Source organism: Schistocerca serialis, chromosome 6 (genome assembly GCF_023864345.2).
Source record: "Schistocerca serialis cubense isolate TAMUIC-IGC-003099 chromosome 6, iqSchSeri2.2, whole genome shotgun sequence".
NCBI lineage: Eukaryota > Metazoa > Arthropoda > Insecta > Orthoptera > Acrididae > Schistocerca > Schistocerca serialis.
In genome coordinates, this window is record NC_064643.1 from 86,117,362 (window position 1) to 86,405,719 (window position 288,358).

The 288,358-nt window shown below is 42.8% G+C and overlaps 1 protein-coding gene across 1 annotated transcript; it reads left to right on the forward strand.

The window, feature by feature from the left end:
* The first annotated feature begins 7,258 nt into the window (after positions 1-7,258).
* LOC126484097 (UDP-glucosyltransferase 2-like) lies at positions 7,259-141,279 on the forward strand. The gene is made up of 7 exons (XM_050107473.1): positions 7,259-7,371; positions 70,288-70,552; positions 86,547-86,801; positions 92,262-92,582; positions 119,691-119,913; positions 125,756-125,975; positions 137,197-141,279. The coding sequence occupies exons 2-7, from the start codon at positions 70,301-70,303 to the stop codon at positions 137,483-137,485; spliced, it is 1,560 nt and encodes a 519-aa protein (XP_049963430.1). The 5' UTR covers positions 7,259-7,371; positions 70,288-70,300; the 3' UTR covers positions 137,486-141,279.
* The last annotated feature ends 147,079 nt before the right edge of the window (positions 141,280-288,358 follow it).

Consider the following 288,358-nt stretch of genomic DNA (forward strand, 5'->3'; position numbering starts at 1 on the left):
GCGTGCAGCTTCCGAACGCAGCAGCCACTCGCGGGAAAGTTCCACAATGTAGGCGATCTTTCTCACGATACGCATACCGAACAAACCGTCTCTCTGCTGTGTCGTCCGAACAAGACACAGACGGGGCAAAAGCACCACCAGCGCAAAGATGCGAGCGGTGGCAGTGCCATACGGACTCGCCACTTGCGCGAGTTCCACCAGCGCCACGAGCGGCGCTGGGGATGAAGATATCGACTTCGCCTCATCCAACTGCTGCCCGAGTACAATCCGCCATTGACTGGACGACAACGAACAGAAGCCCACTCGGAAGACAGAAGAGCAGCTCTCGCCCACTTGGTTATAGACCATCGTCCAGTACTGACTTAAAAAGTGGACGTCGTTTAGTGAACTCTTAGAAGTGAACAGACCGTTCTTGTAAACTGCATTTGCTTTGTACCTACGACTATTTGCACTTAACCATTTTTTTGTGTTGTTCAAGAATCATAAAAGAAGGTTGTATACATGGAAGAAGCCTGGAGATACTGACAGGTTTCAGGTAGATCATATAATGGTAAGACAGAGATTCAGGAACCAGGTTTTAAATTGTAAGACATTTCCAGGGGCAGATGTGGACTCTGACCACAATCTATTGGTTATGAACTGTAGATTAAAACTGAAGAATGTGCAAAAAGGTGGGAATTTAAGGAGATGGGACCTGGATAAACTGAAAGAACCAGAGGTTGCACAGAGTTACAGGAAGAGCATAAGGGAACAATTGACAGGAATGGGGGAAAGAAATACAGTAGAAGAAGAATGGGTAGCTTTGAGGGATGAAGTAGTGAAGGCAGCAGGGTATCATGTAGGTAAAAAGACGAGGGCTAGTAGAAATCCTTGGGTAACAAAAGAAATATTGAATTTCATTGATGAAAGGAGAAAATATAAAAATGCAGTAAATGAAGCAGGCAAAAAGGAATACAAACGTCTCAAAAATGAGATCGACAGGAAGTGCAAAATTGCTAAGAAGGGATGGCTAGAGGACAAATGTAAGGATGTAGGATGTAGAGGCTTATCTCACTAGGGGTAAGATAGATACTGCCTACAGGTAAATTAAAGAGACCTTTGGAGAAAAGAGAACCACTTGTATGAATATGAAGAGCTCAGATGGAAACCCAGTTCTAAGCAAAGAAGGGAAAGCAGAAAGGTGGAAGGAGTATATACAGCTTCTATACAAGGGCGATGTACTTGAGGACAATATTATGGAAATGGAACAGGATGTAGATGAAGATGAAGTGGGAGATATGATACTGCGTGAAGAGTTCGACAGAGCACTGAAAGATCTAAGTCGAAACAAGGCCCCAGGGGTAGACAACATTCCATTGGAACTACTGACAGCCTTGGGAGAGCCATTCCCGACGAAACTCTCCCCATTTTGTGAGCAAGATGTATGAGGCAGGCGAAATACTCTCAGACTTCAAGAAGAATATAATAATTCCAATCCTACAAAAAGCAGGTGGTGACAGATGTGAAAATTACCGAACTATCAGTTTAATAAGTCACGGCTGCAAACTACGAGTACTAAAGGGAATTCGTTACAGACGAATGGAAAAACTGGTAGAAGCCGACCTCGGGAAAGATCAGTTTGGATTCCGTAGAAATATTGGAACACGTGAGGTAATGCTCACCCTACTACTTATCTTAGAAACTAGATTAAGGAAAAGCGAACCTACGTTTCTAGCATTTGTAGACTTACAGAAAGCTTTGACAATGTTGACTGGAATACTCTCTTTCAAATTCTGAAGATGGCAGGGGTAAAATACAGGGAACGACAGGGTATTTACAATTTGTACAGAAACCAGATGGCAGTTATAAAAGTTGAGGGGCATGAAAGGGAAGCTGTGGTTGGGAAGGGAGTGAGACAGGGTTGTAGCTTATCCCCGATGTTATTCAATCTGTATATTGAGCAAGCAATAAAAGAAACAAAAGTAAAGTTCGGAGTAGGTATTAAAATCCATGGAGAAGAAATAAAAACTTTGAGGTTCGCCAATGACATTGTAATTCTGTCAGAGACAGCAAAGGACTTGGAAGAGCAGCTGAACGGAATGGATAGTGTCTTGAAAGGAGGGTATAACATGAAGATCAACAAAAGCAAAACGAGGATCATGGAATGTAGTCGAATTAAGTCGGGTGATGCTAAGGGAATTAGATTAGGAAATGAGACACTTAAAGTAGTAAAGGAGCTTTGCTATTTGGGAGAAAAATAACTGATGATGGTCGAAGTAGAGAGGATATAAAATGTAGACTGGCAATGGTAAGGAAAGCGTTTCTGAAGAAGAGAAATTTGTTAACATCGAGTATAGATTTAAGTGTCAGGAAGTCGTTTCTGAAAGTATTTGTATGGAGTGTGGCCATGTATGGAAGTGGAACATGGACGATAAATAGTTTGGACAGGAAGAGAATAGAAGCTTTCGAAATGTGGTACTACAGAAAAATGCTGAAGATTAGATGGGTAGATCACTTAACTAATGAGGAGGTATTGAATAGGATTGGGGAGAAGAGAAGCTTGTGGTACGACTAGAAGAAGGGATCGCTTGGTAAGACATATTCTGAGGCATGAAGGGATCTCCAATTTAGTATTGGAGGGCAGTGTGGAGGGTAAAAATCGTAGAGGGAGACCAAGAGATGAATACACTAAGCAGATTCAGAGAGATATAGGTTGCAGTCGGCACTGTGAGATGAAGAAGCTTGCACAGGGTAGAGTAGCATGGAGAACTGCATCAAACCAGTCTCAGGACTGAAGACAACAACAAACAACATTTGAAGCAGTGTTGCAGACTTCATTATTCAACAAGTCACAAAGAAAAGTGAACCTTTTTACCACAATAGTGTGACTGTGTTACTAACTTGTTGGAGTGCTGTAGAACCTGCGTTCTCCTATCCTTTTACCTAGTCCTGGGCCTTACAGCTGTGTAATAGTGGCAGGGAGAAACTGTCTCAGCGGCGTACGTATCGCAAAGTCACAAAGTCGGCCTATCGTAACTACAGTGGCAACTCGGCCTCCACAGCAGTAGCGACAAGGCCTTTACAAAAGTGGCGATGACGGCTTACAAAGCTGGCGACGAGGATTTACAAAACCGTCATTGGTATTTCAGACCACGTTCGTCATCTTGCGGCTGCTGCCTTCTGAACAGTTCTAAAAAGAGCTTCTTGTACCTGACTTTGATGACCCTAAAGGCAGAAATATTACAAAACGATATCAGCTAACGTCAGTGTAACAGAACTTCAACGCAAATACCCACCGCGGGCAGTTAGAGCTAAGAGGTCCACTTTCACAGAGAAATGGTGTCCCGACTTACCCACTACAAGTGCTATGAATATGTAACCACAGACGTGTAGATGGGAAGACAATTAGATTGACTACCACCTCCACTGAGCAGATTCCGCTGTAACATTGCAACCGATGTTGAGCGGACCAGTATTTGCATACCTCTCGCGTCATCATAACGGAGCAACATTTTCTTATGTGCACTGTCAACTACCAGCTGGAGACTGAACAGTTGGACGTTGATACAAATCCATTTAGCAAGAAGCACCGTAGTTATGGAACCATTTCGATACTTACATGGAAATTGGGAACTATGACGCAAAGCAACCTATCTGCTTGCAGTGGATTCAAAAACTTTACGAAAAAGACTTAGTCATAAGAATCAATATAGGCAGTATGAACCTGATCAGATTTTACATGAATTGTATAAGCGAGCCAATCATGAATATCCAAAGAACCGAGCTGAACGAAACGCATGGATTTATCGAAACTGAAGCTGACTGTATCTTTTCTTCGCACATTATGAGGGGACTACGCCGCTGCTAACGGACACACACAACAAATGACGCTACGAACCAAACAACGATGGACACACACGAAGACACAAACAAAATTGACGAAGAGTTGTCCACGTACGCACGACGGTACATTGAGGCGATAAACTAACAACCCTGCTCGGTGCTCGGGTGTTCGAGGAGTAGGGCCTACTGTGGTGAATGTCTTCAACACGTGGCGAAACGAAGGTGGAACCACGTCCAGACGTCTAGGGGTTGGGCGGCCACACCTCATTACAGATGTCGGACGTCGGAGGCTGGGTAGACTGGTGAAACAGGAGCGGGGGCGAAATGTGGCGATGCTAACATCAGACTTTAATGCTGGGCAGAGTACAAGAGTGTCTGAACACACAGTGCACCGAACAATTCTAGCGATGAGCCTCTGCAGCTGACGAATCATGCGTGTGCCGATGTTAACACCACGATGTTGGCAGCTACGACTGAAATGGGCACGTGACCATCGGCACAGGACGTTGGCGCAGTGGCAGAGTGTTGCATGGCCAGATGAATCGCGATACGTTCTTCATCATGCCGATGGGAGGATGCGAATCCGTCTTTTTGCAGGGAAACTGCTCCTAGACACCTGTACTGTGGGACGGGGACAAGCTGGTGGCGGCTCCGTTATGCTCTGGGGAACATTCACGTGGGCATCCATGGGTCAAATACACGATGACAGCCAGGGAGTATCGTACACTGTTTCCAGCCGACGTACACAACTTCATGACTATCTTGTTTCCCAACGAGAGTGGCATTTTTCAACAAGATAATGAGCCATGTTACAAGGCCAGGAGTGTGATGGAGTGGTTCGAGAGAAACAGCGACTCGCCCCTCAGCTCACCAGATGCGAACCCGATGGAACACGTCTGGGATGTGACTGAATGTGGCGTCAGAACTCATCGCTCCGCTTCCCAGAATTTACGGGTGACTTGTGGGTGCAGGTGTGGTGGCAGCTCCCTCCAGAGACCTACTACGTCCTCATTAGTGCCAAGCCACGTTGTGTCGCCGCTGTTATCCGTGATAAAGGTGGACATACCAGCTATTAGGTAGGTGGTCGTACTGTTCTGGCTGATCAGTGTAAAGGTTTCGATGAGTGAATCTACGGGTATTAAAATATGTGACGTGTGTGGCCGTATCGTTTGATTCCATTGACTTAAAAGCTCAATATTTTTACACCGTGAAGGCGCTGTAGACTCTAGTGTCTGACATACATTTCAACTTGATATGTCAACCGGTTCCTGAGAGAAAAGGAACTTAACAGTAGCATAGAGAGACAGACAGGAAGACAAAGTGATCCTATGAGGGTTCCGTTTTCACCGACTGAGGTGTGGAACGCTGAAACACTGAAGATAAGGCATAAAGTGCTGGACAATATAGGAGGAAAAGGAAATTAAATGAATTCTGCATTGCGTACGATGTATATTTTGTCAATTTATTTATTTGTTTTTGCAAGCATGTGTGATGTCACAAGGCTTAGGCCTGTCCCACCCCTCATTAAATCGACCAAGACTTATACGAATAATTGTAAGAACAATTATTATTATTATGCTCTGTAAGTTTGTTTTTGGGTTTTCAGAAATACTGTGGGAAGAAAGTTGCAGATAACGTGGAAGACGTTGCCCAACGATCACCACGAAAGTTCGATGTAGCAGCAAGTTGGCAAGGAATAAAACGAATGCTGCAAACTACCGCGAGCCATGGGAGAGCCTGGGCTGCGAGGGCGTCGATCTTCCTAGGTCGTTGTTGGACAACGTCAGAGGAAGAGATATTCTGCCTTCTCTTTGTAAACAGATCGATCGAGTCTTGAAAGGTTCATGTAAAACGTATAGTTGGATGACACATTAGGTGGGAACCCATGCCTGTAATACTTCCACAGTTATTAAAAAGTTGTTAAAAGGCAAAACCAATAGTTCATCATTTATATAGATAAAAGTAGTAAAGATATAGGAAAGGAAGAGTTGCGGTGTCAGAACGAAAAGTGATACATCGCTCAGGAACGAAGAAGGATGTAAACAGCGGGCGTTACGTGGTGAAAACAAATCAACTGATAAAATAGTAAGTCTGTAATTAGGCATAAAGCACGTAACACTGCACATGGAAGTTAAGAAGAGATTTAATATTCGAAACTAAATTGTTCAGTCCGAACAAAGCTTATAGCACAACTCACGACCAGTTCACACAGCTTTACATTCGTCAGTACTTCGCTTCCTATCTTCCAAACTTCACACAGGTTCTTCCGCGGAACTTGCAAGAATAGCACTCCTGTAAGAAAGGATATTGGGGAGACATGGCTTAGCCACAGCCAGAGGGTTGTTTCCAGAATGGAATTTTCATTCTGCAGCGGAGTGAGCGCTGGTTAGAAACTTCCTGGCAGATTAAAACTGTCTGCCGGACCGAGACTCTAACACGTACCATCCGCACAGACATGTTATGTCCAAGGGGAGGACTGTGATGCGCATCATTGTTTGACAACAGCTTCCATCTGAGTTCTGCACGGAAGTGCAATCCAAACAAAACATAGAATTTAAGAACCTTCAACATCGCAGCGCGTCAGCAATCGTTGGTTAATATATTAAAAAACTAGAAACCCGCCTCGATTGCGAAAAAAGCGCCTAGTGTTAACCTAGGTTTCGGCGTAGATAACTACACCTCTTTCAGAACAATAAAACCCACAAGTGCCTAAGAAGACCTATACATTTATAAACGAAAAAAAGGAAAACACAAACAGTACATATGTACAAAGTCAAAACCACTACTTAATGGTGTACGCTCCACCTCACACCGGCCTATGTTCGATGATAATCTTCTGTAGCTGCAGTTTATGGCGGGTCATGACCCATCGAACATAGGCCGGTGTGAGGTGGAGCGTACACCATTAAGTTAAGTAGTGGTTTTGACTTTGTACATATGTACTGTTTGTGTTTTCCTTTTTTTCGTTTATAAATGTATAGCTACGGTGCTCTTTTAATCATTGACAAAGGTCTTCTTAGGTACTTGCGGGGTTTATTGTTCTGAAGAAGGTGTAGTTATCTAAGCAGAAACCTAGGTTAACACTAGGTGCTTCTTTCGCAATCGAGGTGGGTTTCTAGTTTTTTAATATAAAACATAGAATCGTGGGAAGGACCGTGCCGGGGCTCGTTCTGTGACAAGAGCTTGCGCCTGCCTGGCAAGTGCTGGCCAGTTCTGCAGTGCTCGGGGCGCCGTCAGCGCGGAAGGCAGACCGCTGAACTTGGACGCCTGTCGCTCGGTCACGAAACAAAAGCGCCGAGTCATGCCGCGTGGCCGTGCGTGCACACACGTGGTCCACATCTGGCGGCGGCGTCACGCCGTGACGTCGCGCCGGACGCGCCTTGGGCCCCGTGGCGACCTTGTGCCGATATTAGAAGCGAGGGTCGCGGCCGGCCACACTCGCCGTAGCTGTCTTGCGCGGTCCGCAGTCGCCGCCGCGGACGGCCGCAGAGCCTGCCTGCCCTGCCTCACCACACGCACCCGCGTGCGTTCCTCACCTGCGGGCCACACGTGAGTCAACCACTCTCCTGCTCTCCTCCTTACTTCGTAGAGCAAACCGTGTAACTTTCTTTTGTCAGCCGCTACTTCTTCCGTTCCTTATCTCGCGTAAATGAAATGTGTTCCCCGTTTCCATTGTGGACAACCACCAGCTGTACAATAGAATTGACAATGAAACTTGTGCCAGACTGGATCACGAAACAGAATTTCCCGCTAATCGCGGGCGGTTGCCTTGCCATTAGGCTTGGCTCATGTCCAGACCCAAACTTCCACGTGTCGTAAACCCTGTGTGTACAACCTGTACTTGTACATCCATTATCAGTTATGTACGTTTCCGTAGACGTATGCTTGACGGCGTATAGAAGAATGGGTCTTGCCATCACTTGTGCACGGATAGCCGAATGGTAAGGTGGCTGCTCGCTATAACTCGCAAATCCGGGTTCGAGTCCTGCTCCGGCGCAAATTGTCATTGTCGTTATTCCAGTATTCAGCTATGGTTGTCTTTATTCGCAACCGCGAATACATTTCATGCATTTCATAAAGGCTGCAATGGTCGCACTGCCTCTTCCTTCGGGCATGCATGCACGATCGTAATTGGGAATAACGCTGTCATTGCAATATCGTACTCATTTCCTACGTCTCTTGGGATTGGCGCTCCTTGTCTGGGCTGCGCCATTTTGAAAAGTATTTCCAACATTTCACGATACAGTCCTATCGTTATCAGATCGTTCTTTACGGTCCTGATCCCTGTATTCGGTGGACGCCCAAGGCCTCTTTTCGGTTCTTTTCAGTCTAGTACTGTTTTTGTCATATAGTTCGGTTCACAGTGCGCGGCATGCCCGCACCGGCGTAGGCGATTCTCTTGTAGCTCTCCCACTGTTTATAGCGGTCGCGCGGTTCCACACTGTAGCGCCCAGAACCGCTCGGCCACTCCGGCCGGCGATTAAAATTCCTTGATAGTTGCCACTTCACGTGGTGGAGGTGTCTTCCTCCACTCAGAGCGTTCAACGTCACTCCCGAACTGTACGACGTTGCCAAAATGCCACAGCAAATGGTCAGTTCACTTCCAGTTCCTCATCTGCCATTTTTTATTGTTGCTTTTGGATCCCGAATCCTGGATCCGGCCCTTTTATTTCGTATTTCATCATCTCGATAAACACACACAAACCATCATACAAGAAACAATGTTAACGTACATTTCGCACACACCGCTAGCCAAAACTACTGGATTCTATCGCAGAAGACGCAGTTCGGCTTCACATATTCAAGTATTAGTATCACAGACATCATATTACAGCAAGTAAACTTTATACGGCGAAACATGAAATCAAACTTTTTGAACGCAGCTAATGATCGTGTTGCTGGTTCGATAAACTAATAGACGTAACGGCCTGTCCTGCAAGTTGTGAATCTCGGAGGCTGATAATATTATTTTTTTAAATCTTTAGTAAAATCACTATTATTATTTTCAGTTAATTGGTTTCAATGTAATTTGTCATCTTTTTCCTTGGTCGCATCATTGTTGCCATCGTATTGACCCTTTCATCTGCTCTTATTTTTCTTCGTATCATTCATTTTTCGTCCGAATCTGCCTCTGTCGCCTGTAACCTGTAAATCAGTTCTAAGCACTACTCCTCACCGGTCGGTATCGTGTCAGCTCGCGTAGCAACAGCGAGATGTTACAGTTCGCTTCGGTGCTTAAACTTAATTTTTTGTCTTGATGTTGCTCGTAAAAATTAGCTTCAATCACCGTGAACAAAACGATTTTAGTTCTGCCGCAGATTGCTGACCGCCGTTTTCTCGGAAACACCGCACATCACGAGGTAGTGGTTAGCTCAGCATTCAGGGCTACAAAACGCGTCGTCTGCCGCATTTCAGTCATTGGTAGCTTATAATCAGTGGTCGAGCGAGCATCTGGCATTTCTGGCGTACCTCGCGGCGGCCACTTAGAACATTGCTCCCCGTTACACCAAGTAATTGTAATCGCACTGCCGGCCGCTGTGGCCGAGCGGTTCTAGGCGCTTCAATCTGGAACCGCGCTGCTGCCACGGTCGCAGGTTCGAATCCTCGGGCATGGATGTTTGTGGTGTCCTTAGGTTAGTTAGGTTTAAGTAGTTCTAAGTCCAGGGGACTGATGACCTCAGATGTCAAGTCCCATAGTGCTCAGAGCCATTTTAATCGCACTATAGCGCCTGAAGCAAGCCTCTGGTGTGCCTCAGTCGTCCAGACCAATCTCTGTAACCTGGAGCTCCCGTTCATCTGACGTCCTCATGACCACCATTCTGAACGGTAGCTTACAGCTAGTCTTCTCACGCGTTCTTCCTTTAACTTTGCTAGTTACTTCAACATTCAGATTGCTCCTGTTAGTCACCCCCAACTTAAAACAATTAATTTTTATAAGATTTTTCAGTGTCCTTATCCTTAGAAGCTGTGGATGTTATCGCCGAGCCGAGGCACTCCGGCAGACCGATTGGTTTTATAAAGGTATTTAGATGTGACTCCGATTTGGAACTGGTGGCAGTTCACACACAGTGGCCCTACTAGTCGTAGAAGTTCTAGCGACGCGCACCAAGCATTAAGGGAAGGGGGGGTGGTGTATCAGAAGTTGAAATACTTCGAAAATAACCTTATTAAATGCTAACTTTTGTAGACAGTGCAACTAAATTTGGCACAATTGTTAAGGAACGTAAGATGGATACACACATACGTTTTAATGCTTATTGAAGTTATACGTTTTCAGTTATAAACAACTGAAATTTTTTCAACAAGGTGAGTACAAATGTACTTTTTTGAAAAATCTCTCGCAACTAAATTAATGTATTTTTGTAAAAAGTTCGATATACCATTATTACGGATATCTATGGAACAGAGTATTGATATCTTCTTTTGCAAGGTTTTTGCAGCTCTCCAAACTTCTGTGTAAAACAATATACCAAATCTTACGAATTTTCCCTTACATAAATGTCTCACTACTGTAGTTAATGAAAACTCTTTCCACAGAATGTTTTACCATAATATTGACTAATTGCATGCCAAATATTTGTACTATAATGTCAGGGGTTTGCGCGGAAAATGTACATAAAGTTGCCAAAATGTAAGTTAAGGTAAACCTGAATCTAAGGTTTGACAGTATTTCACCCTTATCTGGGTGAACCAGTGCAAACCATATGCATTCTCCTCTTCATCTCCAAACAGTCTTTTGTTTGTTTGTCGTCTTACGTTAAACTGATTTTCAAACTCCGTAACAACAATGTCAGCTGCATCAATTCTCCTGTTATTGATTTCCTTCAGTATTGACAGTGTGAAAGCTCCTAGATAAAATCCTAGCCTCTGTAGAGTCCGTAGTCTGCCAAGATTAGCATAGTTAGAAGAGAAGCAAGCATCATACGCTGCAACCTCATCAGCTGATGTGGAAACAAGTGTTGTCTTGGGGCATGGTTTTCCTATCAGAGAGTTGTAACTTCATTAGGATTTTGAGTTCTGCACACACTTTTGTCGAAGCTCTAGCTATGCTGAACACCGAAATATTCCCTACATTGCGACTGCATAAAACTGGAAGAAAACACCGCAGGAATAAATAATACGGGGAAATACAGAACAACAAAGGGGCGTGACGCCGTAGAAGCTTTTGTTAATTATTATTTTTATAACGCTTAGGAGTGGAACTGGAACGTAATATTCAAGAACTTAAATTTCAATATCGTATATTAAATGAAGATCCAATAAAAAAAATTTCACAGTTTTGGTCACTTTCGCGTACGTCCCCCTTTAAGACAGTCTTAAAATTCTGGTACAGATTCTGTTATGAGAACAATGTCCTCGGCATACGAAAATGTTCATGGAGTTGGTTTCTGTAGATGTTCTGTGACATAGTTCATGACTAGACTGAATAGCAGTTGTCTTAAATCAGATCCTTGGTGGACCCGAAATTTTAACTGAACTGACACCTTCAGGGCTGACAACTTTTGTCTTGAAGTGCTCACACATGTGTTTGAGAATGTAGATGTGCCTGTCCTTTAGGATTTTAACTTTATGAATATCGATTATAGTTCCCACCCCGCTGTCAAAATCACATTGGTTGGACGTAGTTTTTGTTATTTTATGCAGTCTGTTTGCCAGCACTCTTTTCAACGCCTTCAGTATTTGTGATGTTACCTTTATTGCACGACATCCCCTTTGTTTTTGTAGAGGGGTTTGGGTCACTTCGTCCAGGCACTATTCCTTTTAATAAGGTAAGATTGTTCAGCGAGCGATAATATTTTAGAGTTTAGAAGTTCAGCCGATGATTTACCAGGCTCCTTTGCTTTGCCGTTGTTCCTAGTTTTAAGTGCAGTATTTACTTCTTCTGATGTTGAAGCTTTTAATGGGTTTTCAGCTGGTGGTAAATCATGTAATGCTTCACGGGGTACTTTTCGTTTAACAATTTCTTTTATAATAGTAATTCCGTTATTCATTAATTTTATTATTGGAAGTCAGTAGTGTTCCAGAACTATTTACAATATACTAAATGAGAAACCCGACGTTGGTCGGGTATTTATTTATTCCATTCTTCTATTAGACCATCTCCTCTTCTCTCCTATCTCTCTGTCCATTTCCCCCACCGTCAGCGCAACTCCGCCCCACTGTCTCCGTCTATCAAAAAATGGTTCAAATGGTTCTGAGCACTATGGGACTCAACTTCTCAGGTCATTAGTCCCTTAGAACTTAGAACTAGTTAAACCTAACTAACCTAAGGACATCACAAACATCCATGCCCGAGGCAGGATTCGAACCTGCGACTGTAGCGGTCTTGCGGTTCCAGACTGCAGCGCCTTTAACCGCACGGCCACTTCGGCCGGCTCTCCGTCTATCTCCTCCTGCCCTCTCTCTCTCTCTCTCTCTCTCTCTCTCTCTGTGTGTATATTTCCTCCTCCCTTCTCCCGGTCCATCACCTCTTCCCCCCCCCTCTCTCTCTCTCTGTCCACCTCATCATCTCCCCTCTTTCTGTCCATCTCCTTCCCGCCCCTCTGTCACCCCTTCCGTCTCTGCCTGCCATTCTCCTCATCCCTCTATCATCTCCTCTTCCCCCTCCCTCTGTCTATCACCCCGTTATTACCTCCCTCCCTCGCACCAGCGCTACTGGGAGGTACGTGGTTTTTAGCCCATAGTATTTGTTTCCAGATAGAAGGTAATGTGTGTACCAAGTTTGACTAAAATCGATCCAGAGGCTTAGGAGGAGACGTTTAACATATGGATGTGAGACATACCAGGTGGTTATAATGAAAGTACAGGTACACACGAAGGTCCAGTATGGGCTGTAATTATGTTATGGCAGCGAAACATGATAGATATGCTAATACATTAACGTGGTACCCATTTACACTGGAAAAAAATTGTTCTAATTTGGGCCACCAGGTACAAATCTGTTTGTATGACGGTATGATATCCACGTTCTCTTTTGACAAACCATAACGTGAGTGAACGGTATGGCTATTGAGAAGAGAGAGACCGTGCGCAGTCAGTGAAACTGTTTTGTGTGAACGGCAGCAATTACAGTCCTGCATTGAGAGAGTATTGACGACTGAAAAGTCTGAGCAGAGGCCCGATGTCTTTAAATCGTTTACACAATACGATAATGAAATTTGAGAACAAGGGTGAGCTTCATGTGGCGCCTGGAAAAGGCAGGCGTCGTTTCCCAGTTGAAGTTATTGACTAGGCTGCTGTTACTGTAAGTGACCACGTGCCCCGGGTAGTGCCGCTCCTCACGCAGTGTCACGAGAATTGTCCATCCCTTGGCCAACAGTACGGAAAGTTCTGCGGTCTATTTTACACTGGAACAAGTACGGGATACAGACGGTGCATGAACTGAAACCTTATGATACCCAGCAACGTTCTGAATTTGCACTTCGGTTTCTGACACGGATCGAAGTTGAAGACCCGGCAATATTCTATGGAGTGACGAGGCACATTTCACACTACAGGATTCAGTTAATACACAGAACTGCCGAATTTGGAGTGCAGTTAATCCGCGTGTTGTGCACAAAGAGTCACTGCACTCCCCGTATGTGGCTGTGTGATGTGGATTCACGAGCACCTTTATCCTCGGTCCGTTCTTCTTAGAAGATGACACACCTACAGGGCTTTCAGATGTACCGTGAAGTTATGCACGTTATTGAGACCTACTTGTACAGCATGTAATTCCTGCTTCGGTAGAGCGCAACTGCGTGAAAACCACTGTTTTCATGCAAGATGTTCAAATGTTCAAATGTGTGTGAAATCGTATGGGCCTTAACTGCTAAGGCCATCAGTCCCTAAGCTTACACACTACTTAACCTAAATTATCCTAAGGACAGACACACACACCCATGCCCGAGGGAGGACTCGAACCTCCGCCGGGACCAGCCGCACAGTCCACGACTGCAGCGTCCAAGACCGCACCGCTAATCCAGCGCGGCTTCATGCAAGATGGGAAACACCTCATGTCCCTCGCCCAGTGAAAGAGTGCTGTCTTCTATGAATGTGTTATCTCCAGAGGTTTTCCAGATGCATGACCTGCAGTATTACCTGGTCTCAATCCATGTGACTTTTGGCTCTAGCCATGTCTAAAAGAACGCGATTACCAGGGACACCTTCGATCTCCACCTGATATGAAGGCCAGTATACAGGAACAGATTCCACAGGAACTGCTGCGAGCAACAGTTGATAACGTCCTTTTACGAATGCAACATCTCGTCGACGTCTCCGGAACTCACGTTGAACAAATTACGTAAGCGCTGCTTGATAATTGAATCAACAATATGCCTCTCTCATTTGTTTGAACTTTTCTAGCCACATCCCATTCGTGATCCATTACACATGGAAACATTTATACACTTGCTGTTTGCATTCACAGCGCCAGATTTGTACCTGGTGGTCAAAATTAGAACTAATCGATAAGTTTCGCAGCCACGCGATAATTACAACCCATACTGGACGTCTGCCAATAGCTGCACTGTAATTATGACAACACATATTGCACACATAAATATTTGATTTTCTCCTGCTTTACACCATAACACACGGCAGGAATTCAACTGTGCATCTCGATCTTAGGTCACATTCGCTCGTTGCAATCCTCATTCCCTCGACCTGGTTACACACTGAACGGCACGAATAAGAGACAAACTGCACTTCATAGTTTTAAATGTATTACAAGCCAACTAAATACAGGAAAGAAATACCAATAAGTCCTTTTCGCTCGTTTTTATTTCACCCCTTCTCATCCATACCCCATCCATAGTGTTAAATAGTTCAAATGGCTCTGAGCACTATGGGACATAACTTCTAAGGTCATCAGTCCCCTATAACTTAGAACTACTTAAACCTAACTAAATTAAGGTCATCACTCACATCCATGCCCGAGGCAGGATTCGAACCTGCAACCGGAGCGGTCGCGCGGTTTCAGACTGTAGCGTCTAGAACCGCTCGGCCACCCTGGCCGGCCCATATTGTTAGAGAGAAATCTTATTCCCACAGTATTCTTATGCAAATAATAAGTCATATATGAAATTTCTCTAGGGGTTCCTGGGTAATGCTTCAATGTTACCCCTTTTCATTTCCAACCCTGCTAACAGTAAATCCCTCTCGTCTCCCAGTCTTTAAAGAATTGAACAACCGTCTATAAAACATCATTACGCTTCTGCTTCCTGTGCAAATACACTCCTGGAAATTGAAATAAGAACACCGTGAATTCATTGTCCCAGGAAGGGGAAACTTTATTGACACTTTCCTGGGGTCAGATACATCACATGATCACACTGACAGAACCACAGGCACATAGACACAGGCAACAGAGCATGCACAATGTCGGCACTAGTACAGTGTATATCCACCTTTCGCAGCAATGCAGGCTGCTATTCTCCCATGGAGACGATCGTAGAGATGCTGGATGTAGTCCTGTGGAACGGCTTGCCATGCCATTTCCACCTGGCGCTTCAGTTGGACCAGCGTTCGTGCTGGACGTGCAGACCGCGTGAGACGACGCTTCATCCAGTCCCAAACATGCTCAATGGGGGACAGATCCGGAGATCTTGCTGGCCAGGGTAGTTGACTTACACCTTCTAGAGCACGTTGGGTGGCACGGGATACATGCGGACGTGCATTGTCCTGTTGGAACAGCAAGTTCCCTTGCCGGTCTAGGAATGGTAGAACGATGGGTTCGATGACGGTTTGGATGTACCGTGCACTATTCAGTGTCCCCTCGACGATCACCAGTGGTGTACGGCCAGTGTAGGAGATCGCTCCCCACACCATGATGCCGGGTGTTGGCCCTGTGTGCCTCGGTCGTATGCAGTCCTCATTGTGGCGCTCACTTGCACGGCGCCAAACACGCATACGACCATCATTGGCACCAAGGCAGAAGCGACTCTCATCGCTGAAGACGACACGTCTCCATTCGTCCCTCCATTCACGCCTGTCGCGACACCACTGGAGGCAGGCTGCACGATGTTGGGGCGTGAGCGGAAGACGGCCTAACGGTGTGCGGGACCGTAGCCCAGCTTCATGGAGACGGTTGCGAATGGTCCTCGCCGATACCCCAGGAGCAACAGTGTCCCTAATTTGCTGGGAAGTGGCGGTGCGGTCCCCTACGGCACTGCGTAGGATCCTACGGTCTTGGTGTGCATCCGTGCGTCGCTGCGGTCCGGTCCCAGGTCGACGGGCAAGTGCACCTTCCGCCGACCACTGGCGACAACATCGATGTACTGTGGAGACCTCACGCCCCACGTGTTGAGCAATTCGGCGGTACGTCCACCCGGCCTCCCGCATGCCCACTATACGCCCTCGCTCAAAGTCCGTCAACTGCACATACGGTTCACGTCCACGCTGTCGCGGCATGCTACCAGTGTTAAAGACTGCGATGGAGCTCCGTATGCCACGTCAAACTGGCTGACACTGACGGCGGCGGTGTACAAATGCTGCGCAGCTAGCGCCATTCGACGGCCAACACCGCGGTTCCTGGTGTGTCCGCTGTGCCGTGCGTGTGATCATTGCTTGTACAGCCCTCTCGCAGTGTCCGGAGCAAGTATGGTGGGTCTGACACACCGGTGTCAATGTGTTCTTTTTTCCATTTCCAGGAGTGTATATTAATGTGTTGAATATTTTACGTTACCGTGTAAGGGGGAAAAAGTTTAGAAAGAGTATGAAATGGTTTAAAGTTTGTTGAGAGCCGATAAACAGTCTCATTATCAAACACCGGATGAGTATTATTCTGTGTAATTCGCTCTCCGTTTTAATACAATCTAGTATTTGAGACTTCTCAGAGTTTGTGATGTCATATCTTCTGAACTACGTGTCTCACAATAATATAATTTTGCAAGTACATGCAATGGAACATGTGAATACCTTCTGCGAAATACGTTGCGAGCAGAGGTAATAGTGAAGAAGTAAAAAAGTTAAAACATCATGCCTGATGCGGCAGCTTTGCTGTATGAACAGCGAATGTAGTAATCGATAAATTCTTTTCTTTTCAACACTTAGTGGGAGGTGTCATCACTTTGTGGTAGGTGTCAGCGAGAAGGTGTTTTGTAAAGATTTGCTGTTACGTGTAAACTTTGCTGTAAGTCGCTACGTGCTCCAATTCACAAATACTGGATGAATATGGACTGGGTATTTGTGCACCGTGCGTTACGCTTTATTTCACCCCCTCCCCCCCCCCCCCCCCCCCCCACACCGCTACCTCTCTGAGAGTTATTACCACTACTGTGCCTCTTTTGACATAGTAAGTGACATTGGTATCAAGTTTGGTTGAAATCGATCCAATAGTTTAGGAGGAGGTACTGAAGCTACGTAGATACATACGTGAATTTTTGTAAGGTACAGAGATTTATTGTGTTTTATTTCTTTTTCTGATTATTTCTAAATTTTGAGACTTTGAAAATTATTAGCTGGCTGTTGATTTCGGAACAGCAACCATACTCTGGGGATCTTTCTGGTTTCTATGTTATCAAGACTTTGTTAATCACGTCTAGTGATTATAAATGAGATATTTGGATGATTGGTGCTGGGCGTGGGTGAGAGTAGTGAGATTCGTGCAGCTTCACTTGTCGTTTGCAGCACGAAATTGTCACGCCACATTAGCCGCTAACAAGTCTTCCGTTTTAGGGAAAGTATCTGCACTGTTTGTCAGGCTAAGTGTGAGTAAATGCTTCCAGTCATATCCAACTTATAATCACTTCTCTGTTCACGATGTAGCGGTACTCAGCTAAGTATATCGTGGCAGTACCACTCCAACATTATTTACGTGCGACACATGTTACTAATGTTTGTAGAGATTTTCAGACCCAGTCATTGGTGAACTAACTCCTAAATATAAATTACTGCTGAAGGTAAACAAAAAACAAACATGAAGCTTTCACAGTAATATCATTACCTGAAAAGACTTTGATCTTATCACGAATAGTTGACAATTGGAATGTTTATATTGAAGTATACGAAAATGTCAGGAAAACAAAATGAATATGCACTTCAATTGCTAACTGCAGAATAATAGCAGATCCACTTTTACAAATTTTACAGGAGAGACAGAAAGGTACTTTATCCAAAAACTCAAAATCAGAATTATTATACACTGTCTAAAAACATGTGGTTGTACAGTACTTTAGATAATGTACTTCATGCCCAACTTTGTGCTAGCAATAGCTTAAATTTTTTTGGACGTGTACCCTATCATCAGCAAACAATACGGAATATAAATTAAAAGCCTCAGGTTTATATCGTCACTAAGGGAAGCTTTTTTGCAGAACTCTGGCCATCAGGTAATGTAATCTGTACAGTATTCTGTTTTCATGAGAACAAAACCAAAACTGTCTTTCCTCTACGAAGAATGAAATTTGAGGTGTATCATCTCACTAACAGTGTCATATAGTTCCTGTTCTGTCAGTTGCCTTCTGATTATGATAAAATCCCCATATCTCTATCACTTTTTGCAGTAACCGGCAAATTATACGTACTGCTAGAACCTATTTATTGACTGTGTGTAAGTTCCGTATATGCAGCAAACGATGCGGCTAACTAATTGGATTTCTTTGATGCACAAAAAAAGAATTTTGAAAATTTTGGATATCTCCTTTCTGCAGTTAGTGATTCAGTTAGTTGCAAAGGTAACTGAATATTATCTATGCAGCAAATGTTTTAATGAAGTAAATGGGAATGGCAAATATTATTCCGTCGAATTAAGTGTCCAGCTACTCCCGAAGCAAGCAAATTATGAAACTAGAAACGCTGTAAGCCTGTATTCTTCCCCCACCCCTCCGCACCCCAGGCACGTCATTCGTGATACTTGGCCACCTCAAGGTATCGCTAACTTCATTTGAGGGTAGGTTAAAACGACGTAGATTCCGGTTTTGTGGGGTTAACCGTGTTAATGTTGTTGTTGTTGTTGTTGTTGTGGTCTTCAGACCAAAGACTGGTTTTTTGCTGTTCTCCGCGCTAGTCTGTGTGGTGCAAGCCTCTTCATCCTGCGCAACTACAGCGGGCTACATGCATTTGAACCTGTCTTGGTCTCCCTCCACAATTTTTACCGCCCATGACTTCTTGAAACCTCAAGATGTTCCCTACCACCCGATCCCTTATTATATTCAAGGTGTACCAAAGACTCTTTTACGAAATAATAGTGCGTGTGGCATGCATGTTCGAAGGAACATTGCATCGCACTTCCTAATAACACAGGCACTGCTATTTCGTATTTATTCGCCAATACCAGGCCCTTGCCTCTCAAGAAACATATCCTTCTTGACCGAGTCTGTCAGGAACCTTAACAGAAGAACTGGCACCAGTTTCTCAAATGACGCCAGTGGCGGTGCAGCACATTTACCACTAGACACTTCGCAATATACGTGCTTTGTCTATCGAATACAGCTACGTTCAGATGTCGGAGCCCAGACAGCCACGACGAGCGACATCTGTCGGGTACCAGCGATCGAAAGACACACCAACCCTAGCGACAGTAGGCATCCATATGTCAATTGACATGTGGTATGGCTGTAGATACATTACATTTTCATAGGGACAGAGACGTGCAACGTGCTACCTAACGGTTAATGGTAAAAATGTGACCCCGTCGTGTCTCTAAGCGATTCAAGTAACGAATTCACCGTTATGCCCTCAGTCCCAAACTCTGAACGACGGTGAGTACCGCCTCACAAGCGGTCCCTCAGCAGACGTTTGGCGCTTGGTGACATAAATGTTCGCTTCCTTCCAGTGAGGCAACACGACAGTGGACAAGCAATTGTATTCTTTCCGGACGGAACGTACTATCTACGTACTACAACGAATGCAGTAACGTGACTTCGAGGCCAGACGTGCTCTTGCGTAGACGTGTCTGCAGACGCCCCCGACGACGGTCGGATATCAACCTGACAGCCAGGTGCAATGGTCTGAGGCGCCATCTCTCTTCGTAGCAGGACTCCTTCTATTTGTCATCGCGGACCCCTTACAGCGCAGCGGTAGTCGACGATTTTATTTTTTGTTGCCCTTCTTGGCAAGCCATCCTGGGTTTCAATTTCAGTGGGATACTGCCCAACCGCACACGGCGAGAATTTCTACTGCTTGTCTTCGTGCTTGCTCTACCTTTGCCAGCAGTGTCGCTGGATCTCTCCCCACTTGAGAGCGTTTGGAGCTTTATGGGCAACGCCCTCCAGCCAGCTCCGGATTGCCGGCCGAAGTGGCCGAGCGGTTCTAGGCTCTACAGTCTGGAACCGCGCGACCGCTCCGGTCACCGGTTCTAATCCTGCCACGGGCATGGATGTGTGTGATGTCCTTAGGTTAGTTAGGTTTAAGTAGTTCTAAGTTCTAGGGGACTTATGACCTCAGCAGTTAAGTCCCATTGTGCTCAGAGCCATTTGAACCAGCTCCGGATTCTGACGACCTAACACACCAATTAGACATCTTTTGGTACGATATCTATCAGGAGAACATCCAACAACTGTACCAATCTATGCAAAGCCGTGTAACTACGTGCATAAGGACCAGAGGTCGACCAATACGTTTTTGACATGCTCAATTTGTAAAGCTCTTGCTCTTGAATCACGCATTCAATTTTGCTGGAATTGTAATAACTCTTTTCTCTGTACATGTACGTTAGTATACCGATTTCCACCACACTCAGATAATTCCTTTGTGGGACGTACATTTTTTTTTCGTCTTTGAGTGTAATAATGATTAAAGTAGTAGCCGTGTCTCGGTAATACTGTTCTTCTGTAACTGTTGACCCGATACCCGATGTTGGGGATGCAGCAGCTTTTTCCATCGTCATTCGGTGAAGGTCATTGGATGAAACATGAAACAACATTTAAATTTCTGAGCCATGTAATGATTCTTCTTCTTCCTCCACGTACAAGTCTGAGAAGCATTATACACCACTGGCCAATAAAATTGCTACACCATGAAGATGACGTACTACAAACGCGAAATTTAACAGACAGATGCAGGAAGAAGATGCTGTGATATGCAAACGATTAGCTTTTCAGAACATTCACACAAGGTTGGTGAAGGTAGCGACACCTACAACGTGCTGACATGAGGAAAGTTTCCAACCGATTTCTCATACACAAACAGCAGTTGACCGGCGTTGCCTGGTGAAACGTTGCTGTGATACCTCGTGTAACGAGCAGAAATGCATACCATCACGTTTCCGACTTTGATAAAGGTCGGATTGTAGCCTATCGCGATTGGGGTTTATCTTATCGCGACATTGCTGCTCGCGTTGGTCGAGATCCAATGACTGTTAGCAGAATATGGAATCGGTGGGATCAAGAGGGTAATACAGAACGCCGTGCTGGATCCCAACGACCTCGTATCACTAGCAGTTGAGATGAAAGGCATTTTATCCGCATGGCTGTAACGGATCGTACAGCCACGTCTCGATCCCTGAGTCAACAGATTGGGACGTTTGCAAGACAACAACCATCTGCACGAAAAGTTCGACGACGTTTGCAGCAGCATGGACTATCAGCTCGGAGACCATGGCTGCGGTTACCCTTGACGCTGCATCACAGACTGGAGCGCCTGCGATGGTGTACTCATGGACGAACCTGGGTGCACGAATGGCAAAACGGCATTTTTTCGGATGGATCGAGGTTCTGTTTACAGCATCATGATGGTCGCATCCGTGTTTGGCGACATGGTGGTGAACGCACATTGGAAGCGTGTAGTCGTCATCGCCATACTGGCGTATCACCCAGCGTGATGGTATGGGATGCCATTGGTTACACGTCTCGGTCACCTCTTGTTCGCATTGACGACACTTTGAACAGTGGACGTTACATTTCAGATGTGTTACGACCCGTGGCTCTACCCTTCATTCGATCCCTGCGAAACCCTACATTTCAGCAGGATAATGCACGACCGCATGTTGCAGGTCCTGTACGGGCCTTTCTGGAAACAGAAAATGTTCGACTGCTGCCATGGCCAGCACATTCTCCAGATCTCTCACCAACTGAAAACGTCTGGTCAATGGTGGCCAAGCAACTGACTCGTTACGATACGCCAGTCACTACTCTTGATGAACTGTGGTATCGTGTTGAAGCTGCATGGGCAGCTATACCTGTACACGCCATCCGAGCTCTGTTTGACTCAATGCCCAGGCGTATAAAGGCTGTTATTACGGCCAGAGTTGGTTGTTCTGGGTACTGATTTCTTAGGATCTATGCACCCAAATTGTGTGAAAATGTAATCACATGTCAGTTCTAGTATAATATATTTGTCCAATGAATACCCGTTTATCATCTGCATTTCTTCTTGGTGTAGCAATTTTAATGGCAAGTTGTGTATATAAATGATCTAGTTGAAAGCGTCGGATGCTCTTTAAGGCTATTTTCAGATGATGCAGTTGTCTATGCCAAAGTAGCAACGCCAGAAGATAGTAAGAATTTGCAGAACGATCTGCAGAGAAGTGATGAATGGTGCAGGCTCTGGCAATTGACCCTCACCGTAAATAAATGTAACATATTGCGCATAAATAGGAAAAGAAATCCACTGCTGGACAGCTACACTATTGATGACAAACAGCTGGAGACAGCGTCTGCAGTAAAATATCTAGTAGTCGTATCTATTCAGAGCGACCTTAAGTGGAATGACCATATAAAACAGATGGTGGGAAAAGCAGATATCAGACACAGATTTATCGGAAGAGTCTTAAGGAAATGCAGGTCATACACATGCTTCCTCAAATACTTTTGTATTTGTACGGTGCGGGTTTTCGTGCAGGGGGTGCACAAAAATATGGAAAGAGCAAGAACACAAGGCAAAATCATGCCCAGTAGGATGTAAGAAACCCACCGGCATTCAAAATTGGTTTCAGACGTCTCGGAATGGGAAAATACAGGTCCTCTGTCGTGTTCAAGGGAATCTTATGCCGTCTTTCCTGGAAAATAGTGGCATGTTCAGGTGACTATGAAGAAAGGTGGATAAGAATCACGAGCCTTCCTCTCCAAAGCAGGCCACACGGCTCAATAATATTGATATCTGGTAATTGTGGAGGCCAATGGAGATGCGAAAATTCATCCAGTCATCGACGATGCGAGCTGTATGAACGGACCCTCTCATCTTGGAACACAGCTAACCACTGGGGAACAAACATTGTACCATTGAATGGACTGGTCAGTCAAAATGGTCACGTAGTTATTGGCCGTAATTCGACCTTGCAGCGTAACCAGGGAGCGCATAGAATAGCACGATGCAGTTGCCCCGTCCATGTTCCCCTCTTGCGACTTAAACTCGGCCAGAAATTGGAAACAGTATGAAACACGACTCTTCCGACCAAAAGATTTTGTTCCACTGCTCAATAGTCCAGGTTTTATGACTTGGGCACCACTTTCCCTGTTACGGCATTCGCACTGGTGAGTGGTTTTGGGATTCCAGCTCGCCCTCCAATTCCCCTTCCTGACCTCCTTTCGTGTAGTTCTGCTGCTTACAGGGTTCGCGAGTGCGACATTCGGTTCTACAGCGACTTTTGCAACTGCCGTCCTCATATTTTTCGTCACAGTGCTCTTCATTGACTTCATTCACTCAACACACATTTTCGTTGTCGTTCTGACTTAGTGGATGATGTTTTTCCGCTTTCCTGTATGCGGTATAAATCTTCGATACGGTGCTTCTCGAAACACCAAACACTTTGGCTAGCTTGGTTACAGAAGGACCCACCTTATGAGGGCCAACAATTTGGACCGTTAGGATTCACTCAGCTCCGATAAAATGCACTCATAACTGCAAAGAACACCATTTTGATCACAGCAGACGCTTGCAAGGTATTGGGGACATTGCGCAGGCTCTGTTCATTGTCAGATACAACAGTGCAAACCGAGCGAGGTGGCGCAGTGGTTAGACACTGGACTTGCATTCGGAAGGACGACGGTTCAATCCCGCGTCCGGCCATCCTGATTGAGGTATTCCGTGATTTCCCTAAATCACTCCAGGCAAATGCCGGGATGGTTCCTCTGAAAGGGCACGGCCGCCTTCCTTCCCCATCCTTCCCTAATCCGATGAGACCGATGACCACGCTGTCTGGTCTCCTTCCCCAAACAAACCAACCAACCAACAACAGTGCAACTTTAAGGCGTGGCTAACATTTGCATTTATGTTCAAGCGTGCAACTCTCGTGGTGTTTCCACGATTGTCCAACACCTGCATATGCTCTGATCGGACAAAGACTAGTCCTGAACACCACTAGTAATGTTTGCAGCCTTTTCAGTCTTCCGGTGAGTTTGTAACCTCCCCCTTACTAATCGGCCTATTCTGCTTGCGATATAAAATATGACCGTGGATCGCGTGTATACCTAATGGAATTTTTCTAATTGGATAAGGATATCTTTCCTGAAGAAGGAATACCGGTAAGTAGGGGGGAAAGTGTACAACGGATCTTTCTGACAGAAAAGTAATTAAAAGTAATTAAACCGAACAGGGCTACAATTTGGAAAAATTAAAGTTATTTTGTGCATACACTCACGAACAAACTGGACAGAAAAGGGGTACTACTGATCATGAATCCAAAAGTTACACAAGGGAGCTTTACAACCAAAATCCTGTACAAGACGATGGGAAAGAAAAACGTTTTTTGACAGTAATTTTAAGTGAGTATGTAATGACAAAGAAAACTGAGAAGTCAGTTTTACTTTAAGTTTGTCATTAAATTTTGAAAAAGGCAATCGAGTAATGATTTGAAAATATCCACTTACACTATATGTTAGTACTGAACTTCGTTACGCGAACAATGACTTTCAGAGACCTCAACATGTCATCAAAGAAATTTACAGGAAGGCAAGCACTTTTTACTTTGCAGTTACTTAATTTTTAAATTGGATTTCATATTATCGTCTGAACAACTGAGCCTTTTTTTTACTGACTTGAACAGAATTAAATACTAGAATACGTACCAAACCAAACAGCCATGAGCTCCAAGCTACATGTAAAATAAATAAAATCTAAGGCGCTGCAGTCATGGACTGTGCGGCTTGTCCCGGCGTAGATTCGAGTCCTCCCTCCGGCATGGGTGTCTGTGTTCGTCCTTAGGATAATTTAGGTTAAGTAGTGTGTAAACTTAGGGACTGATGACCTTAGAAGTTAAGTCCCATAAGATTTCACACACACACACACACACACACACACACAATAAATAAAACTCCCGCACTCTTAATTTGTGCATTTTCTTTAGATTTGGATTTTTTCTAGTGATAGATTCTCAAACTTCGGTTAGCATATAAAAAAAAAAAGGAACAAGGACCCTGCTTGGTAACAATGTCTGGGGACAATGAGCACACAATCGCCCTGAATTTATCTGATTATTATTTAAATAAATTTCATTAACCAAATCACATTCAGTTGTGCTGCTGGGTTGGCCGACGGCGAATCTGTGTTGCTGGAACTGCTGCTGCTGTTGAAGACGGTAGCATCTTGTGGAGCCACAGCTAATTACAGGGACGGGCAATCGTAATTAATACAGCCCTTTCCGCCCGTCCACTGTCCATACTCCTGCTACTAGTCATCTGGCTGGCGCGCGTACATGATGCCGCCGAAATGGTACTCTCTACTGCGAGAGCGTTAACACCACACTTCCGCACACTACAAGCGCTGGAACCCGTCTCTCTCCCTCACTCCGCGCGCTCTGCGCAACAACCCCTTACCCAAAGATTTTACAATGCACAAGCACTGCTATTATCGTTGCTAGTCGATGCAGATAACAATTCCTTTGGCTTTTCCCCAGAGCTTATAAGTTTCACAGTAAAACACAGATAAATACAATAGAACGTCAACAGAATTCTACCTAAATGTACACATACAGTGAAGCAATGTCCTTACTTATTAAAAGAAAGCATTTAAATTACAAATATTTACATAAAATTAAAAAAAAAAATTATATATTGGTAGCAGGTGCCATACATCGTGCATTTTCGGTGTTACAAGTTCCTCCTCAAGTCCTGTGGATCTATAAATATTTTTAATTACGTTCTTCTCCTGCATCGGTAGACAACAGAACAGCTTGAGAGGTGTCATTGCAAGATATACAGTGATACATAAGTCGCAACATTCTGTTTCGCTGGGCCCAGTTTCGTCGTAGAGCACGCAAAGGCGTAGCAGTGAGTAATATCCGAAAGAAAATTTCTGCAAATAGTTTGAATACCGCTGGCAGGATAACGCTGAGTTAACGCTATTGCGGGCGTTTTCTCGGCAAGTTATAAGAAGTAACAAGTCAGTGTGACTGTCGTTAGCTGATTGCCTCACTGAAAAACAGTGGGCTGTAGGAGAACAGCACGCCTGTTTTGACAGTCAATTTTCATGTTTTGCATTAGCACACACAGCTGAGGTGTCAACTCTACAGAGCGGCAAGAAACAATAACCGAAGTTGCGCAGTGCAGTCTATAATTAGTTTTCTTTTTTATTTACTGTTTCCTTTAGCTGTTTAAGAACCTTATCCTCTTAGAATCTCCGTGCGTTAGTTTTCTGATGTTCCATATGGCGCGGAAAAGTTATTTCCGTCCCAGTTCTAAGCAGAAGAAGAGAAAGCAGAAAGGTTGAAGGACTATATAGAGGGTCTGTGCAACGGTGATGTACTTGAGGACAATATTATGGAAATGGAAGAGGATGTAGATGAAGATGAAATGGGAGATATGATACTGCGTGAAGAGTTTGACAGAGCACTGAAAGACCTAAGCCAAACCAAGGCCCTGGGAGTAGACAACATTCCATTAGAACAACTGATAGCCTTGCGAGAGCCACCCCCCACAAAACTCTACCATCTAGTGAGCAAGATGTATGAGACAGGCGAAATACCCTCAGACTTCAAGAAGAATATAATAATTCCAATCCCAAAGAAAGCAGGAGTTGACAGATGTGAAAATTACCGAACTATCAGTTTAATAAGTCACAGCTGCAAAATACTAACTCAAATTCTTTACAGACGAATGGAAAAACTGGTAGAAGCCGACCTCGGGGAAGATCAGTTTGAATTCTGTAGAAATGTTGTGAGGCAATACTGACCCTACGACTTATCTTAGAAGAAAGATTAAGGAAAGGCAAACCTACGTTTCTAGCATTTGTAGACTTAGAGAAAGCTTTTGACAATGTTGACTGAAATACTCTCTTTCAAATTCTGAAGGTGGCAGGGGTAAAATACAGGGAGCGAAAGGATATTTATAATTTGTACAGAAAGCAGATGGCAGTTATAAGAGTCGAGGGACATGAAAGGGAAGCAGTGGTTGGGAAGGGAGTGAGACAGGGTTGTAGCCTCTCCCCGATGTTATTCAATCTGTATATTGAGCAAGCAATAAAAGAAACAAAAGAAAAGTTCGGAGTAGGTATTAAAATCCATGGAGAAGAAATAAAAACTTGGAGGTTCGCTAATGACATTGTAATTCTGTCAGAGACAGTAAGGGACTTGGAAGAGTAGTTGGACGGAATGGACAGTGTCTTGAAAGGAGGGTATAAGATGAACATCAACAAAAGCAAAACGAGGATAATGGAATGCAGTCGAATTAAGTCGGGTGCTGCTGAGAGAATTAGATTAGGAAATGAGACACTTCAAGTAGTAGTAAGGAGTTTTGCTATTTGGGGGGCAAAATAACTGATGATGGTCGAAGCTGAGAGGATATAAAATATAGACTGGCAATAGCTAGGAAACCGTCTCTGAAGAAGATAAATTTGTAAACATCAAGTATAGATTTAAGTGTCAGTAAGTCGTGTCTGAGAGTATTTGTATGGACTGCAGCCATGTATGGAAGTGAAACATGGACGATTAATAGTTTGGACAAGAAGAGAATAGAAGCTTTCGAAATGTGGTGCTATAGAAGAATGCTGAAGATTAGATGGATAGATCACATAACTAATGAGGAGTTACTGAATAGTATTAGGGAGAAGAGAAATTTGTGGCACACCTTGACTAGAAGAAGGGATGGGTTGGTAGGACATATTCTGAGGCATCAAGGGATCACCAATATAATATTGGAGGGCAGCATGGAGAGTAAAAATCGTAGAGGGAGACCGAGAGAATAATACACTAAACAGATTCAGAAGGATGTAGGTTGCAGTAGGTACTGGGAGATGAAGAAGCTTGCAAAGGATAGAGTAGCATGGAGAGTTACATTAAACCAGTCTCAGGAGTGAAGACTACAACAACAAAAACATATTTTGTCTCGAATATTTTGTTTACGTTATTGTCCTAAGTCCCATTTTGTACTATGGTGGCAATCTGAAAACCGGTGATAAGATATAAGAGCAAGGCTCAGTGTGGTTCGTGTATCCGTGTCAGCATCAGGCGGAAAAACGATGCTTGACTTGTAAAGTGTAGCGGCAGTTTCGGCCGCGGGGATGGCCTCCATACGTCCTGACATGCCTTCCGTGAGGCACTGAAAGCGCTCGGGAACGTTTCCGATTCGTGACCGTTCAACAGCCGCCTACAACTTAGGAACCTAGTCGGTGATGCATTACAGGACGCACATTTCTTTCGGTAGTGTCCCAGTCGTTCTCAAATGGTTTGAGAACGACTGATGCAGTGGTTCAGGAACACAGTGGCGCGTTACAAGTGATGTGCTGCCCCCCCCCCCCCCAATTCGCCATATCTGAACGTGATCGAACACATGTTGGATGTGAATGAACGTGGCTTCAGAGTTCGTCGCCACCCTCCCCGGAGTTTACGGGAATTAGATGACTCGTGTGTGCAGATGTGGTACCAACTCCCTCCAGTGACCTACCAAGGCCTCATTGCTTCCATACCACGACGCTTCACCGCTGTTAACTGTGCCAATGTTGGACATACCGGCTATCAGACAGGTGGTCATAATGTTCTGGCTGATCAGGGTAGGCAGCGACGAGTATGCCAGGGGTTAGAGTGGCATTCCTGTGTTTCCGATGTGTCCACGATAAATGCGGGAACGTCAACTACGTTACCACCAAATACGTTTGAACAGGACCAACGTGTTATTCTTTTCTCGGCTTCCGAAGGACAAACAGCGGTAGACATTCATCGGAGAATGAAAAATGTGTATGGGGCAGCATGTCTGTCGAAAACCACACTTGTTCTGCGCTGTTCGGATTCGACACAAGACGCCAGTCTCGTTTCCGGTGCAGGTCCCTCGTGTCCGGAAAAAGCTCAGCCAGACAAAATTATGAGTCACACGAGTGGTGCAGTGTCGTGCAACAAACAGCCGGCCCCTTGTCCTGCAGACCTGCGCTGTCCGAGCTTCTTCAGTGACTGCCTGTCTCGGAAAGCAACCTCAGCGGCATTCGCAGTAAGCGTGCCAAGCCCCTTTCACGCCAAAGATAGTATTCCAGGACATGTGGCACGACCTATCGTTCGCACAACGTTTCAACTTGTAGCGACTTCTACATCTACATCTACATCCATACTCCGCAAGCCACCGGACAGTGTGTGGCGGAGGGTACCTTGAGTACCTCTATCGGTTCTCCCTCCTATTGCAGTCTCGTATTGTTCGTAGAAAGAAAGATTGTCGGTATGCCTCTGTGTGGGCTCTAATCTCTCTGATTTTGTCCTCATGCTCTCTTCGCGAGATATACGTAGGAGGGAGCAATATATTGCTTGACTCCCCGGTGAACCGAGCGGGGTGGCGCAGTGGTTAGACACTGGGAGGACGACGGTTCGATCCCGCGTCCGGCCATCCTGATTTAGGTTTTCCGTGATTTCCCTAAATCACTCCAGGCAAATGCCGGGATGGTTCCTCTCAAAGGGCACGGCCGACTTCCTTCCCTATCCTTCCCTAATCTGATGAGACCGATGACCGCGCTGTCTGGTCTCCTTCCATAAAACCAACCAACTCCCCGGTGAAGGTATGTTCTCGAAACTTCAACAAAAGCCCGTACAGAGCTACTGAGCGTTTCTCTTGCAGAGTCTTCCATTGGAGTTTATCTATCATCTCCGTAACGCTTTCGCGATTACTAAATGATCCTGTAACGAAGCGAGCTGCTCCCCGTTGGATCTTCTCTCTCTCATCTATCAACCCTATCTGGTACGGATCCCATACTGGTGAGCAATATTCAAGAAGTGGGCGAACAAGTGTACTTAAGCTACTTCCTTTGTTTTCGGATTGCATTTGCTTAGGATTCTTCCAATGAATCTCAGTCTGGCATCTGCTTTACCGACGATCAACTTCATATGATCATTCCATTTTAAATCACTCCTAATGCGTACTCCCAGATAATTTATGGAATTAACTGCTTCCAGTTGCTGACCTGCTACATTGTAGCTAAATGAAAAAGGATCTTTCTTTCTATGTATTCGCAGAACATTACACTTGTCTACATTGATCTTCAATTGCCATTCCCTGCACCATGCGTCAATTCGTTGCAGATCCTCCTGCATTTCGGTACAATTTTCCATTGTTTCAACCTCTCGATAAACCACAGCAGCATCCGCAAAAAGCCTCAGTGAACGTCCGATGTTATCCACAAGGTCATTTATGTATATTGTGAATAGCAACGGTCCTACGACACTCCCCTGCGGCGCACCTGAAATCACTCTTGCTTCGGAAGACTTCTCTCCATTGAGAATGACATGCTCCGTTCTGTTACCTAGGAACTGTTCAGTCCAATCACACAATTGGTCTGATAGGCCGTATGCTCTTACTTTGTTCATTAAACGACTGTGGGGAACTGTATCGAACGCCTTGCGGAAGTCAAGAAACACGGCATCTACCTGGGAACCCGTGTCTATGGTCCTCTGAGCCTCGTGGACGAATAGCGCGAGCTGGGTTTCACACGATCGTCTGTTTAGAAACCCATGCTGATTCCTACAGAGTAGATTTCTAGTCTCCAGTAGATTTCTGGTCTCTTCGTTGTTCTTGCCAGAACAACATTTTTTGTATAATAACACCACATTTTTTAATACACTGAAACCGGATACCAATGTAGGAAAGAAGGACAAGTTATTTATTTAATTATTCAGATGTGCACTTCCTTAAAATAGATCCCTATATCCAGTTTGGTAATGTTTGTGAATTGAATGAATGGCTGGTCGTCTTCTGACCACAGATAGTGAAGGTAGATTCTATAATCATCTTTGAGACAGTCCTCTGGTCGCCTTTGGCCGAACCAAAGAGAGGAAGAGAGGAAGTATACTAGAGCACTAGAGGGCCTGGGATGTGGCTGACCAATATGGTAGCAAGGTCCTCCCCCACTTCTGCGGAAGCACGGGATGATGGGATGAACGGCCATGTTTCAGCACTCTGTCGCTGGTTCCTGTGGTGTGAAGACATGTTTTATGTGTGCTTCAGAAAAACAAATTTAAATGAAAATGGTATGCATGTGGAATATTTAAGAGCAAATAAAAATAATAGTTTCTCTTTTCAGAAACTTTTTGTGGGGGTTCATGTGAATTGATCGGAAAAAGATAGGCAGATAAAATTCATGGGGAACATAGGATTCTACTGAAGTGGCCAACGATCAAAATGAAACCATGTGTTGTAATTATAAGATGAAATACTTGCGTTTGGTAATATGAAGATGAAATACTTGCGTGTTTAAATCTAAGTTAAAAATATTTAAGAGCTGCGTGTGCAGTACTTGAATTAGAGACAAATTAGAGACAAGCACTTCCACGTGGTGAGTACAGCGTGAGTCTGAACCTATGACAATAAAAAAATAGAAGTGCTTGTCCAAGCTTTCGGTTGGGGATCCGTGTGTGAGATAATTAAGATACCAAAAATTTCCATGATTTTTTGATTTGTGTGACGCTTGCTTGATATCCTAATTAAGATGAGTCAGCCATCTACCTGGCAACACCATGTGGGTTGCACTGCACAGGGAGATGTGCATAAATCCTCCAGAGTTTGTGGTAGGGAAATTTATTCCGTGGGTCAGTGACGTGTGAATCTGGGATGACTATTGATTTATGTGGGAAAGCAGAACAAGTAGATAATCAAACATTTTGTTTCTGAGATGTGCTTTGTAATGCCAATGTGATTTATTTTGTATATTTAATCTGTGTGATTTGCATGAGACAGTAGCAAATTAGTTTCAAATACGGTGGGTCAAGCATGATTTTCCTTAGTACAGCCTGTCAGTAAATTCGTTATGTTGCTAAAGAAGGAGCTTATGAGAGTATGGAAGAGGATGAAGTAGCGGAAGATTCCTTACCAATCCAGAAAGTGCACAGTAGCAATAAACAGAAACATTACGAGACCATAGAACAGTAAAATGCTTATGTAATGTCATGCCCATTGGGTGGAGAATCCCTTGTTTAACTATTGTGTTTAAGTGTAATGCAATAAATTATGCAACATAGGCGTGAAACAAATTATTATAATAAAAGAGGAGATATATGAAACAAATGGTGGACTTGATTATTGAGTTGTGGGTAGCCATTTTGTTGAGGCATTATACCAAAGCTCCATATTTTGCTATTACGTCCAAGCTTTGATTAAAGTATATGCCACAGGAAGGAAATGTGGTCTTGCCAAGGTGGAGTGAGTCCATCAGAAATGTGCACAAGCTATTACTCAGATGCGTTATCCATTCCGTTGGGTTAAGAAGTAGAAACGAGAATAAATTACAGCTCCACTGATAGGGGGCCCTAATTTCAAGCCTAGTTGCGGTGGGTATGATAATTCATGAAAATATTTCTGATGTACGAATAATAATTGCACTCGCTTGGCAGGCCACTCATCTAGTAGGCCTGACTACTAGATGCCACAGAATGGGGTAGGAACCTCCCACCTGTACTGACAAGAGTTTTTCCTTGGTGGGTGGACTGGAACGACAAGCATCCAGCTTCTTGATCCCAGTTAAGCAGCTATTTGACCAAGCAGCAGCGGCTCCAGGACGCGAAAGCCGGCAGCGGCCGCTAGACCGGTGCTCTGCCCCCCCCCCCTCCCCCGCCCCACTCCCGCCTGTACCACTGCTTAGGATGAGACAGCTTTCGGTCGGTACAGATGGGTTGGCGGGTAGAGTTCACGTACTGGTGGTCACAGTATAGTGCTGCTTCAGGGATGTAACTCTTACAAGCGCTTCTTTGTCGTTTACGTACTGAAATAAGGAAAAATGGGGAAAAATGTCTTCGAATCTTGTCCAAGTTCATTTCATCACTGCTAATCTGAGTTGTGCATCTGTATTCGTAAACAAAAATTTAACGATATTTGCGTATATAAAGTTAGTGCGACATTATAACCACCTAACATTTTCAATGTTGTAATTGGCGATCTTTAAACATAGTGTTGCACTACTCTTTGCTGCATTCTTTAGGAAAACTTTTTACTCGCCGAGATCGCTAGAAAGGAAGCATCGATTACTAGTTTCGACCAGTTAAATGGCAATCTTCAGATCTGAAAGTATACAGTAGGCTATAGCTAATACTCACAACATAAAGAATAGAAAACTATCCAGTTGACACCAATACGTAGCCTGCCAAGTAGCAGTTCAGTAAACATACAATACTTTTACAGAACAACATAAAAAAATGGAGTATTTATAAATATGAAATGAAGTGTAGAGCACAATATTATACAAAATATCGGTCAGTGTGCCTACTTGTGTCTACTGAATAGCTTCATCCGATACTGTCAACCGACAAAATCACTTCTTATGTTGTCTCATTATATCAGCGTGATGTATCTGTTACACTACACAATGAAATGGTGCAGAACGTATCTAATACGTATATATTGTATCCAGATGTTTGAGGTATATCTTATTCAAAAACTCCTTATGTTCAATTTTTTACCGAAGACTGTGGATCATTTCCAAAAATTTTATCCGACTTTATCGTACAGTTTGAAACTGTAAATGTAATTTTGACAAAGCACCTTGTTTCAGTCGATGCAGGCATTGCTTTCTACTACGTTGTATGCACTCTTAGAGCTATTATGATGTCTTTAATATCGTCTATTCTTTGTGTTATAAGAATTGAACTGTAGCCTTCAGTATACTTTCAGATCTGAAGGTGGCCATTTAATTGGTCGAAACTAGTAATCGATGTATCTTTCCTTGCGCTCTTAAGGGATAAAAAGTTTTCCTAAACAAGGCTGCAATACTAGTACGAGATTAGTGACCCGTAGCGTTTAGAAGATGAATCACTAATCGCCAGAGTTAAAACAGTAGAGGACCCAGCGGGTTGCTACAAGAACACAACAACCGTTTACGGCACACAGCTATGGTCTGTTAGCTGCTCAGCCGAACGTGGCACCAGTTAAGTATAGCGATAATTTCGTCACTACACACTTGCGCGTCGCTAATTTGATGACGAGGCATTCAGCGTGTCCGACAAGAGTCGCTAGCGTGGAGATGTCAGCTGTTACGGCACAACAAGATTCAATATGTTTAAACTCTCTGCCTTTCAAACACGTATTTACCCACTAATCTCTTGCCTTGCGGCTGTCAAGGTCTGGTATATTGCACCACATTGCATTTAAACACAACTTTTCTTTTGCTTCTATTACAACTAATATACAGGGTGATTTTTTCCTACGTGTACCAACTCTAGGGATTTCATCGATAAGAGGATACGGAACAAAAAAAGGTATGATGAACTTCTGTCCGGAAATGCATGGTTTCCGTGCTAGATACCTTTAATTCAGTCATATACTGTTACAGAGCCTGCGGTCTAACATGCGCTGTACGTGCATCCACAGTTACAGTATATCTTGAAAATGGTTTCCATGTGCCATGCGTGTACTCGCCGTAGCATGTTCTGCCTCACACATTCACGTCGGCCAGGCTGCATCCGAACAGAGTCAAGGGCAGCATGAAGGCGCTGCTCCAGCGTCTCCACATCTGGTATTGGCTCTGCATACATGATATTTTTGAGATGGTCTCTTAACCAGAAATTGCACGCAGTGAGATCCAGTGAACAATAAGTCCATGCAACTGGACCCCGTCGTCTGATCCGTGGACCATGGAAGACACGACTGAGACGCGTCCGGATGTTAACGGTGTAGTGGGCTGGAGCACCATTATGTAGCAGCCACGTAACCCTTCAAATCATCACTGGCACTTCTTCCAGCAACGGCAGGAAAGTCACCCGCAAGAAACGCAGGTAATTCCGGCCTGTTAGGCGGCGTGGAAGGAAGATTGCATCCAAAATACAATTGTCCCGGCCCGTACATTTCTCTGCACCGTCGCTGATGATTTGCTATCGCCGTACCGTGGGGATTCTGCATACAGTCCCACAGATGACTGTTATTAAAGCTGAAAATACCACTCCACGTAAAGGTGGCTACATTTGTGAATACGATGGATGATAGAAATCCCGGAATTGTGGTAGTCTGGTGAATAAATCAGTGACAAAACTGCTCCCTATGTGGAAAGTGCTGTCCACTCTGTAAGTGATAAGGGTAGTAGCAATTGTGATGGAGAAGGTTCCACAGGGTCCTCCGGCTTACTCTGTAATGGCAGTTAATCACATTTTCCTCCAAGTCCGGTGTCCGAATATTTCGCGGACGTCCTTCATGGTTTTCTGCTTCCTGAAACGACGCTGACCCAGACAAACGGCGAAACCCGGGGATAGGTCTCTTGTTACAACCTTGCACCGCCCGTTGCCATTTGCCTTTCCGTAAGTAAACACCATGTCGGCGAGCTCTCAATTCGAATACGGAGCCATTGCGCACAACACTGTATCACATCCAATACAAGGTGAATCAGCAAGAGAAGTGAACCGGAGGCAACATTAACAAATACCATGGCAGGAGAGGGCGCTGGGGCATGACGTATGAGGAACAGTACCTCCCTCCAGGAGGGAACCAGGCACACTGTAACAGTGGCTGCATGGTACAGTGCGTATTGGATCGCCGTCTGTGTAGCAAAGTGGGATTAAATAAAGGGTCTCTAGCATGGAAACCATGTATTTTCGGACGTAAGTTCATTCGCCTTTTTTTTGTTCCGTACCCCCTCATCGATCAATCCCTGACGTTTGTACACGGTGGAAAAAGTCACCCTGTACTTCTAATCCTTTCGACTGTGTAGAGTTGAAGGCAGCCTGTTGTTGTTGTTGTTCATCTCCCAGTACCTACTGCAGTCTACATCCTTCTGAATCTGCTTAGTGTATTCATCTCTTGGTCTCCCTCTACGATTTTTACCCTCCACGCTGCCCTCCAATACTAAATTGGTGATCCCTCGGTGTCTCAGAACATGTCCTACCAACCGATCCCTTCTTCTAGTCAAGTTGTGCCACAAGCTCCTGTTCTCCCCAATTCTATTCAATACCTCCTCATTAGTTATGTGATCTACCCATCTAATCTTCAGCATTCTTCTGTAGCAAACGACTTCCTGACATTTAAATCTATACTCGATGTTAACAAATTTTTCTTCTTCAGAAACGCTTTCCTTGCCATTGCCAGTCTACATTTTAAATCCTCTCTACTTCGACCATCGTCAGTTATTTTGCTCCCCAAATAGCAAAACTCCTTTACTACTTTAAGTGTCTCATTTCCTAATCTAATTCCCTTAGCATCACCCGACTTAATTCGACTACATTCCATTATCCTCGTTTTGCTTTTGTTGATGTTCATGTTATACCCTCCTTTCAAGACACTATCCATTCCGTTCAGCTGCTCTTCCAAGTCCTTTGCTGTCTCTGACAGAATTACAATGTCATTGGCGAACGTCAAAGTTTTTATTTCTTCTCCATGGATTTTAATACCTACTCCGAACTTTACTTTTGTTTCTTTTATTGCTTGCTCAATATACAGATTGAATAATCGGGGAGAGGCTACAACCCTGTCTCACTCCCTTCCCAACCATTGCTTCCATTTCCTACCCCTCGACTCTTATAACTGCCATCTGCTTTCTGTACAAATTGTAAATAGCCTTTCGCTCCCTGTATTTTACCCCTGACACCTTCAGAATTTGAAAGAGAGTATTCCAATCAACATTGTCAAAAGCTTTCTCTAAGTCTACAAAAGCTAGAAATGTAGGTTTGCCTTTCCTTAATCTTTCTTCTAAGATAAGTCGTAAGGTCAATATTGCCTACGTGTTCCAACATTTCTACGGAATCCAAACTGATCGTCCCCGAGGTCGGCTTGTATCAGTTTTTCCATTAGTCTGTAAAGAATTCGGGTTAGTATTTTGCAGCTGTGACTTATTAAACTGATAGTTCTGTAATTTTCACATCTGTTAACACCTGCTTTCTTTAGGATTGCAATTATTATATTCTTCTTGAAGTCTGAGGGTATTTCGCTTGTCTCATACATCTTGCTCACCAGATGGTAGAGTTTTATCAGGACTGGCTCTCCCAAGGCTCTTCAGTAGTTCTAATGGAATGTTGTCTACTCCGGGGGCTTTGTTTCGACTCAGGTCTTTCAGTGCTCTGTCAAACTCTTTACGCAGTATCATATCTCCCATTTCATCTTCATCTACATCCTCTTCCATTTCCATAATTTTGTCCTCAAGTACGTCGCCCTTGTATAGACCCTCTATATACTCCTTCCACCTTTCTGCTTAGAACTGGGTTTCCATCAAAGCTCTTGATATTCATGCAAGTGGTTCTCCTTTCTCCAAAGGTCTCTTTAATTTTCCTGTAAGCAGTATCTATTTTACACCTAGTGAGATAAGCCTCTACATCCTTACATTTGTCCTCTAGCCATCCCTGCTTAGCCATTTTGCACTTCCTGTCCATATCATTTTTGAGACGTTTGTATTCCTTTTTGCCTGCTTCATGTACTGCATTTTTATATTTTCTCCTTTCATCAATTAAATTCAATATTTCTTCTGTTACCCAAGGGTTTCTACTAGCCCTCGTATTTCTACCTATTTGATCCTCTGCTGCCTTCACTATTTCATCCCTCAAAGCTACCCATTCTTTTTCTACTGTATTTATCCCCCATTCCTGTCAATTGTTCCCTTATGCTCTCCCTGAAACTCTGTACAACTTCTGGTTGTTTCAGTTTATCCAGGTCCCATCTCCTTAAATTCCCACGTTTTTGCAGTTTCTTCAGTTTTAATCTACAGTTCATAACCAATAGATTGTGGTCAGAGTCCACATCTGCCCCTGGAAATGTCTTACAATTTAAAACCTGGTTCCTAAATATCTGTCTTAGCATTATATAATCTATCTGATACCTTTTAGTATCTCCAGGGTTCTTCCATGTATACAACCTTCTTTCATCATTCTTGAACCCAGTGTTAGCTATGATTAAGTTATGCTCTGCGCAAAATTCTACCAGACGGCTTCCTCTTTAATTTTTTAGCCCCAATCCATATTCGCCTGCTATGTTTCCTTCTCTCCCTTTTCCTACTGACGAATTCCAGTCACCCATGACTATTAAATTTTCGTCTCCTTTCACTACCTGAATAATTTCTTTTATCTCATCATACATTTCATCAATTTCTTCATCATCTGCAGAGCTAGTTGGCATATAAACTTGTACTACTGTAGTAGGCGTGGGCTTTGTGTCTATCTTGGCCACAATAATGCGTTCACTGTGGTGTTTGTAGTAGCTTACCCGCACTCCTATTTTTTTATTCATTATTAAACCTACACCTGTATTACCCCTATTTGCTTTTGTATTTATAACCCTGTATTCACCTGACCAAAAGTCTTGTTCCTCCTGCCACCGAACTTCACTAATTCCCACTATATCTAACTTTAACCTATCCATTTCCGTTTTTAAATTTTCTAACCTACCTGCCCGATTAAGGGATCTGACATTCCACGCTCCGATCCGTAGAACGCCAGTTTTCTTTCTCCTGATAACGACGTCCTCTTGAGTAGTCTCCGCCCGGAGATCCGAATGGGGGACTATTTCACCTCCGGAATATTTTACCCAAGAGGACGCCATCATCATTTAATCATACAGTAGAGCTGCATGCCCTCAGGAAAAATTACGGCTGTAGTTTCCCCTTGCTTTCAGCCGTTCGCAGTACCAGAAGAGCAAGGCCATTTTGGTTAGTGTTACAAGGCCAGATCAGTCAATCATCCAGACTGTTGCCCCTGCAACTACTGAAAAGGCTGCTGCCCCTCTTCAGGAACCACACGTTTGTCTGGCCTCTCAACAGATACCTCTCCGTTGTGGTTGCACCTACGGTACGGCTATCTGTATTGTTGAGGCACGCAAGCCTCCCCACCAACGGCAAGGTCCATGGTTCATGGGGAAGGGAAGGCAGCCTATGAACATTTATTTTATAATAGGAGCAGCTGAGGCTCACTCCGTTTTCCATTTACTGTTCATGTTTTAACGAATGTACCCCCAACCCCCATTATACACTGATGTACCGAATACTATGAGCACCTGCTTAGCAATATAGCGGTTCACCTTTGGATAGCAGTACAGCAGCGAATCAGCGTGGCATGGATGCATTAGGTCCTTGCTAGTTTATCAGACGTGTTTAACCGAACTTTTGTCTAATAGTTTTTTTGTGGATGGTATTAGTATTGTAATACCATGGTAAACAATGTTGTTGAATTGTATGACAGTGTGGTATCTGTTCTTTTGGGCATGTCCGACCCCCTGCGAGAATCTGAAAGTAGCGAGCACGGAAGTCATGGACGAGGAATGCAGATATGTGGCGCTAGGAGGGATTGTTAGTCGGCTGGGAGGACTGCCAAGATAGTCCGCGCATTTGCGATAAACGCTGTGTCCAGATGCCACAGTGGTTAACGCAACTGAATAGTAAGCAGGAGATCCTGAGTTAGAACTACGGTTCAGCACACATTTTCACTCGTCGCCACTGATTCCCATAAAATTCCGGTGCAGCTGATATCAGTAGTTCCGTCCCTTCCCTTTCTTTTCTCCTCCATCCCCTCTAATTTACATAATATGTATCGCAGCTGCGGATCTTTCTAATGTGTTCGAAAAACAGACACCTCGCATCCCTACGAGGGTGAGTCAAATGAAAACCTTAAATATTTTTTTAAAATATTATTTATTGTGCAGAAGTGGTACAAAGCTGTATCACTTTTCAGCATAATCTCCTCCACGCTCAATGCAAGTCCTCCAGTCCTTACAAAGTGCATAAATTCCTTTAGAAAAAAATTCTTTTGGTAGTCTGCGCAACCACCCATGCACCGCGTGGCGTACCTCTTCATCATAACGTAACTTCTTTCCTCCCATTGCGTCTTTGAGTGGTCCAGTCATATGGAAATCACTTGGGGCAAGGTCTGGTGAGTATGGTGGAAGCGAAAGACACTCAAAATGCAGGTCTGTGATTGTTGCAACTGTTGTACGGGCAGTGTGGGGCCTTGCATTGTCATGTTGCAAAAGGACACCTACTGACAGCAATCCACGTCGCTTTCATTTGATTGCAGGCCGCAGATGATTTTTTAGGAGATTTTTGTGTCACCCACTGGTGGCAGTGGTCCCTCTAGACATGTAATGCTCCAAAATGTCGCCTTTTTCGTACCAAAAGAGAGTCAGCATAACCTTCCCTGCTGATGGTTCAATTCGGAACATCTTTGGTTTTGGTGATGAGGAATGGCGCCATTCATTGCTCGCTCTCTTCGTTTCCGTTTGGTGCAAGTGAACCCAGGTTTCGTCACCAGTAACGATTCTTGCAAGGAAGCCATCACCTTCTCGTTCAAAGCGCCGAAGAAGTCATTCACAAGCATCAACATGTCGTTCTCTCATTTCAGGAGTCAGCTGTCGTGGCACCCATCTTGCAGACACTTTGTAAAACTGGAGCACATCATGCACTATGTTGTGCCCTGCCCCATGACTAATCTGTAAACATGCTATGCTGCAATGTCATTCAGTGTCACTCGGCGGTTTTCGTTCACTATGGCTTGAACTGCTGCAATGTTCTGTGGAGTCACAACTCGTTGTGCCTGACCTGGACGATGAGCATCTTCCACTGAAGTCACACAATTTGCGAAGTTCCTACTCCATTCGAAGACTTGCTGCTATGACAAACATGCATCACCGTACTGAACTTTCATTCGTCGATGAATTTCAATAGATTTCACACCTTCACTACGCAAAAACAGAATAACAGAACGCTGTTCTTCCCTGGTGCAAGTCGCAAGTGGGGCGGCCATCTGCACTATGCTGCCACCTACAGGCCATTCTGCAAAATGTTTGTACGAGGTGCATTCAAATTCTAAGGCATTCGATTTTTTTCTCCGGACTGGAAAGAGATAGAAGCATGCGCATTGTTTTAAAATGAGGCTTCGTTCATTGTCAATACGTCCCAGAGATGGCAGCACCGTACGGCAGATGGAATTTTACTGCCAGCGGCGAGAATGAGAACTGTTTTAAATACTTAAAATGGCGACGTTTTCCTTACTTGAACAGCGTGCAATCATTCGTTTTCTGAATTTGCGTGGTGTGAAACCAATTGAAATTCATCGACAGTTGAAGGAGACATGTGGTGATGGAGTTAAGGATGTGTCGAAAGTGCGTTCGTGGGTGCGACACTTTAATGAAGGCAGAACATCGTGTGACAACAAACCGAAACAACCTCGGGCTCGCACAAGCCGGTCTGACGACATGATCGAGAAAATGGAGAGAATTGTCCTGGGGTATCGCCGAATGACTGTTGAACAGATCGCCTCCAGAGTTGGCATTTCTGTGGGTTCTGTGCACACAATCCTGCATGACGACCTGAAAATGCGAAAAGTGTCATTCAGGTGGGTGCCACGAATGCTGACGGACGACCACACGGCAGCCTGTGTGGCATGTTGCCAATCAATGTTGACGCGCAACGACAGCATGAATGGGACTTTCTCTTCGTCGGTTGTGACAATGGATGAGACGTGGATGCCATTTTTCAATCCAGAAACAAAGCGCCAGTCAGCTCAATGGAAGCACACAGATTCACCGCCACCAAAAAAATTTCGGGTAACCGCCAGTGCTGAAAAAATGATGGTGTCCATGTTCTGGGACAGCGATGGTGTAATCCTCACCCATTGCGTTCCAAAGGGCACTACGGTAACAGGTGCATCCCACGAAAATGTTTTGAAGAACAAATTCCTTCCTGCACTGCAACAAAAACGTCCAGGAAGGGCTGCGTGTGTGCTGTTTCACAAAGACAACGCACCCGCACATCGAGCTAACGTTACGCAACAGTTTCTTCGTGATAACAACTTTGAAGTGATTCCTCATGCTCCCTACTCACCTGACCTGGCTCCTAGTGACTTTTGGCTTTTTCGAACAATGAAAGACACTCTCCGTGGCCGCACATTCACCAGCCGTGCTGCTATTGCCTCAGCGATTTTCCAGTGGTCAAAACAGACTCCTAAAGAAGCCTTCGCCACTGCCATGGAATCATGGCGTCAGCGTTGTGAAAAATGTGTACGTCTGCAGGGCGATTACGTCGAGAAGTAACGCCAGTTTCATCGATTTCGGGTGAGTAGTTAATTAGAAAAAAAATCGGAGGCCTTAGAACGTGAATGCACCTCGTAGTACTTACCAACTTACAGGATAACGACGCGCAATTTCGATTGGTTATTACAAATTTAAGGTTTTTATTTGACACGCCCTCGTATAATTGATTTACCTCAGTGAACAATGAATATACGACCTTCAGTGCGAAGGCACAGCTACGTTCGATCTCCTGAAGGAACCTCAAAGTAGCAAGCGAGGGGGCATGAACGGGAACTGGGGATAGCTGGCGCTAGGTGGGCGTGTGGGTCAGCTGGGAGGTGTGCAGAAACCGTTTTCACAACTGCAATAAACCCCGTGTCCGGATGGCACAGTTGTTAGCCCAACTGCTCAGTAAGCAGGTGATCTTCGGTTTGAATCACAGCCCGTCACTTATTGTTACTCATCGCCGCCGATTCCGCATAATGTTCCAATGCAGCTGACGTCAATACTGCCTTCCCTTTCCTTTCCTTTATGCCCTCTCCACCGACAATTTACATAAAATATTCTTAAAAATACCATTGACTGGTTTTCTGTGAATGGTCTCACTCTCAGTTTCAGACAGACCCAACATATTACTTCTGAACATCTAAAGGTACTACACGAACGATATGTGTAAGACAGATGGTCAGTAAATACATTTGTAACTTCACAAATAGCTTAGTTAAGCCACATTTGCACTTCAGTTCACTGGACAAATTAACAATTTGACTGTAAGGTGGCAGCATATTCCACCATACATTTAATATTACGTAAATTTTTTTCGATTTTTTTTCAGCATTAGATCACTGTTTACGATGCACAATCAGATTATTAATCCCAAGCTGCGACAATGTCGCGAATAAAACAGTGACCCGTTTATACAATAAGTTTAATTTTAATTTACGTCTATGGTCACAAACCTTTTGTTAACAGATTACCGGTTTCGGCGCCGGCCGTGGTGGTCGAGCGGTTCTAGGCACTACAGTCCGGAACCGCGCGGCTGCTACGGACGCAGGTTCGAAACCTGCCTCGGGCATAGATGTGTTGATGTCCTTAGGTTACTTAGGTTTAAGTAGTTCTAAGTTCTAGGGGACTGATGACCTTAGAAGTTAAGTCCCATAGTGCTCAAAGCCATTTGAACCATATGAACCTGTTTCGGTCTATAATGACTATTATCAGATCTGTTTTATAAAACAATTTCCTAATTACATTAGGACAAAAAGTTTGTGACCCTAGACGTAAATTAAAGGAAACTTATTATATTATAAATCGTTTCATTGGCGGATACTGGGTAGCACCACATACTAACAATTTCTGTAGCACTACACGTCTGGGAATTATTCATAGCTGAGCACTGACTGAAAGGGCAACGTGAGCAACACATTCCTCAGAAACGGCTACGGGTTAAATATGGGCTGGGAGAAGTGTTGCTGTGTTCTGCAGGAGTGGACACTCACTGCCCTGAGAGAGAGCAGGGTTAGGAGGCGGCAGTTTGTAACGCTGGAGGCTACAGATTGGCCTTAGTGTGGACAGTATGGGTAGGAGGTTGCACTCCGGTGGGCCTAAAAATATTTAAAACAGCGTACCTGGTGGAAGACCATCGGCGGCAGAGCAAAGCAAAAACATATCCTTTTTAGTGCAAATGAATGTGTGGGGTCGCAAACGATGGTCATCAGCTTCTCACGGTAAGAGCCGGGGCACGCTTCCCACCGAAAAGCAGAGACGTGCGTCTGATTGGCAGACTGCTAAGCATGTCGGAGGGAAAATGTAAATTGTCACACAGTCTTCCAAAATGAGTATGTGCTTCAGGTGATTGGCTCGCGTATTAATGGCCTATGTAGTGAGAGAATGTTTCTGTATCGTTGTTTCTGTAACGGCCACTGGGATTCGTCACCTGAGCTCAAACATAGACGTGATGTGTCCAGGAGGTAGCAGGTGTATGAAGTGGAGACACTTCCCCGTGGGAACTGATTGAAGGTACTTCCCTCTAGGGATCGGCTTGGAAAGTTCGCTGGCGAGAGCCACAATCGAGAATGACAAGTTTAGATTTTGAGAAGTGTTGACTTCGCCACGAGGTGTGCATGAAGTCATTTCTCTATGAACAGAGTTACTAGTCTGTTTACTTGAGTGGGGCCGGCCGCGGTGGTCTAGCGGTTCTAGGCGCTCAGTCAGGAACCGCGCGACTGCTACGGTCGCAGGTTCGAATCCTGCCTCGGGCATGGATGTGTGTGATGTCCTTAGGTTAGTTAGGTTTAAGTAGTTCTAAGTTCTAAGGGACTTATGACCACAGATGTTGAGTCCCATAGTGCTCAGAGCCATTTGAACCATTTTTTTACTTGAGTGGAGTCTAACAGATTGAACTGATTCTTTACAGAAGAATACTTGAGTCGAATTTCTGTTCCCATCCAGAGAGCAAACAGGAATCTTGACGTGTGTTCTATCTCGTACTGAGGTAAGTTAAGTCATAGTAGTAGTTTTCAGACGGCATACTGCGTCCACTGTGAAGCCAAAGAATTACGGGTACGCCACTTGCGTCATCTACATAGTGGCAAACAACCAAATGAGCAGATCGTTGGTGCAGTATAAGTGCTGCCCGGACTGTGCCGTAGTTGACTTGTGCACTTCAGTTCAACGGTCAGGGAAACACTCACAGTAGGTGAGTTCCATGTGCTTGCCTACTGACGTTCTCCTGAAAGCGACAGTCGGGGTGTGGCTCTTCTGCTTCTCACCACTAATCAGCATCAGTCAACACTGTGTCCGTGTAATAAAATGGGGTGTGGTCTACAGAAAGATGCCAATCTCGAAATTACACTTAGGATAGAATCCGATATTGCGTACTTCACATTTATACACTTTTTGCGCTCTACATGTTTTTCGAGAATAAATCATTTATGATATCCAAGTTACCATTCATTCCAGTAGCACCCCGACAGAAATAATTGGTTTGATTTCCTAAACTGAAGTGACGTAGAACTACTAGATGATTCTTCATTTTATGGAAACCCTTAGGCGTACGTTGTCAACGGCACTGCGTTCTTAATCATTTGAGAATTCCATTGCGGAGACAGCATTGGGCAACCATACGGACACACGCTATGCGTTACGTGACACATTTACGTAGTCTCATTCAAAAATGTCACACGGGAAAATATACTGTGACGACTCATCTTTAAGATAAAAAGCGTTCATTGCTCTAAAACAGACTGTAAGAATAATATTTGGTGCCCACTCACGACCATCTTTGGGCATGTATTTAAGGAATTAGTCATTGGGACTACTGCTTCACATTGTACTCATTCCGTCATAAAGTGTAGAGTAAGTAATCCACTGCTTTTTGAAAGGAACAATGAGATACATAGTCACAGTACCAGTAGAAAAAATGACATTCATTACTCCAAATTAACGTTGTCTTTAACATAAAGAAGTACGCACTGCTACAACCAAAATTTTTGATAACTTACCTAGGGATAGAAAATGTCTGACAGAGAGGGAAGTAAAATTTGGAAACAAAATGAAAAAGTTTCTCCTTGGCGACTCCTCCTACCATGTAGAAGAATTTCTATTATTGTAATTTGTAAAAGGTGGTGGGCAGGAATCGCAAACTCACGTCTGTATATGTATACATACAGGCTGACCGAAAAGTCCGTTAACACTTGTAAATTCAGTACTTCACAGAATAATGTTGGTAGAGAGCTAAAAATTGACACACACGCTTGAAATGACATGTGGTTTTACTGAAGCAAAAAAAAAAAGTGCACAAAATGATCAACAGATGGCGCCTCATATGATACAAAAGCAACAATTCGCATAACAATTTATTTTTTGCAAAGACGACCTTCTTTATGACAAATGTGAATTGGAACATCCAGGCTATATATATATCCCAAAGAGGAATGGAACAAGTCAGGGTTCTTAATTAAGGTCCAATATTAAGAATTAGAAAAGTGGCGTAGACTCTGTGCAATGCTACTCAAATTTTTTTGGCGTAAGATAGCCTCTACAACTGACAAGGAACGGCATAAGGTCATTCAATTATTTAGAGCTGGTAATTCCGCGACCAAAGCAATGTCTAACCGGACCGGTTTAAAACTGAAGTTTCCGATCGCATGGGCCCTTATAAATAAAAATAAAATAAGTTAGAGAAATACAAAATCTCTTAGCAAAGCCAGCTACAGGCTTTAAGTAATAAAACCTGCAGAAGTAGGGCACAATGCCCCAATAAATTGCAGTCAATTGATAGCTTGATATTGAAGCTCGGTGGCCGATTGATTAGAAAAATGCGAAAATCTTTAAAAGCTAACACTATTAAAAAAGATACGGCACCATGGGCCGATAAGCATTAACCCAAGAAGCAGATTTAGACTTAACACTAAACTCGCTCTAATGGCGAATTCAATGTAATTTCAAGGTCATAAATTTTTAGCGAACTGTTTTTTTAAACAAAGGAACAGTTAGAGAAATGCTGAAACTTCTGACCAAATGGTGTCTATAGACTTTAAGTGACAATATTTCGAAGCGTATGCCACAGTGGCCTATTACATTCTAGAAGGGAGGCTAAGTTATATAGTTGTGGTCCCCACAAGAGCCGATCTGTTGAATAGAAAAGTACAGCACGATGAAATTGAAACAAGTAATGCTTTTAGACACTGAGGACATTAGCGCTTTTATATTTTAAACAGACTGGCAGCACAATTTTCAAAGAAAATTCGACCCAGACGCCAACTACGACTAACGGAATCAAACCAGATTAGAAACAAACAAAGCCTCCTAAATGTCCAGGGCATGCCACACTTAAATTACAAATAGAACAACAGCTCTAATTTTCACGTTACACGTTTTAAGCAAGTAATCATTTGAATTTACTCGAGGTAAGTTTGAGTTCTAAAGTTAGTCTGGCTCTCCAGCCCAATAATAACCTACAAGAAATACATAACTTTGAGAGCCTCACGGCAGCTCTCTGAAGGGATCATCGGTGTCCCATTCAAAACGCGTTAGATCGGGTGTTGGTTCCAATAAGACCAAAACAAGCAAATTAACCGCCACAGTCTTGATACTGAAACACACTAAACGTGCGTTTGGGGCTGCTCTTTGCCGGTTCCACACTCACGCACTCAGTGTACCCACAGTAAGACAATCAAGCAGACTAAAACTAAAGGCACAATACGCATTTTAATCAATAACAATAATCGAAGAAAACGGCAGAAAAAACACAGACTCATTAAAATTCCATGAACATTGCAGAACACAGGCAAAAAGGTGGGACACAGTTAACCAACGACTTCATCCGGTATCGTCATAATACGAAGTATGGAGGACAAGGAGGGCGGCAATGCGATGAGGCCACATTCTTACAGACCTAATAAGGCAGTTTCCGCTATTAGGAGAAATCAACTGACACTCCCACGAAACAAATGACTCAGAATGAGCAATCTGAACCCGTCGGTCGCTATTAAGATCTCACGTTGGCAATCTTACATGTTTGTTGCTGAACCAGAAACAGCCGCCAGGGAAAACCCATAACTCAGTGCCAAGAGAAAACTGTAAGCTCAAGCGCACACACATCAACCCGCACGCCCGGTACCGGAAGAAAATTCACTCCACGAAGGGTCGGGATCACCTTTCCACTTCTCGCCTGGACCTAAGACGGCCTCCGTCCAAACGCCGTCGTTCCTATCACTCGCTTCTCGCCTCCGCTCCTTCCTCAGATCGCCACTACAGAGCTTTAACCGGTACGCGGCCACAGCGCCCTCTAGCCCGGCAGCGCCCTCTACGAAACTCAACGTGAAGCCGCAGACTCGGAACTGCGAGACGGACAATTCAAACACGAACGAGTCGGTACTGCTCAAAATGCCTAACATGTCCGCCATCATTCATCAATAATATCTGTAGTCGAGGGACAATGTTGTGAACAGCACCGTACAGAATATCACTTCGTTTCATGAGAAACTGACGTCGGATGTTGTCTCTTAGCATCCGTCATGAGGTCGGACGATCGCGGTAGATATGCGAAGTCAGGTAACCCTACAACCGATAATACGCGGATTAAGATCTGTGGACCTGGGAGGCTAAGTATGATGGAAGTGGCGGCTCATCAAGCAATCCGCTCCCAGCGATGTGCGCAGGAGACCTTAACACGTGCAGCAGTATGGGGTGGAGCGGTACCCCGCATTAGAGCCGTACCTTCCGCCAGGTGTTTACCAGCCAGGATAGGGATACTGCTATTCTGTAACGTATGAGCGTACCTCGCTCTCGTCAGACTGACGGTTTCAAAGCAGCTCCCCACATTTCTTCGAAGAAAACGGTTGCAGTCGTGGTAGAAGTGGTAATTCCACACCATACGTTGACTTTCTCGTCATGCGGAGGGATTTCAACGACAGTTCTCGGATCTTCGGTAGCCCAAATTCTGCAGTCTTGGGTGTTGACAGACACTCGGAGTGTAAAACGGGCTTCGTCGGCCCAGAACCCGTTAGACAACCAGTCATCATCCCCCCCCCCCATTTTTTTTAAACTGCCCACACCACAAATGCTGTTCGTGCCATAAAATCAGAGGCTAATAGTTTATGATGGCACTGGATTTTGTACGGATAGCACTGGAGGCTACGGCTGAGTGTTCTCCGAACATTAGTGCTTGGAATGCTGGTGCGACATGCGGAGATGAACCAGCTAAAGTCTCCATTCGTTCCTGAACTGTACGAACGGCGGTACACTTGTTTCTGGTCGTCCACTACAGGGTTGATCGTCTACACCAGCCGTGGCTTCGAACTTCGTGATAATTTTCTTCACAGCGACACTTGTCACAGCGCCTTCTTACGGTGATATCATCATACAGCTGCAGTAGCAGATTCTCCAGTCAGATAGTAAATCTTCACTAACCGAGCCTTTCCTGGTAAATTCAACATGCCGCGACTGCTGGCGCATCTGTCTCCTTCTCTCACTACAGCTCACTTTATTCATGCAGCCTCACCGACATGGTGCTGTCCGCCGCCATCTGTTGACACGTTTTAGCACTCGTTTAAGGTTCAAATAAAACTCCGTGTCACTTCAGGCATGATTGTCTAGTTATAGCTTTCTACACACATTATTCCGTGAACTGCGCGCTTTCAAATGTTTACAGACTTTTCGGTCACCCTGAATATTCTTGTAAGTGGTGAACATGTAGCAATATTTACAAGTCAAGGTGCGCTGCGTGACGTTATTGTAAAATGACACGATCCACAACATTAAAATGTATCGTTCAAATGATTCACGGAACATGAAACACCAAGCCGATGTGCCAAATCCATCTCGTCCTGTTCTTCTTCTATGCCGATGATACTGCCTTCCTCGCCCCCTGCCCTAGCCTCTAGAAATCCCAGCGGTCCGTCCAGAACTAAATCAGTTCACCTCCTGGTGCAATCAGTGGCCCCTCAGAATCAACCTGTCCAAAATGCAGGCAGTAACTGTAGGCAGAGCCACCCACAGCTTTCGTCCCCACAAACTTTACCTTACCATTTACGGCCGTACGATCAAGCTAACTAGCACAGTAATTACGTCAGACTAATGCTTGATTGCCGACTAACATGGAAGCCCCATCTACCACCGATTCAGCAGAGAGCCCACAATAGACTAAGATTACTTAAACTACGAACTAGCCGAACATGCAGTTGCATCCTTTCACCATCCTCCTATGAATCGCTGTAGATCCTTGAACGCCCTTCACTCCGTCTAACCTTTCGGATTCTTTTACCCTTTTCCCCACCCGAATCCTCCACAAACTTATAAAAATCCCCGCCCTACTCTACCATCTTGAACATCTCCGAGCATGCTACGTTACCTGTAAACTCGACACCACCTACCCGCTAGTTCTGCCCCCCCCCTCCCCTCCCCTCACCCCTTTCTTGTACTCTGCTGCACCTCTCACCACATTCGTCTTACGCTACACCTCCACACTCCCTACGTTCTGTCCCAACAGAAATTTAGTCTCGTTCCCTTACCCGACCATGAAACCCACCCTGATATAAAACCGTTCTACCAGATGTAGGAGAACCGATCCCTTGCTAGGCCACCCTTCCTCTTCACTCCTTTCCAACCACATCCACATGTGAGCAGAGGACCACCTTCGGCGTTTCAGATATGCTCACTCCATAGCGCGAGACCGTAACAATCCGCCCTTTGTGAAACTCCCTTACTGAATTTCCCCATTTGTATCCGTTTGATCGCTAGAACTGTTCCCCGTTCACCTCTGGTCCGCTTATATACTTCCCTTACCGTTAGACGTGTCCACAACACCAGAGGCGGCATTCTGCCTCGGGGTGATCATCATGTTTTGGCTCATAGGTGAATGGTGTAAAAAAATCTAAAGTATTTTGAGGGGATAAAAAGGGACACTATTTCCATGTGAAAGAAATGTCACAGATGCACCGTTTCCGTAGTAGGTGTCCGTGAAGACTTTGACGCTAGTTATGTTCAGGACGCTGATCACACTGTCGTGTGATGATAATCGTTTTAGAAATGATGCTGAAAATCTCGTCTATTTACTGGCATGTGAGTGGTTTCTGCAGCCCAATAGCCATATCTGGAAGTTTAGAAATTCGAAAGCAAATCGTGTGTTCTACTATCAACAGAAATTCACCATAAATGTGTCAGTTGTTCAAGCATCTGACTGGGTCGTATCTTCTGCCTAACTCACTCGGTCGATGAAACTGTCGGATCTTTCTGCTTGAAGACATACCTGAAAACTAATGTAGTTTGCTGGAACAACGAAATAACCTACCGACTGGAAAAAAAGCGCAGGTCATTTCCGTTTTCGAGAAGGTCATCGGACAGATTCATATAATTATAGGCCTATATCGTTAATATCAACCTCTTGTTGAATTATGGAACACGTTTTATGCTAAAAAATTGTGAGGTTCTTGGAGAACGAAAATTTGCTCCATAAAAATCAACATGGATTCCGCAGACAGAGATCCGGCGAAACTCAGCTTGCTGTGTTCCTCCTCGAGCATTTAACGGGCGTTAGTAGGAAAAGCAAAGCATTAATGTCCGGATACAGCATTAATAGTGTCCTGCTTAACACAGTCACGTTGTTTAAATATCAGGGACGGGGGTGGGAAGTCTGTAGTTGGAAAGGCAAATGGTCGACCTCAGTTTGTTCGGAGAATACTAGGAACCTGTGGTTCACCTGTAAAGGAGGCCGCGTGTGGGACGCAAGTGCGATCTGTTCTTGATTACTGCTCGGGCACCTCGTCAGATTAAAGCGTGACACTGAAGCAATTCAGAGGTGGGCTGCTAGATTTGTTACCGATAAGTTGAAACAACTCGAAAGTGTTACGCAGATACTTTTGGGAGCTCAAATGGGAATCCCTGCTGGGAGTGCGACGTTCTTTTCGAAGAACACTATTGAGGAAATTTATAGAACGGGCATTTGAAGCTGACTGCCGCCAACATACAAGCTGTACAACTTCGCTTCCGCCGTTTTTTCCCCAACATTTGAGGCTTTAATGAAACAAATTAGTTAAACATGTATCATTCAAAGTATTTTCCATCGCTGGCCACTAATTTCTCCCATCTTTCGGGCAGTGTACGAATCCCGCGTCGAAAAAATTGTTCATCTTTTGAAGCGATCCACGAATCGATCCAATTTGTGACTTCTTCATGAGATCGGAAGTGTTGGTCAGTCAGGCCTTGCGCCATTGATCTGAACAGGTGATAGTCAGAGGGGTGTATCGAGAATACGGCGGGTGGAGTAAGGCTTCCCATTTTAACGTTTCCAAGTGCGTTTTGACCCGTTTTGCAACGTGGGGTCGAGTGTTGTCGTGCTACAAAATCACTTTATCGTGCATCTCGCTGTATTGCGGTCGTTTGTCTTTTAATGCTCTGCTCAAACGCATTATTTGAGTTCTAAACGAGCATCTGTGATTGTTTCACTTGGTTTTAACACCTCATGGTACACGACGCCGAGCTGGTCCCACCAAATGCAGAGCATGATCTTGGAGCCGTGAATATTCGGTTTGACAGTCGACGTGGAAGCATGGCTGGGATATCCCATGATTTTTTGCGTCTAGGGTTATCGTAATAAACCCATTTTTCGTCCCCGGTCGCACTGCGATGCAGAAATCCCTTCCGTTTTTGTCTCTGTAGCAACTGTTCACAAACACACAAACGCCGTTCAACGACTCTTGATTTCAGCTCACACAGAATCCAAGTTCCTTCTTTCTGATTCATGCCCACAGCCTTGAGACGTTTTAAAATGGCTTGCTGTGTCACTTCCACTAATCGTGCCAATTTTTCTCGAGTTTGACACGAGTCTTCACTCAGCAGAGTCTCCAATTCCGCATCTTCGAAAACATCCCCTCTTCCTCCACTACGCCAGTCTACGACGTTACAATCGCCGTTCTCGAAGCGCTGAAACCACTTACGACATTTTCTTTCACTAATAGCGTCTTTACCATACGTACCTGAGAGCATTCGATGAGACTCGGCCGCTTTTCTTCATATTGAAACAAAACAGTAACATCTCCCGCTAGTGACGAGAATTAGGCTCGTAACCTGACATTTTTATGATGCCTACAGAAATCGAATAATGTTTGAATGAGGTTATGTTGACCGAGGTGCAAGCTAACTGCCTGACGTCTGCGATCTGTTTCTTTCGACCGCTACTTACCGTTGTCGCCACCTATCGGCAAATGGGGAAGCAAAGTTGTACGCCTTATACATTTCGCTTAAGGACCACGAAGATAAGATACGAGAAATTATGGTTTATATGGAAGCATATAGACAGTTGTCTTTCCCTCACTCTACCTGCGAATGGAACAGGAAAGCCGGCCGACGTGGCCGTGCGGTTAAAGGCGCTGCAGTCTGGAACCGCAAGACCGCTACGGTCGCAGGTTCGAATCCTGCCTCGGGCATGGATGTTTGTGATGTCCTTAGGTTAGTTAGGTTTAACTAGTTCTAAGTTCTAGGGGACTAATGACCTCAGCAGTTGAGTCCCATAGTGCTCAGAGCCATTTGAACCATTTTTGGAACAGGAAAGGACACTATTGGTAGTGGTACAGGGTACTTTCCACCACACACCGTACGATGAATTGTGGACTTTCTGGGTAGACGTATATGTTCTCGGGTTCATATTGTGTGCCTTGACTTTAGGAAGGTATTTGACACCGTCAAAAAAATACGAACTTACCTAGTGTCGGACCAGACCGGCGACTGGATTCAACAGTTCCTTGCAGGTAAAACTCAGCACGTAGCTCTTAACGAAACAAAATCGACAGATGTAATGGTCTGAACCGTAGTAAAAATTGCTGTTTTGAAGAGCGCGCCGCAGCACGTAGTGTGAAGCAGTCGCCCTCCGTTTCTGGCGGTGGCGCTGCTGTGGCAATCGCAGCTTTGGTGTCTCCCTCTGGTGGGAAAGGGGAAATGTTGTCTGTTCGCGTGCATTTAAGGGTCGCTATGAGCTCGCCAGTGGGTCAGTCTGGGTCAGTCTCTCGTCCCCAGTTTGCTAGTCTGTCTCTCGTCCGCATTTGTTAGGCAGTTAGTGTCTGGCTGTCGTCCGGAGTGCTAGTATGTCTGTCGTTCTGATCAACATTTAAAGCCGGCAAATTTAGAGTCTTTCCACTCCGCCAGTAAGAGGAGTGGTCGCCCGGTCGGTGCTTAGTTCCTGCATCTGAGTCTGCGCGTTAGGCCGCCAGTCTGCTCCAGTCTGCTCAGTCAATGGTCATTGGCGGTTGGATCGATCGGTTGGTCGGTCGCGCACTGAGACACAATGTGACTTGTCCGTCTTGAGCGTCGGCCCATGTGAGGTCGCCACGTGAGTCCAATCGGTCGCGGCGTATAGCGAGGGGTAGTGAGTTCGCGGTCAACACGAGAGCAACAGGAGTCAACCCACGACATCAGTCTGGCCGGTGCGATCTGCGACGCCGTGAGACGGGAGATCGGCGCGCCTTCCTGCGTCCGTTTGAAGCGGCTGGCACCAGACGGTTCGGGAGAGCGATTTCGGGGTGCTGCGCCAGGTCTTCTCGAGAAATTGCAGTTTATTAGAAGTTAAGTGATTGGTGATATGTTGTTTGATTTGCTCTTGTTAAACTCTACTTGTTCTCTTGGTGAGGTCACCAACCGTTTTGCTTTGGGGTCGTCCCACCATTCTTCTGCGTTTGCCCACCCGCGGGAAGGTGGTTGTTTATAAATTGGGTGGTCCGTTTTTCTCTTGTGGAGTAGGGGCGGGTTAGAGCAACCTGCGGTTCGGGTTGTTCGGTAATCTCCCTATCAATCTACCGTACGTTAGTAGCTGCCTCTGTCATGTTTGTCGGATTTGGTGTGTTAACGAATTTATTGCTTGGAGTGTAACGGCCTAATACCTGAAATATGTTTTGATCTTTGGAAACTTTGGTATTATTGCCTATGATCTTGAGAGCTGGTGTCTGTGTATAGAGCATCTTAACTACTGTTTGGCCATCCTCATAGAATTTTATATAAGATTGCATTTCATGGGATTTTATTTAAATGATCATTTTAGTATATAAAGTTGCCACCCTTTCACCGTAAGACTTTTCTTAGAACTTAAAATCAAGTTGCACTTTCGGTGGCAAGGTTCATATTTTAATTGTTAGTGTTTTGTACCATTTCCATCGCTCATACAGTGGGTGCATAGTTTGTGTGCTTGTGTAAATTGTTAAAACTCTTAGTTTAAAGTTATCTGGTGTGTTGCGGATTTGCACCAGTGTAGTCTTTCAGAGGCTGTTGCGAGCGTCGTAACTACAGCAGTGTCAAAAGGGAACGGCAAGGTTCTCTGCCCGAAAGCTCATACAGTCAAAACTTGTTTCTTTCTGCCTCTGAACAAATTGTAACTTTGATATTTAGAGGGTGTTTACTGATTATAATTTCAAATCTGTTTCTTTTTAAAAAATGCTTTTAGGCACTATTAAAGTGAATAAAATTCCTATTTGTTAAAAGGAATTTGGTTATGATACCATCAGTTACTCCCTGGCAGCTACTTCCACGCTTACTTAGTGTGATTAAATGTGTTAACGTTCTTGATGAATCGCTAGTAAATAACATAAATTCTTAAGAATATTCTTTGAAAATAAATCACGGTTCATGGTCATTGACGGAGTACGCAAAGAAAGTGTAATAGGATCGTTACTGTTTACAGTGTATGTTGGTTGATTTAGGGGAGGACCAAACAGCGAGGTCATCGGTCCCGTCGGATTAGGGATGGATGGTATTATGTCTGCATGCTTATGAAATATGGGGTGTCTAGGAATCCTTCGTACTTGGTTTGCTGGACAATCAAATCAAACAAGTCGTATTAATCGTATTAATGAGTTTTATTACAAAAAGGAAAGAGACAATATTTAAGTTTAGACAATTACACAGGTGTGTCGCAAGCAAACGGCGACATACAAAATACGCAATCTCTCTTCAGTATAATACGATGTGCATTCAAGTTCTAAGGCCTCCGATTTTTTTTTTCACTACTCACCCGAAATCGATGAAACTGGCGTTACTTCTTGACGTAATCGCCCTGCAGACGTACACATATTTCACAACGCTGACGCCATGATTCCATGGCAGCGGCGAAGGCTTCTTTAGGAGTCTGTTTTGACCACTGGAAAATCGCTGAGGCAATAGCAGCACGGCTGGTGAATGTGCGGCCACGGAGAGTGTCTTTCATTGTTCGAAAAAGCCAAAAGTCACTAGGAGCCAGGTCAGGTGAGTAGGGAGCATGAGGAATCACTTAAAAGTTGTTATCACGAAGAAACTGTTGCGTAACGTCAGCTCGATGTGCGGGTGCGTTGTCTTGGTGGAACAGCACACGCGCAGCCCTTCCCGGACGTTTTTGTTGCAGTGCAGGAAGGAATTTGTTCTTCAAAACATTTTCGTAGGATGCACCTGTTACCGTAGTGCCCTTTGGAACGCAATGGGGAAAGATTACGCCCTCGCTGTCTCAGAACATGGACACCATCATTTTTTCAGCACTGGCGGTTACCCGAAATTTTTTTGGTGGCGGTGAATCTGTGTGCTTCCATTGAGCTGACTGGCGCTTTGTTTCTGGATTGAAAATTGGCATCCACGTCTCATCCATTGTCACAACCGACGAAAAGAAAGTCCCATTCATGCTGTTGTTGCGTGTCAATATTGTTCGGCAACATGCCACACGGGCAGCCATGTGGTCGTCCGTCAGCATTCGTGGCACCCACCTGGATGACACTTTTCGCATTTTCAGGTCGTCATGCAGGATTGTGTGCACAGAACCCACATAAATGCCAACTCTGGAGGCGATCTGTTCAACATTCATTCGGCGATCCCCCAAACAATTCTCTCCACTTTCTCGATCATGTCGTCAGACCAACTTGTGCGAGCTCGAGGTTGTTTCGGTTTGTTATCATATGATGTTCTACCTTCATTAAACTGTCGCACCCACGAACGCACTTTCGACACATCCATAACTCCATCACCACATGTCTCCTTCAACTGTCGATGAATTTCAAATGGTTTCACACGACGCAAATTCAGAAAACGAATGACTGCACGCTGTTCAAGTAAGGAAAACGTCGCCATTTTAAGTATTTAAAACAGTTCTCATTCTCGCCGCTGGCGGTAAAATTCCATCTGCCGTACGGTGCTGCCATCTCTGGGACGTATTGACAATGAACGCGGCCTCATTTTAAAACAATGCGCATGTTTCTATCTCTTTCCAGTCCGGAGACAAAAAATCGGATGCCTTAGAACTTGAATGCACCTCGTAGTTCCCATGTCTGCGTTACACAGAGTGTACAAGCGAAGTACCGAGCGTCGACGCTTCTGTCGAAGTCACCAGTCTTGAAGCTGCCATTACACTGGGGCGTCGTCAGTCGGTCGCGGCGCTTACGTCCTCTTCACACAGGGGCCGCAGCTGCCGCGTTGTCGTCCTGGAGAGGGGTCGGTCAGCGTGCGTTTGGCTGACGTCTTCTCACAGCCATCTCTTCTCTATCATCCCCGACTGGCGTGCCGGCGCTTGACTTTACGCCGTAACAGGGGGAAGGAAGTCGTCCGTGTCCTTTCAAAGGAATCATCCTAGCATCTGCCTGGAACGATTTAGGGAAATCACGGAAAACCTATATCATAATGGCCGGAAGGGGGGTTTGAACCGTAGTTCTCCCGAAAGCGAATCGAGACAGTGTCTGTAAATGATCTAGTACAAAGCTTTGGAACCTCTTTATGATGGTTCGCAGATGATGTGGTTTTCTATAAGAAAGTATCAACGCCAGAAGGCAAGATAGATTTGCGAAGGTTTGATGAAACGCCCAGTCTCTGTCACGCGACCCTGAACATAAGAAAAAGGTAACATACTGCGCATGTAAATTGGAATAGAAGTCCACTACTGTACAACTACACTATTGACGACAAAACGCTGGAAATAATATCTACCACAAAATATCTATGAGTAACCATCCATTCCTAGGAAGAACCTATAGGAAATGTAACTCATTCGCGAAGGAAGCGGCTTACAAGGCCCTTGTTCGGCCGATTTGTGTATTCTCCGCATCTTGCTGTGACCCTTTCGAGGTAGGACTGATAGAGAAGGTCCAAAGAAGAGCGGCGGGTTTCGTCACAGAATCGTGTAGTCGGCGCGAAAGCGTTACAGAGGTGCTCAACAAACGCCAGTGGCAAAGGCTACTCGAGATGCGCCGTGCAGCACGGACAGGTTTAGTTTGGAAATTTCGAGATAGCGCTTTCCGAGAAGAGTCGGCCAACACTTTGATTTCTCCGACATGTTTCTCGCATAATAACTTAGGGCCGATACAGACGTTTGTCAACAATCAGTCTTCCCACCCGCCATTCGCGAGTGGAACAGAGTAGAGAGTATAAATTAATGGTAGCAGAAGTAACATCCGCCACACGCCGTTATCTGGCTTGCGAGTATTGATGTAGATGTAGATGTAGAGTGCTGGAGAATGTCCTGCTAGCAGTCAGGTAACTATTATGATTCCAGTATGGCCCTACCGCACTTCGCCGTTGACGACAGAAAACATTTAGACCACGTTTTCCGCCATTGGTGGGTCTGGCCAGTAACGTGGCTCACTTCTACCAGACCTCACTCCAGCTGAGTTCTTGTTGCGCAGGAGATGAAGCGTTTGTTATAGGAGGCACCGATAGACACTCCAGAACAGATGATGACCGGTTTAGTTGGAGCTGCAGCCATTGTTTCTGAAACACGAGGTTGGTCTGAGAGTGTAAAGGAGCATCAGTTCCTTCAAGGACACCTAGCGACGGAAAGGAGAAACCTGTGACATTTGTGTTACTTAACAAAAGTGTTTCTTGCTATCTCCTCTAGTACCTCAGCAAATCTATGTACGTAGTTTTTACACTCTATACGTGAAACTTTATTTACTCAAAGAAACTCGCACTTGTTATGAACACATAGCCACACTAACGCGCACTGCATCAGTCGTAAATTACTCTGCGAGCTCTTTGTACACAAGAACTTAGGCTGGGAAACACACATTACATAAGTTTTACTGTTTGCTTGGCATTCTCATTTTGAATCTCTCCATCCCATCGACTTATTCCGCTTCGCTAGTTTTAACACATAAGCCGCTTTATTCACTCAAGAGTGCTGAGAACTTCGGCCTTGCTCTCTAGTTATCTTCAAGGATTGTTACAGCACACGAGCGAAAAGGACGCTTCAATAACATTTTTCTTGTTTTTATTAAGCTACCACTGTTCAAGGTTTTCCGTTCTGTTTGGTCTTAAACTTTGCACGACAACGTAGTGGGCTCAAGTGTCACACAAATGGTCTCAAATATTAGCTATATTACAGTTAACTTCTTTCGTTTTGATGACGATGTCTTACAGAGAGAAGCTCCGGTCGGTGTGACCGAGCGGTTCTAGGCGCTACGGTCTGGAACCGCGCGACCGCTACGGTCGCAGGTTCGAATCCTGCCTCGGGCATGGATGTGTGTGATGTCCTTAGGTTACTTAGGTTTAAGTAGTTCTAAGTTCTAGGGGACTGATGACCTCAGAAGTTTAGTTCCATAGTGCTCAGAGCCATTTGAACCATTTACAGACAGAACCACTCGCCAGTTACATAAGCGGCAAAAGAAAGATTAATATCCTAGTATAGTGGTGCCACACTAATGACGCTTTGATCTCATAGGCCCCTCACACAATGTATGCTTACGATATGGCACGCGTCCGTAACTGAGAGATGAGCGCGTCTGATTGGCATGCGGAGGACCCGGATTGAATTCTCAGCACTGCTGGGGATCTTTCCTTGTTAGGATGACTGGAACGGGGTGCACACATCGCGGTTCGGTAAAGTGAGGAACTGTTTTAATGAAAAGTGGTGGCTCCAAGGTGTGGAAATCTGACCCCATAACCCTCAATACCCATTCCAAACAATGCCGTGCGCACAGGATGACACGACGTGACGTCAGCGCTGGGGTGGTCAAAAGCGTCAGATCGTGGAACTTTTTAGTTTAATTGTAGATTTTATATAACCATAATCACGCTATAAAACACAGAGTGTTACCGGAACAGTGAAACTACATATAATAAGGTAATTGGTTGTGTAATATAAGTTCGCCGGCCAGTGTGACCGAGCGGTTCTAGGGGCTACAATCTGGAACCGCGCGACCGCTACTGTCGCAGGTTCGAATCCTGCCTCGGACATGGATGTTTGTGATGTCCTTAGGTTAGTTAGGTTTAAGTAGTTGTAAGTTCTAGGGGACTAATGACCTCAGCAGTTAAGTCCCATAGTGCTCAGAGCCATTTGAACCACTTTTTTGTAATGTAAGTTCAAGTGAAATCATTCAGCAAGGGAAAGGTAACTGGATCTTCCGAGATACCAATACTATTCTATACACTTATGTGAAATCACTTGCACCTCTTTTCGTAGATGTTCGTCACAGGTCGGCAGAACAACGAAGCGTTCGAAGAAACCAGTGAGACGCGTTGCCCATTTTATCTTGCAAGAAGTGATATCGGACCAAAGCACGTAATTATATCGACGAAAGCAGTGTGTTGTAGCTTTGTGGAACACGTCCAATGATCGCATATTACAACTGTATTTGATAACGAAAACTACCTCTGTGGGTATCGAAACAGATTCCCATCTCGTGGCTTTCGTACCATGATACGAAAGGGTAGCAGATAACTGCACACATGTTGACGTCGTGCTTCTTGATTTTGAGAAGGCATTCAAAGTAGCTCTTTACCGTCACGTAGTGAGCATAATAAGAAATTACGGCGCATCAGACAAGCTTCCTGACCGCATTAAGAGGAGGTTTACTATCTTTGGCCCGAAGAAGCATGTTCTTTGAGGATTTTTTTCTCGGGATGTGTTATAGATATCAGAGTCAAATTTGGTCAAAATGTTTATTGATATTTCCTCTGCAAACTGGATTTTTTTCGACCGGAAATGTCGAAGAGCAAAGGCGGAAGTGCCGCCGGAACGAAATGAAATTTCGATGTAGACCTCCACGCGCGGTGTGTCACAGGTCAGCCGGCTTGTCTGAAATCAAAATTGAGTTGACGTTAGCGAATTATATACGATTCTTTAGGCGTTGTACCTCGCTTAAGTTATTTGGACCATACGAAACAAAATGGCCCCCATTTGAAAATAATAGGGATTTTTCATAGATTTTTCGACTTTGTCGGCCAAGTAAAAATATTTATAGTTGATGGATCTAAATAAAAGTGGTGCAACTCCTAGACAATTTAGTTAGCTTCGTCAGAAACAAAGAATCATGCCAATCGGTTCAAAAGATTTGAAGTTAGCATACCGCGCGATAAAAAGATAGTCATTTCGAGAAAAACGCGTTTGAAGTTTTGATTACATATAATGCAATATTATGCAACGTTCAATCTGCTATTCTGGGTCCATACACTAGTCGTTCCTCTTTCTCATAGAGGGCGTTCTGCTCGATCTGGGCCATCCTGCGCTGCTGCACAGACGCTCGTACGGCCGGTGACAAGCGGTTTTGGCCCATTGAATCCGGTGGTCGTTCGAATGCTTAGCGAACTGCTTCGAATAGAAGAGTCCCAGGGTGACGTCCATCGTTGCCATGTTCTTCAGAATTGCTGAATACCCTTCGTTGAACCTGCTCACTGCCAGGAAAGTCGCAATCTCCACAGTCTTCGCACCAGAACGCAAATGCTTGGGGGCTAGCTTCCAAACACAAGCGTTCAAACTTTCATTTGTATTTTGTGTGTTTGCTCTCAAGCATCGGTGCAATAAGTCGTCCTTCGAAAGAAAAAATCTGGTGCGTGGAAAAAGCCCATTTCAGGCAGGTGTATTTTTTGGTTCAACCGCGAATAACAAACATTTCCGTTCCGTATTCGGAAAAAACCGTTGCAGGGTTGGATTCTAAACACTTTTATGGATCCAAAAATGCAATTTAAAAAAATAGATTTTTTGAACCAAAGGATAGTGTGGTGTGCGTACTGTAAGACCTTCGGTACACACACCATCAGATTATTTGACTTGTCGCTCTAACGAAGTAGGCGAGTGTCAGCAATATGTCTCGTGGTCTTATCGTGGCGCGTTTATCTTCTGCAGTTAGGTCAGACGATAGAAATGCCACTTGCACGCTTAGAGTAGCAGATTGACGGTGACCAACTTTAAACAGAACTTGATTAATTTTCACACACATTTATTAAAATAATAACAAGCATAAAAATAACTTAACTTGGTTCTGGATGCTGTTTACAATTGACAATCTGAAGATCCTTTGGTCTTGGTACGTTAATCTTATTCTCACATATCTCTGATACTTAACAAAGTGTCTAGTCATTTATCTTCATGGCTATGTACAGGAATATGATACTCTTATTAGGCACAGACTGAAACTTGACTACATACTAATGCAGACTGACTAATCGGAGGTCTGTACACACGTTATAATACCTCGAGCGTTCAGGTATCACTGCGCGAGTGTGATCCGCGAGGAGAAAAGGTTCTACGTTAGGAGCATTACATATTAATACGCGGATCGGCGGAAGCAGAATTTGGTCCATCTTTATGGGAGCGCCATCTCGTAGTGCGGAGACGGACGAGCGCTGCGCCTGCGCTGTTGTGCTTAGCGGGGCGCGCTCTGGTGAGAAACTTGTGTACGCGCTGACTACGCGGAACTATGTACACAACAGATAGTAAACATCCCCTTAGACTTCCAAATAGACGTAACTCAATCTCTCGTTCTCAATGCGGCGCAGTCGTCATATTTAAGAGTAACTTCTGGGACAGACTTATCTGCATGGGTTTTCGTATTCGCACTCCGAGTTTCCTAATTTTTCATTTATTGCTATTTCTGGCAAAAACTGCCCACCACTAGTAACCTCAATTTTTTTTTTTTTTTTGCATTTGTCTTTGCTGAAATGACTTTTATCTCGTCTAGCGCTTCTAAGATTTTGTATCTACGTATACTTCCTAGTTTCCTCTACATTCTTTAAAGGTTTTCAACGTTCTGTAAAATCTTTCTGCCCTGATCACGCCTTTTCAAGGATCTCTTCAAGATCTTTTTGACCTGATTATATCCCATTTCCAACGATTTATGTGAAATAGTTTAACGGCGGTAATATTTTCCCGAGGCTTACTAACAAACTGTTCAATAGAAAGAAATGTTTGACTGACCTATGGGTGCTCTTGAATCTACACATTCTCCAACTGTAGTCTTATATTTCACATTGCCTCCTGTATGATTTCTACGCCTCTTGTACCAATTTCTGAATTCTGTCGCTAAATTCCTCTTTTATTTTTGTTTTGCCTTTTATTTCTGACAATTTCTGCTTGCATTAAAAACAACGAGTTGCAGCATAAATTTTCCGATATTCTGACACATTCCTTACCCTTGAGTTTTTAAATAAAAAAAGAGAGAGAGAGATACTATGCTTTGACCCGTCGATGACTAGGTCATTAGAGCGCAGCACAAGACTGGATTGTGAAAGGGTGTGGAGGACAATCGCCGTACCCTTTCGATGAATGTAGCCCCGCATTAACGTTGACCATTTAAGGAAAGGCATGGAAAACCCGAATCTGTCCGGTAGCAAAGCCCAGTGAATGTTTCGCACCTGAAATTTGTAGGAAACTTCCTTGTGCCTCACAGCATTGTCCACTTAATTATTGCAGACTAAAAAATACAGTTACAAAGTGGTTTTCGTGTATGCGTTTCGGAATAACGTCTATTTTTTCAGGTATATTGCATATAAGGGGCGATCAAAAAAGTCCAGATTCGGTATGGTGATCTGGCAAAATCGCCGTGAGCAGTGACACATCGGACAGAGGCGCCAGATTGAAGGTGCTCGTGTAGTAAGACAGCTCGTCCCGCTGCATGAAGAAGTCAGTAGCTGCCTGCTGCGCATCTTCGTCCGACAGGAATCTCCGACCCTTCAGGGTCTTTTGTAAGGGACCGAAGGCGTGATAATCGCATGGAGATATGTTAGGACGGATAGGCGGCTGCTGGAGTGACTCCCACTTGAGTTGGCGTAATTTCTGCGTTACGACACTCGCGATACGGGGACGTGCGTCACGATGAAGCAACAGAAACCCTTGGCACTCCATTCCGCAACTGTGGTTTTCGACAGAAATGCTGCCTCATACATATTCTTCATTCTCCGATGGATGCATATCGGTGTTTTTCCTTGCCGGCCGAAGTGGCCGTGCGGTTAAAGGCGCTGCAGTCTGGAACCGCAAGACCGCTACGGTCGCAGGTTCGAATCCTGCCTCGGGCATGGATGTTTGTGATGTCCTTAGGATAGTTAGGTTTAACTAGTTCTAAGTTATAGGGGACTAATGACCTCAGCAGTTGAGTCCCATAGTGCTCAGAGCCATTTGAACCATTTTTTGTTTTTCCTTCGGGAGCCAAGAAAATAATACCGTAACAAGACGCTGCTCCCGTTTGGCCGCATTTGATAATAATGTCGCCATAGTTCACATTTATGCATATACAGCGTACACGTCGTAAAGACACGAATGCCACGCTCTTCCCTGCACACATGTCGGTGCTTATATACCCGCTTCAGATTTGCGCTTCTTTGCATATCTACTGCAGTGACGCGGTCTAACGGAAACTTTTTTTAATCGCCCCTTGTATTTAAATAGCTCCATATTCAGACCCCATATTAAATTCGCAGGAGATCTTAATTTTAGATGGTGACAAGAACGCAGTTTTAGCATTTACAAATCACAACAGACGACCAGAGTGTTAAGCTCGTGTGCTCATGATATAACGTCCGACGTCTTGTGACTAAATTTTCTCTATAGGTAAGATTGCTGCATGCAGTAAATCGTGAGCTACTGGCTTGTTTTCGAAAAAAAATTGCCATCTTGAATACTAAGTATATTCTACCAGATCCTCTCATTTACTGTAGGTTATAAGCATCCGTTACCGTAAATTTGTCAGCCGACCGGAGTGGCCGAGCGGTTCTAGGCGCTTCAGTCTGGAACTGCGCGACCGCTACGGTTGCAGGTTCGATCCTGCCTCGGGCATGGATGTGTGTGACGTCCTTAGGTTAGTTAGGTTTAAGTAGTTCTAAGTTCTAGGGGACTGATGACCTCAGTTGTTAGGTCCCATAGTGCTCAGAGCCATTTGAACCAACCGGAAATTAGTCAGCTGCGCGAGTAACCTCGCCAGTAGCATGAGGTAGACTGAGTTCGGCGAGAGAGATTCCACGAGTCTTTCCAGGCACGTCACACGCAAATGCAAGCTAATTAGACGCAATACAGATACTTACTGCAAACAGTCCCAGACATTTTGTATGGGATCAAGATCAGACCAGAGGCAATGTCATAGGGATTCTGGGTGTTAGTAAATAGGAACGTATCCCTGCAGCTCTATAAGCAAGGTTGTTGTAATCTCCGAAAATGGAACTATCCATAGCGTGCCGATCATGAAGTTAAAGAAGAAACAACAACAATGGTCACCAATAGAGTTGAAATAAATGTTCACTGTGAAATGAGTCAATTGGTCCTTTCCCACGAAATTAAGAGTCCGCTGTAAGCAACAACCACCGCACGTGGGTTAAACACTTCAATGGAGTGTCGATGCACTCGACTCTTTGCCTTATTTGTAAAGAGTAAACGATTACCGTCCGTTTCTGATTTGCTCCTCTGCATTTAGTTACGTCCGACTGTACTGTATTCCTTTGCACCGAACACGTAGGGCGATCATTGCCAGACTGTATGCACTTGCTTCCCAATGAGGACATTTGCCTTTGCAACCTGACTTGATTTAATGCTTCGGATTTCATAAAAAGCAGCCGATCCAATATATTTATTTGACTGTTAAGTGAAGTACAAACTGTTAATCTGTGCACAACAGGAAGTGCATGGGAGGGCTCAAACAACAAGGAAATTAGCGGATATTTGCCTTACAGTAAGACACGATATATCTTTCGTTGACTTTACCAAAAGTATTTACTGATTGGTTGTAAGTCATCAGTTGAGCTAATTAATCAGGGTTCCTACCAGGCGTGACTTTGGGGCTGAAATGTATAGACTTAGAAACAAAAGATTCTCAACTGAATGTGCAATATATTGTGGCACGGAAGCCATGACTCATTTAAAAATGGAACATCATTTATTGCCTTTTATCGCGCTTATGGCGCCTACCTCTAACGTAGTGGTCTCGTAATTTAAAATATGCACGGGAACAGAGAAGGAATATTACGTTGTCACTGTTCTTTCTACTGCTCTCACATGCTTATCATGTCCGTTACCCATTCAAAATCTACTGGAAATACTATGAATTAAATAGCAACTGAGCTCAATTAATGGCACTTTTTGATTTCGCAGGGGGACACGCGATGCAATATCATAATGTGGAACATGGGGCTAAGAAGACAAAAATATTCTTAAATGAGGCACATATAAAATTTATTACATTCTACTACATTCTTCACACGCACGCATTTGTCTCGATATGAATTTCAACAAGAACGATCATTTTACAGTGACTATGGAGCCAACACCAAGTTGGAAGTCAAAGCGGTACACTGGAACTCACCTTGTACGATCGTTCTTGGAACATAATCAAAACTTCTCAAGAGACACACGCGAATCCTAGACCGAATTTCCTCAAGAACGTCCTTTGCTCATTGATATGTGCACCCAACTCTATGTGGGTAGTCGGAAGTCAATGAATCTTATGTTTTCTCACCCATGTGGATTGTTCTCGGTTTCATTACAAGATGAACTTCATACGCATTTCCTGTCTGAACCTGATTCAGCATACAGGTGGTGAAGTCTCCTTGCAGAACTGCTCACGTGGCAGTACAGAGAGAATGACCAGCATACCAGAAATAAAGAATTAGCAAGGAATCTCACACGCCAGTTGACTTAAGTATCTCACATAATTCACATGCAAACTCCCTAACCAGAAATCGTACTAAAATCTTTGCTATCTTTTGTTGTACGATGGGGACCACATGGATGTGCCGAACACACTGGGTAAGGCCAATACTACAAGGAAATTTCGTTTAATATTTGGCGGACTTATTTACGTTAATCATTAGAGACAAGATAATTGATGACCAATTCAGATATCGTTAAAGGCAAGATAATTGATGACCAATTCAGACAAGCAGCTGAAAGCACCTCAAGATCGGCTTTGTATTACTGTATTGAATTGTGCCCCATGCTCTCGAGAAAATACCAGACCTCTAACCATTGAATTTGCCTGTAAAATTACTACAAAAAGTGATCGCCACGTAATTTCACTGAAAAAGAACGGGTTAGTAATCTTAACAATAATATATTTATCCTCTTCAACTTTAGCAAACTGCATGACGGAGCCCATCACACCTTCCGTCCACCCACTAGCCACACCATGAGCCGAATCCTGAAAAATAGTAGAGCGCCGCTAACGGTCACTCTGATCTTCCCTGAGGGGGAGCGGGAGGGGGGTCCTACCAATCCTCGAAGGCTACAGGTGCGTCTTCTTCAGCTCCCTACAAGAGTTAGATTGGCATCAAAATCCAAGTACAATCCTACAGTCAAAACAAAGTCATTCTGTAATTTGTTGCAACATAATAAGGACAGGCGAAAGGATGTAGATGATGAACGAAGTAAGTAAATGAACACAGTGACGTTCATCCCTTTTCAAGAGGCTCGCTGTACCATTGTACAATTACAACAGTGACTAATTCGTCATATAAAATCACTACCACGGAGTAAAATGTGGCACAGTAAATCAAGCGGAAGCGCTAGTTCCGTCTCATTATGTGTTATTTATAAAAGCAGCATATAATCATGATCTTTACCTCAGAAGCTGTAATTCACCTTTCTCATTCATAATACTTTCGATGGCTGGAGAGCAGACATTATTAAAGAATTACCAAAAAATACAATAATTTGTAGTCACTGGAGTGACAAAACGAGGCAACTATAATTCCGTTTTTTAATGCGTACTGGAATACACAAAACCAGGAATACTGTGACGTTTGCAAGGAGCGCTTGGACCTGTTCGACGGTCTTTGAAATGGTAAGCTGTGATTTTTGTATAATTCTGGTATAACATCAATGCCCCAGCCATACGGCCAGATGGCCAGCCATTCACGAAAGAAACGCTCCGAAACTTTCAGTCCTACAGTATATAATACCCATGCGTCCGCTCACTGAACCGAATGGCGCGGTGGCCGATGCAATATTGGTAACAATTCGTGCTTCGTATTTTCAAAGTATCTATTTGCTTTTAGTTTTAAAAAAAAATGCAATGACGTCCAAATTGAAAACTTTTGTTTTTTCAACATTTTCAACTTTTCCAACCAAATTATTTCCTTCAAATATGCGTTCGTATTGTATATTGAAAACTGTGTGCATGGGAGAATAATATTCATATTGTGAAGACTATGAATAATGATATGTTTATTCGCTGGATTCCGAAATTAAACAAGAGCCAGAATGATATCTGTCATAAAAACACTCGAAACAAAAGATGTTTGAACAATTTGCGCATCGAATAAATGCAGATTTTTTACACGAACATCGAGTTTTGAGGATATCTGTCGAATAGCAGACCTCGTTAACATTTCTAAAGATGAGTGTTTCTGCGGTTAGTTTCGACGCGAACCATGCGTACTGGATCATATTGTGGAAAAAAGGAGATGATAACTGATGGTGAAAGATCGAGTGAATTTTAATACAATCTTCTCGTGAATTAATCTCTCGTTCCTGTTGAATTAACGTGGCTCGATTTTGCAAGCATTTAATGAAATTTTTCACCTGTCTGTAAAAATAAACATCACAGGGCTGCACTAGTGGTGTGCACTTCGGCGGAATAACTTTGAGGGTACACGTGATACAATGTGCGTCGTCCTGGAAAACCTCGTCGTACAGTTCTGGTTGTGTTTGCCCTACCCAAGAGTCGACGATGAGGAGAAACCTTTTGTTCCCAAGATAGGGCTTCAAAGATGTTTTAAGGAACTCGTACGTATTTGCAGTCAGCTTTCCAGATTTTGATGACGTCATAATGGCGTTCTTGTGTGTTTTGGCGTATTCATCGATCGCCTTCTGGACTCGGGGTCCAAATGCACCTGTTGTCTCCTGCAGGCATACGCAAATACTCGGCAGGACACGTCCGGAAAAAGTAATAGCGTATTGTGCTGTGTATGAATGCTTAACTTTCTTCATGTCCACTCTCTTCACAAGTACGGTCTTGCTTCCTTTGTGAGCCAGTAATCGAAGACACTCTTGACAGCTGCGAATCACTTGCGCCCCTACACGCTTGATGACTTCACAGTATGGTGTCTCGGAGCCAGAAACGTTCTGCAGTAGTTTGAGGAGCATTAGCGTGATCTCATGTTGATGTCTCGGCGACGAAATTCGCCAGATGTAAATCCTATGGGACCGATCTGGATCGTTATCGGGCGCGACCACCGCGTACGCAAATCAGTGGCCCGTTATTTACGCGATTTACATTCCCTGTGGTTGGACACCTAGTGCCAGATGCCTCCACTAACCTACCAACAAAGAGTCGGATCCCTGATATGCTGTATCAGTGATACACTTCGTTCCAACAATCTGTTAAGCAGGTGCTCATAATGTTTTCGCTCATCAGTTTAGATATTCTTATTCATATGTATCGGGTTGTCAAAAAGTCAGTATATATTTGAAAACTGAATAAATCACGGAATAATGTAGATAGAGAGGTACAAATTGACACACATGCTTGGAATGACATGGGGTTTTATCAGAACCAAAAAAATACAAAAGTTCAAAAAATGTCCGACAGATGGCGCTTCATCTGATCAGAATAGCAATAATCAGCATAACAAAGTAAGACGAAGGAAAGACGATGTTCTTTATAGGAAATGCTCAATATGTCCACCATCATTCCTCAACAATAGCTGTAGTCGAGGAATAATGTTGTGAACAGCACTGTAAAGCATGTCCGGAGTTATGGTGAGGCATTGGCGTCGGATGTTGTCTTTCAGCATCCCTAGAGATGTCGGTCGATCACGATACACTTGCGACTTCAATAATCGCACGGACTGAGGTCTGGGGGCCTGGGAGGCCAAGCATGACGAAAGTGGCGGCTGAGCATACGATCATCACCAAACGACGTGCATCTGTCGAATATTTTGTGAACTTTCCTTTTTTTGGTTCTAATAAAACCCCATGTCATTCCAAGCATGCGTGTCAATTTTTACCTCTCTATCTACATTATTCCGTGGTTTATTAAGTTTTCAAATTTATAATGACTTTTTGATCACCCGGTAGATGCCGAAAAGCGTGATTGAAAAGTGGCTCTCCTGATTCCCGATACGAATTACCTTTCAAGTGACTGATACACTGAGTCCTCCGTCATAAGGAATATTTCGAAAAATGCAGTTTCTCCAGGCAAGCTATTTGTGAAAAGAATCGGAAGGGAACTGGTTGTGATCCGGAGGGTGAATATACGAATAACAGAAACTGTATGGCTAACCATTCACTGCCGGACCTTGCCCTCTTCCTGTGTGCATATATCTTGCAGAGGCGCTGAAGACAGTGTCTGCTCGTGTCCTCAGGTGAGCGGCCCCAGTGATCCCTGAAACGGAGTTACCTTTCAAATGTCTGAGACACTGAATCCTCCGTCATAACCAATATTTCGTAAAATTTGTGGAAAAAATCGGAAGGGAATTGGTTGTGATCCGCAGGGTGAATAGACAAATAATAGAAGCTGTATGGCTAACCATTCACTGCCGGACCCTGCCCTCTTCCCGTATGCATATTTCTTGCAGAGGCGCCCAAGACAGCGCCTGCTCGTGTCCTCAGGTGAGCGGCCGCCATGAGGGCGTGGTTCGTGGCCTTCAGCGTGGTGGCGGGCCTGCTGCTGGCAGACGACGGCCAGGCGGCCAACATCCTGGCGCCCATCTGGTTTCCCGGGCTCAGCCACTTCCTCATGTTCCGTCCGCTCTTCGAGGAGCTGGCCGCCAGGGGCCACAACGTCACCGTGCTCGGACACCACCCGCCCAAGACTCCCATCAAGAACTACAACTTCATAAGTCTCCAAGGCAGGTTTCCGCAGCTGCACAACAACGTAAGTGGACTTCTTTCCGATTACGTCCGGCAAAAATATTTGTAATTTGCAGCTTTTAACCTCACCAAATGCGCAGAACATCTACATCGATACTCCGCAATCCACCGTGCGGCGCGAGGTGGAGGGTACCCCGTACCACTAGTAGCCATTTCCTGTTCAACTCGCTAATACACTGAAGAGCCAAAGAAACTGGTAGGCCTATCTAATATCGTGTAGGGTCTCTGTGAGCACGCAGATGTGCCACAATTCCACGTGACATGGACTCGACTAATGTCTGTAGTAGTGCTGGAAGGAACTGACACCATTAATCCTGCAGAGCTTGAAAGGGTACAGTACCGCCCGACATTGAAAATAGGTACAACATTTTTCGTTATTCTTGTCAGAACAACATATTTTTTGTAATAATAACTCAATTTCACTTAATACACCGAAGCCGGATACCAGTGGAGGAAAGAAGGACAATTTATTTATTTAATTGCTCACATGTGCACTCCCACAAAATAAATCCCTACACCCAATTTGGTGAGATCTGTCAAATGAATGAATGTGTGGTCGTCTGCTAACTGCAGATAGTGAATGTGCAATATATGATCATCTTTGAGACGGTCTTTTGGTCACCTTTGGTGGAACCAAAGAGATGAAATTTACCTGAGCTTTGAGCACCTGAAATGTGGCTGACCAATACGGTAGCATGGTCCTCCCCTATCTGAAGAACGTCCATGTTTCAGCACTCTTAGACCCGTCTTAGGTGTGCTCCGTAAAGACAAAAGAGTGGAGAGGATGGTATGCATGTGAAATACTTAAGAGTAGTTTGGAATAATTATTTCTGTATTTCAGGAACTTTTTGGGGAGAATTAAATGACAGGCAGGTAATATTAAGGGGATCGTAGTAATCTTCGGAAGTGACCAACGGTCACAATGAAACCACGTGTAGCAATAACTTGAAATACTTGCGAGTGCTAGTACTAAGTTGAGATACTTCCGAGTGCTAAAGATAAGCTGAATTACTGGCGTGTGTACTATAAGTTGGAAATATTTAAGAGATGGCGTGTGCAGGGCTTGAAATTAGACACTGGCAGTTCCACGTGGTGAGTACTGTGTGAGTCTCAATCTGTGTATGAGACAAAGGATAAAGAGAAGTACTTGTCCAAGGTATCAGTTGAGGACTAGCGCGTGTGACGAATATGATCTCAATATTACTTTGCGTGTTATGTTTCCGTGTGACGCTAGATTCAAACTCAAATACTCTGAGAGACAAGGAAAGGTGAGTCAGCCGTCTATCCGGCAACGCCACTTGGCCTGCATTGCACAGGAAGACGTGCATATATCCTCCAGAGTTCGTAGTAGGAAAGAAAAGTTACGAAGTGGGGCAGTGTCGTGTGAAACTGGGATGAATACTAATTGAAGTGGGGAAGCTGAAAGTGAAGTGATTCTAACGTTGTGACTATTCTTTGTGATTGTATTTATGTTGTCAGTGTTATGTATTTCACGTAATTTAATTATGTGTGGTTTGCATGGGAGAGTAGCAAGATAGGTTCAGAGGCAGTGGGTTATGCATGTTCCTTTTTGTACCGCTCGGTCTGGAGGAAATTTTCGTGATGATGGGTGTGAGAGTGGAAGTGTGAGATATAACAAAAGATCCACCATCCTATCCAGAAAGTGCACTGTAGCGTTATATAATTACGAGACCATAAGATAGAGAATCACCAATGTAAAGCCATGCCCACTGGGCAGAGTTTCTCAAGTGTAATTGTTGTATAAAATGTAATGGTGTGTTTAGGTTATCTTTGAATCATAATAGAATTTATCGGAATAAAAAAGAAAGTGAAAAGAAAAAGATTAGTGGCCTTGTTCTTCGAATAGTGTGTAGTCATGATATCCAGAGTTTATAATGTGTGCGCCAATCATTATCAGTGCGATGGCCACGTGTTGGTCAAAGCCGATGGGTAAGAAAGAAAATGTTGTATTGCCAGAGCATAGTGAACAATCAGAGTTGTGTAAATTCCTAATAGTCGGGATTGCGTTATCCGTTTCCGTTGCGTAATATTCAAACAGGAGAATAATTTGTAGTTTAATTGTGGGTACTAGAGCTCATAATCAGTCATTGGTGTTACTCGAGAAATAAGAATAAATCCACTCGCTTGGCAGGCCTGACTGCTTGATGCCACAGTATGGGCAAGGCATGTGGGCCTCTCAAGCTGTCCGTAAATCCGTCGGAGTACAAAGGAGGGAGATCTCCTCTGAAGAGCACGTTGCAAAGCATCGTAGATATCCTCAATAATATTCATGTCTGGTGGCCACCGTTAGTGTTTAAAGCCAGAAGAATGTTCCTGGAGCAACTCTGCAGCAATTATGGACGTCTGGGGTGTCGCATTGTCCTGCTGGAATTGCCCACGTCCTTCGGAATATACAGTCGGCATGAATGGATGTAGGCGATCAGACAGGATGCTGACGTTCGTGTCACCTGTCACAGTAGTACCTACACGTATGAGGGGTCCCATATCACTCCAACTGCACACGCCCCACACCATTACAGAGCCTTCGCCAGCTTAAACAGTCCTGTGCTGACATGCGGGGTCCTTGGATTCATGTGGTTGTTTCCATACTCGAGCACGTCCATCCGCTCAGTACAATTTGACACGAGACTCGTCCGACCAGGCAACATCCTTCGAGTCATCAATAGTCTACTGCCGATGTTGACGGGCCCAGGTAAGGCGTAAAGCTTTGTGTTGTGCAGTCATCAAGGGTACACGAGTGGGCCATCGGCTCCGTAAGCCCATATCGATGATGTTTCGTTGAGTGGTCCGTATGCAGACACTTGTTGATGGTCCAACTTTGAAATCTGCTGCAGTTTGCGGAAGGGTTCTCTTTAGTCGTCGTTGGTCCCGTTCTTGCAGTATCTTTCTCCGGCCGCAGCGATGTCGGAGATTTGATGTTTTACCGGATTCCTGATATACACGGTACACTCGTGAAATGCTCGTTCGGGAAAATCCCCACTTTATCGCTACCTCGGAGATGCTGTATCCCATCGCTCGTGCGCCGACGATAGCAGCACGTTCAAGTTCACTTAAATCTTGATAACCTGCCACTGTAGCAGCAGTAACCGGTCTAACAACTGCGCCAGACACTTGTTGCCTTACATAGGCGTTGCTGTCCGGAGCGCTGTATTCTGTCTGTTTACATATCTGTGTATTTGAATACTCATGCCTATACCAGTTTCTTTCGTGCTTCAGTGTAGAATGCGGGAAAAATGACTATCTATGTGCCTCCATATGACCCTAATTTCTCTTATCTTATAATCATGCTCCTTACTCGCAATGTATGTTGGAGGCAACAGAATCGTTCTGCAATCACCCTCAAATGACGGTTCTCCAAATTTTCTCAATAGCGATATTCAAGCGAGTTTGAATGTGGTATAATAGTCGGCCCATGAGCGATGGGACACAGCCTCTCAGAGGTAGCAGTGAAGTCGGGATTTTTCCGCACGACAATTCCACGAGTGTAGCGTGAATATCAGGAATCCGCCAAAACATCAAATCTCCGATATCGCTGCGGCCGGAAAAAGATCTTGCAAGAATGAGACCAACGACGACTGAAGAGAATCGTTCAACGTGACAGAAGTGCAACCCTTCCGTAAATTGCAGCATTTTTTAATGCTTGGCCATCAACAAGTGTCAGGGTGCGGACCATTCAACGAAACCTTTCATATGTGCTTGCGGAGCCGAAGGCCCACTCGTGTACCCTTGATGACAGCACCACACAAAGCTTTACATACAGTCTGGGCCTGTGAAAACCGATATTGGGCTGTTGATCATTGGAAACATGTTGCCTGGTCCGTCGAGCCTCGTTTCTAATTGCATCGAGCGCATGGACGTGTATTGGGATGGAGACAATCTCATGAATCCATGGACCCTGCGTGTCAGTACTGGACTGTTGAAGCCGTTGGAGGCTCTGTTATGGTGTGGGGTGTGCGCAGTTGGAGTGATGTGGGACCCCTGATACGCCTAGACACGATTCTGATAGGTGACACGGACCTAAGCATTGTCTCTAATCCCCTGCATCCATTCATGTCCATTGTGCATTCCGACGGACTTTGGCAATCCCAGCTGGACAATGTGACACCCCACACGTCTAGTGACTATAGGAACACTCTTCTGACTTTAAACAGTTCGGATGGCCACCAAACTCCCCAAACATAAACATTACTGAGCATATCTGGGATGGCATTCATTGTGCTGTTCCGAATAGATCTCCACACTCTCGTACTCTTACATAGTTATTGGCAGCCCTGCAGGATTAAAGGTGTCAACTCCCTCCAGCATTCCTGCAGACCTGTCGAGTCCACGCCACGTAGTCTTGCGGCACTTCTGCGTGCTGGGGTCTGCCCTAAACGATATGAGGCAGGTGTAACAGTTTCTTTGGCTCTTCATTGTACGTTCAAGTAATTTAATTCAGTTATAACTGTATGATACAAGAGATATTTAAATGTTGTTTACATAAGAGGACTTAAAAATTTTAATTTTAGATATGTACGGTATGGTTACAGAAAATGAAAAGTAGAGAAAAATATAGTTTACTTTTTGCTGCGGTGAAGCGTCCTTAAATATACTGATGTACAGAAAAAAACAGAACTAGTGATTGGACCGTCATATTCACGGGACGTGTACAATAGTATGTTCTGCAATAATGATAAGTATCTGAACCATGTCGGTCCGCGGATGCAAGGTCAACATCGACATCGCGGCGCAACACCATCTACCGGTAGGATGAGCCTGCGGCTCTCGCTCTCGGTATAAGCCGAAGGTAATGAATCAGTGTGACTTGAGCAAATGTGCAAGACTCCTCGCAGACATATGAGCCAACCGGACCGACAAATCAGTGAGTCTGAAAGAGGGCGTGTTATTGACGTGAGAGAATGTGATTCATTCATCCGGGAAACTGCAGTTCCTGCGGAAGGAAGTGTTTCGGCAGTGCAACGGGTGTGTGCAGAATGGTTCACGGAAGGTCGTAGAACACTACGGGAAGGGTCGGATCGCACCAACCAGACCATCCGATCCCCAGCTCCCCCTTCCTCGCCCCCCCCCCCCCCTCTCCTCGGGAAGGACAGCACCGCATCCGAGTGGTATTGCTGGACAGATCTGCGCCCTCCTTGGCTCTGTGTACACACATCGTACACTATCGGATGTGACAGTCAGTTGCCGTTTTTACGGCATGGGTTACGTGCATGTCGTCCACTTATCTGCCTACCTCTGACAGATTTGCAGAAACATGCTAGACGGCAATGTTGTATGGAACGACATCAGCGGGGACAGAAATGGCCTCAGATAGTGTTTTCGGAGGAATCCAGCTTCTATTTGTTTGAAAATGACGGGCGCATTTTGGTTCGTCACAGATAGGGGGAGCGGCAGCACAGCAACTGCATTCACACAAGATGCGCAGCGCCAACTTAGGACCTTATGGTATAGGGTGGTGCTGGTTATAACCAAAGCACAGCTGGTGCATGTCCAGGCCACTGTGACATCCTGCGACTGGTAGCCACACCCTTTCTGCACAACACCCGAGACGCCATTTTTCAACAAGACAATCCACAACCACATGTTACTGTATGAACACGTGCCATCGTGGTGTCAGTCTTTTGCTCTCGTCCGCCAGATCAGCAGACTTGTCGCCAATTTAAAATGTGTGGGATATGCTGAAACGACGGTTGCACCGCTGTGACCCAGTGCCAACCACCACGGATGAACTTTGGAAGCAGGTGAATGCAGCATGGACGGATATATCACAGGGTGCCATTCGCACCTTGTACGTGTGGATGTCATAACGCATGGAACAAACTATTAGGACGTATGGCGGACCCTGTGCCTACTAGGCAACAGGACACATGCTGAACCGAGGTGACTGAAATGCTAATCATTTCTGCAGAAAATACTAATGTACATGTCCTGTGAATATAAATGTTGTATCTCTAGTCGTTCAAGGTGTTCTGTTCCATATGAACATGAGTGTAGTTACCCGACCGCGGTGGCCGAGCGGTTCTATGCGCTTCAGTCTAGAACCACGCGGCTGCTACGGTCGCAGGTTCGAATCCTGCCTAGGGCATGGATGTGTGTGATGTCCTTAGGTTAGTTAAGTTTAAGTAGTTCAAAGTCTAGGGGACTGATGACCTCAGATGTTAAATCCCATAGTGCGTAGAGCCATTTGAACCATGAGGAAGTCATGGAAGTAAAAGTCTAGAGGCTTTAAAAATGACGCGCCCAATGTCGTAACAAAAATGGTCGTGTCATTTACATAAAAAATAAATAAATTTTGACACATTGAACGTATTGGAATACCTTAGGAATAAAACGGGATATATTTTGACTTGTTCTGGAATGTAAGTTGGACGCTTTAGCAATGCAGAGCTAGAAGTCTTAGCACAGATTTAATAATATTCTGGAGTAGCTACAGTGAAAGATGCGTCCAGGTCAGACAGCAAGCGAGACCTGTGGCGCGAGCGAGCGGAAGTTGGAACACAGGCAGCTGTAGCGAGTGCTGGCGCATCTGCCACAAAACGTGTACTCATCAAAAGATGAGGACCTGTTAACTAACATCTGAATGTTATCACAAAACTGCGGGATGCTGTTAAATGAATGTACGTATCAATAAGGGGCGGCTTATAGCCAGCCAACTGGTTTTCCGTAGTGTGCACTGTTCGTTAAACGTGTTTTATCTTGACTTTTTTAGGGGCACATGAACTTCTGTTTCTTCATATAATCCATAACGTATCCCGTATTTATTGTTTTTGAAGAATTACGAGGCTCTTTTAGATACTGTGCGGCGTTTGACTGTCTTGCACGAGGTGAGCAGCGAATATGGGTTTACTTCCTGTGTTTATCCTTTTTAGTTCAGTGTTTTTCTTCTTTACCTTTTTAAAATTCCTTCCCGTTTATCAGATGTCCCATACATCTAGCATCATTAGCTGCTTCAATTTTTTTACTTCATGGCAAGACATGAGTAATGGTTCAAATGGCTCTGAGCACTACGGGTCTTAACATCTATGGTCATCAGTCCCCTACAACTCAGAACTACTTAAACTTAACTAACCTAAGGACATCACACAACACCAAGTCATCACGAAGACATGAGTACCTGTTGTTGTTGTTGTGGTCTTCAGTCCTGAGACTGGTTTGAAGCAGCTCCCCATGCTACTCTATCCTGTGCAAGCTTCTTCATCTCCCAGTGCCTACTGCAACCTACATCCTTCTGAATCCGCTTAGTGAATTCATCTCTTGGTCTCCCTCTACGATTTTTACCCTCCACGCTGCCCTCCAATACTAAATTGGTGATCCCTCGATGCCTCAGAACATGTCCTACCAACCGATCCCTTCTTCTCGTCAAGTTGTGCCACAAGCTCCTCTTCTCCCCAATTCTATTCAATACCTCCTCATTAGTTATGTGATCTACCCATCTAATCTTAAGCATTCTTCTGTAGCACCACATTTCGAAAGCTTCTATTCTCTTCTTGTCTAAACTATTCATCGTCCACGTTTCACTTGCCTACATGGCTACACTCCATACAAATACTTACAGAAACTACTTCCTGACTCTTAAATCTGTACTCGATGTTAACAAATTTCTCTTCTTCAGAAACGCTTTCCTTGCCATTGACGGTCTACATTTTATATCCTCCCCAAATAGCAAAACTCCTTTACTACTTTAAATGTCTCATTTCCTAATCTAATTCCCTCAGCATCACCCGACTTCATTCGACTACATTCCATTATCCTCGTTTTGCTTTTGTTGATGTTCATCTTATATCCTCCTTTCAAGACACTGTCCATTCCGTTCAACTGCTCTTCCAAGTCCTTTGCTGTCTCTGACAGAATTACAATGTCACCGGCGAACCTCAAAGTTTTTATTTCTTCTCCGTGGATTTTAATACCTACTCCGAAATTTTTTCTCGTGTTTCCTTTACTGCTTGCTCAATATATAGATTGAATAACATCGCGGATAGGCTACAACCCTGTCTCACTCCCTTCCCAACCACTGCTTCCCTTTCATACCCCTCGACTCTTTATAACTGCCATCTGGTTTCTGTACAAACTGTAAATAGCCTTTCGCTCCCTATATTTTACCCCTGCCGCCTTCAGAATTTGAAAGAGAGTATTCCAATCAACATTGTCATAAGCTTTCTCTAGGTCTACAAATGCAAGAAACGTAGGTTTGCCTTTCCTTAATCTTTCTTCTAAGATAAGTCGTAGGCTCAGTTTTGCCTCACGTGTTCCAACATTTTAAAGGAATCCAAACTGATCTTCCCCGAGGTCGGCTTCTGTCAGTTTTTCCATTCACCTGTAAACAATTCGCGTTAGGACTTCGCAGCTGTGACTTATTAAACTGATAGTTTTGGTAATTTTCACATCTGTCAACACCTGCATTCTTTGGGATTGGAATTATTTTATTATACTTGAAGTCTAAGGGTATTTCGCCTGTCTCATACATCTTGCTCACCAGATGGTAGAGTTTTGTCAGGACTGGCTCTCCCAAGGCTGTCAGTAGTTCTAATGGAATGTTGTCTACTCCTGGGGCCTTGTTTCGACTCAGGTCTTTCAGTTCTCTGTCAAACTCTTCACGCAGTATCATATCTCCCATTTCATCTTCATCTACATCCTCTTCCATTTCCATAATATTGTCAGCAAGTACATCGCCCTTGCATAGACCCCCTATATACTCCTTCCATCTTTCTGCTATCCCTTCTTTGCTTAGAACTGGGTTTCCATCAAAGCTCTTGATATTCATGCAAGTGGTTCTCCCTTCTCCAAAGGTCTCTTTAGTTTTCCTGTAGGCAGTATATATCTTACCACTAATGGGATAAGCCTCTACATCCTTACATTTGTCCTCTAGCCATCCCTGCTTAGCCGTTTTGCACTTCCTGTCGATCTCATTTTTGAGACATTTGTATTCCTTTTTGCCTGCTTCATTTACTGTATTTTTATATTTTCTCCTTCCATCAATTAAATTCAATATTTCTTCTGTTACCCAAGGGTTGCTACTAGCCCTCGTCTTTTTACCTACTTGATCCTCTGCTGCCTTCACTATTTCATCCCTCAAAGCTACCCATTCTTCTTCTACTGTATTTCCTTCCCCCATTCCTGTCAATTGTTCCCTTATGCTCTCCCTGATGCTCTCTACAACCTCTGGTTCTTTCAGTTTATCCAGGTCCCATCACCTCAAATTCCGACCTTTTTGCGGTTTCTTCAGTTTTAATCTACAGTTCATAACCAATAGATTGTGGTCAGAGTCCAATTCTGCCCCCGGAAATGTCTTACAATTTAAAACCTGGTTCCTAAATCTCTGTCTTACCATTATATAATGTATCTGATACCTTTTAGTATCTCCAGGATTCTTCCATGTATACAACCTTCTTTCATGATTCTTGAACCAAGTGTTAGCTATGATTAGGTTACGCTCTGCAGAAAATTCTACCAGGCGGCTTCCTCTTTCATTTCTTAGCCCCAATCCATATCCACCTACTATGTTTCCTTCTCTCCGTTTTCCTACTCTGGAATTCCAGTCACCCATGACTATTAAGTTTTCGTCTCCCTTCACTACCTCAATAATTTCTTTTATCTCATCATACATTTCATCAATTTCTTCGTCATCTGTATAGCTAGTTGGCATATAAACTTGTACTACTGTAGAAGGCGTGGGCTTCGTGTCTGCCTTGGCCACAATAATGCGTTCACTATGCTGTTTGTAGTAGCTTACCAGTACTCCTATTTTTTTATTCATTATTAAACCTACTCCTGCATTACCCCTATTTGATTTTGTGTTTATAACCCTGTAGTCACCTGACCGAAAGTCTTGTTCCTCCTGCCACCGAACTTCACTAATTCCCACTATATCTAACTTTAACCTATCCATTTTCCTTTTTATGTTTTCTAACCTACCTGCCCGAGCACTTAGAAACACTTAATTTTTCAGAATTTTGTCGTAGGTGTTTTTGTGCCAAAAAAATTTTTTTCTACTTCGGATCGGTCGCGAAATGGAAACCGTAGTGAAAATCAAAAATGTTTTATTTACAACATTTGGATATACCTTCCACTTACCTCTCTTCGCTGTCGCCACTCCGAGTTAAACATTTGTCGTTGGTAGCAGCTGCTTTCCAAAATCCTCGACGTAGAAGGCAGCCGCCTGTGACTTCCGCCAAATTCCTGCACTGGTCTGCAGATATTTGTCTTTTCCCAAATCTAGTCTCATAGCCAGAGATTCACGTGAGTGAAATGACGAAATCAGAGGGAACCTAGTCTGTGCTGTATTTTGGGTTATCGGACGCTGCATGAGGGTCTTCGTTGTACCTGGAGTGTGCGATTGGGAACTGTCATGAAGAAAGAAACACGTGACAGTTATGTTATGTGGATTCCAGGAAATCAGGCGAAACCCATTAGCAGTACTTCACACTTGGATGGGAGACACTATTGTCTAGACATATTTACTTACTCACTATACGTAATAGCTGAAAAGTGCGACGTGACGTGACAGACGGGCACACTTTCGCGCAAAGCCTGACAGGATTTTCACTGTCGTCTTAATTTAGTGATCGATCACGGGCTGAAAAGTGGGGGCAGTCTGCTTCTATTTCCCTACTGACTGTTTCAGCGTTATTCTTGAGGTTTTGCAAGGATACATTTCTGATAGCGCAAATTGGTTGTTGGTTACTCACATATTGACAGGAATAGTGATGCCTTTCTTCTGTAATGATGTACATGGAGCCTCTATCCACTTTTGTGGACAACGGCCTTGCCGCAGTGGATACACCGGTTCACGTGCGATCATCGAAGTTACGCGCTGTCGGGCGTGGCCGGCACTTGGGTGGGTGACCATCCGGGCCACCATACGCTGCTGCCATTTTTCGGGGTGCACTCAGCCTCGTGATGCCAATTGAGGAGCTACTCGACCGAACAGTAGCGGCTCTGGTCAAAGAAAACCATCGTAACGACCGGGAGAGCGGTGTGCTGACCATACGCCCCTCCTATCCGCATCCTTAGTCAGGATGACACGGCGGTCGAATGGTCCCGACGGGCCACTTGAGCCTGAAGACGGAGTGCTTTTCTACTCACTTTTAAATGATATACAAAAACTCTTTTTTAAGTTTTGTGGAACTTTATTGCGTACTTCGGTAACTCGGTGGTAGAAAAACTAATTGTGTAAGGATTAGTAATTAGCGTATAAATTAAAACTGGACGAGGGAAAGTAGCGGGAAAGGGCTACTGATGCTCAAATGGTTCAAATGGCTCTGAGCACTATGGGACTCAACAACTGAGATCATCAGTCCCATAGAACTACGTAAACCTAACTAACCTAAGGCCATCACGCACACCCATGCCCGAGGCAGGATTCGAACCTGCGACCGTAGCAGCAGCGCGATTCCGGATTGCAGCGCCTAGAACCGCTCGGCCACAACGGCCGGCACTAGTGATGCCTGCTAACAACATGACCCACACCAGGAGTCGAACCCGGAATGTTCTGTTTACTAGGCAGGTGTGTTAACCACTGTGCCACCCGGAAACTAGTTTTTCTCCCCACTGCGCCGAGTATTTCGGCACGCCTCTCGGCCGATCCGCACTCCCACCCAGCGCCTGCTGTCCACAGCCCCGGGGCCCGTCCTCCACGCTCCCGCAGGAGCTCGGACATAATTGTGCATCCTCACTGAAGAACGTGGAATTTTTGCCCATTGAGGCGAAATTATTTGAATGTGCGGTGTCTGTGCAAAAGAACAGACGCCATGCATTCGTGTAAAATACTTTACATGTGTAAGAAATAGTACTTTTATTCAGCAATTCATTTCTGTGCCCCAAATACCCTTCTTTTGTATTTTAACCTTATCACCAAGTCTTGATATGTTCAAAACTCTTGTCCTCGAAGAATCAACGTCGCTTGGAGGTGTTGAAGTAGGGTTTACTTTTACAGGTTATCTTTCTCTTCTGGGCTTCTCTCCTTCTCTTCTTTTCCCCTTCTGTGCTTCTCTTCTTTCCTTTTCATTTCCCTACCCCTTCCTCTTCCCCTATGCAACCCTCTTCTCCTTCTCCTCATGCTCATTCTCTTTCTCGTGCTCCTTCGCTGTCACCTCCTGCTTATTCTTGTTGTTGTTGTTGTTGTTGTTGTGAGCAGTAGTGGTTTTCAAGTTTTCACCTATGACTGCGCTTGTCTCTAACTGACTACGTACCTCGAAATCTAGGAGCTTCAAGTTTTTACATTTCTAAAAGGTTCTAATACAGGGTGTCTGTTAACTTGAGACAACTAAATTTCTCGAAAACGATGTATTGTACGGAAAAAATGTTCTCGGTGAAAAGTTATTAGTAAAGGGGACAACCGGCCGTATCCTAACCTCTCCTCCAGCGTGAGTGGAGCATATCGGAATCCCCCTTTTAAATCACTGTTCTCAATTCGTGGTGTATGGCGCTGTAATCGACGAACATCAAATGTGGCTGTTTTTGCAACTAAGACCCGATGCATTTGATGCTACATGTCACTTATGATGCAAATGTAACGTGTTCTAACGGTTGACATTTATGTTCGAAATTTACATTAGTGTTGCAAATTTGATTGTTCAGTACAATATGGTTAGCAGTTTCAATAGTTGGTTAGAAACTACGTTTAGCGCGATCCAAAACCATGGATGTAATAGTCTCTCTTCCCATATGAATGCTCGATTTCGGTGAGACACCTTGCCTGTCACCATCGGGATGCTTGATTTCGATGAGTCGATTACAGCGCCATCTACCACGATTGGGAAAGAATGGTTTGAGTAAACCGTAATTTTTTTTTGTGTAGTCTGAATATTCAATGAAAATGGGGGTTTCCCATTTGAAAATACAATGTTAACTCCACCCACCCAGCAGAGCTGGTTAGGAGGTGGCCAGTTGTGGCACATGTCCCCTTAACTTTTCACCTGTAACCTTTTTTCGTACGATGCGTCTTTTTCGAGATATTTAGTTGTCCCAAGTTAAGACAAACATCCTCTGTGTACTGGGTGGTTCAAAAAGAAGCAATAGATCTCAGTTGCTTATTGCAGACAAACTATAAAACATAGAACACATTGCTCACGTTCTGGATAGAGCAAGGTTCTAAGTTTCGACGAAGCTGCGCTGATTGTAGCAACATGTCGACTACACCAGAAGAGAAATCATTTTGTGTGTTGGTATTTGTGTGATGTCTATCCATTGTGCATTCCACCGTTGAATCAGCGTTACGCCGCTGCACAAGCAGATTTATTACTGGCATACAAAATTCTTTGAAGTTGGTCGCATATGAAAAGGGGAAAGCGCTGGTCGGCCACGCAGGTCTCATGAAAATGTCGAGCGTTTCCGAGACGCGATCACAAGGAGCCCTCGGAAGTCCACAGGCCAGACGAGTTCTGAAACGACGCTTCCACATGAAGCCAAATTGCACTCACTGCAGCAGGTGCGTGCCGACGTCCATAATGGAAGGTACTCGTTTTGCATTCCAGTTCTCCAGGATATGGCAGAGGACGTTTCTTTCCAAACGTCGCCGCTTTTCTGACGAATCAGTGTTTCATCTGTCGGGTAAACTACACTGCCATAATATAATAATTTGGGGGTCACAAAATCCTGACGTCGTCGTCGATCATGAAAGAGACTCAGCGAAACTGAATGTGTTTTGCCCGCATCTCGTGGTCGTGCGGTAGCGTTCTCGCTTCCCACGCCCGGGTTCCCGGGATGGATTCCCGGCAGGGTCAGGGATTTTCTCTGCCTCGTAATGGCTGGGTGTTGTGTGATGTCCTTAGGTTAGTTAGGTTTAAGTAGTTCTAAGTTCTAGGGGACTGATGACCATAGATGTTAAGTCCCATAGTGCTCAGAGCCATTTTTTGAATGTGTTTTGTGCCGTTTCTGTTCAGAAGAGCTTATGTACTTTTCTTTTTTACGGAGTGACAGGAGTGTCATACCTGAACATGCTAAAAAACTGAGTTTCCTCAATTTCACCAAGATTACAATGATTTCATATTTAAGCATGACGGCACCCCGCCTGACTTTCACCTTGAAGTGCAGCGTTATGTTAAGAACACCATCCCCAAACGTTGAGTTGGAACAGGTGTACAGAGATATATTGTTCATTGCTTTTGGTGTCCCAGATCGCCAAATCTCACACCTAGCGATTTTTGTCCCACCTGTGGCAACTACTCTTCAAGGGCTGAGAAATCGAATTGTCGAGGCTGTCGACCCAATAAACAGGAACATGTTAATTCATGTTGGAATGAAATCGACTAACGTTTCGATAATTCTCGAGCCTTCCACTATCGAGTGACACGCACAGTGTGTTTTTGTCTTTCATAGTTTGTCCGTAATAAGCAACTGAAATCTGTTCTTCTTTTTGAATGACCATGTAGTTTGTAAGCTAAAGTACAGGGTGGGGGTAATAAAAGTGGCCTGGACGTGAATGTAAGCATACAACCATACCGCGTGACTCGCACACCACATGTACGCACGCAACGTGATTCACACCGGTTGCGAGCGTAGTGCGGGCTGTGTCAGTATGAGTGGAGCAGTGCATAAAGTACGATGGTATTCACAGTGGAGCAGTGCGTTTTCGTTGTTAAAAGTTACGTGACAACAAAGACGTGGAAATGGTGAGGTCAGTTGGTTGATGAGGAGTCTCGTGGTTCTAAAGTGCCACCAAAGAGTTCCACGCAACGTCTAGTCCCAAAATGATGTCAGACAGGATCTGTTTTGAACAAGTCTAAAAACATTCCAAAACTTGGCCGCAAACCAGGAAATGTGGGTGCAGCTCACCAGAAAATGCTTTACAGTCCTACGAAATCAACGTCACACCTGTCGCGAGAGACCGTCATATCACGTCGATCATGCGGACGAATACTCCATCTGGACCTGCATATACATCCCTACTGAGTGTGTAGTGTTCATGCAATATAACCGCCAGATGCTCCTCAGCGCCTCCAATTTTGTGATTGGCTGTTGACTGAGGTAACAAGGTTTGGGTTGGTTTGTTTCGGGGAGAAGACCAGACAGCGAGGTCATCAGTCTCATCGGATTAGGGAAGGACGGGGAAGGAAGTTGGCCGTGCCCTTTCAAAGTAACCATCGCAGCATTTGCCTAGAGCGATTTAGGGAAATCACGGAAAACCTAAATCAGGATGGCCGGACGCGGGATTGAACCGTCGTCCTGCCGAATGCGACTCCAGTGTGCTACCCACTGCGCCATCTTGCTCGGTCTGAGGTAACAATCAATGGCTTGGACACGGATATGTTCTTTACGTGTGAAGAAGCCTGGTTTTACCTGAATGGTTGTCAATTCACAGACTTACAGGCAGTGGAGAATCTGTATGACTTCCACCATTCCATCATCAGAAAGTTGGGGTCTGATGTGCAGTATCAGCACGCCTCATTTTTGGTCCCATCTTCTTTCGTCAGACGCTGACCGGTGCGCTACATTGCCGACGTTTGAAACCATTTGTGTCAGCATTAGCGGTGGAGTAAAAGTCCTACAGTTGCTTCCAAAAGGATGGAGTAACCGCCCATACAACTGGCCGAACCTTGGGACACATTTGCCCAGTCTTCGTACCTGACAGAGTTGTTGGTAGATGACAGGCTGATCACGGCCCTACCTGGCCACCCAGGTCACCTGAACGGTCAGTGTGCGATTACTCTGTGTGAGGGGGCCCTCAGCTGTAAGACGTACCGCAACAACCCTCATAGTCTTCAAGAACTGCAGCAGAACATTTCGGATGAGACTGGAGCAATTCCAGCAGCCCAGCTTGGATCCGCCTTCAGCCACTTGCTCACCAGAACCCAAAAGTGCCAATAGATGAATAGTGTTCAACATCTGCTGTAGTAAGGTTAGTACTTTACTCTGCTTTATTTCCTTGTTCCGTGGATATCTGTTCTTTGGGCCACTTTCATTTGCCCCACCCTGTAGGAGTTCTTCACAGGACCTGATAAACAGTAAACTAGGGAGTAAGGTAACATAAAAATGAATTTCAGATGACGATGGACTTCGTGAAGGCGCTGCAGCCCCCCTTGAAGGGCCTGGTGCTACTAAAGTCGTTCACCAAGGGCATGTGTCTGGAGACGCTGGATATGCCCGAAGTGCGGCAGCTGGCCACGTCGGGCGGCCACTACGACGTCGTCATCTCCGAGTTCTTCCACGTCGACTGCCTGGCGGCGTTCGCTCACAAGTTCGGCGCCCCCCTCGTGGGGATCACCTCCAGCAACGCGTTGCCGACCGTCCACGACAGGGTGCGTAGATCTTCCCTTATGCTTCATTGCATTACCTATCTCTCAAAATCTTTTAAACATTTTATCTGTAATTTTGATTTTTTATGAAGAAAGTCGAATTCATGAACAACCGAGAGACGCTGATGAAATAAACTTTCAATCGCTATCACTTTCCGTAGCACCACTCATCCTCAAGCAACCCGTACATCATACGCATAAACACATGACTACACTGGTTAGCCAGAACATTATGACCATCGCCCATCGCGACGTTCCATACCGCCTGGTGGTACGGCGGGCACCAGACGAGGTAGCCAAAGTATTCGAGCGGAGTAGACACGGACGGGGAATCACCCTAGCGAAGATATGGGCTTCAAATGGGGAAATCCATTCAGGTAAGCGACTTTGACAAAGGGCAGATTATTATTACGCACAGCCTGTGAACGAACCTCTCGAAAACGGCGAAACTGGTCGAATGTTCACATGCTACTGTCCTGAGCATCTGGGAAAGAGGTAGAAGGACAGTGAAACAACCACTAGGCGCTAAACGGTTGGACGTCCAGGACTCGTCACAGAACTTGCGGTTCCGAGACTTGTCTGCCCTGTAAAGAAGGATGGATCTCTGCAGAAATAGCACAATTCAGTGCACACACAAGCGTTTCGAAGGGCACCATTCATCGTACACTGTTGAACATGGAGCTCCACAGCACACCGTCAGTTACGACAGCAGCGGGAATGGAACCATCGTGATTCGCCGGCACACCATTGGAAACGTGTCGTTTCTTCGGGTGAATCACATTTTTGCTACAATGGGCACTGGTCCTCTCTACGAACGCCGTCACCGAGGTGAACGGCGGCTGGAAACGTACAGTGTGCCGCGGACGCAGGCTGGTGGGAGCAGCATTATGCTATGGGAGACATTCTCCTGCGCTTGCATGGGGCCTTTGGTAGTAAACCAAAACACGCTGTGAGCTGCGAACCATCTGCATCTCTTCATGCTTGATGTCTTCCCCGACGCTGATGTCATCTTTGAGCAGTATAATTGACCGTCCCCGGAGCCAGAACAGTGATTTGAAGAGCATTATAGTGAACTCACGTTGATGTCTCGGTGATCAAATTCGCCTTATGTAAATTGTAAGGCATCAATCTGCGTCGCTATCGGGCACCATCACCGAGTACGCAAATCAGCAGCCCGTTATTTACGCGAATTACATGACCTGTACATAAACATCTAATCCTACATACCTCCACAAACCTACCAACAAACTGTCGGATCCCTGCAGAATCAGTGACGTATTTCGTTTCAAAGACTGACAAACAAGCTATTAAACAGGTGGCCGTAACGTTTTGCTCATCAGTCTATCCATACAACGATATGTGGAGAACCTTCTCATGGAACTGTCATTACATAATTCAACATAGACAAAATAATAACGCGAGTCTGTACAGTGCAACCTTACCATTATGTCCATAAAAATAAAATAAAAAACATCCTCAGTTGTTTTACTTTCGAGGCCTGTTAAAAGTTTTCGTCAGTGTTTATAGCTTGGCATCAACTTCATAAAGCCAGCAAAGAAAAAGATATATTTCGATATATGTGTGCCAAATGAACAACTAAAATTTATCAGCACGGGGTGTGACATGGTCGCGAATGGAACAATGACCCGAAAATGGAGAATAAATTTCTTTTATTTCACATGTATGGTGACAAACTTGTAGGTCCTCAGACTACCGGTTTCGGTCAGCAATGACCATCTTTAGATCTGCTTTATTAAAACACGTCCTAATATACTGGAGCCATAGTGGCATCGTCAAAATAAGCGTCGTCATAGTCACGCACATGTATACATAGTAGTTTGCACAACAGTCATCTTGTCAGTATGCGGCGGCGCAGTTTCTTTCGTCCTTTACCTGCACCTACCTGTGAACTCGTTACAGCTGATAACCAGTAGGAAAGCCGAGCAGAGATTAACCGTACTACAACTCGCAGCAGGCTCCATACAACGTAGCTGTTCCAAGAATCTGGAAATGGTCTTAAGTTTGAACGAAAGGTGGAAATACTGGCAAAACGTCGATATATCCTGAAACTTGATAATGTACACGTTCGCTACTAAGTCCGTGCTAATCTTAACACAGTCATGCACAAACCCTTTCATTCGACTTGGCAAGTTTATGGTAACTATTTTCCGAAATCTGAACAGCTACTAAGCACGGATTGTTTTTAAATTAAAATGCTCGCCATACTTTTAAGTTTATCGATGTCTAATGCACTCAAGTTTTTAGTCACCGATCTGCTGAATATGTCACGCGGAATCACTGTCTTTTCTTATACACAGAATTAATTAAAAAATCCGTACCTTCTGAAAAACTCACCGGAATAAATATTCCTTCACTTTAAAACACTTTTGAAATATGTAGTACAACGGAAACCGGCAAATTATAACTTCCATCGGAGGTCATACTAAACACGATCGTACCATTGAAAGGCTGGGCCCCGACCCTAGACTACTGTAAGCATGCTATATCTCCAAGAGGAAAGACGCATCAAGAATACTTCATTCTGATTGGTCAGTTTTCTTTGAGGCCAATAGAAAAACATCATTCTCCCGCGTTAGACCGGGATTTTCATGACTTACCAATCAACAAATAACACACTTTCGAATGTACTTTTTCCCGAAATAAATATTTAACATTCTGTTATTTTGTTTATACTTTGCGTTATTAACTATTTTCATTTGCACTCGAATTAGCTTTCCTTTTACCATAAACTTATTTAGCATATTATGATACAAAATTCCCCGTCGTCTGCGTTCACACTAGACCGTACAGCGTTCATCAGGAGAACAATGATCTACATATTTACTTTAGACCACATTCACGCATCATTCACACTACTAAAAGCATATACAAAACTGTACAAAGATAAATAAACAAAAAAGCCTTCAAGAAATAAACAGAACAATTCACAAAAACATTCTCTTGACCTGTTTCTTGAATGTCTCTGTGCACTACTGTCCTCTAACAGATGAAAATTAGAACTACTTACTCGACTGAACCCGCTGCAGACTATCTGTCACTGTGCACGCATGAGTCATTCTCTAGACAGGGGCGATGTAAGGCGCCACGCCTCAAGTAGCATTAACGTTCAAAACAAACTGCCGCATAATGACTGTACGGCAGTTTGTTTCGAACAGTAGTGCTGTTGACAAGAATACTCTTGTGTATACTATTATTTATGTGCAAATGTTCAAATGTGTGTGAAATCTTATGAGACTTAACTGCTAAGGTCATCAGTCCCTAAGCTTACACACTACTTAACCTAAATTATCCTAAGGACAAACACACACACCCATGCCCGAGGGAGGGCTCGAACCTCCACCAGGACCAACCGTACTATTTATATATGTGTGACGATGCCAGTATGGCTCCAGTATATTAGGACATGTTTTTATAAAACAGATCTGAAGATGGTCGTTGCTTACCGAAACCGGTAGTCTGAGGACCTACAAGTTTGTGACCACATACGTGACATGAGAGAAATTTATTCTAAAATTTATCTTTCCATCTTTCAACTACAAAACTGGCATCTTGTAGAGTTAGCCTGATTCGGCTCTAGATACGTTCTGAAGAAAAATATTTAACCTGAAGTTACCGTCATCATTTATAATTCTTCTCCTTAATGCAAGGGGCGTTCAATAAGTAATGCAACACTGTTTTCTGAATGAAGATAGGCTTTATTCAGGATTCCAATACATCATATTATTACCCACTCTTTTAGTTACAAGAGCCTATTTTTCAGTATAATCTCCATTTAATGCGACAGCATTACGCCACCTTACTGTGTGCCTGCATTGTACAACTCTACTGGCCGACGTCATTCATGTAATGCTTCATTGGGTAAACTGATGGAGGTCGAAAGTGCGAGATGCGGGCTTTAAGGTGTGTAAGGGAGAACAGTCTAATGAAGTTCTGTTTACTCCTGGTGGGTGCGCAGACTTGTCTGAGGCCATGTGTTGTCACGGAGAAGGAGAAGTTCGTTCGCAGCTCTGTGGCGACGAAGAGGCTGAAGTAGTTTCTTCAATTTTCCTAGGGTAATACAGTTGACTTCAGAGTTGATAATTGCACCATGAAGGACATCATACACAATAAGCACTTCAAACTTCCAGAAGACTGTCGCCATAACTTCACCGGCTGAGGGTGGTTTTTGAACTTTTCCTTCGGAGGAGCGATGGTGCGGCGCCACTTCACGGATTACCGTTTTCTTCCGGTTCGAAGTGATGAACCAATGTTTCGTCACCTATGACGATACTCGACAGAAAATTGTCACGATCATCCTCGAAACGCGCAAGAAATTCCGCACAGATGATCCCTCGTTGCTCTTTATGGTCTTCTATTAGGCCGCGAGAAACCCAGCGGGCGTTCATTCCAATTGGAAGAAGTTTGTGGCAACACAACCAACAGAGACGCCCATTTGAGCAGCCAATTGTTTGACTGCGTTCCGTCGTCCACCTCGAATGAAGGCGTGCGCATGCTCCAACACTGCGGGAGTCACATCTGCGTGCGGCTGAACGGCACGCAACAGATCGAACAGGTTTGCGTGACCTTGTTGCGTTGATAACAGACGACTCACCGTGCTTTTGTTCACTGAGAGGTGTCCGTAGACATTCTGCAAGCTCATGTGAACATTTGCTACGCTGTGGTTTTCCGCCGAAAGAAACTCAGTTACATATCTCGGCTTGGAATGTACCTCCGTTACAGACGCCATTTTGAAGCCCACGTATATCGTCACCACCCATTGGAACTTCATGAAACTATAGGGTCTGAAGCAGGAATATTCCACGACGTCCCACAACAAATACTGCATTTTTTCAATTGAAACTGGCTGAGAAAAAAAAGTGTTACATTACTTACTGAACACAACGTATAGTTCGACGAATGTGGTTGAAGTTTTAAAGTTCTGTGCCATGTCAAATGTTTTTACAAAGATTTTAGGGAGAGGGTCTTAATTTCCTCACTGTGTGACAAGCTCACCCATATTTTATATAAGTGGCCAGCCAATGACAATTTCCTGTGGCATTCTTGCTGCTACGTTTTCCCTTTCCTTACGTTCTACTTTCTTATGTAGCATTTTCCTCCTTTTCCTGCTTCCTTTGCGTGTGTGCTTCAGTTTTTTTATGTCTGTCCACAATAGTTCCTTTTAATGTGTGTCAGGGCGCTGATGACCTCGACGCTGAGCGACCATGAGCCCCAACACACACACACACACACACACACACACACACACACACACAACGTATAGCGTCGCCACCCATTGGAACTTCGTGAAACTATAGGGTCTGAAGCAGGAATATTCCACGACGTCCCACAAGAAATACTGAATTTTTTTTAACTGAAACTGGCTCAGAAAAAAGTGTTGCATTACTTACTGAACACCACTCGTATATTGTAACCAACCAGTACATTTCCGTTTCTCTCTTGCAGGTTGGTAATCCTGAGCATCCTGCCTACACAGAACAATACGATCTCTCTCTAAAAGCACCGTTCAACTTCTGGGAGAGAGTCTACGGCACAGTAATGCACCAGGCGTTTCGCATCCTGGACTGGTGGGCGACGGACGCACGCGTCGACAGCAAAGTGCGGGAAGTGTTCGGTGAGGACACACCTCCACTAGAACACGTGTTCCGCAACACGAGTCTGGTGCTGGTGAACAGCCACTGGAGCATGGACCAGCCTCTCCCCACAGTGCCCGCCTTCGTCGAGGTGGGCGGACTGCACTTGGAAGAGCCCAACCCATTGCCAGACGTGAGTACACTATTGCCAACTGAAAATGTAACATCAGCAAGGCTAGCAAATAAGGAAATTTTACTTATCGTGCGTGCACAGAATCGTAGGAATAACACACTACTACATTTGTATGTGATTTGCGGGTATTCAATACCAGAGCTGCAGCAACAGGTCTAACGCAGCTGGGAATCTAGTCGTAGTGAACTTGTGTGACAGACACAGATAAATCAGCTCTTGCTATTTCACCTCTACACCAGAATTCTTGAATCGTAGTGCTTGGTGAATGGTTGTGTGCCCTTCTCCCGGTATCCCGAGACCAGATGTTTTCGGTGGTTAAGAGATCCAGAAGGCAACAGTAGGACACCATGTGTATCGAGGCAGGTCAAGACAGCACCGGTAGCATGCGGTGTTGCGTTATCTTGTTGAAATATGATGTCCTGGAGACGTAGAAGGCAGGGCACAGCCACAGACCTTATTGTTGTTGTTGTGGTCTTCAGTCCTGAGACTGGCTTGATGCAGCTCTCTATGCTACCCAATCCTGTGCAAGCTTCTTCATCTCCCAGTACTTACTGCAACCCACATCCTTCTGAATCTGCTTAGTGTATTCTTCTCTTGGTGTCCCTCTACGATTTTTGCCCTCCACGCTGCCCTCCAGTGTTAAATTTGTGATCCCTTGATGCCTCAGAACATGTCCTACTAACCGGTCCCTTCTTTTTGTCAAGTTGTGCCACATACTCCTCTTCTCCCCAATTCTATTCAATACTTCATCATTAGTTATGTGATCTATCCATCTAATCTTCAGCATTCTTCTGTAGCACCACATTTCGAAAGCTTCTATTCTCTTCTTGTCCAAACTATTTATCGTCCATGTTTCACTTCCACTCCATACAAATACTTTCAGAAACGACTTCCCGACAATTAAATCTATACTCCATGTTAACAAATTTCTCTTCAGAAACGCTTTCCTTGCCATTGCCAGTCTAGATTTTATATCTTCTCTACTTCGACCATCATCAGTTATTTTGTTCCCCAAATAGCAAAACTCCTTTACTACTTTAAGTGTCTCATTTCCTAATCTAATTCCCTCAGCATCACCCGACTTAATTCGACTACATTCCATTATCCTCGTTTTGCTTTTGTTGATGTTCATCTTATATCCTCCTTTCAAGACACTGTCCATTCCTTTCAACTGCTCTTCCAAGTCCATTGCTGTCTCTGATAGAATTACAATGTCATCGGCCACAGACCTTGGTACCACTGAATTATAACGGCTGTTGCCTCAACTACCGGCCGTAGGGACCAGAAGACGTCGTGCTACGTATTCAGTGGCACTGCATACCATCGTGCCAGCAGCTGGGCCCATACGACGACGACGATTACAGTGTGGCGGTGGTTGTTCTCCTTGGAGCCGTCATAAACTAATACTGTATGCAGAAGCAAAACAAGCCTCAAAAACTGACGCGGTGCCATTGCTGTACCCAGTCCTGCCGTTGGCGCACCGCTGTCGGTTCGCCTCCCTCTGCTGCCTCGTCAGGGGAAGCTACAGCGCTGTTCACCGGACTGACAGTCAGTGGTGTTCCAGACACCATCGCACTGTCTGTATGTTGTTGCTGCTACTGATGAAAACAAATCCATTTCCGCAGTCAAGGCATGTGACGTGCTTGTGCGATCTTGCATGGCTGAATGAAGAGTATCTGTCCTTTTAAGCGCTAGAGGGCGAGATTCCGAATAACGCGAGCAGCAACATCGAGGAACGTTAAATCATAATGTCGCTGGGCCATGATCCTGCTGCTGTCAAATTCCGGGTTTTGGTATTAGACTTTTCTCCTTCTTATAAGCCGCACCACACAATCTGCTTACAAACAACCAACATCTAAATACGATTTTCGAATGATTGACTTACGCTAGGGAGAGAAAAGTCATGGGATACCGGTAGGTACATATACAGACGAGGGTAGTATCGCCTACACAAGGTATAAAAGAGCAGTGCGTTGGTAGATCTGTCATTTGTACTCAGGTGGTTCATGTGAAATGGCGTCCGACGCAATTACCGCCACAAGACGTAAATGATACTTGGAGATAGACCCATGAGACATACCATTACTACGGTCGCAGGTTCGAATCCTGCCTCGGGCATGGATGTTTGTGATGTCCTTAGGTTAGTTAGGTTTAACTAGTTCTAAGTCCTAGGGGACTAATGACCTCAGAAGTTGAGTCCCATAGTGCTCAGAGCCATTTGAACATACCATTACAGAAATCGTAGGGAATTCAATATTCCGTGATCCACAGCGTCAATAGCGTACCGAGAATAACGTATTTCAGGCATTGCCCCTCACGCACAAAACGGAGTGGCCGAAGAACTTCACTTAACGACCTAGAGCAGTGGCGTTTGACTAGAGTTGTCAGCGCTAACAGACAACCAACACTGCGTGAAACAACCGCAGAAATCTACGTGAAACTTACGACGAACGTGTCCGTTAAGACATTGCGGCGAAATATAGCATTAATGGGCTATGGCAGCAGGATCGACGGAAGTGCCTTTGCTAACACCACGACATCGCCTGTAGGGCCTTTCCTGGGCTCTTGACCATAACGGTTGGGTTCTAGACGCCTGAGAAATAGTGATCTGGTCAGATGAGCCCGATTTCAGTTGGTAAGAGCTGATAGTGGTGTTCGAGTGTAGCGCAGGTCCCTCGAAGCCATGGAGCAAGTTGTCAATAAGGCAATGTGCAAGCTCATGGTGGCTCCAGAATGATGTGAGCTGTGTTTAAATAGTATTGAATGGGTTCTCTGGATGTTCGACTACTTGGAGATCATTTGCAACCATTCATCAAAGTCATATTCCCAAACAACAATGCGAATTTTAAGGATGACAGTACGCCTGCCACAGGCCACAGTTGTTCGCGATTGCTTTGAACATCATTCTGGACAGTTCGAGCGTATGATTTGGCCACTCAGATCGGCTGACATGAAATTCATCGAACTTTTATTGGACATAATCGAGAGTTTGGTACGTCCACAAAATGCTGCACCGGCGGTACTTTCCAATTATGACGTCTATAAAGGCAGCATGGCTGAACATTTCTGCAGGGGACTTCCAAAGAGTTGTTAAGTTCACGTCACGTCGAGTTGCGAAAAAGGAGATCCGTCACATATTAGGAGATATCCCACGACTTTTGTTGCCCCAGTATATTGCATAATCTGTCTTTATGTGTCCAGAATGAGATTTTCGCTCTGCAGAGGAGTGTGTGCTGATATGAAACTTCCTGGCAGATTAAAACTGTGTGCCGGACCGAGACTCGAACTCAGGACCTTTGGGGGCAAGTGCTCTACCAAGCACGACTCACTGGCAGAAGTAAGTGATTACGGGGCGTGAGTCGTGCTTGGTAGTGCGCTTGCCCGCGAAAGGCAAAGGTCCCGAGTTCGAGTCTTGGTCCGGCAAACAGTTTTAATCTGCCAGGAAGTTTCATGCCCTTATGTGCATAACATATATGGCGTTACCTCCTTTGTGCAGTTCGGCTAAAATGCTAGTCATCTGCTTATCCAAGCGTGTTGTACATTACACGCCAATTTGACTTAAGTTACATGCAGCCTTCGCGATGTTGCAGTCTTAGTGGCCACCTTCGAAGATAATATTTGGGGGCCATCTTTTAGATCCGGTGTGACCGTTCTCATAACAATGCATTGCCCTTTGAAGGATTTTTATTAATTTCACTTCAAGTAAATGCCAGGTACGTAGCTTAATCGTAATATAGCACAGGCGAGCATTATTCACTTGAATCAGCCATGTAAGGTGCAACTGGTTGTGTCAACGGTACTGGAACATACGGGTGGCAACTAACGCTGTCTGCTTGCATCGCATCTATTCCAGCTCTATTGTGCGGACTTTCGATGACTTTTATATTGGCCAAGTACGCTCTCAGTTTAATGTTGGAATCACTCCAATTAGCGTCCTCCATGTAAAACTTGATAAGAAACTTACTTTTCTCTGGAACAGTTGTTTCATGGTACATGATATGGAATTGTGTGTCTATAACCTTCCCTTCACACAGTTCCGTAAGCTATCAATAAAAATTACAAGGGCAGATGTATCATAGTCCTACTGTTGCTAATAAACCGATCAGTCCCCAAAATTCAAGTCTTTTATACTAGAAATCATCTTACTGTGTACCCTCCGAAGGGCTTTTGTAAGGGGAGAGATGTGTTACAACTGGATTGCAACACCCATTATAGAGACCTCTTGCAGGGGTACAGAGCTGCAGTTATGGAGCACTGACTGTTCTGGTTATTCCCACAGATAGGTGAGCACAGAGTTGTTCAAGTAGCCGAGAGCAGTGGAATGGGGACCGGACGAGCTCGTGAGAAAATCTGTTGGCATGAGTAGCTGTGCGGCGATGTTTTCTGTTTAGGTCATAATGGAAAGGATTTCATAAATAATAACTACATTACGCAATTTACAATGCGTAAGTACCTCTTTTTCATCTAGGCCAATTAGAGACCACGTCAAGTAACTATGAGTCACCTCTGGAATAATGGTTTGTAACTGGGAAGCGCTGCATCCTCTCTCTAGTCGTCTGACTTCTCTCCCTAGTCCACCGACTGTTCTGTTTTTGCTCATCGCGGAAGCCGATAAAGCTGTTGATCAGTTACCGGCAGTTTGATCGATTGGATACATCTTCCTGATACATTCCGATACTCTTGAGGACCTTCCTTACTTCCTTGAACCATTTATCAGTGACTTTAGGTGTGTTGCTCAGTACGTTAAACAGTCTGTTCGTTAGTCAGGTTAGATCCGTCATGAACAGATGTCCGTAAAACTTTAGCCATTGTCGCGCGGAGTGGCCGCGCAGTTAGAAGCACCATGTCACGGATTGCGCGGCCCCTGTAACCGGAGTTTCGAGTCCTCCCTCGGGCATGGGTGTGTCTTGTTGTTAGCACATCTCTACAAGAGCGTAGCGTTCCAAAGGATTGGAAAAGGGCACAGGTCATCGTCATTTTCAAGAAGGGACGTCGAACAGATGTGCAGAACTATAGACCTGTATCTCTAACGTCAATCAGTTGTGGAATTTTGGAACTCGTATTATGTTCGAGTATAATGACTTTTCTGGAGACTAGAAATCTACTCTAGGAATCAGCATCGGTTTCGAAAAAGACGGTCGTGTGAAACCCAGCTCGCCCGATTCGTTCACGAGACTCAGAGGGCCATAGACACGGGTTCCCAGGTAGATGCCGTGATTCTTGACTTCCGCAAGGCGTTCGATACAGTTTCTCACAGTCGTTTAATGAACAAAGTAAGAGCATATGGACTATCAGACCTATTGTGTGAATGGATTGAAGGGTTCCTAGATAACAGAACGCAGCATGTCATTCTCAATGGAGAGAAGTCTTTCGAAGTAAGGGTGATTTCAGGTGTGCCGCAGGGGAGTGTCGTAGGACCGTTGCTATTCACAATATACATAAATGACCTTGTGGATAACATCGGAAGTTCACTGAGGCTTTTTGCGGATGATGCTGTGGTAGATTGTAACAATGGAAATTGTACTGAAATGCAGGAGGATCTGCAACGAATTGTCGCATGGCGCAGGGAAAGGCAATTCAATCTCAATGTGGACAAGAGTAAAGTGCTACGAATACATAGAAAGAAAGACCCTGTATCATTTAGCTACAATATAGCAGGCCAGCAACTGGAAGCAGTTAATTCCATAAATTATCTGGCAGTAGGCATTAGGAGTGATTTAAAATGGAATGGTCACATAAAGTTGATCATCGGTAAAGCAGATGCCAGACTGAGATTCATTGGAAGAATCCTAAGGAAATGCAATCCGAAAACAAAGGAAGTAGGTTACAGTACACGTGTTCGCCCACTGCTTGAATATTGCTCACCAGTGTGGGATCCGTACCAGATAGGGTTGATAGAAGAGATAGAGAAGATCCAACGGAGAGCAGCGCGCTTCGTTACAGGATCATTTAGTAATCGCGAAAGCGTTACGGAAATGATAGATAAACTCCAGTAGAAGACACTGCAGGAGAGACGCTCAGTAGCTCGGTACGGGCTTTTGTTGAAGTTTCGAGAACATACCTTCACCGAAGAGTCAAGCAGTATATTGCTCCCTCCTACATATATCTCGCGAAGAGACCATGAGGATAAAATCAGAGAGATTAGGGTTCACATAGAGGCATACCGACAATCTTTCTTTCCACGAACAATACGAGACTGGAATAGAAGGGAGAACCGATAGAGGTACTCAAAGTACCCTCCGCCACACACCGTCCGGTGGCTTGTCGGGTATGGATGTAGATGTAGATATATTAGTTTAAGTAATGTGTAACTCTAGGGACCGATGACCTCAGCAGTTTGGTCCCTTAGGAATTCACACACATTTCAACTTAGTCGTTGTTTCCTTTACGATCTCCACCAGCCGTCCATTTCTCCTGTATGACTTCCTCACTGTCTCTACTATCATTCTGTAATCTTAGGACCCATTACTCATCGTAGACTGTTGGCTAAAACTTGATCGGTAGCTGAGTGGAAACCCGGTGTGTTCGACGGGAGAGCTGGGTGCCCTGTGTAATGAAAAGACTGAATGACGTAGTAAATGATGAACTTGATATGATGAATAAGCGATATCCACCCCGACCAAATGACGAGAACAATGGCGAATGAACTGGAAACAAGAGGGGCACAGCTGTCTGCCATGTGGTGGGGCCCAGGTTCTATTCGCGGTCGGGTGGCAGATTTTATTCGCTCTCGGGGGCTGTGTGTTGTGTTGTCCTCATCATCATCATCATCATCATCATCGAGGCGCAAATCGGCGAAGTGGGTACAGTAAAAAAACTTGCACCAGGCAACCGAATACACACAGATGGGGATCTCTCAGGCAGTAATGCCATGCCATCATTTAGCTTTCATCCTCTGCTTCTCTAAGTCGAGACTTTCCTATCGAACGAAGAGTACATACGTTCGGGTTTGATCACCGTGTTATAGTAACCGAGCTTAGCTTTTTCTGAGATGCAGCCTACGGAAAGCAATGGCCATCTTATCTCTTCTGCTGTCCTTGGCTTCTTTTTCAAGAGTTTTTACCCGTAATGTTTCACAAAGGTATCTGAAACTCCACATGTTCTTTTTATTTGTACTCTGACCTTAAGTGGTGAGGCACTGTCTCGACAGCTTCATCTGCTTGTTCCTTGAAGGTATTCATCTGTTTCACAGCTTCTATGTGTTTCTTGATAGGTTCGTAAAGTCATCGGCGAATGCGAGGCAGTCCACTGTAACACCGTTCTTTGAACCTCCAACTTGAACTTCGTTCAGTAATCATTTCCCAGCTAATTCCTTTTCCCGTTTTGGGATGACATTCTCTAACACGAACATAAAGAGAACGAGGGATAGTCCGCACCTTTGAGCACTTCAGTTTTAATTAAAAATACTTTGTGCTGTTCTCCTATGAACCTTACTTTTGAATGTGTCTGTGTTAGGACTTGCCTGGCAATTTGTTCTGTTTTTGGGTCCATTCCAAACTCTATTAAGATGTCAAACCATACTTCTCGGTTTACCGAATCATAAGCTTCCTTCGACTTGACGGAGAAGATCACCCCATCCTTAGAGACGTAATTTTCTAGCACACTTCTCAGACCGCAGACCTTCCCGACGCAGGTCGCCACTTTCCTGAATCCAGCTTGATGTTTGATAATTTGATAACTTACTTTCTCCAGTAATCTAACTTACAATACTCTAGAGACTACCCTGTAAGTCAGAGGTACGATGGAAGTAACGCAGTAATCCTTTACGTCTGTTCTGTCTCTCTTTTTGTATAAAGGGTGAATCAAAATGGCTCTGAGCACTATGCGACTTAACTTCTGAGGTCATCAGTCGCCTAGAACTTAGAACGAATTAAACCTAAATAACCTAAGGACATTACACACACAAACATGCCCGAGGCAGGATTCGAACCTGCGACCGCAGCGTTCACGCGGTTCCAGACTGAAGTGCCTTTAACCGCACGTCCACACCGGCCGGCAAGGGTGAATCACTGTTGTTTTCCAATCACCAATTACTTTTCCACATTCGCAAATATTTTCTGTTTTTCTACTCAGAACACTAATGAGGATTCCTCTTCCATTTTCCAACATTTCTACTATGATCAAGTCTTCCCTGGTGGCTTTGTCCTTCTTCAGTTCCGCGCTTACCCTCTTAAGTCCGTCTGGAGCACAAGGAGCCGAACTGTTTATTTGCTCTGAGACTATTCTCGGCCATATTCCTCTTGGTTATTCGCAATTAATCAGTTCCTCGCAGCACTTGGCTAGCCTCTCATACTTTTGCTTTATTGTTCACTACCAGTTTCCTCCCGTTCCTCTCGAAGGTCAAACTTGCTGATTGATTGCTATATACAGGGTGGTCCATTGATCGTGACCGGGCCAAATATCTCACGAAATAAGCGTCAAACGAAAAAACTACAAAGTACGAAACTTGTCTAGCTTGAAGGTGGAAACCAGATAGCGCTATTATTGATCCGGTAGATGACGTTGCCACAGGTAAAACGGATATCAACTGCGTTTTTTAAAATAGGAACCCCCATTTTTTATTATATATTCGTGTAGCACGTAAAGAAATATGAATGTTTTAGTTGGACCACTTTTTTCGCTTTGTGATAGATGGCGCTATAATAGTCACAAACATAAGGCTCACATTTTTAGACGAACAGTTCAAATGGTTCAAGTGGCTCTGAGCACTATGCGACTTAACTTCTGAGGTTATCAGTCGCCTAGAACTTAGAACTACTTAAACCTAACTAACTTAAGGACGTCACACACATCCATGCCCGAGGCAGGATTCGAACCTGCGACCGTAGCGGTCACGCGGATCCAGACTGAAGCGCCTGTAACCGCACGGCCACACCGGCCGGCGACGAACAGTTGGTAACAGGTAGTTTTTTTTAAATTAAAATACACAACGTAGGTACGTTTGAACGTTTTATTCGGTGACACATGTACCTTTGTGAACTTATCATTTATGAGAACGCATGGTGGTACAGCGTGATTACCTGTAAATACCACATTAATGCAAGAAATACTCAAAATGATGTCCGTCAACCTTAATGCATTTGCCAATACGTGTAACGGCATTCTTCTCAACAGCGAGTAGTTCGCACATGCATTGATAATGCGCTGACGCATGTTGTCAGGCGTTGTAGGTGGATCACGATAGCAAATATCCTTCAACTTTCCCCACAGAAAGAAATCCGGGGACGTCAGATCCTGAGAACGTGCGGGCCATGTCATGAAATATGCTATTCAATGCCGCTTCAACCGCACACGAGCTATGTGCGGGACATCCATCATGTTGGAAGAACATCGCCATCCTGTCGTGCAGTGAAACATCCTGAAGTAACATCGGTAGAACATTACGTAGGAAATCAGCATACATTGCAGTATTTAGATTGCCATCGATAAAATGGGGCCAATTATCCTTTCTCTCATAATGCCGCACCATACATTAACCCGCCAAGGTCGCTGATGTTCCACTTGTCGCTGCCATCGTGGATTTGCCGTTGCCCAATAGTGCATATTATGCCTGTTTACGTTACCGCTGTTGGTGAATGACGCTTCGTCGCTAAATAGAACGCTTGCAAAAAATCTGTCATCGTCCCGTAATTTCTCTTGTGCCCAGTGGCGGAACTGTTCACGACGCACCCGGGTTCCCGGTTTCGATTCCCGGCGGGGTCAGGGATTTTCTCTGCCTCGTGATGACTGGGTGTTGTGTGATGTCCTTAGGTTAGTTACGTTTAAGTAGTTCTAAGTTCTAGGGGACTGATGACCATAGCTGTTTAGTCCCATAGTGCTCAGAGCCATTTGAACCATTTTGTTCACGACGTTAAAAGTCGCCGCCATGCAATTCCTGGTACATAGAAATATGGTACGGGTGCAATCGATGTTGATGTATCATTCTCAACACCGACGTTTTTGAGATGCCTGACTCTCGCGCAATTTGTCTGCTACTGATGTGCGGATTAGCCTCGACACCAGCTACAACATCTACTTGGGCATCATCATTTGTTGTAGGTCGTGGTGGACGTTTCACATGTGGCTGAACACTTCCTGTTTCCTTAAATAACGTAACTATCCGGCGAACGGTCCGGACCCTTGGATGATGTCGCCCAGGACACCGAGCAGCATACATAGCATACGGCCGTTGGGCATTTTGATCACAATAGCCATGCATCAACACGATGTCGATCTTTTCCGCAATTGACAAACGGTCCATTTTAACACGGGTAATGTATCACGAAGCAAATACCGTCCGCACTGGCGGAATGTTACGTGATACCACGTACTTATACGTTTGTGACTATTACAGTGCCATCTATCACAAAGCGAAGAAAGTGGTTCAACTAAAACATTCATATTTCTTTACGTGCTACACGAATATCTAATAAAAAATGGGGGTTCCTACTTTAAAAAAAACGCAGTTGCTATCCGTTTGACCTATGGCAGCGCTATGTAGCGGGCCAACCATAGCGAAATCTGGTTTCTCCCTTCAAACTAGACGAGTTTCGTTCTTTGTAGTTTTTTCGTTTGATGCTTATTTCGTGAGATATTTGGCCCGGTCACTATCAAAGGACTATCCTGTATATGTTGCTCGGAAGATCCATGAAAGTACCTGTTGCTGTTCCCTTTGAATTATGACTCAAAGCTCTCGAATTATTGTGTGATTTCGGTTCTTTTGGCATGTGGAGCGTTTTTACAGTCTATTTCCGTACTTCTTGGTACACTAAGAGCTTACCTATTGCTTTGTCTGAGTACTGTACCTGATAGGCCATTGCTCTTCCGTCAGTTCGTTCGTAAAGACACTATCTCTTTTGCGGCGTGTGCCACATTTTTCCTGATACCCTGCCGGGACTGTTTTTCTGTTTATTGAAACAGATCTTGAAAATTCGCTTTATTTTCCCATAGTTTTTCAGGGTCGATTCTTACAACTTCATTCCGAAATTATATAATGGAAACAATCTAATCTTTACGCTCACAAGCCGTGGGTTACGGGATGGACTACTCTGCCGTCTTCTACCTTCTCTAGAGTTGCAGGATCTCAAGGTCAGGGCTCAGAAAAATTTCTGTTCGAATATTAGAAGATTGTCGAGCGCTGGTGCGTAAAAACATAAATGACATAAAATCAGGAACAGAGAATAGAAGGAGCTGCAAGAATGTTAAACAAAAGATTATGATTGGTAAAAAGTAAATAAGAGCAACTGATAATGATAAACGGCGCACAACAGATGAGGAAGAAATTCTAGAGTATATAATTACATTGCAAACTATATGAGAAAACGGGTTCATCACTAAGAGCACCTTACGCAAATCAAAATGACAAAGTCCCAGAAAACCTCCCAAAAGAAATAAGAAAAGCTATAAATGAAATGCAGAATTGCAAAGTGTCAGTGACGGTCTGACGATTGAAATACTTAAGCTTATTGGTGAAGAAATAGAAAAACACGTGGCTATAATCTTTACTGATTGTATAAAAAAAAGGTAGTGTGCAGTCCTAAAGCATCGATTTCACGTGGACCAGCGCGGCGCCGTGAAACGGCATCAACAAGGCGGTGACCCGCGCGCCGGTGGAAAGAACGAACAGCGCCACACCTCCAGGAAGACAGAGATCAGCTCCCCTGACTTAACCAACCCCTCGTCGCTGGTCGGTACAGTACGGTCGCAGACGTCGAGAGCATCAGTATTAATAGCAAACCGATACTTAGCCTGCGTTCTGCGAGTAGTGATTGTATGTAGGAGGCACAGGAAGCATAAGAATCAAGTTACGTTCCTTCCCTTAATTGAAATAAAGTTTTCTATTAATTATGAAGTGTTTTGTGTATATGATTTTGGATTTCTGCCACCAGCCATTGTTACTTTTCTCCTATTCGTGCTACTGGCTATCGCAACTTCTCTACTTCCTTGTGTGTGTCCGTGCTGACTCCCACAGTGGCCGCCATGACAGATAGCATTCCGGGGAAGTACTGACGATTTGGAGAATTACCGTCCCACCAGTTTACTCCCTCTTATCCACAGATTTTCACCATAGTCTTAAAAAATCGCATCAGCGCTATTGTGGATGAAGCACAACCCCTAGAAGAAGCTTGAGTCCGCACTGGTTATAGCACAGTTGGTCATACACACGCCATGCATGAAGCAAATAGTCCAGCCAATGAATACTAAATGGCGCTATACATAGTTTTGCAGCCTTTTGAAAACGGTTTTGGGTCTTTCAGTCACATTGCTGTTACACAGGACTGACAGAACAAGGTGTGGAAACAAAATACATAAACATATTATGTAATATCTATGATGTCCGCCCGGTTGGCCGAGTGGTCTAAAGCACGGCTTTCCGGGCGGGAAGGAGCGCCTGGTCCCCGGCACGAATCCGCCCGGCGGAGTTGTGTCGAGGTCCGGTGAACCGGCCAGTCTGTGGATGATTTTTAGGCGGTTTTCCATCTGCCTCGGCGAATGCGGGCTGGTTCCCCTTATTCCGCCTCAGTTACGCTATGTCGGCGATTGCTGCGCAAACAAGTTCTCCACGTACGCGTACACCACCATTACTCTACCACGCAAACATAGGGGTTACACTCGTCAGGTGTGAGACGTTCCCTGGGGGGTCCACCGGGGGCAGAACCGCACAATAACCCTGGTTTCGGTGTGGGGCGGCGGAGGGGTGAAGTGGACTGCAGTAGTCGTTGTGGGGTTGTGGACCGCTGCGGCTGCGATGGGGACGGAGCCTCTCCGTCGTTTCTAGGTCCCCGGTTAACATACAATATAATACGACATCTATGATACCTCTACGGGTCCTGTCGGCAGAGGAAAACGCAGAAAGGGGTTTTCCACTGAAAGAGGAGTAAAGCGAGAGAACCCTAAGTCCCGGAAACTATTTATAACAGTTCTTGACAAGGCTATGTGCAAAAATAATTAGAAGGAAAGAGAAATTAGAATGAATGAGAAAAAAAAACTCACTAAGTTGAGATCTGCAGATTACATAGCAGTCATAGCCAACAATATCGCAGAACTGCAATACTCTATAAAGGATTTATCAGACGGCTGCGAGAAAGTGACCTTCATATAAATCTGTCCAAAATAAATGCAATGTACAAGTAGGTTAACTGCAATACAAATAATACTGAACAACAACCGTCTCAAGAAAGTTGACGAATATGTTTATAGTGGGCGGTTAATTAATATCCAAGAAGATTTAAATCTGCAAATTTTCGCGAGACCAACAAGGTTGGAGGGCTTATGGCAGACGCGCAGCGATTTTTAAATCTAATACGCCAATAAACTTTTTAAAAAAGTTTGTTTTCGGTGTGTTTTAGCTGTGCTGTGAAATTGAATTCAAATGAGTTTTTCAAAACGAAGCTACGGGCAGCTCAGAGAGCTATGGAAATTTCACTTTCAGGTCATCATCAGAAAAATCGGAAAATAAGTGAAGAGATAAAAGCAATAACAGGAGTTTACGATGTTGGGGAAACGACAAAAGCTCTAAAATGAATACTAGCAGGACACGTCGCACGAAGAAATGACAGAAGACAGACAAAAGTTGCAGCAAGTTGGAGTCCCAGACCAGGGGGAGACAGGCCTACCGCTGTGATAACGAAATGAAGAGAGTTGCAGGCTTCATCTGGCAGAGAACAGCAGGAGACAGCGTGGAAAATTGTATTTGGTAGCTTAAGGTTAAAGAGGCTACACCTTGTAAAGGCTGAATTAGCTGAACGAAAATAAATAAATAATGACAAAGAATTTGTCGGTAGGTCTGTGAGTCTTGTTAGTCTCTGGAACGAACCTGGATATTGACACATATTTTTATTTCCATAACAGTTAGAAAAGGGAAATGTTAATTAACAAATATCGAATCATAAATTTTAATGAAAATTATATATATTTTTAATGAACGCTAATAGTCGTATGTCAGATATTAAAATCTAATACAGACAAGCGAAACACCTTTTTTGAATGAAAACAAATGTGTGCAATAATCATCTTTAGAAATATAACAGTTTTTGCTTTTCTGTTTGCTGTTTCGCGTTTTTGAATGAAATTTTAATTTGCTGTGAACACTGGAATTTTCATGCAAATATAAACAAATAAGACGTTATTTTGATTAAAAATTAGGATTCCATATCTGTCAATGTGGCATTTGCCTTTGTTAACAAATGTCGAATTAAAAGATGAAAAAAAGCTACCATCCAGATTCGAACCAGTGACTTTATAATTACAAGGCAATTACGTCAGGCGCTAAGCTACCGACGAGTTCATTAATAATTTACAAATGTTTTATGCTCTACAGCGCTCCGAAATTTTCTCATCTTCAAAGGAGACTTTTAACTTTTGCTTAGAATTGTGCCGTGCTGCTGTTGGACATTGATTTCCGGGTAGTGTCATTCAAATCCTGCAAGTATTGGGACGTGGTCAAACTGGAATTCGCCAAAATCTTCTCGTGGAGAGCGCCTAGCTTGCCTTCCCTTGGTATGTCTTTTAAAATAAGTAGACATAAGTTTAGCTTCAAGACCATTACGCCTGCCAACATGTCTTCTGCCATTTTTATTTGTTCTACTGTACGGCGTGTAGATGCCAACGATATTTCGAAACTGTCGTTTCTTCCCAACACGTGCGTTCAAATCACACATTAAAATTTTGACGTTCACAGTCTGGCTTCTTTGTAATTAGCTCCCTAACTGCTCCCAGAATATGACTGCATTTTAAGTGTGTCTTCAGTTATCTTCTTTTATGGATGCGTGGGCACTGAACAACGTGTAGCTTTTGGTTGCACATTTCAATGTGACAGCAGAGAGTCTGTCTGGAGAGGGTTTGGGGTCTGCTACTGGTTTGTGAACATAGAATGCTGTGCCGATCTCCGTAAGGTTCACTCCTGATGCTTCGTCCACGTTTCCCTTTGAAAATTTTGCAACTCTCTGAGTGAAAGATGTTTGAAACTATAAATCGCGTCTCGTGTAACGAAAGAATCTGAATGTTCTGCTTTCTGTGTCACTACAGTTCGTTCTGAAGTAGTGTCCAAGATCTTATACCAAGAAGCAACAAGTGTGCCAAGATATTAACGGTTCTTAACTCATACGTTAGACGTGGTTTTTAGACCAGTGTGTTGCTCACATTTCTATTGCTTGAAGGCCTCCAAATGCCTCCCACTACCCCCTCCTTGCCAGTACAGCCCGCCCTCCCCCCCTCCCCCTCCTCAACCAAGAATCCGAAGACCTGTGTACACAGCCCAGATCGATGCTGTATCCCCGTTACCTGTTACCGCTTAGGGTAGTTCTCTCTGAAAGTGTGTGCATCATGAATACATGCTTTTACTTCATAATATTTTTAAGGGGGGGGGGTAATACACTGATAAGCCAAAACAATATGACCACTGCACACAGCGACGTTGCATGCTGACTGGTGGCATTGTGGGCACTTGATGCGGTAACAAAAGTATGGAAGCAGAGAAGATATAGGCCATAAATGGGTAAGACCATTGAGATAACCGACTTTGACAAAGGGCACATTATTACACTACTGGCCATTAAAATTCCTACACCAAGAATAAATGCAGATGATAAACGGGTATTCATTGGACAAATATATTATACTGGAAATGACATGTGATTACATTTTCACCCAATTTGGGTGCATAGGTCCTAAGAAATCAGTACCCATAACAACCACCTCTGGCCGTAATAACGGCCATGATACGCCTGGGCATTGAGTCAAACAGATCTTGGATGGCGTGTACAGGTACAGCTGCCCATGCAGCTTCAACACGATACCACAGTTCATCAAGAGTAGTGACTGGCGTATTGTGACGAGCCATTTGCTAGGCCACCATTGACCAGACGTTTTCAATTGGTGAGAGATCTGGAGAATGTGCTGGCCAGGGCAGCAGCCGAACATTTTCTGCATCCAGAAAGGCCCGTACAGGACCTGCATTATCCTGCTGAAATGTAGGGTTTCGCATGGATCGAATGAAGGGTAGAGCCACGGGTCGTAACACATCTGAAATGTAACGTTCACTGTTCAAAGTGCCGTCAATGAGAACAAGAGGTGACCGAGACGTATAACCAATTGCACCCCATACCATCACGACTGAGGATACGCCAGTATGGTGATGACGAATACACGCTTCCAATGTGCGTTCACCGCGATGTCGCCAAACACGGATGCGACTATCATGATGCAGTAAACAGAACCTGGATTCATCCCAAAAAATGACGTTTTGCCATTCGTGCACCCAGGTTCGTCGTTGAGTACACCATCGCAGGCGCTCCTGTCTGTGATGCAGCGTCAAGGGTAACCGCAGCCATGGTCTCCGAGCTGACAGTCCATGCTGCTGCAAACGTCGTCGAACAGTTCGTGCAGATGGTTGTTGTCTTGCAAACGTCCCCATCTGTTTACTCAGGGATCGAGACGTGGCTGCACGATCCGTTACAGCCATGCGGATAAGATGCCTGTCATCTCGACTGCTAGTGATACGAGGCCGTTGGGATCCAGCACGGCGTTCCGTCTTACCCTCCTGAACCCACCAATTCCATATTCTGTTAACAGTCATTGGATCTCGACCAACGCGAGCAGCCATGTCGCGATACGATGAACCGCAATCGCGATAAGCTACAATCCGACTTTCATCAAAGTCGGAAACGTGATGGTACGCATTTGTCCTCCTTACACGAGGCATCACAACAACGTTTCACCAGGCAACGCCGGTCAACTACTGTTTGTGTGTGAGAAATCGGTTACCTGTGGTCTCTCTGCCGAAAGAAGTGCTGGTGCACTTACAAGTGTTTCGGAGCACACCGTTCGTCGTACATTGTTGAACATGGAGCTCCGCAGCAGACCATCCCTTCAGATGATAACCCAACGACATTATCAATTACTACTGCAGTGGTCGCGGAATCATAGGAATTTGACGGTTGATCAGTGGAAACGAGTCCGTTGTTTGGGTGAATCACATTTTTGCAACACTAGGCCGATGGTCGTCTCCGCAAACGCCATCATGAAGGTGAATGGCGGCTGAAAACGGGCAGCGCAGCTGGTGGGAGCAGCATTATGCTATGGGAGACGCATGGGACCTCTGGTCGTAATCGAGGATGCGCTGATAGCAGCGAACCACCTGCATCCTTTCACGCAGTATAATTGTCCGTGACTCGGAGCCAGAATCGTGCAAAGTGGTTTGAGGAGCGTTATAGTGAACTGACGTTGATGTCTTGTTGACCAATTTCGCTTGATGTAAATGCTATTGAACCCTCTGGGTTGCTAACGGGAGCCATCACTGCGTATAGAAATCGGCGGCCCGTTGTTTAGGCGAATTATACGACCTGAGCGTAGACGTCTAACGCCACATTCCTCCACAAACCTATCAACAAACTGTCGGATCCCTGATACACAAAGTCAGTATTTCGTTCCAACAAGCTGTTAAACAGGTGGTTAAATGTTTCAGCTCATCAGTGTATGTGTGTGTAAGCCTCAGAGCCAATTCTTCCACCCTTTCTGAGAATATTCTTCTTCCGCCTTCAGTGCAGTTTACCGATGTCCTTTTCGGCTCAGTTGATCCGCGGCTATTTACTTGGCTAAGCTTTATTCGCACCTGTATATCTGGAAGGACTTTCCCTACCCGCCGTTGGACCGCGCGGTGTCGGGTTCAGACGCCCACCATACTGTCTCACTGAGGGTGTGTAAGTACGCTGTTTAGGTTTTTATATTGGTAACGCCACGTAGCGTTCTGTATGAAAATCACTGGCTGTGCTGTGTGCAGTCTGTGGCTGGTTTGCATTGTTGTTTGCTATTGTAGTGTTGGGCAGTTGGCTGTGAACAGCGCGTAGCGTTGCGCAGTTGGAGGTGAGCCGCCAGCAGTGGTGGATGTGGGGAGAGAGATGGCGGAGTTTTGAGAGCGGATGGTCTGGACGTGTGTCCATCAGAGAGAGAGTAAATTTGTAAGACTGGATGTCAGGAACTAATATATATATTATAACTTTTGAACGCAATTGAGGTAAATACATTGTTTGTTCTCCATCAAAATCTTTCATTTGCTAACTATGCCTATCAGTAGTTAGTGCCTTCAGTAGTTACAATTTTTTATTTAGCTGGCAGTATTGGCGCTCGCTGTATTGCAGTAGTTCGAGTAATGAAGATTTTAGTGAGATAAGTGGTTCATGAAAGGTGTAGTTTATTGTTAGTCAGCGCCATTTTTTGTAGAGGTTATTGAAAGTCAGATTGCGTTGCGCTAAAAATATTGTGTGTCAGTTTAGTGTTGATCAGAATAAGTAAAGAGAGTAATGTCTGAGTACGTTCAGTTTTCGTCAGCTGTTTGAAAAGCAAATAATGTAAGAGGTTTATCAGCACTGTCATTCATAAATTTTTCTAAGGGGACGTTTCAGATGAAATTGCAGCTCTTACATTGGGAAGACCTCAGTCTTGGCCAACAGATTCGTCTCATATTTGGCAAATCGATAGTGTAGAATCTAAAACGAAAGGCAATAATGTACTTAATCTCAATAACCAACCGTTTCACGAAGCACAAGCGACCTAGAATTGACTCAATCTACAGATAGCTGAAAACTGTGTGTTTTTCACCATCGTTATAGGGTCGGCAAACGCATGTTGTGCTAGAAATAGAGGGGAAAAAACTTTACAACGGCCACTCATGTGGGCATAACGTGATCACTGTTCAACAGAAAGTCTGTTGGCGTGACGGCTAAGGCATCTAGCTGAGGATCGGAGGACCTGTGTTCGATTCGAAAATGCATTCTGCAGTTTTCTTTTTCATTTGTAGTTTTTACCACTTCGTGCTTGTTAGGAACAGAGGTGTTGAAACGGTATGTAAGGAACAATAATGCAGTAGGCAAATAAATTCTCAAACGACTTACACCAATCATCCAGAAGATTATGCCGACCTACCCGATATGTCCACCTTTGCCACGGGTAACAGCGGCGACGTGTCGTATCATGGAATAAATGAGACGTAGCTGGATGCAGTTGGCACCACACCTGCAGACACAAGTCATGTAATTGCCTGAGCTGTGACGCCACATTCAGTCAGATCCCAGATGTGCTCGACTGGATTCACATCTGGCGAGTTGGCGGATCAGCATACCAATTAGAACTCACCATTCTGTTCCTCGAACTACTCCATTACACTCCTTGCCTCTTGTTGAAAAATGCCACTACTGTCAGGAAACATGATCGTCGTGAAGGAGTGTACTTGGTCTGCAAACAGTGTATTACACTCCTTGGAGGTCATGGTTCGTCGCACGAGCTCCACTGGACCCATGGATTGCCAGGTGAATGTTCCCCAGAGCATAATGTAGCTTCCACCATCTCGTCTCCGTCCCGCAGTACAGGTGCCAAGGAGCTGTTCTCCTGGAAGACAAGGGATTCGTGTCCTGCCATCGGTATGATGAAGAAGGTATCCGGATTCGTCAGACCATGGAACGCTCTGTCACTGCGCCAACGTCCATTGCCGATGGTAGCGTGCCCATTTTAGTCGCAGTTGCCGATGTCGTGGTCTTAACAATGGCTCACGCATGGGTCTTCGGCTGCGGAGGCCCATCGTTAGGAGTATTTGGTGCACTGCATGTTCAGACACACTTATGCACTGCCCAGCATTAAAGTCTGATTTTAGTTCCTCCACAGTTTGCGCCTGTCCTGTTTTAGCAGTCTGCCCAGAGTACGACGTCCGACATCTGTAATGAGGGGCGGTCGCCAAACCCCACGACGTCTGGATGTGGTTTCACCTCGGTTTCGCCATGTGTTGAAGACAGCACTCCTAGACAGCACTCCTAGACAGCACTCCTGGAACACCCGACAAGTCGTGCAGTTCCCAGAGTGCTCGTGCCGAGCCTCCAGGCCATTACAATCTGCCCTCGGTCAAACTCAGATAGATCGTGCGGTTTCCCCATTTTACACACGGACAGCACGTTCACTGATACTACATGTACCGTACGTGTGTCTGACTAGCAGTCATTGCTCGTCAGATGACAGTACAATTGCCCGGAGGAGTTTATATTGATAGTGGGTATGTGGTCATAATGTTGTGTCTGATCAATGTAGAGTAGAACAGATTTAAAATTGTTAAACCTAGTTGTATAAAAATAAGTCTGAAGCTCGTAGTAGTGCAGTAGCGTTCTCGCTTCCCGCGCCCGGGTTCCCGGGATCGATTCCCGGCGGGGTCAGGGTTTTCTCTGCCTCGTGATGACTGGGTGTTGTGTGATGTCCTTAGGTTAGTTAGGTTTAAGTAGTTCTAAGTTCTAGGGGACTTATGACCATAGATGTTAAGTCCCATAGTGCTCAAAGCCATTTGAACTATCTGAATCATATAAAAATAATTCCGAGCAAGACTGCTGCGAATTCGTCACGAGCGATCTCAGAAGCCGACAGCACAACGTTTGTTTACGATTGTCAGCGGCGTGGTACGCATCAATATTAATTCCTGAAAACGAAATATTTTAAAATGTAAATCAGGTTTGTTTTCCATCGAATCCGCGGAAGCAACGATGTTATTTCAGTAAGACTGTATTCATTAGATACTGTTTGTGCCACTACTGCATTTGCTTCAGATGTTTATGTGACAAGTGTCATCGAACTAGTTGTTCGAAGGAAAAAGAGAATATGTAATAGAATGAGTGAAAGAGACATTGAAAGGCAACCAGAACTAAAATATTAATTCTTTACTAATCCACACCCTTCGAGAAATTTGTTTATTCGTTATTGATATACTAGCCTCATTAACCCTCACGTTCCCATCAATTTCAATGCGGAAAGAAATACAAACGAAAAAAGGGGCTGAATACATTTGGGAACCGAACACTGGTGCCCTGTCCCCCCCCCCCCCCCCCCAGCCAGCTTCTTTGGCCACTCCGGCAGCGCTGAATAGCGTGTACCTCGATTTCTAGCAAAAATATGCGTTTGCCGACCCCATGTACGACGACGAAAAATAGTTTTCAACTACCTATCGATCGCGTCAATTTTGATTCGATTGCTCGTCATGAACTGTAGGTGTTGGTTTCTCAGAAACCGGTGGGTATTGAGCCAATATATCTTAGAGTCTTTCATTATACGTTGTACGCATGTGATCTGCCACACAGAAGCCAAATCGGTTGTCCATGCTGACGAGTTCCCCTTGTTAGTTCAGGGCTAAACTCCAAAATAGGCAAACTGGACAGGTGTCTACTGCAGTACAAGTAATTTTAATTATATTGAAACTGATATTTTATGGTCGAAGAGGCAGTATTATTCCAGTCCAAGAAGAAGTTATCACGATGGCTTATGAAAATGGAAAATGTTGTACTGAAATTGAACATGCTGTACTGTTTTGGCACTAAGGTCTGGCAGCGGTAAAGTTGACTGTCACTTGCGGTAATTCTCTTGCGGGAACATGTATCTGAAACTCGGTGAGCGCTTAGTTCTAACTATTGCCACATTACGTGAGATCTGATACATTTGTCAGAGAAGTCAAACAGGTGGAGGAGACATTTGTACACCGTTGAAGTTCACGGGAGCAGTGCAGTGGGCTTTCTACAATAAATAACAACGAAATCTCATCCTTCTATTATTCTAAAACGACTGCACCGGAACCCAAACATCAAGAAATAGCCATCTACATTAAACACAGATTATTCCACTCCATTATGGCCTGATGCAGCAACAGTAGTCCGAAATTTAAAAAATAGAAAACAGTTTTTGTTGCAAGTGTTCACAATGAACACTAGCCCTAAGATATTCAGCGAAGGAAAAATTTATTCTTACTGCGTTACTTTTAGGGCTTTGGGATTAGTGGCCATTGTGAACCGACGTCAGTTTCTCTCCAGATCCTACATGTAATACCTAAAAGGAAAAAATTATTTTCGAAGAGTTATAGATAACTAAATTTCTCAAGCAGTCGGAAAACTTGAGCCTAAATGATCAGGTGGGCACAGAAAGCTAAATTTTCTATCATACCATTACGTTTGCTTTATCAAAACTTAGGTAGATTTCTTTCTTCTTTTTCGTTTCCTGCCTTCATCTCCTGCCATCGTGGCTTCATGTTCGGTTTTCCTATTACCCCAAAATCTTTTAAGCTTTTGTGTGTTCTTTTCCTTTCCTCTTCTCCCTTTACATGTTTAGCGTTCCCTATCCTTGGCCCTATTATCCTCACCCAACCATCACCTCCTCCTTCTCCCTATTCATTCAGACTGACGTTTCGGTTCATCTTAATAGTTGGAAGTTCAGTGAAGGAGTTATTTTCCGTGTTACCACCAGTTTGCTTGCTTTTAAATTTTTAAGAATATTTTATTCATTTCATCATTCTTAATTGGCTCTGTTCAGCATGTCTCTACTATCAGCGCCGACACTGGGCGGTTTCATAAAATTTTGTTCTCACGTCAGTCTATTGCGCGACCCACTCGCTCCAGCATATACGTCGTCTAGTACAGTATTTGTTTACCAGTGTGATTCATTGCCGTAACCACTAACCTGTCTTTGCATCGCGTATTACTATGGTTAAATGTGTTTCTTTTTAGTTTCTAGTCCTGCGCTCATGCAGATTTAATTTCTTATTAATGTTGTAATTTTACGCCTTTGACTTAGAGATTTTCACACGCACAATCCACATTTGGCGATTGTGGTTTTCGCTTTAACGCCAATATAACATCGGCTTTTAAACATTACAAATGCGTTCTCCTCTATTCAAGGCAAATGAATCACTTTACTTCTCTCCTTTAGCTTAGCTATCCTGTTGATAGTTGTTGGCTTAGGATGGGGAGAATAGACCAGGTTCGCCAGATCACTGGTGTACCGACTGAGACAACAGGCCAACTCAGAGCATGGCGAGTGGATACCTGGCAGAGCGAGTGGGCCAACAGCCATAAGGGCCGCCGTGTATACAACTTCTTCCCTGACATCCGGGAAAGGCTAAAACTAAAACATATCGATCCCAGCCGCGGTATGGTACATTTCACCACAGGACATGGCCCTTATCCCTCGCACCTGTACCGCGTGAGTCTGCAGCAGACTAATAGATGCACATGCGGGGAAGAAGGTTTCCCTGAACACACTGTCTTCTTCTGCGGACAACGCACGAACACAAGACACACAGTACACATAAATCGCCTGAACACACAGAACGAACTACATGCCATAATACGTGACCCGGAAAGGTGGACTGAACTCAACAAACTAACTGACGAAATCTCGAAGATCCAACATATAAAATACTTGCGCAACAGACCCTACCGAAGGCAAGGCGGTCCAAACAGACATCATGATGCCCAGGGGGACACAGACATGATTAGCACCACGAGTGATGAAGAAGAAACAGATACAGACCAGGGCACCAACACAGATATTTAAGCGCCCAGCGCTCCATAGTGTCAACCAAGTCCACTTCAAAGAACAGTCTGGAACAACCGACAAGAGGTGCACAAGTCACACACAATCCTAAAAACAGATTGCACCTTATATGTAAATAGTTAACAGTACCTCCATGTCTAATAAGAGCTTAAAGCTAAGTACCTCTTCAAGGGACCTAGGCCTTCGTTTAAGAGGCAGCGCACAGTCTGGATGGAAGGGTCTTAATTGTGGTCCCTCTCTTTTGAGCCGAACCCGACGGATACCTATGGTAGATCGGGGAAAACCACCGTTCAGGTCGTGTTGTCGGCGGGGCCGGGAGGTGCTTGCGCCTGATGTACTCTACCAGGAGCCTTGTAGGCTCAACACAAACCGTTAGCGTCATTACCTTAATTACTTTTACCACAAGTACCCTTTCATCAGCAACTTTGAGCCAAGCACAAAATCAGTTACCTCTCTATTGTAAAAAGTTTAGCAGGCTGGACATGGAGGTCTTAGTCTTAGTTTCTAGCTCTAACGTACCCTAATCTTTTCTAGTTAAGTTAGTTTTTGGGATGGTAGATGTTAAAGGCATGGTGACCGACGGCCAGCGTCTTGAGGGTCATTCCAAGACCCGGGCCGCCGCCCTCAACCAGGTGACGGGCAATATTACATCTATCTCTACTCTATTCAATTAGAGCCCGCCTCCATGTGGCGGGACACGGGCAACGGTGTGAGTGGGGACGGGAGTCGGGGTGGTGTTACTCTCAGTCACACCGGACCCTGGACCCAGTCACAGCGGCTAAGTGGCAACATACGACCTACCATAAGAAATTAGACGGTGGGTCATAAAAAAATAAGCAGCCAGTGAAAAAAAAAAGTTGCTAGGTAGGTTCGCGAATTAACTGTTATGTAACAGGATCGTTGTTATTAATTACGGATAATCTGAAGATGCTTTAACCGCACGAAACGCGTCATTATTAATAAACCATTGACAACGCAGACTGTTTTCTCTTTTTGGCAACTACAGTAAAACTTTTACTGCATCCAAAGAACGATTCTTCTACAAGGCCCACCAAGAAGGTAAAAGAGCGCTACGTATCTTCCACTGACCAGACCGATGCCAGCTGCGAATCCGTTACAAGTAAGTGCATTTTCTACATGGCATCTCCCAGTACGGTATGTCCCTAAATCTAAATCGATGGCGGCTTCAGAGCAGCCTGTGTGTAAATTGGTGGGACAAATCATTGATCCGGCCGGTGCGGCCGAGCTGTTCTAGGCGCTTCAGTCTGGAACCGCGCGACCGCTACGGTCGCAGGTTCGAATCCTGCCTCGGGCATTGATGTGTGTGATGTCCGTAAGTTAGTTAGGTTTAAGTAGTTCTAAGTTCTAGGGGACTGATGACCTCAGATGTTGAGTCCCATAGTGCTCAGAGCCATTTGAACCATTTGAACCAAATCATTGAGGTGCACAGCAAGTGGCCATCAGATATTCTTTGTGCCTATATTTCCAGCAAATGCCCACCTCTGTAGAAAATTCTTTTCTTATAAAATGCATTTAACCATCAGCTGTTTATTCGTCCCGTTACACATCTACCAGTTTCGCTTATTAACCATCATCCAAGATACCCATAAACATCAACATTAAAAAATTATGAAAGTACAGTGCATACAAAAATAGGAGAATATATGGATGCAAAATTCCATTCGTATACTTACAGCGTACAACAGATTATTTAAAAACATCAGATATTACTTTGAAGCTGAAGAATGTCCAAATTATCTAGTGAAACTGTTCAAATACCTTACATATCCAGTGAAACTGTACAAACACCTTACATAAATATGTCAGATGTTTGTACAATTTCACTGGATAATTTCGATATTGTTCAGCTTCAAAGTAATTTGTGATGTTTTTAGCTTATCTGTTGTACCCTGTAAGTATATAAATGGAATTTTGCACCCGTATTTGTTGAGTGTTGCTATTTTTGTATGCATTGTACATTCATAATCTTTTAATGTTGATTTTGATAGACATCCTGGGTGATTGTTAATAACCGAAACCGGTAGATGACTATTGGGACAAACAAATAGCCGATGATTAAAATGCATTTTACAGATACTTTACGACTGTTGGCCCTCACCTTACAAAAACATTATCTGTCGATAATGTTGCTATTTCACGGTAGATTCTGATGTGGCCTAGTGTAATCCTTATTGGAGGAAACACAATTATTCGGAGAGAAAAGGAAGGACAAGAGGTGTTACAGTTTCTGATCCACAGGTCTCGCTTCACTGCTCTCCTCTGTGCCCTAAGTGGTGAGAGCGCGTGGCTCTGCTGACAATGATTCGACCGTCGCTTAGGTCGGCCACTCTGGTGCTATTCGGGAGGAACAGACTATGTGGCGACACCGGGTAACCACGTTTCCATTCTGTTTCGACGGCTATAACAGCACAGTACTTCGGACGTACTCATCATAGCTTCGCTGTAAAGCTGCACTTAAAGACACCATTCACACAAAGGTGCGACTGCTGTCAGAGAAAGGAATCTTTCCCGTCCAGTCTGTTGTCTGTGTCGCTCATCGTCTCGCAGTCAACAATGCCATGTAACTTTACTCTTAATCAGCAGGTAGGAGAAATTGCTCTGCATTTTCGTGTTTCTTTCTATTGATTTTATGCATTGTTTCGGAAGTAAATTCTATCAGTTAAGGTGTTTTATAACGTCCACAGAAGTACTGTGTACTGGGCATCGAAAATTAAACTAGATGATACCGAGAAAAATATGTTGTTATCTGCACATGAAAGAACTAAAAAGGCGAACCAACGGACCACTTTTCAGCTGACGAAAGGAACATTATGAGGAACAAGAAGAAAAGGAAGAATAAGAAGATGATGATGATAATTACTTGTGTCTAAGGCATATGACATCTTGGTCAGTGTAACAGTGTACATGTTTTAATACCAAACAACTATGTGTAAAGTAAGACAAGTAGAAGTCGTTTGCAAAGAGACAGAACACAAAAACTTTATCTCTTCTCTAAACGCCTGCGCAAGTAATATTATTCGTAGTATCTTTGTGATATTCAACTTTCCTGTGTTGTATATTCATTAAACAACACGTAACTCGATATATATATATATATATATATATATATATATATATATATATATATATATATATATATATATGTGTGTGTGTGTGTGTGTGTGTGTGTGTGTGTGTGTGTGTGTGTGTCTCGTTGAATGAGTCTATCCAATCCACCGAGCGAGTTGTCGCAGTGCTGACACACGGCAATAACATTCCGGAGGACGGTGGTTCGTATACCCTTACGACCAACGACACTCGGATTTTGCTAAATTGGTTAATGCAAACGCTGGAATGGTTCATCAGTAAAGCATACTACCTCTTTCCTTCCGAAGTTTGTACTGCGTTTCTAGTGACGCGGGCATCGACGGGACATTCAACACTACGTTCCCTTCCTTTTTTGTATGTTTCTAGACTTATGTAGTTTTATGTTTATAATTAGCATCAGTCTCTTATAGTTTCAGCTTCGTCAGCTGCCTCCGTTAGCTGGTGTATTTGGCCGCTTGGTTTGTGAAAAATCCTGTGTGTTATACGAACTTCTACGATTTAAGCGTTATATTAAACGCATAGTTGTACTAGAATTGAAACACCTGTGATCTACATGTCTGTTCTTTCACTGGACAAAGGAATCTACCTACTTAACATTAAGCTTGTCAAAAGTTAAGGAAAATACGAAAACATCGGAGCATATCGTGTACATTGATTGTTTCTTTTGCGCAGGACATACAGAAGTTCCTGGACGACAGTCCACACGGTGTGATCTACTTCAGCTTGGGATCGATGGTGCGAGTTGAGACCTTCGACCCGGAGAAGTTCAAAGCGATTGTGGACGCCTTCGCGTCCGTACCCCAACGCGTTCTCTGGAAAGCCGACCCGGCCAACCTCCCGGGACTGCCGCCAAACGTCAGAGCTCAGAAGTGGATCCCACAGAACGATGTTCTGAGTAAGGGACATCTCACAGCTAATTTAAGAAGCCTCTGCCTGTAAATGAACTAGCTGCGGTACCCGACTTCGCTCAGGGAGCTGATGCGAGATTGTGTGGTAGTTGCAATAAAAGGATAAACTTTAAATTATAAGAGGTAAAAAAAATATTGAAAAATTGTTCTAACTGTTTACAATACTTGTTCACAAACAACTGTTTTCATTTTGGTATCCGTCATATATATGTACAAATTTTTCGAATTTGCTGTGTATAGTTGAGAGAAGAAGGAGTTTTTGAAGTTGCTGCCGCAATATTTTAAAGTTTGTCCTTGCGCTTTGTTAATTGTAAAATTGTATGCTAATTTGATAGAAAATTGCAGTCTTTTAAATTTGAATGGCAGTCCAGTAGACATCAGTTGTATTCTAGTGATAAGTAGCGTGTGTCCTTTATGCTTTCCAGTCATCATTTCGGCTTCAGTGATGTTATCCGATAGCTGTTCCATTACATAGTTTTGGTGAGTAGATATTTCTGAGTAGTGTGAGAGGAGATGCAATTTTGTGTCGAAGGCAGCGTAATGACAGTCCTGATACTTGCAAAGAGTTTAGATATTATGTACGGAAGGTCACACTTTCTTCAACGTTTATTATCGTCTCGATCGATTTGTACATTCTATCTTCAACGGGAATTTTCTTTTCAATATTTATGTTGACATCGCCCACAATATTATTTTTAGTTACAAAAATTGCCCTTTCAAATAGCCAGTCCGGATAAATTTGGTCGATGAGTTGACCCGACGGCGAGGATAGGCAGAAATACGAAGGCCCTCGTAAACGACTCGAGAATTGATCCTGACACAGCCAAGAGACTAATCACCAAGGTGCCTGTTCCTCTTAGAATCTACGGAGTACCTAATCTCCATAAGGAGGTTTATCCGCTGAGGTCCATAGTGAACGGAATGGATTCACCTACGTATTATGTTGCGAAACATCTGGCACCTAAGTTACGCCGTCTTGTGGGACAAACAGACTCCTACGTGAAAGACTCTTCCCACTTCATACAACTGATTAGGGAACAGCGAATAAAGCCATCAGACATTATGGTCAGTTTTGACATCAAGTCTCTCTTCACTAACGTTCCTATTGGGGAGACTATGCGCATTCTACAGGATCGGATCCCACCAGATATCTGCGATCTGGTGCGCTTATGCCTGTCACCTACGTACTTCACCCCTGGCGGGGAAAATATTACGAACAGTTAGATGGAGTGGCAATGGGTTCCCCGCTCTCCGCTGTAGCTGCGGACATCTTCATGGAAGCCTTTGAGCAAACGGCCCTAGCTTCTGCTCCGTTACGTCCCAGTTGTTGGCTACGATATGTGGACCACACATTCGTTATCTGGGCTCACGGTGAAGCGGAACTGGGAAACTTCCTCCAGCACTTCAATAGCCTGCACAAAAATATGAAGTTCACACATGAGACTGAAAACAATGTTTCCTTGCCATTTCTGGGTGTGGAAGTATACAGAGTTGCCGGAGGTAAACTGGGACACAAAGTGTATCGGAAACCGACGCACACTAATCGGTACCGGCACGCGGAGAGTCACCCCCACCCATCTCAAAAGTATTCTGTCCTGCATACGTTAACTGCCCGAGCCTACCGGATAAGCGATGAAAATAACATCAAACAAGAATTAAAGGAGCTACAACACACGTTTCGTGCCAACGGCTATGATGACAAAATCATAGGCAAGGTAGCTAAAACCAAAGCGAGCTGAACACGAGGAGAAGGCAAAGAAGAGAAGCTTCCACTGGTACACTTACCATATGTAAAATGCGTCAGTGAAGGGCCAGTTAACGTCCTTCGCCGACGAGGTTTCAAACCGATTTTTCGAAGCAATCACAGGATCCACGAAATGATAGGTTCCACCAAGGATGTAGTCAACATTCTTAACACTGGCCCGCCTCTCGTGGTCGTGCGGTAGCGTTCTCGCTTCCCACGCCCGGGTTCCCGGGTTCGATCCCCGGCGGGGTCAGGGATTTTCTCTGCCTCGTGATGGCTGGGTGTTGTGTGCTGTCATTAGGTTACTTAGGTTTAAGTAGTTCTAAGTTCTAGGGGACTGATGACCATAGATGTTAAGTCCCATATTGCTCAGAGCCATTTGAACCATCTTAACACTGCAGGTGTTTACGAACTACGGTGTGAGTACGGAGCTACCTACATAGGAGAAACAGGGAGACCTGTCAGCTTACGAGTAGCAGAACACGAACGCTACGTGCGATTACAACAACATAATAAATCGGCGTTAGCGGAACACCACCTTGACTGTGGACAACCTATCAGGTTCCAGGAGGCCCGAGTACTGACGGAAGAATCGTGGATGCGAGAACGCAAAATACAGGAGGCGATCGAAATTATTAAGCAACCTGACAACATCAACAGAGAAGATGGCTACAAACTCCCGGCGTCCTGGCTGCCGGCCATCCCAGTCCAACGGGCCGCGAGCGGTCGCGGGGCAGAAGCCACACGGGACACGGACGTATCTGCACAAACAGCTGTGGAGCCACTGTCAGTCCACTTCCGCGCACACTAGGAGGAAAACTTGCCGACCAGAAGCCGAACGCTGATTGGCGAACAGCTACCAATCGTTGACGACATGGACATCCACAAATAGCCTCTTTCTTTCCATCTTCCCTTACGTCATGACTAGCCATCCATATTAGAGGGCCAATTAGAAGTTTTACAACAGTGACGTCAGACATCGATAGTCTGTAACAAATAGAAGCACCTATACGATGCAAAACCAGTCGTGCCCTGAGGAAGGCCGTTGCAATTCGGCCGAAACGTCGGTTTTAGTTTATTATTGTTGTTAGTTTTTAGCAATGACGCGGCATAATACCCAGAAGAATTTTTATGACACCTGCCGCGGAAGCCTACGTTCTTATACCAATTCAATTCACTGTTTGGCTTGGAGGAACGTTCTCATGGAGAACTAATCCTTTACTCTCAAAGAATGCGATCAACATTGTCTTTGTTCTCGAAAGTTGTCATTAGACTTCTTTTGAAGCTGGTAATCCAGGACTCCGCCGTTCAGCACTTTCACGCCTCGTGTGAGACTCATACTGCCAGAATCCATTTTCATCCCTCACAATAACCTTTGACACAAATGTAGAATCACAACTTGCTCTATCCAGTAGTTCAGCAGAAATTCTTCGTCTTTCCTCTTTCTGTTCGACAGTTAGTGGGTGAGGGATGACTTTTGCATTAAGTATCTGTTTCGTTAAATTTTCGCATCAAATCTTACGACACACAGCACGATTCACATTCAGTTCTTCTGAAACTGGAAATTTGGAAATCTGTAGTAAGTTCCTATGGGACCAAACTGCTGAGATCATCGGCTTACAGACTATTTAATCTAACTCAAACTAACTTACGCTAAAGACAACACACACACCCATGACCGAGGGAGGACTCCAACTTCCGACGAGGCGAGCCGCGCGAACCGTGGCAAGGAGCCTAGACCGCGCGGCTACCCCACGGCGCAGTTCTCCTGATATCGCAAGCACAGTTACATGGCGGTTTTCTTACAAGGGCTGCCTTAGACGCTTCACATTTGCGCCGGCCGCGATGGCTGAGCGGTTCTAGACGCTTCAGTCCGGAACCGTGCGACTGCTACGGTCGCAGGTTCGAATCCTGCCTCGGGCATGGATGTGTGTGATGTCCTTAGGTTAGTTAGGTTTAAGTAGTTCTAAGTTCTAGGGGACTGATGACCTCCGATCTTAGGTACCATACTGCTCAGAGCCATTTGAACCACATTTGCATCGGTATCTGCTCTCGACGGGCGCCCAGCTCTGAGATCGTCTTGCACTGAATCTCTGCCTCCACGAAACCTTTTGTGACACTGTCAAACACGACGTCTTGAAAGTCCCTCGCCTTCATACGCTTGCTTCACCACTATCCAGGTTTCACTACGGGTTTTCCGAAGCTTGAAACGTCCTCTTAGAAAAATTTATGAGGTACTGTGCTGGTAAACTTCTTACGTAATTTTATTTTCAAACAGCTGAGCAGAACTGAACGTACTCAGACATTTCGCTCTTTACTTATTCTGATCAACACTAAACTCACACAATATTTTTAGCGCAACGCAAACTGACTTTCAATAATGTCTACAAAAGAATGGCCCTGACTAACAATAACCTATACCTTCCATGAATCACTCACAAAAATCTTCGTTACTCGAACTACTGCAATACAGTGAGCGCCAATACTGCCAGCTAAATAAAAGATTCTAACTACTGAAGGCACTAACTACTGATAGGCATACTTAGTAAATGAAAGATTTTGATAGAGAACAAACAAGGTATTTACCTTAATAGTGTTCAAAATTCATTATATATACAGGGTGTTACAAAAAGGTGCGGCCAAACTTTCAGGAAACATTCCTCACACACAAAGAAAGAAAATATGTTATTTGGACATGTGTGCAGAAACGCTTACTTTCCATATTAGAGCTCATTTTATTACTTCTCTTCAAATCACATTAATCATGGAATGGAAACACACAGTAACAGAACGTACCTGCGTGACTTCAAACATTTTGTTACAGGAAATGTTTAAAATGTCCTCCGTTAGCGAGGATACATGCATCCACCCTCCGTCGCATGGAATTCCTGATGCGCTGATGCAGCCCTGGAGAATGCCGTATTGTATCACAGCCGTCCACAATACGAGCACGAAGAGTGTCTACATTTGGTACCGGGGTTGCGTAGACAAGAGCTTTCAAATGCCCCATAAATGAAAGTCAAAAGGGTTGAGATCAGGAGAGCGTGGAGGCCATGGAATTGGTCCGCCTCTACCAATCCATCGGTCATCGAATCTGTTGTTGAGAAGCGTACGAACACTTCGACTGAAATGTGCAGGAGCTCCATCGTGCATGAACCACATGTTGTGTCGTATTTGTACAGGCACATGTTCTAGCAGCACAGGTAGAGTATCCCGTATGAAATCATGATAACGTGCTCCATTGAGCGTAGGTGGAAGAACATGGGGCCCAATCAAGACATCACCAACAATGCCTGCCCAAACGTTCACAGATGTCAACACAAGCACCGAAGTCAACATTACCTCTCTTCAATTGGGCCAACTGACGGTGAATCGAGGAAGTACAGTACATACTGACGAAACTAAAATGAGCTCTAACATGGAAAGTAAGCGTTTCCGGACACATGTTCACATAACGTATTTTCTTTATTTGTGTGTGAGGAATGTTACTTGAAAGTTTGGCCGTATCTTTTTGTAACACCCACAAATTTACTGTCTCTGATGGTCACACGTCCAGATAATCCGCTCTCAAAAAACTCCGCCATCTCTCTCCCCACATCCACCACTGCTGGCGGATCACCTCCAACTGTACAACGCTACACGCTCCCCAACACTACAATAGCGAATATTCCAATAATGCCATCCAGCCACAGACTGCACACAGCACAGCCAGTGATTTTCATACAGAGCGTTACGTGACGTTACCAACATAAAAACCTAAACAGCCTACTTACAAGCTTAACGCAGATGTTCACTCTATGCTCAGATTGAGCATCCACTGTGTCACTGTAAGTAATGCGCCAAGAACCCAAACAGTGTGTTGCTAAGCACAGGCATGCCACCTAGTCAGTTTGTGCGGAAGCATGGCCAAGGTCATTTCAAGGACGCGCACACTCAGGAATAACAAACACATGTCCTGGAACTTTTCTGACAAAGGGAGTATTTAGGGAGCGCTAGTGAGATGGAAGAGACGCTTGCACTACTCGCTTCCGCAGCACTTTGCCTGGTACCTTGCGGACGCCTGAGAAGGCCGCCCTGCCTTGCAGACCACCCCAACGTGCGGCTCTTCATATCGCACGGCGGGCTGCTAGGCGCGCAGGAGGCGGTGGCTGCGGGTGTGCCGACTCTGACGCTGCCGCTGTTCTCGGACCAGTTCGTCAACTCGGCCAGGGCGGTCGCCGCCGGCAGCGGCCTCCAGCTGCTCTACGACGACATCGACGACCGCTCGTTCCGGGAGGCGCTCCAGCGGCTGCTCAACGACTCCAGGTGAGGCCCGCGGGGAGGTGACCCTAGAGTTGTCAACTCAGTATCGTGCTGCAGCCTTAATCTGTTTCCCTTTCCTTCATTTGAGGGTCCCTCCGTCTCCAGTAGAGGAGAGCGTTGAACCTCAAAACACTGTTCAGACTTTCGCGTTAGCCCTGCAGCCGCGTAATAGAATTTTCTACGTCTGTATCTACATCTACTTCAACATGAGTACTCTGCAGGCCACTTTACTGTGTGCGACAGGGGAACTTGGTGTACCACTTCCCTCTTTTCTTGTTCCAAATGTATTCGCAGTTGCGGATATGGACTATCGTCAGATGTGTAATGGAATGGTGCCAGTGATAATTTGTGCCGGACGGGGACACGAACCCGAGATCTCCTGCTTACATGGCAGACTGCAAGTATTTATCTCTGGCACGCCTCCCGCGAAACCCACGTTCTCAACGTATTGTCCCGCACTACATTCGTAGTGCCCCCGCCCATTATACTCATTACTCGCAGCGCGTTGCCGATTCCCGTAAAGAGTTCGGGCACTGTTTGTGCATTCGCACAGAAGAAGGAGATGGTCAAATGGCCGGTATATATATATACATATACATATATATATATATATATATATATATATATATATATATATATATAGATTATATATAGGTTCCCATCCTGATTGAAGCGCCCTGCTTAGCCGGCAGGACAGGACAGACAGAATAAATTGTGGAAAGAGGCCAAAATAAGGGGCTATCAGTTACATTCGAACATACAACTTTATTATTTAATCAAACATTATAGGAAAAAAAATTACAAAAAATTTTTTAAACACACAGCTTTACTCTTTGGGACTTAATTATCGGCTGAAAGACACGTTAATTTAAAAACGGCTGAAGGCCAATAACTTAAAACGCGAGCATAATCAAGAATTTAAAAGGCAAGCATTATCTTAAAACACTGTTTTAGTTAGGCTGAAGTAAACAAGTTAAATTGAAATCGGCTGATGGCCGAAGACTTAAAAATTCAATTGTTTTAAATGCAAAAGGGACTACGTGAAACAGTACTTTAAATTAGGCTGAAGGCCTTAAGAGTAAAACAAATCTAATTTAAAACACAAAACCGGCTAGAAGCCATACAAGTACCAACAACAAGAACAATTTTTTAAAAAAAGTATCACACACAAGAGCGCCCAGATGTTCGAGAGTCGGCCTGTAATTCAAGCGCCGGCCGGGGTGACCGTGCGGTTCTAGGCGCTTCAGTCCGGAACCGCTTGACCGCTACGGTCGCAGATTCGAATCCTGCCTCGGGCATGGATGTGTATGATGTCCTTAGGTTAGTTAAGTTTAAGTAGTTCTAAGTTCTAGGGGACTGATGGGTGTTAAGTCCCATAGTGCTCAGAGCCATTTGAACCATTTTTTTTTTTTTGTAATTCAAGCACCCTCGCTTAAGTGAGTCAGACAGTCGGGCCAACCATTTACGATCCGACAACATTTCAACCGACCGACAGTCAACGGACCCACCGACAAGATAACTTCCACTTCACCCAACCTGGGCACAACAGGGAGTTCAACGCATCAACGTAGAAGATACTGGCGCCCACAATCAATCATAGACGAAGCTGTCAAATTACACTCCGTGCTGGAAAGCAAAAACACGATGAGTAAACTGCCTGAAATTTACGTCAACGCCCAGGGCAGGTAACCGGAACATTATCCGCCACAAGGCGGAAGATTCCGTTGGTTCTCTTCAATTCAAATAAGCAAATACAGTGAAACTCCACCGGAGGGTGGCTACAATTTCCCAACTTGAAAATCACGTTGTTGCTCGCTGGAATATCGCAACAGCCGACAACGAACTCCAAGCGACACAATGTGAGCAGTAGTGACTTGCTGGTGCGTTAAATCAAAACTCAACTTTCGCGTCCAGGGTCGGTGAGCCGCGGATCTCGCAGGCACGCTCTCCGACACCGCGTAGAGACCGCCAGTGGGCCCCGGCCAAACTACGCCCCCCCGCCGAGAATTCCTCACTGCTCCACGCCAACCGACCGTCTCCTCATAGCCAGTACGCCGACAACATTTAAAATAACTTGTCAATCAAAATCACACAAACTGCACAGAGTTCCACGAACGCTTGCACGAAGAACCAGACGATGTTAACGGCAGTGACTGTACGATAACAGGGACGAATCACGAGTGGGCGCACACAGCCAGCCCATCAGCGATAGCCGGCCAAGTTCACGTCGTCCGGCAAGACGACCGGCTGACGACCAACCAGAGTCGTCGCCACTCCAACCACGTGCGTCGGCAACCGTCGGGCGAGTGATGGCGGTCCGGACCTCACTGCTGCCGCGGCCTCACTGAACTTGTGCCGCGTGCCAACTCAAACCGTGCCAGGTCCGAACTAACTCACAACACTCGACGACCGGAAGGTAATAGCAGTCCAGCAAAGATAATACGGCAGGGCCTATATCGATAAGCGCTGCTGGTGCCGCTCTCGGTCAGGCAAGGCAGCAACTCAGTGACCCCAATAATTGAAAATTAACATAACGAGTCGGCAGTACGGTAGAAACAAGATGTAAAATAAGAAATGGCACGAACACGAGCCACGCACGACTAACTCATAATCGGTAAATTAGGTACTGCCGTAGGCACCAGGACCCACTAGGCTGGAGGTTGTGTTTTGCAATTGTGTATTTTTTACGTCATCAGTGCTGTTCATTTCTATTTCTAGTATCGGTAGTGTAGGTTGAGAAGTTCTACCTAATCCCGTACTTTCTTTCGTTCAGATGTCAGGTGCTTCAAATGTTACGATGTTACAGTACCTGTATTATTCAGAATTAAGATGCATGCATGTCCGAAAGAACCGGCACTACGGTGAGCACAGTCGTTATGGTTCAAATGGCTCTGAGCACTACGGGACTTAACTTCTGAGGTCATCAGTCCCCTAGAACTTACTACTTAAACCTAACTAACCTTAGGACATCAAACACAGCCATGCCCGAGGCAGGATTCGAACCTGCGACCGTAGCAGTCGCGCGGTTTCAGAATGTAGCGCCCAGAACCACTCGGCCAACCCGGCCGGCGCACAGCCGTTATGTGTTCAAATGTTCTGCTAATTTTTGTGCAAAGTATTCATATACAATTTTCGTAGGTTTGTAGGTTGTTTCTTCCTGCTTCGAGACACTCTTCGCGCTAACATGATCGAGGACTAATACTTGACGCTCATGGCACCACGCTTCAAATTTTTATTCGCGTAATCCTTAAGCAGCATGCTATATGGCTGTAAGCATCTACAAACTTAAGCGAGCTTTCTTTGGAGTCAACGGACATTATTGCACAGACACTCTTTAAAGCAACACACTACACTGCACCACGAGACACACGTGGGCGCCAGCTCTCTGGCGGCTGGAACACAGCGCAGGAGATTCCCACCGAACCTCCTCGCAAAGCAATGCGCTTTTACGCACGGCCTCCATTTTGAGGAAATGAGGCGTGCACAAATGCGCATGCGTAGTTGCGCTTCCGGAAATGTTGGTGCGCGCCAAGTTGAACAGGAAAAAAAAGACATCGCGTGAACGCTGCTTTACTACATTTTTTTATATTACTCCTAATTTCAATGAAACTGATATTTTCCAAAACAGTTGCTGTTGTTATGAAAATCTGATGATGTCTTGATGGTGCACCTATGTACAGTAACTGGACTCAGTCGGTGCTCGGGTGCGATTCAGGCCATGTCTTAACTTACTAGTGGATTTTTCAGTAGATGAAAGCGTGGTGAGCGCCAATGTATGATTGCACATTACGATTTTCATTGATGATGATGGGAGATCAATAACGTATAGAGTATGATTAGAATATATCCATTGAGCAAGCAAGAAAGGCAACAAAAAAGAAATTTGGGAAGACAATTAAAGTTCAGGGAGAAGATATGCCGGCAAGGGTGGCCGAGCGGTTCTAGGCGCTACAGTCTGGAACCGCGCGACCGCAACGGTCGCAGGTTCGAATCCTGCCTCGGGCATGGATGTGTGTGATGTCCTTAGGGTAGTTAGGTTTAAGTAGTTCTATGTTCTAGGGGACTGATGTCCTTAGAAGTTAAGTCGCATAGTGCTCAGAGCCATTTGAACCATTTTGGAGAAGAAATAAAAACTTCTATGTTTGCCTGTTATATTGCAGTTCTGCCACTGACGGTAAACGACTTTGAAGAGGGATGAAGGGTGTGAACACCGTGTTAGAAACAGGTTATTAGATCAACATCAAGGAAAGGAAATCAAGGTTAGTGGAATAAAATTTGGCGATACTAAGAGAATTAGATTAGCAAACGAGGCAGTTGACTAGTCGATGAGTTTTGCTATTTAGGCATCAAAATAACTGACAATCGCTGAAGTAGACAGGATATAAAATGTGCCCTGGCACCAACATGGAAAGCATTACTGAAAAAGGGAAAATTTTTAGCATCTAAATATAGCCTCCGGGTGTTGGTGGATGTAACTGCAGCGGATTGACGAAGAAGCATCGACTAAACTGGTCGCTAGCAGATCACTGACCTGCGGTTTTTCCGTCCCAGGCGCCGGCCGAAGTGGCCGTGCGGTTAAAGGCGCTGCAGTCTGGAACCGCAAGACCGCTACGGTCGCAGGTTCGAATCCTGCCTCGGGCATGGATGTTTGTGATGTCCTTAGGTTAGTTAGGTTTAACTAGTTCTAAGTTCTAGGGGACTAATGACCTCAGCAGTTGAGTCCCATAGTGCTCAGAGCCATTTGAACCATTTTTGTCCCAGGCATCGGACTTTGTTCCTTACAGCATGTATTTCACCTCCTAATAAGGAACTGATTTACGAAAGGGGCAATAGGGAAGCTACAGAAAATGGAAGTCGGGATAATCTGGACGAACATACATTCGAAAATGAACAAATAAATGAGAGTTAGTGCTGTCACAAGTTTCCATAAATTATCCCTCTCGGAATGTAGCCGCTGGCGAGAAAAAGACTTGCTGTAGAACAAGTTGAAAGCACACAAGTTCACACAATAAAACCGTCTTCAGAAGTAAGCGTTGTAGACACTTGGTTGTTTTCGTATCGAAGTTTCGTTCTTCGCGTGAGCCGTGCTCGGATAGCCTAATGGCAAAGCGACCGCTCTCGATTAGCGGGAAATCCTGCTTCGAGTCTCGGTCCTGCATAAATTTTCATTGGCGTATTTCCATTATACAACTAATGGTTTTCCATATTCGCAGTTGCGAATGGGTTTCATGTACTTCCGATTTGCGGCGCTGCAGAAGAACGTTGAAAATTAGATGGTGACCACCGAATACGAAATGACGTGGTACAGAACAAACGTTTATAGCACATTTTGACAAAAAGAAGGGATAGGCTGTTAGGACAGATTTTCAGGCGTCAAGAAACGGTCAATTTGAAAATGGAAGTAAGTGTATGAGGGTAAGAATTATAGACGGAGTCCCAGCTTGAATGCAGTAAACAGGTTGAAGTAAATGTAGGATGTGCTAGCCATGCACAGATGAAGAGGTTTGCACAGAACAGACTACCATCGAGATCTGCATCAACAGCACAACAGCAACATCAACAACAACATGAAGGGGCACGGGGTGCGCACACTGTGTTCCCGGCCGTTGCGGGTATGTAGGCTTTGAGTAGATCCTCGGTTGCAGCTTCGAGGCTGACTGTAGCCCACCAGAGGACAGCGCTTGGCAGTGCCGGGAACTGAACCCGGGTGCGTCGCATGGCAGTCAGATGCGCCGACCGCCGAGCTACGGCAGACCGGGGTATCTGCCCCGTACGGCACAATTTCATGGGGCGCCAAATTCATATTCTTGAAGAAAAAATTTTGTTTCACAAAGTACCTCGCATCCAGCGCAATTGGTCTATCGATTGTTCATGTGATGTTGAAACGCATCGCTGTTGGTTTTTGAACATTTTTTAATACATTATAAGTTGATTCCAGGACGAATCATTGGTTTATATTGTCACGTAGAAGAAGGTGTAATTAGATGAATGACGAAAACTAACTTCACTTAACGAAGGTTTATTCAGTTACAGAACATTCCAGTACAATGATTCTCAAATGTGTGTATACTTCTAGAATGTCCTCGAACCGAATATAGAAATTAAGATTTTACAGTTCAGGTGAGTTTTGAACTCACGACCCTCCGTGCAACAGTCCAGTATCACATCCACTACACCACAGTGACTGTGCTACTCAGCTTATTCTGCGATATTGCTCCCTTCTTAAGAGAATAGCGTCTCGGTGTTACGTCGTCCTAGTCCGGGAACGAGTCATCGGTCTTGCATACTCCGACTCCTGATGACTGATCTTCTTAGAAATTCCATTGCCGCTACGCTCTTTGTGACCTTACCGCTTGTTGCCTGTCAATGGGAGGACTCTGACGGACTTGACGTCCATTGGATCCCACGGCCGGCCCACAACAGTGGTGCCCATCTACCGCTGCAGTCTCAAGCTGTGTATTTGAAGCCAGTACAGCCTGGAGCTGAGAGCGAAGTGTCACCAACTCTGCTCGCATCCGCACACAACAATCACAGTCCCTATCCGTACTAAAGCACGTGGAAAACTAAACTACCCAGATAATCGGACTATCGGCACTGTGTCTAGTCCATTAGTTTAATACGCAGAGATTCAAAAACCTAACTACTGAAGTACTCAGGCGAAATTATATAATTCTCTCCTGATTAGGAACTTGTAATATGTCAGAAAATCGATTTATTTTCCGACGCAAACGAAAACGCGAGAACTGTGGGTATTAGATATTAAATTAACACGCAGAAACTCAAGAAAGTAAACTACTAAAGCACAGATATGATATTATAAAATTCGATTATGGTTAGGAACTCGTAAAAGTCACAAGAAAGGTTACTTCCCTGTTGCTGCGTGCGTCTCGGCCGGCTGTTGCTGCCTGACTGGCTGACTCAAAGAATCCTACACGAGAACTGACTAAGACAGTCCAAGGATGGGTTTCATTAATCTCCGCAAACCTCAGATGCAAAAACATGGACAGTTACACTGTACGCCTCTTATACCATCCTCTACGGACTCACTGATTAAACTGAAATATTTCAGGAGTCTCAGTAAAAGTGAGGGGTTCTTACAAAAGTTACAAGATAAGGAGAGTATATAAGTGGAGTAGAGGCGAGTGGTGAATCATTCTAGTGACGGTACGGACAGCAAGTGGGCAAACCCAAAGTGACGTAAGGCTGATTGTTGTGGCCCAGCGCCTGGGTACAGGCATGTCGGAGATGGCGAAGCTGGGCTGCTGTTCGTGTACTACTGTCGTGAGGTTCTGTGGAATGTGGCTGTACGTGTATGTGACAAAGTGCTGAATGTCCTCACGTCAGCACCGAACTTGGAGGGCGGGGGCTTGAATTAAAGAATGGTATGATGTGATCTGTGAGAAGTACGGCGACACATTACAATGGTGGTGCAGGCAAATGTGTTTCTCAGAACGCCGTCCAGAGCACATTGTAGGACGTGGGGTTCCACAGCAGGTGAACCTCAAGTATTCCCATGTTGACTAGGTGACATCGGCAATTACCATTTCAGTGGGCACGGAATCATCGACATTGAAATGTGGATCAACGGAAATGTGTCGCCTGATGGAATTAATGGCGGTTTTGTTACACCAGGTTGACATTGGTGTCTGGGTATGTTACGATGCAGGTGAATGACTGCTCGAAACATCCACTACGCCGCGGGCGTTCACCGTACGTGGCAGTATTGTGCTATGTGGGACATTCTCTTGGGCTTCCATGGGGAATGTGGCGCAGATCGAAGGAACGCCGTTTAAATATCTGGCCGTAACATTGCAAAGCGATATGAAATGGCACGGTCATGTGAGGATTGTTGTAGGAGAGGCGAATGGTCGATATAGGTTTATTAGGAGACTTTCAGGGAAGTGTGGTTCGTCTGTAAAGACCATATATAGGACGCAAGTGCGATGTATTGTTGACTACTGATCAAGTGTTTGAAATCAGTACCAGGTCGGATTAAAGGAGGCGGGCTGCTAGATTTCTTACCAATAGGTTCGAACAACATACAAGTGTAATGGAGATGCTTCGGGAACTGAAACAGGAAACCCTGGAGGGAAGTTGGCGTTCTTTTCGAGGAACGCTATTGATAAGAGAACCAGCGTTTGAAGCTGCATGGATAGCGATGCTATTCTCGCCAACATAGGTTTTGCGTAAGGACCACGAAGATAAGCTACCAGAAGAGATCATACGGAGCTATATAGACAGTCGTTTCTCACTCTCTCTCTCTATCTATCGTTCTCTCTCTCACTCTCTCTCTCTGTCTACTAATGGAACACGAAAGGAAGCGCCTAGTAGTGGTACAGGATGCCCTCAGCGATGCAGCGAACTGCGGCTTGCCGAGTATGTATATAAATATATGAAACATGACAAACATTGTTGGGGACCAGGTTGGTGCCTTCACCACTGACGTATTCCCCGAAGGCAGCTACCTCTTGCAACTGGATAACTGTTCATGCCGCAAGGCCACAATCATCATAGAGTGATTTGACTTTTTCTTGTGGCAGTTTACTAACACACAGCGCCACCGGTTCAGATCCGGTCCAACTGCCTCGGTGGACAAGTGAGAGGGGACTCAAAGCAACGGCTGAATAACAGCCCAGCTTAGCACGTTGAAGGTGTGGCGGTGGAACTTTAAGTTCCGTGCCACACTCCGACAGTGGAAGTACAGAGGAGGGGCGCAGCTATGCGCCAACTCTATGGTCAAAGCAAAACGTGTCTGGACGAGAACAGGCCACTGCTAGTGAGTGTACGAAAACGGACAGAGAAACGTCGTCGTATTGAGTGGTTTGACGAGCATGATGATGAAGAAGTCTCGTTGATTTTTGGCCACCAAATTCGCCCAGTGATCTCTATACAACCTGGATGTAGAACTCTGGTCTCTGAATACAGAACTGCAGCGTGTCTGCAAATACACGTGCTATGCATCGTCCGCTATACTGTAGTTTGGCAAACAAATTTCCATCGGTCTGCATGTGACAAAGAATTGCACACTGATTTCTTGTTTTGAACTTTATGTCAACATATGAAGTAATAGGCTTATGAGACAGAGGAATGGAAAAGTATTTTCTTTTCTGTTCTAGTGACATTTCCTAGAAGCCATGTTGTAGTTTGGCAAGAAACGAAATATGAGCATCTATAGCTGGCACGATAGAATGGGTGAAGTTCAACATCCAGGTAGCATAGAGATCACTGAATCTGCCTATCTACACCTGAGGGAACACGTCTGAAACTCTGTCATCTGACAGCTCCGCGGACGCGAAACCACCGGCCAGCTAACTACGGGAACTGCGTTATCCGTGCGTGGGCAGCCGGTGGCACATACCTCCGGAAACCAACCGAGGAGTTTTCAAATATATTACACGTAAATCGTTCCAGTATTGCGCACCTGAGGTCCGCCTCCACGGACCTCGCCTGGTACCAGTACCTGCTCATGTATGTCACCGCCTTCCTGCTGGCTGCGTCGTGCTGAGCTGTACAAGTGCTGCCGTATAAGTGCTGTATCGCATCAGCAGATCTGTGTGCGACTTGTCCGCCACGGTAACTCGACAGCTTATATACACTACTGGCCAATAAAATTGCTACACCGATAAGAAATTCAGATGATTAACTGGTATTCATTGAGCAAAGATATTACACTAGGACTGACATGTGATTACATTTTCACGCAGTTTGGGTGCATAGATCCTGAGAAACCAGTGCCCAGAACAACCACCTCTGGCCATAATAACAGCCTTGATACGCCTGGGAATTGAGTCAAACAGAGCTTGGATGGCGTGTACAGGTACAGCTGCCCATGCAGCTTCAAGACGATACCACAGTTCATCAAGAGTACTGACTGGCGTATTGTGACGAGCCAGTTGCTCGGCCACTATTGACCAGACGTTTTCAATTGGTGAGAGATGTGGAGAATGTGCTGGCCAGGGCAGCAGTCGAACATTTTCTATATCCAGAAAGGCCCATACAGGACCTGCAGCATGCGGTCGTGCATTATCGTGGTGAAATGTAGGGTTTCGCAGGGATCGAATGAAGGGTAGACCCACGGGTCGTAACACATATGAAATGTAACGTCCACTGTTCAAAGTGCCGTCAATGCGAACAAGAGGTGACCGAGACGTGTAACCAATGGCACCCCATACCATCACGTCGGATGATAACGCCAGTATGGCGGTGACGAATACACGCTTCCAATGTGTGTTCACCGCGATGTCGCCAAACACGGATGCGACCATCGTGATGCTGTAAACAGAACCTGGATTCATCCGAAAAAATTCGTGCACCCAGGTTCGTCGTTGAGTTCGCCATCGCAGGTGCTCCTGTCTGTGATGCAGCGCGAAGGGTAACCTCAGCTATGGTCTCCGAGCTGACAGTCCATGCTGCTGGAAACGTCGTGGAACTGTTCGTGCAGATGGTTGTTGTCTTGCAAACGTGCCCATCTGTTGACTCAGGGATCGAGACGTGGCTGCACGATCCGTTACAGCCATGCGGATAAGATGCCTGTTATCTCGACTGCTAGTGATACGAGGCCGTTGGGATCCAGCACGGCGTTCCGTATTACCCTTCTGAACCCACCGATTCCATATTCCAACGCGAGCAGCAATGTCGCGATACGATAAACCGCAATCGCGATAGGCTACAATCCGACCTTTATCAAAGTCGGAAACGTGATGGTGCGCATTTCTTCTCCTTACACGAGGCATCACAACAACGTTTCATAAGGCAACGCCGGTCAACTGCTGTTTGTGTATGAGAAATCGGTTGGAAACTTTCGTCATGTCAGCACGTTGTAAGTGTCGCCACCGACGCCAACCTTGTGTGAATGCTCTGAAAAGCTAATCATTTGCATATCACAACATCTTCTTCCTGTCGGTTAAATTTCGCGTCTGTAGCACGTCATCTTCGTGGTGTAGTAATTTCATTGGCCAGTAGTGTACAATGTGTTAAAGCATTAGTGGACCCAGAACTGTGTGCTATCTATCCATCTCTTTCTCTCTCAATCTAAGGCACCGCAGTGATATTCACCTCTGTCCCCTGTTTGTTGATACTTTCTGTTTCCTACCGTCTAAATGTGAAAAGTATCATTATTGAGAGTTACCTGTAATTTCGTGATATTCCAACTTACGCAAAACAAGTATAACGGAGACGATAGGCTGTTTCCTGTGTGGGGCTCAGGTCGTTGTTTCTGTTGCAGGTTCCGCGAACGCGCCAAACACCGGTCGCAGCTGTTCCGGGACCGCCCCCGACCGCCGCTGGAGGAGGCGGTCTACTGGGTGGAGTACGTCATCAGGCACCAGGGGGCGCCGCACCTGAGGTCCGCCGCCATGGACCTGGCCTGGTACCAGTACCTGCTCATAGATGTCGTCGCCTTCCTGTTGGCTGCGTCGTGCTGCGTCATATCAGCTCTCTACCTCTTCTCGAAACTAGTGCTGCGGGTCTTATTTCGAGGGCAGGAGGAAAACGTCAAATTAAAACTGACATAATAAGTACCTCCAGAACTTCACAGGTTACCGCCTTTTCGAAACAACTTCGGTTTCGATCGTAAAAGGCATGGTCCCGGCACAGTGAATAACCGTAGTTCCTGTTGCGAAATTTCTGTGAACTTATCTATAGTAGAGGAACAATTGCGTGAACGCAGTCGATTCTGAAGAATGTCTGATGGTGTGATTGGGGATGTGTCTAAAGAATGCTTTGCATTCCTTCGTGTGAAGTTTCGGAAATACACGTAAACAGATTTCACTAGTCATCCAGCGTATCATCTCGTTTAAAATGCGTGGGAAATATACTTTTCCCAGTTGAGAATTCCTCTGCCTACTACTTGGACGTTTGACTCTGCAATAGGCCGCATAACGGATCGCTCTGTTCATTTCAACAGAGGATTAAAAGTCAAAAACAAATAAAAATGTTATAAATAATACTAATACAGTGGTCGCTATCCATCGCAACAGCTGCGATCGGTAGCGATACAGGCACACTTTACATATAGAGCGAGTCATAGATTTCAGTCTGTAGACACATGACACACACACACACACACACACACACACAAAACACACACACACACACACACACACACACACACACACACATATATATATATATATATATATATATATATATATATATATTCTGAGACATATTGTCTAAGAGCTGAATATAGTTCCCATACCTCTGTTCCAAGGTTTCCGGCCGGTTTCGCACGATTATAACACAAACGATGGAACATACAATCCAGTCCTTCCAAATGTTTCCGGTTCGGAGTCTGTCTGCCCATTGCTCCACTACCATCTCGCCTGAGAAGACTCTGAGTCTACAATGGACTCAGCATCGAACCGCACACTGTATACTTAGGGATAGAAAATGAAGAGTGACAAGAAAAAGACAACAAAAGTAGGAAAAATATTTTTGGTGCAGAAATCTTCCACAAAGGTAATTATTTCAAAAAGTTCCATAGTTTTTGGATTTACAGTTAATGAATCTTTTACATTCCCTAAAAACGAAGATCATTGTTCGTGCGTTGGTGTACAGATCTGAATACAGTATAGAGCCTCTCTCTTTTCTTCATGGTCTCCCTGAAGCATTAGACCGGTCGGTCCTTTGGGACTTCTTGATTCAGTCATCTTCTGTTGAGTCTACCAACGTTCATTCTTCCTCTAGAAATGTATTGAAGCAGTTGTTTTGCACCACTTCCATCCTTCATTCCCTCTATATGTTCTTCCATTCCTTAATCCTTTTATTTAAATTGTAAATTGTTACATTTCTCCAGATGATCTCATTTTTTCATTCGCCTCGTCTTGTTACTGCCTTGACGGCTGTCAACAATCTCATGTCGGCTGCTTGGAGTCGGCTAATGTGTGCTAGAGTGCATAGTCCAGTTTTCACTTTCATACAGTCTACAGTGAACTGCAATAACTTTATAAAATTTTAGCGTGGTGTCCTTTCGTACTTTTGAGAGCACCATACATCACATTAAATCTGTAAATCTTTTTTCATTATCCACTTTTCCGAACTATAGTATGTCATAGCCCAAGAATCTGAAGATGTTAACTTGTTCAACAATTCTTTTTAACATCAGTTTGCATCTTAAACGTTGTGAGCTTTGGAATGCCGTAGACTTCGTTTCATCTCTCGATATGTTTCAATTACCTTTCATTGCTATTTTAAACAGTTCACAAAGTGCTCTCTGTAATAATAAACTGAACGAATTTGTGACATTGCTGTAATATTTGTATACACAGCAAATTAAAAGCATTTAACCACAAAAGGACATCACTTCAATGCATGTTTAAATCAGAGTGGAATAACGCACAAGGCTTGTACAATACAAATTTGTAGAGTCATTTATGCTCAAAGTTTTATTCTCAAGATAAACGTTGTGAATCTGTATAAGGAGTGGCTAAGCCGTTATGTGAAAACGAAAAAGGTAACAGGTAGTTAAATAAGACAAAAAATGTTCATTTCCAGAAGTGAAGTTGCTGTTCAGTCCATGTGAGGAACGAACAGCAAATGGAAGGCTCAGGATGTGTGTACTGAGTTGAGTGAGTAGATGTACACTCGAAAATGTCTTACGGTAATTACTCTATACAGTCTTCCTGCTTATTATACACTGTTAATCAGTTGCTTTCAGACTTAACAGTACGTGTCATTCTGATGTGAGACTTATTCTCAGATGCAGCTACACAGTAGCTGTCTACCTGCAACGCGTGAATGGAACTCGTATCTTATGACATTGTGGGAGCCAAAAACTCTGTGGTTGTTCTCACCCACCTGAAGCTGTAACAAAAGTATCGCTGGCAGCAGTTCATGTGAGCAAATGAGCATCAGACTACACGAGGAGCTAAGAATTAATAGGATGAACCACGCTGACGAAATATCTGGTAAATTAAGTGAAATTTTTCTGTACATTTCCACTTATTGAGCCCACTGAAAGTTGATCCAGTAATTTGCTGTGATAATAATACGAAATTTTAAACAAAAGTGAATGTGGTCAAAGAAGGTAAAGAAGGATTCAACTTGGGTACAAGTATGTCAGCCATTTGATGCTCTCATCTTGGAAATGATATTAAAACTATGTAGTGAAATACTGAAAGCCAATCATTAGGTCAAAATTGTAGTATCAAATCTGTAAGCTAAATTTGTAGTTCAACATTCATCTCAGCGTATCAGACATTTTTAATTCCAGGGCTTTGTTATCCACTTCAGATGAGTTTCCACATATGTGAAATACTGGATTTAAGAAAAATATAGACCGTTCTAAAACAAGTACTTGGTATGTCAAATATGAAATGCAATGTCTATAGCTCCAGAAAACAATAGTGAACATCTGATACAATTCTATTTAATGTTGCATACTCTCCTCAACATAAAAATAATTTTCTCAGTTTGCTCTTCAGAGCTGATTATGTAGAAACTTACAATTTATGGTTGTATAATTCCAGCAAAGAAATTAAAAACTATAATAATTACAACTTCCTGGTTAATTGAAACTGTCTGCTTGATTTTATCTCAGACCTGAATCCTACCTCTCAAAGAGAATGCTGAACTATGTTTCATTGGATTTAGTAGTCCATTGTCATATAATACAAATGTTGATACATTGTTAAACCATTATCAACACATTCTTGAGATTTTTTTCATATAAATAAGGAGTTAAAAAAATGGAAAATGCAGTATACATTTCTTTGTCAGAAAAGGCATATATTTAGTTTAAATAAAATTGGTAAATTATTTTCATTATGTGTATGAGAGTAAATATCAATGAACTTATTAGGCATCATAAGTAAACTATAAAATAGAGATAATTCTTTAAATGTGCACATTTTTATTACATCACTTATCTTTTGTACTTGCTATTCTTTTTGTGTACCCTTGACTCTTGTGTAGATACTGGATGACCATAATATGAATTTCCAAGTAAGTAAAGTGTGGCAGTGGGTATACGAAAACAACAGGTAACATGATAGTATGGTAATGATAAATAACAACTGTGTAACTGTAAATAGTTAAATAGCCTAAATATGCACCAGGAAACACATGACTCATATCAAACTGCGCAGAATCAAACAATTATCGTTTATTTAATTGACTATAGATGATACTTAATATTAGTAGCTACAACATGTTTGGTTAAAAACAAAATATTCTGTTGCAGAAGATTAATAACATTTACTATTGTGCACATGGAGAACATAACTGAAACACCAAAATAATGGCTGCAAATATTAAGAGTGTCAACAAATTAATTAATAAATTAACTTCATTTCTTTCAAACAAAAGATTTCTTTGTGCTGTGTTGATGTATCATTGAACTGATCTATTTCATTTTTTTTAAACAGAAGCAGTCAAGTTTACTGCAAGGAAGATTGGAAGTGATATTAATGTTGAAATATATATAATTCATTCAAATTTGTTGTTGATAAGACTGATTTACACAAATTCTAGTTGACTAAACTTAACGTATGCTAGAATTAAGACCTGAAATACAATATGTAGTTTCCTTCTCATCTTCAGAGGACAAGAAACGGAGACGATGAAAATAGTACTCTTCTCTCCATTTAATTCACATTAAAGAACGTTTCCATTTTAATTGTTTGCATTGTAATATATTGAAAAATCCACCTCAGTTGCGAAAATTGTCTGGTCTTTACCCAGGTTTGGCTAGAATAATCTAGCATTGTTCAGAAGCATAAAATTGCTATAACATGCCAGAGTAAAGCACAGTCAACATTAAAAATTAAAACATATAGTACCATGGTACCATGTCGAATTAAAACTACTTAACTGAAGTCCAGCCCCGGCATCACTTCACCACTCCAACCGACCTTGAATGTGGGTCTCACGGGAGGCGTGCCAGAGACAAGTCCTTGCAATCGCACTATCCTCTGTGTCCTCGGTGGCTGAGATGGATACAGCGGACATGTCCGAAAGAACAGATATCATCTTCATATATATTTGTGATTGTTATGAAGTATCAGTTTAATAACTCATAGTTGCAAAATAGAAACACGAATTCTCTACAGAAGAATGGAAAAACAGGTAGAAGCCGACTTCAGAGATTAATTTGGATTCTGAAGAAATGTGACTACACACGAAGCAAATACTGACCCTACGAATTACCCTTTGAGAGGTTAAGGATAGGCAAACCTCCACCTAGAACATTTCTGAACGTAAAGAAAGTTTTTCACAATGTTGACTGGAATATCTCTTTGAAATTCTGAAAGTAGCAGTGATAAAATGCAGGGAGCGAAAGGCCGTTTACAACTTGTGCAGAAACCAGACGGCAGTTGTAAGAGTGGAGGAGCATGAAAAAGGAGCAGTCGTTGAGAAGGGAGTCAGACAGTGTTGTAGTTTATCCCTGGTGTCATTCAGTCTCTACATTGAGTAAGCAGTAAAGGAAACCAAAGAAACATTTGGATAAGGAATTAAAGTTCAGGTAGAAGAAATAAAAACACTGAGATTAGCCGATACATCGTAATTCTGTCAGCGACAGCAAATGGCTTGGAAGAGCAGTTGAACGGAAAGGACAGTATCTTCAGACTTGGGTATAAGATGAACATCAACAAAAGTAAAAGAAGGGTAATAGAATGTAGTTCAGTTAAAACAGGTGATGCTAAAGGTATTAAATTAGGAAACGAGAAACGAAGTAATAGATGACTTTTGCTATTCAAGCACGAAAATAGCTGATGATGGCTTTAGTAGAAAGGATATAATATGTGGGCTGGCAATGACACAAAAACTATTTGGTTAACATCGAATATTGATTTAAGTGTTAGGACGTCTTTTCTGAAAGTATTTGTATGGAGTGTAGCCAAGTGTGGAAGTAAAACATTGACGATAAGAAGTTTAGACAAGAAGAGAATAAAATCTTTTCAAATTGGTGCTACAGAAGAACACTGAAGACGGCTACTTCACATAACTAATGGAGAGGTACTGAATAGGACTGGAGAGAAAAGAAATTTGGGGCAAAACTTGACTAAAAGAAGGGATCGGTTGATAGGACAGATTATGAGAAATCAAGGAACCACCAATTTATTACTGGAGAGAAGTGCGGGGGTTAAAAATCGTAGAGGGAGACCAAGAGGTGAATACAGTAAGCAGATTCTGAAAGCTTAGGTTGCAGTAGTTACTTGGAGATGAAGATGTTTGCACGGGACGCAGTAGCATAGAGAGCTTCATCAAACCAGTCTTCAGACTGAAGACCACAATAACAACACCGTATCAAATGGAAATCGTTTCAGCTTCAAAATTACAAACATATAATGTCATACGGCTGGTTTTAATCTTACAATTCCAAGCACGGATTTTGGTAGGATTCCGTCAAGACATCGAGCCAAATAGCTCTGATGTTCGTGGACAAAATCTTCACCTAGAAATTTATCCCAACTTGTGACTTTCATTGAGTAAACTTTGTGAACATCTAATGTACAGTTAAATATTGATAGACTCTTGTGGAGGGCCGCAGTACCGTGTGCTCGACTGTGTGGCTCATTCTATGTAGACATGATTGACAATCACTGCCCACCGATTCACTTACTCCGGTACCTCCCTGCTGCTTCACGCAAGGTGTCCTGCATCTCTTGCTGGTTCAGCACTTACAGAAGAAAGAATGTTCCTGGAAATAATCACCTACGCTGTAGTTCAACGGCTTCTCCGGAACACCCTTTTTCCATGCAATGCTTGTGCAGAAAACTAAGCTGGAGAGCTTGAGTGAAGCAGCTGGAAGGTACTGGCGAAAGTGAACCTGTGAGGGGCGAACCTTGAATTGTGGCTGGGGAGATCTGGAGGTGGTCGTGTCAGGCGCAGCTTAGTTCGGTGGGTATACATAGTGTGTGTTCACCAGAGAACCAGTAAGTGAGCTTGCAAGCACTGCTGTGGAAAAACCTGTGATAAGGCTACACTGAGAGTCTCGTTCCCACATCGAAGACACAGTTACAGACTGATTATTGGTTATGGAAAGACGGAAGTTGGATTATGATATTGTGACTTCTTACAGGTTCAAATATAACTTCGAAATGAACTCTATACGTCCATAGATCAGCCAGAACGTTATGACCATTTACTTAATAACCTATATGTCCACCTTTGGCGAGGATAACAGTGGTGACGCATTATGGGCTAGAAGCAATGAGGCCTTGGTAGGTCGGTGGAGAGAGCTGGCACCACATCTGCATACACGTGTCACCTAATTTCTGAAAATTCCGGGGAGGGAGAGATGCGTTCTGACTCAGCATTCAGTCACATCCGATATGTGTTCGATTGGGTTCAGATATGGCGATATTGAGGGCCAGCATATCAACTGGAACTCACCATTGTGTCCCTCGAACATCACACTCATGGCCTTGTGATGTGGTGCATTATCTAGTTGAAAAACGCCACTGCCATCACGAGACTATTGCTTTACACAATATATATAAATGACCTAGTACATAGTGTCTGAAGTTCCTTGCGGCTATTGTATGATTATATGATAGTGGAACAAACACTGGTAGCAGTTCTTCTGTAAAATATCGGGGAGTATGCGTACGGAACAATTTGAAGTGGAATGATCAAATAAAATTAATTGTTGGTAAGGCGGGTGCCAGGGTGAGATTCATTGGGAAAGTCCTTAGAAAATGTAGTCCATCAACAAAGGAGATGACTTACAAAACACTCGTTCGACCTATACTTGAGTATTGCTCATCAGTGTGGGATCCGTATCAGGTCGTGTTGACAGAGGAGGTAGAGAGGATCCAAAGAAGAGCGGCGCGTTTCGTCACAGGGTTATTTGGTAAGCGTGATAGCGTTACGGAGTTGTTTAGCAAACTCAAGTGGCAAACTCTGCAAGAGAGGCGCTCTGCATCGCGATGTAGCTTGCTGTCCAGGTTTCGAGAGGGTGCATTTCTGGATGAGGTATTGAATATATTGCTTCCTCCTACTTATACCTCCCGAGGAGATGAGGAATGTAAAATTAGAGAGATTCGAGCGCGCGCGGAGGCTTTCCGGCAGTCGTTCTTCCCGCGAACCATATACGACTGGAACAGGAAAGGGAGGTGATGACAGTGGCACATAAAGTGCCCTCCTCCAGACACCGTTGGGTGGCTTGCGGAGAATAAATGTAGATGTAGATGTAGAGACATGATCGTCGTGAAGGGGTGTAAGTGGTCTGCAGCCAGTGTATGATACTCCTTGTCCTTCATGGTTCCATGCACGAGCTCCACTGGACCCATGGATGCCCACGCGAATGTTCCCCAGAGCATAATGCCACCAGGTTATCTCTGTCCTGCAGTACAGGTGTCAAGGAGCTGTTGGCCTGGAAGACGACGGGTCCGCGCCCTCCCATAATGAAGGCTCTGCCACTGCATCAACGTCTATTGACGATGGTCACCTGCACATTTAAATCGTAGTTGCCGCTGTCGTGGTGTTAACATTGGCACATGCATGGGTCGTCGGCTGTGGAGGCTCATCACTAGGAGTGTTCGGTGCACTGCGGGCTCAGACACACTTGCACTCTGCCCAGCATTAAAGTCTCAAGCTATTTCCGCCACAGTACAGCGCCTCTCCTGTTTTTACCATTCAGTCCAGCCTACGACTTCCGACATCTGTAACGAAGGGTGGCCGCCCAACCCAACGATGTCTGGACATGGTTTCACCGCTGTTTCGTCATGTGTTGAAGACACTCACCATGGCACTCCTCGAACACTCAAGTCATGTAGGTTTCCAAACGCTCGTGCCGAGCCTCTGGGCCATTACAGTATGCCCACTCAAATTCAGAGAGATCACATGCCTTCCCCATTCTACACGCAGACAGCGCGCTCACTGATGCTACATGCACAGTACTTGTGCCTGAGAAGCACTCACTCCTCGCCAGCTGGACGGGCTTATATCGATAGTATGTCGGTGGTCATAATGTTCTGACTGACCCGAGTATAAAGCTGATAGAAACCAAACGTGAGTGATGAATAGTGAATAGCGAACATATATTTTTGAGTCATCAGTCTCCTGACTGCTTTGATGTCGCCCACCACGAATTATGCACCTCAGTAACCTCTTCATCTCAGAGTATCACTTGCAACCTAAGTCCTCATTTATTTGCTGGATATATTTCAATCTATGTTTTCCTCTACAGTTCTTGCCCTCTACAGCTCCCTCTAGTATAATGGAAGTCAGTCCCTGGTGTCTTAACAGATGAGCTATCATCCTGTCACTTCTTCTTCTCAGTGTTTCCCACATACTCCTTTCCTCTCCGGTTCTGTGTAGAACCTCCTCATTCTTTACCTTATCAGGCCACCTAATTTTCAACATTCGTCTGTAGCACCACATCTCAATGGTTTTCCCACAGTCCTTATTCCATTCCCACACAATGCTGTGCTCCAAACGTACATCCTCAGAAACGTCTTCCTCAAATTAAGGTCTCTGTTTGATATTAGTAGACTACTTTTGGCCACGAATCCCCTTTTTGACAGTCCTGGTCTGATACTGATGTCCTTCTTGGTCCGTCCGTTATTGGTTACTTTGCTACCTAGGTAGCAGAATTCCTTAAACTTATCTACTTCGTGACCGTCAATCCTGGTGTTAACTTTGTCACTGTTCTCATTCCTCCTACCTCACATTACTTTTGTCTGTCTTCGATTTACTCTCAATCCATATTCCGCACTCATTAGACTGTTCACTCCATTCAGCAGATCATGTAATTCTTCTTCACTCAGAATAGCAATGTCCTAAGCGAATCGTATCGTTTCCTTTCACCTTGAACTTTATTTCCACTCGTAGACCTTTCTTTTATTTTCATCATTGCTCCTTCCATGTGCAGATTAAACAGTAGGGGCCAAAGACTAAATCCCTGTCCTACAGCCTTTGTAATCCGAGCAATTGGTTCTTGGTCGTCCGCTCTTATTATTATTCCCTTTTGGCTCTCGTACGTGTTGTACACTACTGACCATTAAATCTGCTACACACGGAGATGACGTGCTACAGACGGGAAATTTAACCGACAGGAAGAAGATGCTGTAATATGCAGATGATTAGCTTTCAGAGCATTCACACAAGGTTGGCGCCGGTGGCGACACTTACAAAGTGCTGACATGAGGAAAGTTTCCAATCGATTTCTCATACACAAACAGTAGTTGACCGGCGTTGCCTGGTGAAACGTTGTTGTGATGCCTCGTGTAATAAGGAGAAATACGTACCATCACGTTTCCGGTTTTGATAAAGGTCGGATTGCAGCCTATCGCGATTGGGGTTTGTGGTATCCCGACATTGCTGCTCGTGTTGGTCGAGATCCAATGACTCTTAGCAGAATATGGAATCGGTGGGTTCAGGAGGGTAATACGGAACGCCGTGCAGGATCCCAACGGGCTCGTATCACTAGCAAGCAAGATGACAGCCATCTTATCCGCATGGCTGTAACGGATCGTGCAGCCACGTCTCCATCCCTGAGTCAACAGATGGGCACGTTCGCAAGACAACAACCATCTGCACGAACAGTTCGACGAATTTGCAGCAGCATGGACTATCAGCTCGGAGACCATCGGTGCGGTTACCCTTGACGCTGCATCACAGACAGGAGCCCCTGCGACGGTGTACTCAACGAAGAACCTGGGTGCACGAATGGCAAAACGTCATTTTTTCGGATGAATCCAGGTTCTGTTTACAGCATCGTGATGGTCGTATCCGTGTTTGGCGACATTGCGGTGAACGCACGTTGGAAGCGTGTAATTGTCATCGCCATACTGGTGTATCACCCGTCGTGATGGTATGGGGTGCCATTGGTTACACGTCTTGGTCACATTTTGTTCCCATTGACGGCGTTACATTTCAGATGTGTTACGACCCGTGGCTCTACCCTTCATTCAGTCCCTGCAAAACCCTACATTTCAGCAGGATAATGCACGAATGCATGTTGCAGGTCCTGTACGGGCCTTTCTGGATACAGAAAATGTTCGACTGCTGTCCTGGTCAGCACATTCTCCAGATCTCTCACCAATTGAAAACGTCTGGTCAATGGTGGCCGAGCAACTGGTTCGTCACAATACGCCAGTCACTGCTCTTCATGAACTGTGGTATCGTGTTGAAGCTGCATGACAGCTGTACCTGTACACGCCATCCAAGCCCTGTTTGACTCAATGCCCAGGCGTATCAAGGCCGTTATTACAGCCAGAGGTTGTTGTTCTGGGTACTGATTTCTCAGGATCTACGCACCCAAATTGCGTGGAAATGTAATCACATGTCAGTTCTAGTATAATATATTTGTCCAATGAACACCCGTTTATCATCTGCATTTCTTCCTGGTGTAGCAATTTTAATGGCCAGTAGTGTACATTACTTGTCTCTCACCACAGCTTACCCCTATTTTTCTCAGAATTTTGAACATATTGCACGATTTTACACTCTCGAACGCTTTTTCCAGACAACAAATCCTATGACCATGCCTTGATTTCTCTTTAGTCTTGCTTCCATTTTCAACCGCAACGTCAGAGTTTCCGCTTGTGCCTTTACCTTTGCTGTAGCCAGACTTATTGTCATCTAATACATCCTCAATTTTCTTTTCCATTCTTCTATACATTATTCTTGTAAGAAACTTGGATGCACGATCTGTTAAGCTGACTGTGCGATAATTCTCGCACTTGTCAGCTCTTGCAGTCTTCGGAGTTGTGTGGATGATATTTTTCCTAAAGTCAGATGGCATGTCACCAGACTCATACATTCTGCACACCAACGCAAATAGTCGTTTTGTTGCCACTTCCACCATTGACTTCAGAAATTCAGATGGAACATTATCTGTTCTTTCTGCATTATTTGATCGTAAGTCCTCCATAGTTTTCTTAAATTCTGATTCTAATACTGTATATCCTATCTCTTCTATATCTACACCTGTTTGTCCTTCTATCACATCAATCTCCGCCGTCATAGAGGTTTTCAGTGTACTCTTTCCACCAATCTGCTATCTCCTCTGCATTTAACAGTGGAATTTCCGTTGCGCTCTTAATGTTACCAGCCTTACCTTTAATTTCAACTAAGGCTATTTATACTTTCTTACATGCTGAGTCAGTCTTTTCGATATTTTTTTCGATTACTTCACGTTTTTCATGTAGCCATTACGTCCTTGCGTCTCTGCACTTCCTATTAATTTCATTCCTCAGCGACTTGTATTTCTGAATTTCCCTGAACGTTTTTGTACTTCCTTCTTTCATCGATAAATTGAAGTACTAATAGTGATAAGGGAAACAGAAAAGACTACATTTGTGTGTGGGATTAGCCATGAGAACAGGTGACACATACGACATATATTCGAAGTAGCACATAGGTGTTGTAAGTAAAGTAATAGAAATGATTCCATAGTAAACAGTCTCTACATTTTCGTCACCATCTACAGTCAGCAAGGTACCTTACGGCATGTGGCGGAGGGTAGGTTGTGTACCACTTTCACTTCCTTCCTCTCCTGGGCAAGTGACGACAGGTTCGCTGGAAGAAACATTGTTGGTAGGCATCCCGTGTGAGTTCGAAGTTCTCTTATTTTATTTTCATGATCTTTCCGCGAGATACACGTAGGAGGAAACAGTAGTTTGGATGAATCATGTCTGTGACGCTTTCGTGTTTACTAAAAGAACCTGCAACGAAACGTGGCTGCTCTTCCCTGCATCTTCTCTATTTTATTTATGTATCTTGTCTGATATGGATCCGATGCTGACCAGCAGTGTTCAAGCGTTGGCAGAAAGAGGCTTGTGAGACTATCTCCTTCGTGTCTGGGCTAGATTTTCTGAGGATTCCTCCAATGAGTGCCAGTGTGGCATCTGCCTTACCTGCTATGAGTTTTATGTCGTTGTTGCACTTTCAGTCACTCCGTACGCCTCTCCTATATATTTCATCGATGTGATTACTTCCGGTGAGTAGTCTGCACCCGTGTAATCAAACAACAATGGGTCTTACTGCCCATTTATTCGCAGTACGTTACATTTGTTTATCCTGAGACTCAACTGGCAATCGCCGTACGAAGCGTCGAGCGACTGCAGGTCTTTGTGCATTTCCCTAAAATGTTCTAGCGCAGTAACGTCTCTGTATGTAACAGCAATCTCCGCGGAAACCGTCAAGGAACATTCAAGGTTAGTCACTAACTCATCTATGTATGCTGCCAAAAGTAGTGGACTAATAACGGTCGCTTCGGGTATGCCTCTAGTTACTTTTACATCTGCAGATTTCTGTGGTGTACTGTTTGCTAGGAACTCCCCAAACCAGTCGGACAGCTAGGCGGATGTCGGTAAGCATGCGACAATAAGACTATTTAACATTGTCAGCTTTATGTTTTTATTTGTCGCGCGTAGCATACTGAGTTCATTGGCCCAGTTATTGAAACGCATCTCTGCGGGATTCGCTGCATTTTTGTCTTATCTTTTACTAAATAATTGACGGACGTTCGTCATAACATCTTCGACATTCAGTAAATATAGAGGATATCGTGACTCACTTGGCAACATCTTACTACACTGCAGCACTTCCAATACAAGTTCTATTAATTTTGATCACATAATTTCCTACGTAATAATTAAGATTTAAATGGAACTGTGAAAAATGCATATGCTGATGACATCGCAGCCCTGGTAGATTCGGAAGCTGAGATGATAGAGATAGAGGAGGCCTAGCCCAAACCGAAATCGAAGTCGTCCTGAAAACCAACGCTCAGAAGACGGAGGTGACGACGTTGTACAGGAAGACGTGAATGGAGACCCACTGCAAGCTGGAGATTTGCAGTTCGCTGAACTGGAAATCTCTGAGTAGTACCTGGGCACATGGTTTAATGAAGACAATAATTTACGGCTGAAAATCAAACAAGAGATTATTCACGCGCCTAAAAGATACTGCAGCATGGAACTGATAATAACATCATGCACAATCTCAACCAAAGCGCCACCGATAAGGAAATATATTAGATGTAATGGCAACAAATTAGCCGGACCTATTTGACGATGTCCGCACTGAAACTAGTATCAGTGACCATGAGACTATTGTGACAACAATGATTAACAAAATACAGAGGACAGATAACTAGGGTCATATCTCAATGAGGAAATTGAAACTTTCAGCACAGGGTAGAAGCATGCAGCGGAACTATGGGTCAAATTTAAAAGAATAGTTGACAACACACTGGACAGATGTGTACCTAGTAGACCAGATCATAATGGGAGCAATCCCCCTGGCACACCATCATTGTGAAGAAACTTCTAAAGATACACAGACTGATGTATAATACAGGTAAAACAAAGCATAGGACTATAGACGGCGAGGAGCTGAATGAAAAGCTTTTGGCTGTCAAGAGAGGAATGCGTGGAGCCTTCAAGGTCTGCTGTAGGAGAATATTGTAAATAATTTGCCAGAAAACTCAAATAAATTATGACTGTATGTAAAGCCTGTTAGTGGCACCAAAGTTAATGTCCAGTCACTCGAGAATGGGATAGGAACAGAAACTGATGATAGCAAAGTAAAAGGTGAAAGAAGTTATAAGACGTTCCTTTACAAAGGAAAAGCCAGAAGAACTGCCCCAATTTAATTCTCGTAGCACTGAAAAGATGAGCGAAACATGTGTTAGAGTCAGTGGTGTTGAGAAACATCTGCGATAGTTATAGTTAAACAGAGCTCTAAGGCCTGACGGAATCCCTGTCAGATCCTATAGTGAATTTGCGTATAAGTTAGCTACTGTTTCAACTATAATCTATCGCAGATCCCTCGAAAACAAAATTGCGCTCAGTAGTTAGAAGAAAGCACAGATCACACCTGTTTACAAGAGGTTTAGAAGAAATGATCCTCAAAACTACCGTCCAATATGCGTGACATCGATGAAAATATCGTAAGCTTAAACATAATATCTCGAACAAAATGACCTCCATGCCAGTCAGCAGGGATTTCGAAAATATAGATCATGCGAAACCCAATTCACATTTTTCTCACATGACGTACTGATAGCTTTGCATGCAGTCCGTCGGGTGGGTAGGTGCAGTATTTCTTGATTTCGAAAAGCATCTGACTCAGTTCCACATCTATGCTTATTACAAAAAGTACGATCAAGCGAATAGTGTGCAACGGCAAAAATTTTTAATTCTACCACGCAAAAGTGCATGGATTGTGTTATCCAGGTGACGGATATCAGCGTCACTTGGATAAATAAAGGGTAAGTAAACCTTTTGCGTACTGTGTTACTTGCACACTAATCATTTCTGCCCCTGTCCAGCTTTCCTACGACAACAGTTGCCGCGCCACTCTGTTGCCCACCTCACCTTGCCGCTGTGCACGAAGTGGTACAAAACACTTACTTCTTGAAACTTCGTGACAGATTAAAACTGTGTGCCCGACCGAGACTCGAACTAGGGACCTTTACCTTTCGCGGGCAAGTGCTCTACTTTCTAGAGCACTTGCCCGCGAAAGGCAAAGGTCCCGAGTTCGAGTCTCGGTCGGGCACACAGTTTTAATCTGCCAGGAAGTTTCGTATCAGCGCACACTCCGCTGCAAAGTGAAATTCTCATTCTGCACTTACTTCTTTTTTCTAGCCTTTATACCGTATCTCCATGGGGTCACCATTTTAATTTTTACATTTGGCGACGTTAGTGGTAGAGGGTGGTCTGATGTCCTTGCTGCCACCAGCCGTTTCCGTCAGAACAGAATCTGTGTGCCCCAACTGCATGCTTCTAGTGCGGTGGTCGTCAAACTGAGGCCCCTGGGCCACAGACGGCCCCAAACAAATATTCGTGCAGTCCGTGGTTCTCAGTCGTATTTTATAATAATATGTATCTCGCAACTAACACCCGAATCCGAGCACGTCAACTAACTTTAAGGGTGGGTAGGACGTCAGACTGCCCGACTTGGGGCGGGAGAGGCACCACAGGACATTTTAATTTCCACTGTTTATACTTTTTCAAATAAATTCAGAAAACATTGTCAGCAAGACCAGGAAGGATTCAGGATTGACACTCATAGCAGTGTAACTCTTCTCTCCTGATATATAATCCTCTCTATAATAACTCACTAAAGAAGAAATATACATAACAAAAGATATGAAAATAAGAGATATCCATCCAAAATTAAAGTTATAACGTATGAAATTTCATCATTTTTTTGACTTTCTATTGGCTGCCTTTGTTGGTATAGGTACACTTTTCTTCATTAAGTAAAACAGATTCTTCGGTGAATTTTGCACAGCATTCAAACCATACTTAAAGAACTATGGAACTTTAGAATTTATTTAATGTATGAAAAAATGATTTGGTTTTTACATTTTAAACTCCATGTTTAGAAATAACTCAAATTTTATAGTTCATTAGCTCAATATTTCCCATAGTTTTTAACAGACTTGGAAAATTCTATAGTTTCATAGACCTGTAAGTATGGTTTATATGCTGTGCAAAATTCACAAACAATCTCTCTTATTTATGAAGAAATGTGTACTTATAGTAACAAATAAAGCCAATAGTAAGTAAAAAATGATGAAATTTCACACGTAAAAAAATTATTTTGTGACGTTTTTGAACTTCCACTGGTATGAGTGTGAATCCTCAATCTTTCCTTCCTGGTCATGCTAACAAAGTTTTATAGATTTATTTGTAAAAGTATAGACAGTGAAAATTAAAATGTTATGTGGTGCATCTCCTACTCCAAGTCGGCCTGTTTGATGTCCTGCCACTCTTTCATATTCTTAAGAGTGTTGTTTTCCTGATCACTAACAAACAAAAATACTTAAGAGGGACAGTAATGTTTTAAGATACGTCTAATTGTAGATGACGTTGGTCACTTCGGCCGTGAGCTATTTAAAACTGATCTCTCACCTCAGGGTCAGAGGGGTAAGCAGCGCGGTAACTGCGGAGTTACAGGATGTGAGAGGGGGAATGATAATATACTGTTTGTCTTCCAGTGTTGACAACTCAAGGGCATGAGCGACGCGTCCAGTCAGCTGCTGTGGTGTAAAGTTTGACATGTAAGTAATGTGGATTTGTGAATGCGCGTTATTTGTTTGTAGCAAGGAATTTGGTATTATATTAAGGCTGTTGTAATGAAATACAGTAAGTAGAAGAAAAATGACGATCAAAACATTTAACAAACATATTGAATCACGTCTCTGACTGCGTAAGGCGCTCAGATAAAAGTAAAATCACTGTTACTAATCAGTTAATAAATAATCCACTCACACAGGCAACACAAAAACAGTTCGTGAGGCAATTACATAGCTGAGGGTGGCAGCAATTCGATACAGAGAACAGCTAACGTGAAGCTTCTGAATGGTGCTGACTTCTTACGATCTGGACCTGGAGGCCGGTGGCCGTCGTATCACGCCCTTACTATAGCTAGTCCATTGGGGGCTCATGAAATACTGAATTACATAGACGACCAGTTAATAATAAGATCGGCATATGTGCGGTCCGAGGCTCTTGAGCAAATATTTGACGAGCACCATTCTGGTGTTATCCGATGGTAAAGTGCATAAATGTTATTCTAAACATTTGCTAATCTTATAATTGAGTTGTGACATGGGTAATAACCTGTTATTCACCTGCTCTGATGTGGAAAACCGCCTAAAAACCGCATCCACGATGGCCCTCCTCTGCTGGCCAGATTCGATCCGGGGCCAGCGCCGTTCTTCGTATCGCACGAGCGACGTGTTAATGCGCGCTGCTATCTGGATGTGTTCGCAACAACATCAAATCATTGCTGTTTTTGAATTGCTGGTGGCTTATTATTTACATGCACACACTGGAATTTTTCATGGATACAGTATCTGCATCTGCAAGAAGACAGACATTTGTTTCAATACAATTCTAGTTGAGATGTGGCTTTGAGTTGATCATCAACCTGGTATTAAATGTCAGTCTTGAATACGTATCTCCATTTTTTAAAATTTCTCAGATAAATGAAAAGACTTTGATCCAGTTTCTTAAATGACGTACATTCATCTGTGTGGTCAGAATGGTAACTACCATATATCTCATGTACAATAACATCAGGAATAAGAATGGTAAGCATCAAAATAGCAAATTATTGTAAACACACTCTCAGAATAGGAAACCATATTAGACAACAATTGATGTCAATCATGTTTCAGTCAATTTTTTATACTATTGGAACTAAAATCTTAGGTGGAACATCATATTGTCAAATTCACTGGTATCTTTATGACTAAAAACCGTTGTCATTACTGATGTTAACAATATTTTCATTAACAAGATACAAGTTCCTGAAAATTCAAAGATCAGTATCCGCCACAACGTAGCTCTATTATCACAATGACATACATACAGAGTAAAGTACTGAAAGAAAAATGTTCATGTTAAATGTATTTTGGTTCCTGACTCCACTGTTACACAATGCATCTGTAAAGTTAATACACCCCTAATTGGATACCTGGAGTAATAATCCATAAAACATCCACATACATCGCCACTACTGCAATAACATCATCTTCTGCTCCTCATTGGCTTCCTGAAACACTTAATCTTGAAAACATGTCTTCACACAGATACACATCATAATAAAATACATATTATTCCTTCATTACTGCTGAGCATAAGAACCATTTACAATACTGAATAATATCAACATATTATTCCATCACAAAAGTACGGCTACATCATAATCACATCATTTCTTACCATTTGGTTTCAGTATTTTTTTTACATAAATGTCATAGTATACACTATCTGTGTCATTCTTTATGCAGTGTCCAGTGTCTCAAAATATACATATTCAGTTGAAATTGTCAATTAATATCTCTATAACACGAATAGTCAATAGCTGAGAATTGTTAATTTCAAGTATTTTCAAAATAGCATCAATACAGTAGGCCTCTAAAAACATCATTCCCAAACTACCAAAAATTCATAGCAAATTACATATGTACCAGTTAGGAAAACAATTTTTTTTAGTGGAAGGTCAACTAGTTCCGAAACTTACTTAAGTATACTTGGGGAGAGAGTCATTTACAATTATTATCGAAATGGGACAATAGAAGAAGTGGAGTGCACCATGAAATAAGAGACGAAATAGGGCCATTTCGAGGAGGCATTTGTCGCCAGTTGATGTATCCATTGTGTGGCCGAGTGGTTCTAGGCGCTACAGTCTGGAACCGGGCGACCGCTACGGTCACAGGTTCGAATCCTGCCTCGGGCATGGATGTCTGTGACGTCCTTAGGTTAGTTAGGTTTAAGTAGTTCTAAGTTCTAGGGGACTGATGACCTCAGAAATTAAGTCCCATAGTGCTCAGAGCCATTTTTTTATGTATTCATCATAGAGAGATTGATCCTTTACCTACACTGAATCTCATTTTTTCCTTTTTCCCCGTGTATCAATGGAATAGCATAAGGTGTACCAAAGAACTTCGTGTGCTCCTTGACTTTAAATTCACACAGAAAATTTCACATGGTACCAGTTTGTTCACAAAGACTGCACAATGTGACTGCATGATATCCAATAACTCTTGCCTATCTACTTCAGAAGCTTTCTGTACACACTGTCTACTTTATCATGTATCATTTCTGAGATATCAAAAGACTGTTCCATTTCGCGAAATGTAATTGATTTATGACTGATAGGTTCAGTGGGAGGTTGTGATTTTGACGAAAATAAAAATTTCAAACAGTTGATTTCTTCTTCCCCTTTCAAAGCCAATCCTCGAACTGCAAACAGACTAACTTGCCATCAACTTCAGCTTTCGCCTTAGCGTCGTTTAAGTTTAGAATAGCCTTGTATTCAGTCAAGAAATCAACACCTAGTATCCTTTCCGTAGAACGAAGCGGCACAATTAAGATATTGGTAGAAAACTGATGACCTTGGTAAATGTAATCTGTTTCTTAACTTCTATAGTTTTACCAGTAGTAACACCCTTAATTTTGGTTCGTTGGAATGGAAATGATGGACAGCTGATCCCTGACATTTACTGAAAACTACCTAAATCGTAACTGAAATAGGGCAAGGCGAGTCTAATACCGCTGATAAAAAACTTTTCCAACAGAAAATGACACTGTAAGATGGCTTAATGTCTGCCTTCTCTTCCAACAAGGTATATGTAATACCATGAAACTGGACAAACCTTATTCGTCTCTCCTCTGAATCCATGTCGCAAAATGCTTCTCCTACTGCTCGTGGATGTACATCTGTCTCAAATTCACTGTCATCATCTGACCCAGGCATGTAATAGTTATCCAGTCAAAAACACTGATTTCCTCAACAGCGTCAATTATGGTCGGTTTCAACCAACATCTTTTCCTTATTTTGGTTACTAATAGCCTCATACTATTCATTTTGCTCACTAATCGGTTCACAACCTATGATTTCTGTGGTGTGAATGGAGGTATTCGCTGTATAGACAAATGAGTCATTAGATGCATGTGCCTTATTTATTACGGGGCTGAACTCGTCATGTACATCGTGCCTAATCTGTTTCTTCTCAGCCTTGAAGCACTTAGTCTCTTTCTAAACACATTCATTAATCACTTCTGTCACGTTCTTCAAATTTCTATCACGATCTGCAAATTTTCTATCCTGTTCTTCCTTTTATTCTGATAACACCTTCATAAGTTCTCTGTCATGTTCTTTATTGTGCTCTGATTATACCTTTAGAATACTTTGCAAAATATCATTGTTCCCATCTTTGGCATTACTATGCGAAGGGGTAGAGTCAACAGTAGCGGAGGCAGAACCTGAATCTTTAACAACGAAATATGACTGTTGTGACAAATTACATCCTACAAACTCAGTTTCCAAAGCAGAATCCCCATCTGCACTTTTTTGCTCCATGTCTAATAATGACAAATTATCCTGACCAATTCAGTCAGGCATTGTCCTATCTGTCTCAGTTAAATCAATATTGTGAGAGGATCCCTGTTTAATTATGCCTTCTCTGTCTACAGAATTACCAGAAGTTGCATCAGCTGCAGCTCTGACATTTGACCTGTCTCTGGTAGCCTTAGATATTTCAATGCAGTTACAGTAACACAGCATACAAGAAAGAAACTCTCACACACAGAAGATGTGCACTGCCTAGATAACTACTAAAATCAATTCCTATAAATATCAATGAAAACAGAAATTATTTAAATTATCATTCACAAAATTCACTGAATACGTGCAAATCCAAGCTTTTTATAATATCACTGTCGCAATGGAATACCTTCACTTCAGTAAAGGACACAAAGTAGTATGTACCATAAAAAGTCACTGTCTGTCTAACAATATAACACTTCAAGACTCAATAAAGAAGAATAATTTTAACAGGAGAGTTGTCATTAGCAATAGCAAATATCACTTGCAAAAATCACTTATTCTAAGCACAAATGCATAAAATGAGACACTCTCACTTGTAATACAGTCTCTAAAATACTTACGAGAAACCGGTGTTCAAAATTGCAGAAAATACACAAAATTTCTAGTCCTTCACAAGTAAACTTTAGCTGTTCTCCAGAAAATTAGTCTATATTGTTTAATGGCAATAAATACGCAAAACAAACAGTGTTACTCTAATGGCATAGAGAGTACAACAACATTAATTGTTGCATCAAAAATCTTGAAAGTAATTGGTAAGTCAAAGCATATAATTGAAATTTTAATTTGTGGTTTCAGAACAGATCTTTATCTGACTTCAGAAATCAGCAGACTACCATATAAATACGTATCCTGGCAGAAAAGGTCGCCAGCAGAAAATTTGTTGTTATCTTTCTAAACTCATGTTTGTAAGTGTCTAGTTGGTATCTAAGAAATGTGTAAAACGTATTTTGATATATGGGAAATCCAGACTAACAGTTACATCAAACAATTCTGCGGGAAAGCAACCCGTTTTCAATTAAATTTACATATGCTATCTGCCTGCAAAACAAATTATTTAATTAAAATATTGGTCCTAAAAATAGCTAATATTTATCTTAGTCCTGTAAACAATCACAGTACTACAGCTGTTATTGTAATTACAGAGCAAATAACATAAAAATTAACGCATCTGTCTTTCTGATAAAACCGCTTGAAAATTCACAAGATAGGAATCTACGGAAATCTGTTACTGGTATTAAGCGTCAGAACCGATACTGATATTTTAACAACAGCAGTCTTACAGTCACTGTGCTTTACAGTGGACATGAGCTTTGATGGCAATTACATTTATTGGCACACCTGTGCACAGGGAACGCTTGTCTGCTCTGCAACGTATCACTATTAGGATAATGATGAGACTGACAAAAATCAAATTTCATTTACTGTACTTGCGATGTGTAATGCAAGACAGTATCTAAACAAATTTCATAAAAATCCTTCTGCGTACACAAATCGCTATATGAAGTGCGGTTATACAAAACACAGTCATGAAAGTGAAGAATGAAAAATGAGAAATTGAACTTTACGACTGATAACTGAGAACAAATACTCCAAGTATAACTCTGCTTCATTAAGGAATAACAATATTACACCTTTTCATAAATTTCTCACACCTAGACAAGTAAGCAAAAATATTTCTTAATAACTCTATTGTGTACAACTGCTTCCCTAGACACTTATTTGAGCTATCAGACAAATCCATGTGCTTCACTGTAAAATTTCTGCAGCAAATTTTAACCATACACAGTGTCCTAACAATAAGACACTACAGAGTTACATATAAATACATAAATAATTGGATTATGTTAACAACTGGATCTATCAGTCTTACGCTCATACAGTCTCTTTTTCTCTCCTCGTAAAATGTTAGAACAAAATCCCTTTTTAAATAATATTGCCTCCGCTATACGGCAAGCCAGCTTTCATCCTTCTCAAACAAAGTACATCGCCAGACTGTCCAACACACACGGACGATTATATCAACACAACAGAGGTCGAGCACATTTATCAAATTCACAACTTCATTCACATTATGACTAAAACTACCTGACAATCTTAATGACAAATGAGACAGCTAACTTTCAACCTACTACGTTATGCACATCCAATTGCGCTCTACATAGACTACAGTGCTTTAGAGGGAAGCAGTGGATGGTTGCATAACTTCAAACAGTGCCACGGAACTGCATGGCGTAAGATAACGAAATTTCAGACGAAGAGCCAACGTGACGATGCACAGCAAACTGTGGTATCGGCCCGAATATTTGTAGATGAGATATACAGACTTATCCTATCGTTCAGTAAGAAATTTGTTTTCAACTCCGAGCAATCGCGATTTGAATAGCAACCGCATATGAAAGAAACCCTGGAAATAAGAGATACGAAGAGAGTTGTATAACGGCCAACTGACACCAATGTCTTAACCCATCCGTATTCAATTACGCCGACTGTTAATCTGGATATTAAATTGGCTGAAAAGTTATTTATTGTGCTGCGAGAAGTTAGAGGTGCTCTGCCCCTACACTTCTTTCTCGTGTGCGTCAACTTGCAAGAGCAGTAGCGAGAATTTGCGTCACAGCAAGCAAGAGTGGGAAAATGGGCACAAGAGAATCTGCAAGTATGGTATGAACACTGTTTCCGGAAATATAAAAGATTTGTTCAGTTTGTTAATCAGTAAAATAGATACCCAGTTGGCAACAATGAATGCTAAAATGGATGCTCAATCAGCAAAAATAGATGACCAGAATAAAGCAATTAAAACTGTTAACAGTAATATTGGAACTGTTAACACCTAGGTATATAAAATTGGAGCAGAAGTAGTAGCATTGAGTACCGAAATCGGTAATCTGAAGCGTGACGTGGAGTAAGCCCAAACAAAGATAGGATACATAAATAGTCGTTTCGAAACTGAAGTAAGGAGAACCGAACAGGAACTGGTAGAAACTGTTAGTCCCACAATAGAGAGCAAAGTAGCTGAAAAAGTGCAAGTAACTCAAGAAGAGGATGTAGGGAAAATAACGAGTTTACATACTTTAGTATCTGACATAGGTGCCAAAGTAAATAAACAATCGGTTTTGTGTAATGAAAGGAAGCAGGAAGTGGAAACGTTATCAGTTACCACTTGCCAAGTAGTTACAAGGATAAATGAGTTAGAGAAACGATTAGGAGAAAATGAACACTATGTGTCATACCACGCACATGGCGCTGAAATGTTAGCGAAGAAGGAGCGTTTCGATCCCCTCAAAAAGCAGGGTGGACTGCACGCTACAGACTTCATTAAAAATTGTGAAAGGGTATTGCCGGAATCATGGACAGACAAGAGAAAAATAAATGCAGTAATCAATGTGTTAGCTGACGAGCCTAAGCGATGGGGCTTAAACATTGATATAACAAACATGAGGTTTCAAGAGTTCAAAAAAGCATTCTTGATGTAAACACACGCGGCTCCATGAAAGAATTTTGTGAAAATTGGAATATTTGCGAGATCGGTAACTGAATCAGTGACTGTCTGGGAGCTGTGCAAGAAGCTTCTAGATGACTCCAAGAGATACATAGGTAGTAGTTCGAGAACAATTGCTGCGTTTTTAGAGAAAGTGGAAGACGAATACAGTTGGCGGAATAGTCGCGAAAATGTTAAAAGCCATGGTCGTGGGAACAATTACCACCATACTCACAACCAAAACAATAACAGTAACCATGGCAATAATGGTAATAACAATCCACAGCACTATAACAATAATGGTTATAGTAACAATAACAACAACTCTAGAAATGATAGAGCCCAGTACAGTGTGTAAACTTTTAGATGGCAGACCTCTCCCTAGTCCTGAATCGGTAGAAGTCGGTAAACGTCGGGAGGCTTCGGTAGGCACGCAGTTTCTACTGCTGCCAACATTACGTAGCTGACTGTGTTGTACAAGGAAGCCATTGTCGTCTGCTTCGTTATTGGTTTGCGCTGTACTGTTCTGCGTGTTTTTATTGTGCAGTTGTGCTAAACATTATCAAAATGAGTGAAGAGACAGTTGCTGGCCCATCTCGGGAGTCGCCAACAACCCCTACCGGTAGGCCTACGGTTGGAAGGAAACCAGTATTACGTAGCGATGCTCGCAAAATTATATTGCGTGTGATTGAATGCTGCGAAAGGGAAAGGGAGCAGAAAAAATTGCTTCACCCCATTTACAAATCTACATACACAGGATAAAGCATGCGTAGCATTGGAAGGTTCAAACAGTTTTCCAAGAATAATCCTGGCGTTTCACCACAAACGCCTGGCAAGAAAAGGTGAGTTTCCATTTCAGGTATTTTGTTCGCTATCACTTTGAAGCAGCCCCCTATTTCGTCCGAATTACCTTATATTTCATTTTTCCTTGCTACCGTATAGCTTTGTATGGAAACACCACTGGTTACTGTATTATTTCGAAACACATTCATATTACAGTACATTTCCAAATGGTTTTTGAGCCCATAGTAGACAAATATACATACATTCATTTATATATATATATATATATATATATATATATATATATATTTTTTTTTTTTTTTTTTTAATGTACATGACGATTTCAGTTTCGTTTACGAACAACATTTAAAGCGAGTTTTACTTCCAAGCCTTTCGTGTAAGCATGACGAGCAATTTGTAGTGCCAGCACTGCAACTGGTAGGCGTGCCTTGTCTCCCCCCCCCCCCCCCCCCCCGGCTCCTGTCCCCTCACCAGCCAATGCTTGCTTCCTCCTCTCCCCGCACTCCCCTCACAGCTCTGCCGTCTTACAGTTAACACACTGTATCAAGTAAATATGGTACGTGGTCCTTGGAGGAATGATAGTAGACAGGAGCAGATTGATACATCACGACAGTCTGGTAGCAACAGGTCTGTCGAAAGTAGTCAGGAAAACAACTAGCTGCGCCTGTTAGGGGCCCACCGGGCGTGGGGACACCTTGGCGGCCCAAACCAAAACCTAGACAATACCGCTACGATAAACCAAAAAGGATAACTCAGCGATGGGAGACGTGCGAGAGAGCAAAGAGAGCGACGCACCTAGAGTAGTGATAACTGAGCTGGAAACGGCGGTCAACGCAGCTGCCACTGCTCGTAAAAGTAGTAGTGATATTAGTGTACTGGTGGGGGAGAAGGAAGCGGCTGCTGTTAAAGCAACAACGGTAATGCAAGTTTCAGTAGAGTGTGAGTCGCCAGCGGAAGTAAGAGAGCCGATCTTGAATTAAGTTTCCGTTATCGAGCAGGGAAATGTGGAACGTGAAGAGGTGTGGTGAGGTCAGTTCGGTCTGATGTACAACAAACTGAAAAGTTATAGAATATTGTATGGGAGGTATGCTAATGGGGAGAGTGGACAGAAATTGACGTTTGTCAGCCCACAAGAAACTACGTTTTTTAAACGGAAATCTCTGTACCTGAACGTCAGGCTTGTCCAAATGAAGTTCTTGAAGTAGCCAACCCCAGCAACACCAGTCCTATTGAAAACCAAGGCGGATGTTACGAGGAGCGGCAAGATCAAATTGGCGATAATAACCAGATACAACTAATTGAAAGCCACATGGATTACTATATCTATGAGGTCAAACCTGACGTTTTATAGTCAGACGAGAGTGATGAGTGTTGCTTGAGCTCGGAAGATAAGATAGAAAAGAGAACAGGGCACATTTCTCCAAAAATCTCATGAAGATGACAGCCATCTCTCCGAAGAATACCAACTTGACATGACAATTAGCGAACTATTGGTTAAATAAAGTTCATTAATCGATGAAACTGATAGTAAGATTGCGGTATTGAGACCGAAACAAGTTCAACTACCACACGACAGACAAATAGAGATCAAAAACGTTCAAAAACAAAGAATTAGAAAACCGCCAGATAAACTGCTGTCTGTATCGGAACGGGATAGATTTTTCTGGGACAATGTGGGTATAGATGAGGATTTGTTGTGGGAAGCCCAGACCATTGATAATGACAGGTATAGACACATTGTTGTGCCCGTTAATACGCGTGGCCTACAAATGCAAATTTTGATACAGGGGCAGAGCTAAGTGCGATGTCGGGAAAAACTTTTGAATTACTGAAAGATAAACCAGAAGAAGTAGTAATGCTAGTAATGGGAGTCAAAATAATTTGTGCTACCGGAAGGAACAGCAAAGTGATAAGAAGCCAAATATTTGTATGTTTTGAGATTGAAGGAGAACCATTCGAACAGGAATTTGTCATTGTGCCAGATCTGTGCACCGATATTATTGTGGGTTTAGATTGGTTGTTGAAATATCGCGCAATTATTAACTGCAATAATAAGATCATGAAGTGCATTTCCAAAGACAAGACTGAAGTAAATGTGAGTTTTGATAAAACGAGGGACGATGTGAGTAGTGAATACCAACCTATTCATCTTGTTACTTGTCCTAATGTGATTGGTTTAGGCAGAAAAATGGAATAATACGGTGTCTCCAATATGAACATCGACAATTGTTTGGAAGTCGTAAAAGAGAGAATTGTAGACAGATAGCGAAACGCCCCACCTGAACAAAAAATAAGAAACAAGAACATATTTTCAAATAAACCAGAGCTTGTCACTGGGTATCAGTGCAAGTTAAATGTAATACCCCATGAACCATTCTTTGTAAGACCATATGCAGTACCGCTATCCAAGAAGGAGGCTGTCCAACAAGAGATAGATCTAATGTTAGAATGGAATGTTATAGAGAGGAGCACCACCACCTACAACAATCCCTTAATAATAGCAGGAAAGAGAGATGGTAGAGTCAGGATTGTGACAGACGCACGCACATTGAACAAGGTCGTTCAGCGTGAGATGGATAGACCAAAAAGTATGTAAGAGATACTGCAAAGATTTCACAATGTTCAGTGTTTGACTAGCCTGGACCTTACAACTGGGTACTGGCAAATAGCCTTAGAAGAAGAGAATAGGATATATACGGCGTTTTTATACACAGCAAATGTTACCAGTACAAGGTAGTGTACATGGACGATTTGCTGCTGGCGAATTAGTCATGTCGAGAATATTGCAAATTGTTAGATGAAGTTTTCAGTGCGTTACGCAAAGGTGGAATGATGCTGAAATTGAAGAAGTGCGAGTTTGTGAAGAAAGAACTGAATTTTCTTCGTCACATTGTCACAACAGAGGGTATCACTAAAGATCCACAGAAAGTGGAGGCAAGAAAGAACTGTCCTCCACCGAGGATAGGAAGCAGTTAAAGAGTTTCCTAGGGCTCTCAGGATTCTATCGCAAGTTCGCGCAAGGGCATGCGTTCAACAATCCAAACCTGAACAACTTGTTGCGAAAAAATACACCATTTGTGTGGACTGACGAGTGTCAGGCGGCATTTGGAAGACTGTATCATCCTGACCTTGCGTTGACCTTTTCATATGGAAATGGACTCATCTAATTATGGCTTGGCAGTAGAATTGTTTCAAGAGGTAGGAGAAGGAGGAAATAAAGAACACAGAACAGTTGCGTTCACAAGCCGAATTTTGATGAAATGTGAGCGAAACTGTACGATTTATGAGAAAGAATGTCTCGCTGTCATAGGGGGTTTCAGAAAATTTTGGGACTGAAAGATGATAATCCACACGCATCACAAGGCGCTCACTTATCTAAAGGATTGTCATTTACTGCATGAAAAATTGATACGATGGTCTCTTTTCTTGCAGCAGTTTTACTATGACATTTGTTACGTGAGAAGATCAGACAACTGTATATTGAACGTGCTGTCACATTTGCCTGAAACCGATCATCGGCTTATGGAGGACGAGTCTGACGGCGTACTGAAACTGTACTGCTTTCAAGATGTAGAAGGTCGTAAAAGAGTAGAGAGTATATGTAAAAACATGCAACTTCATCAAAACTAGGACGATTGTCTATTAATTGTTAAGAACAAGTGGAATCTGGCTTGCAGGACAGAGCGTATCAAATGGTTCAAATGGCTCTGAGCACTATGGGACTCAATTGCTGAGGTCATTAGTCCCCTAGAACTTAGAACTAGTTAAACCTAACTAACCTAAGGACATCACATACATCCATGCCCGAGGCAGGATTCGAACCTGCGACCGTAGCGGTCCCGCGGTTCCAGACTGCAGCGCCAGAACCGCGCGGCCACTTCGGCCGGCAGAGCGTATCAGGTGATGGTTGTGGAAAGGGGCCAAAATCAGTTACTGACAGTTGCACAAAACACACAAACTTTATTTCCCTAAAAACACTTAATCACACATGCCCTTAAAAGGATTCAAAACAATATGGCAGAAAGCCCGAACACAAGTTATTACAATTGCTTTGAGGAATACATGCAGGTCAAGGCCTTACTGAAAAAAAGAAAATCTTACATAAATACTCGGTTGAAGGCCACACACTGGACACAGAAGTATTGAGGCTTAAGGCCTGGATAACAAGAATGTGAAATAGAGAAGAAAATTTAAAGAGGTTTTAAACAAGTGAATTTTCAAATTTTAATTGAAGACAGCTGAAGGCCTTATCTTAAAAATATTTGACATAAAAGCTTGGCTGAAGGCCACATGCTAAACATATAACAACTCATGGCTTAAGGCCTGGATAACAAGGATTTGCAATAGGGCAAAATTCCCCTTTTTTATTTTAAAGAAATTTTAGTTCAAACAAGAATCTTCAAAGTTTTAATTTAAGACGGCTGAAGGCCTTATTTTTAAATTAAAACAAACTAAATTAATAGGTGGCTGAAGGCCTAGCACCGTACTTGAGACAAAAATCACAATCCAAAAACAACAGAACAATAGTGCACATAGTGTTCCAAGGGTTGGTCTGAGGAGGTAACTCTAACACAAGTTTAGGTGAGACAGGCAGGCAAGTGTAATACTAAATAATCAGATGGCAATCCGACCCAGGGACGGCTGAAGGACCGACCAACAACCTAATCAATTCCCTTCCCCCCAACCAACAACACGACAATGGAAAAATCAGCGAGGACGAGGATACCAGCAGCACTACGTCTTGAAAATTGGTGTCTAAATACGGTCAAGACACAATAACCACTCAAAAATATGAACAACACCAACACCCTGCCAGAGGGCATCAACACAACGAAGAAAAAGTTGTATCCGATAAGAAAGGTAACAGCTAAAGCGGTTTACAGCAGATTTGTTAATGATTACTTTGTGCACTTCGGTAAACCAAAAGCGGTTTTGTCCGATAACAGAGCGCAATTTACTTCCAAATTACGGAATGAAGGATCGAAAAATAATGAAGTTGAAGTAATACATATTTCAACCTATTTCCCGAGCGGGAATCCTGCGGCACGGTACATGCGTGAATTAGGTCGGCTTTGCCGAAACGTACTGTCACCACAATCACAGATCGTGGGGCAATTACGTCGGTGAATTCGAAAAAATAACGAACGCCTTGTTCAAAATGGCTCTGAGCACTATGGGACTTAACATCTACGGTCATCAGTCCCCTAGAACTTAGAACTACTTAAACCTAACTAACCTAAGGACATCACACAACACCCGGTCATCACGAGGCAGAGATAATCCCTGACCCCGCCAGGAATCGAACCTGGGAACCCGAGCGCGGAAAGCGAGAACGCTACCGACCAACGCCTTGGACTACGCCACGGACTACAGCACGGTGGAAATATTATGAGACCATAAGTCTAAAAGTTTGGTGGAAGAAATGATTGATTTCCCTCCAAGAGTTGATATTAACCTTGAAGTAAAGAAAGAACACCTACGAGAAATGATAAAAAAGAAACTTGAAGCACGAAAACAGCGTCGTGACGCTAAAGCGCGGTTTGCCAAATTTACTATTGGCGATCTTGCACTTGTTAAAGCACACGACACGTCAAGCGAGATCGACCACGAAATTTCAAACTTTAAATTAATTTCCAATGGACCATTTGAGATTATCAGTGTACGTAATACTGACTTTTACTGTTTAGTTTGTCCTAAATCAGGCAAGCTGTTAGATGTGCGTAATATTGTCGATTTAAAATTGTACCAGTCAAGGACTAATTAGTCGGAAATGAGAAACCAAGCAATTATGTGCTATTCCAGTATTAGTGAAGGTCGTGAACTTTTAGATGTATGTATTATATTACAATTTTATTGTAATCTGTATGATGTGAGTTATTACCGATGCTTTTAGACGAACTGTATGTTTCAGGTCTGTTTACACTTGTGTTCAAAAATGGTTCAAATGGCTCTGAGCACTTTGGGACTTAACTTCTGAAGTCATCAGTCCCCTAGAACTTAGATCTACTTAAACCTGACTAACCTAAGGACATCACACACATCCATGCCCGAGGCAGGATTCGAACCTGTGAACGTAGCGGTCACGCAGTTCCAGACTGTAGCGCCTAGAACCTGTCGGCCACAACGGCCGGGTACACGTGTGTTATAACGGACAGTATTCAGCTATCCACTTTGATGGAATTAAAAAGAGAACTCATTGAGATTACTCGGGATCGAGTAACAACAATTTGAGGCAGGTGGACGTTCTGGAATGCCACTGTACACTCAAATACGGAGATCGAGCGTGTCGCTATGGCGGACGCAACGATGCTCCGCTTGAACTGAGTCGTTGCCGGCTCTTGTAGCGCTGCGGCGTTCTTTGTGAATGGGCGTGTGCAACGTGAATTGTTTTTGTTTCAGCGCCAGCCGTTAAAGGTTTTGATGTAAATGTTTATGTTTGGTCCTGACGTTATTTAAAACACACTTACTCGCGCAATGTGAGAGGACATTTGAAAAAATTATATGTTCATTATACACATTTATATAATGAATTTTTGTAATTACTATTTCTTATCCTGTTCTGAATTTTTTTACTCTTGTTTATGTACCTTTAAATGATGCTTGACTTTTTCTATGCCAATGTTGAGTATGCTTTTCATAAAATTTGTATTAATTTTAAACTTACTGATTTCTTGAAGGAAGTGTTAGTTTTTAAGATGTGTTGTCATACTATAATGTTTTGAGTAATAATGACACAGGGTTATCACTTAAATAAGATGCCCCCTACATAACTGCAATAATTATTTGAATTGATAACCTAGCGATTAATCGATTTTATGCAGACAAAATTGTTTAACTGTTGCATCTGCATTTCCGTTTGTTTCAATTTTAGGACATTCCTTGAATTTGTTTCCCCCGAGAAAAAAAGCCATGAAATGTGGGGCATGTGTAACACGGAAAATGCAGGATGCGTGGCACCTGCTACCGATATAGAATTTTTTTTTTGCTGAATTGCATGTAAATATTTGTAATTTAAATGCTTTCTTTTAATAAGTCAGGACATTGCATCACTATATGTGTAAATTTAGGTAGAAGTCTGTTGACATTTCGTTGTACTGACCTGTGAAACTTATAAGCTCTAGGAAAAAGCCAAAGGAATTGTTATTTGTATCGACTAGCAACGATAACAGCAGTGCTTGATTAACGGCTAACCCAGCAGCACAACTGAATGTTATTTGATTGATAAAATTTATTTAAATAATAATCGGTTAAACTCATGGCGATTGTGTCCTCATTTTCCCCTGACTTTGTTACCAAGCAGAATCATTGTTCTTTTTTTCCCTTATATGCTAACCGAGTGTCATAAGGAACAAATTGATTAGTTACAGCCGGTTTATTAATGAATAATTTCACTTCTAAGAATTTTAGTCTTAGTCTACTTTCAATTAACCGTTGCACAACATAGGCTTCAGTATATGAGTAAAGTAAAGCAATTTCATTTTTCAAGTTTGTGAATCAATCACTGGAAAAAATCCAAATCTAAAGAAATGCACAAATTAAGAGTGCGGAAGTTTTATTTATTTTACATATAGCCTTTAGCACATAGATGCTTGGTTTGGTGCGTATTCTGTTATCTACACCCCTGGAAATTGAAATAAGAACACCGTCAATTCATTGTCCCAGAAAGGGGAAACTTTATTGACACATTCCTGGGGTCAGATACATCACATGATCACACTGACAGAACCACAGGCACATAGACACAGGCAACAGAGCATGCACAATGTCGGCACTAGTACAGTGAATATCCACCTTTCGCAGCAATGCAAGCTGCTATTCTCCCATGGAGACGATCGTAGAGATGCTGGATGTAGTCCTGTGGAACGGCTTGCCATGCCATTTCCACCTGGCGCCTCAGTTGGACCAGCGTTCGTGCTGGACGTGCAGACCGCGTGAGACGACGCTTCATCCAGTCCCAAACATGCTCAATGGGGGACAGATCCGGAGATCTTGCTGGCCAGGGTAGTGGACTTACACCTTCTAGAGCACGTTGGGTGGCACGGGATACATGCGGACGTGCATTGTCCTGTTGGAACAGCAAGTTCCCTTGCCGGTCTAGGAATGGTAGAACGATGGGTTCGATGACGGTTTGGATGTACCGTGCACTATTCAGTGTCCCCTCGACGATCACCAGTGGTCTACGGCCAGTGTAGGAGATCGCTCCCCACACCATGATGCCGGGTGTTGGCCCTGTGTGCCTCGGTCGTATGCAGTCCTGATTGTGGCGCTCACCTGCACGGCGCCAAACACGCATACGACCATCATTGGCACCAAGGCAGAAGCGACTCTCATCGCTCAAGACGACACGTCTCCATTCGTCCCTCCATTCACGCCTGTCGCGACACCACTGGAGGCGGGCTGCACGATGTTGGGGCGTGAGCGGAAGACGGCCTAACGGTGTGCGGGACCGTAGCCCAGCTTCATGGAGACGGTTGCGAATGGTCCTCGCCGATACCACAGGAGCAACAGTGTCCCTAATTTGCTGGGAAGTGGCGGTGCGGTCCCCTACGGCACTGCGTAGGATCCTACGGTCTTGGCGTGCTTCCGTGCGTCGCTGCGGTCCGGTCCCAGGTCGACGGGCACGTGCACCTTCCGCCGACCACTGGCGACAACATCGATGTACTGTGGAGACCTCACGCCGCACGTGTTGAGCAATTCGGCGGTACGTCCACCCGGCCGCCCGCATGCCCACTATACGCCCTTGCTCAAAGTCCGTCAACTGCACATACGGTTCACGTCCACGCTGTCGCGGCATGCTACCAGTGTTAAAGACGGCGATGGAGCTCCGTATGCCACGGCAAACTGGCTGACACTGACGGCGGCGGTGCACAAATGCTGCGCAGCTAGCGCCATTCGACGGCCAACACCGCGGCTCCTGGTGTGTCCGCTGTGCCGTGCGTGTGAGCATTGCTTGTACAGCCCTCTCGCAGTGTCCGGAGCAAGTATGGTGGGTCTGACACACCGGTGTCAATGTGTTCTTTTTGCCATTTCCAGGAGTGTATTTCCGTTCAAGTCAGTAAAAACGGCTCAGTTGTTCAGAGAATAGCTTGAAATCCAATTTGCAAAATAATTAACTGCAAAGTAAGTGCTTGCTTTTTCTCTAAATTTATTTTATGATGTAACGTTGAGGTCATTGAAAGTCATTGTTCACGTAACGAAGTTCAGTACTAACATATTGAGTCGGGTGTGGCTCGTGTTTGCGCCATTTCTTATTTTACGTCCTGTTTTTTTTTTTTTTTTTTCTTTTTACCATCCTTCCACCTCGTTATTTTAGTTTCAATTTCTATTGTCACTGAGTTGCTGCTTTGCCTCCCCAGCAGCCGTGCTTATCTATATGAGCTCTGGTGTATTATGTTTGCTGATTGCTATTACTTCCCGGTTGTCTAGTGTAGGAAGTGAGTTCGGATCTGCCAGTGAGTTGGGAGCCACTAGCAGTGCAGGCAGTTCAGACCTGGCAGTTTTGACTTAGGATGCGGCAGAAGTTCAGTCGGAGCGCAGCTGCAATGAGGTCCGGACAGCCAAGACTCTCCCGACGGTTGCCAATACATACCACGTGATTGTGGACCACCTTGGTTGGTCGTCTTGTCGGACGACGTGTATGTTGGCCGGCAATCGCTTATGGGTTGCCTGCGTGTGCCGACTCGTGATTCGTCCTTGTTATTACACAGTCGCTGCAGTTAGTGTTACCTAGTCCGTCGTGCAAGTGTTCATGAAACTGTGTGTAGCTTATGATGTCGACTGCTCAGTTGTGTTAGTGCTGTCTCCATGCTGAAGTGTGGCAGTCGTTCGGTTGGCGTGAAGCAGCGAGGAAATCTCCGGGGGCCATGGTTTGGCCGGGTCCGCTGGCAGTCTCTACGCAGTGTCGGAGTGTGTGGGGCTGTTCCCATTGCTACGAGTTGCGTGGCTCACCGACCCTGGACACGAAAGTTGAGTTTGGATTTAATTTACCAGCAAGTCAAGACCGTTGACATTCTGCCGTTTGGTTCTCGTTGTTGGCTGTTGGGACATTCCTGCGAGCAACAATGTGTGTGTTCGAGTTGTCGAAGGTTTAGCCACCGTCCAGTGGAGACTAATTTCGTTATTTGCAAGTGAAATGCACCAGCGGAAATTTCTGCCTTGTGGCCGTTAACGTTCCGGTTACCTGCCCCGACCATTGACATAAATTCAGGCAGTGTCCTTTCCTCAGTGTGTTGTCGCTGCCCAGCGTGGTGTGTAGTTTGACAGCTTGCTGTATGCTTGGTTGTGGGCGTCCATGCCTTTTACATTCTGCATTGAACTCCCGGTTGTGTGCTGGTCGAGTGGAGCGCAAGTTACCTTGTCGGTGGGTCTGTTGACTGTCTGTTGGTTGGGTTGTCGTTGGATACAGAACGGTTGGCCCGGCTGCCTGTCTCACCTAAGTGGACGTTAGTATTTAAAGTGCTGGGCGACCCCCGAAACTTGTGAGTGCCGTTAGCTTCACTGCCTTTTCTTATTTTCTGTTGTGTTTATTTGTATGGCTCATAGCCGATGGGTATGAATTAAAGTTGACTTGTTTTTAGTGGTGTTTTAAGTCATGGGCCTTCAGCTGCTTTAAAATTAAAGTTCCTTCCTTGTCAAGTAATAGATTGTTTGGGCCCTTCAGCCTGATTTAAGATAAGGCTTTGTTGTTTAAATTTATTTTACCTTGAGTTTTCAGTCATGGGGCCTTATGCCGTTTTTAAATTAAGGATCTTAGTCCTTCGAGCATCAGACTGTTTGGGACCTTCAGCGTAATAGAAAATAAGGCCTTTTGCCTTGTGTTTTTTTTTTATTTAATTTGATCTTGAGTCTTAAATCATTGGCCTTCAGCAGTCTTTAAATTAAGGATGTTGCTTTTCAAGTGTTAGATTTTGGGGCCTTCAGCCAAATTATAGAACATATTTAACGTGGGTCCTTCTGCATTCTAAATATTCTCTTTGGCGTCTGAATTTTGAGTTAATGGCTTGTAGCTTTTTTTTAAATTAAAGTGGTTGTGCCCTTAAGGCATAAGACAGTGTGGCGTTTTCAGCGGCTAACTAAGTTCAAGAATTTGTACTGTAATGTTTGGTCAAATAAATAAAGTCATATGTGTTCGAGTGTAACTGACAGCCGCTCATTTTGGTCCCTTTCCACAATTACAACTACCTGCGCTGTCCTGTGGGTTTAGCAGGGCGTTTCACGTACAGTTTAATTGCATATTTTCAGATCATTACTCGATAGTTTTTTTTTCAAAATTTAATGACGAACGTAACGTAAGAGTGAATTCTCAATTTCTTTCGCATTACATACTCACTTAATATTAGTGTCAAAGAACCTTCAGTCAAAGAATCTTCATTTGCCAGGTCAGTGTTTAATAATACATGTTTTTCTTTCCCATCATCTTCTACACGATTTTGGATGTAAATTACCCTAGTGGGCTGGCGACCGTTAATTATTTCCTTTCCGTTCATTAGTGTAATTTTTGGATTCATGATCAGTGGTACCCGTTTCCTGCCCGGTGTTGTGAATGCACAAAATAACATTCATTTTTCCAAATTATAGCTCTGTTCGTTTTAATTACATTTTATTTTTAGTAGGCTTTTCTATCAGAAGGGTGTGTTGTACACTCTCCTTCTACTTATCGGAATTATTTCTTCGGGAAAGTTAGCCTTATACAGTCAGTAAAAACCCATTAGGCATACACGCGATCCACGGTAATACTTTATATCGCAAGCAGGATAGGTCGATTAGTAAGGGGGAGGTTACAATACCACATCCATTAAGACACCAGGATATAACTTCCATGACACTAGAGGGAGCTATGGGGTGTAAAAACTGTAGAGGAACACAAGAGACTGGAATACATCCAACTGATCATTGAGGACTTAGGTTGCAAGTGCTAATCCGAGATGAAAAGTTTGACACGCGAGAGGGATTCGGGCAGACCGCGCCAAACCAGGCAGAGGAGTGATAACTTAAAGAATAAACAAAAAAACGGAAATACTAGCTCAACGTTATGTATTTTAAGTGTATCCACTGCTTCTTTGCACTTGCAGATCGTTGTAAAATGGACTAAACTCGTTTAGTTTGATTAATATTACAATCGGTTAATGATACTGCAGTGTAACATTTCTAGAAACATACTCGCACATAATTACGCTGAGTCGACTGATATGAGAGTGTTTGTGATAGTCTGCACTTTCTGTGTTTCCGAACGATAATCGGTTGCGATCTATATATGACTTAATATGAAATCGTTCCAATTATTGCGGGGATGATAATATCAGAGACAGTTTAGTTTACAGGCTACAGTGTCCATCGAACCGTTTGTTGCAATGTGCTTATTGGGTAGAAGAATTTACGTCAGCGTTATTGCATAATATGTTGTTGAACATCACTATTGTTTTGCGTTTCATTAAAATAAATGTAGATACTCGTAAATGTTACTGGTTTCTGTTAAGAGGCACAGTTCGACTACATTTCTAGACAACTTCTCCGGACCAGCCAGGTTGTCGACACATTTTACGGATACCGGATGCTATAATCAACTTACTCTGTATACATGTCATTGCATTGTCGGAATTCGGGACGTGGTGTAAATGGATGCGTGTGCTGTATGCGACGCGATTCGGAATTCTCCATTTTTTGAGCACAGAACTGTAGTTACTTGGCCCATTCTGCGACAACTAGTGCTCAACACAGTTCAGTGCCATGGGCAGGAGTGTGAGGGGGGGCCAATATATGTACGTAGCTGATATTTGCCCACTGAGTACTCAATTTAAAATGTTTTTTCGTACAAATACAATTACCTTCCTCTGAAAATATATTTTCACGGTGTTATCAACTGTTCTGTGTTGTGTAGTGTTTATTCAAGAGAAGAGATAACACTGAAAATACGTCAGGATGTGTTTTGATCGAATCTACGCTGTAGGGAAATAGCTTTCTGATAACTTTTCTTATCGCATATGACATAATTTATTTTGTACTTTGACATTACAGGGTTCCAAACTTTGCTGACATTCTCTGTTGGGTAAGAAACGAACAGTCGCGCTGATCCAACCTTTTAGCTCAGCTGCGTCGTCTGAATCATGTGAGTTATCACAAAGATAACACGGCGTAGGTCAAGTAAACAGCGGCGACTCGATCTCTGAACCGCTTCGCCGCCGTCACGATGACAGCGCTTGTTCTGACTGTAGTATCTGTGGCAGCGATCGCTGAGTCCACAGACGGCAGTTTTACGTATCTGTTCTCCTCAGGGACGCCGGAAGCCAGCAATTGGCCGAGGGCGGGATGCGGGAATGGTCCCATCCTTAAATATAGTACTCCAATTTTATTGTTATTTTAAAAAAGGTTTGACATGATTTAAACATAAATAGTGATACATCGGAAATCATTAAGAGGAATGTGGAACAATGTTGTTGTTGTTGTTGTGGTCTTCAGTCCTAAGACTGGTTTGATGCAGCTCTCCATGCTACTCTATCCTGTGCAAGCTTCTTCATCTCCCAGTACCTACTGCAACCTACATCCTTCTGAATCTGCTTAGTGTATTCATCTCTTGGTCTCCCTCTACGATTTTTACCTTCCACGCTGCCCTCCAGTACTAAATTGGTTATCCCTTGATGCCTCAGAACATATCCCACCAACCGGTCCCTTCTTCTAGTCAAGTTGTGGCACAAACTTCTCCCCAATCCTACTCAATACTTCCTCATTAGTTATGTGACCTACCCATCTAATCTTCAGCATTCTTCTGTAGCACCACATTTCGAAAGCTTCTATTCTCTTCTTGTCCAAACTATTTATCGTCCATGTTTCACTTCCATTTATTGGCTACACTCCATACAAATACTTTCAGAAAAGACTTCCCGACACTTAAACCTATACTCGATGTTAACAAATTTCTATTCTTCAGAAATGATTTCCTTGCCATTGCCAGTCTACATTTTATATCCTCTCTTCTTCGACCATCATCAGTTATTTTGCTCCCCAAATAGAAAAACTCTTTTACTACTTTAAGTCTCTCATTTCCTAATTTAATTCCCTCAGCGTCACCCGATTTAATTCGACTACATTCCATTATCCTTGTTCTGCTTTTGTTGATGTTCATCTTATATCCTCCTTTCAAGACACTATCCATTCCGTTCAACTGCTCTTCCAAGTCCTTTGCTGTCTCTGACAGAATTACAATGTCATCGGCGAACCTCAAAGTTTTTATTTCTTCTCCATGGACTTTAATACTTACTCCGAACTTTTCTTTTGTTTCCTTTACTGCTTGCTCAATATGCAGATTGAATAACATCGGGGAGAGGCTACAATCCTGTCTGACTCCCTTCCCAACCACTGCTTTCCTTTCATGTCCCTCGACTGGTTTCTGTACAAATTGTAAATAGCTTTTCGCTCCCTGTATTTTACCCCTGCCACCTTCAGAATTTGAAAGAGAGTATTCCAGTCAATATTGTCAAAAGCTTTCTCTAAGTCTACAAAAGCTGGGAACGTAGGTTTGCCTTTCGTTAACCTAGCTTCTAAGATAAGTCGTAGGACTAGTATTGCCTCACGTGTTCCGATATTTCTACGGAATCCAAACTGATCTTCCCCGAGGTCGGCTTCTACTAGTTTTTCCATTCGTCTGTTAAGAATTCGCGTTAGTATTTTGCAGCTGTGGTTTATTAAACTGATAGTTCGGTTATTTTCACATCTGTCAACACCTGCTTTCTTTGGGATTGGAATTATAATAGTCTTCTTGAAGTCTGAGGGTATTTCACCTGTCTCATACATCTTGCTCACCAGACGGTAGAGTTTTGTCAGGACTGGCTCTCCCAAGGCTGTCAGTAGTTCTAATGAAATGTTGTCTACTCCTGGAGCTTTGTTTCGACTCAGATCTTTGTGCTCTGTCAAACTCTTCACGCAGTATCATATCTCCCATTTCATGTTCATCTACATCCTCTCCCATTTCCATAATATTGTTCTCAAGTACATCGCCCCTGTATAGACCCTCTATATACTCCTTCCACCTTTCTGCTTTCCCTTCTTTACTTAGAACTGGGTTTCCATCTGAGCTCTTGATATTCATACAATGGTTCTCTTTTCTCCAAAGGTCTCTTTAATTTTCCTGTAGGCAATATCTAAAAATGGTTCCAATGGCTCTGAGCACTATGGGACTTAACTTCTGAAGTCATCAGTCCCCTAGAACTTAGAACTACTTAAACCTATCTAACCTAAGGACATCACACAAATCCATGCCCGAGGCAGGATTCGAACCTGCGACCGTAGCGGTTACACGGTTCCAAACGGAAGCGCCTAGAACCGCACGGCCACACCGGCTGGTGTAGGCAGTATCTATCTAACCCCTAGTGAGAGAAGCCTCTACATCCTTACATTTGTCCTGTAGCCATCCCTGCTTAGCCATTTTGCACTTTCTGTCGATCTCATTTTTGAGACGTTTGTATTCCTTTTTGCCTGCTTCATTTATTGCATTTTTTTCTTGTTTCATCAATTAAATTCAATATTTCTTCTGTTACCCAAGGATTTCTACTAGTCCTCGTCTTTTTACATACTTGATCCTCTGCTGCCTTCACCACTTCATCCCTCAAAGCTACCCATTCTTCCTCAACCGTATTTTCTTTCCCCCATTCCTGTCAATTGTTCCATTATGCTCTTCCTGAAACTCTCTACAACCTCTGGTTTAGTCAGTTTATCCAGGTCCCATCTCCTTAAATTCCCACCTTTTTGCAGTTTCTTCAGTTCTAATCTACAGTTCATAACAATAGATTGTGGTCAGAGTCCACATCTGCCCCTGGAAATGTCTTACAATTTAAAATCTGGTTTCTAAATCTCTTTCTTACCATTATATAATCTATCTGAAACCTTCTAGTATCTCCAGGGTTCTTCCATGGTTACAACCTTCTTTTATGATTCTTGAACCAAGTGTTAGCTATTATTAGGTTGTGATCTGTGCAACATTCTACAAGGCGGCTTCCTCTTTCGTTTCTTACCCCCAATCCATATTCACCTACTGCGCTTCCTTCTCTCCCTTTTCCTACTGACGAATTCCAGTCACCCATGGCTATTAAATTTTCGTCTCCCTTGACTATCTGAATAATTTCTTTTATTTCATAATACATTTCTTCAATTTCTTCGTCATCTGCTGAGCTAGTAGGCATATAAACTTGTACTATTGTGGTAGGCGTGGGCTTCATATCTATCTTGGCCTGCATTCCTATTTTCCTATTCATTATTAAACCTACTCCTGCATTACCCCTATTTGATTTTGTGTTTATAACCCTGTAGTCACCTGACCAGAAGTCTTGTTCATCCTGCCACCGAACTTCACTAATTCCTACTATATCTAACTTTAGCCTATCCATTTCCCTTTTTAGATTTTCTAACCTACCTGCCCGATTAAGGGATCTGAGCTTCCACACTCGGACCTCTAGCACCTTCCGCCGCGGAAGTCGAACACGCGGCAGAACAAATGGACGTGGTCAGCCCATAGAGGGCTCCGCCTCCGCGGCGGCTATTCCGCGCAGCGGCTCTCGCGCAGCGAGGGCGCCACCGCTAAGCCACGTGCAGACAGCGGCCAATAGCCGCTCCCTCCAGTTTCGTATATAGGGACCCGCTCTGCCTTAGTCCAGCTGCCGCGAGGTCCCCACCTGCCCGCATTGCCGGCAAGCGCACTTCCTCCGACAGTGCCCTAACCTCCAATCCCCTCCTTCCTGTAATACCTGCAATCTCCCTCATCCCACCTACTCCCAAAAGTGTAAAGCCCGACCCCCTCCAACCACTCCTGAACACACCGTACCTGTCCGTCCTCTGGACGCCCCCACCCCTCCTGGCAATTCCCTTCGTCCCCCACCCACCGCTGAGGACATCATCAGGTTCCTCACCATCGTCCTCCAGAATGTTCATCCCTTTCAGCGCCCCCACACCTTCCATCAGATCTCCCTCGCCGCCCGTTCCATTTTTCACCTTAAAATGTACGCCACCTATTCCACCAACCAGGCCCATTTCACCTTCTCCCGTCTTGACACCCTCGTCTAAATCCCTGTCATGGCGCGACAGCACCGTATCCTTTTCAACAACATCCACTCCCTTCCCGCCAACAAGAACCTCTTCCTCCACACCCTTGCTACCCACCGTGTGGATGCCTTCATCCTCAATGAAACCTTCCTCCAACCCCACCACTCCATCCACACCTCCCCCTATCTCCTCCACTGCTCCGATAATCCCCTCCCAGTTGCGCGTGGCGGAGTGGCCATTGGCACCACCGCCAGATCCCCGTTCGGCTGCAACCTCTCCTTTCCGACCCCACCGAACACCTGATCCTTAGTCTCTTCTTCCCTGGCCTTACCATTACCTGTGCCACAATCTATGTCCGCCCCAACGCCCCTCTTCCTTTCGACTTCCTCTCCCACATCGACCGTACCTTCTCCTCCTACATGATCGCCGCCGACCTCAACATCCATAGTCGCTCCGCTGCCCAGTTGCGGCGGTGGCATCGGTTCCTCTCCTCCCTTCACGGCGACCTCATCCCCATCCCCCAGCACACCCGTCCTGAATCCAACTCCACTCCCGATGTTCTTCTCTCCTCCCCCAACCTCCTTGGTCGCATTACGGTGGATGTCCTGGAGCCTCTTGGCAGCGACCATCTCCCTGTCCTCCTCACCGTTTCAGACGGTCGTCGCCCCCGCCCTGACCCTCGTAATGACCCTCCCCCTAAGTATGTCCATGACTATTCCCGTGCCAACTGGACTGCCTGCCAGGATACCCTTTCCACCCAGGTCGATAGCCACCCTCTCACCTATCGCCTTCCCGATGATGTCACCCGTGCCGCCTCCTTTCTCCAGCAGACCTTGTCTGAGGCCGTGGAGGCCCACGTCCCTACTGTTGCCATCCATCCCCACCGTCCTACCTTACCCCCACAGGCCGTCCTCCTCCTCCGTGAATCCCGTCGTCTCTACCGTGCCTTCCTCCGCACGCGTGACCCGGACACACTACGACGCCACCGGCAACTCCAGCGACACATTCGTAATTTGCTCGCGGCTAAGAAACGCCGGGACTGGCGACAGACATGCACCCGTTTAAATGCTACCCTCCCTATAAACTCGTCCAAGTTTTGGTCCGCCTTCCGTCGCCTTACCGGAACTAAGCCCTCCCCCTACTATCCTCTTCTCCATGATGATCACCCCTTCCCTGACGCCCTTAGTAAGGCTAACCACTTTGCCTCCTACCTGTCTGATGTGTTTTCCATCCCCGATGATCCCCAGTTCGACTGCTCCCTCTTCCCAGATATCCGCGATCGAACTGACACCTCTGTCCCTCCCCTCGCTCCTGGTTTCCAGTACTTGGACAACATTGCACACACGGACCTCAATACTCCTATCACTACACAGGATCTCATTGCTACACTCCGCACAAAACGCAACACCGCTCCTGGTCACGATCGTGTCACCTACCGTCACCTTCGTGAAGCTCCTGTCTCTTTTCTCTCCGCCCTGGCCAGGCTCTACAATGTAGTCCTGTCCACCGGTTACTACCCCGACCTGTGGAAAAACTCTCGTATCCTCATGTTCCTTAAACCTGGCAAACCGCCGTCCGCCGTCTCCTCCTACCGTCCCATCAGCCTTACCTCGGTCTTCAGCAAGGTCCTGGAATCTATCCTCACCCAACGCATCCACCAGCATCTCCGCCAGCACCGCCTCCTTCCCGTTACCCAGTGTGGCTTTCGGCCGTCCTTCTCTTCCGACGATCTTCTCCTTCACCTCACTCATCTCCTTTCCGAACAGCTCAATTCCCGTCGCTCTGCAATCTTCCTCTCTCTTGACCTCGAACGCGCTTATGACCCCGTATGGCATTTCGGTCTCCTCTTCAAGCTCCAAACCTTCGCCCTTCCCATTAACTACGTCCGTCTGATCGGTTCCTTTCTCTCCCGCCGTCCTTCCTATGTCACCATCCATAACACCGATTCCTACACCTCTTTCCCCTCCGCCGGTGTGCCCCAAGGCTCCGTCCTCTCCCCCCTTCTGTACCTGTTGTACACGGCGGACATGCCACCGCTGTCAGCCCCCATCCACCTTCTCCAGTTTGCCGATGACACCGCCTTCCTTGCCCTTGCCCTCACCCTGCAACGCTCTCAACGCCTTCTCCAATCCCATCTTGACCGGTTCACCGCTTGGTGCAACCAGTGGTTGCTCAAGGTCAATCCTTCCAAAACCCAGGCGATCATTGTAGGCAAAACCACCCCTTCCTTCCGCCTCCTTGATTTCTATCTCACCATCTATGGCCGTCCCATCGCCCTCACTCCCACCCTTAAGTACCTTGGCGTCACCCTCGACCTTCGCCTCTCCTGGACTCCCCATCTCCAGACAATCCAAGCCAAGGCACGTTCCCGCCTCCGTCTCCTCAAGCTCCTTTCCGGCCGCACGTGGGGTCTGGACCCCTCCACCATCCTCCACACCTATAAATCCCTCATCCGCCCTATCCTTTGTTATGCCCATCCAGCATGGATCTCTGCTCCCCCAACCTTTTATAAATCCCTCCAAATCCTGGAACGCCATGCTCTCCGCCTCGCCTATCGCATCCGTCTCCCCTCCCCCACACGGATCCTGTATGATCTCATCCCCTTCCCCCACCTCCTCCTTTTCCTTGAAAGGATACGGATCCTGTACACCTCCCGTAAACTTGATCCTCCTCACCCGCTCGTCTCCCCGCTCCTCTCCCACCCCCGCCCACTGCCGCGCCTGTATTCCCACGTCCCGCCCGGTCTCCATCTCTCCACCCTCCTTACCCTCTCCCAAGGTGGCTTCCGCCAGCTCCCTCTCCCTGATGATGCCCTCCTCCCCTCCATCTACCCCTCCTACCAACTTTGATCCTCCCACCCTCCTCCTGTACTTACTCCTCTGGGCACCCTCCCTCCCTTCTCTCCCTTTTCCCTCCCTCCTCCTTTTCTCCCCCCTCGTCCCCCGGGCCTCCCCTCCCGTGTCCCTATCCTCCTGTCCCCGTCTCCTAAGCCGTGGCATCCTCTTTCCCTCCCCTCTCCCCCTCCTCACCCCTGTTCACCTCTTGGCAGGTCCCCGGACTCGCACACGCTCAGTGGACATTCGCGCACCGGAGATCACCGCCATCAGTGTATCGTGTGTGCCGTCATGTTTAGTGTTCAGTTTCGCCGTCACGCTCCATTGTTCACCAGTGCCATAGTCTTCTTCAGTGTTTGTGCGTCGGGTCTCCAGTTCGTAGTGTGGATTGTCATCAAGTGTGAACGGCTTCTTGTGCTTTTATGTTCTTGTGTCTCCTGTTTTTTCCCGCCATTTACTAAATGATGTCTCTTCTTTGTTTATCTCCATGTACTCTCTTCAGCTGAAGAGCGGCGTATTGTGCCGCTGCCAGCCTACCTGGTCGTTCAGGTGTCACAATGACAATAAAGTAAAAATTAAAAAAAAAAAAAAAAAAAACTTTGTCCAGCCAGGAAGAGCGGCGGATTGTGCTGCTGACAGCCCTCCACTGCCCATATGGGACAGGGGAATGAAATCACAAAAAAAAAAAAAAAAAAAAAAAAAAACGTAGTCCAGCCAGTCTGGTATTCGCTCTGGATTTTGTTTCTATCTCGGCGGTACTGTGTTCTGGTCATTGCTCGTTCTTGACATTTGCCTGGCTCTGGTTCCGAGTGGATTTAGGTTTGGTGTTTGGTGTTGTGGAGTCCACAAGCCTCCGTTGTTTATCTCTTCGTTGTTGTGTCGCTCATAGTCGGTCGTGGTCGGTTGTTGTCAGTTGTCGTTGGTCTGTCGTCCGACTCGTACTGTGTTTACCCGGTGGTGCGTGCTCCACCGCCGGCGGCTTCCCCGCCTGGCGGCTCCGATCCGCAGCCCAAGGCGTTCCCGCTATTGGTTGTGGTTACTACATGATCCGTAGAACGCCAGTTTTCTTTTACCTGATAACGACATCCTCTTGAGTAGTCCCCTTCCGGAGATCCGAATGGGGGACTATTTTACCTCCGGAATGTTTTACCCAAGAGGACGCCATCATCATTAAACCATACAGTAAAGCTGCATGCCCTGGGGAAAAATTACGACCGTAGTTTCTTTCCCCTTGCTTTCAGCCGTTCGAAGTACCAGCACAGCAAGGCCGTTTTGGTTAGTGTTACAAGGCCAGATCAGTCAATCATCCAGACTGTTGCCCCTGCTACTACTGAAAAGGCTGCTGCCCCTCTTCAGGAACCACACGTTTGTCTGGCCTCTTAACAGATACCCCTCCGCTGTGGTTGGACGTACGGTACGGCTATCTGTATCGCTGAGGCACGCAAGCCTCCCCACCAACGGCAAGGTCCATGGTTCGTGGGGGGGATGTGGAACAAATACAATTTATAATTAGCCGCGCCCTACGATGTTACCCGCTGCTCAATAGTTATTTATAAGGGAATGTTAGTTCCGAAACTCACAGTCCACATGTATGTGCCATTACAATATTTACCTCTTGGACACACTGAGGCGCGAGCGACTTCCGGGCCAGCAAATATCGCGACATCGGGAAGTAACCGCCAAATGTTGAGACGATGGGAGAAGCTAACAGAATACATGTCAATCACAGCTCATTCGTTTACTTAATATATATATAAAAAAAAAAAAAAAAAAGTGACCGAGATGCGAATTACAAACAGGGCCAGGAAAGGGAGTACATAATTTCACAACTGTTTGCGACATGCCTAGCGTGCAAAGGTTCATAACTGTCGTGGGGTGTTTGGAGCGTAGGAAATCTGTTGTAATATGTCTCCCTAAAAAAAACTTCCAGAGATTTCTTGTTCTCTGCGTGTGTGTTGAGATTTCTGGCTCTTAATACATGTGACAGCAACAGCAGCGTGGAGGTGTAGGTGTGAGAAACCTGCTGTGCCCAGATGAATACCAGCCCGTTTTTAACGTTTGTCTTTAATTCTTATTTATTGTGATCGAGAAGGCAACTTTGAAGAATAAGTAGAGGTGTTTAAACAGGAAAGGCAAGTTTTTTTGGGATGGTAGGAATTTTGGGTATGAGTAACGTCTCTCCTTTGTCTCCGCCGCTGATGATCGTGGCCTGCACGATATGCCTTCTCAGCTCCGTGGTGGGTACGTTGGTGCCACTGCACAATCTTGGTGCAGTTAGGTTAAGTACCAGTTACGTTCTTAACGGAATGATGTCATCCTATAGGAATATTTACGGTGTTCTGGATTTATGTACTTACTTAGTTCATTTGTCATAACATTTAAAAACTAATCTCTAAACTACGCTTAATGTGTTCATTTGATAATTAACTTTCATGGATGACTTTTCACACGTTACCCATCTCACGGAACAGTGTTCCTTTTTCAGAATAAAAGGTAACCTATGTGTTACGTCAGGGTATAGGCTACCTCCATTCCAAAATTCATCCAAATCCGTCCAGCGTCTTCAGCGCGAAGGAATAACTAACATACTAACTCGACGAAGAAAGGAAGTAAGCAATTTCTAGAGCGCTACAGTACAAATTTTATAATATTTGTACGTTCAATAGCTTCATCTGCCCTCATGTGTATGACTGGATATGCTCGTATATGACAATCATATCCAGTCTCACTGAAAGGTTAACGAGTTCTACATTTAAATGACGTCGTTGCGAGTTTCGAAGCGTCTCAGAAGCTATAATGTACACCAGACACTTATCCGCTAAAATGCAACGGGCTTGTATGTAAGCATGGATTAAATACTCTGAGGATTGTTCAGACATTGTCGATCACGTTAAATCGTGCTATGTAAAACATATTAAACAATAAAAGAATTTTCACAGATACGCTAGAGTCCAAAAATCTAAGAGAAAATAGCTTCTTATAAGAGTAATTATTGTTCCATATTTCGCATTATATTCTTCAAATCAATAAATATCTTGTACTATACACTTTTAAATGTAGCCTACGTATTAATTCTTAATGTAAGCTAATTTCAATGCAAATTACTTGCAAACCGGTCCAAGCGTTTCAGCGTGAACGAAAAGCAAACATACACACAATCTTTCGCATTTATAATATATATGGGGTTAAACAATAAACAAATGTTAATAAATGCTATGTGCACTACGGTACTATACGCTGTACGAGATAATGCCGGCGGAATTCCAGCGAACTAACAGTTGTTTATGCTGCAGTAGGTTGTATCAGAACACAGTAGTATACAGAAGTGTATCATCGCGCCGATACGGTGTTAATACTACAAGATCGGTTGCATGTTGGATGCAGCATTTTTCTATACTAGAAAGGCTGTACACATTCGAGGAAATTATACAGACTGTAACGTGTCACTGCATTCTATAGCTCAAATGGCTCTGAGCACTATGGGACTTAACTTCTGAGGTCATCAGTCCCCTAGAACTTAGAACAACTAAAACCTAAGTAACCTAAGGACATCACACACATCCATGCCCGAGGCAGGATTCGAACCTGCGACCGTAGCAGTCGTGCGGTTCGGGACTGAAGCGCCTAGAACCGCTCGGCCACCGCGCCCGGCTCACTGCATTCCATCCGAAGAAATCGCGCGAAATGTTCCGACGCACTGCAGGAGGTTTATATACAGGTGTATCACAGTAATAACTATTCCTAATCTTCTGATTTTATAGATGACTTAAGCATAAACGTAATTTATACAGTGTCTCCAAATGCTTAATTTATATACAAAAGGTAGTGCTCATTACTCTGATTTAAAATACATTTGTTTCAGCTGTTCTTCTTAACCTTGGAAACAATGAACTACTGAACGGAGTTTAGTATCATGTCACAGCACTTCGCCTTTGAAAATTATTTACTTACCTTCGTGTGTTAAAATCAATAACATTATTTTAAAGGTAGTTTTCCTGTTTACAGAAATGACACTGAATGTTAAATTTTCTGCCTCCAGTGCGTTATTTTCTTCCGTTCACATTTGAAGCATTCACATTTTTATAATTTCGCTCACTATTAGAACATTTGCGGTAGCTACAAATTTAAATAAAATCTATTAATATATTTACAATTTTCATTATATTTAATTACAATAAATTGATAGAAAGAAAACAGTTTGTAGCACGCTCGCGTGATGTGCCATCGATAAGATCGCGCTCTAAATGTCACATTCATTTTGCAATGAAGTCCTTCCAGCACTTTTATTACAATGTGCAGCGTTTCCTTCACCTCAATGTAATTTAAAACGACGCATTTCCGGACGCTGTGTTACTAAGAAAAACGTTTAATTTCATGCCTTCTGTTGTTTCAGAAAACTAGAAGTGGTATTATGATACGGCTTGTACAACGTTCTATTAAAATCAGAATAATTACGAATATAGTAAAACAAAAAAATAGTCCTAAATCAACTCTGCGCATGCGCATGAGCCCTGTGGCACTTGTTTGAACGAACATCATCATATATTCAATTTCCCACTGCAGCACTGAAATAGCTAACAAAGCAATCGGATGAATCATGAATAAGTGTGCAAAGGTTAAAACTATCCAGAAATAACACCATCATCATGACGGTTTCATGGAATAATAGACTGAAAAAATTGTTATAAATATTTGTTTGGATTAGCAGTGGTGGCGACGTTATCAGGAACTCAAGACCGTCACAGAAAGGAAATTGGATCATAGCTCGACCAAGACCCACACAGCAAGATAGAAAGCTAATACGACTGATGAACTTAAAAATTTGATTTCACACGTTGCTCAAGGATGCTTTATTGTAAAATGTATGTACGCTCCGTTTAATTTTATTTTGTGAATGAGTTTAAGTTACTTTCACTTCACTTTAAAGCAAAAGGGCAAGTGGTATTACGCTGGTTTCTACGTTGACGAATGTTTGGTGTTAGTAACGATGAGATAAGGAGTGTTCTGTCCCCACTCATTTCAGTAAACATATATCAGGGCACTCAACATGTAAACCACAATGAGTATTGCAATGAGTAGGGTATTAAAACGTATTTACTTATAACACTGTCAATGGTACTTAGCGAGCATTTCGTTCAATTTTTGAATCACTTTATGAGAGTGTAGTTGCTTTGACAGATTTGATTTAATTTCCAAGGTCCCCGAATCTGTAAGACGTTGTTGATGTATAGCTGATCTGAGACAGTTTTACACATGAAGTTAGTAGTGAATAACCTTCCTCCTACAGCTACAGTCACTGGTTGATGGTAAAAGATGCGCAGAGCTACACATACATTAGGAAATAACATTGAAATTTTAAGCTCAAGTATCTTATTCAAGAAGTATAATGACTCTAAAGTAATGTCTTCAAAGTATGAAGTATGAATAGTTTTCAAGTATTCTATTTCTTCTTCTAAATCTGTTGTGACATCATTATGGTAACTTGTTGTTTCCGCGACTTAAACGTCACTGATCTTTGAGTGTCTCCATAAAAAACAATATGCCATCTAACATCTTCACTGATTTATATCGGGTTTTCAAGTTAGATGCTAGATTTTCAATAACGTCGTAAAAACATTCGTCTTGGATAAATTTGCTGAATCCAAATCTGCCATTTCATTCCTGGTTTTATCATGAATGATTTCCGCTTCTTAGTGCGCAACTCTGAGAATTTGGGACCGCTGCTAACTGCACTAGCAACAACTTCAGATTGACTTTTCGTGAAAACATTTTAAGTAATTTAATAAGCTCTCGATGTTTCTTACCTCAGCATCAACGGTAGTATTTTGAGTTTGTAATAATTTGCCTCTGTACTCAATTTGTACCAACAGCTGATGCCAAATTGGTGCCGTGTTCAAAAATCTCACATAATCGAAGTCATCCCTTACGGCAGGATGTGTTTCAGGTGACAAATTTATCATGTCCAGGTGAGACGGAACTGGTCTTACAGCGTGAACTCGAGTACTCCAACGGGTATCAGACATGGAGTATAAAGAGTCCCCTATTGCAGAACTCCTCCTGAACAGGTTGTAAAGCTCCTGAATCATTCTGAAAAAAGTATGTGCTTCATGACAACTCTCAGCTGCACGTACTCCACATAAGGTTGTGACAGGCACAGGGAGAAAATTTTGCAAGATGTTTCTACTGAAGAAAATGTGTCTGACTTTCTTTATAAGCCCTACTCATACTACCTCTGTTATCCTAAACCTGTTGGCGGCATTCACTGACAGGAAATGAGTGTCTCTCAAGTGTCGATCGAATTAAATGTGCAATAGCAGCTTCCGCTTTTTGACTCAAGTTTACACATTTCATAAACTGTTCATGTATTTAATTTTTATTAGTTTTGCTATTGAGATAAATATAAAGCAGGATCAGTGTTGTCTGTTCACCACGATTTGAACCAGGAAATGCATCAACAACAACCGTACAATAATTTCTCTCTGGTACAACATGGCACTCCTAACATGATCGGCACAACTAGAAATGAAATCATTCTAATATAACCAGATTGATAATGCACTTGTATACTGTTTCCAGCTTCTTGTCCATGTATGACCTTGCTAATGAGTTTCCCCGGAATTGGATCATAGTGACTGAAGATCTCTAATATTTCGAGGGAATTTGCATCATTTTTATCTCCCATTTTCCGATATAAACCTCTGAAGGCCAAGTGTCTTTCACTAAGAAATAATGTCACATGAAGTAATCGTATTAGGATCTGTTTTCAACCAAATTTCCATCTTCAATCTGCTTCTGGATGCCTTGGAATACAGTACCGAAGAGCTTTAATGGAATCTCATTTAAAGTAACATTCTTTAGAAGGTCGCTAGACTAATATTCTGGGCTCCTCTCATATAATTTCTTCCACCTTACTTAACATGAATTTCCTGATTTTGAACGAACCGTTTAAAAGAACTGTCTTAACCCAACTAGATAAAATACGTCGTGTAAAAAAAAAAAAAAAAAAAAAAAAAGTGTTTGTTGACTTTCTCTCCTGAGTGACCAATCAGAGGGCATACATTTATTGTTCGGAAATTTACACTGAACTAGAGAGGTAGGAAATAGAGGGGAACTGGCATCCGCTAGGAAGAGTTTGAATAGTTTTAGTGCGTCTTCTATTAATTTATCTATAGAATTTAAAGTGTTTAAAACTATAACACCAGAATCTTTAAGGGCACTAGTAGATTGTTCATGTGGCCAAAAATTAAAACAGCTGAACTGCTAGATCTGTCTTTCATGAATGACATAAATGTTCAGAAAGTGTACTATAAAATAAAGAGAATTATCTTGTAGCAAATACCTTCGGCAAGATTTTTGACTTGGTTCACCTGAGTAATGATCATAGCCGATCATGATCACTGGAGTCTGTTCAGTGGCACATTCTTCCTGTTCCAGTGGGTCACGACTCGCTGAAAGCTGTTCGATTCCTGGCCAATGGACGGTATGACAAGCCTTGACTCGTCACAGGTATTCAGTCACATTTAACGACCTTGCTTTTTGTGTTTAGTCTCTAAGCCTTCTCGTTCAAGAAAGCAGTTAGTAGGTTCCTACTAGAATTTTAAACGGATGATACACGTAAACCTTGTGAACACTTACAAGGGAACCTCCCTATCGCACCCCCTTCAGATTTAGTTATAAGGTGGCACAGTGGATAGGCCTTGAAAAACTGTACACCGATTAATCGAGAAACCAGGAAGAAATTGTGTGGAACTATGAAAAAAATAAGCAAAATATACAAACTGAGTAGTCCATGTGCAAGATACGCAATATAAATGTTGATATTGGCTCAGGAACGCCGTGGTCCCGTGGTTAGCGTGAGCAGCTGCGGTACGAGAGGTCCTTGGATCTAGTCTTCCCTGCTGGGAAAATTTTAATTTTTTATTTTCAGACAATTATCAAAGTTCAGGCACTTACAGAAAATCAACTTCGCTCTCCAAAATTCCAGGTCATGTTCAGATTTTCTTGGACATATGCAGGTTTGACGGTCTACACGCGGAAAAAATTGAAAACGTTAAAAACATATGTTTTGACAGAGCACAAGGAAAACTGTGCGACTGTGAAACTGTTGCATTCATTTGTTGTAGTTTATGTGACAATCTCTTATGTTTTCATCACTTTTTTGGGATTGATTATCACACCCACAAGAAAACCTAAATCGGGCAAGGTAGAAGAATCTTTTTACCCGTTCGCCAAGTGTACAAGTTAGGTTGGTCGACAACATTTTCCTGTCATGTGACGCACATGCCGTCACCAGTGTCGTATAGAATATATCAGACGTGTTTTCCTGTGGAGGAATCGGTTGACCTAGGACCTTGTGATGAAATGTTTTCGGTTCCCATTGGAGAGCCACGTCCTTTCGTCTACTCATCGCACGGTTTTGCGGTGCGGTCGCAAAACACAGACACTAAACTTATTACAGTGAACAGAGACGTCAATGAACGAACGGACAGATCATAACTTTGCGAAAATAAAGAATGAAATTATTTCACTCGAGGGAAAACTTGAACCAAGGACCTCTCACTCCGCAGCTGCTCTCACTAACCACGGGACGACGGCGCTCCTGAGCTCACCATATCCTTAATGTTGCCTATCTTGCATATGGACTACTCAATTTGTATACTTTGCTTATTTTTTTCATAGTTCCACACAACTTCTTCCTGTTTTCTCGATTGATCTGCGTTCAGTTTTTCAAGGCCTATCCACTGTGCCAGCTTATAACTAAATCTGAGGGGGGTGCGATGGGAAGGATCCCTTGTTGGTACGTCCTAGTGCAATTTTATTCCCTTGAGAGAGTTTCCAGCAGAAATCTGTTGTGTACAGTTTATGGAGCCACGGATATGGAAAGCAAATGTCGTAATGAATATTTCTCCCCTCTTCCTTACAAGATTCAGCTCGCAATATCCGACAACTGTGGATCACGTACCAAACTCACTGCTATAAATGACATGAACATATTAACTTGACTAACTTTCAAGAGAAGGAGGCACAGGTAGCTAGCTATAAGCTTGCGATACTGTTGCTCACATATCGGTAAAATTACGCAGCACATTGATTCATAACCACTGATGGCAGTGACCACCCAAAGCACTATCTGCTCAGAACAACTGATTGTGTAAACGTGCACATTTAAAACCGTTTGTAAGGCAGCAGAACTGAACAGAAAAGAGAAATATTTGCTAATTGTTTTCTTCACAATGATAATTACTCTGCCACTGATTTAGAGGAAAGAGTAGAAATATGGAACAGCACTTTGTTTTTCGTACATAAATTTCTCAATTTTTTCACATTAATCAAACAAAATATCTGTAGCAGATACTTGGGCGATGCATTTTAATGCTTCCTTTGTTTTGGAATACATACAACGTGTGCAACATGTCTAAATTAGGCTTAACACAAAGCTGGACGTTTTTGTTCTTCATAATATGAGTTTAAGTATGGAACACTCCATTAGTTTAAATTTTGTTAAGGTTGATATAAATAATGAACCATCTAATAACTCGGGATCAAAGACAACACTCGAGTTTAGGACCACTAAGGAAACTGCGTCTCTCCCCTGGTGCCTGGACTTTTCTTGTTTTGTACAAAAGGCAAGACTTGTCACGGTATAATTTCAGATGTGGCGGAAGTTGGTGTTGTCTCGATTTCGACATTAGCCTATCCGTTTGCATATGGTTCATTGCTTCTATAATTGGGTAAACTCTCAACTATTCCTTCACTGCGGGCAATCAAATATGCATCTGTGAAAATTTGAAAATTTAATGGGTGTGTTCCTTCCATCTTAAACCCATTCGCTATCTCCCCTGTCTGGTTCCTGAGATAGGTTTTTCCAAACATTTCTCTGATGTCCATGTTTGTTACCGGACGTGCATTTTGCCTCATGCAGACGCGTATCTGCTCAGAGTAATGGGCTTTCCAATGGCTTGTGAAAACTCTATCCAGCGCTCGCGTCTTGTGATACGCAAGAGGAGGCAGGCACAAGATGCTGAGATGGTTTTCGCATGCGAGATTTATAACATCCACATTTCTGGAGTGGCTAAAAAGCCCGTCCGGAACCAGAAGCACGAGACATTTTGGTATGGATTCACCTTACGCCGGAAGTATTGAGACCAGTCAGTGAAGAGCTAGCTCTGAATCCATCCAGAGAGATGGCATGCAGGAATGGATCCAGGTGGAGCACCTCGCATTAGCTGACTACTGAGGTCCTTACGGGGGATATCACCATGAACGGGACAAAATTTCCTGTAGCACTCATCCAATGATCCACGTTCTGCAGAAGAGGTGGCCGCTACTGGCGCAAACCTTTCTCGTAATATCGTGGGAGACCTCGCTATGCACAGCGCTCGGATCAGTTTCGTCGACGTTGTTTTTTCTATCCGGTGGATAGCTGTTTTTCTGTATTTATTGCGAAAGCAGGCAGAAAAATATTTTCACATTTGGTCTTGTGAAGTCTACAGATCTACTGAATAATGGTGCTGCCGGTTTTCGAATCGAAAAATCTTTTTTATGCCGCTTCAAGAATAAGTGTATCCACCCTTTTCCTGCTCGTCTACCCAAAAATAGGTTCTGGATAGAACAGCCTTCGGCAAATTGAAATGCCATCTGTTATATTTTCGGGTAATTCCAAAAGATTTACTATTTATTGTAACCTTATCTTCATTCACTGTTCGTGAAACTTCGGTCTTGGTTGCTAACTTAGCTGGTAAATCAGATTTGTCAATATATTAGTAATTTCCGTATTGTAACAAGACTGAAACTGTAAATCACCAACCTGCACCCATTATTCTGCCTAATGAATCTTTGAAATAGCTTCACTCATTCGCAAGGACTGAAAACTGCAATATGAAAGAATCTCAAGGAAGTCTACAGTTGCTGAACATGGTTTAATGCAGCTTGCCAGAGAACAGTTCTTGCAATGCGGGAAAGTACAATATTTCACATGACTACTCCTCTTTCGTATCTGTACCTCTTCCTCTACGTGCCATAAAAGGCCTGCCAGCACAATGACCAAATTCTGAATGAGATGCAGGTGACAATGTACTTGTCAATAGCATGCGGAGGTATTGACCTGACCACTTGAATTGTTGTTACATTATCTGTTTGTGACTTTATAAACACAAATACCTTCCCCATATAAAATTAATTCATTGACAGTAGCGTTAATATACTTAACGCCAGTGGGGCTAACCACACGTTTATATGCTGTAAACGTTCCAGCCACCCTCCACTAATTTAATTAGGGATACTTTTTCTTGAAATAAGATAATTTTCAGCAACTATAAAGGTTGGCCACTTTGCAGTTTATCAACAGTGAAATACATAGAAGAAAATTAGTACCAATCTGTAACAACATTACATGTTATCAAAACTAATCAGTGAATCTCACGAAATTGTCACAATATGAGTATAATCAAAATACGCAAAAAATAACATGACGTTAATGAGGACGTAGTTACTGACAGGAATAACTCAGAACTTCTTTAGTTAACATATGCATCACTGCTGCTCATGGTGTTAGATGATCGCTCCACGAAATGCCAACCACAAGTGGGAAGTCGAAAGGTTCGAGCAATACAGGAGAGCAAACGTGTTAAGTAGCGCTCAGTAGCGATACATGTGGACAAACAACGAAACACACCGAATATGCGTTCGAATAACGGAACTGGAATGCAGTTGTAGGGGAAGGAGTAGAAGAAAAGGTAGCAGGAGAATATAGGCTTAGGACAAGAAATGAGAGAAGAGAAGGACTAACTGAGTTCTGTAATAAATTTCAGCTAGTAATACCGAATACTCTGTTCAAGAATCACAATTTGAGTAGTTATGCTTGGAAAAGGCCGGACGATACGGGAAGATTTCAGTTAGATTACATCATGATCAGACAGAGATTCCGAAATCGGCTACTGCATTGTAAGGCGCATCCAGGAGCAGATATAGACTCAGATCAGAATGTAGTAGTGATGAAGAGTAGGCTGAAGTTTAAGAGATTAGTCAGGAAGAATCAATATGCAAAGAAGGGGACACAGATACTAAGGAATGGTGAGATAAGCTTGAAGTTCTCTAAGGCTGCAGATAAAGCAATAAGGATCGGCTAACTCGGCAATATATTTGAACAGGAGCGAACATGTCTAAAAAGGGCAATCACAAGAGTTGGAAAGAAAAACATGGGTACAAAGAAGGTAACTGCCAAGAAACCAAGGGCAACAGAAGAAATACTTCAATTGGTCGATGAAAGAAGGAAGTACAAAAGTGTTCAGGGAAATTCAGGAATGGAGAAATACAAGTAGCTGTGGAATGAAATAAATCGGAAGTGCACGGAAGCTAAGACAAAATGGTTGCAGGAAAAATGTAAACAAATCGAAAAAATAATGATAGTTGGAAAGACTGACTCAGGATACAGGAAAGCCAAAACAACCTTCGGTGAAATTAAAATCAATGGTGGTAACATTAAGAGTGCAACAGGAATTCCACGGATAAACGCAGAGGAGAGAGAGTTAGGGTATCGAGTAATAGAATTTAAGAGAGGTTTTGAGCACTTAAGATCAAATAAGGCAGAAGGGATAGATAATATTCCTTCAGAATTTTTAAAATCATTGGGGGGAGGTGGCTCAACACGACTATTCACGTTGGTGTGTAGAATGTAACAGTCTGGCGATATCCTATCTGGCTTTCGGACAAATATCATTCGCACTATTCCAAAGACTGAAAGAGCTGACAAGTGAGAGAATTATTGCACAATAAGCTTAAGCTTATGCGTCCAACTTGCTGACAAGAATAATATAGAAAAGAATGGAAAATGAACTCGAAGATGAGTTAGATAACTATCAGTTTGGCTTTAGGTAAGGTAAAGGCACAAGAGAGACATTTCTGACGTGAAGGTTGGTAATGGAAGCAAGAGTAAAGGAAAATTAAGACACGTTCATATGATGTGTTGACTGGAAAAAGCTTTCGACAGTGTAAAATGGTACAAGATTTTCAAACTTCTGAGAAAAATAGAGGTAAGCTGTGGGGAAAGGCGGGTAATATACATTGCATACAAGAGTCAAAAGGGAATGATAAGAGTAGCGACCAAGAACGTAGAGCTCGTATTAAGATAGGTGTAAGACAAGAATGTAGCCTTTCGCCCATACTGTTCAATCTGCACATCGAAGAAGCGATGATGGAAATAAAAGAAAGGTTCAGGAGTGGAATCAAAATTCAAGATGAAAGGATATCAATGATACGATTCGCTGATGACATTGCTATCCTGAGTGAAAGAGTGAAAGGGAAGAAAAATTACATGATTTTCTAAATAGAATGAACAGTCTAATGAGTACAGAATATGGACTGAGAGTAAATCGAAGGAAGTCGAAAGTAATGAAAAATGGTTCAAATGGCTCTGAGCACTATGGGACTTAACATCTGTGGTCATCAGTCCCCTAGAACTTAGAACTACTTAAACATAACTAACCTAAGGACATCACACACATCCATGCCCGAGGCAGGATTCGAACCTGCGACTGTAGCAGTCGCGCAGTTCCGGACTGAGAGCCTAGAACCGCTAGACCACCGCGGAATGAGAACAGCGACAAACTTAACATCATGAGTGATGTTCACAAGGTAGATGAAATTAAAGAATTCTGCTACCTAGGCAGCAAAATAATCAATGACGTACAGAGGAAGGAGGACATCAAAAGCAGACTGGCATTCCCGACCAAGAGAAGTCTACTAGTATTAAAAATAGGCCTTAATTTGAGGAAGAAATTGCTGAGAACGTACGTCTGAAGCACAGCATTGTATGGTGGTGGAACTTGGACTGTGGGAAAACCGGAACAGAAGAGAAAAAATGGTTCAAATGGCTCTGAGCACTATGGGACTTAACATCTATGGTCATCAGTCCCCTAGAACTTAGAACTACTTAAACCTAACCAACCTAAGGACATCACACAACACCCAGCCATCACGAGGCAGACAAAATCCCTGACCCCGCCCGGAATCGAACCCGGGAACCCGGGCGTGGGAGGCGAGAACGCTACCGCACGACCACGAGATGCGGGCGAACAGAAGAGAATCGAAGCATTTGAGAGATGATGCTGCAGATGAATTTTGAATGTTAGGTGGGCTGATAGGTTCTGCGCAGAATCGGAGAGGAAAGGAATATGTGGGAAACACTGACAAGAAGAAGGGATTGCATGGTAGGACATCTGTTAAGGCATCAGGAAATGAGTTCCATGATGTTACAGGGAGCTGTAGAGGGCAAAATAGAGGAAGATAGAGATTTCAATGTATCCAGCAAATAGTTGAGGACACAGATTGCAAATAGTACTCTGAGATGAAGGGTTTGGCACAGGAGAGGAATACATGGCGTGCAGCATCAAACAATCAGTGAGAAGACTGACGAAAAAAAAAAACTATCGCACAGGTATTACGACGATAACGACGACCACGAAGCTCGAAGCTGCTCATGTGCAGTAGAAACAGTTCGCAAATGTTCGTAATTGTTCATGGTATCTTTACTCGAAGGAGATCTGCATCTCGCAGGTGCATTCATGTCTGTCACTCAAACATTGTCTCTCTCCTCATTATTTTGTACCATCAACGAAAAAAAACTAGAAACCATAAAAACTCCGCTACAGTCACCCAGTAGATAACTCAATAACATATTACCAAAACTTTCTCTTCCGAAAACAAATACCGTCTGCGTGTTGACATGGAACAGGCGACCAGTGATCGAAGACACTCTCCTTTTGCCTCCAGCATTAGCCAGTAGTAATACAGTATCTTGAGGAGAGATGAAAACCTCTGTCTGCGTCTTTGGAGATATTGGTTCACACAGACAAAGAGGGAGAGGTCTCTTGAGATGGACAAAGACAGGAAGCGAGATCAATAGAATACCGCCATGTGATGCTTCGATTGGGGCTGCGAGATCAAAAAGGGACAAAGTCCTGTTCGTGGTTGGTAGTATTTAGTAACGTGATCTGTAATTAGGATATTGGGAGGTTTTCACTTTCGTGGATACGCCCTGACGATAGACCCACTCTCAGGAGACTCCAAATGGGCATTTCATTCCAATCATGATCTGTATACCACTTATGCAGGTAACTGTCGGTGCTATATGACTGCTGTGTTCGTCGATCTGTACAAAATAGTCTGCCTCTGAAGTCCTTGTAATTAGCCTGTCTGCAGAAAGTGGCGAACACCACTCCCCCACCAGCAGTAGCAATTTGGTGAGTAAATTCAGTAAGAACCAATCAGAATGTTCCATTCACAGGAAGTTCCATGACATCAGAGAGAGAGCCGGCCGCGGTGGTCTGGTGGTTCTAGGCGCTCAGTCCGGAGCCGCGCGACTGCTACGGTCGCAGGTTCGAATCCTGCCTCGGGCATGGATGTGTGTGATGTCCTTAGGTTAGTTAGGTTTGAGTAGTTCTAAGTTCTAGGGGACTGATGACGATAGATGTTAAGTCCCATAGTGCTCAGAGCCATTTTTTGACATCAGAGAGCCACAAGACAACTTCTATGGAGTCGAATCTCTACAGACTGTTTCGAAGAAGGCAGGCGCAGAGGAAGGTATGTACATAAAGTTCCTTGACATCAGAGGGTCATATGATGTTTTCTTTGTTCGAGTGTTCATAGACAAGTCCAAGTAGACCAGGCTCCTCTGGTTTGAACAGGTGAGATGCTGTCCCTCACACACCACTGTGGCCTTAAAACATCTCCAGACCAACTTTTATAGGACATCGAAAATTCACCGAAAATTACAACCACTTTTCTCGTCTGTAGGACAGTGCTGCAAATTCTGCTTTTGTTTTTCCCTTTCATAATCCGTTGTGGGTTTCGAAGTACATCATCAACATTTCGATATGTAAGTGTCCTGATTTTCCTGGTTGTAATTAGACATTAGTGTGCTTCAAAAAGTGAGGAAAATAAAAGAAAGAAGTGCTTTTAAAATCCCCTACTCAAGCAGAAAATATAAATATGCTTTGTATCCCATAAACTGGTTAAATTAACAGTATACCACACATTGCCTTGTCTGTGAGAAATTGTTTATGCAATATTACATACACTGCAATCGATTTCGCGCCAAATGGCCGGTCAACAGAGTCTTGTTCCCGCCAGTTTTCAAGAAGGGCCGGGCTGGACGATTTCCTAGAGGTAGAGAGGTTAATTAATTGATAGATTTAATTAATTATACAATGAAACTGATTGGGTGGGAGGAGGCTATTTGAATAACTCAGGCCTGGAAGTGTATCAGCAAGGGAATTTCCCACAGGCATGGGGGAGGAGGAGGGGAAAGAGGAGGGGTAGGAATGGGGGGAGTTTCTTAGGAGAGATTATCTCCAGGGTGTCATAACTCACTTAGCAGAACAATAAGTTAAGGACCTGTCAATCAAAAGACTATGACAGGTTTGCCCCTGAATGTATGCTTGCTGTGCTTGCCACTGATGTAGGCAACCTGCACCAATGAATTGTGCTTGTGCTCCTGTTGCCCCTCTACTGACAAGCACTGTCTATGGGACACCTTGAAACCTGATCTCATAGACTTGGTTTGGGTGAAAATGCTCATTTCTGATTGGCTGAATCCTAACACAGGCCATCAGTTACCGATTTTAATCTCACCATCCCGCGTTTTCTGTTTTGAACCGGTCATGCTACCGTGTTAATTGAGACAGATTTATTCAATAATATGTTTCAGATAAATGAGGCAAATTGTTACACTTTTTAAAAGTCGCTGAGAAGAGTTTTTCAGCTGGAAAAGGTCCTCACCTCATCACAGGACAGCACAGGAGCATATTTTAAGGCAGCATTCTTAGAAAGACTGTCACTAATTTTGCACATTGTTGATGATCCAGAACTCCGCTTGTGAACACTTTGCAATCTGTATTTCATTTGGTCAGCCACTTGACCACAAGCCTGATCAAACTCCTCTACACAATATCGAGGTTGTCATACAATTCCGTAACAGCAGCTTCCAGTCGTGTGATGGCTTTTGATACAACTGAAATTTTGGCATTGATGTATGCCAAGTTTCTAGGTAAGGAACTGTATCTGTAAAGACCTTTTTCCCAGTTTCGATAGTAGTTGGATGATCACTGTCGAGCTCACAAAAGATTGTCTTTATTTTGGTGTAATTTGTGCCATAATACTCAGCAGCATAAAACCAAGAGCCTCATAATCGTGTAAGAAAGGGTTGAGAGAGTGGGGGCGCGGAGAGGGGCAGTGAAGAAGCTTGTTCCTTGAATTTCTGCATCCGTATCGGAGCTTTCAGATACATTTTCTTACCACAGGAGGTTAGTTTGTCCACACCAAGATAATTTGATCGCACCTCTTCTGCATGACTGTGTAGTGAATTTGCAAAGCAAGTGACGTACACTATACTGGAGCAGAGAGTTTGAAGCCTGTTGGCTGCTTTACCCTTGTATGAGGCATCATCTGTTATTAACAGCAAAGCATTCTCTCTCTTCATACCGTGCGGTTGCAGTAGCTCCGCAGAGTTATCAAACAATCTCCATCCACATTTGTGATTTCGTCCAAGGTCACCCTGACCTTTTGGTCAACAACACTAATTTGTATTTAATTGAACACCTCCTCGTAACAGACGGATAAATAATTCTTCTCAGTGTAGATTCAACTGGAACTATACGTGTTGTGTACTTCTCCAAGAAGAGCCTGCAGTGTGGATTCTTCAGCTTCCTCAATGGAATGTTGCAAGACACCATCGTCTCACAAAAATCCTTGAAGAATGATTGCACTGTCGAAGACGGACCTGTCCGCTCAAATTACAGAGACTGTCTGCCGATTTTTCAGTGCGGCTCTTCACATGGCTGCTTCGTTTGCGGTATTATAGTAAGAGGAGTTCGAACACCATCTCTGAACAATGGTAAATTTTATCTCGGTATTCAAGAAAACACTGAAGCAATTGACATAAAGCTTTTACAGGACAGTACATGTAATGTTCTGGGTCTCTGAATTGCAACCATTTCATTTCAGCCACTGCTTTTGAAAATAAAATTTTTTAACTACATGGTTAAATTTTATGTAGGTTTTCGTACTTTCTACGAAATAATTTTCATTATATCTGACATTACGTTATTCTTTTAGTTCACTGGCCTCAGGACCTATACGTTGCTACTCCTTGAAAATCTGGAACTCTGCTCTAAGTGGTTACTGAGATTTAGGGAAAAATGCAACAGAAAATGTAAATCCTGGAGTTCGTCAATAGTTTCAAAAGAATAAATCGTAATATACGCTTTTTTTATACTTACTCATTAGTGGCCAATTGTGCTGCATACTCTACGTTATCGATGTGAAGCTTCTCCATATGTTCAAGCTCTCTGATGCAGTCTGCTCCAGGATTAATTCCCATCCACTGTAGGACTTTCAATCTCCCAGCAGTGCCATAATTAAAAGCAATAACAGCATCACTGACCACCCCCCCCCCCCCCCCCGCCAAATTTAGTGTCATAATTCCAATAAGAACATTCTGTAATAAGAAAGCCCATATGAGGTTATTGAAACACTCATTTGGATTCTGAGTCTGGCCATGTATACACTTCCTCAGTAATTCAGGATTTTCCAGGTCTCTGTAAACAGGTTTCATCGTATCCATGACTGCTGCTGCGATGGAATGTTTATGGCTGTATGAACTGTTTGAGGACTGAGCATTGCGATAATTGCACCACGAATTTGATCTGGGAGGGCAATATTGGTGTTCTGGGTTTTTATCAGTTGACAGTCTGTGGAAGAAGCCCATATTGCCAGCTTCATTTTAAACATATCACCAGTATTATTTCTAACGTATTATGCTGACTGGAAGACCCTCTTTCAAATTCAGAAGGTGACAGCAATCAAATACAGGGAGCGAAAGGCTATTTACAATTTATACAGAAACCAGATGGCAGTTATAAGAGTCGAGGAGCATGAAAGGAGAGCAGTTGTTGAGAAGGGAGTGAGACAGGGATATTGCTCATCCCCGATGTTATTCAATCTGTATATTGAGCAAGCAGTGAAGGAGACAAAAGAAAAATTTGGAGTAGGAATTAAAATCCATGGAGAAGATATGAAAACTTTGAGATTTGAGGATGACATTGTAATTCTGTCAGAGACGGCAAAGGACCTGGAAGAGCAGTTGAACGGAATGGACAGTGTCTTGAAAAGAGGGTATAAGATGAACATTAACAAAAGCAACACGAGGATAATGTAATGTAGTCGAATTAAGTCGGGTGATGCTGGGGGAATTAGATTAGGAAATGAGACACTTAAAGTAGTAAAGGAGTTTTGCTATTTGGGGAGCAAAATAACTGATAATGGTCGAAGTAGAGAGGATATAAAATGTAGACTGGCAATGGCAAGAAAAGCGTTTCTGAAGGAGAGAAATTTTTTAGCATCTAGTATAGATTTAAGTGTCAGAAAGTCTTTTCTGAAAGTATTTGTTTGGAGCGTAGTGAAACATGGACGATGACTAGTTTAGAAGATAAGAGAATAGAAGCTTTCGAAATGCGGTGCCACAGAAGAATGCTGAAGATTAGATGGGTAGATCATATAACTAATGAGGAGGTACTGAATAGGATTGGGGAGAAGGGGAATTTTTGGCACAACTTGACTAGAAGAAGGGATAGGTTGGTAGGACGTGTTCTGAGGCATCAAGGGATCACCAGTTTAGTAATGGAGGGCAGCGTGGAGGGCAAAAATTGTAGAGGGAGACCAAGAGATGATTACAACAAGCAGATTCAGTAGGATGTAGGCTGCAGTAGTTACTTGGAGATGGAGAAGCTTGCTGAGGATAGAGTATCATGGAGAGTTGCATCAAACCAGTCTCTGGACTGAAGATCACAAAAACAACAACATTTCTAACTGCCATCCCGTAGTTCATCAAAATTTTGTCTGTCAGCCTGCCTCTTATGGTTTTAGCATCATAAACGTAGTCTCAGCTTCCTCAGCCTGGTTCCCATCCTCTTCAGGACATGAGCAACACGTTCCAGTATTGTGATAATCTTATTCGCGTATGGCTGAGAGGCTGCTACACTGATATATGCTTTTGAGTCCTCATCATCTAGGAACGAAGTGTAACAGACACCTGTTTCATTCACAGACGAACTAAAAATGTCAATAGCTCTAAAGGCATCCATACAACGACTTCTTTCTTCGTAAATTGTATCACATATATGTTTTTCCCCATTCCCTGATTTACATTGATAATGTTTTTTTACAATCTGGAAGCGTGTTACCTTTCCAATGTCCATACTGTCACCGTAGCAAAAGAATTCTTAGAACTGTAGCCGCACTTCTGCCAAGTGCTATCAAAAGCTACTGGTATGTCAGTCATACCATCATTAATTTAAACAGCTTCGTTTGCAGCACCCTTCATTGACTCACATACAACAGATTCCACGGTAGCTCCAATAAGTCATGTGTACTTGTCGATTTTACAAGGTGGACGTGGCACATTCATCACAGCTCACGCAATTCCTGCTGCAGTGTGTCCTTTGTCAGTAGCTCCCAATCCATAAAACCTCCTAACATTTACTTGGAAAATTTACTTTACTCTCCTTACCACAATTCAAAAATGAATGAGTATATTTCCAACTAGCACAATCAATGATAACTCCCCTGGCTAGTCAACTTGTGACTTCACTGTCTACATGTAAACTAACTGGTCGTCCACATACAACACACACTTTCACCTAACACTTCGTTAGGATGTTGAAATCTATCAGAATATATCGTAAACTACCTTCTTATCACTTTCTTTTTCAGAAAACTGTGTTTCACAACATTTTATTTTAATCCTCGAAGCACAAATGTGTGTTTCTCTAGATACTGACTCGTTGGGCTGTGTTTGTTGTCTGTAACTTTACACGTGACAATCTTTCCCTTTCTCGAAAATCTATTAGGATGAAACCCACCTTTCTTAAAACCACTTCGTTTTTGCGTCATACATTACTTGTTGATGGATGTACCTGTTTAATCGTCATTTTTCCTCGAAAAATGTTAGCAGTGCCACACATAACGCGTGTTTATATTATCAAATAATACAATATTGTTTTCGACAGTGCTGCCAATACAAGCAACGTAATTTCACCTTTATAACACTGCAGTCCACAGCCATCTATATAAAAAGTTACCTATTTCATTACATCTTGAAGCAATGATGTAAAAATTCACGTATCAGAAATTTACCGTAACATATCTAGGAGTAACTGTGTAGACAGACCATAAGTGGGAAGACCACACAAAACAAATAGTGGAAAAAGCAGACGCCAGACTGAGATTTATACGAAAAATCTTAAGGAGGTGTAACTCGTTCACGAAGGCAGTGGCTTATAAGGCGCTTGTTCGGCTGATTCTTCAGCATCTTTCATCAGTGTAGTATCCTTGCCATTTACGACTAACAGAAGAGAGAGAGAGGAGAGAAGATGCAATGAAGAGCCACGCGTTTCGTCACGCAATCGTTTACTCGGCACGAGAGCGTCCCCGAGATTCTCAGCAATGTCTACTGGCGGACTTTACAAGAGAGGCGTTTGCATCACGCAGAGGTTTACTATTGAAATTTCGAGAGAGTAGCTCCCAAAAATGGTTCAAATGGCTCTAAGCACTATGGGACAACATCTGAGGTCATTAGTCCCCTGACTACTTAAAACTAACTAAGCCAAGGACATCACACACATCCAAACCCGAGGCAGGATTCTAACCTGCGACCGTAGCAGCAGCGCAGTTCCGGACTGAAGCACCTAGAACCGCTCGGCCACAGCGGCCGGAGAGCATCTCCCAGCTAGAGTCGGATGGCATGTTGCTTCCTCCCAAATAGACCTTGTGCAAAGGGAACGACCACAATATTCGAGAAATTAGAGCCAGCACAGAGCTTACCGACAAGCATTCTTCCAACGTCCCACTTGTGTCTGAAACAAGTTGGGGGGAGGATCAATTATTGGTACCAGAAGTGCCCTCCGCCACGCACCATTAGGCTGCACACGGAGTGTGATGTAGATGTAAACGAATAAAACCGCGCAGCTTCAGGCTGTTGGAGCAATTTACTTGTGTCACGTTGAGCCAGACTGAGTTTGTATACGTACTGAGTCGTGTGACCAGGTGTGACGTTGGAAGCCTCCCCTTCATGTCACGAACTGCGCGGCCCCTCCCGCCGGAGGTTCGAGTCCTCCCTCGGGCATGGGTGTGTGTGTTGTTCTCAGCATAAGTTAGTTTAAGTAGTGTGTAAGTCTAGGGGCCGATGACTTAAGCAGTCTGGTCCCATAGGAATTCATACACGTTTAAAACATTTTAAAAAAGAAGCTGCCCTTGTTGGCTGCGATAGCATTTCGTCGACCCCATGCAACAAAGTGTTAGTTTAACGAAACGACTAGTGTTACGCTGCTTGTCTACTATAGTACTCATAAATAAAGCTTTTTAGTAGTTGTATTTATTTGCGACAATATCACATGTAACATGGTCATCTAAGCAACAGTTACATTTTTATCTCTTGTGCAAGATAGGCCGCGCATATTTATTTTTCGCAGAAATTCGTCGAAGTATAACCTATTACTGAAACTGGTGTGAATATGACTCTACAGGCACAATAAAAATAGATTTTTCTAAATTACAATACCTGTATTCGTTCATAAATTGTTGTAAAAATTACCTTGAAGCTTAGGAAAATTTCCGGGCCGTACTCATCACATGTGTGACACTGGCTACCTTCTGATTCTATAAGGGCGTTGTACGTTGGTATGCTACAAAACCTCTTGCACGCCTGAACACAACAGAGCTAAAACAGACGGCTCAGTGGAATACACCAGCTATGGATATCCGAGAAGCAAATGGTGGAGACAGTCTTAAAATACTTCCCGCAGCTGCCTTTTGAACCGTAATAGACGCGAACAGCTCAAGAGAACTGTACCTGCAGGCATTTTTCGAGGGTGTCACATTATGTTCAAGATTGGTAAACGCCCCAGACTAGATCAGTAAGTAAGTATTTGACTTTTATGAATACATAGAATGATAAACTTTTCATCGTGATTAATAATAACATTCCACCGACTACTCGCGAAGCCTTACCTGCTGTTATGGCGTATGTAAGATAACAATCGTATTGAAGAGACAGCTAAAGAACCAGTTTAGTAATTGACAAATCTCGTTTTGCTTCGCACATTGCTTTGCTCAAATGGATCAAATGGCTCTGAGCACTATAGGACTTAACTCTGAGGTCATCAGTCCCCTAGAACTTAGAACTACTTAAACCTAACTAACCTAAGGACATCACACACATCTATGTCCGAGGCAGGATTCGAACCTGAGACCGTAGCGGTCGCGCAGTTCCAGACTGTAGAATTGCTTTGCTGTAAATGACAAATCACTCTTGTGTATATTCAAAATATTCACCAATATGATAGTGCAAGCACTAGGAATGGACGCCGTAGACTGTGGTACACTTGAAGCTGATACAGGAGAGGGGCGGACTTTTCCTCCACCATCGACAAAACAAACGATCATGCCCGCAAGTGAGTCATCTGCGCTTTGCATGATCCAGTGCAACAATTAGATTTACTAAGTGACTTTCTTTTGTGTTTCAGTGGCCGTTTGTCACAATTTTTTGATTGCATGTTTGCAACAAGTGCCCCAAAGTATGATCCAGAACCTAGCATTTGCAATGCAAGTCGTAAATTGGCACAACACTGAAAGCATTCTAAAAGGAAATAAATTGTATCCTCTGTTTTCCTATTTACAATGAAAATTCTTAAGGTCTTTGACATAATACGGTAAAGTCAAATTCGCACTGTGCATGTATGGGCTCTGAGCACTATGGGACTTAAAATCTATGGTCATCAGTCCCCTAGAACGTAGAACTACTTAAACCTAACTAACCTAAGGACATCACACAACACCCAGTCATCACGAGGCAGAGAAAATCCCTGACCCCGCCGGGAAACGAACCCAGGAACCCGGGCGTGGGAAGCGAGAACGCTACCGCACGACCACGAGCTGCGGACACTGCACTGTGTATGTAGGAAAACATTCAAGCTTTATACAATTTGTGTACATGATCTGATCACACCTCGGTGATTAGCACATGAAGACGGTTCCTGGCCGGCCATTGTGGCCGCGAGGTTCTAGGAGCTACATTATGGAACCGCGCCCGATACGGTCGCAGGTTCGAATCCTGCCCCGGGCATGGATGTGTGTGATGGTCTTAGGTTAGTTAGGTTTAAGTAATTCTAAGTTCTAGGGGACTGATGACCTCAGAAGTTAAGTCCCATAGTGCTCAGAGCCATTTGAACCATTGAACGGTTCCGGTCACACATCGTTGATTGGCACATGAACGCGGTTCGAACGCCTGCATATAATTTCCTTCCTCTAAAAAAGTATTGTCACGTTGTAATTAACTGTAAAAACTGCGTTGTGTAGCGTGTAATCCAGGACGATATGAAACTGAAATTACTGCTGGATAATTTTTGATCCAGCCTACACTGTAGGGAACGATCTTTCTCATAACTTTTCTTATCGCATATGACATCATCTATTTTGCGCGAGGGAGTGACTTTACAGAGTTCCAAACTTTGCTGACATTCTCTGTTGGGTAAGAAACGAACAGTCACGCTGATCCAGCCTTTTAGCTCAGCTGCGTCGTCTGAATCATGTGGGTTGTCTCGAAGGTAACACGGCGTAGGTCAAGTAAGCAGCGGCGACTCGATCTCTGAACCGCTTCGCCGCCGTCATGATGACAGCGCTTGTTCTGACTGTAGTATCTGTGGCAGCGATCGCTGAGTCCACAGACGGCAGTTTTACGTATCTGTTCTCCTCATGGACGCCGGAAGCCAGCAATGGGCCCAGGGCGGGATGCGGGACTGGTCCCATCCTTAAATATAGTACTCCAATTTTACTGTTATTTTAAAAAATGTTTGACACTGAAAGACCTAAGTTGAAACAAGGCCCCGGGAGTAGACAACATTCCATTAGAACTACTGACAGCCTTGGGAGAGCCGGCCCTGACAAAACTCTACCATCTGGTGAGCAAGATGTATGAGACAGGCGAAATACCTTCAGACTTCAAGAAGAATATAGTAATTCCAATCCCAAAGAAAGCAGGTGTTGACAGATGTGAAAATTACCGAACTATCAGTTTAATAAGTCACTGCTGCAAAATACTAACGCGAATTCTTTACAGACGAATGGAAAAAACTGGTAGAAGCTGACCATGGGGAAGATCAGTTTGGATGCCGTAGAAATGTTGGAACACGTTAAACAATACCGACCCTACGACTTATCTTGGAAGAAAGATTAAGGAGAGGCAAACCTACATTTCTAGCATTTGTAGACTTAGGGAAAGCTTTTGACAATGTTGATTGGAATACTCTCTTTCAAATTCTGAAGGTGGCAGGGGTAAAATACAGGGAGCGAAAGGCTATTTACAATTTGTACAGAAACCAGATGGCAGTTATAAAGAGTCGAGGGGTATGAAAGGGAAGCAGTGGTTGGGAAGGGAGTGAGACAGGGGTGTAGCCTCTCCTCGATGTTATTCAATCTGTATATTGAGCAAGCAGAGAAGGAAACAAAAGAAATATTCTGAGTAGGTATTAAAATCCATGGAGAAGAAATAAAAACTTTGAGGTTCGCCGATGACACTGTAATTCTGTCAGAGACAGCAAAGGACTTGGAAGAGCAGTTGAGCGGAATGGACAATGTCTTGAAAGATGGGTATAAGATGAACATCAACAAAAGCAAAACCAGGATAATGGAATGTAGTCGAATTAAATCGGGTGATGTTGAGGAAATTAGATTAGGAAATGAGACACTTAAAGTAGTAAAGGAGTTTTGCTATTTGGGGAGCACAATAACTGATGATTGTTGAAGTAGAGAGGATATAAAATGTAGACTGGCAATGGCAAGGAAAGCGTTTCTGAAGAAGGGAAATTTGTTAACATTGAGTATTGATTTAAGTGTCAGGAAGTCGTTTCTGAAAGTATTTGTATGGAGTGTAGCCATGTATGGAAGTGAAACATGGACGATAAATAGTTTAGACAAGAAGAGAATAGAAGCTTTCGAAATGTGGTGCTACAGAAGAATGATGAAGATTAGATGGGCAGATCACATAACTAATGAGGAGGTATTGAATAGAACTGCGGAGAAGAGGAGTTTGTGGCACAACTTGACTAGAAGAAGGGATCGGTTGGTAGGACATGTTCTGAGGCATCGAGGGATCACGAATTTGGTACTGCAGGGCAGCGTGGAGGGTAAAAATCGTAGAGGGAGACCAAGAGATGAATACACTAAGCAGATTCAGAATGATGTAGGCTGCAGTAGGTAGTGGGAGATGAAGGAGCTGGCACAGGATAGAGCAGCATGGAGAGCTGCAACAAACCAGTCTCAGGACTGAAGACCACAACAACAAACATGATGTAAACATAAATACGGATACATCGGAAATCACTAAGAGGAATGTGGAAGTAATACAATTTCTAATTGGCCGCGCCCTACGATATTACCCGCTGTGCAACAGTTATTAATAAGGAAATGTTAGTTCGGAAACTAACAGTCCATACCTATGAGTCATTACAAAAGTTACCTCTTGGTCATACTGAGGGGCGAGCCACTCGCGGCCCAGCAAATCGCGCGACATCGGGAAGCAACCGCCAAATAACAAGACGATGGGAGAAGCCGACATAGTACATGTCGGTCACAGCTCATGTGTTTACTTAAGGAAAAAAAAATTACGTGACCGAGTAGCGAAATACAAAACAAGCGAGGAAAGGGAGTAAATAAATTCACGACTGTCTGCGACATGCCTAGCACAGAAAGGTTCATAAGTGTCGTGGGGTGTACAGACGCCGGCCGGTGTGGCCGCGCGGTTCTAGGCGCTACAGCCTGGAACCGAGCGACCGCTACGGTCGCAGGTTCGAATCCTGCCTCGGGCATGGATGTGTGTGATGTCCTTAGGTTAGTTAGGTTTAATTAGTTCTAAGTTCTAGGCGACTGATGACTTCAGAAGTTAAGTCGCATAGTGCTCAAAGCCATTTGAACCATTTGGTGTACAGACAGCCAGAAATCTATTGCAATATGTCTCTGTTAAAAAAAATAAAAAATGAAAACTTTCAGAGACTTCTTGTTCTCTGGGTGTGTGTTGAGATTTCTGGCTCTTGATACATGCGACAACCGCGTTGAGCTGTAGGTGTGACAAACGTGGTATGCCCAGATGAATACCATGCCACGTTTACCCTTTCTCCTTCACTCTTATTCATAGTGAACGAGAAGTCCACTTTCAAGGGGAACTGCAGACGTTTAACCAGGAAAGGAAAGTCTGTTGGGATGATAGGAATTCGTGGCGTCAGTAGCGTCTCTCCTTTGTTTCCGCCGTTGATGATGATGGTTGCCTGCACGATATGCCTTCTCAGCTCCATGATGCGTAATCTGGTGCCACTGCACAATCTTGGTGCATTCCAGTTACGCACCAGTTACGTTCGTAACGGAGTGATGATTTGATCCTACACGAATATTTCTGATGTTCGAAATTTATATACGTACCTATACCATGCGTCAAAAACTAATTGCAACACTGAACGTATGCATTATTGTGTTATCTAACTTTCATGGATGTATTTTTAGTCACGTTACCCATCCCATGCAACAGTGATTCTCTTTCAGAATAAAAGGTAACCTATGTGTTAAATCAGAGAATAGGCTATCTCCATTCCGAAATCCATCCAAATCCGTCCAGCCGTTTCAGAAAGAAACTAGGCCATTTCTAGTGCGATGCAGTGAAAATTTTACAACGTTTGTACGTTCAACAATTTCATCTGTCCTCATATGTGTGCCTGCTACCAGTGAATATGCCCGTATATCACAATCATATCCACCATCACTAGGAGTTACCATGTTTTACATTAAAATGAGACCGTCACTGTGAGTCTTTAAGCTATAAGGTACATCCACCGCTCAGCGGCTGAAATGCAACGAGCTTGTACGGAAGCATCGATAAAACACTTTGAGGATGATATAAGCATTGTATTTATTACGTTAAATTGTATTATGTAAGACGTATTAAACAACAAAGGAATTTTTACAAACAGATACAATTCAAAAGTTCAGAGTAACTAGCTTTTTCTGAGAGGAATTATTTTGCCACATTTTTTACCTAACTCCCGGTATAAAAATTGATAGCATTATTTTAAAGGTAGCTTTCTTGTTTACAGAGCTGACACTGTCTCCTGTGCACAATTCTTCTTCCGAGCACATTTTCTGCATTCACAACATCTGTAAATATACACAACCAAAAAAGTTTTGCATCACCCCGGTTCCCAGAACTCCTGAAGATAGACGTTGACTGTGGGTATTGTATCACAGACACAGTCCATTTGACTGTTCAGAGATGTCACTAACGCCGCCCAAAGATATAAACAGCCATGCATGAGCAGCGCTTATCAGACAGAGGGTGTCCGAAAGTCGATCAATTCCAGTCATTCCACCAGGAAGGAGGTACACGGCTCGCGTTGTCTGTAGTTCACCCATGCATACCCGGTTGTAAGTAGGCTGTTTATGTTTTCTTATTGGCAACGTTACGTAGCGCTCTGTATGTAAATTGTGGTGTCACCGCCAGACACCACACTTGCTAGGTGGTAGCTCTTAAATCGGCCGCGGTCCGGTAGTATACGTCGGACCCGCGTGTCGCCACTGTCAGTGATAGCAGACCGAGCGCCACCATGGCAGGTCTAGAGAGACGTACTGGCACTCGCCCCAGTTGTACAGCCGACGTTCATAGCAATAGTTCAGTGACGAAGACTCTCTCATTTGCCGAGAAGATAGTTAGCATAGCCTTCAGCTAAGTCAATTGCTATGACCTAGCAAGGCGCCGTATTCAATTGATATTTATTATATGAAGCATGTATCATCAAGAGCGATGTTCTACAATTATGGATTAAAGTTAAGTATTCCAGAAGCTATGTACTTTTTTTTATAGCATTCATTACGTATCCTGTTTCAGACCTCACGCCAGCCTGTGTGAGTTTAAGCGCGTGCCTTTCGGCTTCCTCTCATTGTGTCTAGGCTGTCTTGTCTAGACACAACAAAAATCACTGGCTGTGCTGTGTGCAGTCTGTGGCTAGTTTGCATTGTTGTCTGCCATTGTAGTGTTGGGCAGCTGGATGTGAACAGCGCGTAGCGTTGCGCAGTTGGAGGTGAGCCGCCAGCAGTGGTGGATGTGGGGAGAGAGATGGCGGAGTTTTGAAATTTGTAAGACTGGATGTCATGAACTGCTATATATATTATGACTATTAAGGTAAATACATTGTTTGTTCTCTATTAAAATCTTTCATTTGCTAACTATGCCTATCAGTAGTTAGTGCCTTCAGTAGTTTGAATCTTTTATTTAGCTGACAGTAGTGTCGCTCGCTGTATTGCAGTAGCTTGAGTAACGAAGATTTTTGTGAGGTAAGTGATTTGTGAAAGGTATAGTTTAATGTTAGTCAGGGCAATTTTTTTGTAGGGATTTTTGAAAGTCAGATTGCGTTGCGCTAAAAATATTGTGTGTCAGTTTAAGCACAGTCTTGTATAATTGTTCTAAGGGGACGTTTTATATGTCGACCCTTAGCCGAGGATACCTCACTGGAATCTTCTGATTTTTTCTTGTAGTTTGTGTAATTAGTGTAGATTTTGTTTATTGCTAGCGCGTAATTGTAGAGAGAATCTCCTTTGTAGTTGCAGTCTTTCATCGTTGTACAGTTAAACAGGTGTGGCACGCATGTAAATTTGCACCAAGTATTTCGCAGCTTGCAATTAACTAGATATTATTTTCAGCGCTATGTTAATGTGTTCTCTTATTTTCTGTGTTATCGTGTGAAATATTGTGACAATAATGGCGTGTGAAAAATGTAACACTAGGCTCCAAAGTAAACAGAGAAATAATAGTGACGACGAGCGTAGCTTACCAGCACCGCTGTGTAATGGATTAACAGACATTCAAAGTAGTAATTTGGTAACTGTGCATAGGGAAATGGAGCGGGCGTCAAATAATGGTGTGGACAGTGAAACAGGTAGTGAACAGGGAAGCATTATCGATCGATCGGTCGGCAACAGTTCGCCTCAGGAATCGGGAATGACAGAACACAATATTGCAAATACTGTAGACTCAGGTTTTGGGTTCTCACCATTTTCTCAAATGAGTCAAGACACATTTTCCGCTTGTCAAAATGTGAATGTTGCCGGTGCAAATTCACTGCCGAAAAGCACTGAGGAACATGTTTCAGACACCAGTGCATTGTTATTACAATTAATGCAACAAATGGGACAACAGCTTCAAAAGTTAGACACAATGGAACAAAATGAGAGACAAACACAGCAAAAGCTTCAAAGGTTAGACACAATGGAACAAAATCTTCAGAAGTTAGACACAATGGAACAACACCAGAGACAACCACAGCAACAGTTACACGCAATGGAACAAAATCTTCACACCACGCTTGAACAAACCCGTGAAGATTTAACTACTGAGTTACATAAAATCGAATCGAAATTTCAGAAATGTCTGTAACGACGTAAAAACACAAATTTGTGAGCATTTTCAACCTATTTTTTCGCGACATGAAAATGCATTACAGAATCACGAAGCAGCCATAAAAGAACTGCAAATTATTGTTCATGAACATCATGAGACCTTGCAAGCTAAAATTGACTCAGTTGCATCTACCGATTCGGTTACGCAACTTGCAAAAACTTAGGAAAACTTAAAGGATACAGTAGAAAGACACATGGAGGAAATTAGTTCATTATCAGAGAAAGTAGTTGAACTTTCGGATCAGCTAAATAATTTATCTACGAAGGTAGATGATAATCTGAATGACACAAAACCGGTAGTCAATAATGACACAGAAGAGTGCAAACAAATTAGGAAATTCAAACAAAATCAGAATCAAATTAATACGCAACACCAAAGAGAAATCCGGAAAGTACAAGATCAGCTGACACAGGTAATAGAAGAATTACGTATTTCAGAGGCCACTCGCGCTCCAACACAGGAAGAGGGACTTAGAAATACGGAAAAGCCGCAAAATAATAACACAGGACACTTCGGAAATTGTGAAAGAAATTGGCAAGGCACACCGAATTTTGAGATGGAACCGCCGAAACGACGTAACAATGACCGACATGTGACTCGCCGACATGATGATTTTGACTATAAGCTGTTCATCACTACACGTAAATTCAAAACATTTATGAATTCTGGCAACGACATTCATCCACAAGCATGGCTCCATCAATTCTCTCATTGTTTTCCTCCCAACTGGTCATTAGAGCACAGATTAGAATTTATGTGTGGCTACTTAGAGAATGAACCAGCTGTAAGAATGCGATCGGTCATTCACGATTGTCACAGTGAAGGAGAATTTTACCATGCCTTCCTCTCAGCATATTGGTCTCAAGCTACACAAGACCGAGTAAAACATAGCATCATAATGATGAAACATTTCGAACAATCTGAATTTTCCAGTCTTGTGAAATATTTTGAAGACATGTTGCACAAGAATCAGTACCTGTCAAACCCATACAGACCCTCAGAACTCATCCGCATTTGCTTAATCAAATTACCTGAACATTTACGACATATTATTTTGGCAGGACGTTCCAAAGACGACATTGAAGCTTTTCAGGGACTCTTACAAGAATTAGAATTTGACACTGATAATTGCGGAACGCAAAAACAGGAACACAACAATTACAGGTCACATCGGTCGCAATTCCGCGATGAAAGAAATAATAACTGGACACGACAAGGCTATTCTCACAACACAAATCGTGACCAAAACAGACACCACCCGTATGACAACCGTTGACAGAGTAGTAATAACTACAGGGAAAGATCACCTCTCTGCATTAATGACTATCACAGAGACATTCAGAGAAACAGACAATATGGGAACCAAAATAAATATTATCAAGGGAGACAGATTAACTTTAGACGCAATGGACCAGCTCGCAGTTACGATTCAGGGAGAAGTTCTCCACCACGTGACCGACAAGAAAGAAACTATGGAATCTACCGCCATGACGACAGACGATATGATCGTAACGACAGACCTGAATTGCATCAGAACTGGCGGGATTCAAACAGAGCAGGGCCCTCTTGACAAGGTGAATTTGTAGAAGTTAGGTCTCCAAATCCCAATAACGACGCGCTCCAACAAAGAGACAATAGGCAGTGACTCATACCGCTGGCAGCCACGAAACATACGTATGAAACTGACGACGCAGCTGCCGTAGCTAGTAATTACGTAAAAATGGAAGACATTAGGGACATCTTACTCCAGGAACACGACGTAAAACATAACAATATTGTATATCCTGTGATTCACATTACAGTAAATGACGTAAAATTTACGGCAGTACTTGACTCTGGCAGTCCCATTTCAGTAATTAGTGAAACAGCCTTTAGCAAATGTAACAAATCGAACGATTGCCCCACACTTCCGTTACGTAAGATTAAATTACAAGGTGCAATCTTTGGAAAAAGTGTAGATGTACGCCAACAAACCAACTTAGAATTCTTTTGTCAAAGCCACAGCTTCTCTATGAACTTTCTCATTGTTCCATTATTGTCGACGGAAATTATATTGGGAGTAGACATTTTGAATGAATACAAAGCAATCTTAAACTTTCACGATGCTGAAATAAGTTTAGAGAAAGAAGGTAAGTCAATAGCTTTGAAATTTGAAGATTGGCTCTCAAACCATGACGAGGAAATTAATCGGCTTTACCTTCTGTTAGACAACAGTTCGGAATTTTCTACGGAACTAGACACTAACAATCACTCTGTAAGTACTGACAGGTATGATATCGACGACATATTTGATACTAATGAGTTAATTCAAAATAAAATTCGAACAATCGAGAATTGTAATGACACTGATAGGCAAGACCTTTTTGAGATTTTACAAGCACGTTCCACAGTTTTTACTCACAAAACAGGAACAATCAAGGGATTTCAATAACAATTTCGTGTTCGTGAGCATACTAAATTTTGTGTTAGACCATACGCAATTCCAGCACATTATAGGGACCGTGTTAGAACAGAAATACAATCTATGATTAATGAGGGCATTATTGAGCCTCCAGTAATCTCATACAACAATCCATTACATGTTGTTGAGAAGAAAAATGGATCGATCAGACTTGTCTTAGATTCGAGACAAATCAATACTATCATCATTCCTGAAACAGACAGGCCGCAAACGATGGAAGAACTTCTTCAAAATTTTAATGGCGTGAAAGTGTTGTCTTCTATTGATCTCAGATCCAGCTTTTATCAGATCGAACTTCATCCAGAATGTAGAAAATACACAGCTTTCCTTTGTTTCGGCGTTTGTTATCAGTTTCGGAAACTTCCTTTCGGTTTGAACATTTCTTCAGCAGCATTCATTCGCGGGCTAAATTCCATATTACCTGAGTTCTTAAAACGTCACATCACCTTATATGTGGACGATATTCTGATAGCAGAAGCCTCATGGGAACAACACAATCGCATCCTCAACAGCATGTTACATATTTTTGCAGTATCTGGAATTACAGTTAACTTGGAAAAGTCTGAATTTCGTTGGACAAAGGTGAAGTTTTTGGGACATATTATTTCTTATGAAGGCATTCAGCCAGATCCTGAAAAGTTAGAAGCAGTAAGAGCCATTCCAGTTCCATCCACAAAAAAACAAGTCCACAGTTTTCTAGGTCTTGTAAATTTTTACCGTCGTTTTCTGAATATGCAAATTCTAGTTACACCAAAACTTTGTTCTCTCACTGGAAAAAATACTATTTGGAACTGGGACGAACAAGCACAGTTGGAATTCAATTCTTTGAAAGAATCGCTACTTAACGCGCCAATACTAGCTCATCCAGATCTGTCACAAGATTTCTGCCTTAGCACGGATTCTTCTAAAGTCGGTCTTGGTGTTCATTTATTTCAAGAAGCCATAGAAAATGACACTACTGTTCAGAAAACCATTGCTTTTGCTAGCCGAGTGCTAACAAAATCTGAAAAACAAATATTCCGTTACTGAATTAGAAGCTTTAGCTATCGTTTGGGCATTTAACAAATTTCGTTTCTTTCTTTCCGGTAAGCACGTAAAAGTATACGGTGCTCATCGTGCATTACAATTTCTTATGTCTTCAAAATTAAATCATGACAGGTTAAAACGTTGGGCATTGTTTCTGCAAGAATTCCGCTTCACAATAGTCTACATTCCCGGCAAGTAGAACATTGTTGCGGACGCACTGTCACGCGCACCGGTTGGGCTTGAGAAATGTAACACAGAAGGCAACCTCGAGGAAAATTTACGTATTCTTTACATTCAGAAAGTCGCCTTTGAAAACTTCATCATCACATCTTTAAAGGACATTGCTCATGAACAAGATAAAGATCCGGTTTGGAAAGACATCAAGAGCAAATGGCATGAAAAGATACACACACAGATTTGGCATTATTACCTGGTTAGAAACAACATACTCTTCAAACGCTGCACTGTTGATGACAAGCTATGGGTACTTTGCATTCCAGACGATTTTGTTAATAAGCTCATTTGGTACATTCATTTCAGCTACGCACATTTTGGTCCACGAAAATGTTATCATATTCTTCGAACGACTTATTATTTTAACAATATGGAAAAGAGAATTCGAAGAGTCTTGTCTATTTGTAAACTTTATCAAAAGGCGGAACCATCTACTGTCTCACATCGTGCTCTGTTGTTTCCTATTATTCCTTCTAAATTAAAAGAATTTGCTGCTGTTGGTCTCTTGGGACCGCTTGTCAGAACATCTAATGGATTTTCGTACGTTCTAGTCGCTGTTGAACTTACTTCAAAATTTGTTTCTTTCACTCCGTTACGTAAAGCCACTGGACGGTCTGTATCCAACGCCTTTGTTAAAAATTTCTTACGTGAAGTTGGACACGTTAGTAAAGTCATTTCAGATAACGGACTGCAATTCAGATCTGCTGTTTGGTCACGCATGCTTCGGAATCATAAAATCAAACCTGTTTTTATTTCATTGTACTCACCACATTGTAACCCATCTCAACAGATTATGAAAGAAATCAATAAGCTTTGCAGACTTTATTGTCACGTAAAGCATCAGCATTGGGACAGATATTTACACTTATTTCAAAACGTGCTGAATGAAATGCCTCACGACTCCACTGCTTTACCACCTACTCTTGTACTGAAGAATGAAGAACCACCGAACAGAATCAGAGAGCTTGTACCTTTCCCGAATACACGTAAACTTCGACATAATTGATTTGGCTATTATAAATATAAAATCTGCAGCAGACAAAATGAGAAAACTACACGTTAAAGCAAATGCAAAGAAATTATATATTGGTCAGAAAGTTCTCATTAAAGCTCATTCATTGTCACATAAGAAGAAACACTTGAGTCACAAATTCTTTCTAGTTTACAACGGACCTTACAGAATCCGACGTACACCACATGATAATTGCGTTGAAGTTGAAACTCTGCGTACTAGGAAGAGTAAAGGTTTACACCACATTTCACATGCAAAACCGTTTATTGAAAGATAATCTGCTTTTTAACTTTGTCTTTGCCTTAAAACTTTTCGCTTCACATTTCTAGTATGCTTTGTCAGACTTAAGAAACTATTAGCGTGCAACAATGTTTGAAGTTAAATATCCAGTCTAGAACCTAGGGAACATTTTCAAACAGAAATTACGAATGCATTGTTATAGTGAACAGACGACACAGTGTTGTATTTGTACATTCTTGCTTGTTAGTTGCACGATTACGTAACGACCTTCAGGCTTACATACTTAGGACGTATACCGGTACTGCTAATGAGATTTTAATGCAACATTTTGGTTTACTTGAAAATACATTCTGGATTTAAAGTACTTTCAGAGAGATACCAGATGACATAGTGGTTAGTTTATGTGACAGCTACACGATTTTATCATGACGCTACTAATGAGTGACAATTTACAATGTTGCTTTTGCGCTGTTTTTCTGTATTATTCTGGAAAGTAAAACATGTTTTAGTAGTAACTTTTGTGGCATAGCTACAATGAGACAGCCTTTTTCGTAGCACAACAATACGTTACATTATAGTACTTTCTTGATCACGGTAAGGTACGTAATAACTACGGTATCTATATGCAAAGCATTTCACTTTCGTTTATGATGAGGTAAGTACATTGACTTCAGCAGAACTTTGCTTACAGAGGACGATAACTACGGCAGTTCCACAGAATTATCTTACAGCAAGACGCACATTTAGCGCTACAGGACACGCATTTGAGTGATTAATTTTGTACTTAAACCATTTATTTTTCAAGATTTTTGAATTACAAAGAAAGTTTTCCGTGCTACATTTCATTCCATTGCTGTAATCTGTAACACCTGAGGGTATAATTACATTAATCCTCAGGGGGGTACACGCTTACATTGTGTACCATGTGTGTGGCAAGCTCAAGGAGCCCTAGCTAATATGGTATTTGCTTATACAACTTTACACATCGGTACCATATTTCTCCAACACAGAATTACACAGCTATGTGATTATTTAACAGAGAAACAAACATTTTTGTACTACATCAGTGACACATGTTTACGCAATTACACAGTTGGGTAACTTCACACTTACGAAATTGTATTTTGTCTGTACTTTGTGAACTGTTCATTTTTTTTCAGACCCATTGTGATATTATGAGAGCTTTGAATGATATATTTGGTATGGGATCACGATTTTTACGTTTGAGGCAGATGACACTTTTTACATGAGCAGAGAATTTTTTTAGGTTTTGAAATTATTGGAGGAAGCTACGACGATTTTGAGAGTTGACTGAGGTGTTATGATGTTATTATTACGGTGACTATGTGTATTATGCTGTTGCGGTATGTTTATGATCAATAAGCTGATGCTATATGAGTTATTTGAGTATGATACGTATCTGTTATGTTGAAATATTGAAGAAGTGTCGACGAATAAGGTAAGGAATAATGAGTAGTGGTTAGGGACTCTGATTTGTGAAAAAGGTTGTTGGAAACCAAATCGTACTTTAAGAGTTATGAAATGTATGTAAATGCGTGAATGTATTACAATGCCGACGAAAGTTTTTTGGACTCTGTTATGTCAATAGGATTTTGTTTCTACAGATTTGTAACGCAAATTCATGACCTGTGATATTTTTTTATATGAGACTGTCACTGTAGCAGAAACTGCTGTCGTAAATATTTCCGCAAGAAAGTTAAGTGACCACCTGCACGTAATGCATCGTGGGCACCCAGCTGTGTCAGACGCCTGGAGAACAAGCCATTAGTGTGTGCCTTTTCAGAGGCACAGGTAGAAAAAAAAATGGAGGCCATTAACCTCGCTATTGACATTCCTTTGTAGAAAGCATCGCAAATACGACACGCTCAAACTTGAAAACATATGATTATACTGTGGAGCTCTTAATTTATGATATTTACTAAAATGCCTAATGAAACGATGAGGAACATTTCATGGCTATTGTCTTGCTAGTTGAGAGAAATGCCATATGGCTTGCTTTATGTATTTATTTACTCATTTTGTTTAATATCTAGTTTCTAGCTGCACTACAGCATTGGTTAAAATAAAATTTAATAGATGTACTAATATAAATATTTTATGCCTACAGATCCAGTAAATAATTTTATGATCTATTAAAAAAAAACGAAGGAGCATAATAAGACGTTTCCATTCACAGGAATTGCATACGGAATTTTCTTTTCAACTACTTGGTAATGTTTTTGGTAGAATAACTTCTTGTGCTGCACCACTTTAATTACATAGACAGTAAGATGTGATTATACGTTTCCCTTATCTGCATTGTTATCTTTAGTGTACTATTTTTTTTGCTTGAGCATTGTCATGTTTAGTTATAAGTTATTACATTTGCTGCTGCTGTGTGCCAGGCATAGTGCTACTGAATGTGACTTTGTATTACGCTGTTAAGCCAGTTTTACTACAGATTTATTTTTCTTGTTTCTTGCACAGTGCCTTATATTAGTTGTAATATTGCAATTGCTTCGCCAATTTGAATTTTTTGTCATTGCTTTTTGTGTTAATTGTTTTGTGCTGCTGCATTGCCTCGTGCGTTAGTTTAGCATCTGAGCTCAGTAGATTTAAGTTAGCTTAAGAGGGGGTAGACTAATTAAGAAACTAACTATGATGAATTGGAAGAAATGCATTGAGAAGCTATAAGAAAATGGTTTGGCCAAAAAAGTATTTTGAAAGAGGATATGAACCAAAAAAGTAGGGTTTAGGGACAACAGGTTTAGGTAGGATTTTCTTGGAAATATATGATGAGGTAAGATAATGGAAAATAAATAATGAGGTAAGAAATATGTGAACACATAAATACAGAAAGCATGCTTGGATAGGATTTTTTTGGTGGAAACAAATGTTGAAATAAGGCGAAAGATCTATGGAATGAAGTTTTGGGTTTGACTGCAGTACCAAATGTGTACCTCTTGTGTTATTCTGTTATGTGTTTGTGTACTCTTGTATATTTGTGTTCTTCCTGTCTTTATGTGTTTATCTGATGAGAGTTACATTGTAGAATTTTTCTGATAATATGTTATTTACCTTGTAAAGATGTTTAGACATTATTTATTCTGTTCTGTTTTAATGCTCATGTGTGAAGTTGATGTTTCGAAAACTATTCTCATTATTTTATATATTCACTTATGTCATAATTCCTGTAACACTGATGTATCTGTTTATTTCTATTCTTTGTAAACCCTGTACTACTACAAATTTATCTGAATTGTTATGTTCTTTAATAATGTATTTTGCACCTTTGTAATTGTATTCTTATGTTATAAAATTGTAATTAACACCAGTTCATCATATTATTAACTTGTAAGTTCCATTTCAGTGCACACGTTTCTGTTGGTCATAGTATATGGACGATATGTGAGAAGTAGGGACTGTTAGTGTTTGCACGTGTGTTAATAATTCAGCAAGGGACTGGATAACAGCATTGCTGGCTCTAAGGACAATTCCAGAAACTGTGTGAGTGCACAAGTGGTGTTTTATAGACTTGCTATATTATCCGCAAGACTCGTCAATGGTGATTGTGCACCTGCACAGTCGTAACAGTATTATCCGCAAGACTCGTCAATGGTGATTGTGCACCTGCACAGTCATAACAGATGGCTGCTGGCCATTTCTACAAGGACTACAGTGGGTCTACACCTTTGCTGACTCACCAGTACCATTATTTCTACAAGAACTGCGGTGGGTCTGCACCTCTGGTGGCCCACCAACACCACAATCTCTACAAGGACTGCAGTGGGTCTGCACCTCTGGTGGCCCACCAATACCGTAATCTCTACCAGGACTACAGTGGGTCTACTCTGTGATGACCTACCTACCAATATTCTTCAAAACTTCGAATGACTCTGCTGTGGGTTTGCTCTGTTGTGACCCATTACCTGTCTGCACGTCAAGAGTCAGCATTGTCTTTCTGTTGGAAGGACAACACTACTTCTTCAAGACTGCATGGAAATCCACTACTTCCTTGTGCATTGTCTTTTACTGCTCAGACTTTGAGAAAAGAAACGGCAGTTTTACTGTGATGAATGATCAGGACTGTCTTTATGGACTGTGAGAAAATTTTAGCTTTTGACCAACATTGTATCAATAAGTGTGTGCATTTGATATATTTGTTATTGTAATTATGAAAAATTTTATCAAATCATTATTGGCCACTGCCCAAAACAATTTGCAAAATTTTTTGTGGGGAGCATGGGGGCTATGTAAGTAGGCTGTTTATGTTTTCTTATTGGCAACGTTACGTAGCGCTCTGTATGAAAATCACTGGCTGTGCTGTGTGCAGTCTGTGGCTAGTTTGCATTGTTGTCTGCCATTGTAGTGTTGGGCAGCTGGATGTGAACAGCGCGTATCGTTGCGCAGTTGGAGGTGAGCCGCCAGCAGTGGTGGATGTGGGGAGAGAGATGGCGGAGTTTTGAAATTTGTAAGACTGGATGTCATGAACTGCTATATATATTATGACTATTAAGGTAAATACATTATTTGTTCTCTATTAAAAGCTTTCATTTGCTAACTATGCCTATCAGTAGTTAGTGCCTTCAGTAGTTTGAATCTTTTATTTAGCTGGCAGTAGTGTCGCTCGCTGTATTGCAGTAGCTTGAGTAACGAAGGTTTTTGTGAGGTAAGTGATTTGTGAAACGTATAGTTTAGTGTTAGTCAGGGCCATTTTTTTGTAGGGATTTTTGAAAGTCAGATTGCGTTGCGCTTAAAATATTGTGTGTCAGTTTAAGCCCAGTCACGTATATAATTTTTCAAAGGGGACGTTTCACGGTCAGTAGCGCGGTTCGATCGCGTCCGCATTATTACTTTGTACCAGGACGGGCTGTCAACAAGGGAAGTGTCCAGACGTCTCCGAGTGAACCAAAGCGATGTTGTTCGGACATGGAGGAGATAGAGAGACACAGGTACTGCCGATGACATGCCTCGCTCAGGCCACCCAAGGGCTACTACTGCAGTGGATGACCGCTACCTACGGATTATGGCTCGGAGAAACCATGACAGCAACGCCACCATGTTGAATAATGTTTTTTGTGCAGCCACAGGATGTCGTGTTACGACTCAAACTGTGCGCAATTGGCTGCATGATAAGCAACTTCACTCCCGACGTCCATAGCGAGATCCATCTTTGCAACCACAACACCATGCAGCTCGGTATAGATGGGCCCAACAACATGCCGAATGGACCGCTCAGGAATGGCATCGAGTTCTCCTCACCGATGAGTGTCGCATATACTTTCAACCAGACAATCGTCAGAGACGTGTTTGGAGGCAACCGGTCAGGCTGAACGCCTTAGACTCACTGTCCAGCGAGTGCATCATGGTGGAGGTTCCCTGAAGTTTTAGGGTGGCATTCTGTGGAGCCGACGTACGCCGCTGGTGGTCATGGAAGGCCCCATAACGGCTGTACGATGCGTGAATGCCATCCTCCCACCAATAGTGCTACCATATCGGCAGCATATTGACGAGGCATTCGTCTTCATCGACGACAGTTAGCGCCCGCATCGTGCATATCTTGTGAATGACTTCCTTTAGGATAACGACGTCGCTCGACTGGAGTGGCCAGCATGTTCTCCAGACATGAACCCTATCGACATGCCTGGGATAGACTGAAAAGGGCTGTTTACGGACGACGTGACCTACCAACCATTCTGAGGGATCTACGCCGAATCGCCGTTGAGGAGTGGGACAATCTGGAGCAACATTACCTTGATGAATTTGTGGATAGTATGCCAAGACGAATACAGGCACTCATCAATGCAAGAGGACGTAGTACTGGGTATTAGAGGTACCGGTGAGTACAGAATCCATGACCAACACCTCTGAAGGTCTCTCTGTATGATGTTACAACACGGAATATGTGGTTTTTATGAGAAAAAGGCGGAAATTATGTTATCTCTATTCCAATTTTCTGTACAGGTTCTGGAACTTTTAGGTTGTGTGTGTGTGTGTGTGTGTGTGTGTGTGTGTGTGTGTGGATGTGTGGTAGTGTGTGTGTAAATTAGATGCTGGATTTTTGGTTTGTATGGTAACCGATAATATATTTTTATTGTGTAGTTCTATGGTGTGATTAATCCCAGTTTTAATCGCAAACTGTGATTTTTGTTGCCATTGCTCTCCTTACGCGTATTTTGCTATCATGGCACTCGCATGTACGAGACCTGTTCAGAAAGTAAGCTCCGATTGATTGCCAAATTGAAACCACAGTGAACATCAGAAATGTTTTACTTGTAACAATTAGCTACACCTTTCAGCTACTTCTCTACGTAGTCGCCGTTCTGACTTAGACTTTTGTCATAGCGTTGTACCAACTTTTCAATAGCCTCATCATAGAAGGCAGCCGCCAGTGCTTTCCGCCAATTCTCCACGCTGGCCTACACCTCGTTGTCTGTGTCAAAATGTTGTCTTCAAAGACAGCGGTTCATGTGACCAGAGATGAAACTCAGGGGGAGACAATTGCGGACTGTATTGTGGGTAATCTAACATTTCCATTTGAAAACGATGCAGGAGCATCTTCATTGCCCCTGCAGAATGCGGCTGAGAATTGTCGTGAAGACGAAACAGCACGACAGTTATGTAATGTTAGCTGCATAGCTTCAGGCGAAATTTCTCACCAGGCCCTCGTACTTGGCGGCAGACACTATTTTCTAGACATCTTTACGCACTCACTGCGAGCTCAGAAATGAGAAGAGCGACGTGATGCTAACTGGGGTTATACTAGAGACACTACCCAACACATCTGTGCAAAGCTTTACCGGATTTTCATAGTCGTTTCCATTTCGCGACCGATCGGAGCTTACTTTCTGAACGCCCCTCGTGTATTTCGATATACAGGGACCTGCTGGTGACCTTTTCCACGTCGAAACTGGCAGCATGTTTTGAGTAACGTCGTTTGAATTACAGTACAGCAGTTGGTTTCACTCTTCTTTATTCGACTACCCGCTAGTGTTGTCAGCCTGCTGGCCGTGACTTGGGTGCCGAGGCGTATGCCCTGACAACAGGCCGTGTTGCTGCTCGCCCGCCAACTCCAGGAACCAACGACACCGGGACAAAAACAATACTGGATGGTGTGTCCTGCATGGACCGCCGCTGCTGTCAAAATACTGTAGATAGTATGCGTATTGTACAACAATGTTGTGACACTAGAGTAACGTCTGAGTATCAGTATTAATCGATAGAACAGAAATGTTTGCATTTACATGGTAAATGAAATGTAGTATCAAACTCTTCGGTCCTCAATCGCAAAAGCAGGCACTTTTGATATTTATCGATTAAAGAACCATTTGCTACGAATAATAAACAATGGCTGGAATAAACTTTACCTATTTTTGGGGTAGAATCTGAACATTCAATAAAAATTGATCGGTTCCCACCCGGTCGGAGTGGCCATACGGTTCTAGGCGCTACAGTCTGGAACCGGGTGACTCCTACGGTCGCAGGTTCGAATCCTGCCCCGGGCATGGATGTGTGTGATGTCCTTAGGTTAGTTAGGTTTAATTACTTCTAAGTTCTAGGCGACTGATGACCTCAGAAGTTAAGTCGCATAGTGCTCAGAGCCATTTGAACCATTTAATAGGTTCCCATTCGAAAATACCAAATTAACCCCGCCCACGCAGGAGGGTTGGCAGGAGATTGCCAGTTGTAGCACACGCAGATATACCCTTTACTAATATTAAATTTTCACCTAGAGCACGTTTATCGTACGATGGCTCGTTTCCGAAATGCTCAGTTGTCTCAAGTCAAAGCAATTGCCCTGTATGTAGAAGAAAGGACATGCAAACTCTCTCTAGAGGTTTCATGACTTATTTCTTCTTCTCGTTGTTGTTCTTCTATTTTTCCAGATGATTGTCCTTCCATTCAACTTCCTTCTACGCACGTTTATCCATTGCAGGTTTTAGAGCTAATACAGCCCTCATATCGTTTTATGTTATCTCCTGCAAGTTTTTACAGCGAACTTCGTTTTGATGTTTCCAATGGACTAAGATATTTGAATGAAATACATTCTGCTATGTACGACAAAATTTTAACTGCCATTATATTAGAAAATTTCATTTACACCCACTTTCCTCTTTCACTTTAAGAATTTTATCAATTGTTCGATGTATGATCTGATATCCGTCTGTTTTATTTGTCATTAGGTTATGTCTCAGGCGAAGAACTGTGAATGAGGCACTTGCAAGGACGTTTACTATCGACCTTGACTCGAGTGAAATTTGCGTTCTCCTATACTGTGAACACTTCCAGTCGCTCAGTACTCTCTCTTTGGCGTATACGGTATAAACTCTGAGGGTAGGGGAAAAGGGATGGGGTGGTGGTATTATTCAGGATTTAGGTTAGCTGTTTCCCAACCTGTGGGTAGTTACCACACACGGATTATTGTTTCTGCGGGTTGAAAACTGAGGCAGTTTGCTTATGAATCGCTCACGAAAGTCAGCAATTCTAAAAGAATCATCTCCATTACCACTGCTTCTTTATAGAAAAGTGAACGTTCATCACCTAGAAATTTCTTATATGGAAATACATGGGTGACTAGACGCTGTTTTCGCCACAGTTTGTGTAAAAATATCTACAAACGACGTTGTTTGAAATTCTGTGACCAGAGGCCACTGTGGACGTCCACCTGTTGGTGCCGCTTGCCCAGTGGTTCCAGCGAGTTCCCTCCTCGCCCGTCTCTGATTGGTTCACTGGTCGGCTGTTCAGTCGCTGACTCGGTGGCTGGACGCGTTACATTAGGTACATTCGCAGTTAACAACCTCTGTGTCGCTACCTCGGAGCAAGTGGGTGACATACATTCCTATTCCGGTAGGAAATTCATTACTCACATCAGCTATATATTTAAGCTTGGACATAAGTAGCTAAGTCGGCAATATGTTCCTTGATCAGTTCTTTCTTTGGTTTATTCGAACAACTACAAAGAGGTAAAGGGAAAAGCCTTAGATGCTAAAATAACTGATAACACTGCTAAACACTGTTTTTCTTTTTTTGCCAAGCTTTCTAAAGGCTTTTAGGACCACTTTGTGTTGCTGAATGCGAATATGGCCTCAATTTTGCTAAATTGACTTCAGTTTTGTACCAATTTAGCATTTATTGATGAATATAAACATGCAGCAATATGATGACTGAGTAGGCGTATCCTGATGACAATTAACTTGACTACTGTCTCAGACAACACGAGAATGATATACTAAGTGCTTTAATTGACTAATTGTGTTGCATAACCTCAGAAAACTCAAAACCGTATGCCTACATTCAGTGAGACTATATCAATTACTCCTTCACGAAACGATGTCGGTTTGATTTTCTTCTGCATTGCTCTTCAGGACAACCGCGTTGGTGACACCGACAGCAGCTGGCCATCATGCGTGCGTCAGACCCACCTGTCTTCCACTATCTTAATTACTTCGTGGAACCTCTCCCCTTGCTCCTCGCTGTAATCGCCTGACTTATCTGAAAATCTTGTTTAGTGGCTGTGGAAGAAATGCACTTTGGTACTCATGTTAACATCCAGCTTTTTAAAGGCTGTTCACATGTTCCTCACAATTTCTTTCTAATTGTCCGCCTTATGATTATGTAAGAAGTTTCTCATAACTAACATATAATTACGCCAGTCCTACAGTCCCGAATCATTCGTGAAATTTGTCACACTCGAAGCATTCTTGAATTTGCATATCTACGGCCCCTCAAATATACCAGCTTTCATTTTTCAATGCCCAGTCCAGGAAAAATCCACACATACATTTGAAGCGATTGTCTTCTTTATCTAGGGCCCTAAGAGATTGCTTCATCAGGCCTAGCTTTACATGCAATGGAGGGAGAAATATTTTCTCTCTCTTAACCGTTGGCTCGTGAAAGACACTTCTGCTACAGTAAGACTTTTCTTTAAAGGCCATGACACTTTGCTCCAATGATCTTTTTTTACTCTCGTGTTCCACAAGTAAGTAAAACAAGGGTACGACGTGTAGCCACACTGCTACTCACTCAAGATGTTTGACATATTCAGATCATAACAAACACATCATAGATGTAAATGATAGCGTAAGTTCTGCAATATGATTATGATAGGTTCATATTTCTCTTTCACTTTTGTTGAGTGGCAAATTGGAATGTCTGAAACGATGTTACTGTTGTGAAGTAAGACACATTTCAGGCTTCTGGTCAGCCGCCAGTCTTTTGGTCAGTATTACTGTAACCCCATCTCAATGAGTAGACCGAGAATATTACTACAGTATACAAGCGTCTTGGCTGAAGTATTGCAGAAGACCTTCTTCCCTTGTACAGTATACTGAAATTTTCGCTTCTGAACTAAGACAGTTGTTTTCCTTTAGCCTGGATGCCAGAAGTTCTGCTCCATTCTTTGACAAATTAAGATCTGTACCAGATCATTTAAATTATCTTAAATGAACAATTTAGGTGTAGAAATTTCTCACTCCTATTCACTTCCAATGCTGTTGCTGCTTTTGAACTCCAAATCCTGTATTTCCTCAGGTTCTGACGTTACAAGCTCGCGTAGTTTAGTAAACTCAGGTGTAGGAACTTGTTGACTGTGTACCACATGTCTCCTGGTTAATTCTAAATTTAGTTTTTCCCATTTACGTTTTTTGAATCGATTGAAACCTTTGACATAGGCAACACAAAAGTAACAGTCATCGTGGTGGTATTTTGTCAATCGCTAGACCATCTCTTTGTCCATTTTTTCACTGTCAAAGACACACTATAAAATTTTTACAAAGCGTGTCGGTATCCCTATCTTGGTCTCCAAGCTATATCCCAACATTGCAAGATATGCCTTCTTTACAAAGTCTGGAACTGCGCTACCGCTACGGTCGCAGGTTCGAATCCTGCTTCTGGCATGGATGTGTGTGATGTCCTTAAGTCAGTTACGTTTAAGTAGTTCTTAGTTCTAGCAGACTGACGACCTCAGATGTTAAGTGCCATAGTGCTTAGAGCCATTTGAACCATTTTTTGTACGAAGTCGGTGACATTCGTCTTTGGTTGTGTATTCAGTATTCACCGTAAATATAAGAAAACACGTTGACGTTGTTTATGCATCCTCTTCCTGAAGAACTGATATTTTCCTGAAACAGACAAAATTAAAATAAATAATAAATTTTAAAGCATTTAGTGCACTAAAGCGCCAAAGAAACTGGTATAGGCATGCGTATTCCAATGCAGACATATGTGAACAGGCAGACTACAGCGCAGCGGTCAGCAACATCTACATAAGACAACAAATGTCTGGCGCAGCTGTTAGATTAGTTACGGCTGCTACAAAGGCAGGCTATCAAGGTATAAGTGGGTTTCAGCGTGGTGCTATAGTTGGTGCTCGAGCGATGGGACACAGCGTCTCCAAGGTAGCGATGAAGTTGGGATTTTCCCGTACAGCCCTTACACAAATGTACCGTGAATATCAGGAATCCGGTAAAACATCAAATCACCGACATCGTTGCGGCGGGAGTAAGATCCTGTAAGAACGGGACCAACGACGACTGAAGAGAATCGTTCAACTTGACAGAAGTGCAACCCTTCTGCAAATTGCTGCAGATTTCAATGCTGGGCCGTCAACAAGCGTCAGCATGCGAACCATTCAACGGAACACCATCGATATTGGCTTTCGGAGCCGAAGACTCACTCTTGTACCCTTGATGGCCGCACGACACTAAGCTTTACGTCTCGCCTGGGCCCGTCAACACCGAAATTGGACTGTCTATGACTGGAAACATGTTACATGGTCGAACGAGTCTCGTTTCAAATTGTATCGAGCGGACTGATGTGTACGGGTATGGAGACAAACTCATGAATCCATGGACCCTGCATGGCAGAAAGGGATTGTTCAAGCTGGTGGAGGCTCTGTAATGGTGTGGGGCGCGTGATATGGGACCCCTGATACGCCTAGGCACGCCTCTGACAGGTGACATGTACGTAAGCATCTTGTCTGATCACCTGCATCCATTCAGGTCCATTGTATATCCCGGCGGACTTGGGCCATTCCAGCAGTACAATGCAACACCCCAGACGTCCAGAATTGTTACAGAGTGGCTCCAGGAACACTCTTCTCAATTCCACTGGCCACCAAACTCTCCAGACATGAACATTATTGAGCATATTAGGGATGTGTTGTAACGTGCTGTTCAGAAGAGATTTTCACTCCCTCGTATTCTTACGGGTTTATGGACAGCCCTACAGGCTTCATGGTGTCAGTTCTCTCCAACACTGCTTCACACATTGTTCGAGTCCATCCCACGTTGTGTTGCGGCACTTCTGCGTTCTCGCGGGGCCGTAACGATATTAGTTAATTTCTTTGGCTCTTCAGTGTAGAATGTTTAACTGTGAATTATTAAAGAGTATAAAAACCTAGATGAAAAAAAAGATCAACGATACTGATGGAAAAGCAGCAGTTTTGGGAACATGTAATTAAAATTCGAAAACATAAATATCTTCAGAACTAAAGCCAGTTCGGGAAAAGTAAAGCCATATTCGGATTCAGGACCTCTATAATACAATAAATGTGTTCGAATATCTTTGGAAATAATTTTTTTTAAGCTGTGTAATACGTTTGGATCTAAGCTAGCATTTCTTGCGGATTTCCTTAGTGAAATATACATATCCTCGGCTAGAATATTTAATAGCGCAAGGTGAGGTCGTCGTATTTCTTCCCGCATTGGAGCTTCACCAAGGCAGGGCTAATTTTGAGATCGTGCCGATTTTCCCAGAAGTGACTATGATAACGTAGGCATGGAAAACTTCTTATAATCAGATGAACTTAATCTTAGAGAAATAACGAAGAAAAACAAGTTTTGTGTGATCAGATTTATTCGACGCTAACACAAAACCGAAGGGCAGAAATGTAATACGCCTTTTAACCATGGCAGTGTGGTGCGAAGGAAGGGTCGCTGCGTTTCTATAATATGCCATGAACGCATATAAATAAAATGTTACTCTTGGTACTAGTAAAGTCCATTGTGGGGATGCAGTCACCCCAAACAAATATTGCATTTGTGGGCTTCATGTAACAACATGTCTGATTCATGTTAGACAGTGTGTTTCATTAAAGTGAGATTTATGTTCCAGTTTGAGAGGGCAGTCACCGATTAAGTATTTACATTCTTTGGATAATGCGGGGTCTCGTAGATATCTACAGCAGCATACATTCTTCGCAAGCTACCATATGGTGCATGACCAAGTGTACCTTGTACCAACGCGAGTCATTTCCTTCATCTACATCTTCATCTACGTGATTACTCTGGTAATCACAATAAAGTGCCTGGCAGAGGGTTCAGTGAACCACCTTAACGCTGTCTCTCCACCGTTCCACTCTCGAACGGCACGCGGGAAAAACGAGCACTTAAATTTTTCTGTGTGAGCCCTGATTTCTCTTATTTTATCGTGATGATCTTTTCTCCCTATGTAGGTGGGTGCCAACAGAATGTTTTCGCAATCGGAGGAGAAAACTGGTGATTGAAATTTCATGAGAAGATCTCGTCGCAACGAAAATCGCCTTTGTGTTAATGATTGCCACTCCAATTCACGTATCATGTCTGTGACACTATCTCCCCTATTTCGCAATAATACAAAACGAACTGCCCTTCTTTGTACTTTTTCGATGTCATCTGTCAGTCCCACCTGATGCGGATCTCACACCGCACAGCAATATTCCAGAATAAGGCGGACAAGCGTAGTGTAAGCAGTCTCTTTGGTAGACCTGTTGCACCTTCTAAGTGTTCTGCCAATGAATCGCAGTCTTTGGTTCGCTCTACCCACAATATTATCTATGTGATCGTTCCAATTTAGGTGATTTGTAGTTGAAAACCCTAAGTATTTAGCTGAATTTACAGCCCTCAGATTTGTGTGACTTATCGCGTAATCAAAATTTAGCTGATTTCTTTTAGTACTCATGTGAATAGCTTCACACTTTTCTTTATTCAGGGTCAATTGCCACTTTTTGCAGCATACAGATATCTTATCTAAGTCATTTTGCAAGTCGCTTTGATAATCTGATGAATTTACTAGACCGTAAATGACAGCATCATCTGCAAACAATCTAAGAGGGCTATTCAGATTGTCTTCTGTGTCATTAATATAGATCAGGAACAACAGAGGGCCTGTAACACTTCCTTGGTGGACGTCGGATATTACTTCTGTTTTACTCGATGATTTTCCGTCTATTACTACGAACTGTGACCTTTCTGACAGGAAATCACGAATCCAGTCGCACAACTGTGGCGATACACAGTAGGCACGCAGTTTGGTTAGAAGACGCTTGTGAGGAACGGTATCGAAATCCTTCTGGAAATCTAAAAATATGGAATCAATTTGACTTCCGCTGTCGATAGAACTTATTACTTCATGAGTATAAAGAGTTAGTTGTGTTTCACAAGAACGATATTTTCTGAAACCGTGCTGACTATGTGACAATAAATCGTTTTCTTCGAGGTACTTCATAATGTTCGAATACAGTATATGCTCTAAAACCCTACTACAAGTCGACGTTAGTGATATAGGCCTGTAATTCAGCGGATTACTCCTACTTCCCTTTTTGGGTATTGGTGTGACTTGAGCAATTTTCCAGTCTTTAGGTACGGATCTATCTGTGAGCGAGTGGTTGTATATAATTGCTAAATATGGAGCTATTTTATCAGCATACCCTGAGAGGAACCTGAGTGGTACGGTACACAATCTGGACCGGAGGCCTTGCCCTTATTGATTTAAACGGCTTTGTAACACGCAGGATATCCTATGTTTCTCACCTTGGCAGTTGTTCTTGACTGGAATCCAGGAATATTTACTTCGTCTTCTTTGGTGAAGGAGTTTCGGAAAACCGTGTTTGATAACTCTGCTTCCCTGTTCCACTCGCAAATACTACGAGGGAAAAGCGGCTATTTACATGCCTCCGTAAGGGCCCCAATTTCTGTTATCGTATCTTCGTGGTCTTCACACGAAATGCCCTTAGGCGGGAGTAGAATCGTTCTGCAGTCAGCTTCAAGGGCTGGTTCTCTAAATTTTCTCAATAGTGTTCCTCGAAAAGAATGCTGTCTTCCATTCAGGCGTTCCCATTTGAGCTCACGAACCACCTCTGTAACATTTGCGTATTGATAGAACCTACCGGCAACAAATCTAGCTGGTCGCCTCTGAGATGAATCGATGTGTCCCTTTAACCTGTTGTGGTAGTGGTCCTAAACAATCGGGCAGGACTCAAGAATGGCCCACACTCATGAGCTAGACGCGGTCTGCTGTATGGAAGGGCTACTACTTTTTCCCTTGCGTGCTCGTTCAATTTCAGATCACTTTGGAACGTTACGCCTAGATATTTAATCGAGGTGACTGTATCAATTAGCAAACTGCGAATACTGTATTCGGTCACTACGGGATTTTTCCTACTCATCTGCAGCAAGTTACATTTTTCTACAGATAGAGCAAACTGGCACTCATTACACCAATTATAATGTTTCTCTGACTCATCTTTCATCCTCTATAGTCACTCAACAACGGCAAATTTCCTTACATCACAGCGTCATGAGCAAACAGCCGTATATTGCTCCCACCCCGTCCGTCGGATCATTTACGTGTATAAAGAATAAGAGTGGTCCTACCACACTTTCCCTGGGGCACTCCTGACGGCACCCTTGCTTCTGCTGAACACTCGCCGTCGAAGACAACATACTGGGTAGTCGAGCCTATTGCATATCTGCGTACCTAATCCGTATGCTCGGACCTATATTAATATTCTGCACTGAGGCACCGCGTCAAACGCTTTCCGGAAATCTAGGAATGCGGAATTTGCCTGTTGCACTTTATCCATTTTTTTTCTTTTTTCTGACTCTTAACATTACATAGCCATGAACAATGCCAGTCAGTTCTAGTGATAAAAACTGTTCCCTATTCAATTTATATGTTTGTCCTAGATACAGCATACATCACACAAATGTGGTGACATTGCTACCATATTTAATGACATAGCGTTAGCTCCAGATTCATTGTTCTCAATTTACTTTATCTTGATTAATAAATGCTGCAAAAACTAATACAGAAAGCGTAGCAATAGCCCGCACCTCGTGGTCGTGCGGTAGCGTTCTCGCTTCCCACGCCCGGGTTCCCGGGTTCGATTTCCGGCGGGGTCAGGGATTTTCTCTGCCTCGTGATGGCTGGGTGTTGTGTGATGTCCTTAGGTTAATTAGGTTTAAGTAGTTCTAAGTTCTAGGGGACTGATGACCATAGATGTGTTAAGTCCGATAGTGCTAAAAAAAAAAAAAAGCGTTGCAATAGTTGTTTCAAAAGACTCAAATTTTTTCTTATTCCTGTAGCAATGTAATGGAGTCAGTACCTACTATCCACGCAAAGAACGTACTACGATTGATTTTGTTTCACAAAGCTTGTAAGTAGGCTGTTTAAGTTTTTATCTTGGTAACGTCATGTAGCGATCAGTATGAAAATCACTGACTGTGATGTCTGCAGTCTGTGGCTGGTTTGCATTGTTGGAATTTGCTATTGTAGTGTTGGGCAGTTGGCTGTTAACAGCGCGTAGCGTTGCGCAGTTGGAGGTGAGCCGCCAGCAGTGGTGGATGTGGGGAGAGAGATGGCGGAGTTTTGAGAGCGGATGATCTGGACGTGTGTCCATCAGAGAGAGTAAATTTGTAAGACTGATATATATTATGACTTTTGAACACTATTAAGGTAAATACATTGTTTGTTCAAATGGCTCTGAGCACTATGGGACTAACATCTGAGGTCATCAGTCCCCTAGAACTTAGAACTACTTAAACCTAACTAACCTAAGGACATTACACACGTCCATACCCGAAGCAGGATTCGAACCTGCGACCGTAGCAGTCGCGTGGTTCCGGACTGAAGCACCTAGAACTTAGCCACCGCGGCCGGCTACATTGTTTGTTCTCTATCAAAATCTTTCATTTGCTAAGTATGCCTATCAGCAGTTAGTGCCTTCAGTAGTTAGAATCCTTTATTTAGCTGGCAGTAGTGGCGCTCGCTGTGTTGCAGTAGTTCGAGTAACGAAGATTTTTGTGAGGTAAGTGATTCATGAAAGGTAGAGGTTATTGTTAGTCAGGGCCATTCTTTTGTAGGGATTATTGAAAGTCAGATTGCGTTGCGCTAAAAATATTGTGTGTTAGTTTATTGATGATCTGAATAAGTAAAGAGAGAAATGTCTGAGTACGTTCAGTTTTGCTCAGCTGTTTGAAAATAAAATAACGTAAAGGGTTTACCAGCACAGTAATTCATTATTTTTTCTAAGGGGACGTTTCAAGCTTCATCAGCATAGGATTGTCTGTAATTTTCGCAAGTCGTTCAGAAACTGTTGAAGACAGCGACTGACCGTTTGCTACACTGCTCGTGTGCTTCTGTGGCAAGAGAACCAAGGTCCGAATCATTAGCAGCATAGTCATGCACTTGGCGCCTCCGTACTCGCAAACAGACGCAGGTCGTTATTAGCCCAAGTGGCGAGAACGGAAGCTCTCGGAGAAACCAGTAATAGATGCTGGCAGCTGCAATGGTATGTCTTAAAGAGGGCGAGAGACAACAACTAAAAAGCAGTTGTGGTACATCACGAATCGCACGTTGGAAACCTACTGATCGTCGAGACATGATATACGTGTGAGAAATGTCGGAGAAGATTCCCACATTGAGCTTCTGAATGGAAACGAGAAAAGAGGATTGATCCACTAGAAATCAGCGTGATTCCTTACATTAATTTATTATTTTTGGTTTCGAATATGATCGTCACTTTGCTAATGGGGAGGTTGATTTATCATGCATCTAATTTTGAACAATGTTTTCAATTCATAACTGCATCTTCTACACAGTTACATCATGAGGAAGCGCCGTCAGCAATATGGAACGAACCAGTGCTATATTCATTATTGTAGCATCCATTTATGCGCCACTGTCTTCACTTAGCAACTTTAAAGTTCATAAACATAAAGTACATATTTTTAAGTATATTATATCAATAGGTTGGTTTGGCGGACCTTCTGCGTAACTGCCATTGTTTTCTCTCATAAGCCTTATATGTTATCCCGGAGAATTACGCATACTCTTCCCGTTTACAATGATTAATGGCTGGAATATTAATTTGTTTTCGAGCAATTTAATTTCTCCAGATACTAAGAGAAGAATCACTTAAAATCGTAATCGATGTTCATTATGAATAACGCTATAGTTTGTAAAAGCTAAGGAAAACTAAATTACTTTCATCAGAACGATTTTGATAGTCTCATGTTACGGAACACAGGCAACTAAATAAATTGCCGTCTTTCCATATACAAAGGGCTACTTTATAAAAGAATGTTTTTCTGTGGGTTTCGCGTACTCATAATCCAGTTTTCTTACCGAAAATATACAGTATGATGACTGGACTTCTCAGTTGTCACCAAAATATCTAACTAAGAAAGTGTATACCTCGTTAGGATATTTCACTGCGTCAACGGAACAAACTTATAGATATATAAGCTGTAAGTCTCCAGACCCACCCTATGTATATATGATTACGATTGCCTTCTGGAAATTCGATTATTTCAGAATATTCAACAGCGTCATAGTCTTGAGAGGTTTTCTAACGGAGTGATGGAGATTAAGATTTTCCTGGGTGCCTCTAAAACGCTGAAGTCAATTTCTGAGATGAGTCCTGTGGTGTCACCGCCAGACCCCACACTTGCTAGGTGGTAGTTTTAAATCGGCCGCGGTCCATCAGTACATGTCGGACCCGCGTGTCGCCACTGTCAGGGATCGCAGACCGAGCGCCACCACAAGGCAGGTCTCGAGATACGGACGAGCACTCGCCCCAGTTGTACGGACGACGTAGCTAGCGATGCACGCTGACGAAGCCTCGCTCATTTGCAGAGCAGATAGTTAGAATAGCCTTCAGCTAAGTCAATGGCTACGACCTAGCAAGGCGCCATTAGTAACATTGCATGTATCTAAAGAGTCTCACTTGTATCGCCACAATCTCCAGATGTACCAAAAAGGATGGATTAAAGTTAAGTATTCCAGAAGCTACGTACTTTTCTTTATAGCATTCATTACGTATCCTGTTTCAGACCTCACGCCCATCTGCGTGAGCGTAGCGCGTGCCTTTCGGCTTCCTCTCATTGTGTCTAGGCTGTCTTGTCTAGACACAACAATTCCCATGAAAATTTTAGGGCCGATTTCTTTTTCATCCTTGACTATACCCACTGCTGTACCTGTGCGTCCAGCCCTTTGGGATCACCAGACGAATAAGTTCCTTGTCCTGAGTTATAATGCTCTAAACTATTCTTCCACATTGAATACTGACTTACCTTTCTCTTTTACGGTCAATAAGCTACTATGAAGTTCTTTAGACAACTGACAACTGTCTTCAGACTTCAAGTCCAAAGGCAAAAAATTGCGCCCTATCGATCGCATTCGTGACTATATATATAATCACTGACAGGGAAAATGCGAAGCTCGGGTTGGTTAACTGAACTGAATCGCAACCTGTGCAGATGCGAAAGAGAGAACGACGTTGAATGTTACTTCAGTTCCTTCGTCCGTTCTAGGTTTATTTCGGTTTCAACTCGGTTTGCGCAAACTTTCAGCTCGGTTTGACGTAAACTCGAATTGGCCAGTCGCTACTATAGCCAACGCCAATCCTACTGACTACCAAAGATCGCATAGCTTGCACTCAGAACCTCTGTGACGTAACAAGTCGACTTTTGAAGACCTTCGTTTGAAAAATATCCAGTGTAAAGTATGACACATCGAATAAAAAGAGATCTCATATCACTTTTATCGAATACAAAAAAACTGTGTGTATGTGTGTGTGTGTGTGTGTGTGTGTGTGTGTGTGTGATGGTATCGTTGGTTCCCCTGTTGGGCTCTATTGTGGTTATACGCTCGCAGCTGTTGTGGTTGTGAAGATATGAAAGTTTGAAGTGGTCGAAAACGTATGGTGGATGTGACTAGTACATCTGCGTTTCTCGCATCAGTCTGTTCTTCAGGGGAAACTATTAGAGATTACTGTATAATGTTCTCGAGATTTTACGAATATTCTCGAATTCTAATGAATGCTTTCTAATGTTGTACAATATTCACGAATGTTTGTGGCTTCATGAGAAGGCAACTGAGCGAGCGAGTGGAAAGTGTTGAATGTTTTGACTGGTCGTGCCTGCTGGTCATCTGGGCGATAAATGCGGGCAGGAGCGGAATTTTTCCTAAGGCACGCTCGCCTTGTTATATAAGATGGTTGAAATGCAAGTTTAATATTATATTTCCAACGAAGCTATATTAGAGACCCTACGTATATTACACAGAAGAACAAAGTACACCCAAAAAGACACAACGATACAACAAGCTCATTGGAACTTCAAGCATAATTCTAGGATAAATATTGAGAAAATTTAAATTATGATAGATTACAAAAAGTAATAACTGCTGAACCGCTGGAGCAATTCGTCATCTGCAACATTAAAATGAAAAGTGACAATATCAATAAACCACAAGAAGCTATTTCAATTTTGTTAGTTGGTGAATCTGTCGCGCATCTACATCTAAATTTACATCCATACCTCACAAACCACTGCGAAGCATATGGCAGAGAATACCTCCCCTTGCACGCGTTATTAGGACTGTGTTCGTTCCATTACCTTACGCGAAGAATGCTTGCTTAAATGCCTCTGTGACTGATGTAGTTAGTCTGATCTTGTATTCGGGACTCACTATGGAGCGATGTGTAGGGGGTTGTAACATGTGTTTCTAGATTATAGATTGGTTCCAGAAACTTTCTAAGTAGTCTTCCACCGTACAGTTCGCCCCTGTCTTAAACTTCCTGCTACTTCCGTTCAATCAGCACGTTCGTGAGACTCTTCCATGAATCGAACAGGCCTGCGACCATTGGTGTTGCCCTTCTTTGTATCCTTTCATCCTCTCCTGTTAGTCCTATTTGGTGCAGGTCCCACACATTTGGATGGGTTGCACAAGTGTCTCCTTCATAGACTGATTGTATTGCGCCAGAATTCTACCAATGAACTGTATTCGCAGTTTTCCACCTGCTCTACCTACGAATGAGATTATTTGATGATTCCATATTCCTACAGGTTCTTATATGCAGGTATCTGCATGAGCTGACCCATTCCATTTATGATTCGTTCATGTTAATGTCAGAGAATAGTACGTATTTTTCATTTGGTCAAGTTCACAATTGTATCTTTCTGAACTTCGAACGTAAGTTCATAATCTATGCACCACTTTGATATGTCATTATGATCTGACAGATACGTGTTCCACTGCTTTCTTACAGTACTTCATTGTGGATAACTGCATCGTCTGCGAAAAGTCTTAGGTTACTATTAATGTTGTCTACACGGTCATTAATATACAGTACGAATAGCAGAAGTCCGAACACGACTCCATGTTGTACGTTCGAAGTTACTTCTCTGTCTATTAATGACTCTCGGAAATAAATTGTTGGGTCCTCCTTACCAAACATTCCTCAATCCAACCTCAAATTTTCCTTGATACTCGTATCTTCGATGATAACCATAGGTGTAGTATTGAGTCAAATGCTTTTCACAAATCAGGGGCTACTGCATCGACGTGGCTGCCTTGACTCATGGCTTCCCTCATTACATTTGAGCTGAGAATGTTTTATAATATTCTCCAACAAACGGATGTCAAGTATATTGGACGGGAGTTTTCGTGAATCACTTCCGCAACACGTCTTGTAGAGGGTTTGGACATGACTTTTCTTCCAAGTATTGGGCACGAATTTTTGTTCGAGGGTTCTAAAATACAGTAAACTTCAAAGAGGGGCTTACTTACCCGAAAACTCAGTATAGAATCTGAGTGGTATTCTATCGGGTTCTGGAGCAATATTCAGTTAAAGATGTTTGTCAACGCCACAGACACTAATGTGAGTTTCACTCATGGTATAAGAAGTAAAATGGGGCAATACCATCACATTTTTTTGGTTTTAGTGATAGGCCATTTGACAATATTCTCCAAAGGGAGTCGCTGAAGACTCGACGCATTGCCTTCTTGGCAGCCTAACGCTTTTCATGCTGTGCTCTCTATCTATAGCTCTATGCTTTGTTTTACATGTATTATGCACCAGCCTCTGTTTCTTTACAGGTTTCTTTACATGACTATGTACTAATTAACTTGGTTCATATACCGTTCATGTACCATATATTCATATACCATGGAGGGCCCCGTCAGTTACGAACTGTTCTAATGGGTGTATATCTCTTCCCTACATGGTCAATCATTCTTTGAAACTGGAGTCATTGTCTCTCTATCTTCTCCTCCTCTGACCTAAACGTTTCATGTTCCTCATTGAGATATAAACTACTGCTTCTTAATCTAGTTTACTGAACGTGTAAATCGTTCTACTTGTTTTAGTTGCCCTTTGTTACTTTGGTGATCACTGTTGCTACCACTGCCTTATGGTCACTGACACCAGTTTCGGTGCGGACATCCCCAAAGACGTCAGGTCTGTTTGTTGCCATTAGATCTAATGCGAGGGGCTCCGAACCAACTGTTCTAGGTAGTTTTCAGAGGAGGCATTTAGTAATGTTTTATAGGATGTCTTTTCACGCACTTCACTAACAAAACTATTATTATACCACCTGACAGTTGGTTGAATGAAGTCTCCTCCGTTGAATACAATATGACTGGGGAACTTATGAAATAGTAAACTGAGGTTTTATCTAAAGTTTTCGGTTACATCAGGAAATGAGCCTGGTGTCGATAGAAGGATCCAGTTATAATTTTATGCCCACTTCTGATTCTGATTATTGCGCAAACAATATCGCATGCGGCTTCAGTTTCGTTCTTGGTTTTACTGCGACAGATTCACCACCCACAGTTACCAGTAGCATATTTCCCGCATAAATCTCACTGCTGCCAACTTCGGGTTTCAACCAACTTTCTATACCTAACATTATGTGAGTTTCATTGCTTTTAGGAACACTTTAAATTTCGTCACTTAGCTTTGAATGCTTCGGTATTAAGCCTCTGGGATTTCAGTACTCTCGTCTGTGGGGGCATTTCTCCGGGTCTTACACTGATAGTTTTGAGTGCCCTACGGATATCATTTGGGCTGGCTGAAGAGTCGCCTGACCTAAAAAAAACCGCTGTGTGCACCCCACACACACTCACCTACCGGGGTAGCAGCCTCTGATGTGTAGTGCACATCTGACCCATTCAGGAGAACTCTACAGATCTCAGTCCTCTGGCCCATGTCCAGGTACTCACAGCCTACCTTATCACATAACCCTAGGAGTCTCTGGTTCCAGCTTCCCACTCAGAATCAGGGGCCACGATCTGTTCTGGGGACAATGCTGCAGATTGTGAGCTTCGTTGAAGGTCCATGGGCAAGGCTGGTATCCTCAAGCTTCTCTGTCAGTCGCTAGAATGATACAAGTATGAACTCGAAGCGAAAATGACAGGCATCATTTGTCCCAGCATGTGACACAATCTGCTGATGGTTGAGCCCTGTTCCCTCAATGAGTGCCTGAATTGTCTCGAAAACATTATCATTGAGGGCCTTAGGCATACGCACAAGGTGCTCATGATGTTCCTTCCCATCCCTTACTCCCATTTCCTTGGTGGTATCGTTATTCGCTGTGTGTTGGAACTATCAATGATTAATAGACCTCTGCTCTTTTGTGTTTTAGTCCCCATGACTCAGGACGTTTCTCAACAGCTGAAGTGAGTCTCAGTGGCTCGGTTTCGATTTCGGTGGAGAACAGTGCCTCAAACTTGTTAGTTAGGGGGATCGGTGTGACACCCTGGCTTTCCCCTGGTCCGTGCCTCTCCTGCACAGTATGCCTAGACTTGCCATAGACATGCCACTCAGAATCAAGCAGATTTGTAGTGATAGACCCTTTATTTCCTGCAGAAGAGAGTATATCCATAACAGAGGATAGTACTTGAAGACTCTTTGGTGTCTGTGGTACATGACCGTTAGTGACCAATGCAACATTCACATTCGCTGAAACTTCCAGTCGCTTGACAGTAGTCAGAATGATTTCCTGCTACTTACGAACAGCAACCAACTCATTCCCCACCTGAGAACAGCAAAAAATTCTGTATTGTGCCTGATGCAATATTTTACAGAACAGTAAAGAAATAATTTTTAATTACGCATGTTGATTCAGAGAAAACTAACGTGACATGATATGTTGTTACTTACTGTAATTGTAAGTCATTATCGCCGATTAACAACGAAATAATTATGGCGCAACACTTGCAATTAACTAAAAATCTCGAAAATATACGAGTACGTTTGCAAGCGTCCGAAAATTAAAAAAAAAACTGTTTTTTGAAGTAAGTATATAACTAAATTGTGGAACAACTGCTTTTGAACGAGAATACTGTCGCTAAAAGATTCTAGAAAGCACAAATTAAGTTTACAATTGACGATATAGTACAATTTTTATCGCCGCACTCGCAAATGTTCGAAAAACCACCGTACACTCGGGAGTATTGACACACTAATGAAAGATAATACTGAAACGACAGGAACAGTAAAATGTTAGAATCTAGAATTTCTAATTCGAGCCACCTAGCACACGCAATGTTACACGGAGAAAAATTCGGAAGTCAGTTTATATATTACGTACATAAATGTGCGAACTGCGTGGATTTTTACTCAGATAAATTTCAGACTCGTTCTCTTCTGGCGTACCAGCACTGCATCGTTAGTTGATCACAGTCAAACTTTCCAAAATTGGGGAGCACCAACAGAGCACATCTTCCACTTGCGTCGGATAACAGTAGGAACACTGGAAATGGTCACTGTGAGCACGTGTTAAATACTTACATTTTGTAGGCCTTGAAATAATTTTACAAACGTTAGAGACTTCAACTTTTCACTGGACTGTGTTTCACTTATTAATTTTGTACCACTATACAAAATTTAAAACCGAGCGAGGTGGCGCAGTGGTTAGCACACTGGACTCGCATTCGGGAGGACGACGGTTCGATCCCGTTTCCGGCCATCCTGATTTAGGTTTTCCGTGATATCCCTAAATCGTTTCAGGCAAATGCCGGGATGGTTCCTTTGAAAGGGCACGGCCGATTTCCTTCCCAATCCTTCCCTAACCCGAGCTTGCGCTCCGTCTCTAATGACCTCGTTGTCGACGGGACGTTAAACACTGACCACCACCACCACAAAATTTAATTTCGTTGCAGCTCGATGCAGCTCTGAACTGTAGTTATCGCTGCCGTTTATATTGATTTGTAATCAAGATTACGAACTTTTTACGTGGCGATTAATAGTGGGAAACTGCACTTTCAGTCTTTGAAATTTTGCTGTTGATTTTAGTGGATTAACGTACAGACAAATGAACTTTGCTCGCACGCGATTCTGCGCTCGCACTGCATACTTTAATTGTGGTTTAACAGCTTTTCTTAATTTGGTTCGAATCAGGAATTCACATCATGCAACACACGTTTGGATATTAAGAAATATTAATTTTGTTTAAACTCAAGTTTCGTCCACATCATTCATCTTACAGTATTTACCCAGTGATTTACTTGTATTACTCTCCGACTTGTCTGAGTATTACTTCTGCATTAAGCGTGTGCGCTTACCCCTCTGATAACGAGAAGTCAAGTCAACAACTTAGTTCCTACATTGCCCACAGCAGCGGCGGCCAAAAAAGCGCCAGTCCACTAGCAGGTTGTAGAACACAACTTGGAAACCGCGTCTTCACCCACTCGAGACTAGCCTCAGACGCCATTGATGGGGCAGCTAGACTGCTGTTTTCAACATAGTTTTTAAAAATGCAATGAATGTGAATGAAATTTCATTTGGAACGGTGGTTTATCTAATTTTCAAAATTATATTACTAAATATTAAAACTAGGCGACATGCGAAATGTCTCACTGAACTAAGTTATTAATCCGAAGAAAAACTTGTACACACCGTTCTTACACATAACAGGCCCGAATGTGGTATGTCTTCAAACATTTAAGGATACAAAGAGCTGCGTCACAATTTGTACACCAAGCTGCAAACTTAGTTCAGGACATAGACAAAAACTCCACTTGACAATCAACTATATTCACTATGGTTCTTGTAATATCCCCCATGGCCATGGAGAGCAGGGATTCACATTTCCAGGAACTATGTTTCGTGAAGGGCAATACAGATGGCAGGTGTAAAGCTAAGTGTTGCTGTAGCTCAGCCAGATGGTGGAAAATACCGCCGCAATTCCACTGGAGGATGAAGTTATCGTGATGCTTGGAAGGCATGAAGCACGCAAGGAGGCAGGTTACGCCTCATGATCACTTTTTGCCACCAGTTGAGTATTTGTAGCCATTTCTACGGTGGATGAGGCATCAGTGGATCCAGGACCGCAGGGGACACTAAGATCTCCACGGCATCCTAAGATGCAGAATTGATAGGGAGTGGTGGTGGTGGTGCCACCAGAGGGTTCTGTTTGTTAGCAGACTTCTTCTTAGTTTGCTTGCTCTCTCGCTTCTCTGTGGTGGCTTGCTGGGAAGATTTCTCCAAAGCAGCTTCAGGCACAGAGGAAGACTATAATGCGCTTCGTCCAGCAGCTTTTGTCTCCTTGAGCCACTGGCGAGTGTCCGCCATGGCATTAGTGGAGACCTTGAAGAAAGGGCCCCAAGTGACCCCTTCTGGATGAGAGTAGCCAGAGGAGGCTGTTGCTTTTCTGGCAGGGTATCAGTACCAGTGCATTATATTTTACCCTTGCTGTTTCACAACATTTTTCAATATTGTGTTCTGTATATGACCCAAAAAAAATTTTTTCGCTAAAGTTCCACTGAAGGGGACCCCACGGGTAGCCTGTTGTTGGGAACAAAAATTGTTGTTGAAAGTGATTTAATTTTGTTCTGTGACTACGCTAAGACTGGATGAGATTTTGTTTGTTTGTATATCTGGGACTTTCTTGTTTTTTAGCTGTTTTCTTTAATTATTATGGTTTCTTCTGTGGATACGAGTGTGTGCATGAATGTGATGTCAAATGGTATCAGTTTTTCCGTTGGAGGGATATAGATGTTCTTCATTTTCTCTATTATGTGTCCTGTGCCATTGAGGCTTCTGTTGTTCGTGTATGTGTGCGTTTTCTGTACAAATGGTTGCGTGTCTTCCTAGTAAAAAAGATGCGGCTGTTCTGAAGTCCACCATGGGCCTGACCAGGACAAGAGGTTTGTGAACATTTGGAAGGTTTGTTGAGAGTGGAGCTTTAGGATTCTTTTTGTGTCATTCTTTGTGTTTGGTTCTGTGTGGTGCTGTTTAAGAGGGTCTTTAGGTTCCTTTGGTATCTTTTTGTTGGCTCACTGGTTAGCTTCGTTATTTTATTACCTTCCAGGAAATATTCTGTTTTCTCTCTGTATTCTTCCTCTGTTATTAAGACTAGAGTGTTCCTTTTATCTGCTCTGGTGATGAGTACATTACGTTGTTTTAGTTTTTTGTTTATATTGTTTATGGTTTTCTCCTCAGATGTTTCTATACTTGCATTTGTAGATGTTCAGTTATTTCTGATTTGTAATTTCATTTCCTCTGTCACCAGTGCTTTTGTTAGTCCTGGGTTGAATCCTAGTGTGTTACTTTTTGATGTTGCATACATTCCTACTGAATATATACAGATACAAGAACAGCAAAACCCTCAAAAACACAGGAGACAAATGGAGAAAATTAATAACAACAACCCCCTCCCAACAGCAAAACTAGTGTCTTCTCACATTACATCCATGTACACAGATATACTTACAGAAGAAACTAAAAAGTTATAGAAAAACAGCTAAAAAGCAACAAATTCCCACACACACCAATAAACAAAATCTCATCCATTCTTGGGCTAATCACTTTCAACACCTTTTATTTGCAACAACAGGGACTATCCATGGTGTTCCCCCTTCAGTGGAACTTTAGCCAACATTTTCTTGGATCATATAGAAAACACAATATTCAACAACACTGTAAAACATGAAGGGTACAAGATAATTTGCGGGTACCGATATGTTGAGGACATAACAATTCATAAATGATGTGAGAAACAGGATAGAAGATCTATACAGTAACATCAGTGCAGTACACCCAAAAATTCACTTCAAAACTGAAACAGAAATAAAACAAGAAACTAAATTTCCTGGATCTTACAATAATGATAAATAACCACCACTATGAATTTGTCATCTACAGAAAACCCTCATCTGTAAGCAACAATCGTGAAATCATGCTGTGACATACAGTAAATGAGGTATTATGAAATTATTCACGGTAAACAATATTTGGAACAGAACAGTCCACTTGTGTTCAAGTTTAACAGTGTTTTATAAGATGGCTACTTCTGCATGTTTGAGAATCAAAGAAACCACTGATGATTGTGATATTTGTCACTGAAACTTGTTTGGGAACAATAAGTAAATAACGAAAGTGTTTTACATTAAGGGAGACCCACAATCGCAACCACTCATCCAATTCCACCCATCTGCTTTGACTCACAATTTCATCAATATGGTGGAAACGTCTACATCCAGTGTATAGAGAATTGCGGGGATGAAAGCACTACTGAGCCGTGCGTGGCTCTTGTTCATGCCAAATCTTATTTAGCATCCTGCTTTTGCCGTACTGCCACCTCATTATGTTAGATTCAATTACTTGTGTCACTGAGTTGCTGCTTTGCCTGCCCGTGAGTGGCAGCAGCAGCGCTTATCGATATAAGACCTGCTGTATTATCTTTGCTGGACTGCTATTACTTCCCGGTCATTGTGCGTCGACCAATAAGTTGGAATGTGCATGCAGTTAGTTCGGACCTGGCAGTGTTTGAGTTGGCATGCGGCACAAGTTCAGTCGGGGCGTGGCAGCAGTGAGGACCGGACTGCCATGACTTGCCCGACGGTTGCCGATATATCACTGGAGTGGGAACGACTTTGGTTGGTCATCGGTCGGTCGTCTTGCTGGACGACGTGTATTTGGCCAGAAGTCGCTTATGGGTTGGCTGTGTGTGCCGACTCGTGATTCGTCCCTGTTATTGTAGAGTCACTGCTGTTAGCTTTGTCTAGTTCTTTGTGCAAGTGTTTGTGAAACTGTGTGTAGTTTGTGTGATTTTGACTGGCAAGTTATTTTAAATGTTGTCGACGTACTGGCTCTTAGCAGCTGGTCGGTTGGCATGGAGCAGTGAGGAATTCTCGGCGGGGTGTAGTTTGGCCGGGGCCAGCAAAGTGTCGGACAGTGTGGTGTTGTTACCATTGCTACGAGGTCCGTGGCTTACCGACCCTGGACGCGAAAGTTGAGTTTTGATTTGATCTATCAGCAAGTCAAGACTGTTCACATTTTGTCGTTTGTAGTTCGTTGTCGGCTGTTGGGATTTTCCCGCAAGTAACAGTGTGGTTTTCAAGGTGGAAAATTCTAGCCACCCTCTGGTGGAGTTTCACTGCATTTGGTTATTTGTATTGAAGTGCATCAGCGTAGTCTTCTGCCTTGTGGCCATTTACGCTCTGGTTACCTGCCCAGGGCGTTGTCGTAAATTTCAGGCACTGTAGTTTCCTCATCGTGTTGTTTCTGTCCAGCACGGTGTGAAGTTTGACAGCTCCATGTAAGATTGGTTGTGGACACCAGTATCTTCTACGTTGTTCCGTTGAACACCCTGTTATGCCCTGGTTGGGTGAAGTGGAAGTTATCTTCTCGGTGGGTCCGCTGACTGTCGGGCAGTTGGGTTGTCGCTGGATCGTGAATGGTTGGCCTGACTGCCTGTCTCACCTAAGCAAGCGTTAGTGTTTTAATTACAGGCCTACCCTCGAACATCTTGGCGCCCTTGTGTGGGACTACCTTATTTTTTTAATTTGTTCTTGTTGTTGGTACTTGTATGGCTTCTAGCCGGTTTTGCATTTTAAATTAGGGTTGTTTTACTCTTAAGGCTTCAGCCTAGTTTAAAGTACTGTTTCACACAAGTCCTTTCGCATTTAAAAAGAATTTTTGAATTTTTAAGTCTTCGTCCTTCAGCCGATTTGAATTCAACCTGTTTCCTTCAGCTTAATTAAAGAACTGTTTTAAGATAAGGCTTGCCTTTAAATTCCTGTTTATGTTTGCGTTTTAAGTTATTGGCCTTCAGCCGTTTTTAAATTAAAGTGGCTTTCAGCTGGTAATTAAGACCCAGAGATTAAAGCTGAGTGTTAAAAAAATTTTTTTGGGCTCTTATAATGTTTCATCAAATAATAAAGTTGTATGTTTGAGTGTAACTGTCTGCCCCTTATTTTGGCCCCTTTCCACAATTTATTCTATCTGTCCTGTCCTGCGGGTTGAGCAGGGCATTTCAACTAAACATACAGGCCAAAAAATAAAAATAACTCAATAACGCCCCAAAAATAAAATGAAGCTGATGTGGTATCTGTGGAGAATTGGGGTTTAGAGGGGGAAAAGCTACATATACAACAATTAAAAAAACACCACTCTATTCCAAAAGAAGAATATAAAAAAATTAACTGAAAACATTGCATTACACGAACATAACCAGATGAATCAGACTCTTCCCTTGAACTACGAAGTTCAGCCGCAGCTATTGAGAAAAAACAACAAACACGTGCAGCCAAAAAGTGGAATCGGACATTCCCCTTAACCTTATGGCTCAACTGCAAGCTATTAATACAAAAAACCAATACCTACAACTCTGAAATGTGAAACCAAAACTCCGACAGGCTCAAAAACCCCAATACCCTATATTCATTGCATTAATAGAAATACACCTGACTTGCTGTTGTGTACATAGTTCCGCATAGTCAACACATACACAACTTTCCCACTAGAGCGCACCCCGCTAAGCACAACAGCGCAGGTGCAGCGCTCGTTCGTCTCAGCACTACAAGATGGCGCTGCCATAGAGACGGACCAAATTCTGCTTCCACCGATCTGTGTATTAATATGTAATGCAGCCAATGAGATTGCTGCTAACGTAGAACCTTTTCTCCTCGTGGATCACACTCGCGCAGTGATACATGAACGTGCAAGATATTATAACGAGTGTACAGACCTCTGATTAACCAGTCTGGATTTGTCTGCCTCAGTCTGTACAAGTTCTACCTTTGTCTGTACCAGTCCATAGTCAAGTTTCAGTCTGCACCCAATAAGATTACCATATTCCTGTACATAGCCATGAAGATAAAAGTATAGACACTTTTGTCAAGTATCAGAGATATATGTGAGAATACCAAAAGAGCTTCAAATTGTCAATTGTAAATAGCATCCAGAACCAAGTTAAGTAATTTTTATGCTTGTTATTATTTTAATAAATATGTGTAAAAATTAATCAAGTTCTGTTTAAAGTTGGTCACCATCAATCTGCTACTCTAAGCGTGCAAGTGGCATTTCTATCGTCTGACCTAATGGCAGAAGATAAACACGCCACGATAAGACCACGAGACGTATTGCTGACACTCACCTACTTCATTAGAGTGACAAGTCAAATAATGTAATGGTGTGTGTACTGAAGGTCTTACAGTACGCACACCACACTTACCATAAATATACAACAGAAAATACATCACAATTACTATAAAATAAAACAAAAAAAATGACTGAGGAACAAAAGCCGCTGCAATACCACCTAGGCTGACCAGCACACGCATGCATGCACACACGCATGGGCATACATGCACATGCCCCTGCATGCCCCCTGTACTGCATGTGTACACATGAGCATGCATGTGCACACCCACCCACCCAGACCCACACGCAAGTATATACCAGAGACAAAAATTGTCCTGAAATATCCACAACCTGCTGCCCACAAGCCAACCTCAATTCCCCCAACATCATCACCAAGAAAAAGCACTGCCAATAAAGAAATAACACAAATGTAAACCAAAATCAACCACACCCAAGGAAAAAAAAGAAACTGCAACCAAACTTATCCTCTCTAACATAATTTCTAAACACCCTCCAACCCATAACCTGTCACATAAACCATACAACCAGTACCCGTAACACCCTGAATCCCCCCCCTCACATACACATACACACTAAACCGCCTCAACTCACCACCCTCAGCCTATTCGTCTTCCCCACAGCCATAAAAAATGCGAAAAATACAATAATTCTCAGGGACACTCTTCCGCCAGCAAAACTCTTCTAAATGAGATTGCAGGTTAGAAGAGCACCTCTTCCCTTCCCCCCCCCCCCTCCACCAAAATCCCTCTATTGTGTAAGTACTATCCCCAATGTCATAATCCTTAAACTCAATACTGTGCTTAACTACTAAATGATTGTAACCCCTCTTCCTCAAACCCCTACAAGACGAAAATGCATCAGACACTATAGTACTACCCTCCTCAATTGGACCCACCAGTTCCCTCTTATTAAGACCCTGCAAAACCCTAAGAACACAATCGGAGTACCAACCCCCCCCCCCCCAAATAATTGCGTACCCCCCCTCCCCTGCACCTATCTACAAACCAACCAGGGAACTGCCCCTCCTATACTTACTTTTACCAAACTGTGATTCATCAATTTCAACAACCAATCCCAGTCCACCCAACTTCCCCCCTATACTGTACATACTCTGGACAAACCTCTCAACAAAAAGAAAACCAATCTAGAACAGTTCTCTCACTCACACCAGTCTCATGCGTAGAAAAGCTTATAGAATGCCGATAACAAAAATAATAAGCAAGCCAACCTAGATTTCTTGCACCAGGTACCACATCTCATCGACAGCCAGATATTATTGCCCCAACAACACCACATATAAAAGCCCTCGTCCGAGCTGACAGAACTCTCATCAGCCTTATGTTATTGCCACAAACGTGACAACTAACATTTTCAGCAATAAGACTGGATCTGTAGAAACTGTATGAGAGACATCATATCGTCACCCGTTGCAGAACATAATGATACACTCATACTGTCATATCAGTACTTAACAAAAATGCAATTAAGAAATGAGACTTCAAAAAATGGTTCAAATGGCTCTGAGCACTATGGGACTTAACATCTATGGTCATCAGTCCCCTAGAACTTAGAACTACTTAAACCTAACTAACCTAAGGACATCACACAACACCCAGTCATCAGGAGGCAGAGAAAATCCCTGACCCAGCCGGGAATCGAACCTGGGAACCCGGGCGCGGGAAGCGAGAATGCTACCGCACGACCACGAGCTGCGGACTGAGACTTCTTTCTGTACAACAAACAACACTAATAAAACCTGACAAAACACCAAACACATAAACAACAACAAAAAACAACCTTAAGAACTCACTGAAAACATTTCTACAACTGCACCATCTACCTAAACTCAAATGAACCCCAATACCACACATTACACTTAGCATGTCCACATCCACCACCAAAGGGCACCACAAAATACATTACAAACACAACCAAATCAAAAACACCATGTTGTAGAGATGTCACACACCACAACACTTTACATCATGGGTCAAAGCAGTTGGATGGAAACTGCAATGTCAGTTGACTCAATTACTGTCTCTGTACCATGCCAAGCATTCTCAGTAAAGCTCTTCAGCAATCTTTAAAAAAAAAGAATGATAAGTAAATCTGAGCTTATACAAATTACACCGAAAACTTTGCAAACCAAATCACCAGCTCCTCATTACTGGAAAGAATAAATCACCATACACAGTTGACAATGCGAAAGATTTGGAATAAACAGAAACAGAAATTAAATAAACCCATACACAAAAACAGCTCTGAAGCTAAGGTGTATACACACACACACACACACACACACACACACACACACACACACACACATTCAATAAACACTTGCTTAATTTTACTAAATGACACTCACAAAGTATGAACAGCAGCTACTTGAGGAAGGCCCCAAATACTACTTGAAGACTCATGTAACACATAAGACTGAAGAAAATCTTGTTACTGAGACTGAGTACATCATAGGTCAACATGAAAAAACTAACACTCCACACTTCAACCTAGGCCTAACAAGAGCACTAGTGACGGAGGAGATGAAACAAATAATCAGAAACAACTAGCCATGTATAAATCCTAATACAAAAAACGACTGATTACAAAAATATGAAAACTATAAACAAAAAACTAAAACAACATAATCGACACATCACCAAGGTGGGAAAAGACAACTCTAATCTTAATAACAGAGGTAGAATATGTTGAGAAAACAGAAAATTTCCTGAAAAAAATAAAATAACCAAGCAAATCTGTGACCAAACACACAGATACCAAAGGAACCTAAATACACACTTAAAAAGCATCACACACACCCTCACACTGAACCAGACAAGAAGACTGACACAAAAGAATCCTAAAGCTCCACACTTAAACCTTCTAAATGTCCACAAACCTCTTATCCTGGTCAGGCCCATGGCGGACTTCAGAATAGCTGCATCTTTCTTACTAGGGAGACATGCACCCATTTGTACAGGAAACGCACACATACATAAACAACAGAAGCCTCAATGGCACAGGAGATGTAATAGAGAAAATGAAGAACATCTATGTCCCTCCCCAACAGCAGAACTGATATCTTTTGACATTACATCCATGCACACACTTGCATCCACAGCAGAAACCATAAAAATTATAGAAAACAGCTAAAAAGCAAGAAATTCCCAGATATACAAATAAACAAAGTCTCATCCGTTCTTAGCCTAGTCACAGAACAAAATTAAATCACTTTCAACAACAATTTTTGTTTCCAACAACAGGGGCCACCCATAGGGTCCCCATCAGTGGAACGTCAGCGAACATTTTCTTGGGTGGTATAGAGAACACAATGTTGTTAAATAGGAAGGGACAAAATAATGTACTGGTACCGATACGAAAATGACTTAATGACTCTCATAGATGAAACACAAAACAGGGTAACAGAGCTACACAGTAACATCAATACAGTATACCCACAAATCCACTTCACAATGGAAATAGACAAAAACAAGAAACTAAATTCTCTGGATTTACAATTATAGCAAGCTACATCCAACATGAATTTTTCATCGACAGAAAATCCACATCCAAAAGCACTGTTATCCATAGCTCATACAGCCACCTTACAGTGCTTGAATATGCCAGTTCCACACACATGCTCCACAGGATAAGCAGAATACCCCTCCAACTGGAAAACTAAACACAGGAACTAAATACAATCAAACAAATTGTTGTTGAAAACGACTTCAAAACGGGCGCCATACACAAGATCAACAACAAACAAAAATGAAATACAACGATAGTGACCACCCACACAAGAGCGCAACCAAAGGATCTGAAAACCTAGAGACAAAGTACATATATCACACCATATGAGGAAAAAGAAACAGATGGTACACACTAACAAGCAATAATGAAATAGCACATAGAATTTCAAAAATAATGAAAAAGCAAAGAATCGCTATAACATTCAGAACGGAAAACACAGTTCAACAAAGGCTAAGACACAGCAGGAGGACCTCTGAGGAATTCAGCAACATCCGCATATACCAACTCACATGTAACTCCTGTCAGGACCGATGTATACGACAAAGAATCAGAAATTTCGGAACAAGATACGTACAGAGCCATGAGAGCACGACAGCACACACTCCACTTTCGCAGAAACCACTACCACACTAATATCGAAAGTGATCTACACATGCTGGAACACAGTTACAGTTTATAATGAAAGCTAACAATAGAAGAAAAATTACATACAAAAGTAGTAAACGAAAACACAACACTTTGCAACAACACACTCTTCACCACTCTCAAGTAAAGAACGCGCACACACACACACACACACACACACACACACACACACACAGAGACAGACAGAGGGAGGGGGAGAGAGAGTTGAATAAGGAACACAGCTCGTCAGCACTGACGCTACAATTTTCAAGACTTTCTCGCAATATTCGATACATTTCTCGCGACACACGTGAACAGCAAGACTGCGGAATGTTTTAGATTACAACAAGGCGGGAAAGTTGTTTATCTAGTGTCTGAAGGTAGCTGCAAGCCGTCCTGCGAAAGTTGTTTCTCAGTGTCTGAAAGCAGCTGCAAGACGCCTGACGAACGTAAGTACGTGGCAAACTACGTAAATACCCAGCACGCACCAAACTACGTAAGTACCCAGTACGCACCAAAACTGTATCCACAACACAACTGGAGTCTCAATAACATACAACGCCGACATACGTAAGTTCACCTTTTTGTATTTGTTTACAAACAGCGACTCTTTCAGTCGCAGGCAATATGACGTATGCCAAAAAAAGGGGAACAAGTAAACGCAGAATATATTCTGGAAACTGAGTCAAATATCGTAAAACCATGCAATGACGTATAGTAAGTGAGGTATTGTAAAATTATACACGGAAAGCAACATCTGGAACAAAACAGTACGCCGCGCGGGATTAGCCGAGCGGCCTAAGGCGCTGCAGTCATGGACTGTGCGGCAGATCCCGGCCGAGGTTCGAGTCCTCCCTCGGGCATGGGTGTGTGTGTTGGTCCTTAGGATAATTTAGGTTAAGTAGTGTGTAAGCTTAGTGACTGATGACCTTAGCAGTTAAGTCCCATAAGATTTCACACACATTTGAACAAAACAGTACGTGGTCATTGATGCAGTAATGATAACGTACGTCACTAATAACACACGTCTTGATGCAAATACATTTATCAAATACCGGGTAACTGGACATAATACAGCAGAACACAATTGAGTTGTAGCACTTGAGAAAACCGGCATAGACCAGTCCTAAGAAAGTCGTTCACAGATAAAACACACTTTTCATTTATCGATACTCACCACAGATTCATAGTTCAAAATGTTTTATAAATTTGCTATTCTTCATGTTTTAGAAACAAATAAGTAATTGATGACGGCGATATTTATTGCTGCAGTTAGTTTGGGATTAATTAAATGAATAACAAAAGAGTTTCGCCTCAAAGCAGACTCACAATTTCTTGAAGTTTTAACACGTTCGTTTACATGGCCATCCTTCACAACAAGCACAGAAATATTTGTTTTGTAAATAAATATCTCCTTCTCTGATTGCCGTGTATTTTACTTCTCCCAGACTTGTATCGTCTTTTTTCACTTTAAGGCTTAAGGGATCATCCATGAGATCTATAATGATACAGTTTTATTTGTATATGTATTAATCGTAGATTATAAAACAATTCACTTCTCATTTTTTATTTAAGTAAGCGATTACTTACAGTTCTCCGCGTTTTTAGTTGGCATTTGCGTTTTCTCTCATCTGGTCACATGCTGATAGTCGCACTACAACTCTATTTACGAAACATAAGCAAAGTTTTTATGTTCTGAACATTATTCTTCCCACTTTTCATATCGATAGCCCTTGTTATTGTGATGCACTATGGTTATGTACATGTTGCCAACCTAATGAAGTATATGCCGGAAACTAACATCTATTCATTTCTGTTATGTTTTTGTCTGTTGCATGTGTGTGATTGAGTGAGAGAGAGTAGGAGAGAGAGAGAGAGAGTATACATGCATGAAATTTTTTTTTGGTGGGGGAGGGGGGATGGGTGTGTTGGTGTCAGCTGTAGAATGTTGAATATTAATGTAATAGCTGTCAGAGAATGGTTGAAAGTTTTGGTGTTAGCTGATTTTAGTGTTGGTCTAAATGTTTTGTGGAGAGGTTCATGGACAGGTGACTAGAAAGGGATTGGGTGGTACTATTATTATATTTATTATTATGATGATAATATACCTGTGTTGTAGTGTTATGCTGTTAGTTTGGTTAGTGTAAACAATGAGTTGTTTGACAGATGTAACTGATCATTAGCAAGGTTTTCTTTTCTGATTTGGTTTTGTGTGTGTGGTAATTTTCTTGCAAGGGTAGGAGGTGTTTTTTTTAAATTGACTGTTCTAATTATTCTCGTGTCTCCTCTTGTGGTTGTTTTGTGATTATGTTCTCGTAGGTGTTCTGCAAATATGGCGTGGTTTGTCTCATCTTCCAGGCTCTCATGTGTACCTTGTATCTGACATCAGATATTGTGCGTGTTCATCCTATTTTTCTACCATGATAAGTGTTACACTGTAACTGATATATACTTGTTTTCTGGTTTACATATCTGTTTTTTGCCAGTTTGGGGATGTATTTTTGGATAAAATTGTCTGTTGTGCATGCTATGTTTATTCCCTGCCTTTTGAAAATGTTGGTGATTTCGTGTATGAGTTTGTCTTTGTATGTCATTATGTGGCATCCTGTGTTTTCTCTTACGTTGTCCTGATTATTCTGTGTAGCTGAAATGGTACTCAGTGTTTCTCATTGTGTTTTGCTCGGTTGTGATGTTATCAGTGGTTTTGTGCTTTCTGCTTTTATTTTAATTTTCATTTTGTTCTTTAGCTGTGTATGTTACTATAGGACCTATTATTTTCGAATATCTTCATTATTAAGTCAATTTCTTTTTGGTAGTTTTCTTTGTTGAGTGCCACTGTGTTGAGTCTATGGTGTGTGGTTCTCGCAGTGCTGCTTGCTTTTGCGAGTGTGATTGGTTTGACGGCTGGGGAATGATAATGCCGGTTTTTGTGTGTTTACAGTAAATTTCAAACTTGTGCATATTAAACTTCCTGGCAGATTAAAACTGTGTGCCCGACCGAGACTCGAACTCGGGACCTTTGCCTTTCGCGGGCAAGTGCTCTACCATCTGAGCTACCGAAGCACGACTCACGCCCGGTACTCACAGCTTTACTTCTGCCAGTATCTCGTCTCCTACCTTCCTAACTTTGCAGAAGCTCTCCTGCAAACCCTGCAAAACCAGCACTACTGAAAGAAAGGATATTGCGGAGACATGGCTTAGCCACAGCCTGGGGGATGTTTCCAGAATGAGATTTTCACTCTGCAGCGAAGTGTGCGCTGATATGAAACTTCCTGGCAGATTAAAACAGTGTGCCCGACCGAGACGCGAACTCGGAACCTTTGCCTTTCGCGGGCAAGTGCTCTACCATCTGAGCTACCGAAGCACAACTCACGCCTGGTACTCACAGCTTTACTTCTACCAGTATCTCGTCTCCTACCTTCCAAACTTTACAGAAGCTCTCCTGCGAACCCTGCAGAACCAGCACTCCTGAAAGAAAGGATGCTTCGGTAGCTCAGATGGTAAAGCACTTGCCCACGAAAGGCAAAGGTCCCGAGTTTGAGTCTCGGTCGGGCACACAGTTTTAATCTGCCAGGAAGTTTCATATCAGCGCACACTGCGCTGCAGAGTGAAAATCTCATTCTTGTGCATATTGTTTTATATCTTGATTGTTACATTCAGAAAGTGAATTCGGTTATCCTGTTCCCTGTCAATTGTGAATTTTATATTTTATGTACCTTATTGATGTCAGTATGTAATTTCTCAATTTTGTATTGTGCTTCATCTATTAAGGAGCAGATGTTATCCAAATAAATGAATCAATATAGTATATTGTATTCGTTTGCTAGTACTTTTATGACAATGATGTGTGCAATGTGGTTAGAAATATATTTGCTAAGGATTGTGACATTGGGGACCCCACTGGTATTCCGTCTTCTTATAAATGAAATTCATAATTGAATTGGAAGTAATGTTGTTGTGCTATGAGCTTTATTAATATGAGTATTTCCTTATTCCGTTCATCAGGGAATTGATTATGCATTTCCAGGTTCTTAACTACAATTTCTATTGTTTCTGGTACTGCTACATTGGAACACAAGCTTTTTGTATCAAATGAGAGGAGTTTTGGTGTGCGTGGGATTTTTATATCTTGTATTTGTTGTGCTAGCTGTGTAATGTTTTTAATTGTTCTGTCTTCTTGTTCTTTGAAATTTTCAGACAGTAATTTTAAATGTATCTTTGGTTGGCTTTGGAGGACGCATACAGTGTGATTAATCTGTGTCAGCTTTCTTTTGTTGCAGTTATCCAGTATGACGTCTATTTTTTCAGATTGTTTTTTACTTTTGCCTGCTATCTCTCTGTTGGATCTGACTTTAATTTTGTAAATTTATTTTTGTTGTGAATTCTTGCATTTTTTCAATGTATTGTTCTTTCGCTACAATGCTATGGTGTTCCTCTTGTCTGCTTTTTAAATGATGAGATATTCATTTTGAGATTATTTTCCTAAGTTTTTTGAGTTTTACAGACTCTGTGTTGGTGTTGTTGCGTTTTCATATTGGTTATTATATTATAGATTTCTTTTTTTTACTAGTTCTCTAGTTAATACGATGTTAGTACTGCTGTCTTCTGTGTCAATATACTTTCTGCTTCTATAATTAGGTTTTCTATGTACTCTTCATCTGTTTCTTAATTCACATTGTATTTTAATCCTATCTCCAACTGTTGTCTTTCTTCACTGTTTATCTGTGCGTCTTTAAGGTTGACTAACCTTAGGCAGGATTTGTGTGTTTGTTTTTGTTGATTGTGTGTAGAGTTAGCATGTTTCAATTGGAGTTTTTTGAGCTGACTAATCTTTCGTCTATGAACTGTTTCCATTCTTAGCAGGTTTCGTGTGACATTTGATTTTGTTGACCAGATGAGAGAAAACTGTCATATTATTAATGGTGTTTGCAAGTTGCACTGTGTCTATATAGTCATAATTTAGTTCTAGTTTTGTAGAGCATAGGGATTTGATTTCGAATTTTAACATCATTTGCTGAGCAGGTTGCGTTGCTTTTTGAGTGCTGGGTGAACTGTTTTTAATCTTCACATGGATATATTTAGGTACAAGATTATTACATTTGCATATGGCGTCGAATTTTATGTGTTGTATGGTTATATGAACGTTCAGGTGATGTCTTCTGAATTTCTGGTGTAGAGCACATGTAAATTCTGGGCATGGCGTCAATAACGAGTTTGTTTGTGTGGCCATCCTCTGCAGTATGCACAGAAATATTTGTTTTGTAAATAAAAAATGCATTCGCTTGCTGCTCTCTATTTTATTTCTCCCAGATGCGTTTCGCCTTTTCTCATTTTAATAGCTCATCAGTGATATCTATAATGATAGAGATTTTTTTGAAATGTGTTATCTGTAGATTGTAAAACAGTTCACATCTCGTTCTTTATTGAAGTAATTAATTACATCGAGTTCTTTGCTTTTTTAGTTGGCATCTGCATTTCTCCTCATCTGGTCACATGTTGGAGGTCGCACTAAAACTCTGTTTACGAAACATAAGCATGTTTTTATGTTCCAAACCTTTTTCTTCGCACTTTTCCTCTTGTTTGTCGTTGTTGTGGTGCACTATAGGTTTTCTGTTTCTAGTAATAACCAGTTGATCGAAAACAGTGACTTTAAGATGTAACTACTTTTGAATTCACTGTGTCTCATCCTGTTTGGTTTTTTTGCATACATGTTGCCAACCTGACTAGTATATGCCAAAAACTAACGTCCATTCATTTCTGTTGTGTTTCTCTCCTCTCTCTCTCTCTCTCTCTCTCCCTGTCTGTCTGTCTGTCTGTCTCTCTCTCTCTCTCTCTCTCTCTCTCTCTCTCTCTCTCTCTGTGTGTGTGTGTGTGTGTGTGTGTGTGTGTCTGTCTGTGTCTGTGTGTGTAAGGGAGAGAGGGGGGAGAAAGAGACAGAGAGGAGAGATAAAGAGAGGAGCAACTGGCATTATCATTCCCAAATCCTCAAGCCACCCACACTCACAAAAGGAAGCAGATATATATACTTATCGGTTTAAGTGTCAGAGAGTCTTTTCTGAAAGTATTTGTATGGACTGTAGCCACGTATGGAAGTGAAACATGGACGATAACTAGAAAAGAAGAGAATAGAAGCTTCTGAAATGTGGTGCTACAGAAGAATGCTGAAGCTTAGATGGGTAGATCATGTAAGTAATGAGGAGGTACTGAATAGAATTGGGGAGAAGAGGAATTTCTGGCCCAACTTGACTAGAAGAAGAGGTCGGTTGGTAGGACATGTTATGAGGCATCAAGGGATCACCAATTTAGTATTGGAGGTCAGCGTGAGGGTAAAAATTGTAGAGGGAGACCAAGAGATGATTACAACAAGCAGATTCAGTCGGATGTAGGTTGCAGTAGTTACTCGGAGATGAAGAAGCTTGCGCAGAATAGAGTAGCATGGAGGCCTGCATCAAACCAGTCTCTGGACTGAAGACCACAACAACAACAACAATTTCAACGTGTTTTCTATTGAACCCAGTTCCTTTCTGGAACAAAGACAATACTGCTGAAGACGTTCTGCACTGAGTGCGTACAACAATAACTGGTCCCGAAGTTGACTTCTAAGCATAGATACAGTATGAGGCGTTCATTTCTATAGAGGGTTTGTTTTTGATGGTGTCCGGCAACATGTTGTGCGAGTTAAGTATGCTTTCGCCGAATCACCCCACGGTCGGTGCATTCAGTCGGGAAATTGAACGTAAACTCCAATACGATCGAATGCTTCGAGTCATTCAGTGCGAACAAAAGATCCACTTTTGAATCAGCAGCAGAAAGCCGCGTATAACACCTGATGTTTGCAGTCAACGATGGATTCGAAGGAATTTTCTTCGTAGACGCACCTGGCGTAACTGGCAAAACATTCGTAATTCAAATTGCGCATAAAGTAAAATAGCGCTCGCGGTATCATCATTTGGGACCAGTGCCACATTTGTAGGAGGGAGACCAAGAGATGATTACAACTCGCAGATTCAGTCGGATGTAGATTGCAGTATTTACTCGGAAACTGCCACTGAATTTTCGAACAATAGATGAACAGACGTGCAACATGTAAAATAAATAAATACAAAAATAAAATAAAATATTAATTATTGTATATGTATGATAGTGATTGGTTGTAATTAATATTTGCTTATCTCGAACGTGGACGTTTAATTATTTGGTATCGGACGCTTGACAATGGCTTTTTCGTAAATGCAATGTTATTCGTAGTTGACCGTGAAATGTAACTCAAATAATCGGACTTCGTATTTAAATCGTTTCCAAAGACTGCTGCGGTAGGTGCGGACTCAAAATCTCTATATTAGAATAATTTGCCAGCCATGTCAATATGTCGTACAGAGGTGACTGTCTACTACACATAAAAAAGTTTACAAAGTTAGTTAAATCAGATATATTTAACGAATAAGCCTACAGTTAAATAATTCAACTTACTTTCATAAATATAGAATCTTTACAGAGTCGACTGCCTAGTGAGATTGCAACTCGCAGTGTTCTTATATAACATCAAATATGGCGGTGTACCAGTTAGTAAAATACACGTGCTTTTGCACCAGCTATTGTACAAGACCTACTTCTTCTTAATGAAACGTAAGAGTGTCGTAACTCTATTTTGTTTTATCAACGGCATAGCGCTGCAGTTCTGTGCCATAGGCTTTATTTATTTGTCAGAGACTGATTATTTAATTAAGATTTCGCGTTTCCGAGGAAATTCACGCACGGCATGCAAATGTGGCTTTATATTGCCCCCTGAATTGCGAGGCGAAAGGACACACCTCCAGGCGAGCGATTCACCTAAAGGCACAAGAAAATCTAAGTTATCTACAACTATTTACATGACATACATTATACAGTATATTATGTACAAAATTTGAATGACGCGCGTTCACCGTAAAAGTTCTTATGTTGGCAAAATAGAGTGTGCGCATGCGGAGAAGCGTCTATGTGATTCTGGCACTGCCGTTATATCGTAAATTTAGATCACGCGGCACAGTATTGCAGTTCATATTGTTCGTATGCGCGCGCATTTCTTAGTTGTTGCGCAAAGAAAATATTCCACCAAGATTACATATGAAGAGTAAATTCTATGACAAGTAACTTAGTTTTGAAATTACAATATTTGTTATAATACAATACAACTTTAGATTGTTGAATGTTCTTAGATACATAGTACTGCATTGAAATGCTTCAAAGAAAAATGTCTTTTTGTTTCAGGTGCATTGACCTATACACATCGTGTCGTTATTACAGTTTATATTCATCTGCTGCACAGTAATGTTTCACAGTTTAGTATCGTCGTGGTAAAGTTTTTTGATCACAGTAACATCGCCGTATAACAACATAATGGATACATAAGCATGTCCATTTCCTATTTCCATTGTAGTCGTTGTGATGCAGTTCGTTGTGACAAAAAGCATTGTTTATTACAGATCGGACGTGACCCGTCGAGTAATTGGTCCATATGCAGTTCGTTTTCAGTATTCCGTGGAAGCTTGGTTACAGAACCTCGGACGGCACATAGCTGGAGTCGATCCTTGGATAGTCCATGTAAGTGTGTTCGTCACATTTCGAGAACTTTCAATTCCCTGAAGTTCCAACCAAAATTCTTCTACTCTTCGTGTTGTTTTCTAGAGAGGCACGTTGTGACCATTTAACCCAGTTAACATCTTGAAATTAGACACTGTAGTAATGTCACTAGACGCTGCACCAATTATGCACTCCACATTTTCAGTTTTTTGTTAAATGTAGCTCACCTAAATGTTCGTAGTTACTTATCAAAGAAATCGTTCATCGCGTTTACAAAGGTACGATGCATGATGAATGTCATTAACAGTTTCTTTCTCATAGGTTTCTGCGTAGTTGCAGACTTAGTAATGTACGTTAATGTCCATGAACAGTGGTTCACTATGCAATTTTTTTTTTTTGAGTTTTTCATATTTTGACACTCGTTATCATTCAAATTTTCACATAGTAACAGTTACATTATATATCATTTTTCAAAAAACATAAGTAATCATACATACATACGTCACATATTTTCTTAGCATAAACATAATACAGTTACACATAAACATGTTTACATCATCATTACACAGCTATGAATTATTACATTATGTCACATTTGATTACAAGAATTACAGATATTTACATTCTCTTTTACGGTTTTACTGGGTTTTTATCGATGTTTTTTGTGATGTCATCTGAAATTAAGATAGGTTAGACACAACATTCATTACATCAGTAGGCAAGACCAGGCGTTTTCACTACTCAATAAATATTCAAAATAATAAGAGAAGGAAAACTGTTAGATTCCTCGCGTTTCGTGCGTGTGTGTATACTGTCTGTGTGGCCTTGGCTACTTGTACAGGTTTTTCTTGCTGAGAGATGTGCGTCTAATCTATTTCTCGAAGTAAAAGATCATTTCACAGATGTCGTCTGTCGGTTCGTCGGGTGTCATACCAAGTCAGTGGTACTTACAGTCACATATGTACCAGCTGTCACTGGTACAGCTGAAATGAAAATTTCTGTACTACTTATTATCTATGTTGTAGCAAATAGAGTTTTGCGAGTTCCTTAGCAACGTTTTTATGGATATGACTTTGACATTATTTAGCATGAAATACTCTAAGATCTCGGTGTGCATATAGCCCAATAATTTTATTAGTTCTAGTATGTTGTAGCAGATACTCTCCAGGATGCGGCATGTTGACAATAATATAAGGTCCTTCATATAGCAGACGCCACTTAGCATTGCGTCGCTTGAGTGCTACAGATTTATGATGAGTACGAAGTACTACAAGCATTCCTGCCTTGAATTTTTGTTTTCTTTTTATTATGTTTGTGTGATGTTTGTTTCGTATCTGTGCGTGATGTGTCAGTGTAGTCAGTACTTCCCTTATTTTCTGTTCAGGTGTGATTTCCTTGTCCGACAACGTAGGTAATGGTTCTATCCATTGATTGAACATGATCTGGTTAGGTGTGTAATTTGTATTGTAAATATTTAAGTTATTGTGTAAGTCTTCGAAAAGATTTAGGTAGGACATCCAATTAGTATGTTTTGATGAAATATAAGTCCTCATGAATCGGTTTAGTTCTCGGAAAAGTCTCTCATTCACGTTACATTGTGGACTAAATTTTGAAATAAATATACTTTTAATGTTATTGTCGTTCAAGAAATTTCTCCATTTGTACCCAGAGTAGTGTGCTGCATTATCTGACAGAATTGCTTTAGGTTTTCCCACGTGAGTCAGGTAATCACTTGAGAATCAGCGTATTGTAGCATTTGCAGTGGCGGATTTTAAAGCATAAAGTTTTACATGTTTAGAAAATATATCGTAAAAAGCTAAGATATATTTGACGCCTCCAGAGCTTGCTGGATGCGGTCCACTTATGTCAGTACACAGAATTTCCAGGGGTTTACTCGGTAAAATAGAATGTAAATCTGTTGTTGTGGATAAATTCTGAGGTTTTGATTTTTGACATACGACACATGTTTTCAGTTCCCTGTAAATTTTTCATCTCATATTGCTAAAATAACAGTATGTGCTGAGCTTTGCCAAACACTTTTTCGTCCCACAATGACCCCAAACTAAGTGTGTGTGCCAAATCAAATTATGTTCACACTCTTTGGGAATGCATACACACCAGTTAGTAGCATTTGGATGTCAGCGATAAGATAATACATCATTGTGTAACTTGTAATACTTAGTCAAAGGATGATTGTGTTTTTCTACCAGTAATGTTATTATCTTATACCAGCGAGGATCAGATTTTTGTAATATAGCCATGTTTCTGGAAATATCAATATAATATTGGTGATACTGCTTGTCTTGCATTAAGAGAATCCTGTAGTCATTTATGTTTTCTAAGTCACTGTTGGTTTCATTCATACCTTGTGGAAGTCTAGACAAAGCGTCGGCAATGGTGTTGTTCTTACCTTTGTACTTAATTTCAAAAGAGTAGTTCTGAAGAGTAACTGCCCATCGTGATAGTCTAGGATGTACAAGTTTACAAGTTAACAAAAATGTCAGGGCCTGGTGATCGGTATAAATTACTGTATGTTTGCCAAATAAATAATAATTGAATTTCTTGAATGCCTAGACTATGGAAAGTGTTTCTAACTCAGTAGTGGAGTATGTACGCTCACATTCAATAATTATTATCTGTTCCTTTTCTTTATTCTTTACAACTTGAAATAGGCAACAGCCCAAGCCAGAACATGAAGCGTCACAAGTCATACAAAAATCTAAATTGAAATCTGAATGGCTCAATATGTTTACATTCAATAAAGCATGTTTAATTGTATTAAAGTCATTCTGGGACTGTTCCGACCAGATTCAAACTTGATTCTTTCTGAGTAGATTTAACAGATGTTTAATGTTCAAAAGTGGTTGTGGTAAAAAAAGTCTGAAAAATGAGCATAGCCCAAGGAATGATTTTAACTGCTTTTTTGTTCGAGGGCTAGGAAAGTTTCTGATAGCATCTAATTTACTGGCATCAGGACGTATGCCCTGTGAATTAAAGATATGTCCTAAATATTTTATCTCACTGCAACCAAATTTTGATTTTCTAAGGTTGGCTGTGACTCCATCTTGTGCAAATGTTTCTAAAATTCTTTGAAGTGTGTCAATGCGTTCATTACAAGACTGTGTAGCTATCAGTATATCATCTACATAGTGTGTGACTGTCTCAACTAAATCATCGCCAAGCACGGTATCCAGAGCTGTAATGAATACTCCAGAAATGACATTCAATCCGAAGGGTAGAATACAAAACTGATAGGTTCGCCCCCCGAATATAAATGCAGTATATTTCCGAGAATCAGGAGTGATACTTGCCAAAATGAATTAGTGAGATCTACTGTGGAAAAATATTTTGCATCTAGAAATTTCTGTAATTGCTCTTCTAAATTTTCGGGTTTTGTGTGAACCAGTAAAACTATTTCATTAATTGCTGGTGTGTCTAACACTAGCCTAATGCTACCATTTGGTTTTTTGACAACAAGTAGAGGACTACAGTAAGGTGAGGTGGATGGTTCAATGATTTTCCAGTCTAACATTTGTTTTAGTTCTTGCCACACAACAAGTCGTTGAGATAACGATACGTTATATGTCTTGTGGAAGAAGATCTTGTGAGGCTTAACTTCAATCTTGTAGACATACGTGTTGCTAACACCTAATCGTTTGATAAAAACTTGTAAATATTTGGATAACACTTCCTGTAGTTTCATACGTTCATGTACACTGAGAGCTGTAGCTTCATTTATCTTATGATCAATCAGTTTTCAAGTCCATTAGCTGTGTGTCATACGAGTGTGTGTGCGTGTCTTGAATGTCATTGTCAAGTACTAACTGAATCTTGTACCCTGCACAGTGTTTGTCGTGCTGTAGAGTTCTCCTGTCCAAATCAATAATAATTGCACTACCTTTATCATTTAATATACATTTACCTTAGGAGAAGCCTATAACGCAGTCCTTCTCGCTCATAATATCTAATCCTAATATGGAATTTGTCAAAACGTTTTGTACAACCAGGAATGGACATTGTACGGTTCCATTACCTATTTTAATGTTTACAAAAACTTGCTTCTTAACCCTACATGACTTATTACCTAGAGCAGTAGTTATTTTACAGTTTTGAGCAGGAAACTCAGACACAAGCTCCAATTCACACATCTTTTTATAGAAATTAAAAGACAAAACGCTCACAGCTGCACCTGTATCTAAGATAATAGTAGTTGGAATACCACCTACTACACCAGTAGTAGATGCTAAAATAATTTCATTTGTGTTTGAACGACATAGTGTACTGCCTTGCAAAATTTCATCTGATATATTCTCATTGTGGTTGTATCTTATAAATAAAACAGGTAGACAGGGTTGTAGCCTCTCTCCGATGTTATTCAATCTGTATATTGAGCAAGCAGTGAAGGAAACAAAAGAAAAATTCGGAGTAGGTATTAAAATTCGTGGAGAAGAAATAAAAACTTTGAGGTTCGCCGATGACACTGTAATTCTGTCAGAGACAGCAAAGGACTTGGAAGAGCAGTTGAACGGAATGGATAGTGTCTTCAAAGGAGGATATAAGATTAACATCAACAAAAGCAAAACGAGGATAATGGAATGTAGTCGAATTAAGTCGGGTGATGCTGAGGGTATAAGATTAGGAAATGAGACACTTAAAGTAGTAACGGAGTTTTGCTATTTGGGGAGCAAAATAACTGATGATGGTCGAAGTAGAGAGGATATAAAATGTAGACTGGCAATGGTAAGGAAAGCGTTTCTGAAGAAGAGAAATTTGTTAACATCGAGTATAGATTTAAGTGGCAGGAAGTCGTTTCTGAAAGTATATGTATGGAGTGTAGCCATGTATGGAAGTGAAACATGGACGATAAGTAGTTTAGACAAGTAGAGAATAGAAGCTTTCGAAATGTGGTGCTACAGAAGAATGCTGAAGATAAGGTGGGTAGGTCACATAACTAATGAGGAGGTATTGAATAGGATTGGGGAGAAGAGAAGTTTGTGGCACAACTTGAGTAGAAGAAGGGATCGGTTGGTAGGACATGTTCTGAGGCATCAAGGGATCACCAATTTAGTATTGGAGGGCAGCGTGGAGGGTAAAAATTGTAGAGGGAGACCAAGAGATGTATACACCAAGCAGATTCAGAAGGATGATGAAGAAGCTTGCACAGGATAGAGTAGCATGGAGAGCTGCATCAAACCAGTCTCAGGACTGAAGACCACAACAACAACAACAACAACAGTTTTTGTTTATAATTATTAGGCATATCAATATTTTGTTGTTCAGTGGTGGTGACAAATAACTGATTAACACTGAAGTCGCCCCCCAAGAATTCTTCAGGCACGACCCGGGGCATAGAAGTGAGTGTTTCTAGTTTGTTGGATTAGCATTTGTATTAGGTTCTGACACAGACTGAGGTTGTGTATCATGTGTATCTTCTATTATATTCACATTCGGATATTGCCTGTTGTGATCTCCAAACTGTCGCGGTTGTTGCTGCTGTTGCGCATTATGACTTACCCGTCGGTCGTAAGGTATGCTCCAATTTTGTCCTGGTGGCTATAGCAGTGTTTGAATGAAAGTATTGATCGCTACGAGTCCAGCCTTGATGACGTCTTGGCTCGTAGGTATTATTGTTTCTGTTTCTGTTTGTGTTTTTGTTGTTATATTTGTATCTGTTGTTACCGTTGTTGTTGTAGTTATTACCGCGGTGCCTTTTGTATGGATTGCCGCATGAAGTGTTATTACTGTTGCAACTGTTGTTTGTATTGGAATACGCGTGTTGATTTTATTTCCGTATTGAGACGGCATGTGAGTTGGCTGTTTTTGCTGTGCCGCGTATCCAACTGTCGGCGCGCCAGAATTGAGTTGGCAAGCCTGCATGATTTGCATACCACTGATTTAAACATTGTGGCTGCTGTTTTGCCGCGCGAAGCGCTGATCTTCTAATAACATGTCAACCGAATCTAAAGCTGTTAAAAAATAATCTGGATCGTCATCCGGAATATGTAAGAGTTTTTCTTTAATGTTGAAAGGCAATTTGCACTTCAACGCACGGAGTATATCACGTGTTGCGACTGGTTCGTCCAAAAAATGTCCCATGTTCAAGTATTTTTCAAAATATCTGCATAAGTTACCATTTTTACTGTTAAAAGTTTCAGGTTCTAAAATTTGTCTTCTGAGTCTCTCCAGAACGGATTGCGACCAGAATTTGTTCAGAAAGGCACGCTCAAACTCACTGCACGTGGTACATACGTCGGCTTGACTGTATGCCCAGACAGCTGCATCGCCTTGGATGTAACCGACAATATATGAAATCTTTTTCCGTTCACTCCAAGTGCGTGGAAATGCGTTACTAAAAGATTTAAGAAAAATCACCGGATGAATGGTTCATTTTTCTGGGATAAAAGTCTGAAATTGCCTGTGTTTTATTAAGCTTTCTTCTTCCTTTGCATTATAATATGGATTTGTTCCATTGTAATTACTATAATGTTCAGATGGCGAGTAATTACGATATTGTTTCTGTGGTTTACCATGATAATAGCTTGTGTTTGTATTTGCACGACGTGGTATGTGTTGTTGTCGTGGTGTGTTTTGTTCTTGTGTGTTTGTCGTGTGCGGTACTCGTATTTATATTGGTTTCTGAACTGTAAATTTTGACTCATATTTTCGTTACATTCAGACTGTGGTTGATCCGTGAATTGTTTCATTGGTGCAGTAACAGACTGTACTGCGTCACTAATCAGCTGTTTGTTATTAGCGATGTATTCCGCTACGGAGTCGAGCACAATTGTTGGTAAATTTTCACGTATGCATCCATCAAAATGTTTGTCTTTGTTCTCTATCCAATCATGAAATTCTTTATTAATATTTTGAAAATGAGTGTGGCATCAGATTGTAATCTGTCAGTCAGATGTTGTTCAACATCGTTAAATTTATTCTACACGTCAGTAATTCGTTTTTCAAGGTTGTCATGTAGTGAAGGATATGCTTGAATTTGTTCAGTAAGAGCTTCACACACATTAAGGTTTTTTACTTGTGTCTGTAAAAGTGCTACGTCATTTGTAGTCTTTTCCTTGTATCGTATTAAGCTTGGAAAATTTCGTACTGAGTTCAGTCATCTGTTTGGTCAGTGTGGCGTCTATAAGTTCCACACGTTTACATAGTGTCATTACGTGTCTTGATTGCTATGAGATCAGATTTAATTTCGTCATTTTGTGTCTTTAACTGTTCATTTTGTTTCTTTAAGGTTGTCATATTTTCTGCGTTTTGTTTCATTAGCATCTGTAACATGTTGGCAATGTTTACTGTTCGCAAGATCTCTGTCCCCGCCGCGTCATTAGACGTGACGTCATGTATTAACGTGGGCGCTGACTGAGACTGAAATATTTGTGGTGGACGGCCTATTGTCAAAATTTCCATTAACACTTGCATCAATATTTGATGAATCGTCATTACCGGTTGCTGTCGTAAAGTCATTTTCTAACATTTGTCTCGCATCCGAGTCGGATTGCGTCTGAATAGTATGTCTTTGCTGTTCCGTGGTTGCGTATTGTTTTCTAGTTATGACCATGCCACACGTAAGATATGTTTCAAGAAAATAAAGTTTGACACTGGTTTTAAAATAAAATGCAGTTGAACATGAATCGCTCGTAGCAACAATGGCTGTTTGTCAATTTAAAAATGTAAACTGAATATCGGATTATTCCTAATGGCTGCTGGCCATGTTACAACGTATCGTACAGAAATCAGCCATATTGTACACTAGTGTATTGGTATTGTTGCAGAAGTTATTGTTTAAGGAAAAGTACTGAGAATGAAATTTATCAGTGAAAACTGCTACGCGCGAAAGAAATACTACAGAATCAACTGAAAAGCTAATGCACTGAATTATGCGCCTGGTCAAGCCTGCCAATGCAAAGATGCTGCGCCTTACCTTATTTTGCTGGAAGCTTCGTTGCGTCTTCCCGCAAAATTTTAGAATTGGAAAATATCTTCAGATTTTTGTTATTTCTCATATAGTCACGTCCAGGTCCAGAAAGTTGATTTTTCACTTGAAACAAAGAGAACAATGTAACAAATGACAAAATAACAAGTCCGACACGCAGTCGCCAATATAAAATAAAAAAAATAAAATAAAATATTAATTATTGTATATGTATGATAGTGATTGGTTGTAATTAATATTTGCTTATCTGAAACGTGGACGTTTAATTATTTGGTATCGGACACTTGACAATGGCTTTTTCGTAAATGCAATGTTATTCGTAGTTGACCGTGAAATGTAACTCAAATAATCGGACTTCGTATTTAAATCGTTTCCAAAGACTGCTGCGGTAGGTGCGGACTCAAAATCTCTATATTAGAATGATTTGCCAGCCATATCAATACGTCGTACAGAGGTGACTGTCAACTAAATATAAAAAAGTTTACACAGATAGTTAAATCAGATATATTCAACGAATAAGCCTACAGTTAAATAATTCAACTTACTTTCATAAATATAGAATCTTTACAGAGTCGACTGCCTAGTGAGATTGCAACTCGCAATGTTCTTATATAACATCAAATATGGCGGTGTGCCAGTTAATAAAATATACGTGCTTCCCGCACCAGCTATTGTACAAGACCTACTTCTTCTTAATGAAACATAAGAGTGTCGTAATTGTATTTTGTTTTATCAGCGGGCATAGCACTGCAGTTGTACCATAGACTTTATTTATTTGTCAGAGATTGATTATTTAAAAAAATGGTTCAAATGGCTCTGAGCACTATGGGACTCAACTGCTGAGGTCATTAGTCCCCTAGAACTTAGAACTAGTTAAACCTAACTAACCTAAGGACATCACAAACATCCATGCCCGAGGCAGGATTCGAACCTGCGACCGTAGCGGTCTCGCGGTTCCAGACTGCAGCGCCTTTAACCGCACGGCCACTTCGGCCGGCTTGATTATTTAATTAAGATTTCGCGTTTCCGAGGAAACTCACGCACGGCATGCAAATGTTCCTTTATAAACACTGCCAAAAATTCGGAAACGGTGAAGGTGCCACAGAATTGTAAAATAAGCCTTAGGGATGAGCATAGGATGTAGCACAGAACATTGAGGACACACGATCGAACGTTGAGAGACTTGCGAAATAATCGGGACCTCTTCGGAGATACGATGATTCCGATGGCCTGCAATCTTCGCTCAACACTGCAGTTCATTTCCACATCAATAGCTGCTAATGAAATAAATGCTTGCTTGAAATCATCGACTTTGTGGAGATACGTGAAAACTCACAAGTTAACAACGAATGTGATTCGCGTTACAAAATGACGAACCGGCGTAAGTGTTTTCCACGCAATTATTGTACACTGGCAACGGAAAAATTCTGGCTGACGCTTCCACTGATCTCATTTCGTTTGCACTTAATTCTTCTCAGTTCACAACATTGAAAGACGAATTTATCACTAAAGTGTTGCCAAGTATTCCTGCAAATTAAAAGAATCATGTTTGGTTGAGCTAACGAGCCACTTTGGCAGCGATAAATAAGGACGTAGACGAATTGAACATAAAAATTTAAAGTCAGAGGAATCTGAACCAACCGAAACTATGCATTGGAACAAGACTAGTTGTTTAGAAGCTGATGAACAACGTGACTGAAGCAACGACAATCATGGGAAAGTTCAAAGGCGAGGATATTCTGATTCCAAGAATATCACTGATTCCAAGCGACTTGCTTTTTCAGTTTAAGCGTGTCTAATTTCCGGTTCGGCTTGCATTCGCAATGACGATTAATACTTCGTAAGGTCATTTGTTGGTAGTGTGTGGGATAAACTTTGAACTGCCATATTTTCCTCATGGGCAGTATGTGGAGCGGCGTGCTGGAGAGTCGGCAAACCATCGGCGCTATTCGTTTTCTATCCAGACAAAAAATTTTAGTCATCACCAATCGTTCCGATGAACGCATTAAAAACACCAACCAATTATTGTCAAAACAGCGAATTACGATTTATTTCAATAAACTGATAATCTTAATGAAACAGTTTATTTACAATTCAAACAAATTAAAGACAAGATACGGTCAGCTGACTCCCTTCTCGACCAACTGACTGACACTCTGACCGACTGACTGACAGAAAACGCAGTGCCACAAGTCAGCGAATTCCGACTTATTTCAATAAACTCATAATCTTAATGAAATTTTTTATTTACAATTCAAACAAATTAAAGGAAAAAAATGGCTCTGAGCACTATGGGACTTAACGTCTGAGGTCATCAGTCCCCTAGAACTTAGAACTACTGAAACCTAACTAACCTAAGGACATCACACACATCCATGCCCGAGACAGGATTCGAACCTGCGGCCGTAGCGGTCGCGCGGTTCCAGACTGAATCGCCTAGAACCGTTCTGCCACACCGGCCTGCAAATTAAAGGAAAGACACGGTCAGCTGACTCCCTTCTCGGCCAACTGACAGCAAACTAATCGGCTGACTGACCTAACTAATCTAAGGACATCGCACAAATCCATGCCCGGGGCAGGATTCGAGCCTGCGGCCGTGGCGGTCGCAGACTGAAGCGCCTAGGGCTGTTCGGCCACATCGGCCGGCATATTAAAGGAGAGATACGTTGAGCCAACTCCCTTCTCGGCCAATTGACAACAAACTGGTCGACCAACTGACTAACAGACGCACTTCCACAAGTGTCCTACTGTGCACACATCAAGTTCTTCTGTGCTTTTAAAATACTCCAGGTGAAGACAAGCTGAAATTCTCACCATACTTCCTTGTAATCCATATGAAGTATTTATCTGTATAGTCTCATCGCCATAATTCAAATCCAACACGCTCTAAACTCTGTGTCTGTTATAACTCTATTTCTGTATTCATTTTTCTTAATACGGCTTGCTTCCTCTCCCACCAGTGTGCTGTTAAAGCAACAAACAAACAACACGTACGTCAACATTATAAAGCAAGTGTATGTCTGAGACATTTCATCGGAACTAACCAAAATACCTCTCGATTCCCAGCAACACGTACGTCAACATTATAAAGCAAGTGTATGTCTGAGACATTTCATCGGAACTAACCAAAATACCTCTCGATTCCCAGACTGCATCAAACACAGCTATGGGTTCCTTTTACATACATTCTTATACTACGTTCATTACTCCAAAATTAGGAAGGATGGTAGAACAATAAGTTCCCGGGAAAAGAAGAATGAAATCATACACGATAAATTATGGCCATGATTGAGGTACTCACATTGTACTTAATTCTCCGACCACGAAAACTGGCAACGGCCGGGAGAGCGGTGTGCTGACCACATGCCATTCCATATCCTCATCCAGTGATTCCTGTGGGATGAGGATGACACGGCGGTCGGTCGGTCCCGTTGGACCTTTAAGGCTTGTTCATACGGACTTTAGTTTAAGGTACTTAGTTCTAAACACAATAACATTTACTCAAATTTTGTCCCCTAGTGTATGTAGCATGAGAGGTAAATTCTCGTAACCGGTGGTACTTACCCTATCGTCATATGAGCTAGTCCTTAACAAAACACACAATGCTGCTCTCACTTCTGTACCAATAATACCGTGTCTCTGATATACCCCAGTCGATGCCACTTGGATAGGTCTGTTTCGATTACGTTAATACCTGCTATCCCCTATATCCGTATCCTACCGATGGTGCTCACTCCATTCATAATTTGTCTGAATGAATCGTTTATCTTGCCACGTTCGTGGTACACATCGATGGGTACAGAAACGCCTTCGCCTTCTTTCTTCCCTTTCCATGCACTCTGTAAGCCAAATGTCCTCCAACCATATCGCAAATTCGCTCACGCTTTCTTTCTTCTGACCGACTAAGGCCCACCAATATTTCGTTGGTAGCTTGTGATGGCACAAGCATATGATTTCGGTAAATGAGAATGATTCGTCGAGATACGTACTTTCCTTTCCAGCTCGTCAAGTACTGACTTGGTTACAGAAATCCTTCTCTCCGAGATCACGTAAACTTAACATTTCTGGCCTAACAACGTCTTGTGTCGCATATGAGAGTATATCGTTATAAATTGCTCCCTGAATACCTCGGACGACCAACATTTCATAATAACTGGAAATAGTCTGTTTAGTGCCTCTGTGTCAAGGTGAGTCATCACAAAAACTGGGAGACGACATCCTGACCTTTTGAGAGGGAAGAAATTGTCGTATTGTCACACGCAGGCCACTGAATGTATCGATGTGCGATCTCCTTTGAATTTCTGGAATGTATTGGGAACATCCAGTACTCATAGTCCCGCTCTTTCTTTCCTGACGACATGTTTTCTTTTTTTTTGTGTTTGACTCTTCCTACCTTATCGACGTCGACAAGGTTAACTCCTGCACCATTAACAGTTGATTTGTCGCTGTCCACTTGGTGCGCATTTTTATTCAGGGCCAGCCCGCAATTTCCTGCCCTAACAGCGTCCGTTCTGTTCTGGGCCTGCTGTAGTTTGAGTGCAGTCAGTGACTGTCTCTCCATGCATTCTGTCACTGACATTACGTGTGTGCTGTTTGCCCCCGCATGTATCTTTCGTATCGCTTCTGCTATTAGTACACGGTTGTTGACCTATAATCGGTTCGTCGCCTCTTCTAATTTCGTCTTAATGTAGTCTTTGAGTTGGCAGACACACTCTTCCGAAGTATCAGCAAGTTTCTCCATCTTTCATTATCGCTTCTCCACTTTATCGAATCTACTGCGTATTTTCATTATCACCTTACGACTATTCTTATCTATTTTCTGACAATCTTCTTTCACTTCCACGCCACCTTCTTGGCTTCTTGATCTTCGTTCTTCACCTCTTAAGCTATTTTCTTAGTTTGTAGCTGTCAATTTCCGAATTTCCTTCGTAACTTAGTTTCGTATTTTTGCCTATGTCCTTTCCTTCCCTTCGTATCTTTTCTCATATGTCCTATCCTTCTTGCTTTCAGAAATTTTATGAGACTAAAATTCTCATTAACTTTCTCACTACGTTCGCCGTGACCATTACTAACTGCACATTCGCCTTCACCTTCACCATCTCCCAGAATATCTGCTCAATCTTCAATAGACCCTCCTTCACGCCACAACTTATTAGCTCATAACCTTGACAAAGAACTGTCCTTTCCGTTTCCGTACGGTCGCTATTACCAATAATTCGACTTGTCTTATCTTCCGTGCATTGAGCCCCCTACTCATCTGAAAAGTACGTGTCACCTGGTATAAGGCGCTTAACTTCTTTCAGAAGAGAGCATCTCGTAGTATATACGGAAATCTTGCAAGTGAGATAACTGTATAATAGGATCACGAAGTCTGGTACTGATACGCTCACGTCTATGATTAATGCAACAACATATTTTAACATGTAGGGCAAGAGAGACTCACTGCCCTGGATTCCTTTCGGCTTCATGTTTGCTACTGTATTTTATCCAGATTTTTCTTCAATCGTAAAATTTACTGAATACTCGATCGTCATCTGTTGCTTCTCTATGCTTCTTTCAATACTTTGATTACTTCTTCCTTCTTATGCATAGCCAAGCGCAACACTCGCATTGTGTTGAGTGGCCTTACATTCTAAGAGTAGCTCACAATTCCTGCCTTGTCCGATTAAAGGGCGCTCTGTGCGTAGTACACTTAGTAAGACGCATGTTATCTGCTTGTCATGAGTTCACCTAACACTCGTTGAAATCTAGTAGACTAGTCTCATGCACTAATCGGACACGAAATATTGAGTATTATAAAACATGCTTACCTATAACACGCTCGCCAAAGTTTCACACCCCCAAAAAAAGCGAAATTTCTTGCAGCAGTTACCAAGTTTACCACACAAAATAAAGCGTATTCACATAAAATTTTCACACATATCAAACCCATCTCTAATTTTACAACGCTGGTTTGCAGACATGGAACAAAATCCACGAAACCACGAACATGAGGCTGAAAATCAAATTCCATGTGTTCCTTATTCGCGCCAGCCAAGTATTATAAACTATCATGGTTCCATGTATCTACTTTGGCTAAGTCATGCGAAATCAATTCGTGCAAACCTGACTATAAAGTTACTGACTGTTTCCCAGAAAATCCGTAAAATCCTATCCTGGTCAAGGGTTCACCAGGTTATGCAGAATCCCATGCGTGTTTCAAATGTTCACGCTGACCCAAAAAGTTAATTAAGAGCCAGACACACCTTTATGACCCAAGCTAAAATTGCTGTGCACAACGGAACGAGTTACATAAAGAATTTATGGCCCTAGCTGTGGATCCTTAAAGTGGAGATGATGTTGTGGCCTTCAGTCTAAAGACTGGTTTCATGCAGCTCTCCATGCTACTCTATCCTGTGCAAACCTCTTAATCTGTGAGTAACTAGTGCAACCTACAACCTTCTGAATCTACTTACTGTATTCATCTCTTGGTCTCCCTCTACGATTTATGCCTCCCGCTCTTCGATCTAATACTAAATTGGTGATCCCCTGACGCCTCAGAACGTGCCCTACCAACCGATCCCTTCTTCTAGTCAGGTTGTGCCACAAATTTGTCTTCTCCCCAGTTCTGTTCAGTACCTCCTCATTAGTTATGTGATTTAGCCATCCCGTCTTCAGCATTCTTCTGTAGCACCACATTTCAAAAGCTTCTATTCTCTTCTTGTCTAAACTCTTTATCACCCATGTTTCACTTCCATATGTGGCTACACTCCATACAAATACTTTCAGAAAAGACGTCCTGACACTTAAATCTGTACTCGATGTAAACAGATTTCTTTTCGTAAGAAATGCTGTTCTTGCCATTATACATCTTATACCGTTGCCCAAACAGCAAAAGTCATCTACTACTTTGTCTCATTTCCTACTCTAATTCCTTCAGTATCACGTGATTTAATTCGACTACATTTCATTATCCTCGTTTTACTTTTGTTGTTCATCTTATATCCTCCTTTCAAATCACTGTCCATTTCGTTCAACTGCTCTTCCAAGTCCTTTGCTGTATCTGACAGGATTTCAAAGTCATCAGCAAACCTAAAAGGTTTTAATTTTTTCTCCTTGGGCTTTAATTCCTACTCCAAATTGTTCATTTGTTTCCTTTAGTGCTTGCTAAATGTGCAGATTGAATAATATTGGGTATAGGCTACAACCCTGTCTCACTCCTTTCTCAATCACTGGTTCCCTTTCGTGACCCTCAACTCTTATAACTGCCATCTGGTTTCTGTACAAGTTGTAAATAGCCTTTCGCTGCCTGTATATTATCCCTGCCACGTTCAGAATTTTAAAGAGAGTACTGCAGTCAACACTGTCAAAAGCTTTATCTAAGTCCGCAAATGCTATAAACGCAAGTTTGCTTTTCCTGAGAAGTCATTGGGTCAGTATTGCCTCACGTGTTCCAACATTTCTACAGAATCCTAGATCATCTTTCCCGAGGTCTATTGCTACCAGTTTTTCCATAATTCTGTAAATAATTCGTGTTAGTATTTTGCAACCGCGACTAAAAGGTACTCACTTTTCTTCCACTGAATTCCTTTCCTCTGTCCTTTTCAAGTGGAGATACATAGTATTAAATTTGATATTAATGGAAGGTGCAAACAGAAACAAGTGTTGAGAGTTCCTGGCAGATTAAAACTGTGTACCGGATCGAGACTCGAACTCGGGATCTCTGCCTCTCGCGGGAAAGTACTCAAGTTTGGAAGGTAGGTGAAGAGGAACTGGCAGAATTGAAGCTGTGAGGACGGGTCGCGGGTCGCACTTGGGTAGCTCATATGGTAGAGCACTTGCGAGCGAAAGGCAGAGGTCCGGAGTTCGAGTCTCGGTCCACCGCACAGTTTTAATCTGCCAGGAAGTTTCGTATCAGCGCACACTCCGCTGTACAGTGAAAATCTCATTCAGGAACAAGTGTTGATTTGAACACATTAATTCATTCAATTACAAACACATATTAAGCGCATGTGACTGTTAAAGAACTTCAACTGATATTACTGAATACATCCTAGATGAATTATACCAAGTAAACTTGATGTTTTTCAGCGTTACTTGAAGGCAAACGAGAATAGGCCCTTTGGACACAAGCGACATTAAAAAAAAAAGATTAGAGCTTTTGTTTAAATGAATACAGTGACTGTTGGCCTGACAATTAGACTGAGAAATGTATGCATCTACTAAGGGAATGCTGGATTTGAGAGAGAAAACCACAGTGAGTGCTCGGAGACGTTTTTTAGACCAAGGGTTGTCGTACAATCGCGGTGCTGTAATAGTGCTCACGATGCATATCAGCATGAGATGTGCAGAGCAACGTCGTCATGCCTGTGCGTTTGTGGTACAGGGTGAGGGTCTTGTTTCCACCTACATGAACTCCGGGTCCCAATCAGCTGCTGCATGCCTCCCCTTCTCCGGATGAACTCCTTTTCGTAGCCTGCTCTTGCCTTCCCACTAAACAGGACATGCTGGCCAATTGCTAAATAAGAACATTCAGCCAGCCAAAGGCATGATTCCCTCTTGCACAGAAATCCCGCCAAGAAAACTCATCGAATTAAAACGCCAGTGATTTTCCAGTTCGTTCCTCTTTTTGACAAAAAGCTACAGGTTCTGCTCCATGTTCGTCACAATACAAACATGTTTACCAATCGTGTGTTTTCGCGCCCAGCAGATAGCCTCGCATCAGAGTCCTCTGAAAGTAAAAACTGCGCGTGACGCTGGGCTATTATTTCTCTTCAACATGTGTTTCTTTATGAAAGCATTAGAATGTAGACTGGCTCCCTGTGCGGTTGCCAGAGGCCACTTTTTTCTTTATGCAGGACGTTGTTTTGTCTCTCTGACATCCAGCGTTCTCCCCTGTTCCCATGCACTCTCCAAAATTAACAAGATTAAGAAGATTTGCACCTTGTTAAATGCAGTTTTGATTTGAAGTTATTTAGAAGCCAGCATGAACAGTCGCTGCAGTCCACTTTATAAAACATTATTATGATATTGTACTTCATCATTGTCCTCTAAGTAGAGTGTTACTCCCATATTAAATGAAACTGGACACGTCAAATGGCTTGTCACCTTTCACCTCAATGCCCTGTTTTACGAGGTGCATTCAAGTTCTAAGGCCTCTGATTTTTTTTCTCCGGACTGGAAAGAGATAGAAACATGCGCATTGTTTTAAAATGAGGCCGCGTTTATTGTCAATACGTCCCAGAGATGGCAGCACCGTACGGCAGATGGAATTTTACCGCCAGCGGCGAGAATGAGAACTGTTTTAAATACTTAAAATGGTGACGTTTTTCTTACTTGAACAGCGTGCAATCATTCGTTTTCTGAATTTGTGTGGTGTGAAGCCAATTGAAATTCATCGACAGTTGAAGGAGACATGTGGTGATGGAGTTATGGATGTGTCAGAAGTGCGTTCGTGGGTGCGACAGTTTAATGAAGGCAGAACATCGTGTGACAACAAACCGAAACAACCTCGGGCTCGCACAAGCCGGTCTGATGACATGATCGAGAAAGTGGAGAGAATTGTTTTGGGGGATTGCCGAATGACTGTTGAACAGATCGCCTGCAGAGTTGGCATTTCTGTGGGTTCTGTGCACACAATCGCGCATGACGACCTGAAAAAGCGAAAAGTGTCATCCAGGTGGGTGCCACGAATGCTGACGGACGACCACATGGCTGCCCGTGTGGCATGTTGCCAAGCAATGTTGACGCGCAACGACAGCATGAATGGGACTTTCTTTTCATCTGTTGTGACAATGGATGACACGTGGATGCCATTTTTCAATTCAGAAACAAAGCGCCAGTCAGCTCAATGGAAGCACACAGATTCACCGTCACCAAAGAAATTTCGGGTAACCGCCAGTGCTGAAAAAATGATGGTGTCCATGTTCTGGGACAGCGAGTGCGTAATCCTTACCCATTGCGTTCCAAAGGGCACTACGGTAACAGGTGCATCCTACGAAAATGTTTTGAAGAACGAATTCCTTCCTGCACTGCAACAAAAGCGTCCGGGAAGGGCTGCGCGTGTGCTGTTTCACCAAGCCAACGCACCCGCACATCGAGCTAACGTTACACAACAGTTTCTTCGTGATAACAACTCTGAAGTGATTCCTCATGCTCCCTACTCACCTGACCTGGCTCCTAGTGACTTTTGGCTTTTTCCAACAATGAAAGACACTCCGTGGCCGCACATTCACCAGAAGTGCTGCTATTGCCTCAGCGATTTTCCAGTGGTCAAAACAGACTCCTAAAGAAGTCTTTGCCGCTGCCATAGAATCATGGCGTTAGCGTTGTGAAAAATGTGTACGTCTGCAGGGCGATTACGTCGAGAAGTAACGCCAGTTTCATCGATGTTAAGTAGAAAAAAAATCGGAGGCCTTAGAACTTGAATGCACCTCGTACAGATCCATTCAATTTTTGATGTCCACCTTTCTTTCAAAGCTCTGCAGAAACTGAGCAGCAACTTTACCCTGTCTCTTGCCTTCGAGTTAGTGTGTTTGTCCAATAAAATGTAGTCACGTGTGATTAGTAGCAGTTTAAAATAAAACTTGTCTCCAGCATGCCGCTTTTGTAAGTAGTCGCTCTTAGCTGTATGAAGTATCCAGCCGGAACTCTCCATCAGCTTCACGTTTCAGCTCTGTACAACAAGTAAACTTCTGCCTAAAACAGCAGTCAGCTACATGTTCAAAAGAGTTAAATCCAATGTTCTAATTACTGTAATCTGTCCGAAATTACTAATCGGTTATTGAAAAGTGAGACATGCTGCTGAATTTGCATCTTCTAGTGTTACGGTACCAGCAGCATACATTATCTCCGTTCTTTATGAAAAAGCAAAGTTGATAACGATATCTTTCCAATCAGTGCACCATGAAAAGAAACTACACGTCATTTAGTGAGGACTTTTTTTGCATGTGCTTCTGTACTGCGCAAGACTTTACCAGTTACCTATAAATAAGATAGATGAAGCAGTCAAAACAGATAAGCTAGACAAAATATTCAAAATTGTCGAATGTTTTTTGAAAAGAACCTGAACTGGGTGTCACGAGTTGCAGACTTTCATAACCGTTCTGGCTTTGCGCCTTTCTCATTGTGACTAATAACCAGCTTCGGAAAAGATATTGTCAAAAAGTTGACTTAAGTTTTCTGTTTTCCTGATGCTGTATCGTCGAAGCTACACAGTGGTTAAATGTGATATTTCGTGTTCCTGTTGCACGATATTCCATGCTCACACAGTTTATGCGTTTGTCTACAATAAATTTCATGTGTTATTGTTTTTGTTGTTTATATTCGTAATGGCTGTGCATACAGGGTGATACAAAAATACCTTTAAAAACTTTGTGGACAGGTTCCTTCACCAAACCAAGAAAAATATGTTCATATAAACGTATGTCCGAAAATCGTTCGTTTTCTAGTTATTAATTAAGATTTATGTACGTCCCCTTGCAGGTACGGCGTAACTACTTGAATGCACTCTTTCAAAGAAGGCTTTTGGCTCATTGCATCCTAGGTGACAGTGTGTTGCAGTCTTTCATGGAAGCCTTTGACATATTGCATCCATTGTATTCTGGATGGCGGCGTGGTGCCACTGAAACTTGTTTACATTTGTCATCTTCAGTCATCTTCAGTGTTCCATTCATCTACATGCAGTGAGTTAACTAAAGGGCTCCGTTCAACTATGGCAGCCGGCCATGACTTCCCTGTACGGTCGAGAGGCTAAACGAGATGTCTCAGACAGCATTTCTAGTCTGAAGGCAACTGGGCCATCCAGCCTATGTTGAAGTTTATCGTTGCGTTTCTGAGGCATTATGGGTAGCAGCACAGACTATTGATCGATTATGAGCAGGAGTGGTTCGTACGTCTGACGAGGAAGAATACATTCTGTGGGCTGTCAAAGGAGATCCCGGTACCAGTACACAAGTGGCCCAGGAAGGTGGTATAGATTGACGTTCAGCATGCAGGATACTTCACAAGCAGCCCTTCGTTGAAGAAGTAAGCTGAAACTGTTCATTTGAACCTGAAAAACTTGTTGAAAGAAAACTTTCTTTAACAACCCGAAAAAGAAGGATTTTCGGACGTATGTTTACATGTACTTTTTTCCTGTTTCAGTGTATAAAGCCAGTCTCTAAAATAGGGGTTACACTGGTCTGGTGTGAGACGTTCCCGGGGGGGTCCACCAGGGGCCAAACCGCATAACAACCCTGGGTTCGGTGTGGGGCGGCGGAGGGGTGAAGTGGACCGCGGTAGTCGTCATGGGGTTGTGGACCACTGCGGCTGCGGCGGGGACGGGGCCTCTCCGTCGTTTCTAGGTCCCCGGTTAACGTACAATACAAAACAATGCTTTTGCATACTATGTATTCCATGACGTTTCGGGATTGTAAGCGGATGACGTCGACATCGTGTCACGATATTTCGGTTTACAGACTTCCGTCTTCAGGAGAGATTTAGTTTTTTTTTTCAATCTTACATTCCATACCCATGAGAGTTGACTTTTTATCCAAAACTTGCGTGGGGGCACACGCACACGGATTACCGGAGCATGCTCGCTCTCCGTCATGTCTAACGCCCTCTGCTGAATGTTGTCCCGTCTGAACAGTGCATGAAAGGCGTGGTGGCCTTGATTGCCACGCTCATCTTTCACGGCCCAGTAAGTCAACCGATCATTGTGTCTTCACAAGACATGTATGATAATGTACGAGGGCCACTCGAAAAGAAAGGCACACTATTTTTGTAAAAATACCGTTTTCATTCTGCATGTGTGAAAGTTTTACAGTGTGTAGATACATCCTTCCCCCTTGTTTTCAATCTTAGTTCAACCTGTTCCCGTGAGTGGCGCTGTCACACCATGTATTCAAGATGGCTGCTACACTTGACGTTCGTCAGAAGCAACGTGCTGTCATAGAATCCCTGTAGAAAGGAGACGGCGGGAAACATCCACAAGAGGTTGAAAAAGGTGTATGGAGATGCTGCTATCGATCGCAGTACAGTTAGTCGGTGGGCAAGCAGGTTACATGATGAAAGCGGGCACGGCAATATTGAAGATTGTCCTCGCAGCGGCAGGCCTTGTACTGCACACACTCCAGACAATGTGCAGTGAGTTAACGAATTGGTGACTGCTGACAGAAGCATCACAGTGAACGAATTGTCACGTTACGCTGGAATAGGGGAAGGAAGTCTTTGCAAAATACTGAAAGTGTTGGCGTTAAAAAAAGGTTTGTGCCAGGTGGGTTCCCAGGATGTTGACAGTGGCTCACAAAGAAACAAGAAAAACGGTATGCAGCGAACGTTTGGAACAGTACGAGAATGGTGGAGATGAATTTCTTGGAAGCATTGTGACAGGTGATGAAACATGGCTCCATCATTTTTCACCAGAGACGAAGAGGCAATCAATGGAGTCACATCATGCAAATTCACCCAAGGAAAAAAAATTCAAAACCACACCATCTGCTGGATAAGTTATGGTTATGGTGTTTTTCGATTCCGAATGACTCTTGCTTGTGGACATCATGCCAAGTGGAACCACCATAAATTGTGATGTATATGTGACGACACTGAAGAAACTTCAAGCTCGACTGAATCCTGTTCGACCACATCGGCAAAAGCAGTATGTTTTGATGCTGCACGACAATGCACGGCCATATGTCGGTCAAAAACCATGGAAGCCATCAAAAAACTCAGATGGACAACACTGAAACACCCACCTTACGGTCCTGACCTGGCTCCATGTGATTATCATCTCTTTGGGAAACTGAAAGAATCTTCGTGGAACAAGGTTTGAAGATGATGATTCCGCCGCGCGGGATTAGCCGAGAGGTCTAGGGCGCTGCAGTCATGGACTGTGCGGCAGATCCCGGCGGAGGTTCGAGTCCTCCCTCGGGCATGGGGGTGTGTGTTTGTCCTTAGGATACTTTAGGTTAAGTAGTGTGTAAGCTTAGGGACTGATGAGCTCAGCAGTTAAGTCCCATAAGATTTCACACACATTTGAACATTTGAACATGATGATTCCCTTGTGCACGCTGCCAAACAGTGGCTCCAACAGGTTGGTCCAGAATTTTACCGTGCAGGTATACAGGCTCTGGTTCCAAGATGGCGTATGGCAGTTGAGAGGGATGGAAATTATGTGGAGAAATGAAAATATTGTTCCTAAAGGATGTATCTACACACTGTAAAACTTTCAAACATGTAGAATAAAAGACGGATTTTTAAAAAAATAGTGTGCATTTCTTTTGGAGTGACCCTCGTATTTTGCTGCGGGAACATTAGCTATGAGCAGGCCCTTCTGAGATTCAGTTGCCAAGTAATATGTGGAGAAACACCTAGAGGAATGTTATTAATAGCGATACCGACTTTCAGCCTGATAACGCCTGGAACCCGGCGATTTTTAAACATTTTTAGGAAGACAAAAATTTGACCCTAATGACACGTTGAATGAAATTTAATTTTTTACTTTGGCTACTTATTTTTTATGAAACTTCTGTAATACTGAGTTTTATTTTGTTTGGTGTACAGTGAAAAAAATTAGTATATGAAGGCACAGTCTGCAGAAACGTAACACAGTTCATTAAAATGATATACGTTATTACTTTATTAATGATACTTAGTCACTGTTTGAAATACATACCCGAAATGTTTAAAACTGAATTTCCTGATTCGTAACCTCTTGGCCGGAATTCCGTGTTAACATATTATAATCTCTTCGAAAAGAATTTGTCGGCTTCTTCCATCAGTTTTAAATGGGTAATTTTGCATCCTGTATATAACAATGTTTTAGATAACTAGGACAGTGGAAAAATAAGTGGTACTTAGATCTTAGACCAATGAATTCACAATTTCAGATTCTTCGTAGTGGCTTTATCATAAGCACGACATTTTACTAACGAAAATTTATTGATTGACAAGAGCTTCATTTCTCTGCTGCTACAGACGTATTCTTCGGTCTGTCCGTTCTCGCTCTTCGGAACAAAAGAATATGGGACTGTGGTGAAAGCAACACGTGGTGTACTCACCGTAGAAGTTGTTATACTACAAGATATCTCCACTCTGATTTTGTCATCGAATACTGGAACATGTTTGGCAGTATTTTCTGGTAAAATCATATGCCTATATTCGTAATTTGATATTTCTCAGAATGCAGAAGCTGCTCAGTACGCATTATCTTTGAAATTCATTATATACTGTAGGTTCTGAAACATTCCTACTACAATTACAAATTCTGAAAAATTACAGAATGCGCACTGCCAATACTGAGTTATAACTCCAGAAGCCAGCAGTTAGACGGAAAGCTTGCATGCAATATCATCGTTACGCATGACCTTCACACTGTAGTGGAGTAATGTACGGCAGAGGGCACTAATCGTGACAGCGAGCGGTCATGGAGCGGTAATTTCCAGTGTCAAACACTCACCTAAAGATGGCTGATAGTTGTGAACCGAAATATCGTGCAGAGATGGCAACGTTATGTGGCTACATTCCCTAAACCTCATGGAATATTAGCGAAAATAGTTTTGAATCATATTGTGTAATGTAAAATAAATATTAATGCATTGTATCCCAACTATGTATTTACTATGACTCTGTACATGTTTATTTTTCCCAGAGGTAAAAATACTGTTAATGTTTAAACACTAATGCCTTTGGAGCGTCAAGCGTTTTGACGCGCACTGATATCATAGGCAGTGTCGTTCAGTCACTGTCAAAGTCATTTACCTTCAAATGGTTGCAGTGACACATTGAAAACCCTGCAATCAACATGAAATTACTTCCAATGGAAGACTATGGTGGCAGACAGGCCATCTTGAAGCTCATTCTACAATCTGGTGATCAGAAGCTAAATTTAGTACGGTGGGAATGCTACAAGTTGAGCAGAAAATGATATACGTTGGTGGTTCAAAAATTGGAACTGGCATATGATTTTTCAACTCTAATAAACTAGGATCATAAATTGTTACTTTTAATTCGTTGGTGAGCTATGAGCTTACATTATTCTGGCTTATCATTTGTGAAAAAGACAGTAGATGTGTTTGTAGTTTTGTGATAATGACTTTGTAATTATCTGAATTTGAATTTTCTACTTAATTCTTCCTCATTAGCGTGAAAAATGAGTTAAGGTCCTGTGTTTACAAAAAAATTTATTTGGGTGGTATATTTGCCATGGTTAATATGTTTGCATCACAGCAATTTTAATGCGGCACTCTAATATAAGTTGGCTTTGTTAATTTTTTCTTGTACAACTTAATAAAATAGTAAAGAAAGCCTCCTACACTATCTGATCAAAAGTGTCAAAAATGTCTGCACACCTATTAATATGAGGTGAGATCATCCTTTGCCTGTACGACAAGGCTGGAACTCTGGTGTCTAAATGTCTGTGGAAGAATAGCAGCCCATTTTTCTTCAAAAACTGAAACCGGAGATGTTAGTGATATAGGACGCTGGAGTCTGGAACAGTGTTGGCGTTCTAATCCCCTACAAACGTGTTCCTCTGGGTTCAGGTCCAGGCTTTGGGCAGGCCAGCCTATGTTGCTGTCCACAAACCATTACGTCAAACATGTTGCATTGTCATGCTGATACACACAGCCATCATGTCCGAACTGTTCCTCTACTGCACACAGTACAAAGTCCTCTCAAGTGTGTTCACATAGTTCTGTATTTGGCGTTTCCTTAACCGCTTTAAGGGGACCATACCCTAACCATGAATAACGCCTCCATATCACAACACCATCTGCTCAGTACTCCATTTTCACACTGCCATGATGGCAAGTTCCCTGGTATTTGCCAGACCCAAGCAGTTCCTGTCGCATATGCGGAGGGCATTTGTGTGATTCATCTCTTTAAATCACTTGTTAGCACTCATCCACTGTCCAGTAGCGTCGTTCTTTACCCTATCTCTTGTGGCATTTGGCACTCTATAGAAGTGCGTAGCTTATGAGTAGCTGTTTGACCATTTTATCCCTGCAGACATTCATTGTGTGGGAAAATGTCTAGCTATGTGCTACAACCATTAATCTGCACCGCCCTACAGGTCCTGTTCACATGCTCCAAAATACTCGCCTTCATGTGGGTCAATGTTGAATAGCTGTTTAGTCCATATCACTCCATTACCGACTTGAAATACTTACTGTAAAATTGACCTGCGTGGTCGGTCTGCAGGTTGTCAGGACACAGGTTCGTACCAGTCTGCAGCAATTGTTCAAACACCTGCGCCACATTCCTTTGTCTTCGCAGGAATGTCCCACGCGAATTTAGAATATGTGTCTACACCTACATCGACTTCTACATGATTACTTCTGAATTAACAATTAAGTGCCTGGCAGGGGGTTCATTGAACCACCTTGGAGCTATCTCTTTCCGTTTCATCTCTAACAGTGATGATCATTCTTCCCTATGTAGGTGGGCGCCAGCAAATATTTCCACACTCTGAGGAGAAAGTAGGTGATGCAAATTTCACGAGAAGATCCTGCCACAATGAAAATCACCTTTCCTTTACTGATTGCCACCCCAATTCACGTATCATATCCGTGGCACTGCCTCCACTATTTCGCAATAATACAAAACGAGCTGCCCTTCTCTGAACTTTTTCGATGACCTTCATCAATCCTATCTGACATGGATACCACACAGGACAGTGGTACTCCAGCAGAGGTCAGACAAGAGTAGTGTAAGCGGTCTCTTTCGTAGTCCTGTTCTGTGTGTGTTGTGCAGTCTGCCTTCTTTGGTTTGCTTTCTCCAGAATGTTATGTATGTGGTCGTTTCAATTTAAAATATTTGTTATTGTAATCCGTAAGTATTTAGCTGAATATACAGCCTTAAGATTTGTACATTTTGTCCTGTAACCGAAATTTAGTGAAGTCCTTTTAGTACTCATGTAGATGGCTTCACACTTTTTATTATTTAGAGTCAACTGCACTTTTTGCACCATAGAGGTATCTTGTCCACACAGTTTTGCAGTATGTTTTGATCATCTGATGACTTTATATGACAGTAAATGAGAGCATCAATCTCATACAATCTAAGAGGGCTGCTCAGATTGGCTCCTAATTCAGTTATGTAGATTAGTAACAGCAGAGGGCCTATAACCGTTCTTTTGGGAAGGATTTCTTCTGTTTTACTCGATGATTTTCCATCAGTTACTAGGAACTGTGGTCTGTCTGAGATGAAGTGACTAATTCAGTCGCACAACTGAGATGATACTCCGTAGGAATACTACTGATTACAAATCGTTTGTGAGGAACGGTTTCAAAAGTCTTCAGGAAATCTAAAAATTTGGAATCAATTTGACATCCCCTGTGGATAGCACTCATTACTTCGTGACAAAAAAGAGCTATTTGTATTTCACAAGAATGGAATTTTCTGAATCCGTGTTGGCTGTTTGTAAATAAATCGTTTTTTTTTCGAGTTAACACATAATGCTCTATCCCAAAATATGTTCCAAAATCCTACAACAAATCGATGTTAGCGATATGGGTCTGTAATTCAGCGGATTATTCCTATTTTCTAACTTGGGTATTGGTGTGGCTTGTGCCACCTTCCAGCCTTTACGTTGTGTATGACTGCGAAGTATGGAGCTATTGTATCAGCATACTCTGAAAGGAGACAGACTGGTATACAATCTGGACTGTATGCCTTGCCTTTATTGATTTAAGCTGATTCGCTACACCAAAGACACCTACTTTTATGTTACTCATGTTGGCATTTGTTCTTGATTCGAATTCTGGTATATTTACTCCGTCTTCTTTGGTGAAGGAATTTCACAAAACTTTATTTAGTAACTGCTTTAGTAGCACCATCATTCATAACGTCGCCATTTTTATCGCTGATTCA

Coding starts and splice junctions, on each gene's coding strand:
- LOC126484097 (XM_050107473.1), top strand. CDS start 70,301: ATGAGGGCGTGGTTCGTGGCCTTCAGCGTGGTGGCGGGCCTGCTGCTG. Junction 70,553..86,546: donor TTCCGCAGCTGCACAACAAC/GTAAGTGGACTT, acceptor AATGAATTTCAG/ATGACGATGGACTTCGTGAA. Junction 119,914..125,755: donor CCCACAGAACGATGTTCTGA/GTAAGGGACATC, acceptor CCTGCCTTGCAG/ACCACCCCAACGTGCGGCTC.